At 46.8% G+C, this 212500-nt stretch overlaps 11 protein-coding genes and 2 long non-coding RNA genes across 21 annotated transcripts in view; 8 read left to right on the top strand and 5 right to left on the bottom strand.

Moving 5' to 3' along the window:
- The window catches only part of sdk2a (sidekick cell adhesion molecule 2a), a 92354-nt gene extending 77291 nt beyond the window's left edge, over positions 1-15063 (top strand). Inside the window, exons 31-45 of one of the 2 annotated variants that reach the window (XM_076996778.1) lie at positions 1-74; positions 280-350; positions 1168-1303; positions 1794-1850; positions 2232-2333; positions 2459-2574; positions 3578-3764; positions 4367-4504; positions 5347-5508; positions 6418-6543; positions 6620-6784; positions 7069-7209; positions 8325-8469; positions 10963-11092; positions 12896-15063. The exon at positions 1-74 is cut by the window's left edge and continues 30 nt beyond it. In XM_076996778.1, the coding sequence (XP_076852893.1) occupies positions 1-74; positions 280-350; positions 1168-1303; positions 1794-1850; positions 2232-2333; positions 2459-2574; positions 3578-3764; positions 4367-4504; positions 5347-5508; positions 6418-6543; positions 6620-6784; positions 7069-7209; positions 8325-8469; positions 10963-11092; positions 12896-13297 (2152 nt within the window). In that variant the 3' untranslated portion in view covers positions 13298-15063. The remainder of the gene's footprint in view (positions 75-279; positions 351-1167; positions 1304-1793; positions 1851-2231; positions 2334-2458; positions 2575-3577; positions 3765-4366; positions 4505-5346; positions 5509-6417; positions 6544-6619; positions 6785-7068; positions 7210-8324; positions 8470-10962; positions 11093-12895) is intronic. The other variant, XM_076996779.1, reaches the window with a different exon arrangement.
- A 3641-nt stretch (positions 15064-18704) lies between these two features.
- cdc42ep4a (CDC42 effector protein (Rho GTPase binding) 4a) lies at positions 18705-32064 on the top strand. The gene is made up of 2 exons (XM_076996777.1): positions 18705-18961; positions 29113-32064. Exon 2 carries the CDS (start codon positions 29288-29290, stop codon positions 30359-30361), a length of 1074 nt encoding a protein of 357 aa, XP_076852892.1. The 5' UTR covers positions 18705-18961; positions 29113-29287; the 3' UTR covers positions 30362-32064.
- Positions 32065-42956: 10892 nt separating this feature from the next.
- pmp22a (peripheral myelin protein 22a) lies at positions 42957-45706 on the top strand. 2 transcript variants are annotated; one of them, XM_076996774.1, is made up of 5 exons: positions 42957-43376; positions 44158-44247; positions 44361-44454; positions 44601-44741; positions 44905-45706. In XM_076996774.1, exons 2-5 carry the CDS (start codon positions 44170-44172, stop codon positions 45063-45065), a joined length of 474 nt encoding a protein of 157 aa, XP_076852889.1. In that variant the 5' UTR covers positions 42957-43376; positions 44158-44169; the 3' UTR covers positions 45066-45706. The 2 variants fall into 2 exon arrangements, with proteins under 2 accessions (XP_076852889.1, XP_076852890.1); XM_076996775.1 differs by lacking the exon at positions 42957-43376 and adding an exon at positions 43388-43528.
- A 26158-nt stretch (positions 45707-71864) lies between these two features.
- hs3st3b1a (heparan sulfate (glucosamine) 3-O-sulfotransferase 3B1a) lies at positions 71865-83752 on the bottom strand. The gene is made up of 2 exons (XM_076996773.1): positions 82964-83752; positions 71865-74066 (listed from the first exon to the last, which is right to left on the bottom strand). Exons 1-2 carry the CDS (start codon positions 83503-83505, stop codon positions 73448-73450), a joined length of 1161 nt encoding a protein of 386 aa, XP_076852888.1. The 5' UTR covers positions 83506-83752; the 3' UTR covers positions 71865-73447.
- An 11282-nt stretch (positions 83753-95034) lies between these two features.
- arhgap44a (Rho GTPase activating protein 44a) lies at positions 95035-128735 on the top strand. The gene is given in 24 exon segments (XM_076996768.1): positions 95035-95300; positions 111719-111758; positions 111890-112009; positions 112096-112172; positions 112301-112412; positions 112595-112671; positions 112762-112879; positions 113146-113214; positions 113328-113409; positions 113603-113730; positions 114028-114139; positions 114286-114367; positions 114701-114781; positions 115697-115810; positions 115991-116082; positions 116335-116518; positions 119700-119717; positions 119832-119982; positions 119984-120021; positions 121122-121281; positions 121283-121641; positions 123085-123230; positions 123331-123708; positions 125440-128735. Coding segments are annotated over 24 exon segments (2949 nt in total). The 5' UTR covers positions 95035-95247; the 3' UTR covers positions 125598-128735.
- LOC143508332 (RING finger protein 222) lies at positions 128638-130838 on the bottom strand. 2 transcript variants are annotated; one of them, XR_013129321.1, is made up of 2 exons: positions 129846-130838; positions 128638-129746 (listed from the first exon to the last, which is right to left on the bottom strand). XR_013129321.1 is itself a non-coding variant. In XM_076996772.1 (1 exon), the coding sequence occupies exon 1, from the start codon at positions 130836-130838 to the stop codon at positions 130245-130247; it is 594 nt and encodes a 197-aa protein (XP_076852887.1). In that variant the 3' UTR covers positions 128638-130244. The 2 variants fall into 2 exon arrangements, 1 of the variants encoding a protein (XP_076852887.1); XM_076996772.1 differs by having other exon boundaries at positions 128638-130838.
- Positions 130839-132365: 1527 nt separating this feature from the next.
- On the top strand, positions 132366-139737 carry ndel1b (nudE neurodevelopment protein 1-like 1b). Of its 3 annotated transcripts, XR_013129320.1 has the most exons (10): positions 132376-132504; positions 133840-133934; positions 135889-136042; positions 136487-136635; positions 136793-136929; positions 137038-137211; positions 137298-137389; positions 137535-137680; positions 137853-139108; positions 139209-139737. XR_013129320.1 is itself a non-coding variant. In XM_076996771.1 (9 exons), exons 2-9 carry the CDS (start codon positions 133849-133851, stop codon positions 137941-137943), a joined length of 1029 nt encoding a protein of 342 aa, XP_076852886.1. In that variant the 5' UTR covers positions 132366-132494; positions 133840-133848; the 3' UTR covers positions 137944-139737. The 3 variants fall into 3 exon arrangements, 2 of the variants coding, with proteins under 2 accessions (XP_076852886.1, XP_076852885.1); XM_076996771.1 differs by having other exon boundaries at positions 132366-132494; positions 137853-139737; XM_076996770.1 differs by having other exon boundaries at positions 137853-139737.
- Positions 139575-143378, bottom strand: LOC143508333 (uncharacterized). The gene is made up of 3 exons (XR_013129322.1): positions 142968-143378; positions 141670-141803; positions 139575-141000 (listed from the first exon to the last, which is right to left on the bottom strand). It is a non-coding gene; the product is annotated as an uncharacterized LOC143508333 (long non-coding RNA).
- Positions 143379-145793: 2415 nt separating this feature from the next.
- Positions 145794-148128, top strand: atp5pd (ATP synthase peripheral stalk subunit d). Its single transcript, XM_076997506.1, has 6 exons — positions 145794-145939; positions 146796-146927; positions 147180-147276; positions 147372-147443; positions 147623-147685; positions 147945-148128. The coding sequence occupies exons 2-6, from the start codon at positions 146806-146808 to the stop codon at positions 148074-148076; spliced, it is 486 nt and encodes a 161-aa protein (XP_076853621.1). The 5' UTR covers positions 145794-145939; positions 146796-146805; the 3' UTR covers positions 148077-148128.
- A 1588-nt stretch (positions 148129-149716) lies between these two features.
- scpep1 (serine carboxypeptidase 1) lies at positions 149717-153693 on the bottom strand. 2 transcript variants are annotated; one of them, XM_076996766.1, is made up of 13 exons: positions 153497-153693; positions 152968-153101; positions 152739-152828; positions 152494-152649; positions 152106-152198; positions 151913-151985; positions 151693-151730; positions 151346-151474; positions 151134-151221; positions 150917-151030; positions 150487-150624; positions 150111-150274; positions 149717-149909 (listed from the first exon to the last, which is right to left on the bottom strand). In XM_076996766.1, the coding sequence occupies exons 1-13, from the start codon at positions 153552-153554 to the stop codon at positions 149847-149849; spliced, it is 1338 nt and encodes a 445-aa protein (XP_076852881.1). In that variant the 5' UTR covers positions 153555-153693; the 3' UTR covers positions 149717-149846. The 2 variants fall into 2 exon arrangements, with proteins under 2 accessions (XP_076852881.1, XP_076852882.1); XM_076996767.1 differs by having other exon boundaries at positions 152106-152180; positions 153497-153691.
- A 183-nt stretch (positions 153694-153876) lies between these two features.
- Positions 153877-157074, top strand: coil (coilin p80). 2 transcript variants are annotated; one of them, XM_076996764.1, is made up of 8 exons: positions 153877-154230; positions 154359-155421; positions 155630-155725; positions 155882-155929; positions 156131-156200; positions 156308-156396; positions 156642-156703; positions 156868-157074. In XM_076996764.1, the coding sequence occupies exons 1-7, from the start codon at positions 153980-153982 to the stop codon at positions 156678-156680; spliced, it is 1656 nt and encodes a 551-aa protein (XP_076852879.1). In that variant the 5' UTR covers positions 153877-153979; the 3' UTR covers positions 156681-156703; positions 156868-157074. The 2 variants fall into 2 exon arrangements, with proteins under 2 accessions (XP_076852879.1, XP_076852880.1); XM_076996765.1 differs by lacking the exon at positions 156642-156703 and having other exon boundaries at positions 153882-154230.
- A 417-nt stretch (positions 157075-157491) lies between these two features.
- rab11fip4a (RAB11 family interacting protein 4 (class II) a) lies at positions 157492-199375 on the top strand. Of its 2 annotated transcripts, XM_076996762.1 has the most exons (15): positions 157492-157790; positions 165968-166055; positions 169365-169450; positions 187512-187714; positions 188526-188696; positions 189208-189342; positions 191532-191567; positions 192179-192278; positions 192654-192757; positions 192930-193070; positions 194736-194817; positions 195343-195480; positions 195694-195852; positions 196151-196294; positions 196442-199375. In XM_076996762.1, the coding sequence occupies exons 1-15, from the start codon at positions 157638-157640 to the stop codon at positions 196556-196558; spliced, it is 1857 nt and encodes a 618-aa protein (XP_076852877.1). In that variant the 5' UTR covers positions 157492-157637; the 3' UTR covers positions 196559-199375. The 2 variants fall into 2 exon arrangements, with proteins under 2 accessions (XP_076852877.1, XP_076852878.1); XM_076996763.1 differs by lacking the exons at positions 157492-157790; positions 165968-166055; positions 169365-169450 and adding an exon at positions 176876-177267.
- An 11923-nt stretch (positions 199376-211298) lies between these two features.
- Positions 211299-212500, bottom strand: part of LOC143508324 (uncharacterized) — a 7942-nt gene continuing 6740 nt past the window's right edge. The window contains exon 2 of the long non-coding RNA XR_013129319.1: positions 211299-211863. This is a non-coding gene — a long non-coding RNA (uncharacterized LOC143508324). The remainder of the gene's footprint in view (positions 211864-212500) is intronic.

The following is a 212500-nucleotide window of genomic DNA, read 5'->3' as shown; positions in this document are numbered from 1 at the left end:
CGTGAAGGCCACCAATGACATCGGGGACAGTGAATACAGCGAGGAGAGTGAGGCTATTACCACTCTACAGGACGGTAAGACTCCCATTTATTATTAATGACACTGTTAATGGGGATTCTGCACTGAAAAAAAAAACCCATCTTCTTAGCGTACGAGTAGGTGTAATTGTGGCATGAGGGGTGTATCTGCTGATTCTAGTGAGTGAGACATTTCTTTTGGGTTTTTTCTGGAGCTGACAAGCTGCTGACTGAACAGGCATTTTGTTTGTGTTCCCTTCAGCCCCAGACAAAGCCCCCACAATCCTTTCTGTCACGCCACACACCACCACCTCCGTGCTGGTCCGCTGGAAGGTAAACCTCCCACAAGCCCTCGGATGCTATTTAAGGAACAGCTGCAAAAACATGTTAACCCCACGGGCGGAGCGGGCCCAGCTGACGCCACACTACTGACGCCACGCTACTGACGCCACGTTACTGACCCCGCGCTACTGACGTCACGTTACTGACGCCACATTACTGACGCCACGCTACTGACGCCACGTTACTGACCCCGCGCTACTGACGTCACGTTACTGACGCCACGTTACTGACACCACATTACTGACGCCACGCTACTGACGCCACGTTACTGACGCCACATTACTGACGCCACATTACTGACGCCACGCTACTGACGTCACGTTACTGACACCACATTACTGACGCCACGCTACTGACGCCACGCTATTGACGCCACGTTACTGATGCCACGCTACTGACGCCACGCTACTGACGCCACGCTACTGACATCACGTTACTGACGTCACATTACTGACGCCTCGCTACTGACGCCACGCTACTGACGCCACGCTACTGACGCCACGCTACTGACGTCACATTACTGACGCCACATTACTGACGCCACGCTACCGACGCCACGCTACCGACGCCACGCTATTGACGCCATGTTACTAACCCCGCGTTACTGACGCCACGCTACTGACGCCACGCTACTGACGCCACGTTACTGACGCCACGCTATGGACGCCACGCTACGGACGCCACGTTACTGACGCCACGTTACTGACGCCACGCTACTGATGCCGCGTTACTGACACCGCATTACTGACCCCGCGCTACTGACGCCACACTACTGACGCCACACCACTGACTGACGTCTGTCTTGCAGCCTCCACCTGAGGAGCAGATCAACGGGATCCTGCTGGGCTTTCGGGTTCGGTACCGAGAGCTGCACTACGACCGCCTGCGCGGCTTCACCGTCCGGACCGTCAACCACCCCACGGCCAACTGGGCGGAGCTGACGGGTGAGTGGAAGCCTAGCCCCGCCCCCTGGAGCCCGGCCCCACCTGAGCACCCACAGCAGCCTACCAGGCTGTCGCCGAAGTGCCTCCTCCTGCCAAACAGAGAAAATTAGTCAATTTTTTGCCTCGGCGCAGAGCCGGGCCATGAGCAAATATGCAGACCCTGCCGCTCGCATCTGCTCGCCCAGATGCCGGCGCATCTTTGCAGCGTTTGGCACGGGCGGCTCTCATAACGGGCACGCGTTCAAAGCTGTCTCGAATCCGCCGGCCTCAGGCGTGTTACGAAGGCTGGACTGCAGCCCCCGCTGCAGACGTGAGCAAACAAGCCAGTCTCACTAATCTACTCATCCAAATCCCCCCCATTTCTCATTTTCCCTTGTTCTTTTTATACCTCTATTCTCACCCTGTCCCTTTTCTCTCCTGTCCCCTCACGTTCGGTCCTCTGCTTGGCTGTCTCTTCGTGTTGTGACTCTCTCTTCTCTGCTATTCTCAGCCCCCTACAGCGTCAGAAACCTGAGTGAATCCTCACTCACCCAGTATGAGCTGGACAGTAAGTCTCCACACGCTCCCTTGCTGCCTCTACAGCATTAGCATTCAACCGCCCATTTCATCATCTCAACACATTGTTAGAATTCAAAAAAATTACTCCATTTCTCCTTTTCTCTCTCTTTCTCCGTGTCATTTTTTTTCACTGTCTCTCATTTGTATTATTCTTTTCTCAGAATTATGTCTAGTTTTTCTTTCTTCGTGCCTCTTTTTTTGACGCTTATTTAAGCTTCTATGCTGTCACTGTGGTTTCACACTTCACCTCACACTTCATGCCATCACCAAAGAGTTCCAAGTAGCATGCTGAATAGTATATGCGTGCGTGTGTGTTTGTGTGTGTGTGTGTGTGTGTGTGTGTCTGCGTGTGCAATTTTGTCCGGCGCAGACCTGAGTAAACACAAGCGCTATGAGATCAGACTCAGTGTGTACAACGCAGTGGGGGAGGGGCCTATCAGCTCACCTCAGGAAGTCTTCGTGGGAGAGGCAGGTAAGGATCAGCTCACGTCAGAACCACCTCGTCCAATCAGAACTATTCGTGGACTTAAGTTGAAGCCTGGCGGTCCCGTTTGCTGTGCTGTTCTAGCTTTGACTCCATCTCCCTCTGTAACCCAGTGCCCACAGCTCCGCCTCAGAATGTTGCTGTCCAGTCGTCTAGCGCGAGCCAGTTGGACATCACGTGGGACCCTCCGCCACTGGAGGCTCAGAACGGGGACATTCAGGGCTACAAGGTAGCGGCCGCTCCTCTCATCAGCCCCAGATCTGTGTCATGGTTTGGGGTTTTTTGACCTCACAATAGCTTTATTTAGATTTATCTGTCCCACACAAACATTGACCCATTTGCCTTCAGAAAAAAAATGGTTTTAACTTGAATTTCTTTGTTTTGTTAACATTAGTGTGTACAATGGGGTTTTTTGACCTCACAATAGCTTTATTTAGATTTATCTGTCCCACACAAACATTGACCCATTTGCCTTCAGAAAAAATGGTTTTAAGTTGAATTTCTTTGTTTTGTTAACATTAAGAAAGCAGTCAGTACTAAAATTCAAGAAATGTGGTTTATATATATCGATGGGTGTAGATCCACTGATGTGTGTTTTCCTTGGAATTATTTATTCCAAGACATTTCTTTTTTCAGATATAATAGCACAAAATAGCCGCAAGGAAATTATGGCATTTTTCACCAGCTACTGAACACAGGATGTTTCTAAAATGTGTATGTGTGTGTATTTTTAGATTACATGTTTCCATCAATCTGAACTGCTGTCCTTTTTAATTGAGTGGCTGCTGTAAGTAGCCATGTTAATTAAAACAACATGGCTTTACAGCTTTACAGCTTTACGGCTTTATGGCTTTACGGCTTTGTCTTCGCAGTTTAGCATCACGCTGAAGTACTTTTTGCCTTCTGCAAGAGTAATTAGTCAATGATAATACATTATTGGAATAAATATTATTAAAATTTAATAATTTTGTTTTCTTTAATAAACAGTATAATTCACATTTAAACATAATCTTCTTGCAAAATATCTTACAAAATCTTTATCAAAGGTTTCTGGAACAAGATCTTTTAAAAGGGTATAAAATAAGGCAAGAATTGTGCTTCATCTAAAGGTCAACCTGACATTAATGAGGATTAAACCAGTGCCTTCAAATAACACTTTCTTTACATAGGAACAAGTTTGCTTGAGCATTGAGTGCTAATGGACTCCTTCCACCATGTCGTCCCCACCACAGATCTATTACTGGGAATTCCAGCTTCAGAACGAGACGGAGCGTCTGCGCACGCTCTTCCTTCCCGAGCTCGGTGTGAAGCTGAAGAACCTGACAGGCTACACCACCTACATGATCAGCGTAGCCGCCTTCAACGCTGCCGGGGATGGCCCTCGGTCTCTGGCCACCAGAGGGCGCACTCAGCAAGCAGGTCCGTTGCTCCAGCATGGGACCAATGTCCAACATTGTGAATGTGATCTAAAAGCAGTGCAGGCCTGGGAGAATATTCTAGATCTTTGTGCCCAGTCTATTCCCAGAGCTCCCCACTGGATAGGTTATGGGATTTCAATACGAGAGGTCACATCATGCTGAATGCTAAATGTTCCGATATTTACACATGAAGGCCATGGCTCATCTTCAGAGATATGTCTGTTTTTTTGATGGGGTCTGACAGTTTCAGGGAGTTTTTTGGCACTTTCGATGGGAAGGCCTCGGGGCCGGAAGCCTGTGACAGCGTTGGGGGTTGATAGTATGGATGGCATGTGGTGTGAGTTTTGGCAGCACTGGACAAAGACTGCTGTGTCCTTCCTGTCCCGTGCTCTTTGCTGTGGTTTGTGTAGGGGGAAAATGGGCCTTTTTAAAGCTAAACTCCTCCAGCCATTTCCTCCCCATCGAAGCCTCTGACAGTGTAAGGGGAGGGAGGAGATCTCAGAGAGGAGGCGGATGCTAGGCTAGCAGCCAACACAACCAGTTCGGCCCTGCGTTGCCGTACGAGGAAGGTTAACGTCACGTTGTGTTGCTTCTTCCCACCAGCTCCAAGTGCTCCCAGCTTCATCCACTTCAGCGAGCTCACCACCAACTCCGTCAACATGTCCTGGGGGGGGCCCAAGCAGCCCAACGGCATCATCGAGGGATACCGCCTGGTCTACGAGCCCTGCACGCCCGTCGACGGTGAGACAATGGCCCGAGGGCCGGGCGAATCGCGGGGGACAGGCTTCACTCCGTTCATCCAGCGCTCTCCCTCTTACTCGCAGTGCTCTGGAATGTGCCCTCTAAAATGTTTCAAACTGGGGCGTTTCCCGTGAAGCCAAAACATATACGAGATGGCTCGTCCTAGGGTGGCCGCCCACACCCTGTCATTGAGGCACCGCCACCACCAAACACATCTACGAGGCTCGGCCACTGCAGGCTCATGTAATTGGGGGCAGAGGAAGGGCCTGTGGTGGTGGCTGAGTCATGGAGACGGAGCAGTCAGATCTGGGGTCTGGGGTGTGGGGTCTGGGGTGTGGGGTCTGGGGTGTTGGGTCTGGGGTGTTGGGTCTGGGGTGTGGGGTCTGGGGTGTGGGGTCTGGGGTGTGGGGTCTGGGGTGTGGGGTCTGGGGTGTGGGGTCTGGGGTGTGGGGTCTGGGGTCTGGGGTGTGGGGTCTGGGGTGTGGGGTCTGGGGTCTGGGGTGTGGGGTCTGGGGTGTGGGGTCTGGGTGTAGGGTCTGGGATCTGGGGTGTGGGGTCTGGGTGTAGGGTCTGGGATCTGGGGTGTGGGGTCTGGGATCTGGGGTGTGGGGTCTGGGATCTGGGTTGTGGGGTCTGGGGTGTGGGGTCTGGAGTCTGGGGTGTGGGGTGCAACCTGTGTCGAGCTGCTGAGCTTTATAGACGGCCTCTTTCATGCTGGAGCGAAATCTCTCTTTCATGTTTATTGCTCATGTGCACGAGACTTGTGTTTGTGTGAACTCTCTCACTTCTGCGAGTATCTAGAGTCATAGTGTCACCATCACACTTCTCTCCCCACGCTTCAGGTGTCAGTAAAGTTGTTACAGTGGATGTGAAAGGCAACGCCCCTCTGTGGATGAAAATCAAAGACCTGGCAGACGGTGTCACCTACAACTTCCGCATCCGTGCCAAAACGCTGACATATGGGCCGGAGGTGGAGGCCAACATCACCACAGGACCAGGAGAAGGTGTGGCCACCTCAGCTTTTGTTCTCTTTGGTTGTTTGGTCTGTTGTTCTTGCTTAATAATTTAAGTTATAATAATAAGTTTATATTTCAGTTTACTATTTAATGTGTCAGATGGAGGTAATTTTTTTAAATGATTGAATTAAGTTGTATTTATTTAGCGCTATTGAATGAACCTGAGGTCACTTTATAATTAGCATACACAGCTTTTACATTCAGTCACATGCTGGTGAGAAGAGGCACACAATGTAATTCTCAGCTGGAAGCCTCTGCCCATCCCGGGGGGACTGAATCAGGTACAGGGAGGGGATAGAGGACAAAACCCAGGACAGAGCACCATCCACCCCTATACACACAGACACACAGGCAGCTTCATCAGGGTATGCATCACTGGGCACACACACATGTGCACACATACCAGGACAATGAAGTAGGACAGTTAATTATCCTTACTTCCATGTTTTTGTACTGTGGGTGGAAACCAGAGACCCTGCAGGAAACCCACCTAAACACAGAGTGCACATGGACGATCTACCCAGATAGGGATTCAAACCCACCACCCTAGAGCTCAGAGGCTACCACTTATAGTATATAGTGTATACGCCCTTATGTGTAGTCTATACACTTTAGTTTATTGTGTATAAACCATAGCATATAGTGTGTACACCTTAGGGTATAGTGTATAAACCTTAGGATATAGTGTATAAACCATAGGGTATAGTGTATAAACCATAGGGTATAGTGTATAAACCTTAGGGGTAGTGTATAAACCTTAGGATATAGTGTATAAACCATAGGGTATAGTGTATAAACCTTAGGGGTAGTGTATAAACCTTAGGGGTAGTGTATAAACCTTAGGGTGTATTGACCCCATGCTTGTTTTGTCCTGTGGTTGTTGGTCATTGTGTACAGGTGCTCCTGGACCTCCAGGTGAACCATTTATATCGCGCTATGGCATGGCCCTCACCCTCCACTGGACCAGCGGAGATCACGGCCGAGCCCCCATCACACGCTACGTCATAGAGGCCCGACCATCTGGTGAGCAGGAGCCCATTTGAAGAATAGTCAAAAAATGTCCAAAGTCAATAAATCTATATATTTACATTTCTTGCAGATGAAGGATTGTGGGATATTCTTATCAAAGACATCCCTAAAGAGGTCACATCATATACTCTGAACCTGGACATGTTGCGAGAAGGGGTCACCTATGATTTTCGGGTTATTGCTGTCAATGACTATGGCTATGGGTCTCCCAGTGCTCCCTCGCCCTCTATATCTGGTGAGAACGTCTCAAGTCCCTTCATCGCTTCTTTCTGAATTATATAATGCAGTGTTCTTTATGTTCCTGGACAGTCTGATTCCAGCACAGTTTCATATTTTCCCTGCTTAAATGTACCTCATTCAAGTCATAACTTAATTATCATTAACAGATTTTAGATCTTACCAAACTCTGATGGATTCTAGGCTTCTGGTACTGCAGCTGGACAAGCCATAATGTAAATGTAAAGTTCATGCGTCTGTTTGGACAAGTTGTTCATGTTCTGACATCTCCTGAATATTCAGCCCAGAAGGTCTCCCCTTTTTATGAGGAGTGGTGGTTTCTTGTGGTGATCGCACTCGTGGGCCTGATCTTCATCCTCCTGCTGGTGTTCATCCTCATCATTCGTGGACAGAGTAAGAAGTACACCAAGAAGAGTGACTCAGGTGGGCCTTGTCTCCATCCTCACCCAGCTCACCACCGTGAGCCCTGACGTAACAACACTAAGCAGGACTCACACACAACAGATCAAGACAGACTCAAACGTCACTAACTCCCGTTACATTCTGTTTCGATTACACCGTTGAATCATCTGTGACATAATCTGATGCTCAGTACGCTGCATTAGAATGAAACCTGCTCATGTACTGTAGTACATACTCGTGTACTATAGTGCATACTCGTGTACTGTAGTACATACTTGTGTACTGCAGTACATACTCGTGTACTGCACCATCTGATGGTACAACCATGCTCATTCCCTGCAAGCCTGTGGACAGGCAGCCAACAAAGCAGACCACAAGTGTGTAACCGAGCGGGGAGTGATTTAAGGACATAGAGGCTCCGTTCGAGGAATCGTGGGGAGTACGCACACGCACCGCTGCTTTGAGAGAGAGAGTGGGGTCGAAGGTCATACGTCTGCGCGTGTGTGGTGGGTGGGGTGTGTGTTTGTGTGTGCGTGCGTGTGTGGGTCTCACATGCCTGTCTCCGAGCTTGGTCAGCGCGTCTCCGTACGGTGCCGTGGCCAGGGCGGGTAAACAGGGCTGTGGAGGGCTGAGGGAGCACAAGGGAGCCGCTTGTGCTAGACACAAAGGCCCAGTCTGAGGAGCCTGCCGCCCCCCCTGCGTTCCCTCCCCGCTCCGGCCCCACTGGCCTGGGCCAGGTCAGCTGCCCCCGCTGCCTCCTTGGTGAACTGCAGTCCGGTCTGGCAGGGTGGTCTGCTGGGGGTAAGATCGCATCGACAGGCAGGAGAAGAAAGAGAGATGGCCGGCCACTGTACAATACCTACTGGGAGTCACACCTCAGTACTGCTCAAGGCTGTGTGTGTGTGTGTGTGTGTGTGTGTGGTGTGTGTGTGTGGTGTGTGTGTGTGGTGTGTGTGTGTGTGTGTGTGTGTGTGTGTGTGTGTGTGTGTGTGTGTGGGTGTGTGTGTGGGTGTGGGTGTGGGTGTGGGTGTGTGCGGGTGCGTGCGTGCCTGTGCGAGGTCAGAAGTGCCATGGAAACCTGCAGCGTGGGGTGGTTAACGTCTGTCCTCACTCGGTGTGTCCTGTGGTGCTTGCAGGTGGCCACTCCAACGGTGCGTCTCTGCCTCTGTCCCACGGAGAGATGATGAGGCTGGATGAAGGCCGCTTCCCGGCCCTGGAGCTCAACAACAGACGCCTCTCTGTCAAGAACTCCTTCTGCCGCAAGAACGGCATCTACACACGGTGCTCTGCCCGTCCACCGTCACAGCTGCTGTGTTTTTGATCGTTGAGACTTGAAGGCTGTGATTGAAATACCTGCACTGATAATATAAGGTCCTTTGTGGCCACAAGCACCCAGTGCTAAAGCAATCCGCTTGCTGTATGCTTTATCTGAGCCAAGTCATTTTCTTTTAGTGTTGCATTTTTTACCCAATGTGTCGCATTTCTCGACCACAGCGTTCAAATGTAAGTGATTTCCAACAGCAGAAGGAACCCCCACCACTGGGGCCCGCATGTCTGGTGCCACAGCCCATTCCTGTTCAGCCGCCGACCTCCCTTAAATGTATTGAGTGGAGAACTGGCCAGCATTCTAATGGTAGTTTGCAATCTGTCAACCAAAAAGAAAACGATCAGGCCACGCCAGCCGGGACCCTGGGTCCTGCTCCCCCACATTCTGACGCCGATTGACATTCCAAGTGCACACTGTAGAAAGTGGCTGCTTGTGTAAGAGCTCTGAAACAAAGCGTTCTCTTTTCGAACGCGGGAGGATCTTCCGGTTCTGGGAGGGAACTGGGACCGCACGTGAACTGGGACCGCACGGGTCGTAGCAGGGACACCGTGGCACTACCTGCGCATCCTCAGTGTACAGACGTAGATAGCGTTCTGACGCTGGCTCTGTCGGGGCCGAACGAGGCCTCCCACGAGGGCAGTCGGCTAGCCTGGAGGGCTGAGTTTGTGGTCGACTTCCTGTGGTGGTAACTGGAGAGGGCACTTTGGGCCTATTAGAATGGAATGCACTGGTGGAGGGTGGGAGGGGTTTGGATTCTGGTCTGTTACCAGACTGAAGAGGCCTGGCTGGGATCAAAGAAGCCAGAGAGCAGCTTCCTGGCTTTGAAGAGTGCCACTGGGGTGCAATATTGTTATGGCACTGCTCCATCTCCCTGGGGAAGGAGGGGTGAGGGAGAGAAAGATATTGTAGAAGGAAAGACAGCTCAGATACATAACCAGGAGATGGATAAGGGATGGATTAATGGATGGGCCGAATGGATGGATTTTAGGGACAGAGGCAAACAGATGGAGGGATCCAGTAATTCATAACCGCTGCTCCAGTGTGGATGGTGATGCATGCTGGGATGTCAAACGTATACACTCGGCGTGCCCTGAATCTTAAGCAGACGCTTTATCATTCATTACGCTTCCCTCCCCCTTCCCCGATGAGCTCATCCCAGGGGCCCTGTTTTCCCAAGGTTAACCCTTCCACTGCCAGAGCCTTAGTGCTCCAGAATCCCACACATCTGGGTCTGCATATCGGAACAATATTTGGAAGCATCAACTAATTTTTATCTCTCCCATCTATATTAGCTTAACCTTTTTGGTAAATAATTCAGCTCTCTGGCACGCAGGGTCTCTGATCATGAAAACGTGCCTCGAGAACAATGCGGTTGTTGGGGCCGCCATCCAAACACCCAGTGCTCCATATCTCATCAGGTTCCTCTTATATGTCTGCTCCAAGGCCTGCTTGTACTGCTGTAGTTAGTTCAGCTTGATATACATGCTAAGCTAAGTGAAGTCAATTACTGAAGCAGGGTAGGTTTGAAGCCCCTCCTCTTTCTGTTCAGTTCAAAAGCTAACGTCTCCAGTGACCTTGGCTCCGAGCACATCAGAGCTCATTACAGCAAATCCAACAAACGCTCAGTGGCGTGCAGGAAGCCCTCTGCTTTGATTCGGGGCAGTCGAGCGAGAGACCTGCGGCCGGAACTCGCTATTTCTAGGACAGGTGTTATAATCACTCGTAGTGTTATAATCACTCGTAGTGCTATAATCACTCCAGGCCTTTTCCACATGTCAGACGTAGCGACCCATTCAGAGGTGAGAGGAGCCGTGTAGGTTAAGGGTGGATGAGTAGCCCCAATGTAGGAGCACCACCTCTTCCCTGGACTCCACCCCTTTAAGATCTCCAGCTGTCCAGGTGTCTCTCGGTCTGCTGTTGAGTCCCTAGACTCTGTGGACCCTCAGGATATAATGGCATTCTGATTTTTACCATACATAGACTTTCCTGAAATGGAATCGGGAAGAACAAACATTTTTATGAATGCCACAGTTTCATGTGTCCAGAACTGCAGGATTTTAGGAAAGGAGAGAGAATATATATGCAGGTTGGGCCTGCATATACATTCCATCCATCTTCCCAAAGCCTCCAAACCTTTTTTGTTTGTTTTTTGTTTTTGTTTATTTGTTTCATTTTAGATCTTGCACATGCAACATAGGACAGGGTCAGTTTTGAATTTAAAATTTGAATTCTGTACGTCCTGTAACTCTTTTCTCTCTGTAGGACACAGCTGTGGTCAATATATTTTGAGAAAGCAAACCGATCAGGGATGTTTTTGCATGTTCGATCTGACTGACTTTAGTGGACCTGATCTTCCAGAGCTCTGCACTGATGCTCGCTGGGTGCTTCCGGATCCTCTGGTTCTGATCGTTCTCCGTCCTGCACTCTCTCCCCTCCGCATGCCCCAGGTCCCCACCGCGGCCCAGTCCGGGTGGTCTGCACTACTCCGACGAGGACATCAGCGCTAAATGCAACGATCTGATCCCAGCAGAGAGCAGCAGCTTGACTGAGAAGCCCTCCGAGGTGTCCGATTCACAGGTGCATCCATATGTTTGTGTAGTTTGTATACTGAGTTCTTCAGTGTAGTTCTAATAGTGCTAAATCTGACCTAAACCTCAGTAATCAAAAGTGTTGGCCCGTATTTATAAAAATAAAAAAAAAACTAACCAAATGCCTCCACAACAGTCACATTTGCATGGTTATTGGTCTTTGTGAGGATAATAGGTCCTCACAAAAATATTCCCACATACACACACACACAAACACACACACACACACACACACACACACACACACACACACACACACACACACATAGAGCTTCTTCTTCATTTTAACCATCACTTGTAGCGATTAGCTGATAGCAACAGCTCACATAATGGGGCCTCCTTTATTCACATCATTCTTCATCCTTTATCTCGAATAACTGTGCTTGGTTGCCTAATTGTAAAACCCCTGTTCTCACAACAGTTCTTGACCCACTTTCTGGAAGAGTGCTGTTAACCCAAGCTATTAAAGGCCCGTGCGATTTTCTTTCGTCTGCTCAGTAAGGCGTGCATTCCTTTTGCCCTGCCAAAGAAAGATACTGGCTTCAGGCCAAGCCGGTTCGGAAAGCTCAGAAGGATTGGCATTCTGTTCACGACATTCAAGTCAGTCTGACCTTTGCCTGACAAAGACGCTGCATTGTGGACACGGCCCGGCCTGGTCTCTCGTCTCCCGGCACGCTTCTGTCGGCGGGACGAGGTCGCTTTCATCACAGGACACGAATGGGAAAGGTGTCAGGAGCCGGTTCTCATGTTGGAAGAGAAGCTTGCGTTTAGATTTTATCCAGCAGGAAATGCGCTTGGGATCTCATCCCCCGAGGCTTGGGCCACATGACCCAGCAGCCCTGAAATGAGCTCTGCAGATATAATGGAGTTAGGGTGGAGTCAGGGTGGAGGATCTCAGAGCTGAGTTGAGTCTGGGAGCTCTGCAGATATGGAATAGTTAGGGTGTAGGATCTCAGGGCTGAGCCGAGGCCGAGAACATGCAGGTTTAGGCCCCTATTTGAGGATCTGTCTCCCTCATACACTCCCACAGTGGGGTCCTTTCCTGCTGGGAAGCTCCTAGAAGCTCCTAGAACTACACTACACTTCCACACTTGTTCACACTGTACAACAGTTGCAGTCTGAAGCAGCACTACCTGCCGTACCTCCATGTTGAATTCAGTCTCACTGCTTCCCCTGGACCTCATCTAATGCAAATAAATGAGCCCAGCACAATTCAGCCATGTGTCATTAGCCTCCGCTCGCCTGTTCGCTCGGTACGATGTGCAGCTCACACACACGGTTACAGGGTTACATCGATTTTTACATAGGCGCAGAAAGAGAGTGGATATTTTATTATAGAGATCGAAGGCCAGTAGCGGCGTATAGCAAATTCATTCTTCTATTCGTAGTCACCTAACATCATTACATGATTTATTGGCCATTTAGGAGACCCCAGTGGTTTCAGATGGCAGCTCCACTGAGCTCCGTGTGAGGCCTGAACATCTCGTGAGTGAGCGTGCGTCTAGTGCAGCGCTGCTGGCCTGGTCCACTGGATCCGTAAGGGTTGTAGAAACCACAGTGGCATGTGCAGCATCTACTGGTTCTCTCAAACATCCTTTATCCTTTAATATCCTGGAGTGGGTAGAGTTAAGTAGCTTCAGCCATGTGGTTGGACTTACAGTAAATAAGTATTTTGTCTGATGTGATTTCCGATGTCTATTATAAAGCGTCTAAAATAAAGTCACTACACATTAATCATCGTAACTTCATGTGAGAAGTAATGATTCTTCCACCGTTTTCTCTCCAATTACAGGGCAGTGACAGCGAATATGAGATGGACCCAAACCGCCAGAAGACGCACTCTTTCGTCAACCACTACATCAGCGACCCCACCTACTACAACTCCTGGCGTCGCCAGCAGAAGGGTGTGTCTCGGCCTCCGGCGTACGGCTACGCCCAGCCCGACGGCCCGGTGGAGCAGGAGTCCCGGCCACACCCCCCTCCGCTGCCCCCGCTGCCCCCTTTGATGCCCCACGGCACCCCGTCCCCCCAACCCCAAGGCCAGGCCACGCTCTTCAGGCCCAAGGGGAGCCGGACTCCCACCCCTTCCCTGCTGTCCTCGGAGGCACACAGCCAGCACACCATCTACAGGCCCCCCAGCAGCCTGGGAGCCTCCACCCAGATGCCCGCCACCGGCTTCTCCTCTTTCGTTTGATACTAGACTCTTGTTCCAGTGACAGCATGCCTGGTTGAGGCTCCTCCCACTGTGCTGTCATTGTGGCTTCTTGTTTTTGTTTTTTTGTTGCTGTTGTTTGTTTGTTTGTTTTTTCTTGCTGGATTTTTAAATGACTTTATTTATAGGTGCATTGCTTAGCATTGAACATCCTGGGCTGCTTTTTACATTTTATTTTACCTCTTTCCGTGTGTGTGTGTGTGTGTGTGTGTGTGTGTGTGTGTGTGTGTGTGTGTGTGTGTGTGTGTGTGTGTGTGTGTGTGTGTGTGTGTGTGTGTGTGTGTGTGTGTGTGTGAGTGAGTGTGCATGCATGTTTGTAGGAGTATTGAAAGACAATCATTTAGCGTAAATGTGTTTGTTGTTCGAGCAAAACAACACAGTCACTAAGCCATTCATTACACAATGGTTACTCCAAGAGATTTCTAAATCTTCTACACTGCAACAAAAAAATGTCAATAGATATTTTTTAACCTGAGAATTATGTAAATGAGAGAATTTACAAATTGCGGAATATTTAAGCAGGACATGAAAAATTTTGAAATAGATTTTGCATGAGAAGCTAAACATTAGCCAGTGCATTCGGGTGTACATTTGGGGATTTTGTAGCATTCATTCATTCAGACACATCTCAATATGACAGCACCTTGCTCAAAGCATAATACTGCAGCTCTATATATAAACTGGACCAGAGGTTGTGATCACCTTGAAAAAAATGTGCTTCGGTTTTTAGTGATGGTTTAAAGCCCTTTACGTTTACACTTCAACCTTGTGCCACATGAGCTGCTGCTAAGCTAGAACCTGTGGATGCTACCAAACGTTGTTGCTAGTCACTTTCATTGTGTCGCTGTGTTTTGTCATACAGAAAGTGTGACTGTGTTCATGGATTTAAAAGGTACTTTTCCTGGAAAGGATATTCAGGTGAGACTTGGACCGTTGCCTGGCTGTGAAGTCATGTGATCTGACTCTCGTTACCCCAGACGATGAGCACCTTGCCTAGCAGGTTTGTGCCACTACCATAGTGCCGTCATGGGAGCAAGTTCAACCATCCATGACAAAAAGACTTCCAATCAGTAGAGCACTGTTTATTTCTGTGAATGAAATGAGGAAAAGCGGGTGAATTTAGACAAATGGTAGTTTCATAAAGCGATCGATAAAGTGGTTGGTTCCTGGTTAGGATCTTACAGTACCTACAAAAAGAACACCTGCACCCCAGAGCTGCATTCATCTCCATATTACAGGAGGAGTTCAGGTAATGGGAAGTGACTGAGGGGTGTTCCACCTCCTTCATCCAGCTGACCTGTACAGATAATGATACTAGTAATTACAATAACGACAGTCACGTCAGCCACCTAAACTGAGAGAATATAGGCCTGAGATAAGCCTCCTCATCTCATAAAGACAGAAAATGATGTCTGTTACTACTTCTTACACTGTATGTAGCCTATTTCTCTAAATATTGTGTAGAATGTGTTTTTACAGTTCACAGTGTGACAGCGTGTACACATCGGCCTACCAGTATAGCAGCGGAAGTGCTTCATTTATTTATGATCATTTGGGCTTTTGTATTGCTTTTGTATTATTCTAACTTACCAAGCGAGGAGAGACGGTGGGTTTGTGTGGGATTCCTCTGAATGAACAGTCCAAAACAGCGTTACTCGACATCCACACATTTCCTGTGTTGTTCTCTGTGAGGTGACTATCACTGTACAAATTCTTAAAGGAATTATAATGGGGTCGGCTAATGTTTTTTTTTTTTCAAAATAAATTATTTTATTTTTCAATGGCTCTGTGGATCTCTTTCTTTATAACATGTTTATCAGTACACGCAGATGAAAACATTTGGGTAGTGAACCTACACTAATACTGACACTCACAGTAGTACACCTACACTAATACTGACACTCAAAGTAGTACACCTACACTAATATTGATGCTCAAAGTAGTTCACCTACACTAATACTGATGCTCAAAGTAGTACACCTACACTACTGATGCTCAAAGTAGTACACCTACACTAATACTGACACTCAAAGTAGTACATCTACACTAATACTGATGCTCAAAGTAGTACATTTACATTTACATTTATGGCATTTAGCAGACGCTCTTATCCAGAGCGACTTACAAAAGTGCTATGTAGTTGCTTGGAATCTCCAAGGTAGAATAGATAGTCCTGAACACAAGGTACTCTAAGCTGGAAAAACCACTAGACGAAAGTCAAATGATACCCAACAATTATACCTGAATATACACATCCCCTGAGGAAAAAGACAGTAAACAATTCCTATAACCCAATTATGCACAATACCTGAATTAAGAGACGATAAAGTACAATAGACAAAGCATAATTATGCAAAGTGCACTTGAAAGAGGTGGGTCTTCAGTCGGCGTCTGAAGACAGCAAGTGACTCCGATGTTCGGACACACAAGGGAAGTTCATTCCACCACCTTGGAGCCAGGACAGAGAAGAGTCTGGATGCTTGTCTCCCATGTGTCCTGGATGATGGAGGGTCAAGACGAGACATACTTGAGGCGCGGAGGGCTCTAGGTATGCATCTGGGTTTTACCATGGCCATCAAGTAAGGAGGAGCTGGACCATTCTTTGCTTTGTAGGCCAGCACCAGGGTTTTATATTTGATGCGGGCAGCTACCGGAAGCCAGTGGAGGGAGGACAGCAAGGGAGTGACATGGCTGAACTTGGGAAGGTTGAAGACCAGCCGAGCTGCAGCGTTCTGGATCAGTTGCAGGGGTTTTATGGCATGCATAGGAAGACCAGCCAGGAGGGAGTTGCAGTAGTCCAGTCTTGAGATAACAAGGGACTGGACAAGGACCTGAGTGGCCTCCCTAGAGAGAAATGGCCGAATCCTCCGAATGTTGTGAAGGGCGAATCTGCATGATCGTGTTGTGTTAGCAACGTGGGCCGTGAAGGAGAGTTGATTGTCGACAACTACACCAAGGCTACGCGCTTCCATGGATGGAGTGATCACGGTGTTCTCGACTAATACTCGACTAATTAGTGTTCTACACTAATACTGATGCTCAAAGTAGTACACCTACACTAATACTGACACTCAAAGTAGTACACCTACACTACTACTGATGCTCAAAGTAGTACACCTACACTAATACTGATGCTCAAAGTAGTACACCTACACTAATACTGATGCTCAAAGTAGTACACCTACACTAATACTGATGCTCAAAGTAGTACACCTACACTAATACTGATGCAACGACAGAAAGCAATCTGAACAGGACTACAGCAGAACTACAGGACTACAGCAGAACTACAGGACTACAGCAGAACTACAGGACCACAGCAGAACTACAGGACTACAGCAGAACTACAGGACTACAGCAGAACTACAGGACTACGGCAGAACTACAGGACTACAGCAGAACTACAGGACCACAGCAGAACTACAGGACTACAGCAGAACTACAGGACTACAGCAGAACTACAGGACTACAGCAGAACTACAGGACTACAGCAGAACTACAGGACCACAGCAGAACTACAGGACTACAGCAGAACTACAGGACTACAGCAGAACTACAGGACTACAGCAGAACTACAGGACCACAGCAGAACTACAGGACTACAGCAGAACTACAGGACTACAGCAGAACTACAGGACTACAGCATCACATGATGATGGACAAAAATGTTACGTCGTGGATCCCATGGTCAAATTTCACAGGAGTTGACAACATGTACTATAAAATAAAGCATAAGGCAATGCCAAAACCATTATTCAAATGTTATTTTTACCTCACTGCACCTTAATCCAGCCACCTGTACCTGCAATATGCAGTTGTAAAGGTTCTCATTCATTGATGTTTGCAAGCAGAGCGCTCTGTATTAGCAAAGGACGCCATGCACTGTCTCTTCCCAAAGCCTTTCATCCTCCGGCTCTCTGTATCATGTGAGCACCCTTCTCTCTCCATCAACATCAAATCCATAATGGGGAGAGACACTTGATCCATGCCAGCACCGCTGGCCTAGTTTTTCACCTCCAGCCATGGTCAGGAGACTCATCTTGAATGAATGCGTTGAGTACAAAATTCACAAAGGTCTAGGGAAGCCATGCTGAGACGCTGGGGGAGGATGGACGGTATTGCCTGAAAATAATCTCTTTATTCCAGAAAGCATTGACCTGGAATTTGAGGGTTAGTGAAAGAGTATCATGGGAGGGGGGTGAAATCTCGATAGTCAGTTAGAGGATGTTATGAGATGTTGGTAAATCTCCAGAGATGTAAGAGATTAGATCTTAGTTGACAGTAGGGCTTCCTATGATGTTTAAAAGAAACATCATAAGACTCAGTAAGAAGCACGTTCCACACAGTCCTCGGATTACAGCCAAATGGAGGAAATGACTTCTAAATATAAAGGCTTTTACTTATTGAGTGTACAGCTTATCAATCTGTTAATAATGTTATGACATAAGTATAGCTCCTGCATCTTAGCCCTGGTCTTTTAATTAAACATCTGGAGATCTTTGGCTGACGTGTTGGATGAATGTGATAATGAATGTGTGTCATTATATTCCTATGGACTACCCATTTATCTTTGAGACAGTCTGTATACAGAACTTTCTCCTCAGAAAACATTGATAACCCTGATAACAGCTTTAGCCCTGTCCACAGATAATGACCTAACTGTTTAAACATTCCATTCCCCTAAAGTACCAGAGCCAGAGGCTTTGTCTTGCAAGAGGATATGTTTCCCCCGAGGACCACAGCAGAGGTGCAAATTGCAGCAGACTTTTGTAAGAGATCCTTCATCATGTGAATACACAAATGAGTTAGAACCAGAGGGTGCTGACTAAATCTTCAAATAGCAAGACCGTCAGCAGTTATTCAGGCACAATGGCCTTGTATGTGTATTACGTTTTTAATAAGTGAATAGGATAGACAAGGATGCACTTATGGGTCAAGGAATAAGAACTGCATCAGCCTTGATTAATTTGACTCACTTTTTTCTAGGCTGCCATCGTAAGCAAGTTGCTTGGAAGTCAACAGTTACTACTAAATAAGTTAATACATTTGTTTTTAAGCTCTACTACCATTCACCAGTTTTTAAAGAGAGGAAACTGATTTTTGCAGTGGTTTTGCAGTGATTCAGTGGACTTCCCATGACTGAGGGGTCTGTGTTCGACTGAAATAGCAGCTCTCCCACTGAATAAGCAGTGGGCAGAGCTCAAATACTGTTCTAAAGATTATGCACTACAACAGAAGCTCACACAACAAGTAATGAATAGATCTTCATTGTCATTCAGTCCGAATCTCCATTGCTCACGCCGCCTGTCTACACGTTTTTTTTATGCACTGCGTCTTTAAAACCGTCCGTGTTGGAGGCGTGACCAGTGAAAGAAAGGAGTAAATTGAATTAGACGTTGCACAAGCAGTGTGTTACACGCTCCACAACAGGAAGGATGCGGTTTAGCGTCTCTCTCTAGGCTTGCTGAAGGAAACTGAGGGACATATATCTAGCTGAAATGTTACCAAACTCACGAGCGAACACAAACATGTTCAAACTTGGGCGGTGATTACTGAATGGAGGACCGGGCCACTGGTGAAGGTAACGTTAGTCACCTGAGAGACTAAAGTCCAACACACTGGCCGGACGCGAGACTTGTTAAAACAGTAAGTTATACTTTTTCATCTCAATGCATCTCAGTCTGACTATGGCCATGCATGTGGAATTGTTGTTTTACTCACTAAAGGACTAAAGTTTTCATTTCTCTATGTTTTAATGTACCTTACCAAGCGTTAAAGTAGCCTGCCAACATGGAAACGGTGTACATAATAAGTACTAGTTCCTAGTATAATGAGGTGTGTGTGTGTGTGTGTGTGTGTGTGTGTGTGTGTGTGTGTGTGTGTGTGTGTGTGTGAGCCCTATGATCGTTGGTGTACTCAAGTATGTTACTCGTTGAGCAATTAATTGTTAATCCGCCGGTTATTTCCCTTCCCCAAAATGAACAGAAATGAACTCGACTCTTCTCTTTAGAGAACAATGAACCAGTTCCACTTTATACTGATTCATTCACTATTCGTGTGTAATTTGTCCAACCCTGGTTAGGTCTTCCAGTCTTTATTATTGTCCTCCATCACCTCTTGCTTTACCCCTGTAGCTAGGCCTTGCTTATACTTTTTCCTATCAAGGTTGCACTTTCCAAAACAAACGTTATGATCTTTCTTCTCTGGTTGCGATGTTAAATGTGGGTTGTCCGATTGTCTCCTCCATCAATGCCCTCTAATGCTTTTCAACGCGTACGCGTATAGCGAGGTCACGTGTTTTTTATTTATATTTTAAATGCTTGTGAATAATCATTATTAGTTATGTTTGTTTTCATTATAACCTAATAATAACATGTATCTATGATATACCACTTGAACGTGTGCACTACCAAGGATGCAACTGTGTTTCTTTGTTACGAGCGCGCGCGTCTCTACAATGGGTGAGAAGGTGCGCGCGCTCCGGTTAGGCTCGTGGAGAATGACTACGCACAAAAACAAAACAGTAGCAGTGAACCACTGTAATGAACTTAAATGTAATCCCTGTCAGCTACACTCAAGGTTACGCTGCGATCTGCTGAACGGGCCGTAATATCCGATATACCAGAGTTAAATCATTAATCGTCTGTGCTATGTCCGCTCTCACTGTGAGAGTGAGTAGCCCTTAATCACATATCATTATATACTGGCAACTAGTAACTCATTTATGGTAAAGGGCCAGTGGGCCTACGTGATCCGTGTGTAAACACCTTTATGCATTAAGCGTTTATACATTTTTTTTCTTTCTTTATCAGTTGAGCCTGTCAAAATCGTGTGTGTGTGTGTACACAGTCTTTCTATAGAGGTAGACCATGTTTTCTATTCTGAGATGCTATTCTGCTATATAGCATGCAGCCCAAATTTGTCTCATTCTGCTTTCAATCTGTTTTCAACAAACCACTTTTTAAATGTAGTAGCCCGATTTGTGTCTTTGAGCATGGATGTCACACAGTCAAACCGACCCAGTTCTAGCACTGTAAGCAGAATCTTGACCTAGGCTTTTCAGGCAAACCTTCTGTTCTATGTTCAGTTTCTAACACTAGTGTGGACTTGCACTGACATTTCACTCGGGTCCTTGGCATAGTCTTCTGTAGTGAGCTGGCTCTGAGCTCTCACCACACAGCCCCTGTCCGAAAAAAGTCACCCTCAGACGTGGGCCGTGAACATGATGTAGAAGGTTCTCCTCCCACTCAGCAGTCTCAACCAGTCTCCTCTTGCTGTTTCTTTATTTTTTTTCTCCTGTGTTTCTAAAGCCCCTGGCAAGCCAATCGGCCTTTGGCCGCATCAGTCTGAAAACGTCCTGTTCCAGCCTGAGAGGTTAATGAACGGCATTATTCCACACCGGGCTGTGCTGGACACGGGCCCAGCAGTCTCAATGCTGTCCTCAGGTTCTTTTGCCCTCTACCCAGACTGGGTTAAAGTTATTTAAAGTCTGTGAAAGTACATTGAAGGGGAGAACTTTTTCACTCCACTAGGATCACAACTTGCCAAACTTCTGTGCAAAGGCTAGTGGTTTTTTTGATTGAAAGCAGTGTGTGGTGAGAGAGTGTTCAGCTACAGTCCCTCGGACTCTAAGATAAAATGTGACATGTTAAGATGGAATGTCATTCCCTACTAGAGGCTGTACCCTACAGCTGAATCTTTTAAATCGAATATTTTACCTAGGCTCATCTATCTCTTTCAAACTCTTCAAGTGGAACTGCCAACTTTGCAGTCTGTTGAATGGAATATGCTAATGTAAGAGATCTTTGTGGCAAGGGAAAAGATTAGGATTAGGTACAAAACATTTAGTTTTCCATTTGGCAAAGCAGAAAGGAGACCACCCTTGTCTACACAATTGCCATTATGCAGCTCAGCTACGCCCTCTAGTCCATTGGCTGTATCCCAACATAGGCCACCTATGGTTTCAAATGGTAAACTAAGGACGAAAATGACATACGAATAATCCTTGGGTTAACACAGCGAAGAAAACATGGGGAAAAAACAGATTATGTGGCCTGCTGAACTCTTCTTGGCTAATACGGTTATGCAGATTTTGTCCCAAATAAAACTAACCATAAATTCCAGCCTGGGATGGGGGGGGGGGGGAGGTTTAAAAAATATTCCATGTTTTTAATCAAGGGAAGTCTTCGAACTTTGGGTCTTTTGTAGATGAGAAGTGGTTTGGAATGAGAATTTTTATCAGGTATATCCAAGTCTGGCGTTACATCAATCAAACATTAAATGTAAATGTATATCTGAGGGGTGTGGAAACATCCTTGGAAAATACAATGCATGTTTAAGAGAAATGGGAAAAGAGGGACAGCATCCTTATTGTAGAGGATTATTGATTGAGAATACAGGTACAGTGGAAATCCACTCGTTCGAGCCTGTGGAGAGTTTTTATCACACCCTTGCAAACTGTGGGGGGGGGGGGGGGGTGCTGGCCATTTCCATGGTTCTTTAGATTGCAGGATTCTCATTCTCTTTTAGCAGAGGATTCATAGAAATGTAGGAGATTTTAAATGCGGTCTCTTTGTATTTTCCATTCACAGTATGGAAAAGGTTTGGGGAAATTGGCTCTTGTATTGCTTGTAGCTATCAAAAAGGCAATTAGCAGAAAATGGTTAAACCCAGACGTTCTGCTAATGAATGGAGGATGTTACTCATGATGTCATAATGGAAAAGCTCTTCTCCTGTCAATCTGCCAAAGCAATCAATTTAGGTGGAATGGATTATGTTAAACTGATGAGGTAATTTTGTTTTTTTTGTTTTGTGTTTTTTTTTTTGTATAACTAATCTGCAGGCTCCCCTCACTTTTCTGTAAACAGTTTTGTTTTAAGGGAAGACCCTTCTGAGGTCCTGGAGAAGCTTTGTTCTAAAGCAGAGTTTTACTGTACTCCCTTTTTTAAATGTTCAGGTAGTATTTCATCAGCGCATTGTTGTGAAACTACAGTGCCATATTTCCAATTGCTGTGGGGTGTGTGTTTGTGTGTGTGCTTGTATGTGTGGATAATTCTGGATACATGGAGGTGGGTTTCCCCTCGTCGTTTGTGTGGTTCTTACTTTTGCCGCGAGGTCACATGTTTGGGGCGCGTGGTTGCGTGTGACAGAATTTGCGTGACTGTAAACCGACTGTCATCACAGGAAACTCCACGTAATTATTTTTGCAGAGAATGCAGCTGTCAGTGTCAGGAGAGGCATTCGTGTGGTAAAGTTTCTGAGAGTAGCCCGATCTCTGTAAACAGGCTCTTTCTGCAGTGCACTTTGTTGCGTATCGGTATTTAAGCGCTGATTGCAGTGTGAACAGGAAGTGAAGTGTGTGTAGTTCTTTCAAATGGGCCGGATCCTGAAGCCCTACATCACAGAGTTTAGTTGGCATAATTCTTAAGGGCAAAGCAGCATTCTAAACGTGTAGTCAGGCTCGTCGTGAACATACCAGTCACCTAAAGCTTCCTTGCTAAACTTTTCTATAACCCTGCTAGCCTGAGGGAACCCACAGGCTGAGGCCATGTTCCATGAGTGGCTCAAATGTTTGCCGGTGAATGGCTGAGCGGTGGTTTCTGACTGGTTATTGTTCTTAGCTTCTATGCCTGTTGCAGGGGTGAAGATGATGAAGAAGGCTGGTCTTTGCAGCGCCTAAAGTAAATATCACAGCAAAGTTAGGTGGGGAAAGTGTTGCCTATGTTATAATTTTTACATATATTGGGTAGTGACCCACTGTGAATATCCAGTGACTTCATGCGTTCCTCGTGCAGCCCTGAGGTGGGTATGGTTGTATCTGCAGACTGCTCCTCGTGCCCGCGTCTACACTGCCTGCGGTTCGGCACGTGTGCTTGGGGTCTTCATCTGCGGTTCGGCACGTATGCTGTCGTACTGTGGAATGGTGGAGAACAGTGGAGAATGTCAGAACATTCCAGAACAGTGTGAACACTGCCTCTTAAACTCTAGACTGTCACTCACTGTGAAATATTCCAGGTGTTAAAAAAAAAACAAAAAAAAACATGAGATCTGTGATCAAGTGGGTTTGTGGTTCCAGAGTAAGTCGTCACACCTGGTCCAGCTGCTGTGAGTCAGTGGGGGCGTGCGGGGGTCACTCCCACAGAGACCCAGAGTCTCGTCTCATACCCGTCTCTGGACTTGCAGAGTAGAGCGTGGCTGTTGTTAGGAGCACTGGTACAATGGCCTTTCTGATACTGGGAAAGAACATTGCTGCTCTTTGCAGCTTTCTTCAGACAAACTTTGAGCAACTTGCATATTTATCTGTGTGTGCTCCCTTGAAACTGAACTCCTGACCTTGGTGTTGCTGTCACCTTGCAATACCTGCTCTACCAGGTGAGCTACAGCGGATGACCCTCCCACCTACAAAGCAAAAGATCTGCTGACTGCACCAGCAAAACAATTCAAGGACTGTGAAGCATCATTCTGCAAAACGAAGCAGGTGTGGAGGCTAGTGACTAGTAGTGACCTCCGTGAGTATCGTATCATATCGTATCATACATCCCCAAACAGCTTAGTAGTGACCTCATGAGTATCGTATCATATCGTATCGTACATCCCCAAACAGCCAGTGGTCCCATGCAAGCCCATGCAGTTGTTTGTTTGTTCAGCGTGTGATCAGTAAGCGATGTGTTTAGGGTGTACAGGAAGGGGAGGGGGAATGGATTTCCGCTGGGATGGGAGGACTGATGGCATATATACACCCTGCACTTCCGCTCTGATGTTGGAATGGTATGCTGCCCCCCCCATATGCCAGTCAGACCAATTCATTACTGAGCTCAGCTCTCTGGGGTTTCTGAGCATGGCTTTGCACAGCAGCAGTAATGCCAAACAAACTTCCCTGGTCAGCTCAGTTAGCAAGAAACATACTGTATAATGGCTAATATTTCCTGTCTTATCTTTATGGATCTCCAGCTGCCTGGGGATTGGGTCTGGTCTTTGATGCTGATTGCTGCTGCTTCTGTTTCCAGGAGGGCAACGCCCTCTACGCAGTTTTAATGACCTTGACCTGCTTCCATAAAGTTGCTGTCTGCCCTATTCTGTTACAGCATGCTTACCTTGCTGTGGTGCACCATACCTAGTCATGACTGTGTAGTCATGCTAGCATTGAGCTAAGTCATCCATGTATGCAAGGCATGACGTGTAGCGCGTTTCGTTCTGCAAACGGCATATGCAAACACGTTTACAGCTGGGTTCAAGTGTTTAGCAGAGGCTAATGAGCTGCTTCCTGTTTGAGCATTCAGGCATGTCTGACCTGTTCTCTGCAAACTAGCACAATACCGACCGTCAAGTCTGGTTTGTTTATTGATTTGATGCATCTGTTTATGGGGTCTTGCGCCAGCTGTCGGGCATATGCCACCTGATCGTCGGGCAGTCACAGACTGTCTGCTCGGGCTTGTTTATGGCTATGATGCAGTGACCCTGATTACTGCCTGACTTCCTGTGAGGCAAAATTCCCCCCCACCAGATCAAGGGTTGAAGAGGGCACTCTTCATCCTGCTCGAAAGGCGGACGTCGAAAGAAACCTGAGGGGCTTTGTGTACTTTTCCAATTGCTACATGCTGCTAAGCTTTTGTGAGAAGCTTTCTTGTGCAAATGACCACCTGACGTGCTGTCCTGTGCTGTCTTTAATCAGTCTTTTCTGTTTAATTAGGGATAGGATGTTATCTTCCTTCTACCCCGGGGTTTCTGATGTCTCTCTGCCACAGGTCATGTGCTTTTGTTTAGTGTATTATCAGTGGTGCCACAGCTGCTAACGAGATCTCACTGGACCTCTCATCTGTGAACATGCAGCTCTGTGTGTTTGTTTGGAACAGAACCCGGGCTGATGCCCTTCACAGAACCCGGGCTGATGCCCTTCACAGAACCCGGGCTGATGCACTCACTGTTCTGGTAACAGTGGGATGGGAACATGAGCCAGGGTTATGTGGAGCAGACCAGAACGGCTTTATTTCTTGCTGCTAAGCTATGTTTCTTTGTCTTTTTTACACACAGTTGCGAAGGGTATTTATGTAAACCTCGTTATACAGATCTGGCACTAATTTAGCCATTTCTTTTGAAGAATAGAAATGAAGTAGGTTGTCCTTCATTAGAACAAAGCATCCTGATTACACAAACCTAATTCACTAGGTCGTGTCTCTTCCTGGGTTATTTGAGTGTGTGCTGAGGACTGTGGCCTCCAGGCCAGAAGCGTCTGTTTTGTGCCTTTGAAGGAAGGAAGAATCTTTAACAAGCCTTCGGTGTGCCACTGCCTTATCACTAATGAATAGCTCTAAAGTTCCTTCAGCTGATCCTTATCTGCTCGAACCTCGAACAGCCCCAGTCAAAGCTCTGCAAACAATGTTCCTGTTCAGTATTGACTCAAGTTGATATCCCTTCTCAGCAGGAGATTGGGGGGGTAATCTGATGTATGAACACCTTGGTTGCACTGTCCTCTTGCAATGGGGGAAATACCATATGGGTAAATCACATTTAGTATTCACTGATGTATTTCAGCACAACATCCCTCAAATGTGGAAGGTGCAATGGTGCTCGAATCATATTTCACAGCTAATTCACAAGTTTAATCATAATTCATAATTATTTCATAAGCATTCATAATTCATAATTATGGAATCAGATTCATAACTCATAATTATTTCAGGATCATAATCATAATTCAGATTTCTCAAACAGCTCATTATATGTTGCAGATCTAACAGCTGCATCTCTAGGACAATAAACCATTGTTAATCATACTTAGTTTTGGTTTCTGATTCCAGTTCATTAAGGCCACCGGCTGGGCTCTCTAAGTGTCCCACAGAGTCCACCCTAGGTGAACAATTACGGAGCGGCAGTAGTGGTTCCGATGGATGCCGTGTGTAGCTGTTTGCGAGACACTTTCTGGTCCGGACCCCTGTGGTCCAGCTCCGCCGTGCTGCAAAAGCCTGACTGGATTATCTGAGGGGTTGATTTTCAAGAGGAAATAGTCAATGATCAGGGAAATGGAATGAATCATGTTTATGAATAGAGTCTGTGTGAGTGTATATGTGTGCATGTAAATGTGGTCAATGCAATTGTTTTAAGTGCCTGTCCACATGAAATGTGAATTGGTGGCGTCTGCGAGTTGGATGGAGAGAAAGTGTGAAGTGTTGCACGTTTGTCACTCAGAACAATACACTAATGAACTGGATGCAGCCGACCCCCCTACTCAGCCTGAGAAGTGTTTGTCTAGGAGCAGTGTTGTAAACCAGAGGGCGTTAGGTCCACCACATACCACAGTTCAGCATGTCCAACATGTTGAAACTCTCATGTAAAAATATCTGTGTGTGTGTGTGTGTGTGTGTGTGTGTGTGTGTGTGTGTGTGTGTGTGTGTGTGTGTGTGTGTGTGTGTGTGTGTGTGTGTGTGTGTGTGTGTGTGTGTGTGTGTGTGTGTGTGTGTGTGTGTGTGTGTACGTTTGCACTGTCACAGCAACCCCCAAGCCAGATGTCTGTGGTACGAGGAAGAACAGTAATTCTAGAAATGCGTGTAGAATTTGGAACGTTTCCCAGTTGTGTGTGTGTATGCATGTAATGTGTGTGTGTGCTTGTTAATGTGCCTCGCTAAACCTTTAAACACACACGAAGGTCATGGGTTAGTATGTGTAGGGTTTCTCTGGGATGGATAGATGGATGGATGGGTGTACGATGGAGGGAGGGAGGTGTGTTTAGTCTAAGGGAGGTGAAGAGACCCAGTGGGAGACGCTGTTTGGAGAGTCACTGGCCCCCTCTGAGGCTTTGTTTCCCACGCCACCTTCCCATGATCCCCTGCTCACACATGACCATAAATAAGCCCGCTGGCCGGACCTGTGGAAGGGCCCCGTGTAGCCCTGTGAGGCCTTCCAGAAGTGCTGTTACCATGACCAGGAGCACATTGATGTAACGTGTGTGTGTGTGTGTGTGTGTGTGTGTGTGTGTGTGTGTGTGATGGTAGCTCCGGTGGAGGTGTCTGGAGCACCAGAGGCACTGATGCTTTGCATCTTTCATATGCTGCTTCTAATTTTGCAGCTCCAGCAGTCTAGTAGCTGCACCACACACAGCATTCTGTGTTTTCTTCATTTTGGTGTACTTCACTACTCTGATTCCCTGTGCTTTGTAGGAAATACTTTGACTCAAATTATTCTACTGACTATTTAGACGTTTTTCTGAGTGAACTTATGAAGGCTGTTCCTGCTTGATGGAGTAGACATATGCACATGCGTGTCAGCTCACTGCTGTCATGGAAACAAGTGGGCCTACCCCCCCATGTGGAGTCCTAACAATGCTCTCTGACATTAAGCTCTCAGGACATATTCATTCAGTCAGAGAGGAATATCAAAGGATGTGTTTGATATCCCGGTTGGTTCCTACAGTACTGTTGTGTTGCCCATTTTAGAAGATCTGGTTTGAGGTAAAAGTTCTTTGTTTATGAAGCCATGTTAGAGTCGGCCATGTTGGCGTCGGCCATGTTATTACCCTGCAAGCAGATGAACTCGGCACGATTTGAAACTGAATCGATCGGTGCGGAGAGGTCGCCCTGCACTTGGGGGTCTCGATAAGGAGCGCCGGAGGGCTCAAACGAGAGCGTGCGTCTCCACGACTTTGGGGGAGGGGAAAAAACACACGAAACCAGCACACACACAGGAAACACTCTTCTGCAAGCAACGGCGTTGCCACGGCAACGCATGCAGGTAAACCCATCAGCAGGAAGTGAGAGCGGCGTTGGCAGAGGAAGGCGTGAGCTGAAGGGGGGGGGGGGGGCGCCTGGCGGAGTGATGACCCCGCTCCACTACCGTGCCTCCCACTGGGGGGGGGGGGGGGGGGTGGGTTGATGGGGTGGGTGAAGGGGCTCATAAATGATGCATCAGGGCTGGGAGAGCAGGAGACCGTAGTGCATGCTGGACACTCAGTCTGTCCATCATTTGTGCAAGGCTGACGCTAATGAGCTGGAATGAGTGTCAAGGAGTGAAGGGAGGGGGCGGAGCTTTTAATAATGACTTCACCAGCATGCTGTTCGGCTGCGTGCGAGCGAGCGTGCGTGCGTTTTTTTAATTGGCTCTCGTGTGTTGCGCATTGTGAAGGCTTTATGGGTTGACTCGACAGATTTGCATGGCTTTTGTACTACACCTGACTGAGTCTCTTAATGCACACATACTAGATCAGACACTGCTACACACACTGGTTATGGTCCGTGTTCTACCTGCTGTTGTACACCGTTTGACAAAATACGGTCGGACAATTAGCAGCATTTCCTTCATTTTTGACCTCATCACACACACACACACACACACTTCTCTGCACCCTGATGTATTGTACACAGCTGGCCAGCAGTATGCAGATGCCATGCTGACGATGACCAGAGCAGCTGTGACCTCCACCAGAACTCTATTCGCCTCTGTAATGCTTATCTTATCTTACCATTGATTAAAACCTCCGTCTGCTCTGTCCCGAGAGACTGTGTGTGAGCGCGGGACAGTGCAGAAGCCAAACTGGGGGAGGAGGGGGCGGGGCTACAGTGACTCTGCATTCTTCACCTCCTATCAGTATTCGGCACTGTTGTGTAGATAAGAGTCCACCATTGCATCTCTGTTCCACTCACGACTTATTGATCTGACACAGGGGGAGGCCAATGACACCGAGTGCTACCTGAATTCACTTAATGGAGTTGTGCAGGGAGCTCGTGCTGTCCACAGCGCCGCGTCCAGCTTGATTTAGAGGCTTACACTGATGTCTTTTGTTTTCTTTCTTTTTATTCTTTCCACAGGTTCGTCAGAGTTCTCCCGAAGACACAGATATCATCACGAGTGGACACGGAGGTGCCTTTTCATCCAGACACATCCGTCGACGTGGTCTTGAAACGCAGACCTACACGTTGGGGGTTTTTCTGGTCGGTGGGATCTGTGGTTTCGTGTAGATCCGGAGCTCGTGGAGACGGCGAGATGCCCATCTTGAAGCAGCTGGCGGCGAGCTCGTCCCAGACCAAGCGCCGCTCCCGCATGGACCTCACCACGGAGATGATCAGTGCTCCTCTGGGCGACTTCCGCCACACCATGCACGTGGGCCGCAGCGGAGACGCCTTCGGGGACACCTCCTTCCTCAGCAGCCGCACGGGCGAGCCCTCCCCGGACGCCTACCCCCGCTCGCCCAAACCGGGCCTGCTGTCCAGGACTTTCAGGAGTAGCAAGCGATCGCAGTCGGTCACCCGCGTGGACCAGCGGGACCACGTGCTGCTGCCCCCTAGCGGCTCGCCCACCTTCGTGAAGAACGCCCTGTCGCTGCCGTTCCTGAACAACGAGGACGGAGACGTGGCGGCGGGCCGGGCCCACAAGAGTCTGGCCAGCAGCCCTCTGAAGCAGGCCTCCAACGGCGCCAGCGCCCACCACCTGGACCTGGAACTCCACGAGCGCTGCTTCGGGGAGCTGACCGACCTGCGGCCCTCCCCGTTGTATAAAGGAGGGGGCATGAAGCACGCCGAGTCGGTGATGTCCTTTCATGTGGACCTCGGGCCCTCCATGCTGGGAGACATCCTTGGAGTGATGGAGAAAGAAGATGAAGATCTGGGCTACGAGGAGGGGAAGAACAGCGAAGGGCAGTCTTCTCCGCTCCCCAGCGACCAAGGAGGAGAAGATGAGGATGGAATGAAGGAGGAGCAGGCGGAGATGGGTGAGGAGGAGGAGGCGGAGCAGGCCGAGATGGGTGTGGAGGAGGAGGAGGAGGAGGGGGGGCAGGAGCAGGCCGAGATGGGTGTAGAGGAGGAGGCGGAGCTGGAGGCGGAGCATGCATCCTCTTACCATGCTCCCAGCCCAATGGTTCTGGAGATGCAGAGTGAGGACACCGAGCCCCAGCCCGACAGCTGCTCCACCTCCAGCGCCGACAGCCATGACCCGGAGGACCAGCCGACAGACCAGCCGTGTGGGGTGGATGCAGACGACACCGGCTGTGGCTACCACCCGTGCGAGGAAGGCGCTTTCTCTTCCTTCTTGGAGGAAGAGGACGATGAGATCCGCGTATGAGACCGTGTTAGACTTGATGAAGCCGCACGTGGACATGGAGGCACACAAACAGACATGTTTTCTTCTAATTGTGTACGAGTCCAATGCTGCTGGACCCGGGGGCTCTGGTTCCTCTGTCCTCCGGTCTTGGAGGTCCCCAGACGCTGCCCTGTCAGACCTTCTCCCAGCCCGGGACTGCTGCAACTCGTTTCTTCAGGGCAGGACCGCGTTGGATGGGTGGGTGACCATGAGGGCGATGCCCAAATTGGGACCATTCAAATCTCCAAATTGTCTTGCGGTTTCCCATGTTGCACTGGTGCGCTGGTGTGTAGAACGGCACGTGCAGGGTTGCCGTGGCGACCCTTCTCTCCGTGCACGTAAAGCTGGTCGTCCCACTTTCACCACACGATCGTCACGTGTTTGTTCGAGGGTTTTGAAACGGCGTTGGTGCTCGGACCGCACAGAGGGCTCCGGTCTGGCCAATCAGCTGCGTGCTGTGGCGTGTGGGACATCTCTCCCTGCTGAAGGTCGCGATGTTTAGTGGCTGGAGCGGACGGTGATGCGGAGGCTGTCGTGTGTCCTGTTTCCTCCCCCGGCTGGATGGCCCTATCCGAGCATCAGCACTGGTGACAGGTGGCCAGCTTCTTAGCAGAAATCTTCGTTTTTTTTCTCCCCTTCTTTAATGTACAGAATCTTGTCGTAATCGCCTCTGCAGCGTCTTGCTTATCTCGCCACTTCCTGGCCTGTCCTGACACAGGAACTATTAGCTCAGCAGTCAGCTACCTTGTTTCATGAGGTTATGGTATGAGGTTAAGGTCTGTGTATCCAGTCCTCCGTGGAACTAATGGCAGGAGTCTCTGTGAACTTTGGAGGGGGAATATTTTTGTCTTTTATCTTTCTCCCAGCAAACATGGTGTCATTACACTAATTAAGCTGAAACTGGTTTTGGTATTCTGGACAGTACGAGCGCCATTCAGCACAGCTGAGCAGCTCTAACAGAAATTTCACTTGCGTGTGGGACACCAGCAACACGGACACTAATTACTGCTCACATCGTTTATTCCTGGTTGGAAACTGTCCCATGGAGTCATTTATATGGAACGACACATCACACACATGTTGTTAAAACCTTCTCATTTGGTCCTGTCTTTACTTTGTAGGCTGTAGCCCAATAACTCTGAGGAAGAAATCCTAATTGAACTTTTAGCACCGGAATTCCCTTTAGCCTGAAGGCAAAAGTGCCAAATTTAGTCAGCCATGTAAAACAGTTTGGATATAATTTAACAAGGGACCTTGCAGGGGGTCCTCCTGACTGACTTGATTATTGAAATAAGAGGCTGAAACGTTAGACTTAATTAAGTGAAATGCGTAGCTAGCGTCTGCCTAAGCTGTACGAAGGGAGGAAGGCAGCTTACATAGCAGATCCAGAACGTCTGCGTAGCGTTTCCAGAACATCTTCATAGCTTTGCCAGGATGGATGTTTTGAATTTAGGAAATTAAAGAGGTAAACGTGCAAAGTGGAGCCAGATTTGCCGTGTTTGAGCGGTGGGAGTCTGGTCTTCTCTTTGTGTGATAACACTGTTCATGTCTTGATGGTCTTTCTTACTTTTTTATATATAAATATATATCCTATTATGTATATTTTCTTTGCTTGGTGACCCCATTTTGGAAAAAAGCAATATAATGGCTATATTTTCAATAAAAGGAAATGATGTATGTATGAGTTGAGTTTGACTAAGACTGACATTAAGATTGTAGTTTTGGCTTTCGGGGATTCCGTCATTCGGTTGAAGTCGGGGACGGAGCGTCTGAGGATGGACCCCCTAGGGACCATGTGCGCCAAATGAGGCCCCCCCCCCCTCCCCACTGCATCCCTACATGCTCTCTGTGTGTGAGACTCCCGCCCTGCGTGTCCTCGGCCCACCTCTGTCCTCCTGCCTAAGCTTTCTTCATCATCTTCTAGATGTAATCCACCTGCAGCCCTCCTGGGCCAGCCAGTTAAAGCTCTTTATTCCCCATGCTAATCTAAAAGCGAATGTGTATTGATCTGAGGCAGAGCAGTACCATAGAGCTTTCTATCCCTAAATTATGGTGCGTGTCATGTTCTCACAAACTTTTGTTGTCTTCTGCCACCTAGTGGCCATACACAGACACTTCATCAATTAGAATTCTAGATCCGTACCTCAATAAATATATGATTTTTTTTTCACTTGACTATAGTAACACCAATGATATGGATTAGAGTCCCAGGGAGCGTGTTGACATACGGATAAAGAGCTGGATAAGAGTGTCTCCCAAAATCTGTAAACGTAAAGGTAATTGTAGGGATTGACCAGCAGAGGGCCCTAGTTGTTAATTTATGGAGTTTTTTTTCTGGAATTTCAGCTCGTGCTCAGAATTGCAGAGCTCCCAGCATGCAGTCGGCTTGAAGAAATCTGGAACACATTAAACAACCTGCTAGGCTGGAGATTCTGAGGAGAGGGAACCAGAGACAGAGGGGGTGGGTCAGCGTCAGGACAGAATGCATGATTGTTCATCAGCTCCTTCTCTCCCTGGCCTTCCACTGCTTTCACACACACACACACACACCCACACATGCGTGTGCCCGCACACACGTACACACACCCATCCACAGATCCCAGGGTAACTCGTCCTAAAGAACGTTTCCCCTTCCTCAGCAGTCCCAGTGAAAACCCTTTGTCCTCTCATGGCGTGTTTATTCTGGGCCGTGCTGACACCGGGAACGCCAGCGCGAGGTGCTGGAGGAGAGTTGGGAGGGCGTGGAAGGCGGAGAGCTGCAGATGTTAGCGGCCCTCCTCCTCCCCCACCCTGCACAGCCTCCCTGTGTCCTGCACACATTCCCCCCCCCCCCCCCCCCCCAGTTAACGAGCAGAGGAATCCCCACTGGAACAACAGGGCAGAGGAAGTTGGGCCCCGCCTGGGTGCTGTTTCCTACATGTCCCACAACACCAGTGGAATCTGATCTTCTTGACCTGAGTAAGTGAACGATGCCCAGTTGATGCTTGTTTGAAAGATGTTTTTAGTCTACAGGAGCTACATTTCACCTTAGATACGTACAAGACGCACTTAAACGTGCACACACACCCGCTCAACACCAACACACCCCCAGTGACCCTGATGCAGACACACAGATCACATGGGATCGATTATAGTGGCGCTCACCTCTTACTACTTGTGGGTGGGTGTTTGAACAGTCCTGACAGGACACTGACACTGTGCTGCCCCATCTCCACCCTCTTATCCTCTCCATCTCCATCCCCACCCTCTTATCATCTCCATCTCCACCCTTATCCTCTCAATCTCCCATCTCCACCCTCTTATCCTCTCCATCTCCATCCCCACCCTCTTATCATCTCCATCTCCACCCTCTTATCCTCTCCATCTCCCATCTCCACCCTCTTATCATCTCCATCTCCACCCTTATCCTCTTACCCTCTTATTCTCTCCATCTTCATCCACACCCTCTTATCCTCTTATTCTCTCCATCTTCATCCACATCCTCTTATCCTCTTACCCTCTCCATCTTCATCTCCACCCTCTTATTCTCTCCATCTTCATCTCCACCCTCTTATCCTCTCCTGTCAGTTGTACTTACCCATTCTAGTCTCACACTGCTGATGGCTGAATTTTACAGTTATTCTGGAAACTATGAAAAAAAATACAATAAAACTCAAATGGAAAAAAACATCCTGCTCCTGCTCTGTCTGGAAGACTTTTAAATGTAACGCTGCTTTTTCCATCGAGTTTCCACGGAGCTCTTCATCAGCCAGTCTCGCCGTTCTTCTGCAGCACTGATTTCTGGGAAAAAAATAAAAATAACAACTACTCTGCAGTTGCAGTTAGGCACTGACCTCTGACCTTGAGCCCGGGGGGCCCGCGCCTGCACACACACACGCACACAAATGAGTGTGGTTGGATTTATGTAGAACAGGTTACCTGCTAGTGCCTGAATGGATCACGGTCTATTTATGAGTGCACACTTTTATATATATCACCGGGGAAATGAAATTGTACTCTTGTGACATCAATCGTTTGAATTTGTACCCCGAGGAAGGAATGCATTTGGGCACAGGAAGGAGGATAGGAAGTGAGGGTTACTGAGAGCATGACTTTATTTCACGTTTGCACAGATGATTGTTGAAGGCTAACCTTTCTACACAAATCTCAAGCACAAAGTACTCGCCCTCCCTTTTTCCTCCAGAGTGTCTGTTTCCTGTATAAATCATCGCTCGCTGGACCCGGCTCAAACACAGTATTAAATCTCCCTCCCCCCACTGACCCGCCCTGCCTTTGCCACTCCGACAGGCAAACTGGAATCGGGCCGCGCGGAAAACGATGAGATGGGCGATATATTATAATAGGTCACAACCTTCTCAAGCAGCAAGCATCATTTAACTACTGACCACCTTTATGTCTTATTAATTGCTCATTCCAGTCAATCCCCAAACACGTTCACCCTATAAACGTCAGTCCCAAATGCATCTCTAGCACAGCGCACCGGGATGTAATCTCCAGACTTTGTGAATGTGAATTTTGTCACGTTTTCACTGATGGGCTGTACTCGTCCACGCCCTAGCCCCACCCCCCGAGGGTCGTCCCTTCTACGACGCTGCCGTCTTGTGAAGGCATCCCTTCATCACTTCTGAGTGGAAGTGTGCAGAGCCCATGCAGAAGCCACACCCTGCAGCCCCCAACGCCGTCACAACGCAGCAGGCCACGCCTCTGGTATGCACCACGCAGCGAACAGGCGGCGAGAAGACGGGGTCAGATCTCGGCAGGAAGTTAGGGATCAACGGGGGTCACTTGCTTTTGGCATGACCTTTAACCCCTGGAACCCGGCCAGTTCTTGCTTCTAGAAAGATCTGTTCTAATGCTCAGCCTTTGAGGCGTTCTATCTTTGAATGGAATTAATATTCACAGGATGAGTACCGTAATGGCCAATCTCAAATAACTTGACCCTCGTGTGTGCTAGGGTACTAAAATAAGCCATGGCATCTGTTTAAAGATGTTTCAGGCCAACCTACTTTGAGAATATGCCCTGGGAAGCCAAGGTAAGGCTCGAAGTTTGGTTTGGTCAGTAGAATGGCTCCAGTTCCCAGCGGAGATGTTAAAACCGCGTCTCCCTGAGACAGTGTTTGTGGAACGCTCTCTCATTCCCCAGCGGCCTCCTCTAGCTGCGATTGGCGAGGGGTTTTTATACACGGGCGACGCCCACAACGTGCGGTGGGTGTGAACGTCCCCGTGGAGGCTGGAGCGAGCGCGGTCGCGTTCGTGCTAATGCGGCGTTTAACGGCCGGGCCCGGCGGCACAGAAGAGCGGCCCGTTCCCACCCCCGTCCTTGGCTTCCTGCTTCCCCTCCTCCTTCTCTCACACATTCTCTCTGCAGGACCTCATGCTGGTACTGGCTGATCTTACACACAGTCCTCACCCTCTTCAAAGATGGATGCGATGCGACGTGCGGAGAGCGGCTTCCGTGCCGAGGCACCTCCCAGGCCCCAGGGACGGCGGTCCTGAGCTGGGTGCGAGCGCTTTGCACTCTGGGCTCTGGCCGCAGGTCCAGAGCGGCCCGGCCGGCTGCCACGGGACGTGGGATGAGTGAGGGGGAAATGTAGTGCAGCCCTTGGCCAGGCCTGGGGGGTGGATGTGCCAGGCGGGGCCCAGGGCCAGCGGCAGGCCTGGGGCTTTGTGCACCAGGCGGGGCCCAGGGCCAGCGGTAGGGCTGGGAGTGTGAGCACCAGGCGGGGCCTGGAGCCAGCTGCAGGGCCGAGGGACCCATTGTGGATGAAGAGCAAACGTAAGTCTGCAAGCTGCGTTCTGTTGGATAAAGAGGAAAAAAGACTGGGTGGGTGTGGGTGTGTGGGATTGAGAGTGTGTGTGTGTGTGTGTGTTCATCCTTGTGCATTACTGTAGTGCAGCACTCCCAGCCTGTGTGAATCTGCAGAAACATGGTGTGATTTCTTCTTCTTAGCTCTTACGTGATTTAAACCAACACACTTCAACAGCCCTTGGCCAAGTCTGTCCAAACAGCCATGAAAAGATGCGTCCAGTACTTTCACACACCACATAAATGCAAAACGGGTGTGACCACAGGACTCCACGCGTTAGGACAGTGGACCATTTGCAGGAGTCGAATCTAAGACGGGAAATCTCAGCAGCAAATCTGCTTTCCGCCTTCTTGTCACCTGTGTTTATTTTCTTGAAATAACACAGATATGATGTAAACGGATCGGGACACGTTCCCGTAAAAGCAGTTCAAAACATCACGCGTTGTTGGCCATAGCTGGTGCAATCCGCACTGAAAAATCGATACGTCTATTGAGGTACAACTGTCTCTTGCTCTACCTCCTTTGCTGTGTGTGTGTGTGTGTGTGTGTGTGTGTGTGTGTGTGTGTGTGTGTGTGTGTGTGTGTGTGCGTGTGTGGGGGGGATACATGTCTGTACATTTTTATGTCTTATAGTTTGGACTCTACTGGATTGCTCTCCGCCCCCGTAAGTTCCTCTCCATCTTGTTTGCATCGTGCAGCTGTTGGTGGGTGGGACTGGGCCTGCAGTCGGGGGTAGAAGAGACTGAAGAGGATTGGGTGGAGGACTGGGTGGAGAGTACTAACCCCACCCTTCCTCTGCCCTCTGGGACACCCGGAAGCCCCAGTACTGCACCCCGCACACACAACACTCCCGACAGCATGGAGTCCAGGTGAGTCGGACTCTCGCCCACACCGCACTGGTCTCTTCCATTCTCGGTTCAGAGGTAGAAGGCAATTAAACGTGAGCTATAGCTGGAGTCTCTGCTTGGCCCTGATGTGCGCCCGCTTCATCTCCCAATATTTTACAGTGGGTGCAGGGCCATCAACTAGGAATGTAGTCAAGCAACACGTGGTTATTAAGCTGTGCAGATCTACATGGAGGGTGTTGGTGGGTGAGCTGATGGCAGTAGCCTGTTAATAAAGCTCCTGAATCAGCCCGTTTCACTATAACGAGAGTTCACGTAGTTGTTGTTCAAGTGTAACTAAAACCAGCCCTGCTTCATAATTAGGGATCCAGCTGCCATCCCATGGAAGAATGATGGGAAAAATAAATATTGTCTCAATTGTTTTGGAGTTTTTTTATTAGGTCAGTCCAGCTCCTCGCAAGAGCTCGACATGTTTGGAGATATTCACAGGACCGGAGTGTTTGGAGCCTGTAACAAGGCCAAGGTCTCATCTGGAATGCATAATTCCGTTCATTTCAACATGATATTTGGCTGCTAACCAAGAATGGGGGCTTATATGTAGGGTGTGTGTGCGTGTGTGTGTTCTTTTGCATCCATCTGTGGGAGAGGTGTGGGCAAAAATCCTGCCAGAGGACAACTCCTCTCTTCACTTGGGTTGTTTCAGCTCAGTCTGGTTCCTCTCCCCTCTGCAGCCCTTGCACGTCAGGAGAAACCATAACAGAGTGCCGTAGACTTTGTGCCAAGCATGTGGGCCAAGGGCCCAGAGAGGCGTGCATGTGCTCGGGCCTCCGACGTCTCTCTCTCTCTCTCTCTCTCTCTCTCATTGACTCTCGACATTCGAAAACAATTTTTAACACCAGAGCTGAGCTGACTGCTCATCGTAACAAAATGGAAAATACTTAAATTCTTCTACAAAGAGAGAGATGGAAGTCTTCCGCGGCGTGGAATATCGATCTGACTTTATACCCACACAGACCCAGAAAGAGAATGAAATGGGTGGGGCCATCTGTTTATGCAATGAGAAGAATCCCTAGTGCCTTAGTTCCTCTCGGAAAAAGAAAAAAAGGGGGGGAAAAAAAACCTCTTTCTTTTCCTCCAGCAGCTGAGGCGCTTCACGGTGCACGCAGACAGGCTTGCGCTCGCTGTGCAGACCAAAGTGTAGACACATGCTGACACATTGCTGAAGACATTTTTGGTCTGCCCATCTGTGTGGGTTTTTTTTTTTTTCCTTTTTAAGGTTTGTTTGTTTTTTGAGTTTCATGCATCAGAGACAAAGTCGGAAAGAAAACGAAAGGAAGGAAGATACAGAAAGTGATGGTCTATGAGCATGAATGGAGGCCAGCTTTTTTTTTTTGGTTTGTTTTCTGAAACGAGGAGCCAACACCCGAGATGAGGTAACTACTCAGCATCCAGAACCGAGTCTCACCAGAGCACAGGAAGAACCGCCCCAGCTTCCCCCCTCACGAGAGTTCTGTCATTCATCCCCACACCACAGGACAGTGAGCAGTAATGGCCGTGGTGCCAAGCAGCAGTGGATGGTAGTAATCAGACCCCTCTCCCCTGTGAAGAGTTTCACGCCATGCCAGTAAGGCTCGAGTGAGTCTGAGGGTGGAGGGCGCTCGGCAACACTGTACGGATGGTTAAAGGATCTGTTGTGAAAGAACAGATGGTAATCCAAAACAAAGAAGTTGAGGATGAGGCGATCTGTGTTTGTAATAAAGACAAGAATGCATCGTTGGCCGTTTGTTAGGGGGAAAGTTGCAGTCATTTTGGTGGACTGTGGCCCAGAGCTGGTCCCAGGACAGCATTTTGGCAGCATGCCAGAGGTCAGCTCCGGGTAAAACCAGATTCTGTCAAAGCATTTCGCCAATTCACCATGGCCACCAGACCCCCCCCCCCCCCCCCCCCCCCCCAAAGTGTCAGTATCCACTCCCCGCTTCAGAGCCACATGGCCACTGAAGCCTGCAGTGTGTGTGTGTGTGTGTGTGTGTGTGTGTGTGTGTGTGTGTGTGTGTGTGTGTGTGTGTGCGCGCTGATGACACAGTCTCCGACAGGAAGCTGGGGTGAATGACTAGCAGATGGCGTAGGTGGCCTGCTAGGATCTGGCCTTTGTTATAGTGTAAGTCTGTGATTGATTTGTGTATCATTTTTGATTGGGGTAGAATGGGGCTGAGGGGCTGAGGACCGGGCTGGGAAACACCCTCTCACTCCTCAAAGCTAAGCCTGGCTCATCTGCTTAGAGCTGCCCTGACTGACGTCTCCTGCTCTGTCAACTGAAGGTCTCAACGTCTCCTGCTCTGTCAACTGAAGGTCTCATTGTCTCCTGCTGTGTGGACTGAAGGGCTCAGATGTAGATTTTACATGTGGGTTTAGATCTTCAATACCAGAACAAGCTCCAGAGCTTCGTGGAGGATATGTTAGCTCAGCTCAACTCAGCTCACCTCGGCACTGTCAAAAACGATTTGCCTTTTTTTTTTTTTATCATGACATTGATAAATGTTAAAATGTGTTAGGTATTTTACTTAGAATCCCCACTGCTCATCAGATTATGTTGTACACTGTGTTAACTTGCAATTCAGGTTTTTACAGTGAGACTGAAAATACCACCCAGTATCCAGATGAACAAAAGCACTGAATGGAATTTACTGAGTTGTTTATTTACAGCCTCAAGACCATGGGGGGGGGGGGGGTGTGTGTGTGTGTGTGTGTGTGTGTGTGTGTGTGTGTGTGTGTGTGTGTGTGTGTGTGTGTGTGTGTGTGTGTGTGTGTGTGTGTGTGTGTGTGTGTGTGTGTGTGTGTGTGTGTGTGTGTGTGTGTGTGTGTGTGTGTGTGTGTGTGTGTGTGTGTGTGAGACAGAGAGAAAGTTTGTACACCACCAAGTGAGCTGTGACTGCCCATTGCTTCATTGAAGCTGAGCTAGGGCCCCTCTGGCTCCTCCTCTAAAATCTGCAGCCTGTTATCTGATAGGAGCTAAGTAGCGAAACACAAACAGACAGAGAGAGAGAAATGGAGAGACAGACAGAGAGAGAAATGGAGAGACAGACACAGAGAAAAAGAGAGAGAAATGGAGAGACAGACAGACAGAGAAAAAGGAAGCGAGAGAGGAAGCGAGAGAGAGGAAAGAGTGAGAGAGAGACGCACAGAAAGAGAGACCAGAGAGAAAGATGAGCAGCTCCCTGACTATAGAAAGTGGGACAATTTATGTTGAGGCAACTGAACAGAGACACAGTATCAGCTGAAACTGTCGCCCTGCTGCAGCAGAATAAGCGTTCTGATTGGCCACCCCAAGCAGATGTTGTGAACAGCTCCAGGAACAGCATGCTTCTGACCAGTGTCACTTTCTGCACTTGGGTCCCAGTAGAGGAAAAAGCACAAACCTCATGACACACACTGTCAAAGTTTCCCAGAGAGCGTGTGCCAGGACTGGTGGATCTGAGACATTTCAGAGCAGTGACATGTATGAGTTAACGATGGCCGCCTCCGCCCTGCGGCTTTCATAACTTCACCCTCATCTCTCTCGGCGTCGGACCCATCCTCCCTGATATCAGCCTCATGGACACACTGGTGGGACATAAAGCCTCTTCTTGTCTAAGCCCCAAAATGGCTTCATTTTTTTTTTTTTATACTCAGTCTCTGACGGTCCACGTTTCCCAGAGATCTGTCTGCAGTGGGCGGGGCCTCTTCCCACGCATGCTCGGCTGACCCAGCCAGATGTGTGTGCAGTCGGGCCAGCGTGCACTCGCATCCAGAACTAATGGGCCCAGCCCCCACCCCCATCACGTCACGCTTTCACTGTGCACTGCTGGCCTGGCACACAAGTGCTAGTGCTGTGGCGCTCCACGCTCCCACGGGCCCGGGCCTCTTCTCCCCGCAGGGTGACCCAGTGCTCCAGCACACCAGTGCCAACTGCCTATTACACTGAGCCAGAGGGCTGTGTACACCGTCTTTACCGCCTGTATATCTTGCTCAGGGTCTATCGTCTTATATTTGTAAACAAGCACCATTCTGATACGAGACGTGTGAAAAGTGTGCAGAACGCAATCAGGCATTTAGTCCAGACGTCCCAGCTCAAAAGCAAAACAAAAAGGAAAAAGAAAGCTCCTTCCTCCTAACAGCCTTAATGCCACTATTCCGTATGGGTTCTGGTTAACACAACTTTCTACAGCACTTTCGGCAATTTTACACCTCATTTGCTGAGGCAGATCAACAATACTTCCTTCTCATTCTGTAAATGAAATGTGGGTGTGTTTTTTTTGGGATCTACCAGGCAGGAGAAGTCATGTGCTCAGAAATCATTTTAGTCAGTTCATTGTTATTAGGGCTGATCTCTTCTTGTTCAACTCTGCATGCGTGACTGGCAGCCCAATCACAGCCAGCCAAAACGGGTTTATTCCCCTTGATTTAAGCCACACATCCTCATCTCGCACTCGCCACCATGTGCTCTGGCATTTCCGAATGCTTCAGCACAAGGAAACGCTTCAGAACACGGAAACGCTTCAGCGCTTTGAACCTTTCTGGTAATTAATAACCGTAGCGTTTATTGAGCCACGCGCTCTGGCTGTCATAAACAGGCAAATCATATTTTTGTTGTGTAATGTTCAAGGTCAGCTTCACAAGGTGGTGTTTGTACAGATGGATGTAGTTATGATGGAGGCAACAGTTCAGTGTAAGTAAAATGGCCACTCCCTTCAGACGTAAGTACACCATGTACAGAAATGTGTCTTTGTTGATTTTGAGTTAGAGGAACTTACTTATAGGCTACTTGTGAAAGGAATTACAAACTATCTCCAGCTCTTCACTGTTTCATATTATGGAGACACACACACTTACACACACACACACACACAATCCACAATCAGTGTCTCTAGTCAGCATGACTGCTTTGATTTGACAAAACGAGACATGACCTGTTTCTGAAAACAAGAAAATAAAATCAGAGAAGAGGATTGTGAGTCTCGATGTGGTTATGAAGAAAAAGTTTACTTTGAGGCTAAACATAATAAGGGTGTTTGCTGCTACACCAACCCTGTATTTTATTGTATTTGCCAATGCCCCAGTGGGCCTGAAATAAGCTGGATCCCTTAGACGTATTTGAGGGCTGCAGAAATGCATTTTATCGGTGAAGAAAATCTCATTTGCTTTTGGTTGTAACTACATTATTGGTTTAGTCATGAGTTTTAAGAGATATTTCAAGTGCTAGTCCTCAGCTGAAGTCATTTGGACATAATAATGGACATTATTATCACCTGCTGCTGGTCACTTCCAAACAAGAAACAGCAGCCAATCCATCAACTGAAGGCCATTTCATGCCCATTGCACTACCTCACTGCTGGGGACAGTGTTCAGGTTACCTACACTCACCAGAGAGTGTAACTCAGGCTTAGCTTCGTAACCACGGGGTATCACCACACCCTCCATACTCAATAGGCCTTGTGACGGGTGTAGATACCACCCCACCACGCACACATGTATTTATAACCCTTTCAACTTACTGCTGTCACCTGTTGTCAGAGTACATACTTACCCCCACTATACTGCCCACAAAACACCTATAAGGGCGCTACAATGTGGGAGACGTGTAGACAAAACTACTTTGTAACGGTTTGAGGCGAGGAAGGGTTGCGGTGAGAAAAAGCGCGTGGTTGGGTGAGACTTGTGCCTACCAGCTCTCGTGATGCTGCGTACGAGACGGCTGGCACGGTTTAAACTCGGTTGTCCTGCCCAGCTGCTGGAGTAAATAGGGGTGTTGTTACACACACCGGCATTCTGTGCATACCGCGGGGCCACTGGGAGGGGCGTCCGCGCGCTCACACGCTCACATAAGCACAAGCACGCGCACACGCGCACTCCGTCCCGCTAAATAACTGTGGGCAACATGGCGGGAAAGACTGTGGACGCGTAAAGCGAACACATAAAAAAACGTACTCCGTGAAAAACACTCAAGTCGAGTGACTGGCCGAGTATACTCCAGCAGATTCTGAATATACATCGGCTGGTGCTAGAGGAAGAAATAACAACATTAGAGGAGTAGATAGTAATGACTGTAAATGCAACAAAAAGCGTAATAATGTTGCTTTCGTTGCACGAGTATAGTGTGTAGTGTCAAAACATTGTAGTAGTCACGTAAGCGCGTGAGGACGGAGTAAAGGCTGGTGACGTAGCAGGGCGGTGTTCTCGCGGTGCTGCTACATCTGGAATACACAGCTCGTGTTGGGGGAATCTATAGTAGGAGCTCATAGTAAAGGGCGCTTGGCGTTTCCTCCTCTTCCCCGTTTCAAGGATTCTTTTCTAATCTCTCGCTTCCCTGTAAGTTGGATCTACACGAAGTTTTACAACTTGTATGAGTTACACTCGTATTTTAAGGATCTGCGTCTCTGGTGTTGCGCGTTTTTTTATCCGAAAGACTTTTTAACGTTGTGGCTTGTGCATTGATAACTGCCAGACCATCGCACGTTAAGGTGAACGTGACGAAACTTTAAAAACTTTTTTTCCCTTTACTCCGACCATATTTCGTATAGCCTGCATGGGAGTGGAAGTGTGTTGTGTAGCCTCAGATTGTGCCCGACTTGCTGGGCGTTTGGAAAACGAGGTCTGTGGTCTAACGGGTCTGGATGAAAACAAGCGAGGAGGGACTCTTGTGATGCGCCTCGTTTTCTTACGCAAAACCGCTTTTTGCTAACTACTTTTTTTAAACCGTCAAATAGCTATTATCTTTGTACAATATTATTATAAGTTCGAAAATATTTAAGTCTAAATCTGTTTACTGTAACAAAATTCAAAAAGTATTTAAGGCTAAACAAATACTCTATGCAAGTGGTAATTTTCTGAATGATCAGTACTGTAGGTATCAGGTCCACTTTTTCACTTCTTTTCCTTTATGTAATGTAAATTTACTGGGTGTTTATAATGGAAATACAAATTTCGTAAGCAAAGTAATAACTTTTTTATTGAAGTACACCGTGACAATAATTTGAAATGAGCGCGTCCTGGCGTCTAGAAGTTGAACTGCGTGTGAGCTGGAAAAGTCATTTCAAAAAGTGGGCGGTGGCTGAATGTGCGCGTGCGCCTGTGTTTCTGCCTCCTTCAGGTCGACATCACCATGCTGGCTGTTCTCGTTGGGATTGTAATTTTGCATATCATAGACCTAATTCTTCTCCTCATTTCCACATCTGCAAACGTGAGTTTGAACTTTTTCCACATTTCGTATTCTTAGATGAGCATAGTACAGATTTAGTTTGCACTTAAGAACTGTGAGCGGTGTCGTGGTACTGAGTTTTTCCTGTAACACAGGCCTGGAAAACATTCGAGGAGAGAAGTTATGATCTCTGGTATGACTGTCAGCCGGGCAATGATGGACACAGTTGCAACAGTGTCAACGACACAGGTAGGCCAGACACCTGCCCTCTCTCTGCACATATTCAGACACATGACTGCAAATGTAGGTGTGAATATATATATATATAATATCCAGTAATGTGTTTTGCAGCATGTGCAAAACATGAGCAGCTTTCTCCCTGTTTGTGATTGCAGACTGGCTGCAGGCCGTACAGGCGCTCATGGTCCTGGCCACACTGTTTTGCTCAATTGCTTTCATCATGTTCCTGTGCCAGCTGTTCACGTTGGCCAAGGGCGGACGATTCTTCTTCACGGCCGTCTTCCAGGTCCTCTCCTGTGAGTATGGCCTCTCGCTGCCATTGCTCTCCGGGGTGGGAACGTGGTTGAAACACGGGGGGCGTGGCCCCATCTCAAGGGCTCTTTTTTTTTGGCTGGTGTGAATGAAAAACCTCACTGTTCCACCCCCCCCCCCCAATCCCTCCCTCCCTCCCTCCCTCAGGTCTCTTCGTGATGAGTGCAGCAATTATCTACACTGTGATGAGTCCGGATAAGTCCGAATTGGGTGGCTCGTACGGCTATGCTTACGTGCTGGCCTGGCTGGCCTTCTCCCTGACTCTGCTCAGCGGGTTAATCTACATCGTCCTGAGGAAGAAAGAATGAGGGAGAGCCTGACAGAGGGATGCGCCCCACCCCACCCCACCACTGAGAATGAGGCTCCGCCCAAACGCTCAGACAGGCTCCTCCCTCTGGCCTGTGGATTAATACCAAACGTGAATAAGGACAGCAAAAGAAGAACCAACGTGGTGACTAAAAGATGATGCGCTTCGCCGTCTCTGGCTTGTGGCCTTATTCATGTCACTTACACACAGCTTTTGTAAATACAAATGTTGAAAACCTTGTCGATGAAGGATATTGCATATTGAGGCTGACCACAAAGGAGATAAATGGAGGAATATACATCTTTTACGCTTGTGTTGTTTGTTTTACCCGATATTAAGCATCTCGTATGTAATAGAAGTACGCTCTGAAAGGAAACTGACTTGAAATTGTACTTTTCTTTTTGTGGTAAACCAAAAAGAATGGTTATATAGTGTTTTCATTTTTTCAAATTTGTGAAATGGTGCTGTTTTTTTCACTATACGTAATAGCTAGACGTACATATAGGCTCAAAATGTGTTTTAAATTGAGCAGAAACAATTTACATAGTGTCTTGTACTTCTGCCCAAATATCTCTTTTGAAGTTAAACTTTTCTTTCTGTATTCCTTTTTAATAAGTCAAAAATAAATAGTCTCTAATTTTCTGTCTTCACTTGCAATAATTTATTTGGCCACCAGAGAGAGTTGAAATATCAAACAGTGCAGTTCTGTCTGAGTGTTTAGCAGCTGCAGTGTGTTGCCTCCCTATCTGAGGTGACCGTTAGGCCAAGTTTGCTACGGTAAATAAGTTTCTGGCAAATGACTGAGACCCCTCCCCTGGAAGGCTAAAGAGAATTAAGTAATCTTTTAATGTCTTTATCATGTGAGGAGGATGAAGCCACATGTTCCATCTGAAGCTCCCTATGGAATGTTCTAGAGAAGATCCCATGGTCCTGGAGACAGCAGTGCTGTTCTTTAGACATATACTGGGCAAATGGGAAGGTCTTTAGCAGCATTTCTGCACCCACGGTGTCTAAAGTAATGAGACGTGTTGGTGTACAGAATTACATACTGTGTGATCTAATGGCAGCTAATATCAAACCTTCTCAGTTAGGTGTAAACAACAAACCACACCCACCCCCAAACATCAGGCCAGGCTGGTCAAGATACACCAGGTCAAACCAACAGTCTAGCCAGTCTCTACACACTTTATAACGCATATATAACAGTAATTGAAGGAATAAAGAGAAACTGTGTGAGACACCAGGATGGTAGAACTTAGTTCATGATCCAGCAGCTAGTTATATTACTGCACACATAACTTCTCCTTCACTGCTATTCAGTTTTTCTCTTTATTTCATTATGCAATCGGACATTTCAGAGAAGAGTGACTCCAGCATCGCTCCCGATAGCAAGTGACCTTAAATGTTCTCGACTCATTGCATAAGATGTGCAGATCCAAGATCACACAACTCTGAAGCACGAAGAAACGCATGTGCTTGGAAATTAATGCTGCCAGTTCAGATTATATCTACTTTCACATCTGTTTGTGCTAAGGCTCCAAGTCACTTTTCACTTGAGATAAAATTTCACTCTAATCTGTATATTATCCTTTCTGTCAACACTTTTTAGCTGTTAAGCTTATCATCCATCAACATGCACTAAACATGTAATCTTTAATCCATATTAAGCCATTCATCTCATATACGGTCCTGTGTATTATGAACTGCTCTATAGATTTGTATAGCTTAATAGCAATGTATAATAGTAATGGGTTTTATAGCAAGTGTTTTGCCTCACTGCACAGCTGTGTGTTTATTACAGGGGTTGGACAATGAAACTGAAACACCTGGTTTTAGACCACAATAATTTATTAGTATGATGTAGTGCCTCCTTTTGCAGCCAATACAGCGTCAGTTCATCTTGGGAATTACATATACAAGTCCTGCACAGTGGTCAGAGGGATTTTAAGCCATTCTTCTTGCATCACTACGTGATGCTGGTGGAGGAAAACGTTTCCTGACTTGCTCCTCCAAAACACTCTCCAAGTGGCTCAATAATATTTAGATCTGGTGACTGTGCAGGCCATGGGAGATGTTCAACTTCACTTCATGTTCATCAAACCAATCTTTCACCCGTCTTGCTGTGTGTATAGGTGCACTGTCATCCTGATACACGGCACCGCCTTCAGGATTCAATGTTTGAACCATTGGATGCACATGGTCCTCCAGTATTGGGCCAAGGGAATGCAACCCAAGATTTGCGCTCCTTGCACCATTGAAACCGACGTTTGGCATTGACGCGAGTAACCAAAGGTTTGGCTATAGCAGCCCGGCCGTGTATATTGACCATCAGGAGCTCCACAGGGTCAATATACAGTTTTGGTGGAAACAGGAGAGTTGAGGTGCACATTTAACTCTGCCGTGATTTTATGTTTTTTGTATAAAATCTGGGTTAGCACCCGAACATCCCTTTCAGACAGCTTCCTCTTGCGTCCACAGTTAATCCTGTTGGATGTGGTTAGTTCTTCTGACATTACCCTGGACACCGTGGCTCTTGATACATCACAAAGACTTGCTATCTTGGTCACAGATGCACCAGCAAGACGTGCACCAACAATTTGTCCTCTATTGAACTCTGGTATGTGACCCATAATGTTGTGTGCATTGCAATATTTTGAGCAAAACTGTGCTCTTACCCTGCTAATTGAACCTTCACACTCTACTCTTACTGGTGCAATTAATGAAGATTGGTCACCAGGCTGGTCCAATTTAGCCATGAAACCTCCCACACTAAAATGACAGGTGTTTGTTTCATTGTCCAACCCCTGTATATTTGCACTGTTGTCTGTTGCTGTTTGGCAAACATCACACTGTGTCTTTGTGTTTTGACAGTCGTAGAATGTTGGTCCCATGGAAACCATACAGAACGACTTCAGGCCCTTTCCAATTTTCCACATTTTGGTAAGTTTCAAACTCAATAGATTCAACATGTTTATCATTCTACATGCAGTACTCTAAAATACCATATCAAACCCTGCTTTATGGGGTGTTTTGCTAATAATTTTTAAAGACTAAATTATTGCGTTTACAGAAGCTTTCAGTCTCTTTGTTGGGACTCTGCTCTGGTGTCTTAATCCTGGATATCCTTCTCCAACTTTCGTGGGGTCCACCTGTGCCTCACTGAATCGATTGTACACTATTAGGAAAGGCACCCTTGACTTTAAGGTGTTGTTGATGCATGTCGAAGTGAAAATCAAGTCATGAGATTGACAGAACTGTCTGTAGATCTGCGGTACAGGACTCTATCAAAAAAACAGGTCTGTGCAAGGACAAGAACACATCTGTAGAATTGAGAGACAAAGATCATAGTAACCTCCATCACCTAAGGTGAAGCAGATTAGAACGACAGCCAGCCTTTCTGTTTTGGTGACCAAGCCAAACTGGGATTGGGTTGAAGGTCTTTCGATAGACTACCAATAGCCCAGTGGTTATTGGAGATGCAGAGTTCTTTTGTGCAGGGCGAAGGAGCTTACAAAGCCGCCACCATTGCAGCATTCCACCAATCAAGCCTTTAGTAGTCAGATGAAAGCCATTGCCACACAGGTGCACAAGAGCCAACTTGGAGTTTGCCAAGATACCTCACCAACTGAAGCCATGAGAGGCCAGACCCTGTTTGATGAACTGAAGATTACCATCTTTGTGTATGGAGTTCATCACACTGAGCTCCACTTCATTAATACAATCCTTATACTTGGGGATCATTTTTTTCCTGAGACAGAGATTAGCAATCCTGGGTGAAATCCCGCAACCCAGGTTGCCCAAGATCTTAGGCAGGGATAACGGTGCACATTTAAACAAGATCTAAAACATGCCTCTTGGAAAACACGAGTGACTTCAGGAAAACTCTCTGGAGGTCAGGCCCACCTAGAGTGACTACCTGACCCTAATAGAACATCTCTGAAGAAACCTGAAGACTCCTGCGTACCAAGTAGAAGTCTGAATATTTACACAAATGGAAAATCAGTTTATTAACATGTAACAAGTTATTAACGCATGGGTAAATGTGCGATGGCCACCGCCACAGTACTGCGTGTAGATTGCGACATGAGCTGAATCAGTTTTAAGATGAGTGTGAAAAGATCTGAAAAGGGTCCATACGCACTGTATCCACAGCCTCGACCTGTTAATCAGTACTAATTCACCCTGTCTAACCCAGAAAGACTGTTGGAGATGAGTGAGATGAGGGCGTACAGAGTGTCAAATACACGTCTCTGAGCTGCTCCCATGCAGTCCGTAGAGAACCGTAGATTCTGACATGCTTTCTGCTTTTAAAACAGTGAAATATTGTGCTATTTTTCAATATCAGAGATGAGGCGAGGTGGCTAGAAAGCCATTATATATTTCATACTGCAGGCTTCAGAAATCGCCACAAGGTGGCGATAGACACTTAATATTAGTTTAATAGAGTAGAACGTTGCAGACAAACCTGTCTGTAATATATGCCATCTTCTTGTTTTGACAATTTCTTTTACTGTTGTAAAGAGAAAATTAACAATTAAAATGAACTAATTTTTGCTTTTTTCCTGTGACTAGGCATCTGCAATTCATCTGAATTATGCCAATATGTTGTTGACATTAAACCACTGAGAACATGTGGCAAAATGAATAGATTAATGGCATTATTGTCTTTATTATTAGACATGCTCTGAAAACTCCAATGGGGATCAATGAAACCAAAGAAAATGTAATGGAGTTCACATCCTGGATTGCAGAGATCATCATTAGTCCAAAAAAGGAAATAAGTTATGTGTTATGATGAGTGTTGTAGTGTGTTTAGTTGAACACATACTGAACTGCTGGCAAATGAATGGGCAAAAATTGCATTGTCACCTGAAACATTTTTTTGTTTGATTTGTTAAACAGGATGAATCATTGTTCTTTCATCTTATGAAGTGAGTGGCTACAGTCAGTGAGACTGAAAAAAATACTTAGTGATGCTTAATTTTACTTGGGCAACATAACACTGAGAGGTTAAAAAAAAGGGCTTTAAAGAATTTAAATGGAGTCAGGTGTCTGAAATGATCAGATTAGTTCAGATTACCACACAACCACAGTGAGTTTCACACTTGGGTACAATCATCACTCCAGATGTTGGATCCACCTGTTTTGTATTCAACACCACAGCTCTGTCCCAAAGACGTGGGGAGTCTATAAACAGCGTTGAAAACCTACTTACCTCATGTAAAATACTTCAAACCCTTTCCTTCCCAACTTCCTTCACACAAAATATGTGCAACTCAAGTTCCTCCTCCGAGCTTGCATTGCTAACATATTGGAAATGTCAAGAAAACTCAGGGGGGCCATAATGACCCCACAGCACCATTTCAAACGTGGTTAACCTTAAGGGTTATTTATCACTCTCGGGGTCACCGGGGGGCAGCTAGTATTTACTACAGGACATGGAGCCCCTCGCGCGGGGACGCCACGGCATGGGGGTCGGGGGTGAAGAGGATATTGTCCCGCCCTGTACTCGGCCCTCTGTCTCTGTTTGGCACTGTTTAACAGGAAGTGGCACTTGCACTAGCCACTTTGGTTGCATCCTCCTGTGCGATCTTTTAGGCAATGTTTATCTGGAGATGTTTTCAGCTGAGAGTGTAAAATGTGGCCCCCGAGTCCCCCTCGCCATGTTCCAGCTGACGAAGGCCTCAAGGCGGGCGTCTCCAGCCGGCCGGGGACCCTCCCCTCGCTTTCTCTCTCACCCGGGCAGCCTTTTTCATCCTGGCCGCCTGTCTCCAGGAACAAAAGCGGACCCTTTACATGGGAGTAAATGATGGAGAAAATGGGGATGCTGGGGATATTGGGGCCTGATTTCACCACGGCCATAAATCTCACCGAAATCAAAGTGGGGCCCCTCTGTCCGCACCCCTCCCCCGCCCCTCTTTGTGGTGCTAATACACATTAGGGTGCGGCTCGCTGCTCACTTTGACCGCCCCGCCGAGAAGATCCAGCCCAGGCCTCACATGCGAGGCCCGCGGACGCCTTTGCCCTCTGACCACCCCCCCCCCCCAGCACATACATAGCTGGCAGCATGCAGGAATCTCACTCTTGATAGGCAACGGCGCCGGGTATCCCATGCACAGACACTCAATGTCCACAGGTACTCAGGTACGCTGTTCAGGTACACAGTTCAGATAGGTGGCCTAGACACATGACACAGGGTCATCGCATCATGGACGTCCTGCTACCAGAGTCTTTTCTCCCCTTGGGGATGCGCCTCGGAACGGAAACGCTGACCTGGCTAAGCACCGCAACCCCCCCCCCCCTCCTCCTCCCCTTAATGTGCCCGCATGCACGCCAAGCTGCTTTTGAAGAGCTTTTTCACAACCTCTAAATAACCCGTCTAGCACGCTCTGCTCAGCTTTCTTCTCCGTGACCTCTTCCCCTCCCACATCAGTTCTCAAGTCAGCCAAGCTGGAGGAACACAAAGACTTCCTCCACACTCAGCTGAAGTGAGTGCTCGTAGAGGACTTGATGTGCTGGCATGCTTTAGCTTTAGGACTTTTCAAAGCTCAGATAAGCCCTCAGTTCCCCAGAGCCCAGAACAGACAAAGCCTTCTCTCCAAAAAAAAAAAAAGAAAAGGAAAAACGAAAATGAGCAGTCTAATCAATCAGCATGGTGAAACGTTGTGCTTTACCCAGAAATCAGGACGCTGCAAGTCTCCCTGCGTGACTGCGGGATGAGAACTCCTCCCGTCGAGTCGTCAGCGCTGCGAGACCTTTCTCCTGCGTTCCTCTTGAGGTCTGAGCTCTCGATTTGTGAGCTCGCTGCGTTCATCGCAGGGTCACGGAGCAGGTTCATACGGGTCGCCCTCATGTTTTCCTCCTCGTCAACACCCAGACCACCACTTCTCTGTTTGTCGCTCTTTTCTCTCATATTCTCTATTCCTCTCCTTCTATCTTTCTCTCCCCCTCCCTCTTCCTCTGCTGCAGGTGAGAGTTGGCTAGGCCCTGATGTTTACTCCCTAGAGCTGTGTGGCAGACTGCTGAATCAGCAGTGCACCATGAATCTGCTGGTCAGTGGCCAGGCTCTGTGCTACCCTGCCTGGGGCTTCTCAGCCGTGTCATAAGCCTGTGTGTTTGTGGCTAATTACACATCCCGTTCCCTTTCATTTTGCTCCACTGTACTCTTACACTGAGCCCAGATTTTAGCCCCAACAGCAAAGACGAACTGTATTAGTGATGCTGTCTGCCACATTTTTAGATGCCCAAGTGGGACTAATTTTAGGGATGGTATAAATAGAGAGTTGTATTGCAAACCCTATGCAGCATACCATTTTTGGAAGAGTCATATGTACAGTCGTATGTATGTCAAGATGGTGGATGCCTCTTTCTTTACACAATATAATACACTTCTGAACCTTCGATTAGGTATGCGCATAATTATGTACTTTGGTACAGTTTGGACAAGATCTGTAAAATATGCAGCAATTAGATGGTCAGAAGATGAAGTCAGACTGATTACTCTCCAGCTTTGAGCACAGGGTGAGCTGGAGGATGTTGGCATGGCCAGCACTTCTGCAGGGAGCACCAGCCCGGTTTGCGTCCTCTCAGACATGCACCTGGTTAAACAAAGGAGAATCAGGCACAGGTTCAACCAAAGACTCTCTGCTAGCTTAACCCTACTGACCCCAGCAGGAGCCTTCACTGTGTGTGTGTGTGTGTGTGTGTGTGTGTGTGTGTGTGTGTGTGTGTGTGTGTGTGTGTGTGTGTGTGTGTGTGTGTGGCTATAGTTAAGTAGGTTTGTTTGTTTTGGTGACCAATGAATGATGGGGGCATCCGATAGATCTGATTCAGCCCGAGATGAATGAGGCTCTAGTGTTACACCCGGGGCAAACCTTTTTACCCCGAGACTGATGGGAGCTTTGAAGGCAGAGAGTCAGCCATATCAGTTCCCAAGCCAGAGCCTCCACGCGGGGGACTTACACATGTATACCAGGACACCCTCCTCTGAAGAACACCCTGGATATTATGGTTGAGGGTTACGCCACAGGCTGCCCTCCCCACCAGCACCGTGGCCCTCTGGCTGTTAGTGTCATCTTAGATGGATTGGGGGCGGGCCTGGATCTGGCCTATCTCCCCATCTCCTTAGTGTGCTTCCCCATGGATGAGCTGCTTCCGAGGCTTCCAACACAAGACTGAGTACGTAGCCACCACACCACGCGTGATTAGATCTGATCTAGCCGTGCCGTCACCCCCCCCCTTCCCCCGTCGGCTGGCCTCATCCTGCCAGGCTGCACACCAGCTGCCTTGCGGGCAGCTTATAATCACTCAGGAATGAAAGCAGACAGTCTGTAGCAGGCACTTGCTCTGTGAAGGAAGCAGACAGGTATGATCATTCATAGTAATATTCCTAAGTGTTTTACTATCAGACTGCTAACTGCAGAACCTCAAGACAGATACAGTGGTATAGGGAGGGGTCACGTCTGGCACACTGCTGACCCCCCCCCCTCTCCAAGGAGGGGATCATGAATCTCCAGAGAATAATAAAAAGGCCTCTTCCCTTCCTCTTGTGGTGGGCCCCCTGAAATTTGTGCTATGCCACCTGACAGATATGCGAGCAGAATCCCTCCGTGAGGTTACCAAGAAACCTCTGCTCACATGTACATTGTTAAAGACCATAGACAGATTCTTTTGGGCTGTATTGTGTAACTAGTCCATGTGCTCTGAGCCACAGTGTATCTCTTGACAGCTGCTAAAAGCTTACAAAATGCAAACATGTTCAGCGGCGAGGGAGAGGATCAGACACGGAGAAGAACGCAGAGGTGAATGAGAGTTCAAACAAACTACACCCCACTGGCCCTCAGACCCCACCGTGTGATGGTTGCAGTTTGCATCATTTTGCAGTTTTAATTGCCTGCCGATATCTGAACTCCCTCACGTGTGCTCAGAGCCCGCCGCTGAGAACAGAATCCCAGGGTGACGCTTAATAAAGCATCTGGATGATGCAACTCTCCTGTTGTTAATGATGACAGCTTATTAGCAGTCTGTGTTTGTGCGAGTGGCCTGTTCTGTGAGCAGAACAGTATCGCCCCGGCACGGCCACAGACGGCCACAGCACGGCGGATTCGCACGTGCACGTGTCCGCTGAGGCGAACACTTAGCCACATCTCAGCCTCTCCTGCGCTGACTCGCTCCGGCTGAGTCTCATTACCAGGAGCTGTCAGACACGTGGACCGAAGCCCCGTGGCTGAGGGAGCGTTCGTCCATGTTGGAGACAGTAGAGGAGAGATACGCTGTTCCCATCCGAAACTTCCCACAAGGGAGAGCTTTTAATGAGGTGTATTTAGAATGGGTGTTTTTTCCCTTTAAGGTGTGACTATTATTCAGATGTGCTTATATTCAGTATGTTGGTATGCAGCTTGTCTACGTTGTGTACCTTAATATACAAAAGGCTGTTTAAAAGAATTGAAGTTCTTTGGTCTGTAAGAAATACTCTGTCTTAAGTGAAGAAAATCAGCCTTTGAATCAGAGAGAATGCTCGATTGGTTTTCTTGTAAAGTTGTCAACACTGAGTAACACTTTCAGGGAAGGGCTTGAGCTACAAATAAAGGTTCCAGCTATAACTAAACACAGTAAACAAAAAATGCTATAAATAAACACAACAGGTCCAAGCCTTTTCGGTGATGATCCCACAGTTCTTGAGCTGTCTGCGTGTCAGAGTAGCCTCCATGCCTATTTAACCTCAGAGCCGCTGCTTGTTCCAACTAGCCTTTGTCAGTCACCCCAGTGGCACATCAGTCCCAGGTCTGAACAAGACTTCTCCATGCTGATGCAGTAACTGTGTCTGCCTGAGCTGTGGTTTACCACAAAAGAAGCTGGGAGGGTAAAAAAACAACAACACAACTTTCTGACATTGTTATCATAGTTTTTTACAACCAAACGAGTTTCAAAGTGCAAAGATGGAGGTAGAGGAGGGAGATGAAACTCTGGTGCTGGACAAATCATGTCGAATTTGTAGCACTTTTCAGTAGCTTAATCCAAACATTATCACAGATTCTGTTGTGAAATGACTTAGAGGCCATAGAAGATTTACTGTCATTTACTGGTTAGAATGTGTATTCAAAAATAAGTCAGAAAAGGCCTGTCTGACTGACATTAACTCATAATCGGTCAGTTAAGAAAAATACTTTGACAAAATTCTTCAACAATACTTTTTAACCTAAATCAGCAGAATTTATTCCACACTTTATTTTCAGTCAGTTCATGCCATCTAGTAGGACCTTGTCAGTCTCATTGCTGGTTAGCAACTCAAGAGCCATTTCTTCTGTAAAGTAGCTGCTATCAGTGTCACCATCAGGACGTGTATGTGCTAAGAAACCTTTTGACCTCTGACCTGAGTATGAGGGTGAGCACGGAGCTCCTCGCACAGAGCAGAAGAGTTCTGAGCAGTTTCATCCTACGGTCGGAAGGAGACGCCTGACTATTCAACAATGGTTCAGTCTGCTCGCTTTGATAGCCTTACTAAGTGGCAGTGTCACAATATTCTCCTTGTATTAACTAATACTGAATGCATTCATTGTGTTGTGTCTGCATGCGAAAGAAGGAAATCAAGAGGCAGATCTACGTTTCCCCGGAAACATTTAAATGATTGTGAAGTGAAAACTGAGCGGGAAACAGCTCCTCGGTACCATGAGAAAATGGCTGACTGGATTCCTTCTTTTCCTCCCAGGAACAAGACTCATCCTCCTCCAAGCGAACTCGGCTTGGCTTGCAATTTACTGCCACCTCCCCCTCTCGGGTCTGCAGCCTTAACTGCTGGAAGCCGGAAGCTTTGACCTCAGTGTTGGAGGTCACTCTGACAGGCAGCTTCCAGAGCGTCCTCCCCAGGCTGGGCCCGCCGTCTGCTCGCCAGAATGAACCCGATGATACACTACTGCTTCTCTTCCGTCCCCACGCAGCTACCTTGTGTGGAGCGTGAAAGAAGACAGGGTTATTTTTAAAGCTTTTTAGTGGTTTTCGGTTTCACTAACATGGGCTATCTGATTTCAAATGAACCAGAATCCTTACACACACACATCCCCCCCCCCCCCCCCCCCCCCCCCCCCCAAAAAAAAGGCATAGCTTTCACATTCATCTCCATTCCTGCTGGCACTGCTGGACCACTTGCAGGTCAAAGGGAGACTGTGGACAGTTGGTGGATCACAGTTCGTGCCCACTGAACGTTTGAAGATAAGGGTCTCCAAGCAGACACCCTCCACACACAAGCTGTGCTGACTAATCCACCCAGCTACTCCTCAAAGAATGAGAATGGGGTTGGGAGGCCTCGCGTTGTCAACAAAAACTACGCACATCTCGCACGTCTTAACACTCATTTCCTGTTTATGTCTGAGCAAGAACAAAGAACGTCAAGCTTGTCGGACAGTCAATCAAAAAACGATAGAAACGGTCGCCCAAGCATTTACTGCAACCGCCACACACTTGCTGGAGATACCAGCTGATGCTTCACTGTTAGGAGGGGAAAAGGTTGCACTGGTTTGGCTGCTGTGTCTAGCACGTCTGGTCGTGGAGATGCCTGGGAGCAGGAAAGGAGCTAGCTGGTGCAACCAGGATGTGGACTGAGAACTTCACCTGGGAGATGGAGTATGACGTAGAAAACCCTGAGTGGCTCCGGTCATATGGTCATGAATATGTGTATCAGATCTACCTGATACTGGCTCAAACATTTGAACGTTTGCTTTGCTTACAAAACGTTTAGTCTGGTCATATGCAGGTAAAGTATGTATTATTCAACCCTACTTTCTGAATGTAGATAAAGTCACTTCTGCTCTAGGGGTGTAGGTTGTTGTAAAAAAAATATGATACATATCTGCTTGCACAATAACATACAGACACAACCCAGGTTTACATACATTTCATACATACATAACTCACAACTCAGAACCTATTTCTCAACTGCTGTTTTGTGGATTGCAGAAAACATATCTTACCAGTTTTGACAATTTAACTGATTCTCGGTGACAACTCTTCCAGCTCATGCTACTTTTTTTGAGAGGTTCCTGCAAACTGTAAAAAATCAGCATTAGTAAAATGTAGCAGTGAGATCTTAATGAGCCTTTATGCCTCAAGATGGTGCTTCACATCAAAGGCTCTTTATATTGCTACTCGAGGATGGGTCTCGATGCTCCACATTCCTGCCTCACTGCCCCTCATTTCCTTTGGATACGAGCAGTGCCGTAAATCGCATCAGATCGTAAAACGCTGGCCTTGATTCTCGCACACTCACACACACGCAAGAAATCGGATAAGCCTGAAAAGGTTCTCCCTCCTAGCACTGCACATGCGGTTCGTCCACAAACACACAAACAGCAGGAATGCACACCACCACGGTACATCCAGCACTGCAGGTTTAACCTGAGCCAAGAGAACACGCACTACTCCAGCTCCAGACCCACTCTCACTCCAGTTCCAGAACCAGTCTCACTCCAGTTCCAGACCCAGTCTCACTCCAGTTCCAGACCCAGTCTCACTCCAGTTCCAGACCCAGTCTCGCTGCACAGGAATCACTCGGCCACATCAAGGCCCTGAAAATGCTACAGCCATCCTTGGTCCTCCTCCATATAATGAAACGGCACGGAATCTGTAGGCAGTGCTGTTTTCTTCTGGGTTTACCCAACAGCTTGCATCTCGGGCTTTTGCTTCTTTGCTTCTACGTCTTGTGTGCTGAACTCTGACCTCGGCAGGGAGGCCCAAACTCAATGAAAAGAGTCATGTGCACATTCCAAACCTTGAGTGTCTTTTGGGTTATTTAAGCCCGCAAGACGAATGGATGGTTGCCATCAGGGTCTACTTCATAAACTAGTGAATTAAGAACTGCCTCCTCCCCACAGTGTGCCATTGGTGCTGATACTGATACTCAAAGCGCTTGAGTTGTGTAAGATGCTAAACACCACCTGGACAGTGAGGGAGAAACAGCTCTGGATCTAAAGATGCCAACCTCTTCAGACCCCACGTCCACATAAGCACACTGGATTTTTCACAAACTACTTCCCATTCAAAATATACTGCTTTGTATCTATAATTAGAAGAACAAGTCTAGAAGAAACTGCAGTTGCACAAAACAAGACAGTCCAGATCTTCAGCATACAGTTCCCGAGTGAATCAGAACCACATCACACATACAAAGGATTTGTCTTTGGTTACACAGTAGCTTGCAACACACAGCAGAATTTTAAGCTGTATTTTAAGCAAGCTGTGGCATCACTATCAACCACAATATAACCTTCCAAAGGATCTTAATCCTTACAGCTCACATTCTCCTCCAGATCTTTCTCAAAGACTGATCACAGTTGTAATGGAGGTCAACTTGTTGGCAGATTTTAGTTTGTCGATTAAAAGTAGAAGCTGATCCAAATCAGTGAGAGAAGGGGTTCTTGGGGACCTGCCCATCTCTCGTGGTCCTCCCCAACTCTCCTGGTCCTCCCCAACTCTCCTGGTCCTCCCCAACTCTTGTGGTCCCCCCCATCTCTCGTGGTCCTCCCCATCTCTCGCGGTCCTCCCCAACTCTCCTGGTCCTCCCCAACTCTCCTGGTCCTCCCCAACTCTCGTGGTCCTCCCCAACTCTCGCGGTCCTCCCCAACTCTCGCGGTCCTCCCCAACTCTCCTGGTCCTCCCCAACTCTCGTGGTCCTCCCCATCTCTCGTGGTCCTCCCCATCTCTCGTGGTCCTCCCCATCTCTCCTGGTCCTCCCCATCTCTCGTGGTCCTCCCCAACTCTCCTGGTCCTCCCCAACTCTCCTGGTCCTCCCCAACTCTTGTGGTCCTCCCCAACTCTTGTGGTCCTCCCCATCTCTTGTGGTCCTCCCCATCTCTCGTGGTCCTCCCCATCTCTCATGGTCCTCCCCAACTCTCCTGGTCCTCCCCAACTCTCCTGGTCCTCCCCAACTCTCCTGGTCCTCCCCAACTCTCGCGGTCCTCCCCAACTCTCCTGGTCCTCCCCAACTCTCGTGGTCCTCCCCATCTCTCGTGGTCCTCCCCATCTCTCGTGGTCCTCCCCATCTCTCCTGGTCCTCCCCATCTCTCGTGGTCCTCCCCAACTCTCGTGGTCCTCCCCAACTCTCCTGGTCCTCCCCAACTCTCCTGGTCCTCCCCAACTCTTGTGGTCCTCCCCAACTCTTGTGGTCCTCCCCATCTCTCGTGGTCCTCCCCATCTCTCGTGGTCTTCCCCATCTCTCATGGTCCTCCCCAACTCTCGTGGTCCTCCCCAACTCTCGCGGTCCTCCCCATCTCTCCTGGTCCTCCCCAACTCTCCTGGTCTTCCCCATCTCTCGTGGTCCTCCCCAACTCTCGTGGTCCTCCCCAACTCTCGTGGTCCTCCCTAACTCTCGTGGTCCTCCCCAACTCTCCTGGTCCTCCCCAACTCTTGTGGTCCTCCCCAACTCTTGTGGTCCTCCCCAACTCTCGCGGTCCTCCCCATCTCTCCTGGTCCTCCCCAACTCTCCTGGTCCTCCCCATCTCTCCTGGTCCTCCCCATCTCTCGTGGTCCTCCCAACTCTCGTGGTCCTCCCCAACTCTCGTGGTCCTCCCCAACTCTCGTGGTCCTCCCCAACTCTCGTGGTCCTCCCCAACTCTCGTGGTCCTCCCCAGTTCTCGTGGTCCTCCCCATCTCTCGTGGTCCTCCCCAGTGCTCTGCTGCTGCAGATATGGGCCCTCTTGCAGTTGGTTTTTTGCTGTTGTGCAGTTTTTCACTGCAGCCTTTGCTGCAGCTTGCGTGTGAACTCCTGCCTGCCTCCTCATGTTTCCAGCGCCCCATCCTAAACAGGACCACGACGCTCATGCAGGTTTCTCCTAATTGCAGCAGGGGGAGAAATGAGAAGCAGATTGCGGCCTGCACGCCTGCATGCGTTGGGTTTGCAGGACATGGCTCTGTGTGTTCCGTTCAGCCATCCCTGGACCGAATCACTCCGTTCATCTGTAAACAATCAAAGTTAAGCCATGTTCCTAATCCTTATATGTCAGCTTCGTCTATCTGGCATCCGTTCACTCGGGTTCAGACACTCTTGCAGAGGCAGTAAACAAAATCATGTTCCTGAGGCGCTGTGGCTGGGTTCTGTAAAGCAGTTTAGCAGCTTTACAACGATTTCACTCCACAAACAGATGCTTAATGATCCCCTGACATTCACAACAGAACTCCTATTCATAAAACAGCATGCTGCAAGAAAGGTGTGCTAACGTGGACAACTTGTATCTGAGCACCAGACATGTTTCATTTTCGCGATGCACGAGGAGCATCACAGAGGGATCGTAAAGGCAGCAAATCCTCCACAGTATTTGATGGAAAAGTCTGATTGGAGGGAAATTTATATTTTCTGAAGTTCCTACTGTAAAGCAGGGAACCCACAGAAGGCAGAGCAGGCTGTCTGAGCTCCAGAGGGTTAAGTTTGGCAGTTACACACAAGAAGCGGCTGCTCACATGTCTTCAAAAGACGTTATTTATCCAGCGGGCAATTAATCAACAGAAGGGCGCATGTTGAATCCTGAGTCCGCGTGTCATTACTGCACAACCAAATATGTATTAGAACAAACAGTAAAATGATGTGTGAGGTGTTGAGGGAGACATGGATTCAATTAATGTTTATGATTGTCAACCCCGAGTTGTAACTGACAAATGAAGTTCAAAGTGAGATGAAAGCATCAGTGTGTGTGTGTGTGTTTGTGTGTGCTTGGTTCAAAACGTGGCTACCATAATGAACATGTGTATACAAACACGTTGTGATTGCACACGCCCGTGTGCTCTGTTCCATTGCCTGCTATGATGCGCTGAAGCAGTCCCACTGCGGGTCTTTGATATGGAACAGGAAGGACACCAGGGGCAGTCCAAGCCTGGTCTGCGTGACAGGGATGAGCCAGGCGGATCTTCAAAGTGCAGTCCGCCACCAGACGTGCTTTCGCCCACACGCTACTGACGCAAAACAAAAGTCCCCAGAACAGCGATGTGCAGAACGTTAAACAGAGCACGAGGCTCTCCCCGAGACCCCTGCGGCCCCGGGGGCTATATAGCACACCCTCCCAGTGCACCCTCACCTCAACACACCCTCCCAGTGCACCCTCACCTCAACACACCCTCCCAGTGCACCCTCACCTCACCACACCCTCCCAGTGCACCCTCACCTCAACACACCCTCCCAGTGCACCCTCACCTCACCACACCCTCCCAGTGCACCCTCACCTCAACACACCCTCACCTCACCTCAACACACCCTCCCATCGCACCCTCACCTCACCTCACCTCACCACACCCTCCCATCGCACCCTCACCTCACCTCACCTCACCACACCCTCCCATCGCACCCTCACCTCACCTCACCTCACCACACCCTCCCAGCGCACTCTCACCTCACCACACTCTCCCAGCGCACCCTCACCTCACCTCAACACACCCTCCCAGTGCACCCTCACCTCACCTCAACACACCCTCCCATCGCACCCTCACCTCACCTCACCACACCCTCCCAGCGCACCCTCACCTCACCACACTCTCCCAGCGCACCCTCACCTCACCTCAACACACCCTCCCAGTGCACCCTCACCTCACCTCAACACACCCTCCCAGTGCACCCTCACCTCACCTCAACACACCCTCCCATCGCACCCTCACCTCACCTCAACACACCCTCCCATCGCACCCTCACCTCACCTCACCACACTCTCCCAGCGCACCCTCACCTCAACACACCCTCCCAGTGCACCCTCACCTCAACACACCCTCCCAGTGCACCCTCACCTCAACACACCCTCCCAGTGCACCCTCACCTCAACACACCCTCCCATCGCACCCTCACCTCACCTCACCACACTCTCCCAGCGCACCCTCACCTCAACACACCCTCCCAGTGCACCCTCACCTCAACACACCCTCCCAGTGCACCCTCACCTCACCACACTCTCCCAGCGCACCCTCACCTCACCACACTCTCCCAGCGCACCCTCACCTCAACACACCCTCCCAGTGCACCCTCACCTCACCTCAACACACCCTCCCATCGCACCCTCACCTCACCACACCTCACCACACCCTCCCATCGCACCCTCACCAAGCTCACCTGGTCTCAGCAGCAGGCATCACATGCCCATTGCCAAGATTGGTCAATTTAGAAGGAATGCCGCAGGGAGGAGATGACAGCAAGTCTAAAGGACCATGAAATGAACTGGGAATGTGAACTGGGAATGAACGCCAAGAGGGGATTCACCGCTGCTCTGTGAATGCACGACCAAATGTAGACCACCCACACGCTTCTACTAACAGCTGGAGTGGGTCGCTGGGCTGCAGGCATGAGCTGTCCTGATGGCTGTCCTGATAGCTGTCCTGATAGCTGTCCTGTCCTGATAGCTGTTCTGTCCTGATGGCTGTCCTGTCCTGATAGCTGTCCTGTCCTGATGGCTGTCCTTTCCTGATGGCTGTCCTGTCCTGATAGCTGTCCTGTCCTGATGGCTGTCCTGTCCTGATAGCTGTCCTGTCCTGATGGCTGTCCTGTCCTGATGGCTGTCCTGTCCTGATGGCTGTCCTGTGCTGATAGCTGTCCTGTCCTGATAGCTGTCCTGTCCTGATGGCTGTCCTGTCCTGATGGCTGTCCTTTCCTGATAGCTGTCCTGTCCTGATGGCTGTCCTGTCCTAATGGCTGTCCTGATAGCTGTCCTGTCCTGATGGCTGTCCTGTCCTGACAGCTGTCCTGTCCTGATGGCTATCCTGATGGCTGTCCTAATGGCTGTCCTAAAGCTGTCCTGATAGCTGTCCTGATGGCTGTCCTGTCCTGATAGCTGTCCTGTCCTGATGGCTGTCCTAATGGCTGTCCTGATGGCTGTCCTGATGGCTGTCCTGTCCTGATAGCTGTGCTGTCCTGATGGCTGTCCTGATGAGTAACATCACAGTTAGCCTCCCTACTCATCATCCCTGAGTTCCTTAATACTCTCAGAAAATTGCTATACTGCAACATAAGTGCTGTGCAAAAAAACATGATCACTACAGCAAAAATGTGCAAAATATTGGAAGCTATTGAAGCTATTGCTTCTGACCTATTACTGCTAGAGAATTAGATGCAATAGTTGTTGAAGGTACTTTCACAAGACCAGAATAAAGGAGAGAAGGGGAAACTAACTGTTGGGCTTTGGAGCAGATTTGGCTCTCTAGACTAAATAACTTCAGATGTCACCGGTTTTTTTGTTTATTAATCAACTGGGTCTTCAATTTTAAAAACGTGTTTTGATGATCCAAGCCATTAAAATGAAAAAGTTCACATCATGTTCAAATGCTATTAAGACTAATTGCAGTATTGGAAAGAGCATGTTTTAATTAACAATGCACCAAATATGAAGATGATATATTGGATATAACTGTGATTTAAGATATCATCAACACTACATGTTACTACAGATAAATATTCTGAAAATCCACATAATGCATCTAGTGTGTAATTAGTCACTGGGTGATTATCAGATCTTCGGGAGTGTTGTGAAAGCACACCAAGACCTGATTTACGCTTTGCCTGATTTTGTCTGCATTACCTAGACAATAGTACAATCTGGCTTCTGAATTAGAAAGATGTAGTGATGAGTGTCATGAACAGAACTAAAATAAAAGCTAACTAAGTTTTAGAAGTTCTGATGCGCTACAGCATTTCTTGTGCTACAAATGACAAGTGATTTTTAATGAACAATTTTGCTATTTTGAACCAAAGATATGAGGAAGATATGGGCCTAACCCAAAAACAGCACTAAGTAACTATTTACAGAGCAGAGTTGTATAGTAACGAAGTAGAACTACTTCACTACTGTACTTAAGTACTAAAATGCTGTATCTGTACTTTACTGGAGTATTATTTTTTTCTCCTACTTCCACTTTTACTTCACTACATATTTTCCATCAGTTTAATACTTTTACTCCGATACATTTTTTACGTGCTGTATAGTTACTCGTTACAATTATAAACATGTTAGCTGGCGCCGTCACCGGATCAAGCTGTTTTATGAGAAAACTGCGCATGCTCCGGTCGCGTCTCGTTTACTCTGCTGCTGCCTTCACTGAACACTTGAGCTTCGTAATCTAGGTTCACTTGACACGTCGTGACTGCCGCAAGGGTCCGCGCGGCAAAAATGACGCAATCGCGGTGGCTCCGTGCGCGTTGGCCACGCACGCGGTCGCGTTGCGAGGTCGTGCAACTCTCGATTTTTGTGCGTGTGAAGTTACAAGGTGGAATTCATGCACTTGTACGGAACTTTGAATGTCCATTTTCAGTATTTTTCAGCACCTTCAGCTTAATTTACATATTTATACAAATGCACATATACTCGAATTTTTTTTATCTCATTAAAGAGATGGTATTGTGTTTGGTAACAGCAGAATAGATGCATAAGTGCTGCATAATAAGCTTGATGGCGTTTTAATGTCCATATATTGGCACCTTCCACACCTTCAACATCGAGTGATCGTGGCGGTGAGGGTGAGGAAGGAGACCACCCTGGCCCTACCTAGAGACAGTGTTTGCTGGAATGAAAGTAAATTCCTATAGGATGAAGTGCCATCTCTGCCTCCCTACCTCCCTAAAGAGGGTGAAATATTGGCCTTCAAAAATTCACCTTCGAACTTGAAGAAACACATTAATGTAAGTTATAAATATAATGAACAGGTGACACGCCAGCTTGAGCTAACATAATTAGCTAATAACTAACCTAATTATGTTCATGACGTGCTGCAGTGTTCACTTAACATTAGCTGGCAATCATAAAGCCGATGTGTTTTTAGCAACAGTAAGCCGTGTCTCTTTTCATGCTGACTAATCATGTGCCCATTTTTATAGTGTAGTGTTTTTATAGGGTAAGGGCAGTAGGCTCACACTTAGAATCCGACAGACAAATTTTACGTCCAAAATACACCTCGTTTTCTTAGCTAAATTAACGTCAAACCTATGACGTAGCGGGACATAGGTCATGTTTTTTGTGTACGAAGTGTTAAGCCCAGTTTTTAAAGTTGCTACTTGTTTGTACATACAGACCACTTGTATTTGTGGTCTTTGACATCTTTGATTTGTAAATGATATATAAAACAATTGATAATCAAACTTTGATGGCTTTCTTTAATTAATTCAAAACACAATACTTGTACTTTTTACTTTCAGTACTTGAGTAATAAATTTTAGAATAAACTACTTGCACTACTTAAGTACAAAAAATGCCGAATACTTCTGTACTTCTACTTAAGTAAAGTTTTTAAAGAACACTTCAACTTCTACTCAAGTAAATTTTTTGATAGAGTACTTGTACTTTTACTCAAGTATGGGTCTCTAATACTTTATACAACACTGTTACAGAGTCAGCTGAGGTCATGGGCTGCTGCAAGCTATTGGTAAATATTAAAGGGTGTAGCATGCACAGAAATCTGTTCCACATGAACTCCATTAATAGCTGAAATATAAATGTTGACAGTATTTAACAATTCTTTTGACTTTTAAGATTCCATTTGCTTCTCTGGACATGTTTTTGTTTATTATTAAATTTTTTTGACATATGACATGTTTAATTGTTTAGACTTGTCATATTTCACACTGTCACGGTTCACAAGTTGAAGAGTGGTGTGATATATGAAGACATGCGCTGGCTTCCACACTCCAGTGTGCTGCGTGTGTGTGTGCTGGTGCTTCTCAGCATGTCTGCTCACACAGGTCCTTTTGGTTATGAGATCAAATTGCTGTGTCACTTCGATGCAGCTAACATGAATGAGGCATGAAGCTGAGGCTCTGAGTTCCTGGCCCAAATACCCTAAATGGCCCAAATGTGATATTTTTTAATTGTCATTTCATTTCCCCCCAAATAAAATTAGGCCCATTGTATTTTATTAGACACTGACAGAATCATTACAAGAGACTATTAGTGGCACATAAAATCATTAAAGTGTGGCAAAGGTACCAGAGATGCACGGCATGGGAAATGTATCATAAAATGTATCATTGCCATCATAATATTCTAGGTTTGTATCTTAAAGAAAATAAAAAACAAAAAGAAAAAGTGTAGAGATGGGAAGAAAGGCCTGGTTGTATGAATGTGTGTGCATATGTGTGCACCGTTTCTCCTTCTGCAGTGGGGTGTGTGTGTGGTGGGGACACCAGACAGCAGCCCTGCACAGCTGGGGCCCCCGCAGCCGTGGAACAGGGAGAGCACTGTGGGGTGCGTTTGGCAGGCCCATGGGTAAGTGGACACTTCAAACGGGAGCGGGGAGATAATCGCAGGCCTGCTCCAATGCCGGCCGAGCTCAGCTTGGGGCAGTGGGACACACACGAAGCCCTGCTCATCACAGCTCTCTGAGAAGGGGACCTTCAGGACCCGCTCAGGAATTTCGGACTGGCCGCAGATTTTAAATTGGCTGCTGTAACACGCATGCAGTGAGTCACTGTTAGCATTTCTGCACAAGACCCAGGACTAAAAAACAGTGAGGTTTTAAGTTTTTATTTGCTGTGACCTGCATGGGAAAAACACTTCTTTTTTTAATCATTTGCACTTTTTTTTTAAGTGTACAGCACCCAGAATCACTTGTTTTCTAACTTCACGCTGGCCTAAACAGAAGGTGATAAATGCATAATGAGCTGCTTAGCACCTGGAAGGCACTTTGCCACCTGTCATGTTTGTGGCTGCTGAGAACTGCCAGCACATCTCTTGCCACTGTGTGGTCCCATAGTGGCTGGCGCTCAGGAGGCTGTCAGGACAACTGCGGAGGAGAGACATCATCACCCCAGCAACAGTGAGTGATGAGCAGAGGCAAGAAACCGCACAAATGCCCAGACACCCGGCAGGCCAGGACCAATCAGGACTTCAGATGTCATTGCTACAAATCAGAAAGTCATAGCCAAGGAATTGGGGTTGGGGGGGGGGGGGGGGGGGGGGGGACATCTGCAGCTTCAGAAATGAGAATCGTGCTCCCTGCCAGCCGAGATGGAGCGTGGCCTGTGGAAGGTTCGGCTATGATGGGACTGCAGAAGATGATGAAGATGATGAAGATGATGAAGAGACAGAGCGATAAGACCGTACTTCAGAACTTGAGTCTGGAGATCTCCAAGGACACATGGGTCTTCACCGACGCTGTGAAATATCGACACATCTCCACACTTTAACCCCGGCAGTCCCGGGCCCTGTTGATCATACGGTGACAATCACTCCCTCTCTCTTCCCATCCTCTGCACCTTTGACTTCCTGCTCCTCCGACACGTAAGGTGGATGTCTCGGGAACACCACCCCCTCAAGGTCTGCCGTGCTGACGGCTCAAACTAAACAACAAGAGAATCAGAATGTGCAAAATACACTGTTTTCTCCTCAAAGCTAAGGCCAAGAGCTCGCACCGACAGCCAATAGAAAATGATGAATTGCCACCGGGGGTTTGGCCAGAAACGGCAGCAGAGCATGAGAATGGGTAAGAGATAAACAGGGAGGCTCCATGAAGAGGCGTCTGGGGAAATATGTGGATCTGCCGTTGGTTTAATTTCTATGTAATCTCACAAGTGTGAGTTTAACGATCCAATTAATTGCGAAATCATGTCAAATCTCTGAACGGCCCAAAATTATTTATGCGTAAAGTGTTGTAGTCGTTCAAGGCAGACATAAACATTATTACTCCAGGTCACTGAGTGCTTTTCTTAATTGAGATTATGCTTTCTTTCTTTCTTTCTTTCTTTCTTTCTTTCTTTCTTTCTTTCTTTCTTTGTCTCTGAGCACAAATAAAATCACTAAATGAAGTGGAAATCAAAAATGGGCTTAAAAATGCCAGTTTCCCTTTCAAACTGGGCAGGTGGGAGACCCATTCCCAGTTCCAGTAAAAGTCAGAAGGGGAGAGGAAAGGAGAAGCAGATGGAGACTGTGGTCTTCTCTCTGAAATACAATCGTGGACAGCCATTGAATCTCAGTCATAGGGAGTCATAGCGGTCTTGCTGAGTTCATTTACACGACCTGAAGAAAAAAGGTCACGCCATTAACGTCAAGGAAAGGAAAGCTTCCATCCCATGTCACTCTAACAAGAGGCTTTCATCTGATACTGGAGTGTGATGGCGCTCTGAATTGACTCTAGTTAAAATTAAACTTGGCACATACACCACATACATCAAGTGATATTCTGAAAGCATTTTGGAAGTCTGTCTTTTGCCTGAGTGAATAAACACAGCAGGAAACGAGTCACATTCAGCAGAGCAGGTCCAGCAGAGCAGGTCCAGAAGAGTACGTCAAGCAGAGCAGGTCCAGCAGAGCAGGTCCAGCAGAGCAGGTCCAGAAGAGCACGTCAAGCAGAGCAGGTCCAGCAGAGCAGGTCCAACAGAACAGGTCCAGAAGAGCACGTCAAGCAGAGCAGGTCCAGCAGAACAGGTCCAGCAGAGCAGGTCCAGAAGAGCAGGTCCAGAAGAGCAGGTCCAGCAGAACAGGTTAGCGGAGATTACCAGCACAACTGCTGTTTGGGTGCCACAGCACGGCACTTTGTATCCGCAGAAACCTCAAACCAATCTAAATGACACACGTCAGCTCCCCAGATCATAGCATAATCCAGACAGAATGTCTCAATCAAAGTTTCTGCTGTGATACAGATTAATACTGAATCAGGAAAATAAGTTTTATATACATGAATAGTGCGGGCTCTATACATGGTTTATTTAATCAATGAGGCAAATGCTGTGAAATGGGGTTGAAATTGCAACTTGGATTAAGAACTGGGTTGTAAGATTCACTAATAATTATTTGGATTAGGAACTAGTTTGAGTATCATGTGTAAGGTTCATTAACCTTTTGTGGATTAGGGATGGAGTTTAGTTCCACATGTAAATTTCAGTAATCTTTCCCTGAAATTTGGCCTGGGTTAAGTACCTTGTGTAAGGTTCACTAATCTTCACTAATCAAAGCTTTTTTAGCCCTTTACACTTTTGGTATTTACAAATGTTTCTGAGTGAGAGGACCTCTGGACAGTGTGTGACAGGTACTCTGGACGTGGTGTGAGGACCTCTGGACGGTGTGTGAGGACCTTTGGACAGTGTGAGAGGACATCTGGACGCAGTGTGAGGACCTCTGGATGGTGTGTGACAGGTACTCTGGATGGTGTGTGAGAGAACCTCTGGACAGTGTGAGAGGACTTCTGGACGGTGTGTGAGGACCTCTGGACAGTGTTTGAGGACCTCTGGATGGTGTGTGAGGACCTCTGGACAGTGTGAGAGGACCTCTGGACGCGGTGTGAGGACCTCTGGACAGTGTTTGAGGACCTCTGGATGGTGTGTGAGGACCTCTGGACAGTGTTTGAGGACCTCTGGACGGTGTCTGCATGCTAATAGAGCCAGATTAACCCTTCACATGAAAGACACTTGGAAAATAATGATGTCATATAGAATTTTCAGAACTTCTGTGCATGCAGTTTAAATATACATGATTAGTACATTCTCAACAAAATTTGTACTTTGAGTTCAGTACAGAAATCACATGTTTTAACATATTAAGGAGTACCTAATTATCATATTTAATGATGATGTTCCACTTACCCCTTTTGTAATATAACATATTTCCATATCTGAAACCCAGTCTCATGTTCCCTTATAGGAAGTAGGCTGGGAACATTAGTTATTAAACTGAATCAATTCAACCAGACAACTAGAGGAATATTCACCTGTTTGTGGAGTAATCGTTAGTCTAAGAAGGCTGAGGATATTCAGAGCAGTTATTGTGCAAGACAGAAAAATGCTCAGCAGATTTAAAACGCTATTAAATAGGCATGAGCCCCATCTGCTGATCAACCAAGTCCTCCTTCCTCCTGAAGCATCGCTGCTCTCCTGCATCTTTCAGGCTTCTGAAGATATGTCCTCAGCACATGAGCAGCATGCAGAGAGAAGATGCGGTGGCCTAGGCTGGATGTCTGCCCGCCTCCTGGCCACCTCCGCACGGACCTGTCGTCACCCGCGGCACGACGGCCGACCCCAGCAGGCCTGTGGGATCCTCAGCTCATCCATATCTGTGGAAAACACGTGGGAACTGTTCACACCTGCCCAACCTCATGGACTTGCAAACAACCACAGCAAATAGGAACGCAGTGTGAGTTTCTTCCTAGAGAAACTAAGTCATTGCAAAATGGGTTAAAGGTACATTTTTATATATGAAGCCTAAATATTATGACCATAACAATCAATAGACAGTCATGCAAATTAAAAATGATCCTTATAGACTCGCCAGTTATTGGCTGCTAATCTCCGCTGGGCTGGAAGACAGAGGTACGTCAGTGTGGTTCAAATATTACATTGACATGTGCGTAGAATCTACAGACTTCAGAACTCAGTGCAGAGGCACTAGACAAACGAACCATTCAAAGATGTGCATGAAGATGACAGTACACAAATGCTCTTCACACACGTATTCCATCATCTCTCACACTGCTTTAACCTGTCTGTGGCTGGGCAGGGTTAGGTGCAGCCTGCCTAGACTCCGTCACCTGCTCCGGCCGGCTTGTACACACGGCAGCTCACTGCATTCTGCCCTCCTAGAGTTTGCTGTGTGAAAGTGGCTTACAGTAGTCTGTGTGTTTCTAAGTCACTAACTCCATTCCCAGAACACCCACCCTCCTTTTACTGAGGACATCCTGGCAGTCTGACCCCGTAAAGCGTCAGAAAGATCCGTCCAAACATCGTTAGCCAAACGCATGAAATATGAAGTCTGTTTGGGCCATAGTGGTCCAGTGAATCACAGTTGCAGCCGGCTGTTCCTAATCCCCGTTCTCCAAGCCCAGAGTTGCGTGGCTTTCTTGGTGTGCTGAAGGCCCAGCTCTATTGGAAAGAGCTGCTTCGCCAGCAGAGTGCCAGGTGTCTGCTCAGCTTCTCTCAACCTTCAAACAACAGCAGCTTAGCACAAAACAGCCTGCGGGTATCTATGCAAACAACAGTCCCCCAGCTGGGAGCCAAGCAATTACAGCACGACTCCACTCCCTTCCCACACACACACACACACACACACACACACACACACACACACACACACACACACACACACACACACACACACACGCACACACACACACACACACACACACAAACACACACACACACCACTCTCCTAATTACTCAGGGGGTGCATACAAAGCAGGTCTGGCTTCCAGTCTGCTGCCAGCGAGGAGCTTCGTTCATTACCTGCAAACAGGTAAATTAGGGTGATTCATGAGGTGTTAAGTAAAGCTCACCTTTTAATGGAAATGATCTCTGCTTCGGAGATCTTGATATCTGCTGATGAGATGTCTATCTCAGTAAGCCATCGCAGTGTGCCATCTCTTTTTTTCAAGGTCTGAAATGAGCAATCAGACTCGCACGCATAATCGCTTGTAAATTACCAACCAGTGTCAAACATGTTGCATAATAGACGTACACACCTCGCTCTAGAATGAGCAAGTTTATTCCCTCTATGTGGAAACCACATAGTTACCAGAAACCAGCGCAGCAGGAACTCCCTCTCTGCTTTAGCCCCGCCCCTCTGCTCTCTCAGGACGCATAGAGAACACACCCCCTCCTTCAGCTCCAACTGTGGCAGGCAGCTCATAGAGACCTGACTTCAGTCTCAGAGCGCTACACCTGCTCATTAGACTTAATATAGCCGATGGAGGAGCCACGCAGTAGTGAAGACCCCGCCCTTGGAGAGGAGAACTCTCTAGTGGGGTGTACTGAACTGTGACTCTCGCAGTCTAGAACTGAAACACAAGGCAACAATCAGCAATTTTGAATAGCAGAGAGCCTTGGTAGTTTTATTTGTTTATGAAATAAGGGAAAAGACACAGTAAAAATATGGCATTTTGGCAAAATAGATTTATTTTATCATGGCGGAGGAATAGTGTAGCATAAAGTGTTCAATAACTTATTCGCCTTGATAGAATATTGTTGGCGGGGGGGCACCTTAAAAGTTGGGTATTTTGATCCACTTATTCTGCAATTCCAAAATGGGCATTTATGAATTGAATGAAACATAAAGGCTTGAAGATCCTTTGAAGGCTGACTAAAACTCAACCATCGTAAGTGTGTGGAAAAATATGTGTGAAGAGAAACGTCCTTTGTCACAACTGCTGGAGAATATAACTCATGTTCATCGTAAACTTAACACAGTCCCTTTGATACTGCAGTCCAAACTGTTACACTAGGTCTCAGTTACATAAAAAACTTTAAAATGACAGCTTTAAAAATGTTAATGAGGAGCTTCATTGTTCTGACTTCTGTCAAGAGAATTGACATACCATCACTTGAGTCAGAACAAGATAATGATGGATCTGTCCCACTCATCTTAATGTCCATGTTCTAATGTTATTTTTTTATTTGGTTGTTGATTTGTTTATTTATTTGCAGAAGCCATTTTTGCAGTCATTCTGATGGGTTTGGCTTGTCTGAGCAGCAGCTCTGCCAGAGAATTCCAGAGAGTTCATCCTCCCCTCCCCGTTCCTCATCAAAATCCCAAGGACACGGCAGTATAATCTCCCCTCCCGAGTACGACGCCATTATAGCATGGAAAGGTTTGCTCTCTGAACTCCCTGGTCTAAGGGTTTAACATTTTGGCAGCGTTTGATGTAGTCTGAACTCTGAATGGTACCGCCTCCTCATAAAACATTTTAAAGATGTTGGTTAAGCAATGAATCATATTTAGGAAAATGTTACAGCGCCACCAGCTTCACCTTAAGAGGATTAAACATTGTTGTAATGTAATAAAAATGATCACGAGATTCCTTCTGGTTTTAGTCAATATAATAATGTACCTATATTTAACAGCTGGGGCCCTAGAAACTACTTCTGTCTAATTTTTCTACCATAATTGACATGGAACTCAGCAATTAGTGTATTGACCACCTGAACTAATAGTGGATCAGCTGGGATCCAGCATTCACCCAACATAAAGGACCCTTTCAACCTCTAAAATGAAGCCAGTGATGAGAACAGATTATGGCATAATGGTGTCCTGAAGAAGTTAGATTAAGTGTGGGATGTTAGATTCCTGTATGGATTAAAGATTATAATGAAAGCCTTTTAAAGTTGAATGGACATAAATTGAACGTTTTTTCCTGTGCGAGATATTCCCCATTTACCCGTATCTAATTTCTGTGGTTTTTTTTTTTGCATTTTTGGAACCGATATCCTCATTTGAATATTCCTCTTGGTTATTCAGTACATTTTCCATTTGGTAGCACAAATGCTCAAGCATATTAAATAATAAGATCATGTATTTACATAAAAATCGGAATGTAAAAAGTTATGGCGTTCAATATGTACAATAACAGATAGGCATCAGAGTGAATTAGCTGCAATAAATTATCATAAAATAGACCTCTGTACTTTTTACATGGATAAAAACCTCTTTCTGAAAGAAAATGTTTTCATGGAGTTTGTCAATCCCAGCCAAAGTCTTGCCCGGTCATGTGGTAAAACTGTTTGTTGAATGGTTTGTAGAAGTCTCGTAGCTGCTGCACCACACTGGGCTGAATGTTTGGGTGGGTGCGTCCTTTGGTCTTGCCCAGGCAGTGGGGCTTGCTGTTGCTTGCTGGCTTTTTCAGGCAGGGGAAGCCCTTCGCCGGGTTGAAATGGAAGTGTTCCTCCACGACCACCCTCCTGAGGCCCAGGAAGTCCTGCACGCGGGCCATCTCGCCGGCGGGGTCCACGATGAGCTTCTCGCCGCTCACAAAGAGCATGTGGTCCACGGGGAAGTAGAGAAGCCATCGCTCCAGGTGCCGGGCGTACATGCCGATCTGCACGGCGCTCCACGTGGCGTCGATCTGGCCGGCCGTCACGTTCTTGAACGTCAGGCTCTCGAAGGACGGGATGTCGGGCTTCTTCGAGCGCGTCTGAGTGTAGTCCGAGATGGCTCGCGTCACCGGGTCACGCACCACCACGATCAGCTTGGTGTCCTTCGACATGGCATGGATACGACCCGGAACCTCTTTGGTGACGAAGTAGCTGGGCGTCTTTTCCATGGTGATCTGCCCCTCTAGAGTCTTGGGCATGAGCTCTCTAGAAGACAGGAAGGAGGGGGGGGGGGGGGGCATTAGCAGAGGAACATGGATGTTCTAGCATCCCGTGCACAGTTCCCAAGATCCTGCAGGACAGCCCTGCTGTGCACATGTTCACCAAAGCTCCCAAACTGCAGGTGGAACCACAGTACATCAGTGCTGCCTAGAACACTTGGCCTTACATCACAGTGTCAAATCAGAGTTTGTGCGGAGGACGGGCAGCACGGGTGTTCGCGCTGACCTGCCGGCTGAGAGTTTGCAGAGGCCCAGAGATACACTACATAAGTCATCAACGTCATATGAAGCCCAGAGCTTGGATAACACATGCCTCATAGTTATATTTGGCTATGGTAGAAAAGACAGACATCACCTTATGCTCTCTTTAATCCCTCACAGACTCCACTTAATCCTCCTTTAATGACATCACCCCTGTCCGTCCACTCACAGGGGAAATAAGAACCAATTCAGTCCAAAATGTTAGAGTTTCCACAACGTAGTTCCTTGATTTTTGTGACTATTAAATGTGCAGCAAGCTTTTCTTAGCAGTTCAGTTTTATGTGCACAGCAAAATTCTGCTACAAACATATTGTAAATCTGACTAACCAATATTTACAACTGCAGAACCTATTGAAAGAGACTTTTGAGAAGTCTTCTACCAGACCTCTTCTGTATAAAATGTATGCTTTGTGCCACTGGCATTCAAGCGAGAAACGTTTAGATTCACACCAGCAATCTGAGGTTCGGTCCTGTGGGTCTGAGACACATGAACGCAGACATAAACGCAGGCTGACACAGGAATGGTGTGCATGTGGGGGGCTACTTCAGCCACCAGGGTCAGACAGGTCTCTTTAATTGGTCAATTAGCCCTTTAACTTCTGCCTGCACTGGGGGACGGCTGTACTGGGGGACGGCTGTACTTGGGGACGGCTGTACTGGGCCAACTGGGAATTAAACAGATGTTTTCCAGCATTAGGCACTTACGTGAGGCAGAGGCCACTGGTAGACAGGGTAAGAGAATCACACACACACACACACACACACACACACACACACACACACACACACACACACACACACACTATCTCTCTCTCTCTCTCCTGCTCCATCCAGCAACACAATACACTCCACGGCACAGACAGACTGATACATAAATTGAGCATGGTGCAATACATGAACAAAATATCTAGCTGTTGATTTCAAGGAATGCCTGATGATTTATATGTGACATGCAATCCCTTACCAAAAAGAAGTTTATTCAAGTGTACTATGAGTATACTTATTTTGTACTAAAACTGAGGAAGTATACTTGAAGTTTACTTTTTATAAACTATATTTTAGATACTTAAGAAAAGTATACTGAAGTATACTTGGCTTATACTGAAAAGTATAAACAGAAGTCTAAAACTAAGTACATTCATAGTATAGTCTTAGAATAGTATACTGAAGTATACTTGGCTTATACTGAAAAGTATAAACAGAAGTCTAAAACTAAGTACATTCATAGTTAGTCTTAGAATAGTATACTGAAGTATACTTGGCTTATACTGAAAAGTATAAACAGAAGTCTAAAACTAAGTACATTCATAGTTAGTCTTAGAATAGTATACTGAAGTATACTTGGCTTATACTGAAAAGTATAAACAGAAGTCTAAGACTAAGTACATTCATATTTATACTTGTACTTTACTTTTTACATCTTTTTGCCACAAAGTACTAATACTTACTATATCTTGCTCCAAGTGCATAATAAGATCAAGTCATTGAGTCATGCTTAACTTTTAATTTATATATTAATAGTATAATTCTGGAGTTTAAAATGTTATGTTTATGTTAACATTTTTACAAGCATATGCACAAGTTCTGCTTTACCTGTCACACTACAGCCCCTGACCCCTCCCCTTTGGGCGTGTGTTTATGTTGTCTATGTCTAGTCCTCTGTGGATCTTCATGAGTTTGGTTGTGTCTGAGTGTGTTAATTGGTCTCACCTGTGGCTCGTTTCGTGATCATTATGTGGTTTGTCTATTTAATGTGTGTTCGCGCAGTGTCCGTCGTTGTCTAAAAGCTATGATTCAGTGGATGGGGAGAAGCTAATTCTGTCACTGGCCTACAGCGTCAGAATAATCTCAGCAAAAGGAACTGAATGGTCTTTCACTGTGAGACCGGGGTGGGGGCACATTAAACATCTCATCTCTCCTTCTCCCTCAGATCTGCATCTTCATCGGAGAGACGCTGCTGTTTTTGAATTGGGCGATAAGCTAGAGATATACTACGCGTTCGCGTACGCATCATGGCTGCTTCGCGTATCCTGCATCGGTTTGGCGCGTAGATCTTGCACGTCCTCCAAAAGTTAACGCGGCGTAGCGAACAAGGCTGGAAACATACTTGCTGTTTGCCCATGCGTTTGTGTAGACAACGTTCGAGTACGCGTCGCGTTAACTTTTGTAGGACGTGCAAGACCTACGCGCCAAACCGACGCAGGACACGCGAAGCAGCCATGATGCGTACGCAAACGCGTAGTTAACAGCATGTATATCTCTAGCTTAAGTCTACACGTTTCTGTGTGCGTGTTTGGATGTTTATCGTGTCAATAAACTGAAAGTGACGTCAGTCAAGAGGGATTCTGTGTCTCATCCTTCACCACGACCCCATCGTCACAATAAGCTTACTTTTAGTATAGTTGTAGTACAAAATAAAACCTAAATGTAAACTAGTTGTGTACTCAAAGTTTACTATTCTTACACTTAAAGTATACTTAACAGTGTACTTTCATAAACTAAAAACTAGACTAGAAGTATATAACTAGTAAACTAACAGTATACCTGTAAGTTTACTTTTAGTATAGTTGTAGTACAAAATAAAACCTAAATGTAAACTAGTTGTGTACTCAAAGTTTACTATTCTTACACTTAAAGTATACTTAAAAGTATACTTTTATAAACTAAAAAGTGGGCCAATTTAGTCCCAAGAAGTATTGAATTAGTAAACTTACCAGTATACTATTAGTACATTGATATTAGTATACTTACTACATAAGTATATTTCCCAAGTATACTTTAAGTTTACTTAAAAAATAAACTTTAAGTATACTTTTTTTTGGTAAGGGATGCTGTTCAAACAAAATGTTGGCTAAGCTAAGCTAAGTGAGTCTAAAACCAGAGTGGTTTATCTGAGTGCGTTTAGATTTTGCCTTTGAATTTTGACAGTGACAGATTGTTCCATAAAAAATTAGCCCTGGGGCTGAGGGAGTAGAGCAGACAAAGCTCCCAAATACTCTCCAGAAACTGAGATTACAACTGACATGTTTATAGGCATTAGCTGGCAAAGCCTCTAGTAATCTGTACTGCAAAGCAAACTGTAAGAAATTACTTTTCACTGTTTAGTAGCAGTAAGGAAGAATAGAGGAGAGGAGAGGAGAAGGGACGGGAGGGGAGGGCAAGGGAGGAAAGGGGAGGGGAGGGGAGGAGAAACTCAACTGGACCTTGAGGAGTAACGGTGTGTGAACACATGGCATGCGTTAAGCATCTCGGTTTCACACTGAAGACAGTGTAGGGCATAGCCTTATGTAATCTTATAACCTCTCTGCAACCGTATCACTATCACAGAGGGTAGCAAACACACGGGAGTAATGTGTGAAGCATATGGGAGAAGAGGTGTGGTTCAACACTAACCATCTCCATCTCCTGGACACACAGGCAGAGCTCTGGGGAACCTAAAAATGTCCCACTTAGTCCCTGAGCAAACACACGTGGTTCAGGGGTACATGAATGATTCACCCAAACAGGCAGGTATAAGCTGAAGACTTGACTGGGAAGATATAGGAACCTTCCACGATGCTATCACTTGTCTAGCATCGTAATGTAACGTACTTTAGCGCAAGTTGAACGTCTTGCTAGTGACAGAATACAAGCTTTAAAAACAAAACCTAACACAGATTAACAATAGTAAACAGAAAATAATTCCTAAAAGGGGAAGACTGCACACTACATTACTGTAACGTCAGTGTTGTAAAATGTTACCAGAACGAGGAAGATTGAAAGTCAGTGTAGAGTGAAAAGAAGAAAGGAAGAAGGGGTTGTGATTGAGAAGGTAAACACAGCAGTGTTTGGAGGTGAGCTCCGCCAGGCATAAACAACCCACCACGAGGACGCTAACACACACGGCGTCACACCCAGCCAAAGCACAGAGGGTTTTTTTTTCTGTAATCGTTGTGTTGTGTCTTCAGGGGGTCGGGGGGCACGTTGTGCAGGTCTTGATCCTGAAAAGCTGGTGTTTGAAGGACTGTCTGTAAGTCCCGTGTTTATATTGGCTGCTATCGGTCGGGGCGTTCAAAGGCCAGAGCTGGTGCGTTTAATCCTGTCGTGTGAAGTGCTCACGGAACGCTCTAATGAGACGGGGAGAGGCTGGAGAGGCACTTGTAATTTACGCCAGAACGCAGGTCGTGTTTGGTGACGGCTCGTTGAACACCCAGAACTGACTTGCGCGTATGAAGGAGAGTTTGTAGTCTTCTTGTGGCTGATTTTAATGTGTTTTGGAGGTAAAGTGAGTCTGTAATTAGCAGAGAATACAATGTAGTGGCACAGTGCATATAAAGGAAGGTGTGTGTGTGTGTGTGTGTGTGTGTGTGTGTGTGTGTGTGTGTGTGTGTGTGTGTGTGTGTGTGTGTGTGTGTGTGTGTGTGTGTGTGTCGCCTTGGATGGAACATGCCTTTCTTTCTCAAACCACACTGAGGAGGAAAAGAGGTGCTGGTATGCAGACACTTCAAATAATCTGACAGTTTCTGTGAGACATGTTCCAGACCTGAATCAAAAACTGGATGGGGGTGCTGTGGGTTCCTTTCATGACAACAATATGTCTCCTTATCGTGTGCGTGCAGCTCGTGGTTCTTCCTGTAAAACAGCGACCGGCTGCGTCGGCCTCACAGTGCTTGAGCCAGCAGATAAAGGGAAAACTGTGCATGGAACTAAAATGACCAGTGAGAGGTGCCCTCACACACCTGGGAGAGGAGGATTAGGGAGAAGGATTCACGAGACAGCCATGCATGCTGTCAAACACCAGACCCTGTTGTTTGGCTGAAAGATTAGACTTCAAAAGTATTACAGGATGTTTTCTAAGGGGAAAAGATGTAGTGCGTTTTAAAAGCTTTGGTGGATGTGTGGATGCATAGTTCAAACTAAATTAATAGTCATAATATTAATAATAGTAATAATAGTCATCATCAGCGATCACCACCATCATCTTATTTGCATTGCTTTTTTAACATTTTTCATTTTGAGTGCAAAATCTCAAACATCTTTACATTAAACGCGTGAAGCAAAGTACATGAAAAGGCACATTAACAAAATAATACTACTACAAATCATAAAATATTACAGAAACTATAGTAAAACAAAAGACCAAATGTATACATGAGTCTAACAAATATGTTTCTAGATTGAAACACACGTACAGACACTACACTACTGTCCCAGATCTTAGAACATCTTTTTCCAACAGGGTTGCACGTGATCCTGGGGATTAACAGTGGGCCTGTGTCATGTGAGTGATGTGGCACAGTTGTTTATAATGCTTCATAAGGCCACTTAGATATGTCAGAACTAGGCCATTATTGGCTTTGGAGGCAAAACACAAGATGTTTTATCCAATGTGTGTATAGAGGGTACAGCCAAATGGTTGTATTTTCTGGAACAGGTTAGATAAAGACTTAATCTTGGATTAAGTTGTTCCATTACATTATTTATTGAAATTTCTCCTTTAGGCTACATTTAATCCAGGTCTCTATATAGTGCATTAAAGTTCAAGATGTAAAATTCTTAAATTCTTAATTAAAAATTGAGTTGTAAACCACCAAACTTTGCCCTTACAAATGTGGCAACATATGTCCAAAAATCCATTTCCTAGTATTTTATAAGCTTCACAGTAATCTGTTGACATTTTCCTCCCTCAGACTAATGTTTAGTTCAGCATAGTATCAGTAAAACGAATCTAAACCTATATGTTCAGAAAAGGAGCAACTTTTCCCCCATGAGACCAGGGAAATGTCTGCAGTTCCACTGGCGTCTAGAATCAACTCCTGAGCTGAATCCATTCTGGGCTTTTTTTTTTAAGTCGGGGTTCATGCTGTGATCGTCAGAAAGCGTTCTCGTCCTCCTGAAGACATTTGCATACAAAGTGAAGGAAGAAACAACACTATTGCCTTTAATTGCGCGCTCCCTCTCGCCGGGGTTAATGTAGACCTCAGGGGCTCCGTCGTCTCCCATTCACAGCCCAGGCTGCCTCTGCCGAGTTCTCAATAGAGTCCCTCTCAATTTACTGCTGGCATCTGCTGCCTTCACATACACACATACACAAGCTCTCTCTCTCACACACACACACATACACTAGCACAGACGCACACAGAAACACGCACACAGACATATTGCAGCCCACAACTGAGTTCTCATACATCACCAGGAAATGTGGAAATGAACAAAGGAATATTATTGTTTCTGCTGTTTTTTTTTCATTTTGAATTTCACTGATTTTCTTTGCTGGGCATTTTTTACAGTGATACTGATGACCAAAGCCAGGAGAACTCCACACGTGGAGACATCTACGGCCAGATCTGGAACCTAGACAGACATCCGGTGTGTTGCTGGACGTTTAAAATATCATGAAAGTCAATTCCTGCAACACGTAGCCCTGAAAACACCTGCTGGGCTGATCCATTCCACGGGGGGCCATCTCCGTGTTGGTCCAGCAGTGCAGGAAGAGATGACCACCTCCCTCCAGAGGGGAATGGCTCTCCAGACTGCCTTCTCCACCCTCCACTCTCCACCTCACTATTAGCGAGTGGGACTCCCAGGACAAAGGCAGCCATCCTGGATGAAGGCTACGTGAACGCTCGGGCGTTCATCCAGCCTTGCGGAGCCAGTGGGCCATCACCCTGCGCTCTTGTACAGGAAGTCCTCTACCCCAAAGATCTCAGCATCCCCCCCATGACTCCATTTCTCCATCACCTCCAAGTTCATATATACCACCAGGCTGACTTGCACATGCTCGGTGGCAAGTGACGCAGCCTGGGATTGTCGGGAAGAATGGAGGGGGGTATAATTTTAGTCCTGGCGGGTGGTGTCGGGGACGTATGCTAACAGCCATTAGAAGGTTATTGCCGTGCGAATAGCCGGCGAAGGTCCGGCACTGACCCCTGTCTGATCTCAGGTCGGGGCTGTTTAATTAGCCAGTCAGACCGGCTCAGGCGGTGAGGCCATTGTTAAGACGAGTCTTCCCGCTGCAGCCCTGAACTTCTCTAGTGTAAGGTGCTTAGCATGGACCAGTGGGAGAACACACACCTGTTGCTCGGACCATTTCTCCTCCGGGTATCAACAGGAGCACGAGGAGAATGAAACGGCTATAACACTGGCACATGTGCTCCATCTGCAGCAGTCTAACGCATCCCCTCAACTGCAGCGAGATCTAAAGATTAATTGCTCGTTGCATTTGCATTACAGCTGCCTGTTTCACATGCCTCGGGAGGTCATGTATGCTGTTATATAAAAAAAATATATATGACAAGTTTCTTTGCTTTGTTCAGTATGACACAAGCGTACTTTGATGACTTACTGAGACTAAAGATTTAAATGCACTGTACTGTGGGCTTGTAATGACTCCCTATAAACTGAAGCCGGCACTCTTGTCCTCTCTCTACTGCTTCCCTCGCACGACTATAGTGAACAGAGAAATGCACCAGAAAAGCCTCGTGAAGTTTCCCATCGCATTAAAGTTCTGTTAGCACTAAACTCCATGAGACCAGTGCTAGCCACCAAAACAGATGCTCACTTTGTTCCGTCTTCTCGTTGCTACGGGACGGACGGCTGGTGGAAGACACGCCATCTGCATGACCAAAAATCCCAAGGCCCGTATTAAAGCACGAAAGGCCTGTAACTATATCACCTCTGTCACTACATTTACTACTCACTACATTCGTAAATGTTTTAAGATTTATGAAGGAAAGACAACTGATTCTAGATCAGCACTTATTGCGGTAAATATGTGCCCATGGAGGGATGGTAAGGGTCAGGCTCACTTGCAGCGATCAATGCCGTTGTGCAAAGAAAACTGCATGATTATCCATATTACACAACCACCTCTGTTTGTATACGCTGTGTTTGTCATAAGATCACAGAAGTTCAGTTTAGGTCTAGTTCAACATTAGCAGACTTTGCTCTGTATGGGAAGAAGTATTCTGAGAAATGGCCATGCTGTCTCTCTGGCTGCCTGTCTAAAAATACAGGCCACATAAGCACAATGTTCTGTATGTGATTCTACGTCAAATTTGTTTCTCCTCGTTAATGTAACCATGATACATGTCCCTGATAAAGTGATGCCTGCACATACAGTGATGCCTGCACATTTGAGCAAGAGTGATATTAGTTAAACGTTTAATTTTGAAAACAAATCAGATGGGTCATTCAAAACTTTAAATCATCATTAGCTCCCTTTATTACATAAAAATGAACTAACCAATTTTTTACCTATTTTGCTCGTCATCACTGTGATTTGTCTTTTGATTACTGTTTCAATTGATATAAAAAAAAGGAAGTTAAAAAAAATAGGGTTCAAATATACGTGTGAAAATATTGTTAAATAACAATTATTTCAGTTCAGGGGTGAGGGGTGGGCGAAAATTAAAGACCTGTTCTAAACATGGTATGTTATTTAATCCATTAGAATTAATCTGGGATATATAATTCGTAGTCAGCACAATGGCCATATGTCCAATGTCTCTTCACAGTCTTACGAGTTTAGAAAAGTTGAGGCGTAAAATCCAAACTGCCGTTATTTTAGGGCCTGTCATTTTATTCTGCAGAATTGCAGCGGCAATTGCAGGTTTTAATTCCCACCCTTAAAGGTTTACTCACCTGTACCACTCAAGTCCCTTATCGTAGTTGCGGTCGAAGAAGTGCGGCTCGGCGCCCACGGCCCGAATATCGGGATGCGCGCGGAGAAACTCCAGCAGGGCTCGCGTGCCTCCCTTCTTCACTCCTATGATCACAGCCTGTGGCAACTTCTTCGTCTCCGACCCGTTGACGGCACCTGCCGTGGTGATATCTTCTGAAGTCCTCTGCTCTCTCCTGTTTTCATCCCAGCCTTCCGCTCTGCTGTCAGCTTCGTTGTCGTTATTTAACAGGTCCCTCGACAGCGTTCCGGGAGACGGTCCGCGGCGGTCCATGTCCGGTTCTGCCTTGTCTTGCGTCTTCGTAAGCAGCTCCGCATCAGGGTCCAGCTCTGTCCTCTTTAGAGACGATTCGAGCACGAAACTTGGCATAGTAGAGCAGTAACCAATGCAACAGTAAAGCATGCACGCCCAGAGTGACAGCATGATGCAGAAAACGAAAAGTTTATTTTTCACCGGGTGAAACGAAACAGCGTAGGAACTATGACAAAGCAAGCTATATTCCATAGGACTGTCGGTTATGCATCAATGTTCTAGCATGCATATTGGCAAAGTTATTCGTTCTGTTATTCCCACGAAAATCCTCGAAACATGTTAGCATTCTCCGATGGAAGGAACGACAACTGAGTGAATTCCATCGAGATGCAGAATTCATGACATCTTACTCCATAGAGGAACTGGAACACGTAAAAGAGAGACTGCTGTCATACTTGTGCGCGCGCCTCATCGCGTCTGCAGCTCCTACAGAGAGGTGAGCAATGAATCTGGCGAGCGCTTCACACGAGCGTTCAGCTAGGGGGAGGAGTGATTATAGTTAAAAGAACCTATCAAAACGCACTGTTACCTTATTGCAAACCCAAAACTCCCCCAGAAGTCTGATTACATTACACAGTTAGCTACTTTAATATAAAAATACAGTTATAGAACACCTATAATTATATATGATACTGTAACACATTATAATACAGCCCGCAAGAGACAACTTCCTGCCATTTACTGTGTTGAAACGTAAGACCGCAACAAAGGTATAACAAAGGTATTTTTTGTAGTTTTCGTATTCGATATTTAAATACTGAAGGCAGGTTAAGGTGGTGCGTTGTTGTTGTCGTTGCGTCTTTATTCTTTTCTGGACCATCAGTAGCTGGTCACGAGTCGTTTTGGGGTTCACACAAGAACGATCTTTATAAAGTCAATAGTACTTTTGTTTGTTATGGTTCTGGTAGTGCAGTGCAGACTATCAATGTCTGCAAATAGTGGTATGTCTGTAAATACTGGGGGACCAAACTTGAGACCTGGATGCAGGTCTTCCTTGGCCAGCTGTGCTATTTAATCATCAGTGCATTCGCAAGAGAGCCAACGATAGGTTTGGTATCACAGTGCTAACAACCAGGTCACGGGACTGATTCCCAAGGAATACGCCCGCTGTCATGCGTCTAAATATGTGTAATCTGTTCTTACATAGAGAGCCCTTCACGTACCAGGCGAAGTGGCTCCTATACTGACGACGTGAGTGCTGACGGCAGCAGCCTCGCAGAAATTCTGAAGTGCACAGAAGCTGCTCAGACCAAATGCCTCAAAACTCACTGCAGCGAAATCTCGAGCGCCGAGTTAACTCAGCTCGCACCCGCCCAGACTCACCTACGCACACTAACACGAGCGTCTTAGAACTGCCCCCAACACTGCTGTGATTAGATGGCGCTACTTTGCAGTAGGACGCTGCTAAAACAACGGTTTTGTTTGTCCAATAATTGGAATGTCATTAAATCTCTTCACGTCACTTCACGTCTTCAAAACTTAAGGAAAGACAACTGAAAATGACTGTATTACAGGCCTGGCACAGCATCACTGAAAACAGATGAATATAGTGATGTCTGTGGGCCTGGAGTCTCCAAATAAAATCATTAGCTTAGTGGTGCCTGTAAAACAGCTGCCAACTCTAAACTATTGAGTAGAACCATTTTGTTTAAAATGTTCATCTGACCTTTTGGTTCTCTAAAATGAGTATAAAAACCTTCAGCCATTAAGTATAATCGCGTAATCTAATAGTCAATGTTTTGCTTCAAAATGTAATGTGTGTGTGTGTGTGTGTGTGTGTGTGTGTGTGTGTGTGTGTGTTCTCAGGTCAGCACGCTCTACCCCCCTGGTTCCTGTAAGGTACAGGAGGATTACCAGGATTACCACAGAGCTGCCATGTCAGTTAGAGTTTTAGCAGGCCAGCCCCAACACTGCCAACACTAATCCCTTTATCTCATCTCTCCCACTCTCGTATGAGTGTGTGTGTGTGTGTGTGTGTGTGTGTGTGTGTGTGTGTGTGTGTGTGTGTGTGTGTGTGTGTGTGTGTGTGTGTGTGTGGTTGGTTGGGTGGTTGTCATTGTCTTAAAATTCAAAGGTTTTGTTTTCCTGTCATTCCTATGAAGTTATATTCTGCAGACATTTAACTGCAAAAAAGATAATCACTATATATGATCACATTATTATTATGATTATATGCATATTATCATGATGTAAAATATAAATAGCATAACGTTTTGATGCTTGTGGATGCCTTCATGAATCCAGTCCCACAACCAATGTGCTAATTATGTGACATGCCAGCATGTGTTTAAAACTGTGGGAAAATACCCTACAGATTGGCAGAGTGGGTGAAAGACAGATACAGAGAGTGACAATATATTCCTTACCCCACAAACCTCCAGTTGGGGGGGTGTGGTGGGAGTGACCCAGGAAGTGAAACACCTGCAGGGAGTCAGGGCAGATGTTCAGACCACAGAGACCATCAGCAGCAGGAAGACTGTGCAGACCAGTTCTGTCTGCTATGTTTCAACAGGTGCATGCACACACACACACACACACACACACACACACACACACACACACACACACACACACACACACACACACACACACACACACACACACACACACACACACCACATGCAAACTTTGAAACAGAAGCAGCCTGTGTGTTTTCAAAGGGATTTATGAGCAGGTCAGTTTGACACATCAAAGGGGATTCTGGCCCTGAACAGACATCCCATCCAGGAGACCCTCACTGTCCCCTGTTAACACGTGTTCCCTTTGGGGTTCGTTAGAGTGCACCCAATGGTCCCCTGCAGATAGAACCTACAGGTGCCTGAGCAGTACAGCATCTTTACGCCATAGCAACTTACATTGCATCTCCCATAGCAACTTACATAGCAAATTACAGACTAGTGTCAAAATGGTCTGTTTTGTGCTCTTGCCCTAAATCCACACATGTATTCAGCTTGCATAATAAGTGAGTAAAAACATCTGCAACACGGTTTTTATTTTGTATAAACTTATTTTATTATTTTATGAATACACAAATGTGTATTGTTTCGAGTGCTTTTGAGAGAGAGAGAGAGAGAGAGAGAACTGATAAGGAAACAAAATAAAGGAGTCTATGACCTCATTAGTGGCTTCTGCAGCAGATCCGGTGGACAGAGGCAAACGAAGGGCATCGTGGGTAACGCCCTGGTGCAAGCTGCAGGGTCACCAGCCGAGCAGGGAAGCAGATCACCGTGCCGCTCCGTGTTTCCAAGGTCTTCTGCTCTGGATAGCAGCGTGCTCAGTCTGTATAAATTCCCACAGGCCTGCTGAACACTTCTTTATCTCCTTGCTGCATGGTCAAAGCCCTGCTGGATTTTAGGGCATTATCCTTTACAGAGCGATTTAGCCTTCTCTTCAGCCCTTATGTCACCATTGGCACATGCTTTGAAGCCAAAAGCTACTTAATGAGTCGAGCTTATCGTCCGCGCAGGTCGCCGACAGCATCGTCGACCTACGCTCGGGTTCCGCTCCCTCGCGGGTCTTCCGTGGTCGTCCGGAGACACAAAAAGGGAACAGAGACGAACCAGAAGCAGACAAGTTCATTTCACCACTGTGCGTTTCAGTGACCAAATGGTTGGTGTACATATTCAGTTTATCAGACAGTTCTTGTAAATGAAAACAACGTGCCACAGTTTTTTGACCTCATGTAACAAAGCTTGTTGTATATTGCCTTCAGTGGCTCAGTGAGACTGAACTAAGACTGAACTTGCAGCAACTTAACCATTTTTTATATCCGCAGCAATGTCACGGGGATGACTCCAATCAATTTGTGTTGGCACTTACTGAACGCATAGATAATAGTATTCTGAAGCTGCACACGTTGAGCTTGAGTTTTGTCTGAGCAGTCAACACTGGATCACCCTCCACCCCCTCACTTCACTCACAACAAGGGCAACGAAACGATCCCAGATGTCATCCATCTAAAGGCTCTGACAGCGCTGATTTCACAAGAGCAGCATTAAACCTCCACAGTGACTCCAAAGCCCGTGTTTTTGTGCCCTTTAGGGTTGTGCATGTAAACACATTATTTAATTCAGGAATGTGAGCAGAATGCACATGCCTGGACAGCTTGATCATATTTGTTTAACATCTCATTTTCCCCAGTAAGGGAAAAGCAAGCAATGGCCTCAGCCAGAGTTGTTGCTGCATCATTACTGTAACAGATGTTTTTCTGTCGAGAGTCCAGAAATGAAGTCTGGGTTATCTTGATTCTTTAAGTGTTGGTTGTAAAATAGCAAACTATGATTTCATCTATATCACTTTATTATTCATTTTAAATATGTTCATTAGTCATTTATATTTTTAGCAGTGTTGCAGTACAGAACAAGCAATACAGAAGGACAATATAATTTTTTCATAATAAAGCTTCATAGTATAAACACTGTTTTTTATCATGAAATAGCTGGAAATGAAAGATGATAAAATTCTCAGTCTCCATAATAAACAGTTTAATAACCCGCCCCCACAGACCTGTGAAAGCAACCAGAAACAAGTAATCAAGAAACATGAAATGAGAATGAAGAAAATGTCCAGGTTATACGTTAGTCTGGTGGCGGTTTGCTCTTCATGTGGCCTCACTCTCAGCTGGTCTACGCGTGTTGAGATGTTGCTCCAGCCAGACGATGGTGAGGCTCGAAGTGCAAAGGCTCGAAAGGTCCGGCACATATTCGCTGTTTGGTTGAGGCTTGCTTTGCTTTGTAGGACAGCAACTTCGAAACGCTTCCTGCATGTCATTTCCGACACATACTGCCTGCCTGGCCGGGCAGGCGAACGGCCCACAGGAGAGAGTACACAGAACACACAGAACACACAGAACATACAGAACACACAGAACACACAGAACACACAGAACACGCAGAACACACAGAACATACAGAACACACAGAACATGCAGAACATGCAGAACACGCAGAACATACAGAACACACAGAACATGCAGAACACGCAGAACATACAGAACACACAGAACATACAGAACACACAGAACATACAGAACACACAGAACACACAGAACATACAGAACACGCAGAACATACAGAACATACAGAACACACAGAACATACAGAACACGCAGAACATACAGAACATGCAGAACACACAGAACATACAGAACACACAGAACATACAGAACAATGCGTTTTCAGTCCGGCCTAGGCTATGACTCACCATCTGCTGCCATTACAGTGCAAAAATATTATTTCAGAATAATCAACATTTCAAAATAATCAACGTCTGGCATCAGATAAGAGTTGTAAAGACCGCTCTGCAATCACATTGTAGCTCTGACTCTGACAATTATGTTTGATTATGTTAATTACTCAAATTCTAAAGACCTCTGTGAAAATCAGGTAGAATTATGCTAGCCTCCTTGATGAATGGCCCAGCATGCATGAAGCTATGTAATAAATAGGTCTGCTGGCTTTGCCCAGTGGGTGTGTGCCCAGACACGGACGTGCCTCCATCTCCCCTCTGAGTCTGTGATCTCTGGTGCTTTTGCCAGGCTGCAGTCTCATTCAGCATGCCTCCACTCTGGGATTTGCCTCCCGGCGTAAGGCACCTTGACCTTGGCTAAAAGTCGAGGATGTTGTGTCCTTTCATGTGGATGTGGCTCCCGGCCATCCTCGCCGTCCCCAGTCCAAGCACAGCAAAGAAGAGCAGGCACTGCTCGATACTCACCAGGGCTTCATAAGACACTGCATACGTGATAACGAGAAAATGTTGCGTGCATTTGAACTGCCTGCAAAAGAAAATAATAATAATAGAAAGAAAATATAAACATGCCACTGCTTCTTGTCATTGGTTGAGCTGTGATTGGTTGAGCTGTGATTGGTCGAGCCGACATTCCCTTCAGGTCAGCTAAAGGCAGCACATGATGATAGGTGTCCTCAAATTACAGAGCACGGCCTAGAAGCAGTTCAACCAGGGGCTGTGGGGGAATTAAGGTGACCTATTACAGCAGCCCAGTCCAAACACTCGCCTGCGTACCTGTAGACGGATTTCAACAGGAATGAAAGCTAATTATGACTTGCGTTCAGTGCGTGCGAGCAGGAAAGCTTTCATCTTCTGAGTAAAAACGTTGTTTAGTTGGTTAGTTCCACTGTTGGTACCATTGTATGGATCAACACAGGAGTCAAAAGTGACCTCATAATTATACACAGACAGAGAGGGGAAATCCACGGAGAACCAGCAGAACACAAACACCTCGGTTCTGGGGCCAAATCAGGTGATGAGCCTCTGGTAGCAAGAGTGAGGTTTCCCAGTGGAAAACCTGGGACACTTATGGCCTCCTTAGAGAAAGGGTTCCTCACCGTGTTGCTCTTCCAAGGGCTCTGCCTGAGGCCAACAGCTCTTCCTGGGATGATTCCTGAGAACTTGCTGTATATTTGAGGACCGTTCTGAATTCAAACCGTCCACAGCAGAAGCACAACTGTAAATCCCACTAGCAGCATAGGAAGTTTTACTGTCATTCAGCCATATTTAGGCTGAATGACAGGCTTTAGGACCATATGAGGGGAAGGGCCTCTACCCCCACCCAAACCCCACCCCCAAACCTCCATTACGGACTGAATATCAGGCACAATATGGATTTATGACCAGAATATAGTGTATCATAAACGTCTGCTTTTCCATTAAGTTAGCATGTTGCATGTGGTCCGTTTATGTTATGAATTCATACTATGAAAGAGTAGGACATTGATTTCTGCAGCTAAATATGAAAACAATGTTTTCAACACCCAGCAAATCTACAGGCAAAAGTGGTCTTTCAAAAAAAAAACATTTTTCATATTCAAATTAAATGAATATCCATATCCACTGTCCTGTATCAGTCCTGTTGTGCACTTAATCCTATAATCTTTGATGTAGTATAATGACTAACTTTAGTATAATAAGACTATAGAATGGCCCCGTACGGAAGGTCTTAGTCAGGTCTTTGGCTTGCACTAAACAATCCAACACTTATTACGCACATTCCCCCCCATTAACAGCTGACTTATGTCACTGTTTAACTCACACGTCTGCACATAAACATGTCACCCTAACGTGTGCCATAAAAATACACACACACACACACACACACAAGCTGACGCACCCTGTAAACGCATCGTTCCCTTGGTGTGTGTGTGTAGTGCGAGGAGTCAGGCACACGGCTCTCAGATGCTCTGAAGTGTGGGTGGGCTTTTGCCTCGGGATAAGAGCCGTCTCTACCCTTCCTGCGTGACAGTTCTACGCCGCCAAAGCTTTTAAAGTGGCTTTGGATGACAAAGGTGTCAGAGCTAATCTCCAAAGCATCCAAAGAAGGTAATGTCTTCCTCTGGGAGGTGTAAGTAACAGGTGTGTAGACTCTCATGCTGTATGAAAAGAACGTTCATGGCATTAACATTATGCAGAGGACTGTGTGACCTTATAAGCTGCAATCCTTTTTGGCAGGATCATAGTGCTTATCAGCTCTCAAGGAACACCATGCTACTGACCAATGCCTTAAGACCAATTACTCTAATCACAGAAATCTGTGTAGTTATGAAAACAGACTGAGGTCAGATGCTAAGCTGAATGAAACGAAATTCAATGAATTGATTAAGTAAAAGACAGTTTGAAAGTCTTAAAATGCAGTATGATGCAGCCCTGAAGCCAAACACAAGTCCAGGTTCTTTCTGGCCTCTTTAGATTCTTGTATTGTATTAAATACTTTTTTCTTTTGTATATGTGTGTGTGTGCATGTGTGTACAGTGTGTGTACCTGTGTTTTCTGCTCTGGAGGTCAGAAATGAGCGTGTGTCTGTTGGTCGCACTCAGGGCTATAATGAGATGGTGCCACTCCTCACAGGGTTGCTATCACGTCCATCTCCACACTAGCATTTAGTGTCTCTAAGGTGATGAGATAGCCATCATTTTCTGCTATTGGATCCTTGTAGAAACAAACCTTCCAGTTTAGGCTTGCATCATGTGCCTCAGACAGCCCAACATTTTCATTAAGCCCAGAGTGAGGGATTATTATAGACCTGGCGCTGTTTTAAAGACACAACAAGCAGGCTGACCCCACGTTCCTAAGACCCAGACTCTAAGAACCTTTAATCCATGAAGTCTATGGTGGTAAGAGCACCCGTGGCAATATTTGGAAGGCTATGGAACTGGTTCCTTAAGGTAGCTGTTGATGAGTTTACCTGGAAAGCAACTTTAACAAGTTAGTGATACAGATGAAGATATATTATTAGAGGAAATAACTCAAAGTCTTTTCATCCATTTGTCTTTTTAGTCCTATATAAAACAAATCTTCAAGCTCAAGTTCTACAAAGAACTTTAAAAAAGGACTGAAAAGACACATTACAGAAGCCCACAGGTTAGATGAACGGGACGATGGTAAAGAGAGCTTGTCCAGTAGGCCTGTCAGGACAGGTCACTGCCAATGTCCAGCTCAGGTGTCAGTGGCTGCAGAGGTCAGGGATTACATGGGTCATGACCTTGGGAGACATCATTAGCCCTAGTGAAAGGGTGCGTGCTAGAAAAGAACAATAAGGATCAGACGGAGCTGTAGAAGAGTAACGTACAGCAGTGTCCGTAGACGGGACACCCACGGGCTGCTCTTTTGCCCAGTGCCGTTAGCTCATGTCAGCACAGCGTAATCTGCATCACAGGAGTAAATTATTAATAGCTCTTTGTTTGCACTGCCGAATTGGCACACTCCGTATTCACAGTCGTTGGAAAAGAGATACAGTACCCTCCATGCTCTTTGACCCCCCCAAATTCTTTTGCCTTCTTTGTGATGGAGAGGCTTCTTCCAGACGCTCCAGCAGCAGGGGTCTTTTGCCATAGCGCAGCTGTTGAGGCTTCCATCTGCACTGATTTAGAGGGGTCCGGAGAGGCTCCAGAGCCACGGGGTAGGAGGGGAGGGGTCGGAACCGTCAGGCACGCGGCTGCAGGCGGGCCAGGCCCTGGGCCGTGGCGGGCATGCGTCCGAGCTAATGAGAACAAACGACACAGCAGCCAGGTCAGAGGGGCCACATCAAGGGCCTGAGCATCTCCTCTCCGTTACCAGCAGCCTAGATTAACGAGGCCCGCGTGACGGCAGCCGAGCCGTTTGTCAGTATCAGATACTCAAGAGAGCCACTGAGCCCTGGGGCCACGGGGTGCTGCCCACCTGTTGACCCATTACACCCTAACGCACAGGGCAACAGCCAATCAGGGGCCGCTGCTGCTCGTGTGGAGGTCATCTTACAAAGCGGCGGTCCTTTGTTTGGCGGTTTTGCCTTTGTAACTGTACCTCCTGTAATGGCTGCCTGTACATTCTAAGGGAGAGGGGACACTTTGGCATATTTAGTGCTGTATTCTTTGGCAGGACATCAGAAGAGAATTCGGGTGCTAAGCATCAAGGGGAAAATGTAAATGAAGTCAAGGAACTGGCCTGTGGTTGGTTAAGATTTGTTCGTTAGTCTGGCCATGTTCATGCAAGGGATGTGTGTGTGTTCATGATTGCAGGTCTGTTTATTTCCAGTATGCTCAGGTGTGTAATTATTAGCTCCTCTAACTGAATCAAAATGATGCCATATGGTTCTGTCACACTATGAGCTTTCACACTAGGGCTTGTCAGCACGTTTCTCCATCACCTCCTCTTGACTATTCACACTTAGTCGTATTTTTAAGCAGAAAACTGGTCAAAAATAACATTCACTGCAGAATTCTTCTCTTGCTATGCTTCTCGTCCCTTTTATGTTTGTTTATGGGTATTCATTTTCTTTCCATTTAACTCAACGTTTATATTCTTAAATCAAGGTTACACTGCAAAAATCACATAAAAATCTTTGAAAGTCCACCGCTCTAAGCAGATCTGTGAAAGAACACTTATTATTTTACTATACATACAAACTTCTTAAAATGCAGTTTGGATTTTCTCCAAGTACGTTTCACTCCTGCAAGCACAGCTCAGTCTTTAGGAATTTCCTTGTTTCAGTTCAGCATTTATTTTTTTATTTGCATTGTCTTTTTATTTCCATCGAGCCATTTTATTGTATTAAATTAATAAATCCTTAACTAATGCATTCACAGCGCAAGACGTAAGAATCATTCTACTTGATGCAATAGCGCCATCTGATGGAGAACCGTATTTAATGCAGCATGGCAGTGATTTTAAGTCCGAAGTCTATAATGGACTTTGCTTGTCAGGCGCTTACATTTACACACACATTTATAGCATTTGGCAGACGCCCTTGTCTAGAGAGACTTACTTAAGTGCGTTGTAGTCTCAATCAATAACATATCCTCCTGCAACCATACAGTGGTTAGTGCCAAGAGAGAGGTTAGTGCCAAGAATACTAACAGGCTTAAGCCGTAGGATAGATAAATAAATAAATAAATAACACAAATAATAAGGTTGTTTTTCACTTACTCACTTTTAGCAGTGAAAGCACCCCGTTTCTCTACAATGGGTGCTATTGGAGCTCATTTAGCGGCGCTGGGTTTGGTGTCTTTCGTGTCTTTGATTCTCGCGGCATTGGAACTCTTATGGATGGAGATTCTCCCAGTTTGGGGAACACACATATAGACAAAAGTGGAGAATAGAGGAGATATATTATAGATATATTATTCTCGTGTCTGGGTTTGTTCAGATTTTAATTGATACAGTTAAATATAGCCTAAGTTCCTTATGTTTAACGTTCGGTATTTTAGTATTATGTAGTATAATGAATAGTACTATTTCCCAGTTTTCTAATTAATAAATTAATAGTAGGCTATTTGTAATATAAAATGTTTGTTTGTTGATTGATTGGATGTGCTGCACAAATGCTTTCCGCCTAAAACTTTCTATGCTGAAGTAGTCTTAAATAATCACTTTCACTTAAAAATGATGTCAGTGTGTTTAAATCACGGCCGACCTCTCAATGTCATGAATTGTAACTGATTCCTTGGTCCAATACATTTTCCTTGTGTTAATTATTTCAACCACGAGGTGGCGATGTTAACTATGGTGCCAGGAGTTTCGCCTCTACCTTGACAATTTTATAACCCACATTAACGGTTCATCTCAGGTCCCCTCGCACTGATTATTCAGAAGGGAAGCCAGTCTAGTCCACCACACAACCAGTCTTCTTAGAAACACACAGAAGGTTCTAGAGGAGTCTGTAGTCCTGTGGTTATGCACAGTTAGTTAGCCTTTCACCAGTGGTGAGTCTCTAAACACAGGGCATCCGTCGGCTCCTTTACTGCGTGGCTTTACTCGCCCAAATCCACCATCGACGTTGGACCACCGGCAGCACCGTTAACGCGTAGCTGCTCAGCACGATGCTTCTGTGTCATGTTTAAGATTATCCATCAACCCCATATTGGTCATATGTTGACGAACTGGATATAGATGGTAACTGGTGAATTGTGAACGTTAATAGACGGCCTACAATTGTTTCAGTTCATTTATTAAATGTACCATTAAAATAGTGGAAAAATAATACAATGTCCAGTAAGTTAGCATATAAGTAGCCTACAAAACACAATATAAAAATATTTTTAAAAAAACGGAGTAGCCAAAGTAGCCAAAGATAAGATTTACCATTTATTCGTGGTATTTGATTGATTATTGACAAAGAATTATAAAAACAACGGATTTTAGAATTCGAATAATAAAGACTACGTTTCCCATAGTGCACTGGTGCGCAGCAGATTCTTGACGTTATGCTGACACTTTGCCCATCGTGGAGAACTGCCCAGCATCTCCTCACGGGGAGTAGTCGAATGCAGAACGAAATGTATTGAAATGTCTTTCGGATCATTTGTGTTCACCCCCTGTTTGCAATGAAGGAGAAGGTCTGGGACAATGTGGATGTCGTCTTGTGTTGCACCGGAGTACGGGCCTTTATTTTGAGAGAAATGCGGAATCTTTTTCGCCGGAGGTGTTAACGCAGAAAAATAGAAGATGAAGAAGCAATTCAATCGAATGCGACAGCTCGCCAACCAAACAGTGGGCAGGTACGACGTCTCCTTTTATCTAACAGCTTTCGTGCTATTACAGATATGCGAGTTTGAGAAATATGTTAAACTTTGAATGGGAAACCGTCTCTTTCTGAATCGATCTGTTTTCAATGGATGTGTTAAAACTGCTATAACTGATTGCGCAATGCACGCCGGAGTATAATAGCGTATCGCAGCACTGCGTTAAACACTTACATCCAGACTTATTTTCATTTTGCCCGTTGGTAACACTGTGTTTTGCGTGGAGGTGTATAATACTGCAGAGGCAGCGTGCAGGCGCAATGCCCTCCGAGGTTTCCCCAAGGCAGCGAGAAGGACTCGCGCGCACCCCCTGCCCCATGACGCGGTCATTATGACATCCAGTCGAATGTTTTCTGCGCGTGAATTCACACACTCACATACGAACAGCGAATCGTAGTATCGCGTGCGCGCGGTGTCGGCGATCTTCGATCTGATGCGCACGGATGCGGAGGATGCGACGTGAGGGGAAAATGGATCAGGCGCAATGTTTTCATCACGCAGCAGTCTCGGGGAAAAAGGAGGAGCTGGTTGCAGAAGGGCCATGAGAAATATCTGTCAGGCGTCACTATATCAATCATTGTAATTTCCCCTTTAAACGATCGGAACACGCCCGCCGCCGGGATAAAGATATTCCAAACGGGAGGGTCAGTCGCAGCCATTAACTGTGTGGTATTTTTAGAAGTTCTCTTAATGATACTCTACGCTGGCATTTTGGGATGTGGCGTGCATTGCAGTTGCGCTGATGGAAGCCGCACCACTAATGTAGTGCTGTGAAAAATCCCTCCAGAGAATGCAATATCTGCTCCTTCCCTCCTCCCCCAGGCCAGCCCTTGTGGAGGCAAACCAGCTAGATATGCAGGAGGTGTGTGGTGGCCAGGTGTGCCCTGCCTTGGGGGCTTGTCATGCTGGGAGATTATGCCACACAGCCATGTGGGTCTCTTTGAAGACCCTGGCGTGTGTGTGGAGTGGTCAAATGGCGGAATCTCTCTCTCTCTCTCTCTCTCTCTCTCTCTCTCTCTCTCTCTCTCTCTCTCTCTCTCTCTCTCTCTCTCTCTGCCTCTGGCTGGCATCAGTGAGTCTCTGGAAACATAGCAACCCTGGTTCCTCTGACCCAGCTCCCGCTTTCCTTGGGGAATTACTATGTGTGTGTGTGTGTGTGTGTGTGTGTGTGTGTCTTGGGCTTGTATGCGTGCATTAGTATTCTCCCCCTCTATCTCTCCCTGTGTACAGGGAGCAGTGGCACTGGCCGCTGAGACACTGTCCACAGCCCCACAGTAATGAGCACCATCGGGCTCCCTAAACACCGCACTGACCACCCTCATTAATAACTGCACCAAGGCCAGGAAGGCCATGCTCCTCTATGTGTGATTAGTGTGGGAAAGGGTGTGTGTGATCACACTGTCCACTGTCCACGTGCCTCTTAATAAGAGCCCAGAATGACACGTTGGGTCTGACCTTGTCCTGTGTGCTGCTGACCTTACCCGATTCCTCCAGAGATGGAGCAACATGACGGAGAAGACATGACTCTCGCACCATCCGCTGACTGCTCTCATCGATTCCTCATTTCGTCCTTGTGTTTTATGTTGAACCATTAAGTACCTTTCAGAATAGCAAGGGATACCCCAGTTGAAACAATGTTTTGGCGCGTTTTGTGTGATGGGCAGTGCTGTCATGTCAGGCCTGATTCCGGAAGACACGGGTCCAAAGGGTTGAGCACACAGCTGCAGTTCCAGTCACCACTCACCAGCGTGTGTACACACCAGTCACCACTCACCAGCGTGTGTACACACCAGTCACCACTCACCAGCGTGTGTACACACCAGTCACCACTCACCAGCCACCACTCACCAGCGTGTGTACACACCAGTCACCACTCACCAGTGTGTGTACACACCAGTCACCACTCACCAGCGTGTGCACACTCCAGTCACCACTCACCAGCGTGTGTACACACCAGTCACCACTCACCAGCGTGTGTACACACCAGTCACCACTCACCAGTGTGTGTACACACCAGTCACCACTCACCAGCGTGTGCACACTCCAGTCACCACTCACCAGCGTGTGTACACACCAGTCACCACTCACCAGCGTGTGTATACTCCAGTCACTACTCACCAGCGTGTGTACACACCAGTCACCACTCACCAGCGTGTGTACACACCAGTCACCACTCACCAGCGTGTGTACACACCAGTCACCACTCACCAGCGTGTGCACACTCCAGTCACCACTCACCAGCGTGTGTACACACCAGTCACCACTCACCAGCGTGTGTACACACCAGTCACCACTCACCAGTGTGTGTACACACCAGTCACCACTCACCAGCGTGTGCACACTCCAGTCACCACTCACCAGCGTGTGTACACACCAGTCACCACTCACCAGCGTGTGTATACTCCAGTCACTACTCACCAGCGTGTGTACACACCAGTCACCACTCACCAGCGTGTGTACACACCAGTCACCACTCACCAGCGTGTGTACACACCAGTCACCACTCACCAGCGTGTGTACACTCCAGTCACCCCTCACCAGCGTGTGTACACTCCAGTCACTACTCACCAGCGTGTGCACGCTCTAGTCACCACTCACCAGCATGTGTACACACCAGTCACCACTCACCAGCGTGTGTACACACCAGTCACCACTCACCAGCGTGTGTATACTCCAGTCACTACTCACCAGCGTGTGCACGCTCTAGTCACCACTCACCAGTGTGTGTACACACCAGTCACCACTCACCAGCGTGTGTACGCACCAGTCACCACTCACCAGCGTGTGTACACTCCAGTCACCACTCACCAGCGTGTGCATGCTCTAGTCACCACTCACCAGCCTGTGCATGCTCTAGTCACCACTCACCAGCGTGTGCATGCTCTAGTCACTACTCACCAGCGTGTGTACACTCCAGTCACCACTCACCAGCGTGTGTACACTCCAGTCACCACTCACCAGCATGTGTACACTTCAGTCACCACTCACCAGCGTGTGTACACTCCAGTCACCACTCACCAGCATGTGTACACTCCAGTCACTACTCACCAGCGTGTGCACACTCCAGTCACCACTCACCAGCATGTGTACACTCTAGTCACTACTCACCAGCGTGTGCACACTCCAGTCACCACTCACCAGCGTGTGTACACTCCAGTCACTACTCACCAGTGTGTGTGCACACTCCAGTCATTACTCACCAGCGTGTGTACACTCCAGTCACCACTCACCAGCGTGTATACACACCAGTCACTACTCACCAGCATGTACACACTCCAGTCACTACTCACCAGCGTGTACACACTCCAGTCACCCCTCACCAGTGTGTGTACACTCCAGTCACCCCTCACCAGCGTGTACACACCAGTCACCACTCACCAGCGTGTGTACACTTCAGTCACCCCTCACCAGCGTGTGTACACTCCAGTCACTACTCACCAGCGTGTGTATACTCCAGTCACTACTCACCAGCGTGTGCACACTCCAGTCACCACTCACCAGCGTGTGCACACTCCAGTCACTACTCACCAGCGTGTGTACACACCAGTCACCACTCACCAGCGTGTGTACACTCCAGTCACTACTCACCAGCGTGTACACACTCCAGTCACCACTCACCAGTGTGTGTATACTCCAGTCACTCCTCACCAGCGTGTGTATACTCCAGTCACTACTCACCAGCGTGTGTACACTCCAGTCACCACTCACCAGCATGTATACACTCCAGTCACTACTCACCAGCGTGTGTACACACCAGTCACCACTCACCAGCATGTGCACACTCCAGTCACCACTCACCAGCGTGTGTACACTCCAGTCACCACTCACCAGCGTGTGTACACACCAGTCACTACTCACCAGCGTGTGTACACTCCAGTCACCACTCACCAGCGTGTGTACACTCCAGTCACTACTCACCAGCGTGTGCACGCTCCAGTCACCACTCACCAGCGTGTGTACACTCCAGTCACCACTCACCAGCGTGTGCACACTCCAGTCACCACTCACCAGCGTGTGCACACTCCAGTCACTACTCACCAGCGTGTGTACACTCCAGTCACCACTCACCAGCGTGTGCACACTCCAGTCACCACTCACCAGCGTGTGTACACTCCAGTCATCACTCACCTGCGTGTGCACGCTCCAGTCAGGATTTGGGGTCATTGAAATTATGAATAGGATTTTAGGAGATAAACCACACAGCAATGAACATAACCTGCATGAATATTTATATTTATGCTTTCAATGTTTTCTAATGTTTTTTTAATGTGCCATATTTGTCAATTGTGATTTTCACCTCAATCGAAATTTGTCCTCCACATTTACCCATCTGTGCAGTTAACACACACACACACACACTAGTGATTACTAGCGTGCCCAGAGCAGTGCACACACACAGACATGCCAACAGTCTTTGATGTCTTATAATCTGTATTGCCCTGAAGCCACTATGAGAGAGGAACAGTGTATGTCGTTGGCTGAGTTTCCTGTGACCTCAGTGGACCCATCTGGGCAGGCCTTGGTTTCGGTGTTTCGTTGAGTGGTGGGGAAGAACCCTGATCTGATCTCTCCCTCAGGCAGGGTGGCACTGTCTTGTTTGGAAGGAGCATAAGGCATATACATTATATGATCTGGTCCAATGACGGCTTGAGTGGAGGAACCTGGAAGATGTGTGTGCACATGGTTGTCTGTGTGTGTTGATAAATGAGTCTGCCTAAAAGACTTGCTCACCCAACAGGGCCTCCCCACACACTCCCAAGGGATTTATTTCTTATTCAGCCCACGAAACACTTCAGGCACTGCATAGTACAGCCCGGTGGACACTCAGCGCTTATCCAATGAGCCATGACTTGCCGTAGGTGAAAAACTAGTTTGTAGTAATCGATGGTGTGCTTTACATGTGTTATTATGCAAGTTATGATGCATAGTCTTTTTGCATAGGAGCCCATATCACAGCTTTGAGCTCACCATCATGTTTGTCTTCATCTTTAAAGGTGGGGTAGTCCAATCAGAAAAAGAAAGCATTTGATTCATTTGAAGACACTTCAGTTTTAAATACTCATCTTTTCTTAATCAGTGTCTTAGCGTGAAATTCTGTTTTCTCTCCCACGCGTTTCTGTGCTTGCTGTCTCCACTGGGAGTGTTTTAAGACAGGTCAAAGATCTCTGTCATCACATGTGGACCCAGCAATGCCTCAAGGTCAATGATGTGAAAACATGGTGGACGTAGGTTGTTAGAGACAAGAACTGTGCCTCATCTTGGGTTTCAAACCTAAGGGATCATGCTCAGCAAATTAATGTGAGATCAGTATGCTTATATTTTTAGCTTCTAGCATACTGTTAAATTAAAATAATAGTAATATCAGGGCTGTTATTTGTAGCCTGAACGTCTTCTAACATTTTTTGGCAGCACAAATGAAATGTGAGCTGCAGTTTTTTTACATTTAATTATCAAAATAGTCCCCACGTACCATATATCTGCCCCGCCTTGAACGGGCAGACAGTGGTGATCCAGACTCAGTGGAAGCATCACTCCGCTATATTTGATAGAAGTCACGGGGCTAGCGTCTCTTTCCATTACACCTGCTCTCTCCCTCTGCAGTGGCCCAGTTTTTTTTTTTGACTAGATGGGCGACGCTTCAGTGAGAAGCGTCTCCTCTCTTCTCTCTCCCTCCATCTCATCTCCTTCCCTCCCACGCCGGGGTGGGGAGGAGAGGAGGCGGGGAGGGGCTTTGCAGGTGCACTGTGTCAGCAGCTCGCCACCTCCCGTGTGCGCTGGGGGAGTCTCCTGTGCGAGTCATTACCGACACGGTGCAGTCACTCCCTGCAGTGGATCCACCCGGAGACGACGTGCAGCTCAGCGCGATATAGGACACCAACGCCGAGAAGCACCAACGTTTGCGAGGGCAGCTCGCGTCAGGCTCGAACCGGTCGGATCCGGTGCATCACAGAAACTGGAGCAGCTTGCTGATGGTGTTTCTTCAATGTCGGTGTTACTCAGTGGTTTTCTGGTGTCATTTGGCACTCCTACAAGAAAAAAATTGTATTGCTAATAGTTCCATCGCCAAAACAATCTCTGACAGAAGAGGCAGAAGGGATATAAGGGGAAGTTCTCCATCTGAGTCAGTCGTGAGGGGGCAGACGATCACAGCAGCTTTCTAGCGTTGCTCATTAGAAACTGCTTTAAAATGCTCCTGTTTGCCATAAGGAATTTAACTGTTATGGAAGCAAAGGTTAAAAAAATCCTTCCACCTGTGAACAAGGTCCCAAAATACATTCTTGCACTTTTATTACTGCGATGGATTTGTAGATCACATGTACATCGTTGTACATCCCATCATGTGTGAGGCTTTGTGCAATTTTAAAATTTGCTTTTGAATCACAGCCTTTTGAAATGGTGGACAGTTCAGTGACACAGCCATGAGATTGCTTTTATCTCTGACCCTTGGCTAGAACAGTATGTGCAATTTAAGAACAATTGGAAAAAACTCTTACAAATAAATCACCCATCAGTTCTACAGATTACAGTCATACATTATCAAACAAACAGCATCACGGCATGTGGCCAAGTTCCAGCGTTATAGAGGCAAAGAATATACAAGCCCCTAGCTATGGAATCTTCTAGCATTTCCGCTAGGAATACCTCCCACTCCCCTCCCATCTGGTGCGATGCACACACACACACACACACACTCTCAGCCACCCTCCCCGAGCCCTGGCTTTGTGAAGGAACGCAAATCGTTTTGCTCAGCGGCAGGGTCCTTGGGAGCAGCTGAGGCCGGCCGGCTTCTCTGAGCCCGGAGCTAGCGACTGGCGGAGAGCTCCACCCTTTTCCTCCTCCACCCAGGATCGGCTGGAGCGCCCGGACGCAGGCTCACGGGGTTTACGACTGACACTCGTGCACTAGGGGGCGCTGTTGTGAGTGGAGGTGGGACACAGGGTGGAGGCTTGCCGGTGCTGAGCTGTGGGGGGTGAGGGTGGGGGTGTTGCGTGCCCAGAAACACACAGGGAGCAGCATGCCCCAGCACTGTTAACAGACATGGCACGCTGTGGCACATGCTGATAAATGCTTCCCAAATTCTGGAATCTCTTTTAGGAATTACATTGACCACCATCCAACCACACTCTGAAGTAATTAAACACTGCAGTTACTGTGGCATGTCAAATCAGAGAAAATCAACGTTCTGGGAAACCACCACATTTTCAACATACAATGGCGGCTAATTAATCACACACACGAGGCCCCGTGTTGTAGGTCTTGTGCTTTCTACACTCAGGCAGCAGGAGGGTCGTTTGGAGGCAGCGCCTCCTCCCACCAGAGTGTGGCGGGCCCTGCCATGACGGTGGGGCCCGCACGGTCAGGCCCGCATCACGGGCTCCTGGAGGGTCTGGTTAGGCTGCATCAGGCAGCAGGCCCGAGCGTACACACCCACTGCTGACTGGAACACTGGATGAGGTTGCCCGTTTTGCTCCTGGCACCTGGAGCCACAGGACGGGGCTTTGGATCCACTAGAGCTGACTGCAGCACTCCAGAGCCTCGGGGTCACAATGGACACAAAGTGCTCTGCTGTCCCTGAGCACGGGGTAATGTGGGGGTTGACCAGGGTCCACCATAGGCACTGGCCCTTTTTCCCCCTTAAGACTCCTCAGTCGGTAAGGCCACATTATAAAGGCCGTGCCGCAGATCTGGTTTAAGTCAAGAAGCAGTTTGTATTTGGAGAGAGATGAGGATCTGAGATGAGGATCTGAGATGAGGGTATGAGATGAGGATATGAGATGAGGGTCTGAGATGAAGATATGAGATGAGGACATGAGACAAGAATCTAAGATGAAGATCTGAGATGAGGATTTGAGATGAGCATATAAGATGAGGGTCTGAGATGAGGGTATGATACAAGGATCTGAGATGAGGGTATGAGATGAGGATTTGAGATGAGCATATAAGATGAGGGTCTGAGATGAGGATCTGAGATGAGGATATGAGATTAGGATCTGAGATGAGGGAATGAGATTAGGATATGAGATGAGGGTATGAGATGAGGATATGAGATGAGGGTATGAGATGAGGGTAAGAGATGAGGGTATGAGATGAGGATATGAGACAAGGATATGAGATGAGGACATGAGATGAAGATGTGAGATGAGGACATGAGACAAGGATCTGAGATGAGGGTATGAGATGAGGATTTGAGATGAGCATATAAGATGAGGGTCTGAGATGAGGATCTGAGATGAGGACATGATATGAGGATCTGAGATGTGGATATGAGATTAGGATCTGAGATGAGGGTATGAGATTAGGATATGAGATGAGGGTAAGAGATGAGGGTATGATACAAGGATATGAGATGAGGATATGAGATGAAGATGTGAGATGAGGACATGAGACAAGGATCTGAGATGAGGGTATGAGATGAGGATTTGAGATGAGCATATAAGATGAGGGTCTGAGATGAGGATCTGAGATGTGTATATGAGATTAGGATCTGAGGTTAGGATATATGAGATGCAGGAGGAAGGCATGAGAATGATCTGTAATCAACATTGTTACAGCATGTCGTATAAAAAAGTATGATATCTCTAACATTTCAGCAAGCATGATGTTTCAATTAATCTTTGATCAAGAATACAAGAAGATTTCAGAGTGACTTCAGACTGAAGCAGTGCTGTCTGTCCAACTGTGCTTTATAGCAACTGAATGTCAAATATATGGCAACCTTTTAGTAGCGCTACAGAGACCATGACAAGTACTCTCGACCTCTCACTGTATATTTTGAGTGATTTGTTGGTGGTGGTGTTAGTTGTTTGAACAATGCTTCCTCGTATTCCCTGAGTACATTGTGCTCGTCTCCACTAGCAGGAATCTTATCCTGGTGCCGCAGTCCCCCCGCTGTGTGAACACAACCCTCCTGCCTGTTTCCAAAGTGTAATTATACTGTCATGAATCACATTTATCTAAACCTTTATCTTGGGCTGTTATGGTCATAGGAATGTCTGATTTTGTTGCCTGGTAACCATGCTTCTCATTTTTAAAAGTAAAATTCAGTTCCTCTGCTGCCTGCCACCTACACGATATTGATAATTACAGCTGGTGTTCCAGAAAAGGTGAAAAGACCAGTAAAACAATACAGGTTTGGGGCCCAAACAGCATTTCATATGAATAATAAAAAAACAACCATTTTTTTATGAGTACCGGATGCAAGTTAAACACCTGGACGCATTTCAGTGAAGTATTTCAAGTCGTTCTGGCGAATCCCTCGTTCAATCCCTCGTTCCCAGTCGGAGTTGGGAGATCCGGTTCTGAATGACAGCTGAGCCAGAAGCTGCAGGATGTATGGTCCACTCTGGTGTCGTTCCCCACCCAGTAGGGTGTATTTTCAGTCGTGCCTCGCTTGTCTGAGAAACGCCATCGAGACGCTCTGTGTTTCCAGGGCACTCTCTTGTGCTGTTCATACCAGCAGGACGACACTGGTACAACCATCTTCTTAAAGCTCTCCGTAAAGACCCTGTATGAATACGCCATGTACAGCACTTTAAAAAACAATGTGGTACAAAAAACTGGATATGATTATGATTATTCACTGTTGGTTTTGAGTGTTGTTTTGGCTACAATTATTAATACTTGTTGGGTCATGTGAACAATGTGAAGACTATGGTTGATGCTCATCTGTAATGTCTGATATATTGTCAGGAATTTCACAACACACAGGCAGAAATGCCAATTTGCAAAAAACAAATTATGTGGCTTTCTCTGATAACAATATTGTAGAGGCCAATATTGCTGTATACACTAACAAGCCCTATATAAAAAGGACCATAATAATGTAAAACATGTTTCATAATAGCCCATTATATAAACATATTATCATATCTGATTTTTTACAGGCCTTTCGCATAGGGCAAAATAGCGCGTGTTCGTGAACTTCTTAGTGACAGTGCTGATCTTGGATCAGAATCTTCTCTTATTTACTAACAATTTACTGTCAGCAACAGATTCTAGATCAGTGCTACAATATGGACCATGACAGCAGTATTTCAGTGTAAGGTATTAGGATGCTTAGATTCATGTTCAGTTCTGCAGTGTGAGAGCCTACAGACAGAGGACTGACGAACCAGAGTCGGTTCCATCAAGGCTGACTCAGTGGTGTCTAATTAAAGGCTAACGTCTGCTGGAGGACCATGGAAGCGTCGTACTAAAAGATGTGCAAGAAAGGTGGAAACTAAGAAAAATGTTTCAAAACAGTTCTGGCATGAACAGTAAAGTCAGCACAGCACAGTTTGCAGAAGGGCCTTTTTTAACTGGTTGAGCATATGCCCACTGGGTTTTTGTTTTCTTGCATACTAAACAAAGTATGCAAATTACATACTTAACCTAGTTTAGTGAACACTTAAGTGGGATTTACTGTGATAGTAGCTGCTATAAGATACCCTCCTTTCTTCATAGGAGCTCTTTAACGATTTGAAGCTTTTCTACTGGGTTTCATGGCAGATTTTGTAATGAAAACTCTAAAGAGAAAGATTTTAAAAGCAGGCTTTACATTAAAATGTCTCCCAGGTCCACCTCCCTCATTCCCACCCCCGTTGTGATCAGGACGTAGCAGCTCTGGCTGTATGTGTTTAAACGTGCGCGGGTGGGTGTGTGTGTGTGTGTGCGGTCGAGCATGTGTGGGTGTATTGGCTAAGTGGGACGGGACTGCATGAGCACAGTGTCTCCGGGTCAGATCTGCTGTGATGGCAGCTACAGTATGGAGGAGGAGGACGAGGAGGGTGTGGAGATTCAGCAGCCCGTTGATTGTGCACCGCTTGCCACCCTGTTCACGTTATGTCCATGGGCATTATTCATGCATTCATAACTCAAAGAGAATGTAAAGTGTTATGAGAATGTAAAAAAAACATATTTAGCTTATCGGTATGTTCGTCTCATAGAAGCAATACACCTCTTCTGTATTAAGAGGTTTGCCTTAAAAATGAAAGTGCTTATGATTAGGTGATTGTGTGCAAATATAGTATTCTTTATGTCAAAGAAAAGCTCCACTCAAAAAGACAAATAATTAATTGATTAATCAAAATGAGTGCATGCCAGTTAACATGATCCCATTATATAATGCTAATTGGCCCCCTTCAAGCCAATTAAGGCTTAATTACATCATTACGCCACTGGTCATATTTAAGTAGATTTGTGCTCATATTTGTGGATTCTGTTTACATTATTGGATTGATGCCCAATAAAGGTCATAGCAAAAAGCCCTGGTGTGTTGATTCCACATGTATACTACTGAGACGTCTGCCTGCCGTTGATAAATATAATACGTATAAGAATGCTTTCTCATACTATGACAACACCAGTGCTGTCTCAGTGAAGACATTCTATACTGATGTGCCATTTGCTACATACATTATATGCGGTGTGTACTGTGTGATGACAGAAAATTCCACTCGTGCTTCCCAGGTTTGTGTGTGTGTGTGTGTGTGTGTGAGAGAGAGAGAGAGAAAGAGAGAGAGAGAGAGAGAGAGAGAGAAGTAACAGATGGTTTTCTCGGGCCTGGTGATTTTCCATGGTTTCCCCTTGGAATTCCACCCACAGTACTACTAATATAGCCCATACCTCTTTATTTACCTCCATGGATATTCAACTTGGAAACAGCTCGAGAGGCCTCACGTTTGTAAAGCCGCTCCGTCCTTTCCTTCTATATTACACTCCAGTATTGTTTCCTGTTTGCCAGGCAGTCTGTGTTATGGTCTTCACGGCACTGACTTGGGACCAATCCCATTTCTTATTTTACCTCTACCACTTGTTTTCGAGTGTCCTCTTGCCCCTTGGAACTGAATTACAAGAGGTGGTGTTTGTTCATCCCCTGTGAAATGGGACAACCCTCAAGAACCCGAAAACGTCATCAGTAGTCCAAGATGGCTTTTACGTAATTTGACTCGACAACTTTTTTTGCCGAACATGTCCAATAATCCGTGCTCAGCTGTGGCGACCTCTCTCGTGTGGGCTATGTGCCTCCTTCTGCGGTTGTCTGCAGCTGTCGTTCACAACTTCAATTTCACGCATCACTCGGTCTCCGGGTAGAAAGAACACGTCTTCATGACCAGGGCTACTGGCGGTGCCCTGCAGGCCACCCCGCCGGTCTGCTCTGATATTAGCGGAAAGGTCAGCAAACTGGAGGCGACATGAAAATATATCAAACTGTTATGCACGAATCAGCAATAACGATGTACGGTTCGCGTGTAAGGTGCCAGCGGCTTTTTATGGGCAGCACTCGAATAATAGGAAATATTTATGGTAGACTTTATGACAGTATTGTCTACAATAAATATTTCATATTATACGAGTGCTGTCTGTTTACGTGTTTACAAATATTGTTTATAGATTCAGCACGTTAAAAGTCGCGCTCCACCGCAAAGAGTGTAACCAGTTTCCTCTCTCAAAATCACACTATTATGCTCGTTCTCTTCATAACAAGCTTATTTTTCATTGAAACATTAAATTAAGACAATGCAATGGGTGTCTTTATTAACGGGGAAATACTCACATTATTAATACTAACATTTGTGGGTTTGGTCGCGTGCGCAGCCGTCTCGCAGTACATGCTCAGATATTTCTCGTAACAAGGCGCGTGACTCGCGCTGGTAACGGCTTGTTGCTTTTGTAAACGGCGCTCGTGCGGCCCTGTCCGTGTGCGTCCACGGTTTTGCGGGGCCGACGAATTTGCCCTTCGCACGAACACGTGCTCCTGTCATTTGCCGCGTGCCGTGTAGAGTTTATCGCACCGCGCGCTGAGGTGGCCGGATACCCGTGTGCCTCCCATGGCCTTTTCCCTTGCTGCGGTGCTACCGGCACGGATGATCCGTTTGCCGGTGTCGGCGGGACCGCTGTAAAATGCTCTCTGGACTACGCCAGCTGTCTCGCGGCTGTTCGAGCACACGTGGAGAGGAGAAGCATATATGTTCTGCGCTTCGTGAACCTGCTGAGATACTAGCATGCAAAATAATGCATGAATGTGAACGATCCTGGAAATGCTGGATTCATATGATTTTTGTGTACGCCCAAATGTCTTGGAAGCCAGTAGCGATCAGTTACATTAACATCTTTGCGCGACGCTGCCTGTATTTGAGCCTTTTTAGCATTAACGAGTAAAGCATCTAAGCTAAGAATCCACAGTGCTCAAGTCCTTCCTCGTTTGCTCGTTGCCTCGCTGACTCTTGGCTTGGCGTGGATCTGCTCTGCACAAGACTGGGTTTTATTAGGTCACGTTTACATGAAATGCTCCGGTTCCCCGTGGCAGTATCCTCACGTCGGGGCCTGCAGTGTGGGACACTAATCACTGACATCATTAAAGCTGCTTTCCTCACCCGTGATGTATGAGAGCACGGCGCATTTTATCCTCACTTACTTTAAATTGGTTTCATCCTTAATCTGGATTACGATGGCAACATAAGGCTTGATGTATATATTGTGCGCCTATTGATTGATGTTGCTGCTACCCCTGCGACCCGGATAAGCGGCTGTAACTGGATGGATGGATGATTGATGTTTATCAAGATTACACCAAAGGAACAAAAAAAGATGCTAAAATAAAACCTCTACACCACTCCCATAACCAAATAACATTTTAAATATTATTACTTTCTTTGATGTTTAAGGTCTAAGGAAGTGTTCCTACAGGCTCTGATCGGCATGTGTAGTTCTAAAGAGTGACTCAAACAAGGGGAAAGAAATAGGGCAAAGGAACAGATGGCAAAAATATTCCTGACACCACAGGCCTGTTGGCATCAGATAGGGGTCCTTATGGCAGCCCTGTTATGAAGATGCTAAAAGCGAGCCCATTCTTCTCCACAGTGATAAAAGTCTTACTGGACCTTTAAATAAATCCTGTAGAATGGCTATTATGGTCGGGCACTGGTGTGGCCACCCTCGGGGCACAATACCTGGAAGGAGCTGTCGGGACAGGAAGTGGCGAAGAGAGAGAACGGGGTTGCCTTGCTCCTTCAAGCATTCGGGGGCGTGGCCTAACAACATGCCAGATTGGCTGGGTCCCACTTTGCCTTGGAACTCTTTGGTTACAAGTGTCCGTGTGCTTATAACAGAGCTAGATGTTAAGTTGGATTTAGTTTTTGCTGTTATTTCGTTGTTTGTCATGCAGTTTTATGAGTCAGACATGCTCTACTCTGGTCTGTAAAATCCAAAATCAGCCTTGGCTGACACAGCCTCTTTACGCACACACAAGGCGATGAAAAGAACACCCCCCCCCCCCCCCCCCAAAAGGCCACAAATGGCAAAAGCGGCCAAACCAAAGCGCCCATCCGAGTGTGAGAAGTACACAAGCCCTGACCCTCATACCCCCTCCGCGTAAACACTGACCACAACGTCTGTGGCTCCTCCCACAACATCTGTGGCTCCTCCCACAACCTCAGTGCCTCCTCTGGGATGTTTGACACAGAGCTCGTTGTCTTGAAAGGTGTCAACTGGCTATGGTCTCCCCCTGTCCTCTTAGTCTGTCCCAAGTTCCCGGGTGGTCAGTGGGCTGAGGTTGGCTCGAGGCCCGTGGAAGCCCCTCCTCGCTCGTACGCATCGTCCGCTGCCAGGCCGTCTGCATGTGTGTCTGCGCCATGAGATCACATCCCAGCTTTCAGAACCTGCTGCTTGTTTTTTATTTAATGTTTTGAAACACAAGGCAGATGAAGGAAAAAAGGCTAGATGGGGGAATTAGTCACCAGTCAACGTTCACCTGTGTGAAGATACTTAAGGCTGTAAAAACCTCACATTCTGCAGAATTCTTCCTCATACTGACACTGTTGTTGTACAGCCTTCTGCAATTTTAATGTTTTCTAGTGCCCCCCGAATATAAACACTCCCTCAAAACGAAGGCGCCAAATCTGTGAGCAAATGCACTTATCCCGCACAAATCCAATTTGGATTTGAACATTATCAAGTATTCCATTTAAAATAAAAAATACTTTTCTGAATAAATATTTTCTGAGTCATCCTATCCTTTTGCCAAACAGTGTGTCCTCGTCTAATTGGCCGGCCTGACCACCACACACCTCTTGCTTTCTGCACCTCTGTCGGACATGAAGGCAGCGGCTCTGAAAGGCTGGGCTGCAACTGTGCAGTACGATAGCAATAACCCGCAGACTCCGAGATGCCATAGGAGGGTCTTAATTAAGCATGCGCACACGCACTAGCGTACAACGGCCTGTGGAGTGACAGAACCATTCGTTTGAGAATTCACTGTTGAGTCATTAACATGACTATGGTTTGATCTTATCGATTGTGAAATCAAATCCTCTCGAATCATTAATAAGACTTAAGATCACTTGAGTAACTGAGCTCTTGATTTTGAGGAGTATGTTGAGAAGCAGGCAGGCTCGCAGGTCTACTGGCTGCCTACCTCGGGCCCTGAGTCTGCCTCTGACCCACACTCATCAAGGCCGGCCACTGGCTCTGTGTCCAAAGTCGTTGCGAGTCACCATTCCTCCCTCCTCCGGCACTCTCTCCCTAACTATAACACACACTCGCCATCCTGGCCCAGATGTGTTCAGCTCTATTTTCATTTGCAGACATTTGCTGCCATGGAAACACGTTCTTTGGCGTGTATGTGTGAGGCATATGGGTCACGCAGGCTGGTTGGGTTCTGGAAACAGGACTCGAGTAGAGAGGAAGAACACGTGAGAGAGAGCGAGCGGGTGAGACACACGTTCACTCGAGCACACGTGCAGTACGTGTGCTGTCACTCCACCCCCAGCCCCGCCCCTCGCTGACAGCCGAACGTGCAGATGAAGACACTGGTGCGTGGTCACGTTGTGGGCGTGGCTCGCCCTGGTCAGGGCCTGGCCTCCTCTCTGCCCACCCCACGCATGTGATCGCACAGGGTCACGTGCTGGAGAGGCGCACGTGCAGGTGTGTGATGGGCCCCCCGCTGGGCTCAGAGCCAATTGCTTTCTCTGAAGATCATTCAAAGTACTGAAAGAGACATGAAAAAAGTCACCCGCACCGGTTAATATGATGTGCTGTTCACCGGAGCAGGCGGAGGGGGAGGTGGGGGTGGAGGTGGGGGTGGAGGTAGCCACTTCTGCTCAGTATACAGACCTGCCTCACTACGCCTCATAGGCTATATTATCTTTGAATGTCCGCCAGGTAATGAGTGCTAATTCATTTTCTGCTGTTGATTACCATCCTCTCTGTGCTCGGGGCAGAGTGAATTTCACAGCAATTTGGATGTGAAAAGCAAAAATGAATCATGCATACAATATATTAGTAATCTAGCTCGACTGAGAGTAATTAATTGGTGAAACAAGATGGAGTGATCCCCATGGTGGCCTATTCTGGTTCGATTATTCAGGCCTGCGCTAGTCTAACGCCCTAATTGTTCTACTTTCTCCACATTACAGAGCTGAAAAAACTGAAGTTCTGACTGATGACCTGCTTCAGGTAGGAGTCTGTTCTTGTGTTCATTACATGTGTGTGGGGTTGTTCAGCTGAGATAAATGTGTGTTTTTCACATCTGACTTATTTGGCATAGTGTGTAGGTGAGTGAACTATTGTGTGTGTCCGTGGATCAGGTGGAGAAGCGTCTGGATCTGGTCAAGCAGGTCTCTCACAGCACACATAAGAAGCTCACGGCCTGTCTGCAGGGACAGCAAGGGGCTGATGTGGAAAAGCGTTCGGTTAAGTCACCCTCGGTCCGTCCCTCCGACATTCACCCTTTAGTGACATATCTAAGAACCAGGGAAACAAATGCCATAACGTTCCTTTTCTCCCCGAGCAGAAAAAGTTGCCCCTCTCCACGCTGGCCCAGTGTATGGTGGAGGGAGCCTCCATCCTGGGAGACGACTCCCTGCTCGGGTAAGACCTCCGTCCCCCGCAAGGGTTTCCGGAGTTCTCACAAGCCGGCGGCATTTGGCGGGTTAGCGTTTGAGCGTGACGGAAGCTGTCTTCTCTCTCATCGACGTGCTTCTGCTGTTTGCCTGCAGTAAAATGCTGAAGCTTTGTGGAGACAGCGAGGAGAAGTTAGCGCAGGAGCTCATTCTCCTGGAGTTCCAGATGGAGAGGGACGTGGTGGAACCCCTCTACGTGCTGGCTGAGGTCAGGCTCTCTCACTCTCTCAGCACTGCATGACACCACCGTAATGCGAAAGGACGGTGCACGTATCGATATGTTCAAAGAGATATTCCTCTTTTAATCATGGATGTTTTAATGATTTCTTCTTTTTAATGCTAAATGCTTGTTATTGTTAAGTCTGGTTCCTGTGTTTTGTGTCATGTTAGGTGGAGATCCCCAACATACAGAAACAGAGGAAACATCTAGCCAAGCTGGTTCTGGATATGGACTCTGCACGGACAAGGTGCTTCGCATCGCCGCGACGACGGCAGGAGCTCTCCGCCCACTCCATAGTTCATGATCTAACCGTGTCCTTTTCATTCCCTGCCTGTAGGTGGCAGCAATCATCCAAGTCCTCCAGTCACCCCAGCAACCTGCAGCCAAGCGGGGCCAAAGCAGATTCCCTCAGAGAGGAGATGGAGGAGACAGCCAATCGGATGGAGATCTGCAGGGTATCTCCCTTCCTCTCTCTATCTCACGCCACAGAAAGACTGCGTTTGCCGTTATGTAACTGACATTTTCTGTTCCCAATGTTGCCATTATCTCTGTTTAAAACAAATTAGCTTGACAAAAAAGCAATGAGTGTAAGGTAATGCTTTGATTTTTAAAACCTCACAGCTGAACCAGCAGTGTAAAACCAAACCCACCGACTCAGTCACGTTGTATATACCAGTACTAATGTCTTCTCACTACTCCATTGTCTGTTCTACTTCCTCAGGACCAGTTATCAGCAGACATGTACAACTTTGTGGCCAAAGAAATAGACTATGCAAACTACTTTCAGACGGCAAGTTCTCGTTTGCATACGGAAGGGCTGTATGGATCGTGATAATGCATGATTACAGAACGAACACTGAGGATGGTTTTAAAATCCTGCACTCTCACGACTCTCCCGTACAGCTCATAGAAATTCAGGCGGAATATCACAGGAAGTCTCTGGAGATTCTGCAAAGTGTGCTGCCACAGATCAAAGCTCACCAGGGTGAGGAACCCACCCTCTTTAACACCCTATGCAAACTCTATCAGGCTGTTTACTTGCATTCACTGTGAAACGGCGCTGAAAATGTTTGTGCATGTATATTTGCATGCATGTTATTATTATTGCTCATCACTTTAAACATCAGTGCTTTTGAAGGCACCTTGTCACCTGCCACCTGTGGGCTGTGCGGTTTCAGAGGCCTGGATCGAGAAGCCGTCCTACGGCAAGCCACTGGAGGAGCACCTGAGCCTGAGCGGCCGCGAGATCGCCTTCCCCATCGAGGCCTGCGTGACCATGCTGCTGGAGTGTGGCATGCAGGAGGAGGTGGGGGCAGTTCGTTAGCTCCAGCAGGCGCTCGCCCGCTACCTGCCGTCCATCATTAACTCCCCCACGTCCGCGGCTCCCCGCCGGGGCTCTGAGTCACCCTGCTCAGCGTCACGCCGTCGCCCCCCCAGCCAGGGTTCCACAGTGGACGTGGTGGTGAAAATAACAGTGGTGCTCACAGGGTCACAATTTTATATCCAGTGCTCCCGGTTGTTTGTTTATTTGTTTGATTATTGCGCCGTGGCTGTCGGGACGGAGGACGCACGTTCACGAGGGCGGGGCTTACTGTGCCTGCAGGGCCTGTTCCGAGTGGCTCCCTCCGCCTCCAAACTGAAGAAGCTGAAGGCGTCGCTGGACTGCGGAGTGCTGGACGTCCAGGAGTTCTCCGCCGACCCGCATGCCATAGCAGGTGGGCCCGGATATCGCTGCCGCCCACCTTCCGTTCAGAGCTCCGAGCCTCCTGGCAATATCAGACGTGCTCACGGCTGACAGAGCCTCCTTCTCTCCTTCTCTCCTTCACCTCCTGCTCCTCCTCCCTCCCTCTCTGCACTGCAGGGGCCCTGAAGTCCTATCTCCGTGAACTCCCTGAACCTCTAATGACCTCTGAACTCTATGATGAGTGGATTCAGGCTTCGAAGTAAGAGCACATGGCATCTAGCCAATGCTGTGACATCACCTCTTAGACCACTTAGAGTGTTTTATAGTCTGCTATTTTCCCCTAATGTAATGCATCTGAATCAGATCAAGACTGTGAATCAGGTGTTCCTGTTACCAAAAAGATACCGTAGCATGACCCTGAATCACTGAAAACCTTACAGTGGGCCCATATGCACTGTGTGTCTATAACAAGTACATTTCTCCATGATATGAGAGGATTCCATTATACACTGATAGCCGTCCTCAAACATCCAGGGCTGGTTGTAGCAGTTTTGGCTGTTCCTAAGCCCTGTGTGTCTTTTCCTCTCTCCAGTGTTCAGGACATGGACAAACGGCTCCAAGCCCTGCTGGCGGCGTGCGAGAAACTTCCAGCCGACAATTTAAACAACTTCAGGTCAGCGCTGCTGGTTGTTTGCCAAGAGCTTTCATTAGCTGTAAGCCTGTGGATCAGTCAGGTAGATGAAAGGAAATTAGTGGAGAAACGTGTCAGAGACCACATCTGTGAGAAACGTGTCAGAGACCACATCTGTGAGAAACGTGTCAGAGAGCACATCTGTGAGAAACGTGTCAGAGAGCACATCTGTGACAGGAGGTCGAGGAGTCGGCCATGATCCACCGTGGCAGTCAGTGGGCAAATTTCTTTGGATTACCTGTGTGGGCTGGATGTGCAGACTAGATTGTTAGCTCTGCTGGTGTGGGGGAGAGATCGCTGCTCTCTTCATGGATATAGACCTAACCGCTCTGCAGTGCTGGCGTGCAGGAGAAATCGTGACATTTTGTCGTGGGTGCGTCATTTCTGTTGACAGAGGTAATTCAGAGAAAACGCTTGTCACATGCGTGTTGGGATTATTTCAGCAAACGTTTGAATGAGAGATTGATTCAGATTTGAGGAAGGTGGATGTATTGTTTAAAAAAACTGAAACAGTCATCATAAATACTGATCCTCCCTCTCTTATAAACATGAAAGACAGAAGGCTGAAGGATGATGTAGTATAATATCTAGTAATATTGTGATTTCATGTATCTAATACATTTTTATTGTACTGTTATTATTTTTGGGGGGGGTTTTCCATATCCACAAAATGGTGGGATGCTATGCTCCAGTGTATATGCATATTAATATGTACTTTATTGGTGATAGTTAACCGGGGCTTTGCTGTGGTCCAGGGCAGAGGCTTCTAAAATATAAATATGAACGAGACACAGGCATCGTGAATGTGTGAGGAGGTTGTGGCTGTGTGTGTTTCTCACCCTAGATTAACACCTATATTCACGTGATGCTTTTTCACTCTCATCCTGTGCTTTGCAGATACTTAATTAAATTCCTAGCCAAGCTTACCGAATATCAGGATGCCAACAAAATGACTCCTGGTAACATCGCCATAGTCCTGGGTCCCAATCTGCTGTGGTCACATTCCGAATCGTGAGTGTCCATCCACGGCCTCGCACACGGACGGTGAAACAGGACCTCTCCAGATCTCCTGGAGCGGAGACATATTACATTTGAAGCAATAAGCTGCGTCCTACTGGAGCTGTGTGTAAAAATGTTGTCTTTTCATTAGAGATGAAAAACACGGGTTAAATTGGTCATTGCTGTGCTTAGGAACATGACAGAGATGATGACCACTGTCTCCCTGCAAATCGTTGGTATCATTGAGCCAATCATCCAGCATGCTGACTGGTTCTTCCCAGGAGGTGAGAAAGACACGATTTCTCTCATTCTCAATCTGTCTCTGTCTCTATCTCTGTCTCGCTCTCTCTCTCTCAAGTACTCTCTCTCTCTCTCTTTCTCTCTGTCTCACTGTTTCTCTCTCTGTCTCTCTCTGACTCTCTTTCTCTCTCTTTCTCTCACACACACACACTGACACACACACACACGCGCACGTGTGCCTGTGCTAGTCTGCCCCCCCTGAGAGATCTGAACTGGTTTTCCTTTCCTATTTTTAGACATTGCATTCAACCTGACGGGCAGCTACGGTAGCCCTATCCACACCAACCACAATTCCAACTATGGCTCCATGCCCTCTCCCGACATGGACCAATCAGATCGCAAGCAGCCACACGACCAGAGCCGCCGCCCCCTCAGCGTCGCCACCGACAACATGATGCTGGAGTTCTACAAAAAGGACGGGTAGGGGAAGCAGCTTATTTATTTATTTATTTATTTCTTCCCTGTGCAAGCTGTTCCTCTCCTTCGCCCCCTCCGTGTGCCTCCCACACTCCTTTCCTCTCCTCCTCTCCGCCGTTCGCCTCTTCCCTGCATCTCTCCGCCTGTCAGACTCAGCCAAGTCCCCGAGCAGCATCATGGTTATAGCTCGCCATGGTGACGGGCTCCGTGGCAACTCTGGCAGAGATCAGAGGCGGAGGAACAGCATCCGAGAGCCGAATCTATCGGCGGGGGGGTGGGCCGTCAGTCTCGCCTTTGCCCGTCCCATCCCCGCGTCCAAGACGACCAAACGGAGCCCACCCCGGGCTGCTGGACCGCTATGGTCTCTATGACAACCAGCTCGTTGGAAAATTGTAATCAGCTCGTGCCCGGCAAAGGGGGCTGGACAGTTGAGGACTGGAATGCCGGGGGTTGGATGAAGTGGGGGGGGGGGGGGGGGGGGGGGGGGGGGCGTAGTGGGTTGGATGGTGGAGGTTGGATGGGGGGTGGAAGGCGGGGCGAGTGGCAGATGCGGCCCCCTCAACCTCCCGCAACCTGGGGTCACCAACGTGGTCACCATGTCGCCCGCGAGGACGTTATGAGTCGCCCGCGGGCTTGTTTTAAAAACAGCTCACTATATTGCCATGCACCAAAGCGCTGCATCGTTTATGTTTTTGCTGCTATTAGCGATTATCCGCGGTTGCTAGCGGTCTTCCCGCTTAGCAATTGACACGCGCACATGAACCCAATCCCCCCCGCTCAACAACTTTCTTTCTGGTAGCCCTCCGCAATAATTGGTAACCAAGAAGTAGCTCCCAACTTCAAAAAGGTTGGTGACCCCTGCTGTAGTGCGACAGCAGGAGGGAGAGGAGCGTGTGTGGAGGTGTGTGTGGAGGAGCGTGTGTGGAGGTGTGTGTGGAGGAGCGTGTGCGGAGGCGTGTGTGGAGGAGCGTGTGGAGGAGCGTGTGGAGGAGCGTGGGCGGAGGAGCGTGTGTGGAGGAGTGTGGAGGAGCGTGTGTGGAGGAGCGTGTGTGGAGGAGCGTGTGTGGAGGAGCGTGTGTGTGGAGGCGTGTGCGGAGGAGCGTGTGGAGGAGCGTGTGCGGAGGTGTGTGCGGAGGAGCGTGTGTGGAGGAGCGTGTGTGGAGGAGCGTGTGTGGAGGAGCGTATGTGGAGGAGCGTGTGGAGGAGCGTGTGCGGAGGAGTGTGTGCGGAGGCGTGTGCGGAGGAGCGTGTGTGGAGGAGTGTATGTGGAGGAGCGTGTGTGGAGGAGCGTGTGTGTGGAGGAGCGTGTGGAGGAGCGTGTGTGGAGGAGCGTGTGTGTGGAGGAGCGTGTGGAGGAGCGTGTGTGGAGGAGCGTGTGTGGAGGAGTGTGTGGAGGAGCGTGTGTGGAGGAGTGTGTGGAGGAGTGTGTGGAGGAGCGTATGCGGAGGCGTTGTGCGGAGGAGCGTGCGGAGGAGCGTGCGGAGGAGCGTGCAGAGGAGCGTGCAGAGGAGCGTGTGTGGAGGCGTGTGCGGAGGAGCGTGTGCGGAGGAGTGTATGTGGAGGAGCGTGTGGAGGAGCGTGTGTGGAGGAGCGTGTGTGTGGAGGAGCGTGTGGAGGAGCGTGTGTGGAGGAGCGTGTGTGTGGAGGAGCGTGTGGAGGAGCGTGTGTGGAGGAGCGTGTGTGGAGGAGTGTGTGGAGGAGCGTGTGTGGAGGAGTGTGTGGAGGAGTGTGTGGAGGAGCGTATGTGGAGGCGTTGTGCGGAGGAGCGTGCGGAGGAGCGTGCAGAGGAGCGTGTGTGGAGGAGCGTGTGTGTGGAGGAGCGTGTGGAGGAGCGTGTGGAGGTGTGTGCGGAGGCGTGTGCGGAGGCGTGTGCGCGGAGGCGTGTGCGCGGAGGAGCGTGTGCGGAGGAGCGTGTGTGGAGGAACGTGTGCGGAGGCGCGTGTGCGGAGGAGCGTGCAGCGTGTGTGGAGGAGCGTGTGTGGAGGAGCGTGTGGAGGAGCGTGTGCGGAGGCGTGTGCGGAGGAGCGTGTGTGGGGGAGCATGTGCGGAGGCGTGTGCGGAGGCGTGTGTGGAGGCGTGTGTGGAGGAGCGTGTGGAGGAGCGTGTGCGGAGGAGTGTGTGCGGAGGCGTGTGTGGAGGAGCGTGTGGAGGAGCGTGTGTGGGGGAGCATGTGCGGAGGCGTGTGCGGAGGCGTGTGTGGAGGAGCGTGTGGAGGAGCGTGTGGAGGAGCGTGTGCGGAGGAGTGTGTGCGGAGGAGTGTGTGGAGGAGCGTGTGGAGGAGCGTGTGCGGAGGCGTGTGTGCGGAGGCGTGTGTGGAGGAGCGTGTGGAGGAGCGTGTGCGGAGGAGTGTGTGCGGAGGCGTGTGTGGAGGAGCGTGTGTGGGGGAGCATGTGCGGAGGCGTGTGTGGAGGAGCGTGTGGAGGAGCGTGTGCGGAGGCGTGTGTGGAGGAGCGTGTGTGGGGGAGCATGTGCGGAGGCGTGTGTGGAGGAGCGTGTGCGGAGGCGTGTGTGGAGGAGCGTGTGTGGGGGAGCATGTGCGGAGGCGTGTGTGGAGGAGCGTGTGGAGGAGCGTGTGCGGAGGCGTGTGGAACACTCATCCAGCGGCGGCCGCCCTCGGCTCAGCTTTCCTGTTTCGCTACGCTCGTCCCACATCTCATGCGCTCGTCTGACGTCTCGTGCACTCGTCCTACGTCTCGTACGAGCATCCCACGTCTCGTGCGCTTGTCCCACGTCTCGTGCGCTCGTCCCACGTCTCGTGCGCTCGTCCCATGTCTCGTGCGAGCGTCCGTATTTCTGCTCTCTCTTTCAAGCTGTTAGGCATCATGACGGCATGAGAACCAACTTATATGTGACGTGTTGCTGAAGTGTGAGAGGCGTGTGAGAGGCGTGTGAGAGGCGTGTGAGAGGCGTGGCTCTGTTTGTGTGTGTCTGTCCATGGGATCCGGGGGAGGGGTAATTACAGTTAATGGGGCCTAATAGCCTCACAGTGGGGGGGGGGGGAACACCAGCTGCTTGACTGGTGCCGCGTGTCTCCCCTCCGGATGCCCGTCCCGTCTGTACCCGGGTCGCACTTGCGGGTGCCAGTCTGGTCCAGGCTGGTCCAGGCTGGGCGGTATGAGTGCTCTGTACTTCAAACCACTTTAATCTGACATCTAACATTCATTCCTTTGCCCCTTTAATGCAGCATTAGGAAAATACAAAGGTACCGTTCGCATGTTCTTGTCGTCAGAACACCTCTTATGTTATCGGGCATCGGCTCTCTGCGCGTGTGCTCAGCGTGCGCCGACGTGTGTGTGTGTGCTCTGGTGTGTGGCAGTATGGGCGTCAGGGTGATGGACACGTCCTGGGTCAAGGGCAAAGGAGCGTCCACGCTCGCCCGGAAAGCCTCGTCCACGCCGCCCAGTGCACAGCCGCCCGGGTCCCCGGCCGACACTCTCGTCCTGGAGCAGCCCTGTGACCCCGCGACCATCCCCGATCCCCACCCCTCCCCCGGCAGACAGAGTCAGGTAAGCCTGTGCCTCTTCGTCATCGTCATCGTCCATGTAATCCCCCACCAACACTGCAGCTCCTCCAATCAGATGTCCATGTCATGTTCTAACATCTCCTAACACCCCCCCCCCCCCCCCCCCCCCCCCCCCCCCCCCTCGGCTGTCATTGTTATGAGTAAAACACATGCAGATTGTTCAGAATATTAGTTTATGTTAGTTGCAGAGGCCATGATGTGGTTTAGTGGTCATTTCATTTCATGAGCGATGGCTGACCTGATGGTTTCTTTGAACCCACTGGCTTCCTCATCTTGTCCCGTCCGAACGGTTGCTGCAGCCGCCCTCCCATAATGCACTTGGGTTTGTGATGGCTGTAGGTCTGGCTGGCTTGCTCCTTCCCCTCACTGTGACTCTTTCAGGCAATGAAAGGGTTTTGTGTCTGTGTTTAACTGCTCTGGGTTTAGGAGCTGGACCAGGCTATTCGACGCTGTTTTAAGTGTCAGTAGAGAGAGAGGGATAGAGAGAGAGAGAGAGAAAGAGGGAGAGGAAGAGAGAGAATGTGATCACAGATAAAGTCTTACTTTTTGAACTAGTCACCGAACCCAACTTCCTGTGACGCTCGGCTCCCAGCTTGGCCGTGTGAGCGGTTCTGGACTTGGGGCAGTGCGCAGACACAAGGTCGTTCAGTTTTCTGTGCTGTTCATTGGTGGAATCTGAACGCTCGTGGTGAGCCCCGCCCCTTTTTGACTACTTTGCTTTGGCTTCTTAGCAGCTTCCCATGGTCCCACACTAAACTGGCTGAATCCTCATCCCAGCACATTTTAACAGACAGCCGTCTCAGTGACGCCTCCGTACATCCCAATATCTGAATGGGAGAAGAACTCTTGGGTAACAGTAGAGAGCTCAGTAGTCAATCTGACAAAATCCACTTTCGTATAGTGCTGTCATGCGTGTCCGTGTACAGTTACTCTCTCTCTCTCTCTCTCTCTCTCTCTCTCTCTCTCTCTCTCTCTCTCTCTCTCTCTCTCTCTCTCTCTCTTCTCTCTCTCTCTCTCTCTCTCTCTCTCTCTCTCTCTCTCTCTCTCTGCTCTTTTATTGTTTTTTTTTTTTAATATCTGCAGCTCCGACGAGGTGTCGCCCCACCGCCCGGACCCTTCACATGTCTATGTGCCCCACGGGGAGGAGCGGCCGCCCCCTCCTTACCCCTCTGCCTCTGCTTCCCACGCCCCACACCTCTTCTACCCCAAACCCCCACCCTGCGCACGCCCCGTGGCGCCCGGTCCCCGAGTCCCAGCCCCCCGACTCGCCCCCGCCCCCCTCTCGCTGGTCCAGCTTCGGCCCCCCGCTCCCCCAGCCGCCCCCTCCGTCCTCCTCTTCCTCCTCCTCCTCCTCCTCCCTCGACATCAACTCTAACCCCAAGCCCAGCTGCCTGCACTTCCCCAAACACGGTCCGGCCAGTGAGCTGCAGCACGCCGCCCCCCCGCCCGACGCCAACGCCTCCCCCCTCTATGTTAAAACGCCCCTTGTGCTGGCGCGCCACGAGGTGTCCCTCGCTAACCCCCCTAGCCTCCCCTCCTCCGGCCCACCTCCGTGGGCTGTCTGTCCGTGTGCTCGCGAGAGAGGACCCCCCAGGCTGACTAGGTAAATACCACACGCCTGTGCCCACCCAACCCACCTCAGCCACACACCGAGCCAGCAGGCCCCCCCACACCGCCCCAGCCTTCATACTGGCGCTCTCCTTCAACCTCCCCCCCCCGCTCACTTTGGTTATTATGTTTATAATGCATTTTTCAATGCCATACCTCAGATTCTGTAACATTCTCGCTCAGGGTAGCCTCTCATGAGGTTGCCTAGCAACTGGGGATGTTACTGGCTTTTCGTGAAAGTGAATACTGCTCTAGATTAGTAACTATGTGGATAACCCTGCATTCGGCTACACAGAGGCTTAGAAATGTATTGCATAGTGTGTTTCCCATGGTGCATTTCAAGTTGCTTTTGCCAATCACGACTGCCTCCTCCACTGACACATATATGAAAGCATATTCCCACAGCATTGACTTGGCTCAGCACACAACATTTTGATCACTTATGATCGCGCATGAAACTATATACACCGCCTGACGTATGCAGACCGAAACCGCCGAGTTGAGGCGGGAACGCCGGCCCGTTAGCGCACGGCCTTTGCAATGTCGGTGCCGTGACGACAGGAGAATGCGGTGCGATCGTGTTCTGACCTCCAGTGCTCGTGGACGTTGGCGTCAGAAAGGCCACGTTAGCAGTAAGGCAGCATGACGCACCCCGACTGTGTCCCCTGTGTCTGAGACTCCACCTGCCTGATCGGGTCTCCACCTTCCCCATCTCCTTCCATGAGTCTCCATTCAGGTCTCCTCCATGTCTAGCGCAAGGAGCTGTAGAAACTAAGTCATTCTCCACGTAGCTGTAGACATGGCAGCCAGGGAACTAAAGTAGGGCTGTCAGTGTGAAGAATAGCTCCCACGTGCTCAGTTGTGTTACAGATCAAGGTTTTGTGCGTGGGTGTGTGTGTGTGTGTGTGTGTGTGTGTGTGTGTGTGTGTGTGGGTGACTGGTCTGTGCAAGGACAGTGTGCAGCCGCAGATGAGAATTACATTCAGACTAAATCCACCTTCACACGTCTTTATCTTTGAAGGCAAAGGCAAATAAAGATTCTAAGATTGATGTTAATGATGCAATATTTTAATATTTGATGACATATGAGCTTTATGTATCATTTTCGCATGATAAACATTTACCAACTGAAACTGGTAGTCAATAAATTCCTCATTAACACCACAGATGATTTCTAACACCCACAGCCAGCACTATATCCATTCCACCTTTTCGTTGAGAGGAATCTGTACTTATTTTTGGACTGCGTGAGGGGGTGGAACAAGCTTGGTGTGAACGGAGTGAATCGTCCTTGTGCACTCGTCTGCAGTGTGGGTGTGGGTGTGGTGGGCGTGCGGTCTCTGCATGGTGGGCGTGGGGTCTCTGCATGGTGGGCGTGGTGTCTCTGCATGGTGGGCGTGGTTTGTCGGCAGGCCGTCACATTTCTGTCTCTCCCCAGCACCGTGAAGAGCAAGGAGCTGTCGCCTGTGATTGGCCACAAGGCTGTGCAGGTGACAGGAGCGACAGTGCCCCCTCCTGGCGGCCAGCAGAGCAACAGCCAATCGCCCCACTCGGCCGAGCACAGCCCGCACACCCTGCGCAAAGGTCTGTCCCGCACGCTTTCATTTGCGACGTCCATCATGAAAATCGTCGAAATCCACCACGTGAAATCTGACTGCGCTTTTACTCTTTTCTCTCACGGCAGGCTCGAAGAAGCTGGCCCCGGTGCCTCCCAAGGTCCCGTACGGCCAGTCGGGGGCGATGTCAGACCAGTCCACAGGTCAGCCGTCGCCAGTCAGCTTGTCCCCCACTCCCCCGAGCACCCCTTCCCCGTACGGTCTGGGCTGCCCGCCAGGGCCGGCGCCCGCCTCCTCCCCCGGGCAGGCCCCGCTGGGCACGCCCCACGCCCTGTCCTCCCCCCCCTCTCTGACTGGCACGCTCACCAAGTCGCGGCCCACGCCCAAGCCCCGCCAGAGGCCCAGCCTGCCCCCTCCGCAGCCGCCCACTGTCCCCCACGCTGGCTCTCCGCCCATGGAGCAGGGCCTTCTGGACGGATTGTCCCCCGGGGAGAGCATGTCCACAGGTAAACATGTCTCCGTGGCGTCCGCGCAAGCGGAAGGACAACGTCCCTCTCTCAATCTGTCCGTCTCATCATCCTATGCAGGAGACGGACTTTGAAGAGCCTGGTCCCCTAAAACAAATGTGAAACATCATATTTTTAAATTCTCTTCTCCTTAGTATGAGGTGTCTTTAGAGATCGGTTGCCGTTAAGATCAGTCATTTGCTAATGATTTCTAATCTTCAGGGTTATATAGAGCACTTGAACAAGGTACAAAAAGGGAATGTTCTCTGACAACAGGGTCCTGCATCTCTTACTTACCTGTAACGTTGACCAGCTGTCTGGGTGTTCTGACTAGTGTCAGACTGTGTCCTTAAGTTAGACTCGTGGTCTGTCTGTCATTCTAGCGATCAGCTATGTGGGCCCGTGGTTTGTATGTTTCCTCCTGTGAGCCTCTGAGGTGTGTCTGTCAGTCATTCTCCTGATCACTCTGATTGATGTATGACTTTTCTGTCCCCTGTCATCGCCGTGCGCCTTGCAGCTGTGTGAGGCCGGGCACTGAGTGTGGGCTAAGTGTGAGGGGGACGTTTAGGGTAAGCCCGAATCCTGCCGCGCAGCCGTGCCCCACGCCGTAGCCTCATCTCACGCCGTCAGGCCTGGTGCTGTGGCTGAGTATGGGGCCCTCCTGCAGCCCACCCCCCCCCCATACCCACCCCCCCAAACCCCCGTACATTACACTGTTCTTGGCCAGTTCTGTCATTCCTTCACTCTGTGTTTCTCTCTTGCTCTGCGTCTCCTCTCGTCCCTCTGCCTCACGACTCTCTCTTTCGTTGTGGAGCCGTCTGCTGCCGCCTCGTTTTGTCCTCGTAATCTGTGCATGGTGCTGGGAATGGGCTCTGCATGGCTTACGGACCCTCCTGGAGCCGCCCCCCCCCCCCACATGTACGCTGCCGATGTCGCTTCTGAAGTCCACGCCCCCTTAATCCTGCCCTCCAGAATACCCCCCCCCCCCCCCCCCCCCCCACCCCCACCGCTAACAGCCAACGCAGCTCCTTACGTGGGTGGGTCCTGGTACACCCCACCCTGTCTGAGCCCGGGCCCATAGTGGCGGGGGGGGATTCTGACGAGTGCCCCTACACCACCCCACCCGCTGCCCTGGCTGTGCTGTGCACACCCATCTCATTCTCACACAGGGGAGGTCATCACAATCAGAACCCAGGCCATGCAGCAGGTCCTCAGAGGGCTGATTCGCACTCTTCCCTCTGGCTCACTATCCACCCATCCCATTGTCTGTGTGTCAAAGTATTAAGGTCACTGTGGTGGATATCAAGTGAACGTCAACCGTGGTGACTCCGTACCATGTCGTCAATGAGTAAGCAGCAATGATGAGTTGCCATCAATTGAAAGTTATCCCGAAGCAGTAGAGGACACCTCTAGAGCGTTCTCGTCCAATGAGAACAGTCCTTTCACCAGTGTGACGGAATCCCTGTGTAGAATGCTAGGGGACGAGCCCTCTTTCCAGCTTTTCTTCTTCAGCAAACCGCATTAAACACCAACCCACGCTGGCTGTGCCTTGAACAATGGATGGAGGAGTGAACTTGCTTTCCCTTCTTTTCTCCTTTGTCTTTCTCCATCACCCCATCGTCACCCTCATCGCCATAACCCCGTTCCTGTCCGACCACGGTCCTGTTCGTCCCACCCGCCACCATTCCACCACGCGCCCTTTGGGCCACCCCCCTTGCCATCCACCAGCAGATCTCTTTAGTCTGGAAATCCCATCCATCAACGTCAACCTGGACAGCCTGCTGGACGAGTTCAGGGTGGGCGTCCCCTGCCGGATCTCCCGGCCCCTGTCCGACTCTCCGGAGCGGGAGCCCGCGACCGACGAAGAGGCCCAGAGCAGCACTCTATAACCCCTGAGCCCAGCCAGCAGATGCCCAGTCCTGCCACACATCCCCCGCCTTCTGCTGAGGAACCACCATGCCTCCACCAGCCCCCGCCCCCACCCAGCAAGCTTCTCACACCCGCACCACTGGAGCTGGACCCCAACCCTCCCAGCACACACCTCCTCCAAGACCACCACCACCACCCCCTTCTCTCTGATAAGTATACGCGATATGTAATATCATCAGCACAACTTGTGCCATAGCAGAAGCGAAGGATGAAGAGGCATCAGAATGTCACAGCTAGAATTGATTGTGTTTAGTGGAGTGTGTACCATGCTGTGTGTCTTGTTTCCTCTCTGAGCAGTTGTGGGTTTATTTCCTTTTCTTTTTTATTTTCTTTCTCTCCTTGTCATTTTGCCTTATTGGACCCTGCTGTTAAATTCCAATATGATGGACATATGAGGGTGTTTGCTAACTCCAAAGGAACCTCATAGCCTTCCTTGTGCTGGAAGGATAAGATCAAAGCGCCCCCTCATGGTGCAGGAGGGTAGTGTTTGCTTGTCCTTACAGGGTCCAAAGACAGCAGACAGGCTTGATTTCTTGTAGATGAACTGAAGACATAAAGCATGCAGATTTTTTTAAGTCTTGTTTTACAAGGCTGAGGCCTTATTTTGGCCCACTTGATTGCTTGCTTCCTATTTTCTTTCTCTCACTCTTTTTTTACTCTTTGTCTTTCTTTTTTGTTGTTGTTTACTTGTAATTCTGACATGCACGCACACCTATATACAACACTTTGGAATAGACAGTACCATAATTCAATTTCTGATTAAATGTTTAGATTGAAATGTGCACTCAATTTATCTAGTACATCCTGGAACTATTTTGGAAGGTTCGTACTACGCTAAAAACACAGTGAACTAAGAGCTTACAGTAAATATTTTTGTCTCACTCTTCTAAAACTTACTAGGACTTTTACGTTAAGGTCAGTGGTACAGAACCCTTAACTTATCACTCCTCCAGTGCACTCCTTCAGATCACTTCCACAGGTCACCAGAGGTCAAACCATTAAGACATATTTTGTGCCTCCCATTTCGGCTTTCTTTCCAGAGTAATGACAGGTTCTGCTTCTGTGTAAATATACAGACTGTACATAAAGATCTGTAGATACGTGTTCACGAGAGGACAAATGTAAAGGCAAATAATGAATTCTATATTCATATGTGTGACATGCCATATTTATCTTGTATAGAAATAATGTTCTATGATAATTGAGTATTATTTTGTCCCTAAATTCTTGTTGCCAGATTCACACAGAGAGCGAGCTTTTGCACTTTTGTAAGCCATGAACACTAACTGTAAGAATGGGAAAGTGGATATCTTAAAAGTGGGAACAGAGTTTAACCCGTGAGAAATCTGAACTTCTGCAGGTCTCGTACAGCCTTAATCGAACTTAATTACATTGAAATACTGTACAACTACATTAATCACTAGAAGAAATGTAAATGTATAGGAAATCGATAAAATGTGTGTAACATTTGTTTTACAAATTGGAGATGTTTTGAATTCTTTCAGAATAGGATTTATTAACCTGCTTTTGGATGCAGTTGTATTTCCCCACAAAGAAAAGGACAAAGGTGGCCAGTATTGCACAAAACTACAATTAAAAAAATAACAGATTATTTACACCATAAATGGCTATGAAACCCATGATTCTCTTTGACACTGGGTCATTTTAAGGCACATGGAGTTGAAACAAGAATAGCAGTGTAAGAAGTCAGGCCATGTGCTTTCTAGCCATATATATAATTTTGTAGGTCACCAGAGGTGTTCTTCTGTCTTTATTCTCCTCTTTGCAACGTCAAGGAGCCTTTGTTTTCTCCTATGTACTATCCCATCAAACGAATTGCCTATTTTACAAATCGGAAACTCTTCAGGGGTCATCTCTTGGCTGTCAGTATGGAGAAGAGCAGGCTCTAAAGCACGAATCTCGCCCAAGTCTCACTGCCTTCTCCGGAAAGTGCTCTGGGTTAACACATTGACGCTACGGCCAAAAGGAGGCCGTGTGAGTGGGTCAGACGCGCCGTCTGTGTGGTCCGTACACTCTCCAGCTCGGACCAACAGACCGCTTCGGTTTGTCTCGTCCGAAGCGGAGGCGAACGAGCGGAACGTGGGCGGCATCTGCGAAAGTGCAATTAGACTTTTATTCTAGTATTCGCCACACTGGGAGGCGGCCATAAGCGCTCTGTGTCTTTCCCACTCGACTCTGAAGGTTTCCCAAACGTCATGGCTTTCATCGGCCTCTTTCCTTTCTTTGACTAAGCGTTTATGTACTTCAGGGACAAGAGGACTTCTTCGCTGAAATGTATGGTATGCCTCAGTGTGCGTTCTCAATGACTTCTATTATGATGATTATTGGTGACTGAGTACTCTTTTAATAGTTGTGGTGATTATACAATGATAATTGCAAGTGCCCTCACAATAGATATTTATGTCCTGAAGCTAATAACGAGTTTTGTGTGTACGTGAGGCTTTTTTTTGTTTGTTTGATTGTTTGTTAGTTTTTTTAAGTTGTTTTTTATGAAGTCTGTGCTGGTTTCTTCAGTGTTCTATGAAGAGGCAGGTGTGCATTCATGGTAAGAGTGGCGATTGAATGTGATTGAACCTTTGCAACGATGTGCACTGAGGTAAAGGCTTTGTCACTACCTTACTGGAGCTGCAATAGACGCATGGTTTGTTTACGTTTTTTAGGTGACGATTTGCAGTTCATCCGTCCCTTGTTGCCAGTCACTTTGAATGCTTGTGTAAACGCTGACGGCCAGAGGGAGGGGGTTTACACACGAGTGCACTTTTCCACCGGTCTATCCTGGCACTATTATCATACAGCGGGAAGCCACGTCGTGCCCTGTTTTGCACGTGGCTGCTGTAATTGGACTGAGGTACCAGGTTGAATCCGTTGAGGACCACGGGGAACACGGCTGATATTTACACCAACCAACCACATTTCCCTTCACCTACTAGTCACTTCATTGTTACAGGAGAAAGATTATTAGTGTTTTTGTGCAAGGACTTCACTTAGTACCAGGACTGCAGGACTTCCAACATGGCATAATAGAATTCAGTACAAATATGCCATTTGAGACTGTAATACTCTTTTGATTGTTTAATGATCACCTAACATTCACAACATTCACATTAAAGTGCAGTTCAGTCTTCAGTAATGCACTGCAAACAACTGGATTAAATGCACAAGACAAGCTTCATACATACAATATATACTCATTATTTGTTTGCTGCGCTACTGAACAGTCATTGCCATTTGACCATTATTTCACACTTAAGATCCAGAAGTAGATGTGATAATGCAAAGCTTGTCCACAGACTCTACTGACAGATTATCATTTCTGTCATGTTCTTCTTTTGAAACTCTTCAATGTTATGAGTAACCTGGGGAGGGGCCAAACAAGGTTGGGTATCAGCGACCAGCAGGTTAGAAAACCACAATCTGGGTTTGTGTTGATGGGTTTGTGTATTGAGTGCACACTGATCGTTGATGTAAAACCCCTCCCCCTCCATTCATAACTTATGTACAAACTTGTAAGCCACTCCCCTCCCTTCCCCACTCCTCCCCTCAGCTTAGCATATCAGTGGAACAACACAGTCTGTACTGTGAAGCCTACCGCAATCCTGATCAGAATGTCAGAAATAGATATATATATTAAACTCTACATTTTTAATACTTCTGGTGCGAGTGGTCTGTTTTGATTGTTTGTGGTGTTGATTTGTACCAGAGACCTTGGCCTGGAAAAGACAGTTTAATCACCAGAACACAAGCAAATATGGGAAATTTGGAATGATTATATATTATAAACTATAGCCTAAACATCATATCACTTATAATACTGTGTAAAAAAATAAGATATCATATATTTACATCATAAGAAAAACAAAACACTTGATAGCTATGATTTTCTATGTAATTGTAAAACCATACAGATTCTGAAAAAGTGATGTGCTTTCTTTAAACCACACTGAACAAGGTTGTGAAATGAATATGTCCATATAAAGTTAGCTCTTCCGATGGCTCACCCAGCAGGCTTTGGTCAGCAGGTGTGATGAGAGGAGTGTGTCCCAACCTGCGGGACCAGAAGTGCTTGAAAAGCAAGGGTGTGGGCCCCCCTCAAAAAAAAAGGATTTCATACGCATGAGTATGCAAACAACGTAAGGGAAATCGCAACTCCCTGCCTGAGCTGCTCCCGCAGAAGCATAGCTCCTTACCCTGAATGGTCACGTAACCTCACCCCACACAGAGCTCCCCTTTCAGCCCCGCCGGGCTTGTCTTCTCTCGCTCCTCCTTGTTCAGGAGATCCTTTCTCACATTAATAATTTGGTGAGAGCGACACTCCATGAAGAACTTGTCTCTGGCTATTTTTGTTTAAACGCCTTTGAATCCGCAACCCTCTGTGGGGATCACAGGCAGCTCAGTTTCCTCTTGGGGGCAAAGCAACCTATAGCGAAATGTAAAAAGTTTTACTGATCCTCTGATTTCACTGTAACTCGTACAGCTCATCTAAACTATGAAGTCTGTCAAGCAGGTGTCTGTGATACTGAAGGTAATTTTTTGTGTCATGCCAAACTTGAAAACAGAAGGTTATGGTCCTTGAAATGTTATACACTTCATGCCAACAGAACCCAAGGGAGTGTTGCAGCTACCAAAGCCAGTAAAATAAATGCCATCAAAAGGACCAGCAGACAATGTGATGTTGTACAAACAGCACATCTCATGGCCCTGCTGTTTTCTTGAATTACAGCGTTTGTCCCAACATCAATAATATCTTCATCTGACATGGGGCGTCCCATGTCGCTGATGATGAAAACCTGCGAAGTCTCCTTAGGACAGACGAGTCTCTGACGGCTCAGTTTGCACGAAGCCCATGATATGCATTGTCCCATCCAGGGAAGGCGACTGTTGGTAGATCTTGGAGCATTCGCAGAACGTAAATTACATACGGACGGTACCTCCAAAATCTTCGCGTTCTTCTGTGTTTCTCCGGCGCATCCGTGCACTTTCTGTTTGGTAACGAACGTAACGTGTCTGCAAATGGGGCAGATAATACTGTCTCTGGTGACCACTCCGTCGCGGGTCACAATGACAAAAGTTCTGACCAAGCAGTCGTGGCAGAAAACGTGTCCGCAGCTCAGCGTCCTGGCCACTTCCGAAAGACTCTCGTAACAAACGGGACACTCGCTCTCCTGCGCTTCTAAGTCCATCTCTGGTGAGTCTTGTTCTGGACGGGAAGCGCTAAACTTGCACCTGACGCCACACACATACAAAACACAAGAATGAACACAAAGTGACACTTGTGTTGGAGTTATCAAATGAAGGCAGAATGTGCTGTGTGGCTTGTAAGTGTCAGGTGAACAGAATGCTGTCTAACTAGAAAGGCAGAGTGCCAGACAACCTACCGGTATCGATGACTATCTCTTTAAAAAGTGCATGAACGGACCACATGGTCCGGTGAGGTATCGTTTTTGGACACAGCATATCTGTAGCCTACCTGGCTAACGTTACATCCTATTCCCTAGCGTGGCTCTGTCTATTGGTAAGTCGTATAACATAATTTAAATAGCTACATTGAAATATAGTTCTAACTAACATTTTCATCGGTGATGAAAGGATGCGCTTTTAGCCTACAATAACACTGTAGTGGTAAAAGTGGTAAAATGCGCCATCTTGTGTTACATTCAGTAACTGTTAACGAAGACGCAGTAGTTCAACTAGGTAGGATATATTGCATATTGTCTTCCAAGAAACGTACTGGGAAAGTGAAGTTGGTTGTATTTTTATTTATTTGCTTATTTTTATTTTCGTTTCTATCTCGTGGTATTTTAACATTTGTCTGGATATAGCTACTCGGGCAACTATATTATAGAAGTGACACAGAAAAGGTAAAATGATCAAGGCAGCCGGCTACATTTCCCCAAGATATAGGCCTACCTGGGCTCAAATAAAATGGAACAAAATTAAATACGATATATCTCTTGTTTTTAACTTTAATAGAGGCTAATTGTACAGCAGAACAGCTTAGACCTGACTGCAGCATTACTCATGGACGGGACTAGTCTGTCATCCTGCTTGGTGTATGAAAAATATAATAAAATAATCTTAAGTGTAACAGTGTTGTGAAATGTTTCCTGTTCTTGAAGAGCAGAACACTGGACATCACGATCTTATGTGCGTGGGTTTCGTGGTTCTGTGGTGAGCATGAATCAAAATAGCAATTTATAACATTTGTAGTATTTATCTAATTACAGACCACACGACTACCACGATCAGAAAAAGAAAATTACAGTTTAGAACCCTTCAGATTTGATCATTGCACCAGCGGGACGTCTCTAATCGGGAAGCATTTTTTACACTATTAAATTCCCACTGGTGGTGTCAATTTCAAATATTATCTACGAACCTGTATTTTTGCGTCACATGGTGACGTGTCAAACATTAAAGGCTGATACATTTATGCTGATGCTGATACAACTAAATAAGTTATCATGTACAAAATAATGTACTGTATCAGCAATTATCATTAAATATTTGATGGGCTGGCATCGATGGTGACACTTAATATAGCGTATAAATACTTGAATAAATATACCGTTTCTACTTCGCGGATTTTCGTTTATAGTTACGTTTATTTAGGTGGTTCTGGAATCTCCCGCGATAAACGAGGGGTCACTGTGCCTGTAACGTGATTTATATTCCCCATAATCGTCGTTAGTGGCGTCATTTCGTAACCGGTGACCTCACCGGAAGTTGCGCCGCCCCGCTACATCGCGAGCCGCGTTGGCGTTTCCTGGGCAGGAAGCGGCGCAGTCGGGCGATGTGCTGAGGGTGTCTGAGCTGTTTCACTCGCACCGCGGACTCGGGTATGTTGAGGTAAATTATTTACACGTGTGTTGTTTGTGGCCACCACGGTGGTTTGACGTTTGAGCGAAAAAATAAGCGAATAAGTGGTTAAGTATTTTGTTTAGCCAGCCCGGCCGTGTGTCGGACGGTCCGCCACCGGACCACCGGACCGCGGCCGAGCGTGTCAGACGTGACGACGGATCCCGCCGTCGTGTGTTCGCCCTGAGGATAATGTTGGAGATAAAACCCCGTGATGGGACATCTAACTGTCTGACTGTAGAAGTAGCCCGTTAGCTGACTAGCTAACACTCGGGGTTTAACGGCAGCTCCGCGCCGTGTAATGGGCGTCGGGTCTCGGTCGGCCTGTTGAAAGACCCAGTCAGCTATAACAAGTCTTTGAGGGTGAAATGTGTATTCCGTTGGCCAGTTAACCGCGTTTATTATCATTTAGCAATACGCGAGGTCCACATTTATTTATTAAAATAAAAAAAACCCTTCATTTCGCATAGAGTCTTCATTTCATAAAGTTATCTTGAGTTATCCATGCAAGTTTGATTATTTATGCCAAGTTCTTAGTTCTTCGCATCGGTGCGACGTTTAATTTGTAGTCAGTTAGATTAGCTATGTTTTAAATTTAGTTTTAAACTCCGACATTGAATCTAATTTAATCTAAAACAGCCAGTTTATTATGAATATGATGGCAGTGTCCCTCACAGGGTCACCACGCAGGATGTAACGTTAGCGTACGGGCCAGCCTGTTGCTAGGCAACATGGGTTCGGTTGTCCTCCAGGGATGGACATACTGTGTCATGACCGAGGAATGTGACCTCGGTGACCTCTGTACAGCTGCTGGGAGGCGAGGGGGCCAAACTGGAGGAAAGTGACGGACGTCGTCTCTTTCCTGAGATTTCATTGTTAGAAACGAGTTTTGGTTGGAGTGCAAATTCTCCATGTGACCAGAGATGATAAACGCCAGGTGACCAACTTCACTGGAGCAATAGAACAACTCTGCACACTGTAGAGGAGACAGTACGACATTTTAAAGTTTTATTTAAGATCTTGTGATATGTCTCATGTGCATCACAGAATGTAAAATAAAATGTAAACTTCATTGCTCAAAAAAAAGTTGTTACATTCATTATGGAATGCTTGAAGCAAAGAGCATAGTCAGAGACCACAAACCAAGACGATATTTTTGTGGTTTCTGGTCTGAGGTTGAAAGATCAAACCAGAGGTCCAGCACTGTTGAACTCGTAATACAGTACTATTGGATGATCAGTGACGGAGCAGGCATATCGAGGTGGCCATTGTTTAATTGTTTGTCACAAACCCTATATGACTGTTGGTTATCCACCTCCCTTCCAGGTGTCTACCATGGAGACAGAGATGATGCCAAAATTTGCGTCAAAAGATGAGGAAATTGAATACTGGAAGAATATGTCCCTCACATACAAGAAAAGGTAAATGATTTTTGACTGCTGTTCTTTCTTTTTTACTAATTGTTAGTAGTAGCCTACGTCTATACTTTTAAATAAAAAGTATGGTGTACAGGTGAAAGATTTTAAGCTTTAGTGAAACAAATTTTTTTGTGTGCTGTCAGCTCATACAGTTGACACATTTCGTATAATACTTTCCTACAGGTAGAAATCTGTCAAAATCCTTTTGCTATGTTAATGCTTTAATTAAGTCGCTGGTTTTCTGTTACTGTATACATGTATCCCTAGTGTAGAATAATGTAGCTTCAAATGTCACCTGTTCATGTGGTCAAAAGTTGGGAAAATATGCTATACCTCTGACGTTAACTATAGCAGAGACACCAATAGAAATATTGGCATTAGGATATTCTATACAGTGTTATTTAGTAGGTCTGTCAGTGGACTCGTATTTGCATAGTGTTTGCTAAAAAGATTAGGTCAAAACTGGGTTTGCATCTACATAAATGGTGCATTATACTGCACATGGGATTTGACATTACACAACTTGAGTTGCATTAATATAGAAGTATCCTATGGGCTTCCATTGTCACTATGTTTGGATTTTATTCCCTATTCTTGTTATAACCTTTTTGGATGCAGTATTAAAAACCAAAAGATTAAAAGTTTTTTTTTTTTTTTTTTTAATCTATATGGTTTTGGAACTTTACATCTGTAGGAGTTCAGAGTTCCTTCCCATGAAGCTCTCTTTACTTTAACCATAGGAAACAATCAGACACTCTGAGCTAAGAGAGTGCCCAGTTACCATCAGACACTCTGAGCTAAGAGAGTGCCCAGTTACCATCAGACACTCTGAGCTAAGAGAGTGCCCAGTTACCATCAGACACTCTGAGCTAAGAGAGTGCCCAGTTACCATCAGACACTCTGAGCTGAGTGCCCAGTTGCTGTTGGAAGCTGTTTTTGGATCAGTTGATGCTCTTAGTCGGTTTGGAAATGATGTGAAACACATTTCGGAATGTGTTCTGGAACCCCCACTGCACCATCCCCATCTGCACTTTGGTGGAGCAGTGGAAGTGTTAAAAGGCCAGGGATGTCCTGCAGAGGGAGGAGTCAAACAGCATCTGGGAGAATAAAAGAACACAGTCACATGCAAACATGCAGGGTTTTTACTGGTTATGACAGGAAACACATTTTCAGAACTTACCAGCATCAAATTTTGGGGTTTTCCCGGCAATGTTTTTGTAACTTTTGCCGTCAGACCTACGGGCCATGTGCTGATCTTTTAGGCATCTTTTTATCATCTTGGTGTTTCATACTGAGGCTGTTTGAAGTGTTTCTGTACTGGTGTTACTGAGGCCGATGTGGAACCAAAGATAAAACGGGGAAGTGTGTTGAGGTTTTGAGGCATTTCCTGTTTTCAGGCTGGTGTTACTTGGGTTTGTGCTCAGGAGGTTTACTGTGAGGCAGTGCTGTGGTAGGAATGTGCAGACTGACGATTTCTAGTGATCATGTGCACAGTACACGAATAGCAAGAGTAAAATGGCCCATGTTGACACGTGTTTCCTGTGAGAACTCTTTGCTTGGCACAAAAATATATTTTTTTCTGTCTCTTGCACAGGACTGTTCCAACCCTAGTGATTTATGAACTGCACTTTTTCTGACCCAACATGTCGGCCTCATATCAGTCTCATGTGTATTACTAAATCAGATGAGGTTTCAGATATTATTCCTAACTAATTGGCACACACATTCACATTCTGTAAAAATTAGACTGGCTCTGATTCGGGGTAATTTGTATCTAATTATTTCACCACAGGGACAGCTGTCGATGACTAAGTTACCAAATACCCATCCTCTTCAGTTACATACGAGTTTGCATGCTTTAGTCAAAATGCTGAATGCATGACATCCTAGCTGTCCCAAGTCACAGCGGGGCCTCCTGTGCTGCTGAGCATTGTCTGCTTTGGGTGTGCTCTTGCAGATATCACGATGCCCAGGAAGAGCTACAGGAATTCCAGGAAGGAAGTCGTGAGCTGGAGGCGGAGCTAGAGGCCCAGTTAGGCCAGGCGGAGCACCGCATCAGAGACCTGCAGGCCGAGAACCAGCGGCTGAGGAGTGAGGGGGACTGCCTAAAGGTAGGGCCGGGGCCCTTTATCTCACACGGCACTCCCAAAGGAGTTGGGTGACATGGGCTCCAAGTTAAATGTGGCAGAAAGTATCAGCTCACATTATATTCAGGCACAGAGCCAAGAACGTGCTGTTAAAGTAATCTTTTGTTGCGTCTTAATTGGATGCCTAGAGAAATCAGATAATGTGTGAATTGGCAGGAATTGGAGGGGGAAAAACATTTAATATAAAGTAAAGCAATTTCCTTACACCTCTTCCCAGAGCAACCTTTTATATTTGTGTTTTGGGGCCAGTTTGTTGGTGCTAAATAAACCTGCCCCCCTTCAGTCAGATGGTTCATTAGAGGGTTGTGCCCACAGAAAGGGGTTGCCAGATCCCCAATAACCCCTCCTCCTGATGTTTGCCAGCACTCTAAATCTTTCTGCAATCGTGTGCTTGGCTGTGCTCTTCAGGAGAAACTGGAGCAACAGTATGCACAGAGCTATAAGCAGATCTCCATGTTGGAGGACGATCTGGGCCAAACACGCTGTATTAAGGAGCAGCTGCACAAGTACGTCCGTGAGCTGGAGCAGGCCAACGACGACCTTGAGAGAGCCAAGAGGTATTAGTTCCTCTTGACATTTTCCTTCCTTTCCTTCCCTGTATTTTTATACCTTCACACAGGCAAACAATTCCGCCAAGGCCTCTTATCATAGAGAGCAATATTTTGACCACTGCTCCTAAATGTATATTTCGTTTGGCTTGGTTGACTTGTCCAGGGCCACTATTACGTCTCTGGAGGACTTCGAGCAGCGTCTGAACCAGGCCATAGAGAGGAACGCCTTTTTGGAGAGCGAGCTGGACGAGAAGGAGTCTCTCCTGGTGTCCGTCCAGAGGCTGAAGGACGAGGCCAGAGGTAATCTCGTCGTCTACTCTACTCTCATCTGTCCCTGTGGTGTCCCCATGATGCTGAAGACTGGACCTTCCCCGAGTTCAGCACGGTCCACCCTTCTGTCTTCTATAGATTTAAGGCAAGAGCTGGCTGTGCGAGAAAGGTCCACGGATGTCACCAGAATGTCTGCGCCCAGCTCTCCCACCCTGGACACTGACAAAATGGACACTGCTGTCCAAGCCTCCCTGTCCCTCCCGGCTACGCCAGTGGGAAAAGCCATAGATCATCCCTTCATGAACCAGAAAGGTAGACCATGTCTCCTCACATCTATCCCAAAGCCCTTGCTGAACCGCGTTCATTTCACTCATTTGATTATAAACTTTGTGTCTTAGCGCTGACCAACGGTTGCGGGAACTCTGCGCTCACCCCATCTGCCCGCATTTCTGCCCTCAACATTGTTGGAGACCTCCTGCGGAAAGTTGGGGTAATTCCTAGAATTCTGCCGCATCCACCGTTTTAACTTCGGTCTCGTGGTTCTGGCTCACGTAGAGCAGCGTGTGGGTACCAGGTGTCCTCACAGCGGGCAGGACCAACATTCACACCGCATCACTATTCCCAAACCCTTCCAGGCGCTGGAGTCCAAGTTGGCGGCCTGCAGGAACTTTGCCAAGGATCAGGCAGCAAGGAAGACCTACAGCACGGGAAACGGGAACCTGGTCAACAGCAACGCAACCAAGTTCTCTCACTCGCTCCACACCACGTACTTTGACAAAGTGTGAGTAGCATACGCCTTCCTGCCTTACGGTAGGGACTGCAGCGTTGCTTTCTACAGTTTTATCCAGACGTGTCATCAGATGGTGTCCTGTGGTCAGATATATTGCCATAAGGAACTGGCATGTTGGCCCTGACGGGCAGTACAGTTGTTAACTCACCATGTTACTGTGCAGGACGGTGAACGGGCTGGACCCCAGTGCTCTGACGGGACTGGCATCCCCCCGTGCCGTGTCCCCTCCTGCCCTGCTCCCCCTCAGCGTGTGAGAGACCCACCTGCCTCCTCCACACAAGCCCCTGGACACCACGGAGACGGACGCAAGGGACAGTTTGAGTGCTCTGCTGCTATGTGTGTGTGTGTGCGTGCGTGCGTGTGTGTGTGTTCATGTGAGACCCCACGACTGGGCAGCAGTTACAATGTGCCTCACTGTGCGTGTCTTAACAGTTGCATGTGAGAGGCTGTAGCACGGGCATCTCTATGTTGGTCCAGCCCGGTTCTGAAGCGGCCTCTGCACTTTTCACCCTAATTTGTTTGTTTGTTTTTTGTTCTAAAGCCATCTGAATGACGGCGGGCTTCAGCAGGCCGCTGCTTGATTTGGAACATTCTTGATTTGTTGCACAGGAGGCAAGACGCTCAACAAATGTCTAAACATATAAAGTAAAGGACACAGAGTGGGGGGTTCTTTTAGTTAGCATCATACTTGAGGACATGTGACAACAGGCATGGAGAGGCCTGCATCGAGTGAACTGTATGACTGAATTATATCTGGACTGGGTCCGGATCAGAAGCAGAGTCCTAATGTAATGGTTAGAGTACCTTGTGCTGAGAGTAGTGGTTGACCCACAGTGTAGTAGGACCCTTCTAAATGACGTGGAAATATGTCTTGTTTTCAGCCCTGAACCAGGGAATAATTTCCAGGCTTGTGTTTGTGCCCAGAGTGCTGCCTCCCCTGCCTGCTGGGATGGTCGGCATCGGTTGCATAGATGATGTCATTATGACACAGGGATGCCAGATAATCTGTTTCCACGTTCAGCCTGCTGTTTAACACCACTACTCGCACTACGTATTTAGTGTTTGTTCAGCCATTGCCCTGTGTCCTTACAATAGTTCCCATATGAAGGGATCGGGGAAGATGCTGTTTTATTTGTAGGCAGTGTTTTGGATATGTAAATTCTTTTGGTGCAATGTTACTTGAAGTATAACAGTTGAAGTTTTTTTTGTGCAATGGTCATCAGTTCACTGTTTGAGGGTTTTTTTTTCCCCAGTTCAGTCCCCCCCCCCCCCCCCCCCCCCTATTCCAGCTCCAACCAGCTCCTGTTGTGGAAGCTCGGGTGTGTTGAGTACCATGGACCACCTGGACTGGAACAGGATCTTCTACATTAGTGACTGTGTCAACCTCCATTTTGTACCATGTGCTTTGTAGTTTTGTTGGTAAGGATGACGGTCAGACTACATGTCCGACTACATATCTCGCAGTGCTTCTGAGGGTCCCCCCCCCCATATTCTAGCTCCAACCAGCTCCTGTCCTCAGCAGGAACGCTCAGGCTGTGGAAGCTCGGGTGGGTTGAGTACCTGGAACAGAAGGTGTACATGGACCACCACGTACCACATGGACTGGAACAGGATCCTCCATTTTGTATCATGTGCTTTGTAGTTCTGTTGGTGAGGATGACGGTCAGACTGCATGTCAGACTAAATATCTCCCAATGCTTCTACATGCTGCTTTCAGTTCATTACCTATACCAGCACTTTTTCAACCATGCAATTTTGGAGCTGTGGTTTTGTTTTGTTTTTTTGGGTCCCATTCTTGATTTTACACAGAATATTAAGTTATAGAGCACTCTGTTGACGGTTTGATTTGTCACATGTATATAAGTTTGTACGTTTTTCCCAAGAAATTTGTACATACCAAAATTGGGCCCTGAGCTCATTAATTTATTTCACATTCTTTATTGCATGTTTTGAGATGACTGAATTTTACAAATTGTACATCATTTATAAATTATATCATGATATAAAGGTTTGTTCATTATGTGCAAATAAAGTATAAAACTAAGTGACCATTGACCTATTCTTCTACATAGCTGGTTCAGTACATGCACGCATTTCCAAAAATCCATTCTGTTTCCGTAGTGACTTTGAAATATTTTCTGCCCATAGACTAAATGTACAAGTCTGATGTAACCTGATGTGTTATGAACATAGACCGTACATGTATAAAGCATTTAAAGCCTATAGTTGGGAACAGCAGTGTCTAGATGACATTATTTAAATGGGACAAAATAATAAAACTTAATTATTTTAAATGAATACAAATGTATAAAGGTGTTTGTGTATGTATGAATTATGTGTGTAAATTGTTGTGAAGGAATTACCTTTAGTATCATTCAAAAGTGTTTGTTAATCAAAGTAACATAACCAAAGTTATTGCTATAAAAAGCTATCTAGTCTAGGTTTTCAAACCATTCTGATAACTGGGCATCAGACTTGATTGAAAATACTATCACAGTTCACGGTACCATGAGTTGCTTACTGTCTTTTTCCTCAGGGGATGTGTATATTCAGGTATAATTGTTAGGTATCATGTGACTTTCGTCTAGTGGTTTTTCCAGCTTAGAGTACCTTGTGTTCAGGACCATCTATTCTACCTTGGAGATTCCAAGCAACTACGTAGCACTTTTGTAAGTCGCTCTGGATAAGAGTGTCTGCTAAATGCCATAAATGTAAATGTAATGATTTAAAGTACTATCATGATTTACAATACAATCACGAATGTTCTTAGGAAAATGGACAATCTACTACGTTTTTTTTTCCCCAAGTAATGAGCAATAGCTAACCGAAAAACAATACAAGGTCATCAATCACAAAACTAATATTTAGTCCTGGTTCTGTTTATTAAAGTCTTATTGAAATGTTTGTAAAATAATTTTTGGAGAGGACCAAACACCCTCCCTACTGAGCATGTGCAAATGAAATCGCAACCTGACTAAGGGAAGCGATGGCCAGTGACAGGGTCTGGCCACAGCAGGGCGCTAGAGGACTGAAAGCAGAGAACATGAAAAATTTCAGCTGCACTCCGCACTTCACATCTTTCAAACATTCGTCCGGATCTCAGTGTCTGGTTCTTTCATCCTGGGTGAATCCACAGGCTGATGCTGGTGGTCCAAACGCAGTTATGCGCAGGTGAGACGGGCCTCTTCTCCTTAGCATAACTCTGTCCATCAAGTAGAAAGACACCAAAATGTAGAGGCCAGCAGTGCAGACAGACGCACTGCAGGCAAGGAAGACACTGCTGTACAGTCCTGTGTAGTCCACCAGCACGCCTGCAAGACAACAATATGCAGTTACGGGTGAGGTAATCTCCAGAGTGGCCAAGCACTAATATTTAAAGAGAATAGCAGCCAGATTAGCACCACACTACAAAGATATGGCCTTTGTTTCTGCCTCGCTGTGGCACCGGCAACACGAGAGGACCATGCAGTGTCTTTGGTGTGTATAAACACACTGTGGAAGCCAGACATATAATGTCAGGACAGCCTGAAGAGCACAGTGTTCACACAGAGTGAACACACATGACCCTAATTTCCCTACAGTTGTGACACACACAAACACACCCCCCCCCCCCTTCCGTTTGCCTGTTTACACTTTATGTTTACATTATGTGTGCTTCTCCTGCCAGAGGTGGGCCCGTGGCGTGCGGGTAGGGAAGCAGCTTATCTCCACCACCTCCATCAGTGAATAACAGCGACCGTTGGACCGGGCCTTGGAACGCATCAAGATGATGGCCGTGTACTTGTGAAGGCAGGTCAGGAGGGCAGAGACGGCACCCTGCACACTCACCTTCCGCCCCTCCTGCTGCTTCTGGACGTGCAGATCCAGGTAGGCTCGCGGGCTCAACAGGTGCTGCCTTACCGCGGTGATTTGGACACACAGCTACGTCCAGACCAGACATCCTTCATTCCTCTTGCACGTGTGCACCATGCCCAACTGACCTGTGATTACTGCAGTGATGTACGGATCCACCAGTCTGAGCCAACGAGTTGCACGTCATTCCGAGTTACGATCCCTCCCACAATTACTGTTGCATGGCAACCGTAGTTCTCCATGAGAACACTGGATTGGGGCCCTGCAAATAAACACACACACTGAAATGCAAACAATAACAATGAACTCCTACACACAAATGCCAATTGGGGTAGCCCCATTAGGGCGTACTCAGTGCCGTTTCAAGGTATTTGGGGGCCCCAAGCAAAGACACCAACCGGGCCCCCCCCAACCTCCACACCAGAAATCTCATGCCCAAACCCCCCTCCGGCCAAAAAAAAAAAACATATCTGGCCGCAGTCCACCTTCAAGAACCACAGCATATGCACCTCAAACTAACTACTTTACAAATTTACTACTTGTAGCTGAACATAGCAGATTTAAGTATGGGATTACCCGGGACGTATATATTGTTTTTAGCCTACCTGCTGCTAAATTACACCATTTGTACAGGTAGGCCTAATTTATCCAGTGTAAATCATCACTTACCACTGTCTTGTGTTTTTTTTAGGGGTGGGCATAGATTAATTTTTTTAATCTAGATTAATCTCACTGAAATCTTGAAATTAATCTAGATTAATCTATATTAAAATGGCTCATATGCGTGCTACCCAAGTAATGACTAAAAGTCAGTTTTTGAGATAGGATTTCTTAATACAGAGGGTGCATTAGACCAGGGGCTCATCTCCTGTTTCCAAAATGCATCAATGACTGCTTGAGGAAGCTGTTCTACTTTGATACTTGAAGAAAAAAAAAACATGCTCAATTAAATGTAGGCTACTCGTGTTCAACGGTTTATTCAGTTAAACATGAATTTGTAAGCCTACATACTGTATATTAAAAGGGGTTGATAACATGTTTATTCAGCTAAACATGATATTTGAAATGTAAGCCAACATTTAGTACATTTAATCTCACGGACATAATTTGGGGGGGACTTTTTCAAAAGCCGGTTTGGTCCTCTGAAGTTTTAACGGTTAAAAATAAATATTTAAATAGCGACGAATCTAGCGCTAGGACCATGCAGAAAACGACCGCTCCGAGCTCCGCTCCGGTAATATTTTACGTTCCTAAAAATGAATTTTCCATGAAGCAAACCTGGCGACTTCGTGGCTGCATCCATGTAAACACACGTACGATTTTTAATTCACAGGTTTGAAAACTCGTTCTCGCCCCTACTGTGCAATTTGGTTAGGAATACAGCCGAGCTAAACTGTCAAGTTGAAAGTCATCATAGTTTGCTTACCCATTTAGTAGATATATTAACGGCGATAATTTTTATATCGCCCGATAAGAGTATCAAATTAACGAACGCCGTTAACGGCCCACCACTAGTTTTTTGTGTTCCTCTTCCTTCTTTTGTTTTCTCTTTTGGCTTCCTGATGGATAAATTCGCTTCATGGTTAAGTTTCATATTTGCCGGCGTCTAAAACTTGGCTGTCTGCCAGGACAGTGTCTACCTGCCTTAAGCAGCTGGTGGGAGGGGCCCCTTGAGGGGGATTCTGAGAACAGTGTCATTGCTCATGACTTTGAGAATGTAAAGGGGGGCTCACACAGTTTGTCGCTGCATTTAATTCTTAACCTGTTGTTGTCTGGGGGCCCCAGGCCAGCTTGGGGCCCCAAGCAATTGCCTGGTTTGCCTGCCCCATCGCGACGGGCCTGGGCGTACTCACACTAGGCACGGTTTGCTCGTTCCGTGCCGGGGCCCGGTTATCCCCCCTCCCCACTCCCCCGCTGGCCTGCACTCACACTCGCTTCAGCAACCCGGCCCGAGCACGCTTACGTCATCACAACGCCGCTTTATTTGGAAAAAAGCGCGCTCGCACAACATTATAGAGTTCACGATTCTCTTTGTATTGTATTTTTGGAGTCGTTTTGGGAGTGCAGAAACACGGTGCAAGCACAGATTTATCGATAATTTAACACAACGATTGTCTGCTAATCGCTTTGCCGCTATGACTGTTTAACGTGAGCGTCGCATCACTGATGTCATGTTTGAGTTCCAGCGAAATGAACCAATCAGGCGAGGCACCAAGCGGGCCCGGGCACGGATAGCGCTCACACTAGAAGCGAACCGTGCCCGAGTCCACATGAATCGTGCCCTGGCCCACCTCTTCAAAGCGGGCCCGGGCACGGTTGGAGCGCTCACACTAGCCAAACGAACCGTGCTTCGGCAGGCAACCGTGCCCGGGCCCGGATCACAGAGCCTAGTGTGAGTACGCCCTAAGGGCATAAAATCCTTAGGTGTTAAATAGGTGTTAACCCTTAGGTGTTAAATCAACACATGGAAATCGCCCTGATGAGAGAGAACAGGTGACCACTGTAAAATAATATTCAAACAATACACAGTGAAGAAAATCCTTTATCATCACTATAAACGAGATCATGAATTGACAAGATCTTCCTTCACATTATTGCCTCCCAAAGTTGAGAATGCAGATTCACATGGCGCATAATGGTATAATTTCCTTGTAGTCTTTGTAAAGGGTTTGCTATGTCTTTACATAAGGACACACTTTCTCAACATATATGTGTGTGTGTGTGTGTGTGTGTGTGTGTGTGTGTGTTCTCATAGACACCATAAAATCATTTGTTCCATAATTTTTTCATTAAATTACAAGCTGAACACGTTCTAGCATTATAAACTCTTTCTGAATGATAAAATATCTTTATGATTGACTACCATGCTTTAAAGGATATGTTTGATCTTTTTTTTACTCTAAATTTAATTACAGTTGCCCCCCTCCCCCATTCACAAGTGTGCATAAAGCAACCTATCATTAAAGCTGCCATTACAACTACATACTACTGCTGGGACATTTTATTTTTGGTGTAGTTTAAAGATAAAGTGAATAAGGATCCAAGATATTACACTGTCCAAAAATCAATTTTTAGAGGATCATCTTTGTTTTACCTTGACGTTCCAGCCAAGACTGCATTGAGAAGTTAGTAACTGGCTGTTAGTAAGTGAGAAATCTTTCTTCTTGTTTTTTGTCTGTTTAACCTGTGAGTTTTTTCCTGTTTACTTTTTCCTGCCTAGTTTTACTTTGTTAGTTACTATGGATATTCACGTTGGCTTTGTGACTTTGAACCGTGACCCTGACGTTCGTGGATTTGCCCTCAATAAGCCTCAAATTTCTTAATCAAAGACCATATATTTGTATATATATGGTCTCTGTTCCCAGCACATGCGTCTGCCCTATTATTCCATGTTGCCCCAGGCATCACACTGTTACAGCAGAACTTATAGCCTATTTGTCTACAGATGAAGGAAAATGAACAGAAATATGCAAATGATCCTTGGACAGGTGTAATCGGTTCTATGTTACGTTAAAAGATTTGATCAGCAGCTTTCAGAAGTGTGCACACATTCATTTATATTTATGTAATGAACACAAGTACTGGTACAGTAATTGGGGGCTTAATTTTTAATAACAGTTGCAGCGTGATCATTTGATGCAAAAGAGAAACATTCCCGAGTTCAGTCTTTTAACCTTGAAACATTTATTAAAGCTTACAAAGATCTTTGGAGAGCAGCAAAAGCGCTCACAAACTATTATTGACCTTATTGGTTCAACATGGTAATAATAATAATAATGTATTTTATTTAATGTCGCCTTTCTAGCACCCAAGGACTATGTACAATAAAATACAATCATAAAATTAGACAAGGGTAATAAACATTGAAGATAAAACAAAATTAAATAAAATATTCCAATCAGGTGAACCACAAACAGAGTAGTTAGAGGCAAAACTCACCGGGTATCACACAAAAACGGGCAGTAAGGCATGAAGAGACTAAGGAGACACACACACACACAATCAGTACAATCCAAGACCTGAATATACTGAGATGACAGAGTCCAAAGCAGCCAAAATGCAGACATAAATTATTCTTGGGCCCTGTTTTCATGCAGCCATGGCGTGGGCTGGAACTTTTCTGGAATATTTTGAAAAGGGTATTTAATTCAAGGCTAAGCTCGATGTTTCGGCTCTCCAGCCCACTTATGGTGTCATAACAATGCCACCGAAATACTGATGGAGACTTGGAAGTGTGTTGGGGCGCCTGGGACAAAATAATAGACATTTCCGACATGTCCGCTAGGTGTCAGTAATGGTCTGTGAGGTGCCCAACGTAACAGACGTAAGACGACTGAATCTCCGTTTCCGGCGGCCCTAACCCAGCCTTCTAGTTTTGCAGCGGTTAGTCTTTGACAAGTAAGTAGCCGTCAATGGTAAAGACATTATTTCAGAATAATATAAATCTTACTTATAAACGTGTCATAAGTTGGACTTTACCTTTTGGTGTCATTGACAATACATAAGAGTATTTTTTCTCGAGCCATGGTTTACAAATATGAGATTATTTGAATGATGACCTTGCTTTGCTTGGCTAGCATAATGTAGCCACACGGCTAGCTGCAGTCTGGTCCTTTTGCTCCTCCACATTTTGTTGCGCGGGTCTTTATAATACACTTGGTTTAGTAAGAAAGTAAATATTTGTTTAGCTTTCTTTACAAATGACTTGAATTAAAACGAGTGAGACAAACCGAGTCAAAGCGTCTGCGAGCCATTCTTGTAAGCTAACCCAAGTCAAGCTAGCTGTTTGTTAGCCTTCAATCTCAAGTGTTTGTGAGAGTGAGAATACTGAGTGTTTGTGGGAGTACTGAGTGTTTGTGGGAGTACTGAGTGTTTGTGGGAGTACTGAGTGTTTGTGGGAGTACTGAGTGTTTGTGGGAGTACTGAGTGTTTGTGGGAGTACTGAGTGTTTGTGGGAGTACTGAGTGTTTGTGAGAGTACTGCGGGTTTGTGAGAGTACTGCGAGTTTGTGTTAGTACTGAGGGTTTCTCCTGCTTCATTCGGCATTTCCAACGTTTATTCTTCTGTCTTCTATCTTTTCTCACGGTATTTGTGTGTGACTTAACATTGCAAACTGCAAGGACATGATGAGACATGTCTGCTTGAAGAAACTGCCTCTCTCTTTCTTTTTGTCTCTCTCTCTTTCTTTAGCAATATGCTCGTCTTCGTATGTTAATAATTGTAACGGATTTGTGCTCTCTGAACGTCTGTGCAGGGATAACAACATGGCCGGGCGACGAGTAGCCGTGAAGGCCATAGACTGGCTGGCGTTTGCAGAGAGAGTCCCTCCCAACCAGAGACCCATGTTCAATAGCCTGAAGACTCGCAGTGATGCCATCGCTGCAAAGTGAGTGCTCAGTGCAGCCCTCTGGAGCGACCGCGTCCCAGAGTTGCCTACGGGCTTACGTTTATGGTGTAGCATCGGGCTTACGTTTATGGTGTAGCATCGGGCTTACGTTTATGGTGTAGCATCGGTATTCCCTTGGATATTTTAAAGTATTAAAGTTTAGGTTTGCTACGTGACAATGTGCTTTGAGTCACACTCATTTGTCTTTGTGTTTCTTTATGTCGTTGATGGTTCATGGTCCTCTCTTTGCAGACTTGCTTCGCTGCCAGAAAAACCAGCGCCCATTGACTGGAATTTCTACAGGAAGACGGTGGCCAAGGCAGGCATGGTGGAGGAGTTTGAGAAGAAGGTGAGCTTTAATAGTCCGTTATTCAGGCTCTCACTGCTGCGTCGTCAGTGCCTCAACAATCCTTGTACCATGTTGACGTCTCGCACAACCCACAGTTTGCTGCTTTGAGCGTTCCTGAGCCGGTGGACACCCAGACCTCTAAGATCAATGCACAGGAGCAGGAGGCTGTGAGTGACACTTTTATTCATTTTCTTATAAACTCCAGCACATGGAGTAGTGCTGTGCCTTGTGCACATTTTTACACTTTTGTCTTTTTTTTTTGTCATGATGGTTAAAACCTCCTTCATGGTTGATCTTTTTTTTCTTTCTTTTAATCTATTGGTAATTGGTTATTGCCATGCTGCAGAACCAGAGTGCCACAGCCTTCATGGAGGAATCCAAAGCTCGCATTGCTCAGTATGAGAAGGAGGTAAGTGGAGTGTGCATTGGATTACATTGAACCATCACTGTACATTCATTGATAAATGGTCCTTCTTAGCACAATCTACAAACGTGTTCTGTTTTGAAAGCCTAAAGGTGTAAACTGACATTTGTTTTTGTATGTCAATGATGAGTTGAACCTCCAATTATAAGCCTCAGTGATGGTGATTTATATCAACAATGTGCACTTAACATTGAGATACGTACTGTTAGTGACCTGTGAATCTGTCTGACTTGGTCCTCAACAGCTTCAGAAGTTCAAGGCGATGATTCCCTTTGACCAGATGACCATTGAAGACCTCAACCAAGCTTTCCCTGAGACGAAGCTGGATAAGGAGAAGTATCCGTACTGGCCACACAAACCGATTGCAGATTTGTAATTTATTAGCTGAATCATATTGTTTATAAATGAATAAACCCCTCAGTACATGATAGTATTGTATAGTCTTGTCTGTGTCATGTTTCTCTGTGGAAGACACGATGCACAGTATTACTGTCTGAATGGCCTAAAATAGAATAAATGGTTCAATTGTGAACAAAACTGAAGGGACAGTCATGGTTCTTTTGAGATGGCTGAACCCCATTTACTCAGTACACTTTTGCATTTCATATAGCAGGATTGGGGTGTTTGAGAAAAAACAGCAGTGCTGTTTACAATGAGTGCACTGAAGTTCACGAGTGAAGTCTAATGTTTCACAATGGTAATAACCTATTTTAGTAGAGCACCTGTGACTGAGGTTTCAGCTTCATGATGCATCATCTACGGCAGGGGTAATCAATTAAATCTTTCCGCGGTCCATTTTTGGCAGATAGCTCAGACCTTAGGTCCGGGTCCGCGGACGAAAGTTGTTGAGCGGGGGGGGGGGGGGGGGGGGTGTTGCGAACGAAAGTTGTTGAGCGGGGGGGGGGGCGAACGTAACACTCGTCTGAAAATAAATTCTCCGGTTTAAAATATAGTCTCCCGTTACATTTTTTTTGGCATTTGGGTCCGTATCCAGTTAATCAGGAATGTGATTGGGTCCGGACAGGGCGGCGTTCGGGTCCGGATCCGGACCGCGGTCCGCCATTTGGTGATACCTGATCTACGGTGCACACATGTGATGAGCTTTGAGGGCAAATGTATGTTCATTTGCTCCTTACCCCATGGTCATCTATACTGCTTAAAGAAAATCAAGTGATTCTCATGTAATGCAAATAATTTATACTTGGGTGGCGAGTAATCTCTGCATATATAGTTTAATGTGATCTTCCAGTGTCTGTATTGGTTAGTTTCAGGATAGTACTTCAATGCCTACCCCATGTCAAAAGAAAAAGAAACATGCTCACAGTGCAGCATTGAATCTAGAGTATTCATGTTCACAGACCTCCCTACCAAGCCTTTGAAATACTCTCACGACTCTCGCCTACATCACCATTCACAGTCTGAATTGGATCTCGTATATTGAGCAATAAGCATGGTCATATTTTCATCTTTAGTTCAAAATAACCCAAAATCATATTCTAAAACCTGAATTCTCAGGTAGCCTTATAAAAATGTCAGTTGCGGTCCCTCTGCAAAACTGTGACGTGTAAACTAGCTGATACAGTGTGTGTGTAATTTTGAGAAAGAATGAAGGAAGAAACAGCAGTGAGGCAGGGAGAGTGTGGAGCGCTCCACAGATCTGGAGGTGGATGAGGAGGCTGAGTGGGATGAAGAGGAGTCCAGCAAAGGAGGAAACGAGATGAAGAGGAAGAGGCCAGTCTGACACGGGCCATGGTGGAAGTCATAACCGTACAAGACGTTTGGAACGGATGGACAGGCCAGCCGTAGCATTTTTGTTTTATGCTTTGAAACCCAAGGTGCAAGTTGGATGCTCTGTGTATTCTGCAAAAGGTTGGCAGAGACCAGACTTCCTAGCCCATTAGTTTGTGAAACTAAAAACTGCCCCGTGAATTAGCCAGAACAGACCCCGTACAATATCTACAGTGATTTTATTTTATTAACAAATGGTGGTCAGAGGTGAGAATTCAATCAGACAAATTATTTTAAAAAAAGATTTATTGTGGAGACCTGCACAAATTAAAAAATAATCCATTTGGTTTAGCAGTGAAAATTAGGTGCATATTTTGACAAAATGGGTGTTGATTATTCACAATGGCTTGAATCTTCATCACTCCTGCAGAGTGACCATCTTCAACATCCTCAGAGCCATCTGCCCCTGGTCAGAAGGGATCTACCATAAATGAAGAGATGGTCAATGCCACAGCAGAAAGCTGTAATACATTTTTCTCTACTGAGCACACATTGAAATCAATGGAAACATGTGAAGTTACTGTATAATCCTGACAGTTTCACTGTTCATTAGCTTGGTGTGCCTCCATTTAAAACTATTAAAATAATTATTGAATTCAGTCAGTCAGGAGGGCTGGATTACCATGTGGCCAGCCTTGAGGATCCAGTAAAAGGCGAAGTTCTTGTAGGTCTTATAAAAGGCTCCAGTTTGACTAGTTGCTACAGGGTCTTGCAGTGCAGTCCACTTCATCTTGTTGAACGATGCGAGTCCGTCCCATTTCAGTTTCTTGACCCACATCTCCTGACCTGGGAACATGCATCTTCTCACCAGACTGGCAGAAACCCGTCTTCCCTAACGCTGTTACTAGAAGCCATGGCTTCATTATAACCTGTTCAAGCAGCCCCCTTGTGTGGATTGTTCATGAGGTTACACACAAGACTACAATAACCCACAAAAGGCGTCATTTACACATGGTGCTGCATTGCTACATTTGTCATGTTTGGATGTTGAACTTTACCCATGGTGTCCACGATCAGGTCCAGCTGCCCGTTGTACACGGTCACATTGACTCCTGCGGCCAGAAGCTCATCTACTATGTCCACCACAGGCTTCATGAAGTCTCCAGCCATGCTGGAAAACACGTCCTCAGCCTGGCCTGTGACATGCACGTTAATACAGAACACACACTGAAAAAGCTGGACATCTGGCGTTTAAATTGGGGGCGATCTAAATGTGTGTGTACACGTCATCCATAATAGCCAAAGAATTTATGCAAGTTATGCATTCTGAGCATTTTATGGTCTTAAATTGTGAAACAAATACAACAACTTGTTTACCAAATATCCATCTATAGTTGTTTCTGTCCTGTCTATAGTCAAACTTGTAAACTAATAAAAACACAAAAGGTGCACTTGACAGGTATGGAAACCAGAGCCAGTGTTCATTACCTCCCCAAGTAACATTCTTTGGAATGACTCCGAGCTTCTCCCTGATTGGCCCGTTCATCAGTTCCGCCAGCGACTGCCGATGCAGGGGACGAACGTGTCGTCGCTTTAAGACGGCTGTGATGGACAATTTTGAAAACACATTTCCCCTCAGAGCAAGTGCAGAAAACCTCACTGAAAAAAAAGAATATGTATTGATGTGTAAGCTTCCGTGGCTTACAAAGACAGCTCTCATCTCCTGCACTGGATTTCCTCATGTTGTTGAGGTCTTGGGTGAGGATGTTGTAGAAATTCACTCCATTCGTGTTCTGTAATAGTATTAATAACATGGGAGAAATCTACACGCAATGCAATAAACACTCCAAACAATGAAAATCTCATGAATCGTTTTCCCTCGTTTGTCGAATGGTGCGTGACCACACCCATCCTGACCTGCTCCACCACGTTCTCCGTGTTCGCCCACCACTGGGTGGCCTCCTCATACTTCCCCTCCGCCACCATCTGCTGCACGGTCTTTGCTGCCTTCATCACCTCCTTCAGACCGTAGTCATCCAGCAGGGACTGGACGCCACACACACACACACACACACACACACACGGTTAGGATGTTTAAATTGTGAATGTTGATTAATAACTGTTCACAATTCAAGGTTTCAAAATATAACTTTTGGGCAGCAAGTAGGGTCATTTAGTAAACCTCAGTCGTAGTAAAAGATCGCCATCTAGTGCAAGTTCTGTGCATATTCCGGTGATTCACAAGGTCATGGTGTACTACTCACAGTACTGTAGAGATAAGGTCCCCAGGTCAGCACAGAATCTGTAGGAGCACAAATAAGGGGGGGGGGGGGGGGGGTTGCCACTGTAACCAGTTCATCATAAACAGAGGCTGTACCATTGTGTTTCTTTAGAAGATGCTAGTTGTAGAACTACTCATCTCCCAGTGCTGTTTGGTCAGTCAAATTAACCATTTTTTTTCTTGTGCATTCACTTTCAACACACCTAAAGGAGAGATCCAGGAATCCCCCAGTGCAACTCCAGCAAAGTTACACTTGATGGAACCTTTCTGAATAGCCTAAGAAGTGACCATCCCAGACAGAAATAATCAATCACAAACGGCAACGAAAGCCAAAATTATCAGCCCAACACATGACATAATATTCCATATCCTGGAATATTCAATCAACGCATCTACCTTGATGAGCTCCAATGAAATAGCAGCAGCCATCTTCCCTCCATAAGACTCCGAAAATATGTGGAAAGGAATTTTCTGCATGGAAGGGAGACCCTGTTGACACGTAACTTCTACTAAAGTGTGATCAGGTGATGGATGCTATGTGTAGCTGCTGGTGGAAATGCCTTGGTTATTTCTGTATTAATCATTCTTTCGTATTTATATCATCACGCTGCGCAGTGTTGACCAGAGGAGGATGGGTTCCCCTTTTTGAGTCCTGGTTCCTCTTCAAGTTCCTCTCAGTCTCAGCAAGGTCACTTCTGGCTTAGGGCTTGGACATGGACAATTGTAAAGCTGCTTTGAGAGAACGGCTGTTGTAAATAAATAAAATTTGATTGAACAAACATACCTGAAACTCTGGCTTTTGTGAGAAGAAATTTTGGAGGAGGACCATCATGTCTGCTGCCACCATGGAAACGTCTGTGGTGAGGGCGTCCATGGAGTCAGTGTAGCTGTAGCCAGTGCCCACCGGGTTGTCCACAAACAGAACATTCGCTGCATTAACCTACAGCCACACACACACAGCTACTAAAGTCACTAAAACCTTCAGTATCACCAGATTATGGCTTGATGGAAAACATTCATGCATTTTACCCAGGAGGTTTCCCTCGGCTTAAGGTCAGTGTCAAGAGGTCCGATTTCTTCAAAGTTTCCAAAACCACAGCTGGACCCTCCAGGACCTCCCTGTTCCAACAAAACTACTCCTTTAGATGCGATTACATTTACTCAAAGAACACAATACTTTACTAAGTACTCCATTACTGGTCAAAGGTGATGGCTACAAGCACAGTCAGCTGCTGAATCATCATAATGACCTACACACCTGAAGCCACATGACCAGAGGCAAATTTTCGGAACTGGAGCCGTTTGCAGTGTACAGCCACCAGAACATGTGCGCCCCCTGGCGGACGTCCACGTAACCCCACGACTCTTTGGCTTGGACTGGATACGAACAGCCTGGTACGAAAGGGGAGTGCGCTTAGACTGGCACAGACCTTACAAAATACAGGTTAGCCTAGTGAACAACTCGAACTTGACTAAAGTTACGTAATGTGAGTAAATGATACTGTCGTAAATGAACCGTCTGTCGTAAATGAACCGTCGTAACTTTTACTTTCAAAACCTTGAACGCAAATGTAACGTTCGTCTCAAGTTTCGGACGAGTTCAGTCTTTCGCTTTCTGTATTCTCCACAGAAGCACAAACCCACTGGATGATCCTATTTTAAAACTGTTTTTAAGACTGTACCCAAAAAGGGCAAAGCTGTTACCTCAAACGGTAGAAATATTGTTCAGATGCACCTACAAATTCCTAAGAGAGAGTCAAACAAAGGAGACCAACCATTTCTCATACCTATATCAAAGCTCACGACAAACAGCACGGCAACAACCCAGCAGCAGGTCCACGCCATCGCTGTCTCTTCGGAGAAAAGCCCAATCAGTCCTAACGAGCTGGCACCCTGAGTGATTTGCTAAATGCGCGAACCGAGCCGAAGAGACACCATCATATGACTCCTTCATCAGCTGACATGTGTGCGATCGAGGGCGCGTTTCCTGCTAAAAAGAGCCGCGCAGTTCCCTTCCTCGCCGCTAGAGGGCGGCGCGGTCATAAGAAGGAGCGGCGGGGTTTCTCGGTTACGGCGCCGTCTCTCTATACCAGAGACCGTATGTTCTCTTCCTCGCCGCTAGAGGGCGGTGCGGTGATAAGAAGGAGCGGCGGGGTTACGGCGCCGTCTCTCTATACCAGAGACCGTATGTTCTCTTCCGCGCCGCTAGAGGGCGGTGCGGTGATAAGAAGGAGCGGCGGGGTTACGGCGCCGTCGCTCTATACACAGAAATGGCCGCCACTTGTCTAAACGCGGTTCGGGTTAAACTGTATTTTGACTATTCTCCGCCGTCGTTGCCAGACTGCCGCATGAGCTGGCTGCTGGTCGATTTGAACAAGTGCCGCTACGCTGCAGACCTCGCCGGCCTGATTAGGGAAAAATTTGACTACAGCCGCAAAACTGTTTTAGACTTGTTCATTGAAGATTGTTACGTTCCTCCATCGGAGAGCATTTACGTGATCCGGGACAATGACAGCATAAGGTAACCACAGGTGCATGACGTCTGCTCTGGTTGATTTTTTTTATTTAATTCCATATATTGCATTCCGTGTGGGTATGTTTTTAGTTATGGCAAAATATTTGGCAGACACTTTCTTTGCTTATTGACAGGGTGAAGGTTTCTAGTGTTTGCTGGGAGAATGCAGGGGCGTGGGAACACAACAGCACTGCAGGCAAGAAGAGATGTCGAGATGAAGAACAGGAGGAGGATGCATCTCCAGCACCAACAAAGAAGAAACACGTAGAAAACCAAGTAAATGGGTTCGCTGATAAAGGCAAGAAAAGAGGGGGAAAGGAAAAAAAGAAGAGGAAGAAGAAGAAGGAGGAGGAGAAGGTAGAGAAGCATCCCGAGGCTGAATGTGTGCGTGCCGGCGTGGCTGCCCCCAAGACCCCGCCTGACAAATGCAGTAACGTCGCTACCAACAGGGAACCAGCTGCCTCGGCTGGGAAACGTATCGACACCGCCGACTCCTCAGACAGCAGCGAGGATGCTCTGCGGAAGCCTCCTCCACCCAAACTCAAAGCCACGACCAAGAAGGCGGTGGCAGTAACCAGTGTGCCTACTGCAGAGACGGGAAACTTCAGCTCATCGTCCGACTTGTCGTCGTCTGAGGCTGCACCCGCTGCAGGCAAAGCCAGCTTCCCTGTGAATCCATCTCGTGCCGGACCAAAACCCCTCATCACTAATACGCCTAAAGCGCTGCCCATGGTGCACAGGCAGCCTTCGTCAGATTCGTCGTCATCGTCATCATCGCCAATGCCTCTCAACAGGGCACAGGCTCCGGCTAAGACACCCCCTGTTGTGGCTTCATCATCCCAAAAGGAACAGGGTGACCCGTCTGCTCTGTCCACCCCTGTAGGGAAACAGCCCCAAAGGAAACCTGAGAGCTCTGACTCCTACAGCAGCAGCGAGACGGAGCTGGTGATCAGGAGGCCCAACCCGCAGGCCATGGGACTGACCCCTGCCGGAGTCACCCACCGCGGGGGTGTGGCGGCGGGCAGGGGCCGAGGGGACCCGCGGGGCGTGGAGAGGGGCAGAGGTCGGGGCGGAGGTCGGGGCGGCTATGGGAAGGCCAGGGGCACTCCCTGGAAACAAGGCTTTCATTATAACTATGAGAGCAGGGAGCTGAAGAACCAGGAGGATTCTCAGACCAACAAAAGCCTGGTTCTGCAGGTACGTATGTGAAGCAATGAGTAATACAGACCAAATCCTGCAGGATAAGATTCAGAAGGAACATTACAGGCCTGTGAGCTAGAACTAGGCAAGATAAGCACCATACACCCCCCAACATGCCTCATTGGTCCAGGTTCTTATGTATCTATTTATATATCCATTTACATTTTTCCTTCCTTATTTGTTTTGTCTCTTGTGTATGCTGTAGAACCCTGTGGAGACCACGCATGTGCCCAAACAAGACTACAGCCTCCTGCCCCTATTGGCAGCCCCTCCAGCGGTGGGCCAGAAGATCGCCTTTAAGGTATCCCTGCAGGAGAAAAGTCTTGGGCCTTTGGTCCCATTGGGGACCAACCTTTGTTTAGTTTGTATGTAGAGGAAAACCGGTCTTCAACCATCACAAAGATCCTTCATTCATCTGCCCATGTCTTTAAATAAGGCTTCTTTTGTGTTTTGACAGCTCTTGGAGCTCACAGAGAGCTATACACCAGAGGTGTCTGGATATAAAGTAAGTTTTCTGGAAGCGTTTGATCATAAATTAGGTTTTCTAGAAAGGTGTGATTTATAAAATGGGTATTCCAGCTATGTAAAATTAAAAGTTCCTTATGATGTCCCTGTGAAGTGAAATTAAAGTAGATGCATAGTGGCTCTTATTGATTTGTAGTGGCACTGGTGTTCGATGGAAGTTGTATGTTGTTGCTCCTTACAGGAAGGGAAAATACTGGGTTTCAATCATGCCACGAACATGATTGAACTGCAACTTCTCACTCGAGCTCAAGGTAAACCCCGCGTTGTCATTAGTGTCACTAAATTGCAAGAGTGTGAACACTTTGCTGATTCTTGATCACTGTTTCGTCTGATCACTCTTCGTGCTTGTGTGATGCAGCCCGATCTGAGCCCGGCAAGTTTGATCTGGTGTATCAGAATCCAGATGGCTCAGAGCGAGTGGAGTATGCGATCACACAAGGCTCTCAGGTAAATCCAGCCTCCAGGAGGACCCAGTGAGATGCAGAAGGGGTCACTTTTGTTTAGACTTGGAGCTGAACCAGAGGTTTGCCAGAATGAGCAGGGAAAATGCTAACAGCATAAATGCAGACCTGTCATGAACAAGAGACTGAGTCATTGTAGTTGTAAAGCTTTGCTTGCGTATGAATGTGTGCGCGCGTGTGTGTGTGTGTGTGTGTACTCACGAGTGAGCTTGTGCGTGTGGGTGTGGACAGGATTGCACAGGACTGAGAAGGACAGTGGAGATAAAATGAGGAATTCTCGTGCAATGCATAAGGTCCTGTGCAGCATTTCAATGTGTTGAGTCTTTACACTGATGTTCCGAATATCAATCATTATGTGGCTAAGCCATCCAAAGCCTGAATAAGGAACGTCTGTGAAACGCCTGTGCGTGTACTGGGCCGTACTGTAACAGCCCTGTCTGTGATGTCTGTTCTGCAGGTGACCGAACGCTGGGACTCTTTGCTCGATCCTAGACTCATTATGGAGAACACGGGCTGAAGGAAGGAAGGTGGCGGCAAACCGGCCGCGAGCCCGAGGAATTTGTATTTTAATCCAGTTTTTCATTCTTAAGTGGCACTTTTGTTTTGTGATATGTTTATAAAAAATGCTGTGTATATTGGTTGAATAAATGTTATTTTATACACATTTATAGTAATGTGGTTGTTTGTGTGTGCGCGCGCGCGTAAAACCCACAACGTACTGTTTTGCAAACATTAGATGCAAATCATAACTGCCTACCTGAATTGCCTACCTACGTTCTAGGTTTTTAATCAAATCAAAGTTTATTTGTATAGCGCTTTTCACAACACATGTCACAAAGCGCTACAGGATTTACAAGGTTAAAACGTATCTGTTTTTTTTTTTGTTCTCCAACACCGACTAACCCTTAAACTTGTATTTTGAACAACGTATTTGATAGACATAAAGTGTAGACCCATTTCAAAAGAGGTGTGAGTGATTCATGGATGCACGTCACGCCCCCCCCCCCCCCCCCCCCCCCCCCCCCCCCCCCGGAGGCAGGTGGTGCGTCCCGTCCACAAGCGTGGCGGTGATGTCACGGCGGTGAGTGGGGGGGGTAACAACGTATCAGCCCGAGCCGAGCAGTCTATGGCGAGACGGAGGAGCGCGGAGATGATGGCGCCCGCGGCGGGCTGCAGCTAACCACGGCATCTTTTTTAACGCGTCTTTCACACAAACGCTTCACCGCGATGGACTGCAGCTTCTCCCCCGACCAGGAGCAGCTGGTGGTGTTTCTGAAGAAGCTGAGGGAGGTCTTCGACGTGTGCGACGAGGACGCTGATGGATACATTCGGGTCGAACACTTCGTGGACCTCGGTCTCCAGTTCGCTCAAGGAGATGAGGCGAGCAATCATGATTTATTAAGAACGGGAAATACGAATGATGGCCAAGGGTTTTAAAATGGAGATGATGGTTGTGGAGGTCTTGGTGTAGGTGGTATCTATCTGAGGTTTCGGTAATAAATACGCGTGTTCGGGCTCGTCGAACAGGTTGTCTTCACACTTTACGGATTCTTATTTGGGTTATTCATATTCGTTATCAGGCCTCTGATAGTCACTTTTTTTTCTTCACGACACCTCTTGTTTTCATCTGTTAAAGTATACAAACATGAATTTTGCTATATCTAACTATAGTCAAACATTAATTTTAAAAGCAGGATATTTTCATGTTTGTATGCATGTTTTGTTTTGTTGGTAAACTGTTAACCTTGAAAAAAATAGAAGCCTACCAACACAGCCGAAATGAAAACTAATCATTTCAAACGTATTAATTAATATAAATAATTAACTCAAACCACCTACAAGCCGTAAACAAACCACCAACACACCAGTCATACCTTTCTTAGCAATATTTGAACCTTTAGCCAGTGTTCAGTGTTACATTTGATTCTGTGAAGATTACTCGTCTAATTAAACAATTATTGAATTGTGGCTGAAAATACTTTAAAATTCGTTATTAAGGTTGTTACTGCAAATGTGGTATTGCAAGAAATAAACAAGCATACATTTTGAGAAATGTTTAGCCTACCTGTTTCATTGTGCATGAAAAATTAACTGGAACACGCAGAACATGAATTTAGAGCTTTGCTATCTTGCTGGTATTTCAACCTTCTAAAGTATGAAGAGGAAGGTGCCATTTTGGTTATAAATGTGTTTTTTTTCTTCCTAGTCCAACTGTCTAGGTTTGGAGACTGGTGTGATTAGGGATCAAAATGTTGGTTGGAACTGTTGAGCAAATTCTTGGCAAAGAGTTTTTCCCGTAGCAGTTCATATCACTAATATAGCTGGCATAGTGAAGCATGTTTTGTTTTTATAGCACCTTTTCCTTTTTTGCTGAAAAAGAAACAAGGCGCACAAGGCGATGCATTACAGGTAAAAGTATAAAATAATTACAAGATAATTATTTTTAAAAATATAAGGAATTAAACAGATAAGAACATTTATAATATGATGCAATCAAGCAAAAGTAATAAGAAATTGGATGAAAAGATTAAAATTGCATAGGTGAAAAAGTGCAGTTGAATTAATTGATGAGAAGCTAATCATGAACTTTTCTGAATATAATCCAAAATCAATTCAAATGCAATATCAAGACAATGTCTTCTGTGTTTAAAGTGATGAAACGGGTCACATGTGGAATCATTTCCAGAGACAAACTGTGATATTTTAAAATGCATTGGGGACGCATGGGGATATTGTGCACTTATTAATTCCCATAGATTAATTCTTGTGATGGGGCTATAATTGTGCTGCAGCATTACTGTAATGTTGTGCTCTCTTTAATCTGCATTCCGAATTAAACATTAGATTTTTTTTTTTTTTTTTTTTTGCATCTACATTTGCAGTAAAACATAAACGTATATCAGATAATATTACTTCGCAGAGCACAGTCTGTTGAATTTGCACAGTCTGTCCCATTTTATAGCAGTCTGCAGAACTCTGTTCAATGGGGAGGTTTTCTCCAGTACCCATGAGTAATGGGCCATTATATTGTGCATGGCTCAAACATTGATTTGATTCGATTTTTAATGTGAGTTCAGATGCGTTTGTGTGTTCTGACATATTTGTTCTTTGTGCAAGAAGCTATACTCGCACGTCATGAACGTAACTCAGCATCTCGATAGCAGAGTTCATCTTTGACGCATTTGCATGAGTGTTGTCGGTGTCGGAGTTTACCTGTTTTATAGCTATTGCTAGCATTTATGATGGGGTTGCAGTAAACTACCTGCAGGAAGAGGAAGTCGTCCAGTGAGCCTGACTGACATTTATAAAGAACAGACCTTTTCCAAAGCTGTCCAGATAAAATGTCTTTTGTGTAACGTGTTGGTGTGTTTCCCTGGTGTGCCGGTGGCCCTGCTGGGCTGAACAGGTGGCATTAAGTCCATGAGCAACGCCACCAGCAACACGAGGGGGAATAATCGAAACAAGCACGGCCTCGTTAACTCTGCGTTCGTCGTTTGTGAAGGCGTCCATTATCCAACTCTACCTGGTGCTCCCTGGTTGACCTTTCTCCGACAGGCACCGTCGGCGTGCTAAGTGATTATGAGCTCCCCCAGTGAGCCCTAGCCTGTGATGGCCCAGGTCATTAAGCTTGTTTCATGGCTCCTGCTACTGTGGATGCCTGACGGTGTTATGTCACAGGGGAGCCTGGGAAAAGGGACATGGCTGTTTCAGGACTGAAAAGATTTGAACAAAATCTGGTTTTGAAGAAACTGGATTAATTGCATGGCTATATTGTGTATAGGGAAAATAGCCTGTGCCTTCTATTCAGGTGTATTGAAGGTGTGTTTACCTGATTCCAGTTCATGTTGTAGAAACACACTTTATTATAATGAAATGTGTCAAACATCTGTTCTATGTTGAGGTGCTGTGAAGGACAGCAGAGATACACAGGAGAGGAGTTGAACCAATGAGATGTCAGAGTGGTGCTGACACTTAATATAATTACTCGCATTTTGGATCAAAACAATGCATTCATTCACCCTGAGCGCACAGGAAAACATCACTGATGCAGAACTAACGAAATACATCATCATTGCCTGGTGGTGTGTTCTCTATTCACATGTAATGAATTGTTAATGAAAGTGCCTGGTTATATAGGTTAGCTTAATTGCGGTCAGAATCCCAGGCCTATTTTCGCTGTTTCTGTGGATTTTGAGCTAAGCTGCTACAATGGCTGTTTCAGTGAGACTCGCACTCGTATCTACTGTCAGTGCTCAGGACAGGGAAATACCAAAACCGATGTGTGGATTATACAAGCAGTAAAGCCTTTACAGAAGCATGAAAGCTCTGTGATAGGTGCTGGTGGCTGGGGGTTAGTTGTGTGTAAATGGGGTCATGAGCAGTTGGATGGCTGCAGGCATCAGCTCTCCAACTCGGCCCTGGTGCTGACTGAGATGCTGTTTTGTGTGACCAAGCAAAGTGTTTAATTGGGTTTCTTTACGCATTTTAATTTGGTGTACTAATGAATTGCAGTGCATGCAGCTCCTGGACATTAGCACCGAGTCATGCTTGCTCCAGTGGAACTCCAGCTCGCGTTCTCTGTGCCTAGTGCAGATTGAGCAGCTAGCATGAGCTCATCTCATATGAGAGCGAAAGGCTTAACTTGTGCTACAAGGTCAGAGATGCATGTACAAACACCCCTGGTGTAAGTTATTACAAACTCTGCAGTCATTGTAAAAAAAAACCAGCAGAGGGGTGACTGCATGACCATGACTTTCACACAGCTGCGATGTAATCACCATTAAGAGAGTTTTTAGCAGTGATTCTATCTTTAATACCATTACGAAATCCAGCATACAGGAAGGTGAGGGAGAGCAAACTGACATTACGAGTGTTGGAGAGGAGGAGGAGGTGAAGAAAAGGAATGACGGCCAGGTGCAGCAGACAAGCTGGTCTGGAGACATGTTGATGATTCTCTGAGTGTATAATGGTGGTTTGGAGGGTTCAACCTGAACATCTTGGGTCAGGTTATGTGTGAATTTGGGATGACAAGATTTGGTATTTGGCAGGAAACGAAAAAAAAAACAAGACAATATTTAAGTCACGACTGCACATAGACACACAGACTCGTTCAGGAGTTTAAGGTCATTTAGAAAGCAGTGGAGGTGAGCGCAGGATAGGCTGGCAGTGTTGAGAAGAGCTGAGGTCTTGAAGAAAGTGAGGAGGGTGGCTGTCTTAAGTTCGTGAAGGCCTTATTTAGTAAGGAGGAATCTGGCTGAAGGTTACAGAGAAGGATTTAGAGGAGCACCTTGAGTGTGTGTGTTCTGATAAAGTTAAGGCTAAGGAGCTGAATATTCTTCTAGTGTGCGCTGTAGTGTGGCAAACGGATGTGAGCCCAGCAGAGGGGAAGACACGATGCATCATGTAAAGGCGAGTTCAGCATCGGGGCCAAGGGTGTTGTGGCTATAGCGCAGTTTTAGCTTTCTTAATTTGGAAGATAAGATTTCCTTGGGTGTGATCATACAGAGACTGGCTGCGTATTTAAAATTGTGCAAATTAAAAGATACATCAGTGAAGGGATTTCAGCCATTGCATGTTGCTTCTCATAGATCTGGATAATGCATATGGCTCTGTACCACACATCCTCTGGCGGGAGTCATTTGGGTTCTTCAACCTACCGCAGAGGATTACTAGGCTTATGAAGGCTTCATTTGAGGATATTCAGTTTTGTTTTAATGCAGGAGAGTTAATTACATCCTGGAAGCGATTGGAAATGGGTATAATGGCCAGCTGTACCACTTCACCATTAGCATTTATCATGGGGACGGAGCTGGTCATTAGAGCTTGTAAGTGGGTTGTAGATAGAGGCAGGCTACAGGATGATATCAGGGCATACATGCACGACGGTGCTCACAACAACTGTGCCATGTTCCCAGCAATGGTTGGAGAAGATCCGTGATGATCTTATGTGGGCTCAGATGAATGTTAGACCTGGGAAGTCTAAAAAGGGAAACCTGTGCAGGATTTTGTTTAAGGAAGGAGAATTTATACCTTCTATAATGGAGAAACCAGTTTCACATTTAGGTTGATTTATATAGTACAGCATTAAATCATAAACGGCACGTTTAGGGCTACAGGACGTAATGGTGAAGGCTGTTAACAGCACAGATAAGTCATTTAAACCAGATAAGTTGAAACTTGTGGTGGTTCTAGTTTGGCTTGCTGTCTTAAGCTAGATGACCACACAGGGAGGCATAATCGGGTACTTGGCTCACTTGTTTGTTTGATAATAGGCACATAAATGTTTTTTCATTATCCAGTAGTGATGCTAATAAAGCAATTGGACAGTGAGCGAAGGCTATAAATATAGCTGATATAGGTTTAAAAAAAAAAAAACCCTACAAGTCCCACTGTGCATTGCTTTAGGTAGCCTAGAGCTAGGTATTATGGGATATGTAGAAAGATGCGCCACATCCTTGCTTGTGGAATTTGGTTTTAGCCGCTGTAAGCAAAGGTAGTAGTTGAAGTAGATGAAAGGACTAGTTAGTGGCTGTGGATGCACAGAGCACAGGCTAGTGGAGAAAGTAAACGATAAAGATGGAGTGGCTAACGTGTTTGGTGACTCAGGTACGCGGAGGACAGGACAGGTGAGAGGATTTAGTTGTCATTGTCATGTCTAGAATGGTGATCCAGATGAGACTGGTGGCACTCAGCGTGTATTAACTTCACATGTGTTAGGGTGTTTCATTCTCGGTGGAGATATACCATTACTTCTATAATGAAGTAAATGCAGAAATGCAGCTGACTCCACCCACCAACACGTACAATATACTGTGTGTGGTGCCAGTGACCGTGTGGAGTCCAGTGCTCTGCTGGAACTGATGTCACAAACAAGCCTGTGTCACTGTGTGGCAGTCGGTACTGATGCCCCCTCCACACACACACACACACACACACACACTGTGTGTGTGAGTTGCATAGCAGGAAGCATTTCTGCATCATCTGTCTTTTCTGACTTCATACTCCTCCATCATCTGCCCTTCTCTTCTTTTGATTTTGTTCTTCTCACTATGTTTTAAAAATATTGGTCTCCTGTTCCCCTTCCACGACCTTCCACGACCTTCCACGACCTTCCACCAGTAATGTTCTTAAGCCCTAGTCCTTCATATTTGATCTCTCATACCATCTACATTTCTCCTATCTGTTCCTTCATCTCTCTCTCTTTCATCTCTCTCCTTTGTCTCCCTTTATTCCTCCCTCTTTCTCCCTCTCTCTCTCTCTTCCCCATTTTTCACTGATCCTGTTTGTTTGTGTGTGATAGCGGTGATTTGTATGCACTATTTGTGTATGTGTGTTCTGCAGTAGGCTATCATTGTTAAACATGTTCTGGCCCGTGCAGGTGCTTCTATAGGGACTTTGCCCCCATCTACAATGACACACCCCCCTGTACTAGTCCTGCCCCATCTACAATGACACACCCCCCTGCACTAGTCCTGCCCCATCTACAATGACACACCCCCCTGCACTAGTCCTGCCCCATCTACAATGACACACCCCCCTGCACTAGTCCTGCCCCATCTACAATGACACACCCCCCTGCACTAGTCCTGCCCCATCTACAATGACACACCCCCCTGCACTAGTCCTGCCCCATCTACAATGACACCCCCCCCCCCTGCACTAGTCCTGCCCCATCTACAATGACACCCCCCCCCCCCTGCACTAGTCCTGCCCCATCTACAATGACACACCCCCCTGCACTAGTCCTGCCCCATCTACAATGACACACCCCCCTGCACTAGTCCTGCCCCATCTACAATGACACACCCCCCTGCACTAGTCCTGCCCCATCTACAATGACACACCCCCCTGCACTAGTCCTGCCCCATCTACAATGACACACCCCCCTGCACTAGTCCTGCCCCATCTACAATGACACACCCCCCTGCACTAGTCCTGCCCCATCTACAATGCCACACCCCCCTGCACTAGTCCTGCCCCATCTACAATGACACACCCCCCTGCACTAGTCCTGCCCCATCTACAATGCCACACCCCCCTGCACTAGTCCTGCCCCATCTACAATGCCACTCCCCCCCACCCCCAAGTCCTCAGCTCTGAGATACGCTTGTCAATCCTACTGTCATTAAAGTTTGTTCTCTGCTTGCTCACGTATGTGAGAGACATTGCCATTGGAAAATGTCTGATGTTCCTGTAGCAGATATTTTGTAGCAGACAAACCAAACAAATAAACAATTGTAGCAATAGCGAACAGCTGCGATGTTCTTCTAGACGGCAGCGCTGCACATCAGCTGGTTTGGACGTGCAGTGGCTTATGTGCTTATGTAACACGGCTCACTGAAGAATGTGGGATGGCAGTGGGATGCTGGAGAGAAGCTGGCCCTTCACTGTCCTGCTGTCTTAACAGTCCTGCTCTGGGTTCTCACTGTGCTCAACCTCCGGGGGACACGCTTTATATAGCCTACAGCAGGGCAGCCATGGAGACGGGGCCTTCTTCTGTACCAGCACACACATGCAAGCACACACACACATTATTTAGTCACAATGACCTTTGTCCTGTACCACCACACTCACTCATGCACAGTTATTGGAGGCTTTTCTAGCACACACGCACACACACACACACACACACACACCTGCCTGAGCTCTGCAACCACTCTGAGGCTCTGTGTCGGTCTCTGGGCATGAGGAAGGGTGTGGTGAGGAAGGTGATGGTTTATGTAGCCTTCTCCTCCTTCTCCAACCATGAAAGGTCTGAAAGGCTTGCAGACAGTAATCATGGCTTTGACCTCAACATCCTAACATATCTGAGCCCGGAGCACCTTGGGACCTTTTACAGTCCAAGTGTCTTTGTGTCCATGGCAGTGCAATGAGTCACATTCAAGTTTTCAGGAAGCGAAGTTCAAGAGGTGAGAGAGTGTTAAAAACACTTTGAGTTTTTGGCCTCCTGTGGGTGAGTATATTTAGAACAGGCTGACATCTTGAAGGAGGTGTATGAGATGGAGAGATGGGAGGTGTGATGCCAAGCTCAGATTTGCCTTTGTGTGGGAAAAGGTACGATATCCTGATCTCTGCTGTATCGAGACATTTTCTTCCTGGCACAGATTTTATCTACACCTAAAAACAACAGCTTACAAAAAGTCGTTGAATATTGAGTCGTGGTCACCTGCCCTTCATGTTGTTTAAGACTGAAGTCATGGACGTTTTGGATTCGGTGTGAAGTTGTGCGTCAGTGATATATCAGCATTACTTTGTGCCACTGAGCCAGCTGTCAATTTGATGGCGATAGAGAGAGGAGAGAGATCTCTTAACTGTCCTCTTTATCATTCTGCCTGCATCCACTGAGGAACATATTTATACAGCATATTCCTAGTTTGATAGCTGTTCAACCCGTATTTATTTATTTGTCCTGTTATTTGCACCCTTGAGTGAGACCTATATGAATTGAAACTGGCTGTCTCGTATTGTAGTGCGTGGTGTTCGTACCACATGGTGGTGTGGTGGTACTTCTTACTGGTTAATGAGAGCTTGGGTGTTTGTTTCTGCATCTCTCACAGGTGAAGAAGTTTGCCAGGTACCTGGATCCCAATGCACATGGCCGCATCAACTTCAAAGACTTCTGCCATGGAGTGTTTGCCATCAAAGGTAAGAGTTATCTTTCCTGTAACACACTCCTACTCCTGTTACACCACATGTTTGTGAACATCAAGTGCAAAACTGTATAAATCGGTACAGAAAGTACAACCAGTTAAGGAAAAGTACATTGAGAAGGTTCCAGAAGTGGGTTCAGTTATTCTGCACTCACCAGGTTGCAGCACTCAGGGGTCTGCACCATCACCTAACACCACCGCCATGTCCAGTCTGCTTTGAGACCGTCACCACCTCCATAACCAGTCTGCTTTGAGACCGACACCACCTCCATAACCAGTCTGTTTTGAGACCGACACCACCGCCATGTCCAGTCTACTTTGAGACCGACACCACCGCCATATCCAGTCTGCTTTGAGACCGACACCACCTCCATAACCAGTCTGCTTTGAGACCGACACCACCTCCATAACCAGTCTGCTTTGAGACGGACACCACCGCCATAACCAGTCTGCTTTGAGACGGACACCACCGCCATAACCAGTCTGCTTTGAGACGGACACCACCTCCATAACCAGTCTGCTTTGAGACGGACACCACCTCCATAACCAGTCTGCTTTGAGACGGACACCACCTCCATAACCAGTCTGCTTTGAGACGGACACCACCTCCATAACCAGTCTGCTTTGAGACGGACACCACCTCCATAACCAGTCTGCTTTGAGACGGACACCACCTCCATAACCAGTCTGCTTTGAGACGGACACCACCTCCATAACCAGTCTGCTTTGAGACGGACACCACCTCCATAACCAGTCTGCTTTGAGACGGACACCACCTCCATAACCAGTCTGCTTTGAGACGGACACCACCTCCATAACCAGTCTGCTTTGAGACGGACACCACCTCCATAACCAGTCTGCTTTGAGACGGACACCACCTCCATAACCGGTCTGCTTTGAGACCGACACCACCTCCATAGCCGGTCTGCTTTGAGACCAACACCACCTCCATATCCAGTCTGCTTTGATACAGACACCACCTTCATTTAAGGGCCGCTTTTAAGACTAATGGCACCCAAGCAGAGCAAATTATGCTAGATTGCACCCTTATAAGACAGTCAGACAATCAGGTAATTGCAGCCCTGAAACATTAGAATGGTAATCAACCCAGTGGGGCAGTTATTTTGAGTTAAGTTAGAGTCCTCCATTGGCTTAGATGTGATTTATGGCACCAGTATAGAGCTTTATGCACATTTCAAGGAGCAATGGTGAACCTTTGGATTATGTAATCCACTGCTCACCACTGAAACAGCTTGTCCACAAAGAGCAGGCAACTTCTTAAGGTCTATGTGACAAAAAACTAATGGGCTGTTAGCATTTGCAGTTGAACTTCATGTTGAGATAATTTTCTACATCTGAAGATAACACTAGTACCTCAAGGCTTTATGTTAGTCAGTACGCACACATACCCACGCAATCTTAACATTTTTTTATTCCACAAACTAAAATATTTGAATCTTTTAATATTGAATTGTTCTTCTAGGATTTTCTGTATGTTTACACTATTTAAAAATAAGTACACTCTGTATGTATAGACATACTTCAGAAATGTACAGGTCTGTGGTTTCTGGCCACAGGAACAACATAGACTGACTATACTGCAAGAAAACACCTGTCGGTGAGGGGAAACTTTTGTGCATTCTACATGCAAAACTACACAAATACTGTAGGTTTACAGTTTGTCCAGTGCATACGTGGCAAAAATGTTTGATAACCAATGTTGTGATTTTGTTTGTTTCTGAGCACTCTGTCTCTCAGCGACCCATCCCGTCTCCCCCGGCGACCCATCTCGTGTCCCCCTTCGACTCTGGCTCCTCTCGTGGAGCTTCCCCTTGCCAAGGGAGGGTTTTTTGTTTGTTTTGCTATCATCATCTTTGCCATCGTTCATTAGGGACCTAGACCAGGATACAAATTCTATAGCAGAAGAGAATACTGATGTTGTGGGACATTGGAAAGGTACACTGATGCTATTGAACCCAAGGACACACTACATTCAGCCTCTCATTGTTTTATTGTGCTGGTTCTGGCAACGGATGTCTGAGCATGCTCAGTGCTGCTGCTGAGTTAAGACACCCCCGTCCTCTCTGTGGGAGGGGCCGCTGAGCGTGCCGTGTGCAGATGGCAGGCAGAGCCTGTCCGGGTCCTTGGCAGCCGTGGGGACTGGAGCGCTGGATGCGCACGCAGGGTGCCAGGCTGGGTCAGCGTGCCCACGCCAGCACACCGCGTATGGGGCTAAAGAGGATCATGGTGGCGGGCAGGCAGTGGAACAGGCACTCTGCCCAGAACGGGCCATGTGAACGGGCCCTGTGAATAGAGCCTATTCTGTAGTTCCCTACCTCAACATACTGACCTCTCTCTCGCTCTCTCTCTCTCTCTTTTTCTCTTTCTCTCTCACTTTCTCTCTCTCTTTGCATGCCAGTTCAGACCTCAGCTCTTTGTTAGTTTAGTTTATAAGGTAAGAGCTCTTTGGCTTTTCACTACATGGCCTTGACTTATTTTTTCCCTGTGGAGGGCGGGGCTGGTGAGGGCGGGGCTGGTGAGGGCGGGGCTGGTGAGGGCGGGGCTGTGTCTACAGGTGGCGCAGGGTGCATAATGAAAGAACACCTCTCAACCATTCAGTCAGCATGTGACTGGATGTAAGGGCTGTGTGTTGATTATAGAGTGTTGATGGTTTTGTGAAAGGCCCTGTATAAGTGCAACTTCATTCATTCACATATTCTTTCATATTCTTTTCATGTTTTGATCATCCATGAAGCTGTGATTTTTTTCACATGTGGGTTTAGAGTGTGTGGGTGGGTGTGTGCATGGATTTGTGTATGAAAGAGAAAAGACTAGAAGCATGCTACCCCATAGCACATCTACAGCAAATCTATTTGTTGGTTTATCTAATTTTTTCTGAAATATTAAAAGATTTGAGTGTTCATTTACAATTTTTTTCCTATTTGTGCTTCTATCTCCTCTCCTGGGTGTATGAGGGAGTAGCCATGCCTAATACTCTGTACAGGAAGAAAATATTCTCATGTGAAAAGGTTATTCCACAAGGCTGACGGTGTTCTTCACAACTTTACGTCATAACGATTTAATCCACCAATAACATTTAGATAGATTACATTTACAGCACCTGTCAGATCCTGAGTATTCAGACCGACTTGCAGGGAAACTGTGTAGATACTCATCAGTCTGTGTGAACCTCGGGAATCAAAGCTGGAGTCCTGAGCTCCAGATGTGATTACCTGTGTTTTTGTGCACTACATGTTTACGTTTACTGAACGTCTGTGGCTTCTTTTGCCTCCCTGCTGTCCAGGCTGTGAGGAGGTACTGCGGACTGTTCTGGGCACGCCCACTATCGACAGGCAGCCATACCAGACAGACGATGGCTATTACTACCAGGTAGGCGGGTGTAGGGGGACGTTCTGTCCGTTGGAACAGTAAGTCATCATTTTTTCCCTTGTCAATAAGATCACTGCTCCCTAGATGTGTGGAGGTGTGGGTGGATGAGTTGGGTGGTGGTGCGTGGATGTGTGTGGCCCTGTGGGACTGGGTGCAAGAAAAGAAGGTTCCCCTCGGCATGACCACACATGAGGTTTGGACTCACCTGTGCACCTGACGTATGTGCACCTGTGCATGTAGAGCACAGCTGGGTTGATTAGCTCATATTAGTTTGGCTGATTTTAACAGTCATTTCAGATCTGTGCTCAGTATTTGTTGTCAATATCTCTACAAAACAAGATTTCCCGCCTCCATTTTGTGAAGTTCTGCCCTCAGGATCAGTTTAGTGTTTTGATGTAGACTGCCGTACACAAATCCTGACCAGCTCAGCAGTGTAAATTGTGTTTTACTGTGTTGAAATCACAGGCAACCTTACACTGTCATGTGATACAGCAGAAACTGCTGTTAACAGTGTGTAGCACAGACTGCACATGAGCAGGAGATGTGTGTAGTGTTCTGTAAATGTTTAACACAAATTGTTGAACAGCCATTATACATCACAGATATAATTCACAGATTGACCATGTCTCTAAATTACTTTGTAGCAGTTGTAGCTCATGTTGAGGATCTTTACCTCTCTGAAAGATTTGTTTTTTGTTTAACTCAGTGTGTTTTATTCAGATGCTTGTATGCTAAATAAAAAAAACTGAAGTGAAAAATAAAACACTGAACAGATTTCAAACTATGTGCAACTTCAACAATTGCTTTTGCCTTCTTTTTATACCTTTCGTCAAAATGAGCAGTTAGATGTTGTAGTCCATGTCCACTAGGTGGCAGTGTTGAGATATAGTGTGTAGCAACACTGCACTGTTCTGTATATCACGACATGCTTTTATCGAACAATGTGGTGTGCCGTGCACACTTCATTACTCATTACTGCACATGAGAGATGACAAACCCGTTCATGGCAGACTGCAACAGTGTGCTGTCCACGCCCTCAGATCATGTTAAGGACTGTATGTTCTCATGATGATGTACTAAAGTGTATATTCTGATGAAGCTCTGTTAAGGTTTGTGTGGGTGTGTGTTCAGATGCAGCTCTGTTAAGGTGTGGGTGTGTATGTTCTGAAGATGCTATGCTGATATGCTGCAGTTTATTAAATATTTCCCCCCAGTTTTTCTCCCTATTTTACCAATAGCCAATTCTGACCCATTAGGTAAATCACATGACACCTGCTGACCAGAGAGAGCAAGCCAATCGCATCTTTTCCAGGGAGGGCAAGCCAATCACATATTGTCCAGCTGTGACTGACAGAGGGGAGAGAATATACCAGTGCCCCCCCCAAACACACACACACTTTGCGAGGACGGCCCATTTTGCTCTGGTGACTGTGGCATCATCAGAGATCAAACACACAGTCTTAGAATGATGTTTCTGAATGAATGTTTTCTGTTGCACCCAGGTTGTTGAACATTGTCTGGGTGTGAGGTAGAGTTACCAAAGCAAGATGTAATAAATGGAATACAGTGAACGTGGTCAAAGAGACGGTGAATCAGGCAGACCAACAGGCAGGCAAAGCTTCCTAAATGTCAGTGTCCCTTTGAAGCTTTTGAAGCATGTACTAGTAGAATAAGAGATGTGCACTGTGAAGTATGTACTAGTAGAATAAGAGATGTGCACTGTGAAGTATGTACTAGTAGAATAAGAGATGTACACTGTGAAGTATGTACTAGTAGAATAAGAGATGTACACTGTGAAGTATGTACTAGTAGAATAAGTGATGTACATGATTTGTCCAGTGGCATTTGTAGACCTGTGCTGTTTCTCCAGCAGTGTTTGTAGGTCTGTGCGCTCTCTTTTCTCCAGTAGTGTTTGTAGGTCTGTGCTGTTTCTCCAGCAGTGTTTGTAGATCTGTCCTGTTTCTCCAGCAGTGTTTGTTGATCTGTGCTGTTTCTCCAGCAGTGTTTGTAGGTCTGTGCTGTTTCTCCAGCAGTGTTTGTAGGTCTGTGCTGTTTCTCCAGCAGTGTTTGTAGATCTGTGCTGTTTCTCCAGCAGTGTTTGTAGATCTGTGCTGTTTCTCCAGCAGTGTTTGTAGGTCTGTGCTGTGCTGGTGAGTAACGGTGCATTTATGTGTGGTTTTAAAATCTATACTATAAACCAGCCAGTTGTTCAACTGATGTTTGTTTTATGGACCTTTAAATGTCTGCATCAGACAGCTTTAACAGTTTTTGTTATTCATATCTTACCATCTGTCCAATAACAATTACAAAGGCAATTAAAATCTTAATTTAGTTCTCAATAGTTTTTATTGTTCTTAATTGATTAAAATCTGTCCAGTGTTGCCAGGTCAGTCTGGGTATTAACAGGCTGCTGCATTATTAGTGGGCGATCTAAGGACCTGTGTGGATAACTGCAGTGTGTCTACATAGACTGGCTGACCTTACTTTATCCATTCTGTGTTCTGTGAGCATTTATATGTACTGTGTGTGTGTGTGTGTGTGTGTGTGTGTGTGTGTGAGAGAGAGAGAGACAGAGAAAGAGAGCAAGCACTCTTGGACTGGTTTGAACATAAGGTTGTGTGTGTGTCTTTATATGGGATTGCTTGAGTGTGTCTTAATATGGATCAGATTATGCTGCGGGTCACTTCCTCTGTGCTAGTTAGGAGTTAAACAGCTTAGTGGGATTGGGGCGTACCCAGGCTAGGTGACCCTGTCCCCTGCAAGCCCACACGGGCCCAGGACAGACAGCCGCAGTCCAGCAGCTCCGGCTCGGCCAACGGCACACGTGCCAAGGTAGGCCGGCCTCACGTGAACTCTGGCAGAGGTCGGTGTCACTTCAGTTGAGGTCCAGATGGCTGTACTGACTGCTGCACTCTCATGTTTCCCAGAGTTTTGTTTGTTATTCGGCAGTCATCAGTAGATTTGATTATTCTAGAACAGAAAAATTCCAGAATCGTGATGGATGACCGTGCTGACGGGGTTCGCTCCATTCGTTCGAAAGCAACTGCTTGGCAATCAAAATCTTGTGTGCACTTTTACAGTCTGTCAGAGGTGAGTAGTGTGCGTTTGTTGCTTTTGGTTGTGTCATTTCTCAACTCATGAAACAGAATGACATAAAATAGTGATGTTAAGGGCAGAAGGGCTTTATGTAGACAGCAGGAACGTCTCCCAGGTGCTGATTATGCTATATCAGATGGACAGAAGGGCATGTGATGAAGACCTAAGAATATATTGCTTTTCCCAACATGTCTGAGGGGACCGAAACGAGCCCCATGTTTTCATGAGTGGTGTAAAATTAATCCATCTATAGTTTCCTCCAAACTGAAATACATCAACTTCCATCTGATTACTGGTCCTTTAGAATCTACTGACGTACTATGGACATCATGTTTTCAAACTAGACTAATCTGGGATTATCACGACACTTTGAAAAGGAGACTGGAATGAGGGAGAGAAATCGTTACAGAGGTGTGGAAGAATGGTTGTGTGTGAGGCAGTGGTCCCCTGCGTTCCACACATGTTGGGGTTTATGGCGTGTCTCTGTGCCTGGCAGCCGTTCTCATATAAGCTATGTTAGTGGGCAGAGACTGAAAAGTGTGTGTGTGTGTGTGTGTGTGTGTGTGTGTGTGTGTGTGTGTGTGTGCGTGTGTGTGTGTGCGTGTGTGTGCGTGTGTGTGTGTGCGTGCGTGCATGAGGGGATTCTACCTTCTCTCTGTGCTAATCATGTGAGGGTCTCGCTTTTGTTCGGGACCAGATCTATAAGCCTGTAAGAACGTTACCTGCCATCTCCCTTACAGTTCAGAACGAAACCTCGTCCTCTCACTCCACTCGTCCTTCACACTCGTCCTGAGCGTCTCATACACGCAGTGACGGCCATGTCCTCAGCTGCAGTGAGCCTGCATGCTGGGAGCCTGTTGGTTGTGTCTCTTCCATGCTGTCTCCTGCTGTCATCTGACTTGCTAATTACTTGTGTGGAACATTTTAAAGCAAGTAATAGAATGCAGAGATTCACAGGTTTTCTGTATTGAGAGAGAGTTAGTTGGGGCGTGTGTGTGTGTGTGTGTGTGTGTGTGTGTGTGTGTGTGTGTGTGTGTGTGTGTGTGTGTGTGTGTGTGTGTGTGTGTGTGTGTGTGTGTGTGTGTGTGTGTGTGTGTGTGTGTGTGTGGCCAGATCGATCCTCCTGGCTGGTTCCAGACTGTTATAGCTCTGAGTGCACTATGAGAATCTGCTGTCTTACAGAACACTCCCGATCACAGCCTCGCACTGTACACACACCTGCTCATTAAATAACGCAAATCATTATGGGATGCTCTGTTGTTTAATGGTTCAGAACTCCTGGTTATAGAGTAAAGCAGGAGTGTTTCTGTACTACAGCAGGTTGTGTAGCAGCATCTGATTGTGTTAGTTGCAGACCCACACTGTTATAGTTGCAGACCCACACTGTTACAGTTGCAGACCCACACTGTTACAGTTACAGACCCACACTGTTACAGTTACAGACCCACACTGTTACAGTTACAGACCCACACTGTTGTCCCAAATCTCCAAACTAAATATTGCAGAACTTCTACATGAAGCTGCTGCTTAATTCAGCGCCGACAGCATGGAGATGTAATAAACCTCACAGTGGAGCAGGGATTCAGTAGCGTATCCAATACAGAACTGTCATACAAACTCGCATTACCTGAATCCTTGAAAACAAACCTTGCCTACTCTCTTAGGTCTTCTTGTGATTAGGTCTTATACCCCCGTAGGGGCGTGTGGGCGTTGAAGGCCGTGGCTGGCAGATGTTTGAGGGCAGGCTCCTTCTCCCAGTGTGTGTTTGGCTCTGGCTCTGTTCGCAGACCTGAGGGCTTTGGCACTGACTGGAGACACAGGCAGTCATTTGTATGCACACTGGGCTCAGACTGCCAGTCCTATTCTTACGCACAATTGTCTACATCTCTATCGTTCTCTCCTTCTCCTTCTCTCTCTATCTCTATCTCACCTCCATTTCTATTTCTCTGGCAGCTGTTTCATCCTCTGATTTCCTTTATTACGTATCTGGGGCTGTTGGGCAGTTAAATTAGCCCTAGCTAATTCAGTGAAAGATTACCTTGTACCTAAACTCATCAGTCATCTTATTAGGCACTCCGGCTTGATGCATTGTGGGTGTATCGGCAATATGGGGCAATAAGAACAGGGGGCGTGGCCAGAGGCTCTCTGGGCTGTATGGTGCAGTAAGAACAGGGGGTGTGGTCAGGGGCTCTCTAGGCTGTATGGTGCAGTAAGAACAGGGGGCGTGGCCAGAGGCTCTCTGGGTTGTAAGTGTTCAATAGTCAGCAAATGGTATTAGATACTTTTTAAGCTCTTTTTTCAGTGTGGCATGATGAAATGTATTGTTACACAAATAGATTCTCCATGTATCAGCTGCTGGGTTCTCTCCTCAATATTCCTTTCCCAGTGAGAACATGTGTGTGTGTGCGCGTGACTGTGCGTGTGTGTGTGTGTGTGTGTGCGCGTGAGTGCGGGTGTGTGTGTGCACACGCAGGACCTGGGTGCAGAGGACCCACCCCTGGCCTGAAATAACAAATGTCTCTGCATGGGCCAGGTCTTCCCTTTTGCAGGTTATTCTTAATCCAAAAGCGAATACTGAAATCCTGAAGTCCTGTAATATTTATTTAAATGTGCTGGTATGTTGGTTGAAGGTCCTCTGGACAGTGTAAGAACAGTGTAGGTGAGTGTAGATGATCTAAACTGAATTGGGCAGTGTGGATGGGTGGAGGTTCTTGTCCGTTGCTGAGCAGTGCCTGCAGCATCAGGACCACAGCAGCGGGGATGTTGCAGCAGACCTGTGAGAACAGTTGGAGCCCACTCACTCTCATTCCAGAAACAGTTCTTCCTCCCCTCCCCTCTTCCATCCCTCTTCTCCCCCTCAGTTCCTCTCTCCTACTCTCCTTCTCCCTCTCTCTCCTTCTCTTCTTTCTAACCCTCCCTCTCTCTCTCTCTCTCTCTCTCTCTCCCTCTCTTGCACTCTACGTCCTGTTGAAATTAGTTCAAATAAATGTCTTTGTATTTTCCTTAAGGGTTTTGAACAGCCTGAGTGAGTGTAAGGTGCTATATGTCATCTTGTCCTGCCTCTCCCCTGTTCTCCTCCGTTCTCCACGCTTCTCCTCCGTTCTCCTGGTGCTACTCCGTCTCCATCCCTGAGGCTTGCAGCCATGTTGCAGTCAGACACTGTGGGAGTGTGTGCTGCTGTGCTGCGCTGAGTGTGTGTGCAGTACTGGGTATGATGGAGCGTGGAAAAGTGGGGCAGCACTGATGCAGTGTGAGAGGTGAAACACACACACACACACACACACACACACACAGAGACACTCCTCTCTCTCGCTGGCTATGTCCCTCTCTCATTCTCTCTTGCTGTTATGTCTCTTTCTCCTTTTTCATTTCTTTCTGTCTCATGTTTATTGTACTCTAATTTTTTCTCTCTTTGTTTCAATCTCTCTCTCTCTCTCAAGATCCATGCTGTTCCTCTTTCATAACACGCTCTGTTTCTAAACACACTGGTGTTTGATATATATTTTTTTTTAGCTTCTTGCTATAAGTAATGGCTCATTATTAATCTGTAGTTGAGATTCGAACTATTTTATATTAGTGTTGTTAAAACAAATAATAATAATAATAATCTTTATTTGTATAGCACCTTTCATACATACATGTAACTCAAAGTGCTTTACAGTAACAAAGACATTTTCTCTAGTGAACCAGCTTAGTCTCAGAACTGATCTGGTTCCAGTGCTTGCTAGTGTGTAGGGGGCGTGTGTAGATGTGTGTAGGGGGCGTGTGTAGATGTGTGTAGGGGGTGTGTGTAGATGTGTGTGGGTGTTGTGTGTCTGAGGGCTCATGCAGAGACACCATCTCAGTGAGCTCGTCTGGCTCTGGCTGCAGGAGAATATGAATGACACTTTAGTGCCATTTACTCTCACAGGCATTTCTTGCCTGAGTGCTCTCCAGTTGTTTTTACACACATACACACACGCACGCACACGCATGCACACACACACACACACGTACTTTTTTTTACTTCGGTTTAGTTCATGGTTTGATACTCTGTAAAGCATGACACACTGTTGTGATTGCATGTCATTCCTGACTGGCTTATGACAGTGTGTGTGTGTGTGTGTGTGTGTGTGTGTGTGTGTGTGTGTGTGTGCGCGTGTGTGTGTGTGTGCGTGCAGTGGCACGACATTCACACACTCTGCCTGATGTCACTGCTATGGGATGGCCCCGCTGAATAGTTGCCTAGCAACAGCAAAGATAGAGCGAGCGAGCAGAGTGAGGGAGGGTCTAAGGGAGTGGCCAACGACCAACAACTGTTGCCAAATCCACCCTGTGTATGAGTGAGTGTGTATGAGTGAGTGTGTGTGTGAATGTACCTGGTATAAGTGCATGAGCACGGGAGCTGTGTGTGTGTGCGCGCGCGTGTATGTGTGCATGTGCGCCTTTGTGCACGCGTGTGTGTGTGAGGAGCTCAGGCGGGCTGAGAATGTGAGTCTCCGTGGAGGCGCTGCGTGTTGAGAAGCCGACGCCGTCCGCACGTCCCCGCCCATCTGAGCTAGAACAGCCCCCCGCCCCCCACGGGGACCCGCTGGAAGCTCACCTGTTGGAGAGAAGCGGAGTGCGGGTGGAGCGTGGAGGTGGAGGAGGCCCCCGGGAGCTGGATGTCCGCGGCCGATGGAGGCGTAGCCAACGCGGGCAGGACAGAGAGAGGAGACGCTGAGCCTGGTCCCCTCCACAGGGTAAGAGGGGTTGAGAGGGGGAGAGAGAGAGAGGGCAGGACGGCAGTCAAGTGAGCTCCATTGTTACAGCTCACAGTGTGTGTGTGTGTGTGTGTGTGTGTGTGCGTCTGTGTGCAGGAGCACAATTGTGTGTGTTCGTGTTGCGAGAGCTATCTCTCTGTCTTCTCTTTCGCTTCTGTACTGCTGTGAACTGTGGCAGTCAGGAATCTCCCAGAGTGCTCTGCTCCACTACTGTCACCTCTGTCATGAGGGAATTATTAGTGAGGCTGTGGAGGTCCGTCACGCAGAGCCCTGCTGTCCTGACATCTGTTTATGTAGCTGAGCTGGGCAAGTGCAGAGTTCAAAGGTTTATTGTCTGGAGATTGCCTTTACCTTTGGGTGGAGCAGGTTTTATTTACCTTTACACTAAACTAAATGGTGCTGCAGAAATTGGATGAAGCTCTGGATTTGTACGAGAAGGTCCGTGCATTCCTCTGGAATTTAGTGCTTTCCACTCTAAGTCCATCACACCTGCAGCTGCCTGAATAGCTTTAGTCTGTATGGATTGTCTGGTCATCTGTTACAGGGGGAAGAGGTCATGCCATTGAGATGTTAATGACCCAGGCTCGCTCTCTCTCTTTGGGTGTGGGTTTGTGGAGGAGGGGGGGTTGGGTGTGAGCACGCACTTGGGGTTACAATCATGTGGGATCTGGCCACAGTTATTGAAACGCTGCTGGTGAACTTGTGGTGTGAATTTCCTTCTGCACCTCTTGATGCCTGAATAGCTCATACCTCCCAAAGAGAAAGTATTACATATCTATCAGCTTACACTCTGGTTATTTGGATGGCTTGTAATAAGTACAACAGTCCAGCAGGGGACAGCAGACATGGTCTACTGCAGGGATGTCAAACATACGGCCCGTGGGCCGGAACCGGCCCGCCAGGGGGTTCAGTCCAGCCCGCGGAATAAACCTGGATTATTAAAGAAAAATATCTGCAGTATTGTCCGCTAGGCGTGTGTTTGATCGCTTTACTTATCTACTGTCAGTTCTGTCGCTTTACCCGCTTTTTCTGTTGACCCTGGCACCCTCTTAAGTGCAATTTCTTTGTCAAAAAAGAGAAAAGTGGAAACTGGAGAGTTGGATTTTGAAGTTCATGTGTTCAGAATTGCTTTACGGATCTGGAAAATGTCACTGTGATCAGTTTTTATGCATAATGCACTTAAATAAATGTTTAACTGAGTAAAAGTGTTGGTGAAATTCCACATACTTTTTTAAAAGTAAAAGTTAAATGACAATTCATTTCATATAAAGATTTTTATAATTTACTTCTTTGCACTAATACAAAGGAAAAATGTGGACTTATTGTTAGTTTCATGTAATTTTGTAATCAAATCAAATATATTTGTATAGCGCTTTTCACAACACATGTTGTCACAAAGCGCTTTACAGGATTTACAAGGTTAACAATACTATGGGTCCAAATCCCTAATGAGCAAGCCAAAGGCGACAGTGGCAAGGAAAAACTCCCTAGATGGTGGGGAATAGGAAGAAACCTTGGGAGGACCAAGACTCAAAAGGGAACCCATCCTCCATTGGGTGGCCCGTTAACACACAAATTACACAAAAACAAATTATACAGATGAATACACAAGTCACAAATAAATTACACAATCAGGCTAAGTATAAGGTAACTAGAATGAAAGTTCTGGGTGTTGATATTGTCAATATAAATGTCTTGTGATGAACGCCAGGTTTTCATTCCGTGTCGGAGCGATGATACTGGTATTGTAGGCTCCGACTGCAGTGTTACTCCCCAGGTGAACCTCGGATGAGTAATGAGTTTACTGGTCTGGCCCCCTTGAGATCCGATTAAGTTGTATGCAGCCCCCAGAACAAAATGAGTTTGATACCCCTGGTCTACAGCGTCCTACACTTGGTTGCTTGTAGAACGAGCAATAGAGGCCAGTGAAGAGTAAGTGTTTAAATTAGTATAGTCTAGTAGATTAAGATGGTGGTGGAGTTAGGGCTGCACAATTAATCGTATTTTTATCATTATCGCGATATGAGGTTTCATGATAAACACATCGAAAGAGCCACGATAACGCCTTGAATAACGTCAACTCAAATTGCATCACCTGCGTGCATTATCCGCATCCAGCAATAGAGGGAAAAAATTAGCACAGCCAGTCCAAGTGTTTAATCAACTTTAAATACTTAATGTGTTTTTTTAGGTTGTATGGACAAACAGCATTTTACAGAGTATACCTAACTTTTAGAAAAAAAAGTTTTTGTGCTTTTATGTTGGCTATGTTGCTTATTACCTATTATTACTAAAGGTTGAGGGAACACCCCACAAAATGTTTGCACTATTATTACTTAACACATGTACTAATTAAGTAATTATCTAATTTTAGATTTCATCTATTGTTGAATAAACCTGCGAAATCTTTGGAATTATTCTGGATTCATTACACAGAAAAAAACGAAACAAATTAACGTGCTGCTGTTCAGAGAGACATAACATTTCTGTATTTTAATTTTAATTTATCGTGTTTCACATCGATATCGGGATATCCAACAATGTTATCGCACATCACAATTCTAGTCCATATCGTGCACCCCTAGGTGGAGTTATGTCTTTGAGGAGGGGGTGGGGCTATCTGTTGCCTCACTATTAGCAGTGATGTTAGTTAATCTTTCCACTTTTTTAGTAACGAAGGGGTGGGGGGGCACCCAACCCCAACTGCTCCCCGGGCGGCGCCGGGCTAGGCACGTGTAATCCACAGCCCCCTAGTAATCACGTGTGTGTGTGTGTGTGTGTATGTGTGTGTTCTAACTGCACAGATGGGTTAAAAGCGGAGGACAATTTCGATTGCGGTGAAAAAAATCACAATTGACAAAAATATGGCATATTATGTATGTGTTTCTATATCTCTGTGGGAACCCCAAGGATAGAAGCATCTGATGTGTGTCTGTGTGTATCACTCACCCATTCAAATTATCAGAATCAGGTGTTCCAATTAATTCCAAGTCAGCAGATGCTGATGCGCATAGTGCGAAGAAGTCGCTAACTTTCCTCAGAGTCAATCGTTACAAACATGCAAACTTCGTGTGGACTTCAGATTAGCTCAAGAACAGTTTGCAGAGAGCTTCATGGAATGCTTTTCTATGGTCGAGCAGCTGCAACCAAGCCATATATCAGAGCGGAGACTGAGAGAGGCCTTCTCGTACAACATTTTTATGTTACCTCACAAATGCGCTTCTGGAAGAATGGTCAAAAATCCCCATAAACACACTCCTAAACTTTGTGGACAGCCTTCCCAGAAGAGTTGAAGCTGTTCTAGCTGCAAAGGGTGGACCAACGACATATTGAACCCTATGGATAAGGAACGGGATGTCACTTAAGCTCATATGTGAGTCAAGGAAGGTAAACAAATTATTTTGGCAATATTGTGTGTGTGTGTGTGTGTGTGTGTGTGTGTGTGTGTGTGTGTGTACTTGGTCAGCAACAATACTCAGGTAGGCTGTGGCGTTGACACGATGCTCAATTGGTACTAATGGGCCCAAAGTGTACCAGGAAAATATCCCCCACACCATTGCACCACCACCAGCAGCCTGAACCGTTGATACAAGGCAGTATGGATCCTTGCTTTCATGTTGTTGATGCCAAATTCTGACCCTACCATTGGAATGTTGGAGCAGAAATCGAGGCTCATCAGACCAGGCAACGTTTTTTCAACCTTTTATTGTCCAATTTTGGTGAGACTGTGCCAACTGTAGCCTCAGTTTCCTGTTCTTAGCTGCCAGGAGTGGCACCCGGTGTGGTGGTCTGCTGCTGTAGCCCATCCGCCTCAAGGTTCAGCATGTTCTGCGTTCAGAAGTGCTCTTCTGCATGCCAAGATTGTAACGACCGGTTATTTGAGTTACTGTTGTCGTTCTATCAGCTTGAACCAGTCTGGCAATTCTCCTCTTACCTCTGGCATCAATGAAGCATTTGTGCGCACAGAACTGCCACTCACTGGATATTTTCTCTTTTTCCGTCCATTTTCTGTAAACCCCAGAGATGGTTGTGCGTGAAAATCCCAGTAAATCAGCAGTTTCTCAAATACTCAGACCATCCCGTCTGGCACCAGCAAACATGCCATGTTCAAAGTAACTTAAATCACCTTTCTACCCCATTCTGATGGTCGGTTTGAACTGCAGCAGATCGTCTTGGATATGTCTAAATGCATTGAGTTGCTGCCATATGATTGGCTGAATCAACATTTGTGTTAATGAGCAGTTGGACAGGTGTACTATATATATTATACTATTATAGTATACTATATATTTTATTTATAAATATATAAATATTTAATAAATATGTGTATGTATGTATGCTGATGTGTTTATATGTGCATGCTTGGATTATGCTTTATTGTTTTTGGAAAAAAACTAAGTCAGTTTTTGAGATAGGGTTTCTTAATACAGAGGGTGCATTAGACCAGGGACTCATCTCCTGTTTCCTAAATGCATCAATGACTGCTTGAGAAAGTTGTTCTACTTTGATACTTGAAGAAAAAAAACATGCACAATAAAATGTAGGCTACTCGTTTTCAACGGTTTATTCAGTTAAACATGAATTTGTAAGCCTACATACTGTACATTAAAAGGGGTTGATAACATGTTTATTCAGCTAAACATGATATTTGAAATGTAAGCCAACATTTAGTACATTTAACCTCACGGACGTAATGTGGGGGGGGGGTTACTTTTTCAAAAGCCGGTTTTGGTCCTCTGCAGTTTTAACGGTTAAAAATAAATATTTAAATTGTGACGAATCTAGCGATATGACCATGCAGAAAACGACCGCTCCGAGCTCCGCTCCGGTAACACTTTACGTTCCTAAAAATGTGCTTTTCCCTGAAGCAAACCTGGCGACTTCGTGGCTGCATCCATGTAAACACACGTACGATTTGTAATTCACAGGTTTGAAAACTCGTTCTCGCCCCTAGTGTGCAATTTGGTTAGAAATACAGCCGAGCTAAACTATCAAGTTGAAAGTCATCATAGTTTGCTTACCCATTTTGACCCAGTTCCCAACCCAACTTTAAGAATAGATTAACGGCGATAATTTTTATATCGCCCGATAAGAGTATCAAATTAACGAACGCCGTTAACGGCCCACCACTAATATATACACATATTATGATTCTTTATTTTTGCCACATGACACATTTGAAGGCAAACCGTGACATCACCTCATATGTTATACCCCACATATTGTAACTGCATCCTGCAATCTGCCTGTCTCTCTCCTTTAATGTTTATACCAAGCAGAACAATGTATAGTGATAAATGGGAAGGTGTCTCTTAAAGGGAAGAATAAATAAACAAAGCCCATAAGAAAGTGCTATGCTTGTTCAGTGTCCCACAGTGTGTCTGGCTTTATGGACTGCGTTAATCTACCCTGAGAAAGATTGAATTTATTTCTGCAGTCAAAGTTATTGTCCCATTTTCGTATATGTCACGGATAAGGTTTATCCAACCATTCTCATTATAGCTTTTGTGTTTGCAATGAATAGAATACCCCATAAATATTTGGCTGAACTTGTACTGGTCATAATATTCCAGTGGATGTCTATTCTCTCACTGCTGTGTTCTTGGTGTGTGTTTGTTGTGTCCTCTGTCCCTCTGACTATTTGACACAAGTAGTTCAGCTTTAACTACAGGGTCCCTGGCAGACATATATGCTGATGAACACTCATTATGTATAAAGTTCATTTTAGCCTCGTAGCTGTTCCCAGAGGTGCCCCACCCGTGATTCAGCCTCGTAGCTGTTCCCAGATGTGCCCCACTCGTGATTCAGCCTCGTAGCTGTTCCCAGAGGTGCCCCACCCGTGATTCAGCCTCGTAGCTGTTCCCAGAGGTGCCCCACCCGTGATTCAGCCTCGTAGCTGTTCCCAGAGGTGCCCCACCCGTGATTCAGCCTCGTAGCTGTTCCCAGAGGTGCCCCACCCGTGATTCAGCCTCGTAGCTGTTCCCAGAGGTGCCCCACCCGTGATTCAGCCTCGTAGCTGTTCCCAGAGGTGCCCCACCCGTGATTCAGCCTCGTAGCTGTTCCCAGAGGTGCCCCACCCGTGATTCAGCCTCGTAGCTGTTCCCAGAGGTGCCCCACCCGTGATTCAGCCTCGTAGCTGTTCCCAGAGGTGCCCCACCCGTGATTCAGCTTCGTAGCTGTTCCCAGAGGTGCCCCACCCGTGATTCAGCCTTGTAGCTGTTCCCAGATGTGCTCCACCCGTGATTCAGCCTCATTGTTCCCCTGCTCTGCCTTCTTGTCTTTCTCTGCCCTTGCACACACCTGACAGGGGTAATAATGCCATTGGCTGGCTAAAGTGCTGTTCCCTCCTTATTTGTGTTCTCTTGTGCGCTGATTTGTGTGTCTTTTGTGTACTTATTGGTTCTTCCTTATTCCGTTCCCAGGCAGCTGAGGTGCTGATGTGCTCTGATGTGCTGCGTCAGCTCCGGTTATTGCATGGCTAGCAAATAGCCCATGTGAGACTAACTGCATTGTCATCGCCATTATATTTGAGGATAAGGCAGCGCAGTGAACCATGTGAGCTGGGCGTCCGTGCTGTAGTTTGGACAGGAGGTTAATTGCTCTGTGGACGTGGTGTGAAAGAGAGAGAGAGAGGGAGGGCACAGAGCTCCAGACGCTGTGCTTTAGCCTGAAAATGGCTTCTATTACAGCGCACAGCAGAAAGCCCAGTGTCACACTGATGCGGTGCGTCTGTAAATGCAACGGGACACAAACGAATGGTGTAAGAGCTAATTCATCACTGTAGAGGAAGGTCCATAATGGAGCTCTAATCAATTTTACAGTTCTTGCCAAATTCCTCCCGACAGCAGCGGAAATCGAGCCCCTCCCCTTAATCCCAACCCAACCCCCCAAAGCCCCACCCTCTCACCCCTTGTTCAATGTGTTTTGTTGGGTTCAGCACCCACTCCTTCCAAACCTCCCCACAGCCCACACTGTCCTCCCAAAACCGCCCACCTGCCACCCACATCCTGTTCACCATGGTGTTAATGATGTTACTAATCCTACAGAACTCCATCTGAATCAGGCATGTGCATGTACGCCACACACTCAATGATTGAAAAAGCAAAATGTTGAGGATTCAAATTGTGTGGGTTGCTGGGATTATAGCTGTGAATATCAGATTCAGACTGTATCTGAACCGAGTATGTATGGGTCTGTGTGTTTGTAGAATGGTATGGATGCATGTGCATACACACACACACACACACACACACACACACCAGGCACAGACTCCTACTGCATCTTCCTGGACGTCACAGACAGGAGCGTGTGCATTATTTATGGATGTAAGACTGCTCTGCAGGTGCAGTAATTCCAGCCTCAGAAAGACAGACTCACAATACATTACCCACAACCCCCCCCATGTCCTCACACACCTTCCGCTCGCTCAACACTGTTCTCTCTGACTTTATTGCTTTCTCTCTCCCTGAGGTTGAAGGCTTTATTAACTCTGGGAGAACCAAAGAAAAGAGAAATTAAACATCTTACAATATTCAAAACCTGCTCAGAATGTCTCACAGAGACAGGCATATATATGGAGACGGGTATACGGAGACATCCGAGACAAGCTGTAGAGCAGGTATTCAAAGTGACACACTACCACAGGATGTTACATTTGTAGTACTTGTGCAGTGGGTGTCACACAAGGTCACACCTACTCACTTGACAACACACATGCATATTAAAGAGCCATGGTAAACATTTGTGTGTCTGTGCACAAATCAATACTGCTGTATATGGTCTGATTAAACTGCTATTATAAAAAGAGTGGTGGCAGACAAATCAATATCAGTCTGGCTGCTGGGCCTGGGTCAGGGGTCATGGGTCAGGGGTTTGTGATTTGGAAACAGAGGTTATATAGCTGAAGATAACATTTGTTTTTCAAAGAAGAAAATCAGTTGGGTGTTGGTACCCATGGTGAAGACCTTAGCAACCCTGTAAGGCGGAGCTGTGTCAAAGACATTATTCTTCCTTGTTTGTGTGTGTGTGTGTGTGTGTGTGTGTGTGTGTGTGTGTGTGTGTGTGTGTGTGTGTGTGTGTGTGTGTGTGTGCTTGCACATGCACTGGGCAAAAGGCAGAATCAATACTGTGTGACTGCTCCATAAAGATAACATTCCAAGTGGTGTGTGAATGTGGGAGAAGTCGTGCACACAACATGCGTGTGTGTGTGTGTGTGCGCGCACTGCTGCAGTGCTAATGGAAGGGCTTTATCACTGACTCTGAGAGAAAGAGGCTGAGGACGTCTGGACTAGGCCACACAGAGAGAGAATAGAGTCATTGTGAAGAAGGGATGTCTAGGAGAGAGGAAGACCCGGGTGAGGCGGAGTGGGCTGGGTGAGGGTGAGAGTAGGATGAAACAATACATCATCTGAGTTCAGGATTCAGAGGGAATACACTCTGCAAATGACTGTTCAGTGCCAACAGCACGGTATCATTCAGATGTTTAGTACTTTGGCAGGAGAGACTGAAATATTGTCCATCGTGAGCAAGCCAACAGAGACAAAGACTAGGAGAGGGACAAACGGAACAGAAGGGAAGCCAGTATGGCGCCATCTTGAATACACTTACTAAAGTGAGACCACGAGCAAACCGTGGAGTCAGGACTGGTACCAGTGCCGGGCAGCAGACACGACTTTGTGGGACACAACGACTAACGCTGCTTCTGTTTGTGAATGGTTAAATGCACTCAGACACTACATCTTGAATGAAAACATTCCTCACTTCTTGATTAACTTGACGCAGAAGCTGGCTTTGGGCCAAGAGCATGGTGTTGTGAGAGCTATTCCGAGAGATGTTCTGCCCTCCCTCCACACTTAGTCTAATGTTAGACTTCATGATTTATTGGTGTGTGTGTTTCTGTTTGTGTGCTTGTGTTCCAGATGGGTGTGAACGCTATGCGAACTGCCGTAACTCACACATCCAATGGAACCCGCTATAAATATCTGAGAGAGAGGAGCAGTAGTGCACACACAGTAGAGAACAGGCAGATACCGATCACACCACTGTCTGAAACACGGGGGGAAAGCCATTAAAATCTAGACATTTATACACACACACACAAGCATTTAGAAAATTCCTCCTCTCAGATTAATATTCTGCAGCATCTTTGTGCAATAAAGTCCTGATTTACAACTGTTTTCTTGTTACCATGTAAGTGTAATGTGAATTTTTAATATATAAGCATATATATAGCATATATATTTTATAGTGTGATGTTGTGGTGTGGGATATATAGAGGATTGCAAACTCATGTCTGTGCAGTGTAAAACTGGCCAATGTAAGACCAGTGTGTGTGAGTCCAGTCTGTGTAAAACCCTGTAACCCAAGTTCATTTGCATCATTAACAAGCCATGAAAGTTTTCGGCTATCTGAATCACTGTCAGCACACCCCACATTCTGCCCTGCCTGACACAGGATCACAAGATTCCTCTCTCAACTTTTCATTGTGACTGTGTGTGTGAGTGTGAGTGTGAGTCCTTTACTCCTTCATTGTTCTATGGGACCATTGGTCTCAATGCTGGTTTGACCTTTGACCCTTGTTCCTTTGAGTCCTTGCAGTTGCTTGTGTTCTGTCCTGTACACGAGCCTCAGTCCTCCCCGAGCAGACCACCCAGTGAGGCGTTCACACAGCAGCTCTCCTCACCTCCCTGTACAATTCTAGATTCTTCTAGATTCTAGTTTCTTGATTCAGTATTTGCTCGTCTCATCTATTTGTTGGTTTAAAAGCACATGTCGGGGTAACGGAGTTACAAACGCCAGTTCAGCTTGGCAGTGAGCCCTGTAGGAACTCTGTAGGAACTCATACCCTCACATCAACGTACATCATCTGTGTTGCATCAGAGACGATGCTGAGGTGTATCGCAGTATAGCCCACTGGGTCTGCCGCTTGGGCTGTGTGTTTTAGGGACTGCTAACATTCTTTTGGTGTATTGTTTTACTGCGTGTGTGCTAAGTGATATTGTTTGTGTTTACTTGTGCTGAGGGTACGTTAATGCTCAAGATATCTGTTATTTGATCCTGATTCTTGTCTTCTGTGAATTGATAGAGTCTGAATATTAATTGATAGTGAGTGTCAGTTAATTGCTGTTTTGTCTGTGAATTGATACAGCGTATCAATGTGTTGATTGGTACCAGGTGAGTTGACTTAAATCTGTTGGTACCAAGTGGGTCTGTGTTCCGTGCAGCAGGTGGAGGCGGGCCTGGCTCCGCCCATCATCATGTGTACACAGTCATACCCAGAGTGCCCCCTGTACCCGGGTGAGGGACCAGGGGCCCGAGACGCCCAGGAGTCCGACATGGACAGTGGAGCTGCATCGGAGTCCTCTGATGCGGGTCGCCATGACGACAAAGAGGAGGCACTTGGAGGACTCTTTCTACCTGGAAACAAGTGAGTATTCCTGGGGGGTTTGATTTAACGCTCTGATGTTGGTCTGTATTGTATATTTACATTCACGGCATTTAGCAGACGCTCTTATCCAGAGCGACTTACAAAGTGCTTTGCTTCTGATCACAGAATACATCCTAGGTAATAGTACGTATATATCACAGTGAGCAGATAGTTTACCAGTTTGACGATGGTCATTATGGTACATCCCAGGGGGTCTGTCAGATGACTATTGGTATAATATATTCCAGAGGCCTGTATTACTCCCTCGGTCTAATAATGGTCAGTATAGTATATCTCAAGGTGGAATTTAATCTGACAGTCTAATAATGGTCAGTATAGTATATCCCAGGATGAAATTTTATCTGTGATTCTAATAATGGTCAGTATAGTATACCCTAGAGTGCAATGTAATCTGTCAGTCCCATAATGGTCAGTGTAGTATATCCCAGAGTGGAATTTCAGACTACTATAGCCCAAGGAAAGGCAAGTTAATCTACAGCACTTTTCATACACAGTAGCAATTCAAAGTGCTTAACATAAGACATGGAAGAATAATAAAGCTTATTACATCCCAGGAGCAGTGTTTAATCTGTCATAGTAATGGCCAGTATGATATATCTCACTAGTGTAAGAGGGGTGAGTGTAATGTATCAGGTAACTTTGCATAAGAGTGCTGATATAGGCTCGGCTTTCCTTTAGCCATGTAATGGTGGACGCATTACAACAGATAAAAGATGGTCGCGAGTCAGTGTGCCCCGCAGTTGCGTATGAACCCCCGTGTGGGCTAACACTTCGCTACGGCCCTCCACAGCAGCTCCTGCCAGCTGGTCCCTTCGGGGGCTGCGTCCGTGATCTCGGCCGAGGAGCAGTTTGAGGACTACGGAGAGGGCGAGGACGTGGACTTCATTCCCAGCAGCCCCTGCCCCGACGATGACACTCGCACCAACGGCTTCTCGGACCTGGGCTCCTCCCTGCCCTCCAGGTGCCTGCGCGAGCTCCCTCCCTTTAACCCGACCGCCAGCGTGCGGAAGAGTGCACGCGCTAGTGTGCGCGGTGGCAGGGTCACGTGTTGTAAGCACTGCTGGGTGTTGTACAGTGTCGTCTGTTAGCGTCTGAAGCCCATGTCTGTGGTGAATATTATGCAAATTAACGGATAAACACAAACTCTTGTGTTGGTCACAAGTAGCCTTTCATTTCATGTATTTGTGTGCTGTTGTCATGTTTGTTGTCCAGAATGTTTTGTTCAAAAATGTGAAATGTTGTTTACACAGATGTTTGACGTTTGTGTTAACACACTGCAGTGCTTGGACAGTGTGTGTGTGTGTGTGTGTGTGTGTGTGTGCACATAGGTATGCATGCATGAGTGTACGTGTGCATGCATATGCGTCACTGACTGGTATCGAACGAATACTTATGTCATTTCGCAAATGTGAATGTGAAGACGTAAACATGTCACTGTTGGCTGACTGCTGGCTCTACTGTGTGGTGTGTAGTGCTGGCCAGACCCCTCAGAAGATCAGGCACCTGTACAACAGCGAGCTGCTAGATGTTTACTGCTCTCAGTGCTGTAAGAAGGTGAACCTCCTCAATGACCTGGAGGCCCGACTCAAGAACCTCAAGGCCAACAGGTGAGCCTCACCTGGGAGCACTCACCCCACTGTGGGGATCACGCGGTCACACACACACTCCCTAGAGCTCCATCTCAAGGTTTAACACTGCTCCTCACTGCCTGCGTGTTCCACTGCACCTTGTGGTGGTTATTACTTATGCTGAGTGTGTAGTAATTAATACTGATGATGAAGCACACGTCTCTTGTGTGAGGTCTTGGAGCTCACGGACAATGAGTGTTTATTCAGCATATACCATCTCCGAAGAAGGAGTCTTAACATAAACAGTCCTAGCATGCTTTCTTAATGATTGCTTCTGTTAATAATTTCTGGTTGCTGTAATACCCCACCAGTATATGGGGTGTCTCTATGGTAATGGACATTGCACTTGTACAGCACCCAGTGAGACTCTACCATCAACACACTGCACAGTGCGTTCACATCCAGTAAACACGCGGGTTAGAAGCAGCAGCCAGTAGCACAGAGTGTACAGACACCGTGTCCCCCTGGGGGGTTGCATCAGGCACAGGACGGGGAGAGAGAGGACAACACCCAGAACACAGCACCAGCTATCACTGAGCAGCTAGACCTTCAGACACATTAGGAAATGTTTTAGGGTAACCAGAGTTTTGGGGCTGTTGGAGGAACTCAGATGTTCAAACCACCATGACGGGAACACAGACGTTCTACCCACATGTCACCCTACTGTCCACAGTGTATTAATACAGAATATTTTCTTTAATCACCCCGCTCCTAGCCCCACTCTTATGCTTTGGTCTCCATAGCAATGGCATACCCATCAAAGACTGTAGAGGATTTGTTAGCAAAGAAGAAGAATTTAAAATTCAGCACACACAGCAGGAGGTTAATCAGGGACAGAAATTCAATTTGAACTTCTCAAAATGAAGCATTTTTCCAGCTCAAGGAACCAAGTCAAGCTGAGCTGGTGAGCATTTTGAGCTGCTTGTGTTTCGCTGTATGAGTGGCCACAGGTCCTGGGGTGGAAGAGACGGAGGTCATGTGTACAGTGAGGGCTCTGCTATTTCTGCCCCTCTGGGTGGTTAAGTGTGACAGAATGAACATCACCACCAAATCCTGTGCCCCTCAGGCATTAATCTTCCGCACACTGCTGACCAGAGCCTCAACACATAATCTGAATGCTGTAGTTCAGATCCAATCACACACACTCACATGCAAGTGCACACACACACACACACACACACACACACACACACACACACACACACACACACACACACACACACAAACAAACAAAACAGAGAGGCAACAATGAAATATCACAAGTGCTTGAAAATCATCCTATTTACACACATGACACAGTCATAACTTTAAGTGTTTAAGGGTTGTACAGGATTATCTCGGGTTCCTATAGCATTATATCTCATGACCAAGATTATAAGATTGTACAGCTTCCTCTGAGCAAGCTGGCTAACCCTGAAGGAGATTAAAGTAGGACATGTGTCACACTGCTACAGAGAGGCTGGAAACACCCAGCGTCTGAAAGTCCTGTGGGATTATCAGATCCACCCTTGTTAACTGTATAATCCCCAATGCATTATGGCAAGAAATGGTAAGATGACCACTAATGTGGAATGAGAGAGATGCACATTCTGCCATGTACAGCCTCTATCGTGTGTGTGTGTGTGTGTGTGTGTGTGTGTGTGTGTGTGTGTGTGTGTGTGTGTGTGTGTGTGTGTGTGAGAGAGGTGGTGAACATGGTCATCCTCTAATAGAGGGATTTAAAGAGTGAGGTGTGTTTTTATTTATGTTCAATAGTAAACCTGTGTAAACTTGTTGTCATGGCACCTGCAGTCACACCTATTACCAGGATAGCTGTTGTTGGTATTTGCCTAATCCATTAACACAATAGAGAATAAAATCATTTTGTTTTCTCAACACATAAGGCAACTCGATGTACTCCTTCTCTTTAATGAGCAGACATGTAAATGTACATCTTTGCTAACCCTTCTGAGGGACTCCCAGAGAGACTTGTTTAAAGTGGCCTCCTCCTTCTTTCACGGCTATATATGTCTCATATCACAGCTGTGTGTGGTTTTTTGTCTATATATTCCTCATATCACAGCTATGTGTTTTTTGTCTATATGTTCCTCATATCACAGCTGTGTGTGGTTTTTTGTCTATATATTCCTCATATCACAGCTGTGTGTGGGTTTTTTTCTGTTTTTCAGCCCAAACAGAAAGATCTCCAGCACTGCCTTTGGCCGGTAAGAGTCCAGTTTCTTCAATTCACAGCAGACTTGGCACAGGTCCACTAGTACTGCAAATACAGAACAATTTGCCGAGACTCCTTGCAGAAGTTAAAACGTTTAACATGATTCTATAACAAGGCTCACCAAAACAAGGCTCTTCTAGTCTGACTGTTATTTACAGATGGGCAGTCTGTGCCCTTATAGTGTGCACGTTTGGAAGGAGGGACTAGAGAAAGGGTTGGACGCCCTAGAGAGCTCTAGAAACAGTTCTGGATAGAGGGACTCTAGAGAAAGGGTTGGGTTGAATGGTCATGACATTCAAGAGCATGTATGGTGCCAGACCCAATGTTTTCCAGACCCAAGGGATGTGTGTCTGTCACGTCCTTTAGAAATCAGATGCAAAGATGACCGGTCTTAGAAGTAGTGATGCTGGGCATTAAGTGAAACCTTAGTGGCTCTAAGTGTGTGTGTGTGTGTGTGTGTGTGTGTGTGTGTGTGTGTGTGTGTGTGTGTGTGTGTGTGTGTGTGTGTGTGTGTGTGTGTGTGTGTGTGTGTGTGTGTGTGTGTGTGTGTGTGTGTGTGTGTGTGTGTGTGTGTGTGTGTGTGTGTGTGTGTGGTCTCCACAGGCAGCTGTTCCACCCCAGTAACTTCAGCAGCAGTCAGGGCAGTACGGAGGACCTGTTCCGTGACAGCATCGACTCCTGCGATGTTGACATCACAGAGAAGGTAGAACGCCGACGGTACACGTGTGCCGTGACATTGCCGACAGCTACAGAATTAACATGCGAGGCACCAGGGAAGATCACAGCAGCAAGGATTGCCCTATGCTTACTAGCATTAGAGAGACATACACAAGTGAACACAGGGGGACAGAAACTGTTCTCTATTCCAGAATGCTCAGTTGTATTCATCTGTCAGTTAGTAGCCTTAAACCCTAAAACCCAGACCTTTGACCTGTAACGCTAAAGTTAAACCCTAACACCAAACCCTTGTTAGGGTGTAGGACCTTGAAGTACAGTGTAGATTTCGCTGTTGGCTATGGCAGTATATATTGCCGCTGCTGTGCCTGGGTCATAAAGCAGGTGTGTCTGTGTTCCTCAGGTTACTTACCTGGAGAAGAAGGTGTCCGAGCTGGAGAATGACAGCCTGGCCAATGGAGACCTGAAGTCCAAACTGAAACATGAGAATACACAGCTGGTGCACAGGTACAAGCACATATCTACATTTACACATGAACATGTACAGAGACACATACAGAAACTAACCTTCATGGTAAAACATACTGCAGTGATGTAAGTGTGTGTGTGTGTGTGTGTGTGTGTGTGTGTGTGTGTGTGTGTGTGTGTGTGTGTGTGTGTGTGTGTGTGTGTTTTCCAGAGTGCATGAGCTAGAGGAACAGATTAAGGACCAGGAGTCAAGGGCCGACCAGTGTTTGGAGGAGGAGCTGAAGAGACATAAAGAGATCTACAGCAAGATGGAGAGAGAGAAAAGCACAGAGATTGAGCTGCTTTGCAACAGGTACTGCATACTACACACTACAGTCTACACACTACATGCTACACTCTACAGACTACGTGCTACACTCTACACACTTCACTCTACTTGCTACACTCTACAAACTATGTGCTACACTCTACACACTACACTCTACACACTACATTACATACTAGTTTCTGAGAAGTGCCTCCAAACCTTTTGGAGCTTGTGGCTTACTGAATCCACCACAAATTGTTCCACGGCCCATAAGAAAATGTAGTGGACCATTTGAAGTCTAAACAAATGCTAGAGCTAGGTGTTCACTGCTGTATTTCCTTTGTTTTGGTTTATGCCTGGTTTTTCCTCCATTTTCTTTGGTCAGACATATGGTAGTTGTTTCATTTGGAGATGGTTCAGATCTTATTTTGATCCATCAGCTAGTCTGTCAAGTCACTGTACCATACCAGACTAATCAACAAGCTCAATCTAGATGTCTTTTATTTTTTGCAAATAATTGATCTTATTTGTCACATCTGAAATTACATTTGTTGATGTCTCTATGTGTATTAAAAGTGTTTGGAAGAAAATATATTGTATATTCCATTAGTACATTCCTAAGATTCCCTTAGAGAGGGCTGTTAATGTATACTGTTAATGTATACCTTTCTACCTTATTGTTATCCAATTAAGTCATATTCATCTACAGCTGTCCATTTATGATTTATTTTTCTTATGACCTTTAGGTGGTGCTGTTCACATTTGCTGTTCTTAGAGCCACAGAAGTTTGAAAAATTTGCTTCGAGCCATTTCGTAACAGCAAATGTGATGTGGCTTGCACAATTATGATAAATGATTGTTGTCTTTATTAGTTGAGAGTGAGGGAGGGCTTAGCCCCATTAGCCTGTAGTTTGATGCTTCACTTTTTAGTATACTTTATATACACCTTACATTCTACATACTACTGCACACTGCAATACAGCATACTACACAAAGAATACTTTATTGATTAGTTGTAGGGACAAGCCCCTGCAATAGTTTTGTAATTCTGTGAAACCGTTGTGATAGCGTTGCTTGGCACTTCCTGTGTGAGTGCTGTGATACTGCCAGGTCACTTCCTGTGTGAGTGCTGTGATACTGCTAGGTCACTTCCTGTGTGAGTGCTGTGATACTGCTTGGTCACTTCCTGTGTGAGTGCTGTGATGCTGCTAGGTCACTTCCTGTGCGAGTGCTGTGATACTGCTAGGTCACTTCCTGTGCGAGTGCTGTGATACTGCTAGGTCACTTCCTGTGTGAGTGCTGTGATACTGCTTGGTCACTTCCTGTGTGAGTGCTGTGATGCTGCTAGGTCACTTCCTGTGTGAGTGCTGTGATGCTGCTAGGTCACTTCCTGTGCGAGTGCTGTGATGCTGCTAGGTCACTTCCTGTGTGAGTGCTGTGATGCTGCTAGGTCACTTCCTGTGTGAGTGCTGTGATGCTGCTAGGTCACTTCCTGTGTGAGTGCTGTGATGCTGCTAGGTCACTTCCTGTGTGAGTGCTGTGATGCTGCTAGGTCACTTCCTGTGCGAGTGCTGTGATACTGCTAGGTCACTTCCTGTGTGAGTGCTGTGGTACTGCTAGGTCACTTCCTGTGTGAGTGCTGTGATGCTGCTAGGTCACTTCCTGTGTGAGTGCTGTGATACTGCTGTAACAGTTGTTGTTGTGTCTTAGGGTGCAACAGCTGGAGGAGGAGAATGCAGAAATGAAGGTGAATGTTTGCAGACTGAAGTCTCAGACTGAGAAACTGGACCAGGTATGGGTAACATCACCATCACTATGATCATCAACACCATATTCAGAAGTTCACACATTTACACTAACACCACACCCCATGTCATTACTGAACACTTCACTGAGAACACACTGCCACTTTCTGCTTCTATAGAATGATGTACCAGAGAACATCCTGGAAATGTATCTGACACACAAATTTATACAAAATCCATGCACACCAACACACACACACACACACACACACACACACAATGCTCATTTTGGAGGTTAGTATCTCTGTAGAGCTGAGCTGTGAAGCAAGATGAGAATACTAATGAGAGCCCTTCATTAGGCGGGCCAATAAGAGCTCTGCATATCCGTAGCCAATGAGAGCCCTTCATTCACATGGCCAGTGACATCAGACAGGCTAGCAATGTTTTATTAGCACAAAAAAAGAATGATTAAATAGAATAAGCCTTATTCTAATTTGTTTTAGTTTCTGAAATTAATGTGGTGATTTAGTTGAGTAGCAGTGGTGTGTGCGTGTGTGTGTGTGTGTTTCCAGGAGAAGCAGCGGATGACTGATAAGCTGGAAGACACCAGTTTACGTCTGAAGGATGAGATGGACCTGTACAGGAAGATCATGGACAAGCTTTGGCAGAACAGGCATGAGTTTCAGAAAGAGAGAGAGGCCATGCAAGATGTGAGATCACACACACGCAGTACACACGCAGTACACGTACAGCACACACACACACACACACGCAGTACACACACAGCACACATCATTTTTTATGAATTATGATTCTGTATACTGGGTCCACTTTTGTAAGAGTGTGTGTGTGTGTGTGTGTGTGTGTGTGTGTGTGTGTGTGTGTGTGTGTGTGTGTGTGTGTGTGTGTGTGTCTGTGTCTAGTTGATAGAAGACCTGCGTCGTGAGCTGGAACACCTGCAGCACTTTAAGCTGGAAACAGAGCGTCCTGGGCGTGGCCGCAACTCCTCGGCCGGCCTGGCAGAGTACAACGCCCGTGCACGAGAGATTGAGCTAGAACACGAGGTCAAACGCCTCCGTCAGGTACAGTCAGGGTGGAGACACAGCTGCTGTCCTTATAATTAATAACACACTAAACACAGCAGACACAACCAGGGCGGAGACACAGCTGTTGTCCTTGTAGTTAATAATACACTAAACACAACAGACACAACCAGGGTGGAGACACAGTCTCTGTCCTTACAGCTACAAAAACTCCCCAGTTACATTCTGTTGACTTGTTTTAACTATGTGCATGTATCATCCGTTCTTGAGGAACATATTACCCATCACCGACGTATTACCCATCACTGTTGAGATCAACAACATTATCTTCTACCAGGAGAACCACAAACTACGAGACCAGAATGATGACCTGAACGGGCAGATTCTCAGCCTCAGTCTGTACGAGGCCAGGAACCTGTTTGCTTGCCCTACTAAGGCGCAGTCGCTGGCCACCGAGATCGACAACGCGTCCAGAGACGAGGTGACGCGCAGACTCCACTGTCCAATCACATCACAGTTACCCACAGCCAGGGTTTCTACACACGGACACACACATGTTGCACACGCACCATTACTAACCTCCGAGAGTGATTTGAGCGACTGATGTGTGGCTGTGTTCGTTCTGCAGCTGGTCGACGCTCTGAAGGAGCAGGAAGAGATCAACTTGCGTCTACGCCAGTACATGGATAAGATCATCCTGGCCATCCTTGACCACAACCCTTCCATCCTCGAGATCAAGCACTAGAACTGCACTGCTCTAGCTAGAGGGAAGGAAAACACTCACTGCTCCCCCTTCTGGCCACGGGGGTGAACAGCACCAACATGTCTACGTGTCATGTGTCTGTCGTTCATGCTCTTTCTCTCTCATACACGCACACAGGTTCCCTGCACACTTGATCAACACAAGTGATCAAAGTAACTGGAATGTAGAAGTGTATATGTGTTCATACTACTACTGAGTATATAAGAGCAGTAATGCAGGAGTTTATTAGATATACTCCAGCTAAACATGACATGTCCCTGGTCTTGAGCACTGTCTCTGAGAACACTGGAGGAGAGGGGCTGTAGCAGACATCTCTCTCTCTCGCTCTCGCTCTCGCTCTCGCTCTCGCTCTCGCGCTCTCTCTCTCTCTCTCTCTCTCTCTCTCTCGCGCTCTCTCTCGCTCTCTCTCTCTCTCTCTCTCTCTCTCTCTCTCTCTCTCTCTCTCTCTCTGCGAGCCTCACCACATGCAGCAGGGACCATTTCCCGTAAACTCTCGTCATGTGGTAGGATGGGGAAGAGACAGGAGGTATAGTCGCAAAGGTCTGCACACGCACACTAAATTATCTTTAGGTCTGCCAGAGTTCCTTCTGATCTTACAGTCAGTTGAAATTGCATTAATATGCGTTAAGTGTTCACTGTTGAACACAACTGTCCTGAAACTTTAGAAGAGAAGCGTTGTGTAGACCATTGAAGCACAAACATGGCCGATAACTTTCACAGAGCAAATGCATTTGCACAAAACGATGTATACAGCTGGTGATACGTGTACCGAAGGGAACAAAAACTTTTGTTTGGAAAGATACAGGATGTGTAAAAAAAAAAGATGAAGTCTATTTTTGAAAGAAGACATGTAAGACATGTTAGTACTGCCCTTAGATGCCCTGTGTGATCCTGTAGTATTGCACCTCTGTGTCTCAACTCCTACTATATGTGTACGGGACACGTGTAACTCCCTTTGGCTGTGATCTGATGCTGATTACAGTAGTTGCACAGAATCCAATCTTAAGGGTATTTCTATAATCTTTATAATCCTTTTTATCTTTAGTTCAGAAGGCTACTACAGCGAGCAGTGAAATCCAAACTATCAAATGATCAGAGAGGCTTGGGAATTGTATGAAAAGTCAGGTGCTTGAGAGGGCGCCCTCGTGTGGAGAGGTGCATCATGGGGGAACCTCAGGGAGGGCTCAGGAGCACTGTTTGGACCGCACAGGGTGAATGCCGTCGGAGAGGACCAGGTGGGCCGGTCAGCACCAGGTGGGCGGGTCAGCACCAGGTGGGCGGGTCAGCACCAGGTGGGCGGTCCAGCTCCAGGTGGTTCTGCATCAGAGAATTTAATAGGTTCAAAACACCAGAGCAGAGCATGAGGATGTAGCACCTCCACCATTTCTTTCCTAATCACAGGGTATGTAAACGCCCTCCTGACCGAGTCCTTTGCACAGATGTTTAAATGCGGAGTTCTTCTCAATAGGTCCTCACTGGCAAGCAATTCTGTCTGCTCTTCTCACCTTTGGCTCACAGATTCTTCTCACCTTTGGCTCACAGATTCTTCTCACCTATGGTTCACAGACTTGCCAACACTTATGTCACCATCAGTGAAAGATGAGTATAAAAAAAAAACTAAATAGATTCACTGATCATAATTGGTCTCAGTCAGTACGACAACGGTCACATGATGTAGGTATGTGGTGCAGAACGGATCCCTTAGCTGCATCCTATCAGCTTCCTCTGAACTTCCCCTGAACCTCCTCTGAACTTCCCCTGAACCTCCTCTGAACTTCCCCTGAACCTCCTCTGCTGCTTCCTATGACCTGCATCATGTTTTGTTTGTGATCATCTGAGATTTATTCAGGTAGCTGAATGTTGCATCAGTGTTCGAGACGGCTGTAGTTCTAGGGAGAGAAGCTGAGGCTGCTGGGGAATGTAGTGTCACAATTGAAGAAATCATGCTGATTCTGTAGTTCTTTTGCATGTTCCCAAAATCTTTTATGTTTGTGCCTTTATTTGAAAAGTTTGAAATGCCATGACTTTTAGGTATTTTATATCTTTTAATTTCATCAGTTGTAGAGAAGCTTTTATAAAGGTTGTTTTCCCATCATGCATTTTATGTCATGCATTTTTCATATGTTGTAAATGTTGTACAGAGACTAGTAACTGTTTGTATTTATGTGCCAGATATCAGACCTAAAGAAAAACTACTGAGAGACTGCCTTTTATACAGTTCTATGATAAAAAGGCAAAATGTCTTAGAATTTAGATTGTAGTATAGAACACTTTTTCTTAACATTGTTTCACAAGAATTTGCCACTTTGCTGTTGAAAAAAGGTGACATTGGTGCAAATGTACAGTAATAAACGTTGCCTGTGTAGAAAAGGAGGGTTGGAATAGGTAGTGGAATCTCGTATTAGGATGAAGACTAAATTAGGGCTGGTATTTGACCCTGGCCATGCTATACATTACTCAAGAACCATTGAAATTGAGATGTTTATATTTGAAAAAATGGTTCTGTGTCTATACCTACAGATAGGCAGGCCTATAGCGCAGCATGGAGGTTGTTACAGGTTATTACACGGAACTGCAGACTGTTCAAGCCAAACACACTTTACCTAACTGATCATTGTAGTAAAGCTTGTGATTGTACTGGTTTCCAGTTAGACATGGATTGATGGCCAGTTGCTTATTTATCATCACCTGTTGCCGCACAACCCAAATTTGTCTTTTTAACACGATTAAGTGATGCTGATCTTGTGACAGATTGGAAATGGACACCTAAAATAAACAGTTTGCTTTGGCATGACCTAACCTTGCCTGGTGTTATATTTCAACATGACTTACCTTGGGTTCTTTAGTGTGTTTTACATGTAGGCTACTTGGGAGCGCATTAAAGGGGGTTTTCTCTTCTTTTTTTTTACATTGCCTAAATCATTGTCTAAATACAAACACAGACAATCGAATCGCTCTGGTCTACGTGATCAGGAACAGTGGAACATTCCGGAATGCACTGTGTGATGTTCCGTGATGCCCACGAGTGATCCACAAACACGGAAGACAGACGCACAGAAAATCAAACTGAAGAAATGCTGATGCCCACCCAGAGCCAGCCGGCTGGATCAGACCGGAAAAGGAAGAGAAGGAGGAAATGGGAGGAAGAACTCATCAGCCTGCTTCATTGACCATAAGACAAATGGGTTTTTCTATGTAACCATGATAAAAATTCATTTGGACCAACAATTCTAGTCATTATTGTGCTAAAATCTTCTAGACACAGTTTGGCTTTATACAATAGATGTCATGTTTCCCAGAAATCAGTGAGATCATGGAGTTAAAAACAGCACTTATAGTCTCCAAAATTTGCCATGAAGATTTGTAGAAGCCCATACTAATAACAACATACCTTTACTATAGAGCTTAGTTGAGAGTCTGCATGAGTTGTCATCAAATGTGTCACGAGGCCCAAAGGATGTGCTGAGTGCTAGTTTAGTTAAGCTTTAGTGCTACTTTAATCCTTGTTTAATGGACGTAAACCCCAGCTCGGGGCCCTTTCCATCACCCAACCCACATTTACCACCACCCATCCCTCACCCAGCCCACATTCACTACACCCAACCCACATTCACTACAGACCCTCGTGACATGGTGTTTCATTAGAATACAAGAGAATGTACTGAAATACTCAGCAGAAAGTGAAGTGCAGTGCAATGATTCTTCAGGGAAGCTAAAATCCTGTCGCCTGCCCTGGAAAATCTGCTGTAATACATAGACACATCTAGGGGGCGCTGTTGAGCTGTTACTTTAGCTTTGACTGTGGGTGACCACTGTGCAGCAGCACAGTGTCCATATGATTTTAAAACCATTCTATCTTTTCATTTTAAATGTTTTTTTAACCTTAAACACTAGATGCATTTTTCATCCTTTGTGTTTCGTTTTTATCAGCAACACCTCACTGTAGCATCAACGGCAGCATCGGTGTCCACGTCGCTGTGATCACAGACGTGAGTCAGACACGTATCGGGTCTGGTGTGGTTGAAGGTCTCTCACGCAGCACGTGTGTATTGGTCTTTCCCAAGTGTGCGCGCTCGGACAGCAGCACACTCGTTTTCATTACTCTCCGCCCTCCCACACTGTTCTCACCATACACATCTGGATGGAATGTGCTCTTTAAGAATGCCTCACATGTGTTTTATCACAGCTGTCCAAATACAGGCTCCAAGTCTCCATCCACATACTCTGTGGAAGCACTATGCAATTAGCAATAAAGTACCAGCAGTGAGTTTACATCATACTGATACTGGTGCACGTAGTTCATTATCGACTTAATGAATCATTTATTGTTTACGTGACAATAATGTGGATGTGACAACAATGTGGATGTGACAACATCTAGAGCTAATGACAGAAACATTAGATTTGGGGATCATTTGTTTTGGTTTACAAGAGGCTTCTGCTTGGTGTTAAATCCTGGTTTATCCTGTGAATAACGAAGCCCTAGATGAGTGACACATGCGGTGTAGGCCCAGCCCTGACCTGGATAGGGAAGAGACTCGAGTCTGAAAGTGTTTTAACTTCCCTCCACAGCTCCATGTCCTTGTCCGGAGCAGAGGGGCCGGTGTATGTGGGCCAGGTGGCTCTGGGCCTCCTGATCTAGCACTGGAAGTTGTGGGTGACCCCCTTCTCGTCCAACGGAGAGCAGGGAGGTCTACGCACTGGGGTCTGTCCCACTTTTCTCCTGCCTCTCTTGTCCGTCTTCCTCTGCCTGTCCTTGGGCATCTCTGACCACCTGGAAAGGCAGAATTCTGACTCGAAGCTCTTAACGGGTGTTGGCTGAGTTTTGCGGTTGGCAGAAGGATGGTGTGCATCTCGTGCCTGAGCAGATGGGAGAGGGGGTGGAGGTACCACAGGGCTGATGGATGGTGAGCTTCTCGCATTTGTCACTTGTTATTCCGAAGTTCCTCCCGGCTGCAGGTCACGTATGCACTGGCAGGGCTGTGTTGTCTGGCTGCTGATCCATGCTCACGTACACATCTACCCCAGTACACATCCACCCCTGTGCACATCCACCCCTGTGCACATCCACCCCTGTGCACATCCACCACTGTGCACATCCACCCCTGTGCACATCCACCACTGTGCACATCCACCCCTGTGCACATCTACCCCTGTGCACATCCACCACTGTGCACATCCACCCCTGGGGCCCTGAATCCGCTGCTATGCACAGCTGTTCATTTCTTCCCTTTCCTAGTTGTGTGCCGGTGGGTGTGTGCCGAGGCCCCTCCTCTCCCAGGTGTGTGCTGTTGCACGTGTGCCGAGGCCCCTCTTCTCCCAGCTGTGTGCTGTTGCACGTGTGCTGAAGCCCCTCCTCTCCCAGGTGTGTGCTGTTGCACTTGTGCCGAGGCCCCTCCTCTCCCAGCTGTGTGCTGTTGCACGTGTGCCGAAGCCCCTCCTCTCCCAGCTGTGTGCTGTTGCACGTGTGCCGAGGCCCCTCCTCTCCCAGGTGTGTGCTGTTGCACGTGTGCTGAAGCCCCTCCTCTCCCAGCTGTGTGCTGTTGCACTTGTGCCGAGGCCCCTCCTCTCCCAGCTGTGTGCTGTTGCACGTGTGCTGAAGCCCCTCCTCTCCCAGCTGTGTGCTGTTGCACATGTGCTGAAGCCCCTCCTCTCCCAGGTGTGTGATGTTGCACATGTGATGAAGCCCCTCCTCTCCCAGGTGTGTGCTGTTGCACGTGTGCCGAGGCCCCTCCTCTCCCAGGTGTGTGCTGTTGCACGTGTGCTGAAGTCCCTCCTCTCCCAGCTGTGTGCTGTTGCACGTGTGCCGAGGCCCCTCCTCTCCCAGGTGTGTGCTGTTGCACGTGTGCTGAAGCCCCTCCTCTCCCAGCTGTGTGCTGTTGCACGTGTGCTGAAGCCCCTCCTTTTTCAGCTGTGTGATGTTGCACGTGTGCTGAAGCCCCTCCTCTCCCAGCTGTGTGCTGTTGCACATGTGCCGAGGCCCCTCCTTTCCCAGCTGTGTGATGTTGCACGTGTGCCGAAGCCCCTCCTCTCCCAGGTGTGTGCTGTTGCACGTGTGCTGAAGCCCCTCCTCTCCCAGCTGTGTGCTGTTGCACGTGTGCCGAGGCCCCTCCTCTCCCAGGTGTGTGCTGTTGCACGTGTGCCGAAGCCCCTCCTCTCCCAGGTGTGTGCTGTTGCACGTGTGCCGAGGCCCCTCCTTTCCCAGGTGTGTGCTGTTGCACGTGTGCCGAAGCCCCTCCTCTCCCAGGTGTGTGCTGTTGCACGTGTGCCGAGGCCCCTCCTCGCCCAGGTGTGTGCTGTTGCACGTGTGCCGAAGCCCCTCCTCTCCCAGCTGTGTGCTGTTGCACGTGTGCCGAGGCCCCTCCTCTGCCATGTGTGTGCTGTTGCACGTGTGCTGAAGCCCCTCCTCTCCCAGGTGTGTGCTGTTGCACGTGTGTGCCGAGGCCCCTCCTCTCCCAGGTGTGTGCTGTTGCACGTGTGCCGAGGCCCCTCCTCTCCCAGGTGTGTGCTGTTGCACGTGTGCCAAAGCCCCTCCCCTCCCAGGTGTGTGCTGTTGCACGTGTGCCGAGGCCCCTCCTCTCCCAGGTGTGTGCTGTTGCACGTGTGCCGAAGCCCCTCCTCTCCCAGCTGTGTGATGTTGCACGTGTGCCGAGGCCCCTCCTCTCCCAGGTGTGTGCTGTTGCACGTGTGCTGAGGCAGCTCCCATGAGAAGCCATTAAAAACACTGAAGTGTTTGGCAGAGTCGATTCACTGTTGCATAACCAGCTCATTCTTGAAGGGTTCGTGGTGCCACTGGTGCCATGGACTCCTGGACGAGATCTCTGCTCTTATTCTGCTACTTCATCGGCCCTTTGTGGCTTGAACAGCAGTTCGAGTGATGCAGCATGACTTCACGCATAGTAGTTGCTGTAAAGTAGATCACTTGTTTAAGCCTGGAGCCAAGTGACACTAGAAATGCCAGTTCTGTTTTGTTACTGGGTTTTGTATGTGCCTTGGGAGTTCTGCCCTGAAAAGGCAAACTGAATTTGATTGTGGATCTCGGCGAATGCTCTTATATCCAACTTTTATGTTGTTGTTTACATTCTGCAGATCCTTTGTGTCTGCGTGTCGATATGTGTGTAAGGCCATTAATGTGTGTGTGCATACAAATCTGTGACAGTGTGTCCTTGCGCACACGTCTGTGTTGGTGCGTATGTGAGCGTGTGTGTTTGTGTGTTGTTCACTCTAAAGGGGAACTCCAGTCTGACTCTGGGCATATCTCCAACCCTCTCTCTCTCTTCCCATATGATGACTCATAAGAGCTCTGAGGTGGGGGAATTCTGCACTGCTTCTCCTCCGTGCAACGCTGAGCTGGAAAAGCAGACGGTCCTGAGCGGAGAGACCGTTCTGTCTGTCTAGACGCCCTTTGCCCGTTGCCCTTTGCCCCTTGCCCTTTGCCCTGCTGCTCCCTTTGTCCCTCCCTGTCCTCTCTGTCGGACAGGAGAGTGTCCTGGCACCGCTGTGGCCCTCCGTCCAAAATTTGCACAAACTCTGGCATTTCATCTTCGAAGTAACTAATGGAAAAAAAAAAAGATTGGAGTCTAGAGACATGTTTGTAGCCTCTGGCTGCCAGCGGTGTGGTGAGCTAGCCTGGTGCCAGGCGCCTGAGCCTATTCTGCCCGGCGGGTCCAGTCTGCCCGGCGGGTCCAGTCTGCCCAGCCTGCTGCACTGATGGTGTTGGGCAGGACCGCGCGGGCAGTGTTAGAGCTGCCACGCTGCCCTGCTAATTCACTGTCTGCCACACAGGGACCTTCTCCACGACCTACAGGAGCCTGCTAGGATCAAAAAGCTTTGAGGCTGACAGTGATGTGTGGATCTATAATTGGATCTCGGTGTAGTTCAGTGTTCATGGGACTGAATGCATACATGTCTACAGTGTACCCATAACTGAGCATAACAGGTTTGACTACAGAAATACTGGTTAGACCTCCGTGTTTCTGCTTGTGCACTCTAGTAATGAGGTCAGTGTGGTTTTTGCTCTGATTGGTGTTGATATGTATACACCACCATACTAGCTACATGAGTGGGTTAACTGCACAGAAGGTGATAGTAGTGATGGTTAATGATAAGCCTCTTTGTGGCCATGCAGGCTTCAGGTTTTACGGCAAGTCTTTGGACAGAGCGGCACGTTTCAACACTCTCAAGTCTGGAAACAAGGCTCTGCTTGGCCCTGGGCTGCCATGCCATTACACGCTCTGATCTAAGTGTGTAAAATCTCATGGGAATGAATGCGCGCACACACACACACACACACACACACACACACACACACACACACAGTTTCACCACTCAATCCACCTCACCCCAGAGCCACTGGGAACGTTTCCCCACAAGCCCCGTCAACATGAGCTTAACTATTGATCAGTGTTGCAAGTGACACGTACTAAATCGCCCTATGAGGAAATTTTCAGGGAAGGAAAAAAAAAAAGTTTTACAATGTTAGATCGTAGTGAAAAAAAGTCTTGTCACATCAGGATTGGTTGTGTGAGGTTGTGTGTAGGGTGAGAAGTGATGTGTGGTATGTTGTGTGTAGGTGGGTTACAGGGGCAGATTACAGTGCAGTGGTAGGTTACATAGGTAGATTTCAATGGTATGTGCTTGCTCAGTAAGGGTCGTTTGCACCTCTTGGTTCACCCTCCTCTTCTGCCCTTCATCTCTCACCGTATCGCAGCTGCCGGAGTGGTTGGCTCTCCTACGTAGATGAGCACAGGGGTTTTCCTCCCCTTAACCTCCTTCTCTCTCCCTCACTGTGGTGTTGACCCAGTGGCAGCTCGTTTCGGGAGGGTGAGAGAGAACACCTCGTAATCTTCAGTCCCACTACTTGCACTATAAACACCCAAGGCGTTTGTCATGGGTTTCAAAACCATCTGACCCCCATGTGCTAAAGACGCTATTTTAAGATGCTGGCAAAAACGTGTGCCGCGTGTGCTGAGCACACAGTCAGAAAGCAGGTAGAGCCCGGCTCCCAAGCCCCAGCGTGGGGGAGGGGGGTGTTTGGGGCTTGGCCAGTGAGGAGGGTGTCTCTCCTGGGTTTGGACGGAGGGTTTGTGTTGGAGCAGTGTTGGTGTTTGGGTAACATTTAGCCCTGCTGGCTCCGTGGTTGAGCCTGGAATGTCTGCTGTTAGATTTGGCTGCTCGCGCCCCGCGTTGCCTCGCGGTTTCATCATCGTCTCTTAACGCCATCGTGTCCCCTTGCACTTTGCACGTGCAGTTCTTTAGTGTGCTAGCTAATAAAGCATTGCTAATAAAGCATTAGCATTGTGGCTCATTTGCTTTACCTGTGCACTGTAGCTATGCTAGACCTGTTAAAAGCACTCAGCAGGTCGGCGTAACTCCATAGCTAAGATTCAAGATGGAGTCCCTGCTGCTGTGTTGAAGATCATTGGAGGATTATGTTAACCGAGACAGCTGTATTGATCTTTTATAATGCTATATTAGAGCGCTCATGCTGCATGCCCCAGTAATATTTTGTAACTGTGTAATATGACAGAAGTGTGGTGTTTGTGCACAGTCTCACCCTGGCTCACTGGCTCACTGACACTCACATGGACTGCGTTACTGCATTCGCTGCTAAAAATGTCCAGAACAAGTGCATGTTGGGAAATCAGAAAGGCAGCGATCCGTACCCCACCACAACATTCCTCCATGAGGTTAAGAAGCGACTGCTCCTTTCTGACCTCTAACTGGGACACACTCATGGCCATAGACTACGAATTATGAGGTGGGCGTACGAACCTTGCTGAAACCCCAGAGGGTTGTGCGCTTTCACTGGTCTTTCAAGACGCTCCCTGTGGGCCCAGTTTGGGGTCAGCGTACTGCTTTATCTCTGGGCCAGGACGGGTGCTCGTTTGGGGCCCGTCCTCTAGCGTGAGTTCTGCTGGTGCACAGGCTTCACTGACACACACACTAGACTTAGATGCCCACTCCACTGTCACAAAGATGGACATAAAGATATCATTGATTACAATCTTAATTGTAATTTATTGTTTTCTTGTCCAAGACGTTTTTTTGTGTGTGTGCATGTGTATTAACCATTAACCATGTCCGAGTTGTGTACATCTGCATATCTCATCACGTCACCTCTAACTGGTGTGTGTGTGTGTGTGTGCGCGCGTTGTGCATTAAACGTCCTTGAACATGAGTCTGTTGTCCGAGTATCTCCTCAGAGTGTGGTGGGTTTTATTTGATGTTGTGTTCCTCTCTCTGGTCTTGTGACTGCTCTTTCCTCCTCTTCAGCGCGAAATGTTTTCTGAGAGGTTTGTGCCTCTCCTCATTTGATCCACCCCCCTCCTTCCACAAAAGGAAACACTTTCCTGTAGAGCCCAGAACCACCCTCCAGTCTCCCAGAACGCCATAAATCACCACCCCCTCAACCCTCCCAGCCCATTTTAACAGGCTCATAATGGCCTCGCTTCAAAACACAGCCAGCATGGCTTTATTTAGGAGACCGAGATCCCCCCTTCTGTCCTTCGTGCTCCCAACGACTAACGGGAAACAGCAACATGGAAAAGCTCCTGCCCCAGCGGTAAACGTCAGCGTCGATTTTGAAACCGTAAACCGTGCCGCTGTTTTAATATGAAGCCATCGTTGGTTCACGCTGGCTGTTCAAACGCAGGAGGCCTTCAGCTCCGTGTGCAGAGCGCCCGGCCGAGGGGCAGATGGGTGGGATGTGTGGAAGGATGTTACTACTCAGACCTGCTCTTCTGTGGCTTTGCTGCCCAGTCACAGGGCGTGTGTGTGGAGTGGAGGGAGTGTGTCCAAACGCAAACCACACCCACACGTTCCTGAGAGCCTACTTAGTCATTTGTTTTAATGTTATTTCTCCAAAAACAACAGCAGAGTGTTGTTTGCATGTGTGTTTAAAATGACGCTTGATTCATCTGAAAGAATGCCATTAAAATGAGTCATATTAGATGTTATTTAAAATTATATATTAAATACTTGACTAATGATGGTAGTGTTTCAAACTCAAACTCGGGGGCGGAGCTTGTGTTTCCAGCACATGGGTGTAAGCGATATAACCTAGATAGGCTCCAAAAACTGCATAAAGTCTCCAGTAAACAAATCACAAACAACTCCAAATGTTTTTTAATAAGAAAAAAAGAAAATATCTGAGCAACCACTGCAAAAATTCTTTTTACTTTGTAAAAAAAAACAGCAGCAGCAGGGGTTTGGGAACATTTTGTTGTTCAACCAAAAATGTGTTTAATGTGATAACAAACAATATGTAGACGTGTCTAATGCATTAGTGTATTCTGATTGGCTCTTGAAAATTCTCGGCATGGTGGAATGGTAACGCGCCGCTAACCCCAGCAGAGCAGGAAAGTGCTCGAAGACGGCGTGTTCTCAGGTGTTGGTGCCTCTGACCTGCCAAATAAGATGAAAACCACCAGATACTGTATATAGTGTGTTAGTTATGGTTTTAGAAATTCTGCCTCCTGGAGTGTTCTCTGCATAACTGGCCAATGAGAGTATGGCACCAACAGCACCCGCTAACGCTCGGCTGTAGATGGCGCTGTGTTGGTTAGGTGGACTGGACCGAGACCAAGTTCAGGGTGGACTTGATTGATCTCGCTTCATCTTGATTTCATTGTTTTTTTTTTTTATTAAACCATTTGCACTTAAGATGGTTTGTATTCTTCTCTATAAGTGTGTGTGTGTGTGTGTGTGTGTGAGAGAGAGAGAGTGAGCTGTTGTGCCTGATGTACTTCATTGCTGGAGACTACGGGTGGGGAAACACACTTGGGAATTTTGAATTCTTCTCTCCCTCTCTCATCTTTCTGCCTCCTTCTCTTACTTGCCTCTCTGTCTATCCCTGCGTCTGCGTCTGCGTCTGCGTCTGCGTCTGCGGTGTGCTGTCTGTGCAGCGGCTGCTCTCCCAGACTCTCACTCCCCTGCGGCTTCTCCTGTTGCCCCACTGTTGCCCCACTGTTGCCCCACTGTTGCCCCCCCGGCTCCGTGTCCACAGTCCTGGGCTGTACTGGTCCATGGGAGAAGGGTCCAGGGTTTTGGACTAGCAGGCAGGCAGTCATTCCACTGCTGGACGCGGCAGAGTGCTTCCTTCCCGGAGTCACTTCACTGCACATGGACGCGGTTTGAGCTTCTGCACTCAGCTCGGCCTCAAAGCAGCGTCCAAGGGTGAGCAGGTGAAAGGGTGAACAAAGACGTTTTCTAGCGCCTTTGTCCGAATGGCACGCAAAGCGAGGTCGGCTGGACTGAGGCGGGACAGGAATGCGCTGCGTGAAGGTGCGTGTGGTCTGCACTGTCCCCAGCTGAGGCGCACGGGTGGAGGCAATCACGCTCACTTCTACACCGGTGTTTGGCCTGGAGCTTTCAAACACAAACACATGGATACACACACACACACACACACACACACTCACACCAGCAATTGTTCTCCTTGTCGTACATTTACTGTCAGTCTAAAAGCTCCTGAACGGTAGTGAAAGAACAGCGGGTCTGCTGTCAGACAAAGCGGTGGTGGCTAGCAGTCAACACACCTGGTGGGTGTTATCTCAGAGAGCCAAAGACCAAACACCGTCCTCCACCATCTTGTCCCTCACTGTGGGTTTACTGGGCTGTATGGTAGCCGAGACATGTACATGACGGAGAGATAGCATGGTGCGTGTGCTGGCATCTGGGTCTGTGAGGCTCGTGGTGAGTTCACGGGGGTGAAGCTTGTGGGGGTTTCAGTGGAGGTGAAACCTGTGGTGGGTTCAGTGGGGGTGAAGTCTGTGGGGGGGTTCAGTGGAGGTAACGCTCATGGGGGGTTCAGTGGGGGTGAAGTCTGTGGTCGGTTCAAGGGCTTGTGGAGAGGTTGTGGGTAGAAAAAGGCCCCCTGGCCTTAGGATCTCATTAACATCACCTCATAAAACATATGCAGGAACTGTGCAAGATGATACCCATATGTGTGTGTGTGTGTGTGTGTGCGTGTGCGTGTGTGTGTGTGTGCATGCAATGCATGTGAGCATGTGTGTGTGTGTGTGTAATTCTAGAGTAGACACTTGCTTATATGTCTGTGGGTTTTGGAAAGGCTATATGGTTACATTTACACATCAGAATACATGTACTGTACACATGAACAGTGTGGAACAGGCTGTGTGTGTGTGTGTGGGTGTGAAGAGTGGGCAAGATGAAGATATGTTACATCATGACTAATTTTTCTGAGTATATCGAGGGTATCATCACCTATGACACATGTACAGTGTGTACAGTGTGTACCTCACACGCATCATAACTGCACAGAGCATGTAAACAACCTCCAGTGTGTGTGTGTGTGTGTGTGTGTGTGTGTGTGTGTGTGGCTGGCTGTTTTTGTTGCCCTTTTTTTTCTTCAATTCTTTTTTATTTTATTTACAAATTCTCAGAAAAAAAAACCATGTATGGGGGAAAACAATAACAGCAATCTTTGTCTAGTATGTCTTAGGTATAAGAATCTCACTCCTGAACACACTGTCAGTGACAACGTCAAAGAATCGCCTCCTCTCCAGGCTTTAAATAGACATGAACTAATTGGAGAGCAGTGGTGTTCTGCAGTGCCCTGACGAAGGACTCATTAGGCGTCCCGTGACAGTTAGGAATGCTGTCTTGCACTCTGTATTGGTAATCAACTATCTGTCTGCTGTGGCCATGTTTGGTTCTTTTATGACTTGTGTTTACTGCAAAAGGTGAGTCAGTGAAAGTAGTTTCAAACAGGGAGGTGCTATTGTGGATATTACGTATGCATGCATGCACGAGTGTGTGTGTGTGTTTGCTTTCTGCCTCCACAGTGTGGTCCCTCATAAACACAGCCTTGTTAATCCGGTGGGTCACATCACTGAGGTTTCACAGAGGGGTGACAAATGCAGAGAATGCCTGACTATATTAAGCGACCTGCTTCATCAAAACAACCCTCTCTCTCTCTCTCTCTCAGAGGATGTATTAAGTTAGGAAGGACGTGAGGACTGCTGGACGTGGTGCTGGTGTGTGCCACATGTCCTCCACCCTGAATGACACCAAGCTGAAACAGGGTAGGGGGCTCCCCAACTGCTCCACCCAGACTGAGGACTGACCTGCTAGAGCACCACACCCTGGTTCACGGACACATTTACACACCTGTCGCTTAGAAACGTCTTGAGCGATATACACTTATAGACGTCTTATAGACACTTATAATGGCCATACACCCACAGACACATATGCACACTACATGTGCTTTCTCACTTAAGAGGGCAGGACTAGGGAATAAATATTCTGTCTGCAGTGCAAGAAATGTAAATCAGGGAGACAGACAAGGTTGGGAGAATGGGGTGGGGGGTATAACGGAGATGACCCGGCTGCATCACGACTCAAGACACCTCCGCCTCTGGAGAACTCAAATCGACCATCCGGAACTGTAGCTATAAATATGAAAGTAGGTGTATGAGGTTAGTAGCAGACTCTGCAGTAATCAAAGTCCTGAACGACATGTTTAAAAAGGAAAATGAAGCACGTGACATGGAGACAAATCGAATTGAAAGGTTTAAGGAAATTTGGACAACCAGCTACTGATATGCAGTATTTAAAAAAATATAATAAAAAACATACAGATTTTAAACTGTGTTTGAATTTCTGGTCCAGAAGAGTCTCATGTCTGATATAATCTGAAAAATGCTGAAATCATTAATATACATATAATTGAATTATCTACATTTATTTCAATCAATCAAACTCAATCAAAGTTTATTTATATAGCCAGTTTTACAACAGCCATCATCACAAAGCAGCTTTACACATCACATGTCTGTCCTAGCACCAACAGAGCAAGTCGAGGTGAGAGAGGAAACACTCCCTGAAGCTGAAGAAAAACCTCAACAGGAACCAAGACTCAGAAAGGGGAGCCCATCCTCCTCTGGTTGAGCCCGGACAGCTTAATGTGAAGAGAAATAATCCAAAATAATCCAAGGAAATAACAGAAAAACACAACAGAAGAACAGGAAAAGAGCTGAGGGATTATACTGACATATGTGTGAAACGATTAGGGTACACAGAGTAAGAGAGAGTCTGGGAGTGGAAGTAGAGACGGTGCATGGCAGAGTCGATGAACCACAGTCTTGGGCCGATAGGAAGATAGCCAGTCTGGATTTGGTGGTTAACGGTGTGTCAGTGTCCCAGGACGAGTGCAGGGCCACCCCAGGGAAGGTGGAGGTCTTCTGTTATCAGGCGTGTACCCCAGCACGCCTTCAGTCCCGAAACACGCTAGTTCTGGCCTCCGACGACCCTCGTCAAACCTGCAACAGAGAGAGATACCTGACCAGTTTGCCTGCTCACGCTGGACTCAACACAGGAGAGTGAAGCCAATGCACTGACATGACATTGTGTGATTACTTTGTTTGGGTCTGGTTGCGACTGGTTGCAGCCTGGGATCACATTTGATCTTTGATCATCACATACTCTAGCCTGCTACTGGATAACAACATCTTACCGTCCTGTAATGTTGCTTTCTAACCTATGCTCCAACAAACATGTTGGATTCTGAAAATTAAATAAATATAAAAACGTGATTTCTTTCTTTTCGGCTCTGAGAATGGCCGAAGTCAGCGGGGTTTGTACCTTGTTGCTTTGCTTGGCAGTACCGAGCGATCCAATTACTCCAGCCTACTGACACGGGGCATTTCCCCCCCAGGACAATCCACACTATTTCCTCCTGCTAGACTCCGCCTCCTCATCACCCCCACCCCTCCAACACCACCACCACCACCACCTCGCCCCACACACCAGCTCCTAGTTCAAGTGCTCATTAGAACAGACCCTGCACACACGGTGAAACTTATCACTCTTACCACTGTGGAGCACGTCGCACCAGATACTTTCTGCGCTCTTTTTAAACGCATTTTCTAAAATGATTCGCGTGTCTCCTCCAGTGAT

This window comes from Brachyhypopomus gauderio, chromosome 2 (assembly GCF_052324685.1).
Source record: "Brachyhypopomus gauderio isolate BG-103 chromosome 2, BGAUD_0.2, whole genome shotgun sequence".
Taxonomy (NCBI): Eukaryota; Metazoa; Chordata; class Actinopteri; order Gymnotiformes; family Hypopomidae; genus Brachyhypopomus; species Brachyhypopomus gauderio.
The sequence above is the reverse complement of the archived record's forward strand: the minus strand, read 5'-3'. Positions and strand labels throughout refer to the sequence as shown.

Bases quoted from the DNA above. Each gene is read 5' to 3' on its own strand.
- LOC143508332 (XM_076996772.1), bottom strand. From the start codon at position 130,838: ATGGACTTAGAAGCGCAGGAGAGCGAGTGTCCCGTTTGTTACGAGAGT.
- scpep1 (XM_076996766.1), bottom strand. From the start codon at position 153,554: ATGGCGTGGACCTGCTGCTGGGTTGTTGCCGTGCTGTTTGTCGTGAGC. The intron at 151,731-151,912 runs GTGTGTTGAAAG...GTGCTCCTACAG, and splicing joins TTCCTGGATCTCTCCTTTAG to ATTCTGTGCTGACCTGGGGA. The intron at 150,625-150,916 runs GTAATGAACACT...TGCATGTCACAG, and splicing joins AAAGAATGTTACTTGGGGAG to GCCAGGCTGAGGACGTGTTT.
- rab11fip4a (XM_076996762.1), top strand. From the start codon at position 157,638: ATGGACTGCAGCTTCTCCCCCGACCAGGAGCAGCTGGTGGTGTTTCTG. The intron at 169,451-187,511 runs GTAGGCGGGTGT...TGTTCCGTGCAG, and splicing joins ACGATGGCTATTACTACCAG to CAGGTGGAGGCGGGCCTGGC. The intron at 195,853-196,150 runs GTACAGTCAGGG...ATCTTCTACCAG, and splicing joins AGGTCAAACGCCTCCGTCAG to GAGAACCACAAACTACGAGA.
- ndel1b (XM_076996771.1), top strand. From the start codon at position 133,849: ATGGAGACAGAGATGATGCCAAAATTTGCGTCAAAAGATGAGGAAATT. The intron at 136,043-136,486 runs GTAGGGCCGGGG...TGTGCTCTTCAG, and splicing joins GTGAGGGGGACTGCCTAAAG to GAGAAACTGGAGCAACAGTA. The intron at 136,930-137,037 runs GTAATCTCGTCG...TGTCTTCTATAG, and splicing joins GCTGAAGGACGAGGCCAGAG to ATTTAAGGCAAGAGCTGGCT.
- pmp22a (XM_076996774.1), top strand. From the start codon at position 44,170: ATGCTGGCTGTTCTCGTTGGGATTGTAATTTTGCATATCATAGACCTA. The intron at 44,455-44,600 runs GTAGGCCAGACA...TTGTGATTGCAG, and splicing joins CAACAGTGTCAACGACACAG to ACTGGCTGCAGGCCGTACAG. The intron at 44,742-44,904 runs GTGAGTATGGCC...TCCCTCCCTCAG, and splicing joins CGTCTTCCAGGTCCTCTCCT to GTCTCTTCGTGATGAGTGCA.
- atp5pd (XM_076997506.1), top strand. From the start codon at position 146,806: ATGGCCGGGCGACGAGTAGCCGTGAAGGCCATAGACTGGCTGGCGTTT. The intron at 147,277-147,371 runs GTGAGCTTTAAT...CACAACCCACAG, and splicing joins TGGAGGAGTTTGAGAAGAAG to TTTGCTGCTTTGAGCGTTCC. The intron at 147,686-147,944 runs GTAAGTGGAGTG...GGTCCTCAACAG, and splicing joins TTGCTCAGTATGAGAAGGAG to CTTCAGAAGTTCAAGGCGAT.
- coil (XM_076996765.1), top strand. From the start codon at position 153,980: ATGGCCGCCACTTGTCTAAACGCGGTTCGGGTTAAACTGTATTTTGAC. The intron at 154,231-154,358 runs GTAACCACAGGT...GCTTATTGACAG, and splicing joins CGGGACAATGACAGCATAAG to GGTGAAGGTTTCTAGTGTTT. The intron at 155,930-156,130 runs GTAAGTTTTCTG...TGCTCCTTACAG, and splicing joins CAGAGGTGTCTGGATATAAA to GAAGGGAAAATACTGGGTTT.
- hs3st3b1a (XM_076996773.1), bottom strand. From the start codon at position 83,505: ATGGAATATAGCTTGCTTTGTCATAGTTCCTACGCTGTTTCGTTTCAC. The intron at 74,067-82,963 runs GTGAGTAAACCT...CCTGTCTTCTAG, and splicing joins AAGGGACTTGAGTGGTACAG to AGAGCTCATGCCCAAGACTC.
- cdc42ep4a (XM_076996777.1), top strand. From the start codon at position 29,288: ATGCCCATCTTGAAGCAGCTGGCGGCGAGCTCGTCCCAGACCAAGCGC.